Source organism: Lynx rufus, unplaced genomic scaffold (genome assembly GCF_022079265.1).
Source record: "Lynx rufus isolate CCGP_SWC_20201006 ecotype Redwood Valley unplaced genomic scaffold, mLynRuf1.p SCAF_6, whole genome shotgun sequence".
In the NCBI taxonomy this organism is placed as follows: Eukaryota; Metazoa; Chordata; class Mammalia; order Carnivora; family Felidae; genus Lynx; species Lynx rufus.
Window position 1 is genome coordinate 20,608,986 of NW_025814878.1, and position 288,358 is coordinate 20,897,343.

At 40.4% G+C, this 288,358-nt stretch overlaps 4 protein-coding genes across 9 annotated transcripts; 1 reads left to right on the top strand and 3 right to left on the bottom strand.

The window, feature by feature from the left end:
• Positions 1–12,704: 12,704 nt before the first annotated feature.
• ABRACL (ABRA C-terminal like) lies at positions 12,705–25,044 on the bottom strand. Its single transcript, XM_047102473.1, has 3 exons — positions 24,934–25,044; positions 21,650–21,716; positions 12,705–13,287 (listed from the first exon to the last, which is right to left on the bottom strand). Exons 2-3 carry the CDS (start codon positions 21,708–21,710, stop codon positions 13,103–13,105), a joined length of 246 nt encoding a protein of 81 aa, XP_046958429.1. The 5' UTR covers positions 21,711–21,716; positions 24,934–25,044; the 3' UTR covers positions 12,705–13,102.
• A 31,765-nt stretch (positions 25,045–56,809) lies between these two features.
• Positions 56,810–145,347, top strand: REPS1 (RALBP1 associated Eps domain containing 1). Of its 6 annotated transcripts, none has more exons than XM_047101492.1 (20): positions 56,810–57,066; positions 104,665–104,788; positions 106,313–106,509; positions 106,630–106,783; positions 107,570–107,694; positions 108,216–108,378; positions 108,660–108,723; positions 110,047–110,201; positions 121,384–121,505; positions 124,999–125,079; positions 130,564–130,651; positions 131,839–131,940; positions 133,673–133,745; positions 135,062–135,180; positions 135,991–136,055; positions 138,202–138,387; positions 139,360–139,455; positions 141,103–141,251; positions 141,950–142,055; positions 144,062–145,347. In XM_047101492.1, exons 1-20 carry the CDS (start codon positions 56,914–56,916, stop codon positions 144,128–144,130), a joined length of 2,391 nt encoding a protein of 796 aa, XP_046957448.1. In that variant the 5' UTR covers positions 56,810–56,913; the 3' UTR covers positions 144,131–145,347. The 6 variants fall into 6 exon arrangements, with proteins under 6 accessions (XP_046957448.1, XP_046957449.1, XP_046957450.1 ...); XM_047101493.1 differs by having other exon boundaries at positions 133,676–133,745; XM_047101494.1 differs by having other exon boundaries at positions 125,002–125,079.
• Positions 145,348–146,279: 932 nt separating this feature from the next.
• Positions 146,280–213,236, bottom strand: ECT2L (epithelial cell transforming 2 like). Its single transcript, XM_047103135.1, has 20 exons — positions 213,171–213,236; positions 211,915–212,027; positions 192,949–193,111; positions 189,882–190,134; positions 188,873–189,041; positions 187,985–188,123; positions 185,795–185,963; positions 181,706–181,834; positions 175,024–175,116; positions 172,783–172,965; positions 170,882–170,985; positions 165,652–165,738; positions 163,247–163,461; positions 161,817–161,964; positions 160,321–160,394; positions 160,065–160,221; positions 158,847–158,912; positions 156,802–156,890; positions 148,184–148,356; positions 146,280–146,407 (listed from the first exon to the last, which is right to left on the bottom strand). The coding sequence occupies exons 1-20, from the start codon at positions 213,234–213,236 to the stop codon at positions 146,280–146,282; spliced, it is 2,718 nt and encodes a 905-aa protein (XP_046959091.1).
• A 15,919-nt stretch (positions 213,237–229,155) lies between these two features.
• Positions 229,156–243,674, bottom strand: CCDC28A (coiled-coil domain containing 28A). Its single transcript, XM_047102322.1, has 6 exons — positions 243,535–243,674; positions 241,511–241,710; positions 240,404–240,567; positions 234,931–235,085; positions 233,021–233,043; positions 229,156–229,726 (listed from the first exon to the last, which is right to left on the bottom strand). Exons 2-6 carry the CDS (start codon positions 241,666–241,668, stop codon positions 229,672–229,674), a joined length of 555 nt encoding a protein of 184 aa, XP_046958278.1. The 5' UTR covers positions 241,669–241,710; positions 243,535–243,674; the 3' UTR covers positions 229,156–229,671.
• Between the last annotated feature and the right edge of the window lie 44,684 nt (positions 243,675–288,358).

Consider the following 288,358-nt stretch of genomic DNA (forward strand, 5'->3'; position numbering starts at 1 on the left):
TAATATTCCGTTGCCTATAATACACACACACACACACACACACACACACACACATATATATATACACCACATCTTCTTTATCCATTCATCCGTCGATCCATCGATGGACATTTGGGCTCTTTCCATACTTTCGCTATTGTGGATCATGCGGCTATAAACATTGGGGTGCATGTGGCCCTTCGAAACAGCGCACCTGTATCCCTTGGATAAATACCTAGTAGTGCAATTGCTGGGTCGTAGGGTAGTTCTATTCTTAATTTTTTGAGGAACCTTCATACTGTTTTCCAGAGTGGCTGCACCAGCTTGCATTCCCGCCAGCAGTGCAAACGAGATCCTCTTTCTCCGCATCCTTGCCAATATCTGTTGTTGCCTGAGTTGTTAATGTTAGCCAGTCTGGCAGGTGTGAGGTGGTATCTCACTGTGGTTTTGATTTTTATTTCCCTGAGGATGAGTAATGTTGAGCATTTTCATGTGTCGTTTGGCCATCTGGATGTCTTCTTTGGAGAAGTGTCTATTCATGTCTTTTGCCCATTTCTTCATTGGATTATTTGGTTTTGGGTGTTGAGTTTGATAAGTTCTTTATAGATTTTGCATACTAACCCTTTATCTGATATGCCGTTTGCAAATATCTTCTCCCATTCCATTGGTTGCCTTTTAGTTTTGTTGATTGTTTCCTTCGCTGTGCAGAAGCTTTTTATTTTGATGAGGTCCCAATAGTCCATTTTTGCTTTTGTTTCCCTTGCCTCCTGAGACGTGTTGAGTAAGAGGTTGCTGCGGCCAAAGTCAAAGAGGTTTTTGCCTGCTTTCTCCTCGAGGATTTTGATAGCTTCCTGTCTTACATTTAGGTCTTTCATCCATTTTGAGTTTATTTTTGTGTATGGTGTAAGAAAGTGGTCCAGGTTTATTCTTCTGCATGTCTCTGTCCAGTTTTCCCAACACCACTTGCTGAAGAGACTGTCTTTATTCCATTGGATGTTCTTTCCTGCTTTGTTAAAGATTAGTTGTCATATGTTTGTGGGTCCATTTCTGAGTTCTCTATTCTGTTCCACTGATCTGAGTGTCTGTTTTTGTGCCAGTACCATACTGTCTTGATGATGTCTTGTCAGCCTGAAGGCCAGGATTGTGATGCCTCTTGCTTTAGTTTTCTTTTTCAAGATTGCTTTTGCTATTCAGGGTCTTTTCTGGTTCCAGCAACTCTTAGCTTTCTTAGCAGGTTTCTAGGAAGCATCTCTTAGCTCTAGGTAAAATGAAAGTCACTCGCTCCTAATCATCAAAGAAATACCTGGCATATTTAGACCAGTTTGAGGCTCTTCAAGATGACCCTGAGATGGACCCCATTTTGAAAATTACGGTCCTAATCTAGAATATACAAACAACTGTTCCTTTAGGCCACATGCTGCCCTGTTCCTCCTCTATTGGTATCTCTGCCCCACATCCACTGCATAAGCCCCACTTTCTTATTCTACTGTCTGCTCTGACCCTCGTCATTCCTTCTCTCTCAATCCAGAAATTGAGTTCTCTCCAAACTTCCAAACTTATTGTTACTCCAAAAGAAATGTTCTCAAAAATTTATCCAAATCTACCATTCCTTACTCTTGCTCTTTAGTCACCTTGGGAATGTTTTACTCAACAACAGCCTCTTCAGCCAGGCGTGTCTATAGTGGAAACTTCTATAGGCCACAGCCCTCTGAGAAGATGGCTGCCATTCTGTCCCCACCCCCCCCACCCCACCCCCCAACATCACAAGCTCCTGTGTATATAAGGGCTCTACTTCCCAAATGACCACAAACCTAAGACTAGATTGTTCTGGATTTATCCCATAAATTTTCAATTTTGTATCAGCCTTGCAAAGTCTCATTTTTTGCCCTCTGATTATGAAACATATTCTAAAAATCCAGCAATGAAATGAAGGGTTTGTTATTTCATAAAATGCAAGAGCCATGTGTTACCTTTCTGGAAGAAAGTACTCGTTTATCATCCAAACACTGTATAATAAAAGCTGCCAAAATGCTGATTAAAAAAAAAAAAAAACTATAGCACACTGCCAAATCAAAGAATATAGCTGCCAACCCATATTCTTTCCTATTATTTTAAGCTGAAAGTGACCATGATACATGAGCATTCTCCTGATGCTCAGAACAACAACCAAATTCTGAATAATTTCTGAATTCTACTAAATTCACCATCCAGACTTTCATTCACCCATTTATTCAACAACTATGTATTAAGTACCTATTATGTGCCAGCACTGTTCCAGGTACTGGAGATTCATCAGTGAACAAAAAGACAAAGTCTCCATAGGATGGACAAAGGTGTGATACATCATGGGAGGTAGAGATTTGGCCTTTAAACAAGAACCTACCAAAAGAAAAACTACTGTTTGTAAATTACTCTCTGGATTTAATCCTGTGACTTTCAGTAAGCCTTGTTTCGTCCTCTTGAAGTCTGATGCAGTGAAACCTTGACCTTGACCACTTCCTCTACTTGCGCTCAGTCAACCTTGATGTTCAGGTTTCTTTCTTTCTTTCTTTCTTTTTTTCTTTCTTTCTTTCTTTTTTTCAATTTTTTAAAATGTCTATTTATTTTTGAGAGAGAGACAGACAGACAGAGTGCGAGCAGGGGAGGGACAGAGAGAGAGGGAAACACAGAATCTCTGAGCTCTTGGCACAGAGCCTGACACAGGGCTCGAATCATGAACCATGATATCATGACCGGAACCGAAGTCAGGTGCCACCCAGGCGCCCTCAGTTTACTTCAGTACAGCATGAGACAAATAATGATAACAATTACAACCCCAACAGCAACTAATAGCAACAACACTTATTGAGCAATTATTGTATTTTAAACATTGAATTCTCACAATAATCCTAAGAGTTAGGTATAGCATTATTATTGTTTCTCCAATTTTACAGATGAGAAGAGACAAAGTCTTAGACTTGCCCACCACTCCAAGCTAAGGATCTAGCTCTTTGATTGGCTGAATGCCTCCTGGCTGCAATGGTAGAGTCCTGAACTCTGTGGTTGAGTCCAGCTCCAAAATACCTCACCTTTATCAGGGTGTCTTGTTGCTAATACCCTTTGCCTCTCTGCAGCCAGCTGTCAGCAAGCTCTTTCTCTGCTGATTACAATATCAACAAACAATAAATATTGAATATCTGTGCAGACTGTTTATTATTCTAATCAAATAGTGCATTCCACAAAGTTAATTTGGCACCTATTTAATGAGACAGATAATTGTTATTGAATTGCTTGACAATTAGATAAAGAGATGCCCAATACATTCTGTAATCAGTCCTTAAATAATTATCTTATGTTTTCTATTCCCATTTTTTAATTTTGTAAGATCTACCATTTCTGGATATGATGTGCTATTTCTTCTCCTTTGCTTCTTACACTTCCTCGTCTGTTTCTTAGAATACACTCGCATGAAATAAAATGTGATAAGCCTCGATTGTATTCCCAGTCTCCTAAATCCCACATCTTCCAAGGACGAGTTCTTTCTGAGATTTCCCTGGTACCCCACACCTGCTTTCCTGATCATCCCTGCCTGAGTGTTCTGGAGGTTGAAGGATTCAGATGCAGCAATAATCAAGCAAAGCTTGCCTTAAGAGGGCTACAGATGTATTATAGGCTGGAAAATTGGCATGACAGTGACCTCCAACACAGCTGATGACAAAGTAGAGCTAAAAATGAACTCTGGGGTTCCTACACTTTAGATCTGGGAGTCTTAGAGCAAAACGATTAGAGACAACAGTTTAGGAATAAGAAAAAGGGGGAGATCTTCCAGCTAAATATGGTAAAACTCTTTCTCCTGAATCTGTTCTTTTTGTTGTTTTTTTTTTTAACACATCTGAGGGCCAAGTGGAATTTTTTTTTTTTTTTACACACTTGAGAAACCTGCTCTTAAACTGTAGCAAATAGGTGAAAAAAGTCACAAAGTCACAAAGACAAAGAGAATGTTAGGGGATACAATAGCTGATGAGTGACATTAATAATCTCTAGAGATTGGAAAGCAGATGGAAGAATGATAACAGACTTGAGAAAGATGCCACCTAAGCACCTATGGAGAGGGAGGGACACTAGCAGGAGTTGAGCCAAGCCAAGCTGAGCCAAGCCAACCCCCACAGAGCCCCAGAGAAGCCCTGAACATGGTTCTTCCAGGGAACCCTTAAAGCCGAAATGAAATGTGTGACTGAAATTAGGGAGAGTGATCAATCATCTACATACTGAGCTGGTAGACCTTCTCCATGAACCCAAAAATCTATCCCTCCTCCCCACTGTACAGGGTCCAAGGTCTCTGGAAAAATTGAGAGGAAGTATCTCTATAACAGAGAACCCCAGGTATGGCAGAGAGCAAAGCTGAAAACAGAGGAGTAAATAAAGTTTGCTGGTTGAAGAGTAGGACCCTCAGCCTGTGTCCTTACTCTGCTTCCAGAATGCTAGCACCTATGGGATCCATCCAGGCAGAAAATAGCCGAATCCTTCTCAGAAGAAACTAAATGGCTTCGGGTGGGGGGAACCCTACAATGTTGATGTTTGGGATTTTGACAATGAAAAGCTGATTGCCATATAGCAAAGCTCACTAGTACATGTTAGCAAAAACTGCTCACCATCCCAAAACCTCCTATAATTTTTTTAGTGATTGACTATTAAATATTAATAGAGAGCCAAAGATTTCTAGGTTGTCTGAAGGAATACTCCAGCAAAAGTACACAAAAAAACAGATACACACAAAGAGGAAAAAAACCCAAAACTTCCAGTTAAAAGACACAATACAGAAAGTAGAAGAAAACATTGATGAAACCATAATTAATATCGTCAGAGAGATGAGACATGAAACAGGAACAGAATGCTATCCTTTAATAAAAGAATTGTACATTAAAATATCAAAATATAATTATAACTAGTAATTTTAAACAATAAAGCAAAATAAATCTCCTAGAAAGGAGATTGGAAAGAGACAAAAAATTGGAGGAAATCGTTAGAAAATCAGAGTATCAATGCAGTAGTGCCCAGCATTCACCTAAAAACAGTTCCAGAAAGAAACAAAACAAAACAGAAGAAATGAAGGGAAAGAAATGATCAAAGAAATAACACAAGAAAACTTCCTCACACTAAAAAAACCTAAGTGTCCAGATGGAAAGTGTCAGTCCGATGCCCAAAATAAAAGCTAAAACGATTATCCATACCAGCAAAACTTTAGAACACTAGAAATAAAAAGATCATAAAAGTTTCCACTTTCCGCAATAAAGAAAGTCACGTAAAAGTGTTGAGGAATTGGCATGCCACCTGACTTCACAACATCACTGGAAGCTACAGTCTACTGATGCTACTTTTACAAATTTGGAGCCCCATTGTCACTCGCTCTCTCTCTTTCTCTCTCTCTCTCCCCAAAGGCCCATGTCACCCCAGGAATTGTTGGCACCTACTTTTTTTTTTTTTTAATTTTTTTAACGTTTATTTATTTTTGAGACAGAGAGAGACAGAGCATGAACGGGGGGAGGGGCAGAGAGAGAGGGAGACACAGAATCGGAAACAGGCTCCAGGCTCTGAGCCATCAGCCCAGAGCCCGACGCGGGGCTCGAACTCACGGACCGCGAGATCGTGACCTGGCTGAAGTCGGACGCTTAACCGACTGCGCCACCCAGGCGCCCCAGGCACCTACTTTTTGACCAGAAGGAAAGACTTAGAATGAAATCAATGAAACTGCTATCACAAAAGGCAGAACGGAGAAACAGAAACAAAACAGGATCTTAGGGGTATCACTGATTTGTTTCATCAAGCATCGCTAAAGCCCTGCTTTCCCTCTGAACATTGCGTTACAAGTGTCAGGTAGTTGCTCTTTGGCTATTTGGGATCTAGCATTACTTCCTCAAAAATCACTAGCATTACTTTCACCGCATTCTACTTGCTGAAGTCGTCACAAGCCTGCCCAGATTCAAGGAGAGGAAATGTAGAACCACCACTGATTCTGAGAAAGGAAGCTAGTGAGTAGTAAACCTCGGGGTTCAAACGCAGGCTTTCCTGCTACAGGATGTGAGCTTACTGTGCCACGAAGTCATTTCTAACCTGTGGGCTGAGCACTCCTAAGACGCCACAGAGTTAGTTCAAGGAGCCCAAGAAATTATACGGGCACCAGGCATTTTCTGTAGATAAATGATATGCCTTGTATACATAATAAATGTACTATTGTCTTTAAAGAGCAAGCATTACTCTCACGATTAATAATATACAAACTCTTGGGATCCCTGGGTGGCTCAGTCGGTTAGGCGACTGAACCTAGCTCAGACCATGATCTTGAGTTCATGAGCCCGATTCCCACATCGGGCTCCCTGCGGTCAACACAGAGCTCACTTCAAGGATCTTCTGTTTCCCTCTCTCTGTCCTCCCCCTCTTGTGCTCTCTTTCTCAAAAATAAACATATATTAAAAAACAAAAACAAAAACAAAACAGGGGCGCCTGGGTGGTTCAGTTGGTTAAGCGACTGATTTCGGCTTAGGCCATGATCTCGAAGTTCATGGGTTCAAGCCCTGCGGGGGGGGTCTGTGCTGACAGCTCAGAGCATGGAGCCTGCTTCGGATTCTGTATCTCCCTCTCTGCCCCTCCCCCACTCATGTTCTCTCTCTCTCTCTCTCTCTCTCTCTCTCTCTCAAAATTAAATAAACATTAAAAAAACATACAAACTCTTAAAACTTTTGTTGAAGTCATAGTAGCTTTCTGTATTTTGTATGTTTTGTGTTATATATTTCTTAATCATGGACTCTAAAAGTACATCTAATATGTCGAGGAAATTTTTTTTAAGTTTATTCATTTATTTTTGAGAGAGAGAGAGAGAGCAGGGGAGGGGCAGGGAGAGGTAGAGAGAGAACACGAAGCAGACTCTGCACTCTCAGCACAGAGCCCAATGCGGGGCTCAAACTCACAACCCTTGAGATCACAACCTGAGCAGAAGTCGGTTGCTTAACTGACTGAGCCACCCAGGAGCCCCAAGGAAATATTATTTATTTTTTATGCTTAAAGGGGGGGGTACATATCCTCCAAATTGAAAGTTAATGTGTTTATAGTCTATCATAAATCACAGAGAACCTGAGGAAATCCTTAGAATGCGATCACATTACCTGCCAGATCCGCAGGCAATTCAACTCACAGACCTTGTTAACAAATAGAGAGCGCTGAGTTCTATGCCCCGCCCACCTATCCTCCTAGTCAAACCTGATTGGCCCGGGGAAGTGAAGCTGACGAAGTACTTTTTTAAGCTTGCCATTGACCTAGTGGGTGGCCTGGCACAAGCAGTTCTGACATCTAAGGGCAAACCGAGCAAGTCAGCGTCGTCCTATTAAGCGTTTAATTTACACCTACAGACATACAGCGCATGGGACAGCTAGCAGCAAGAACTGACACTAATAAATCCAAGCCATGAGGGAGCAAAGGAAAACTTACGTAGAAGCTATGAATTACAGAAAAGACAGAGGATGAGGAAACTAATTGGAAGCGGGAAGAGAAGCAACTGGAAAGTGGCTCCACGAACACAGCTGAGCGGTATTAACAGCGATGCTGGAATGCACCGAGGAGGGGTTCTTCCCTAGAGCTGCCCATCCGAATCAGTCTGGGACATGCTAGGATATTTCCCTCCTGGAAACGCCGAGGCCCCTCCAGATCTACTGACTCACAATCTCTGGAGCACCAAGATGTTGAAAAACCACAGAAGCTCTTCTGACGCTGTCTGATTAGGAGTCCCTCGTCTCCAGAAGCCCCTGCCTGTGGGCACATTGCACTGTCTTCGGATTTCAGTGAGTAACTTTATCTTCCTAATTGCCTTGTATACATCCTGATAGTTAATCCCTGTTAACTAGCTAAGTTTGTCCCCATTCCTTCTAACCAAAAATGTCTCACTAAAACACTAAATTCTCACTAATTCTCACTGAAACGTAAAAGGAGAACTATAGAAACAAACAAAAAAAATTAAAGAAACCTTTCGCTGAGGGGTGCTTTGGTGGCTCAGTTACTCGTCTGACTTCAGCTCAGGTCATGATCTTACAGTTTGTGAGTTCGAGCCCCTCATCTGGCTCTCTGCTGTTAGCGTAGAGCCTGCTTCAGATCTTCTGTCTCCCCCTCTCTCTGCCCCTCCCCTGCTCGCCTGCTCTCTCTCGCAAAAAAAAAGAAAGAAAGAAAGAAAGAAACCTTTTGTTGAGTCTGTAGAAATAAACAAAAACCACAAGAAAGGGGTTGTCATATGGAATTGTCTTCTAGAAAAATATGGTCATTTTTGATTTCTCATCTTAAAAGGCTTTTGAGGAGTGAGTTTTCTTCGAAGAGTTGTTTACATCTTTTGTTAAGAAAGAGGAAACTCCAAGACTATTTGACGATAAATAAGTTAAAGGTGCATGCCTCTCTCATGACTTTTTCTACATGTATGAGGCTATAAATTAATAAGTCCAGTACCACATGCCACACAGAAAAGCGGGCTTATTCCCTTGACATCACATATGTTTGTATTTTGTCTATCAGTCCATAGCTCTTTCTCTTCTTGTCTGGAACCATAGGAAGTAGCCCAGACACCTGGGAAATCTGGGATGTTGTGTTCTATTACGACAAATTCCTCAAGTCAATAGTTCTGTAACTTATTTTTAAGCCATGTCTCCAAGACACAGGGGGTGCTTGGATTTCTTAAGGGAATTTGAGTGAGCAAAAGTGGTCAATGTAGTCAAATTTTCAATTAAAGGTCATTCTCTATAAAGATGATAAGCTATAATTATAGATTGCCTTATATAATCACAATATACAAAATAGCACTATTACGGAACTTACAACTTAAAGTCACTTCATAATCAGTAGCACTCGCCACATTATTTTATAGAAGTTTTCTTTAACAGTTCTTTATAATTCGCCATTATTAATACATACTCTTAGAACTGTTTCTTCTAAAGAGTTCAAAATCATGCCCCAACCTTTTTTCCAGCCTCAGCTCACAGTATTCCTTTCCTTCCTTACCTTAAGCCACTTGCCTTTCTCTTCATTTGAAACCATTGCACCAGAAAAGTGCTTCTCGATTGTTCTGCTGTTTAAGACAAATTTCACTTCATCCCAGTTTCCCTGGGAACAATTCATCATTTGTGTTATCTGTCTCCTAGATCACCTACCCAAAGCTTCCACTATATTTAATATACATTGTACAAATCGTTTGTTTCTCTTTGAAGACTGGAATCAAATTTTGTTTATTCTTATTTTGCCTTGCTTTAATATCCCCTAATGCCTAGCACAGTGACTTGGGAAAAGTAGACACTATACATTTTTTTTTTTTTTGGATGAGGAATTGTTTGTGTACAACCGTTCATAATTTCTAACTCCCACCCACCTATAGCCAATGGCACTCATTACTGAGATGATTACCTGGAATGTAATTTATGGTCGAGAAAGATGATTTTCACTGTAAATCTGGCTCAAAAGAACACAAATTTATGATTTTGAATGTTTAAGACCGTGATCCAAATAAGAACTATCCAAAAATGAAGTCATTACAAAGGAATTGACTCTCTCGAATCGGAAGGAAACTATGTAAAACTGTATCACAAATGTCAGTAGTAGATAAGAATGTTAATGCTGTCAGTTTTCTCAAAATAAACAATCATGTGGATATGTCTTTTCTGGGAACCTTACCAAATTCTAAATCATTAGGGCTTGAAATTTTAAAACGTCGCTTAATAGTGACCACGAAGACACTAAACAAAGTGACAGATTGAGTAATTATTTCAACTTACTTTTGCAGATTTTTTTAAGGAAGTCTGATTACATGAGGTCAACCTCCTCTCCAAAAAGCACTTCATATAGGAGTTTCCCAGACTGCTTTCCTCCAAGGGTTGCTTCAATTTCTTAGCCTATAGCTTATATGCTTTTGTGTGTTTTTTTAATGTTTATTTACTTACTTTGAGGGTGGGGAGGGGCAGAGAAAGAAGGAGAGGGAGAATCCTAGCAGACTCAGTGCTGTTACATGGGGCTCAAACTCATGAACCGTGAGTGAGATCATGACCTGAGCCGAAATCAAGAAGTCAGATGCTTAACAGACTGGGCCACCCAGGCACCGTGGGTCTTTTATGTTTTCTAAGTGCCCGATAATAAAAATGTCAACTTGATGATAATAATAAAGGCAGAATTATGGTTATCTGCCCACATCAAAATTGAGATGAAATCAGTCTTGAACCTTAATTCTCAAGCCTGTCTATATTCTTGAACGTTCACCTGGTTCCAGAACCAAATCCTCACCTGCTCTCTACACTTTTCCACTCTAAGCACCTCAAGTTCACCAGACCCAAATGAAACTCGAAAACCGCCCTCCTGCTCCATCTAATTCTATCTCCGTTAAATAAGTTATTCTCAGTCACTGACCCCGCATCTGGTGTGGCTTTCAACCATGTCCTCTCCTTTATCTTTTATTTTCTGCCACACTGTTCTAAGGATTCATCCTCCAAAAGGACTCTTACATAGGAAACTTATGCTGTTCCCATATACCGAGCATCCAATTTTTGGGGGGGAGGTGGGGAACTACCCCTCTGCTCTTTGAGGTGAGGCTGTAAAGCACAATACCTACCCTATCCTCCCTTGGAAACAAGCATGTGACCTAGGCCTGTCAATTCACCGTACCTGATTCCTCTGGCATTCCTTTGTTACCGGTCAAAGGGGTAGGCTCGTGCTGCAGGTGGGGCCAGGGTTCCTCTCCTAGAATTCATAATTAGGTAAAACAGATTCTCCTTCCACTAGGGTTGCTAATCTAGGAGTATGTGAATCGGCAACTACCAGCAGGCATCTTCCTGGCTACACGCAGGAAGGCTGTTTAAAGTAGAAAGAGAATGAGATTGAAGCAAAGAGGCATCAGTACCAATATGGAAAGCCAGAGACTTTTGACGCTGTCTGACCCCCTGCAGCCAGTCGCTCCTTAAGTCCATCCCATCCCCGGACTTGCGCCAGATGATTCTGACTTGCCCATTTCTGGCTCGGTGCACTTGGACAAGCTGTTTAACTTCTCTGTGCATCTCTTGCGTCATCTGTAAAAATGGGAGGTAACACATACCTACTCACAGAGTTGTATGAGGATCAGCATAGCAAATGCTCTGTAAATGTTAGCGAGGACTACGAAGTGCCAGTGAATACTGCTGTTGTTTAATCTAGTTTGAATTGGGGTCTTGTCGTAATTGAAAGGGTATTGATGAGTTTCAACTTTAAATTTTTTTTTTTTTTCTCAACGTTTTTATTTTATTTTTGGGACAGAGAGAGACAGAGCATGAACGGGGGAGGGGCAGAGAGAGAGGGAGACACAGAATCGGAAACAGGCTCCAGGCTCTGAGCCATCAGCCCAGAGCCCGACGCGGGGCTCGAACTCCCGGACCGCGAGATCGTGACCTGGCTGAAGTCGGACGCTTAACCGACTGCGCCACCCAGGCGCCCCGAGTTTCAACTTTAAAAATGTGCTTGGAGTCAGTCCATCCTCCCTCTGCTTTTCCATTATCACTGTCCCCATGGATTCCTGAGCAGTGTTTTAGCTGGCTTCTCTGGTTGCATCTTTGCTGTCTACAACCCTCCCTAGTTACCAGCGCCACGGCTACCTTCACAAAACATCACTTTCTTTCTTTCTTTTTTTTTTTAATTCGTTTTCAGTTTATTTATTTTTGAGAGAGAGGGACAGAGCGTGAGCAGGGGAGGGGCAGAGAAAGGAGACACAGAATCCAAAGCAGGCTCGGAGCTGTCAGCACAGAGCCCGACGCGGGGCTCAAACTCACGAACCGCAAGGTCATGACCTGAGCTAAAGTCAGATGCTTAACCGACTGAGCCACCCAGGTGCCCCAACATCGCTTTCATCATGCAATTTCTCTGCTCCAGTTTGTGTTCAGACTCCTCTCCCTGGCTTCCCAGATTCGACCTTGTGTATCCAGTCTGAATCACCTCTCTCCCTAGCATTCCAGTCGACCTGACATCTGACCTGTCACAAGAGCGAGCCTTGCTTATTCGTGTCCCTGTCTTACCTCACCTGAGACATCAGGGTCGCCCCTCCCAGCTTCTTCCCTGCTGCATAATCAGCTCCAATCATGTGAATTCTCTCACTCTTCTAGGATACCTTTCCCAACCATCATGGTTTTCATGGATTTGCCCTTCTTGAGATTCTGTATCGTTTTCGATTCTGTACCATAGGCTATAATACACAACTATAGACTTTTCTACATTGTGTCAGGTGAATCTAACTCATCCAATTAGGAAGTGAAGTTTTAGGTTACATTTCTTTTGGCACAGCCCCTCAGTGGTAAGCACATAATAGACATCAAAGTCAATATTTTTTATAGGGCCCAATCATAACACAACCCTACTTTTCTTTTTTAATGTTTATTTATTTATTTTTGAGAGAGAGAGAAAGAGAGAACATAAGCAGGGGAAGGACAGAGAGAGAGGGAGACACAGACTCTGAAGCAGGCTCCAGGCTCTGAGCTGTCAGCACAGAGCCCAATGAACTGTGAGATCATGACCTGAGCCGAAGTCGGACGCTTAAATGACTGAGCCACCCAGGCGCCCCACACACCCCTACCTTTAAAATTTTGTGGTTTCAAGAAACTTTTTCTTCCAATTATGATAACTTCTGTTGCAGTTACCTAATCTTGATGCAAAAACTTGATTTTGAGAGGCACATAAATCTTAAATGACAAAATAAGGCAATATGACAATTTTAACATCGTTATATGTTTTTATTACATAAACAGTACAATATTCCTTGTGGGAGCTGATCTTCAGTTCTGCCTCTTGCTTTTATGGAATGTCAAATATCTGTAGAAATTGTCTAAGAATGATTTATGAAACACCTTGCACCCCTACCAGAAAAGCCTCAGAGCCCCCATTTTCCAACCAGATTCCTGAGAAAAATGATAGGTTTTGTTTATTCTACAGTGTAATACATAAATTCTTCTCAAGGTATAAAAAAGGGCAGACTTTTAAAATAAGAGTCTCCTTTTGTTTTCAAAGTTCTATAAAAAATACATCAAGTATGCTCACGTGTGTCCTTTGACCTAATATTCCAGTTTACCAGAAACAAAACATAACAATAAACAAAGATATGCAAACCACATTAATCTTGCAGCAATACGATGTCTACATCATCATGAACACCTTGCAAGAGTAGCTCTCCTGGGTACGTAACAACCTTCCTTCGCTTGGCAGCCTTGAGAGTTCCAACCAATGCTTCAAAGAGATTGGCACATTTGTCGTCTTGGAAGAGGACCCCAAATTTCACGCTTAACTTCCCATCAGCATCTAATTTGAGAGAATACAGTGTTAGTCAATGCAAAGTCTATTTCTTGCCCCCATAAATGGCAGATTTACCTAATCTTAAAAAAAAACATCTGGGACGCCTTGGGTGGCTCAGTCGGTTGAGCGTCCGACTTCGGCTCAGGTCACGATGTCACACTCCGTGAGTTCGAGCCCCGCGTCGGGCTCTGTGCTGACAGCTCGGAGCCTGGAGCCTGCTTCAGATTCTGTGTCTCCCCATCTCTCTGCCCCTCCCCTGCTCATGCTCTGTCTCTGTCTCAAAAATAAATAAAAACATTAAAAAAAAAATCTAACTGTATTCGCCAAGATTACAATTTAACAGTTCACGCTCAAATCAGACGTAATCTCTTGCCAGATCCAAAAAGTGGCGGAATAAGTACACTGTGTTATACACCTCCTAGCCTTCGTGTCATCTGGCCATTTACAAAAAGTCAATGTGTCACAGTGTTACTACTGTGGACCCATTCCCTCTATATTTTGATTTTTTAATTGTGGCGTTGCTGAATCAATAAAAATAACAAATATTGGAGAACCTTTAGGTCAGGAGTGGTGTTTCTCTGAAGTGTGCTCTAAACACACTCAGTACTCCTAGGAAGGAACTGGTGACCTTAAAAATGAAGAAATCCCTTGGGAAGCCTGGTGGCTCAGTCGGTTGGGCATCCGACTTCGTCTCAGGTCATGATCCCACGGTTTGTGACTTAGAGCCCCACGTCGGGCTCTGTGCTGACAGCTCAGAGCCTGGAGCCTGCTTCGGATTCTGTGTCTCCCTTTCTCTCTGCCCCTCCCCTGCTCGTCTTCTGTCTCTCTCTCTGTGTCCGTCTGTCTGTCTCTCTCAAAAGTAAACATTAAAAAAAAAAAAAAAAATGAAGAAATCCCAGGCACCAGGGCACCTGGGTGGCTCAGTCGGTTAAGCATCTGACCCTTAATTTCAGCTCAGGTCATGAGGTCCCATGAGGACCCATGGGGTCCCAGCTGGGCATGGAGTTTGTTTAATATTCTCTCTCTCTGTCTCTCTCTCCCTCCCTCCCTCCCTCTCTCTCTCTCTCTCTCTCATCCACTGCCCCTCCCCAACCCATGCTTGCTCTGCTCTCTATCTCGAAATAAAATATAATATTACTAAGAGAAGGCAATCTGAAAAGGCTACATGCTGTATGATTCCAACTACAGGACATTCTGGAAAAGGCAAAACAAAGGAAAAAGATAAAATTAAATACAAAGATCAGTGGGCTTCAGGAGTTGGGCAGGGGAGACAAACAGGCAGAGCACAGAGGATTTCGAGAGCAGTGAATACATTCCGTAAAATACTATACTGATGGATACGTGTCATTATACATTTATCCAAACCCACAGAATGTACACCACCAAGAGTGAATCATAAATTACGGACTGTGGTTGATGATGTGTTAATGTGCTAATGTAGATGATCGACTGTAACAAATGCACAATTCTGGTGGCGGATGCTGATAATGGGGGAGCTATACATGTGTGGGGATAACAGGTATACAGGAAATCTCTGTACCTTCCTCTCAGTTTTATTGTAGTCTAAAACTGCTTTAAAAAGTTAAGTCTTTTTTAAGAAAATAAGGTAAACAAAAGGTGGATCTTTGGTTAAGAATCAGTCAGTGCTGGGCACTGGAGGCAAGTAGACGGAAGTGTGGAGCCACTTTCTAGCTTTCGAAGAAATGGCTTTAGTTCCCACAAGGAAATAAGAAATATACACATAGTAAGTAAAGCGACAGTGCAAAGCAGTATGTGATGGGATGTCCAGTAAGGAGCCAAGACTAACCCCCTGCAGTTTGGAGAAAGGCAACATGACTCTGGGCTAGAACGGGAGTGGAAGACTTTATGGAGGAGGCAGCACTGGCCCTGACCTTTAAAAGGAGTGCAAATGGGGTGCCTGGGTGGCTCAGTCGGTTGAGCGTCTGACTTCGGCTCAGGTCATGACCTCACTGCTTGTGGGTTCGAGCCCCGTATCGGGCTCTGTGCTGACAGCTCAGAGCATGGAGCCTGCTTCGGATTCCGTGTCCCGCTCTCTCTCTGCCCCTCCCTCACTCATCCCCTGTCTCTCTCTCCCTCTCTCTCTCAAGAATAAATAAAACATTAAAAAAAAAATTAAACTTTGACTTTTCAACTTCCAGCGGCAGGACCCTTTGTTCGCAATAAGAACCTTTTACTGGTCACAGAAATAACAGGAGCTGCTGGGTAACCTTGAATAGGGCCTCCAAGCTCTGAGCTGCACTTCCCTCATCTATACAGTGAAGGTCAAAGTACCCCTCACGGATTGTTGCAAAAGATAGATTAGGCATAAAGGCTTTGTTTCTTTTTCTTTTTTAAATGTTTAGTTATTTTTGAGAGAGAAAGTGTGAATGGGGGAAGGACAGAGAAAGAGGAAGACACGGAATCAGAAGAAGGCTCCAGGCTGTCAGCACAGAGCCCGACGCAGGGCTCGAACTCACGAACCGTGAGCTCGTGACCTGAGCTGAAGTCAGACGCTTAACTGACTGAGCCACCCAGGCACCCCTGGACATAAAGGCTTTTATGGAGAGCTCAACATAGGGTAAATTCTCAATTCAGGTTAAATTTTTGAAAGGCACCAAAGGCAGAAACCTGGGTGTAATCTTGGAGCTCTGCCCATTCACTCTTCAATCTCACAAGTGATTCCATTTCCTTCGTATCTTCTGTTGCTCTCGTCTCCTCTCCATTGACAATTAATTTCTTGGTTCAGCCTGGAGTTGTCTCCTGTGGATAACTAACTGCAAGACTCCTCACCAGCTTCCCTTTCTCCATGTCTGTCCCCAGTACGTCCTCCATATCGGTGCAGAATAAAAAATGTGAAAGAAACCTTTAAGATGCCAATCCGATTGATTTTTTTTTTTTAAGTAAACCCTACCCTCAATACGGGGCTCAAACTCATGACCCCAAGATCAAGAGTCATAGGCTCCACTGACTAAGCCAGCCGGGTACCCCTGGTTGATACTCTTCTACTTTAACCTCCCAATGGCTCCCTACCACCTTCAAATAGTGATGCCCATGGCATGGCAGGTAAGACCCTTCACTCTCTGGCCCTTGCACTCCCTCTCCCCTCGTCTTCTGCCATATCATTCTCTGCACCTTTTGATCCAGTCAAAATCAACGACTTGCTGTTACCCAGGGTGACATGAGAGATTGTGCCCTAGCAGTTGTGCCCATGTTGAGCCATCTGCCCAGCATCCCAGACCCCTTTCTCTAGCTAAATTCTTTTTCTTCCAGAATGGGCTCAAACGTCACCTTTTCTGAGAAGTCCTCTGTGATTCCCTCAGTTGAGTTAATAACTCTTCTTATAAAATTAAGTATGTATCAAAGCACTCACCATCAATTATAGTAACAGCTAATGTGTATTGAGTACTTGCTATGTTCCTAGAACTATTCAGTGCATTTTAACTCACTTAAATGTTCAGCGCATTTTAACTCAGCAATTAAAACTCACTTCATCCTCATTTTATGAAAGGTAAGGCACAATTGGTTGCAAGAAACGCCATTATTTTATGTTCTAATTAAACTGCCAAGGGCGCCTGGGTGGCTCAGTAGGTTGAGCGTCCATCCGACTTTGGCTCAGGTCATGATCTCACAGTTTTTGAGTTTGATCCCCACATCGGGCTCTGGGCTGACAGTGCGGAGCCTGGAGCCTGCTTCGGATTCTGTGTCTCCTTCTCTTTCTGCCCCTCTCTGGCTCGTGCTCTGTCTTTCTCTCTTAAAAATAAACTGCTTGGGGCGCCTGGGTGGCGCAGTCGGTTAAGCGTCCGACTTCAGCCAGGTCACGATCTCGCGGTCCACGAGTTCGAGCCCCGCATCGGGCTCTGGGCTGATGGCTCAGAGCCTGGAGCCTGTTTCTGATTCTGTGTCTCCCTCTCTCTCTGCCCCTCCCCCGTTCATGCTCTGTCTCTCTCTGTCCCAAAAATAAAATAAACGTTGAAAAAAAAAATTTAAAAAAAAAAAAAAAAAAAAACAAACACCAAACTGCCAATTTAACCATAGCACACCATGTATAATAAGATGCATCCTTATTTTTGGAGATTTTTAAGTGAGGGGAGGAGGGTGCACCTGGATGGCTCAGTCAGTTAAGTGTCCGACTCTTGACTTTGGCTCAGGTCATGATCTCACGGTTAGTGAGTTCGAGCCCCATGTCAGGCTCTGCACTGACCGTGTGGAGCCTGCTTGAGATTCTCTCCGTCTCCCTCTTTCTCTGTCCCTCCCCTGAGAGCATATGCGTGTGCTCTCTCTCTCTCTCTTTCTCAATAAATAAATAAATAAATAAATAAATAAATAAACTTAAAAAAAAAATAGTATGGGGGGAAAAGTGTCTTTGAATCATTGAAATAGAGTATTATTATCCAAATAAGGAAACCAAGGCACAAAAACGTTTAGCAATGTGCCCAAGGTCACACAGTAAGTGGTAAGGGAGCTGGGATTCATTCCTGAAGAGTCTGACTCCAGAGCTCACGCTCTTAACCACTTCGCAATACAAGCGTCCAGTGGATCTGCCTGTCTTCCCACTACTTACAGAGGCCCACAGGGGCTGAGATGGAATTTTATTTATTTCCACATGTCCCGTACTTGAGCACAAAAGGCAGCTCTCAAGAAATATTTGCTGAATGAAAGAATTTAAATCTCCAGATAATCTTTATCCACTTATTTTTTTCTACCGGATGAAAAATAAAAACACTTTATTTTATTCTATTTTTTTATTTTTCATTTTCTTTAACATTTATTTTCGAGAGACAGAGCCCAAGTGGGGGAGGGGCAGAGGGAGAGGGAGACACCGAATCTGAAGCGGGCTCCAGGCTGTGAGCTGTCAGCACAGAGCCTGGTCAGAGCGGGGCTCAAACTCATGAACCATGTATCATGACCTGAACCGAAGTCAGATGCTTAACCGACTGAGCCACCCAGGTGTCCTTCTCCTTTTTTTTAATTTTTTTTAATGTTTATTTATTTTTGAGAGACAGAGAGAGACAGAGTGTGAACAGGGGAGGGGCAGAGAGAGAGAGACAAAGACACAGAATCTGAAGATGCTCCAGACTCTGAGCTGTCAGCACAGAGCCCGACGCGGGGCTTGAACTCACAAGCCGTGAGATCATGACCTGAGCCGAATTTGGTTGCTTAACCAACTAACTGAGCCACCCAGGCACCCTCCAGGTGTCCTTTAAAGGACTTTATTTAAAAAAAAAAAAATAGATACAACTAAATCCATCAATTTCCAACTTCACCTAGTACATCACATTTAGATTAGTCTAAAAATAATTAATCTAAATCGTAATTTACATTAGTCAAAATTATCCCAGACGCAATTTATATAGTTAACCATAACATATCCCCACAGATGCCTTCCAACTCAATAAGTCATCCATTTCCAGGAACAAGTTAGTCAAGGAGGCCCGGGGAAGTGGCAAAGTTCGAAATGTTTCATCCTCACAGAAATTATGATAATTACACTTTGGTCTCCTAGTTTGGAAAGTTGCTAATTTTAAGTACAGGTTCAGTTTGCCCTAGTAGAATAATAACACTGTTCTAGGGTACAGGTTAGAACTTTAAATGCAATTCAATCTGACCAATAAACCCTAGGCTAACGTGGAGAAAGATCTATGAGAGAAGAAAATCCTACAAATCTTTGGAAACACATCTTTAATACTGTTAACAATCTAAACAATAGTACTACTCCCAAGAGCAACATGACCTCACAGAACTCTGGAGAAATTGGAAAGGTAGAAATGAGGAACACAGGTAGAGAAATCACTATGGAAAATAAGACTCGGGAAACTTCCATCAAGTGGATGTAGTGAACTGGGTGGGAGAAAAATGGGGTTAGGAAAGATGCTGCATTTGTTTGATCGGAGAACCAAGTAAGTTACGTTCTCCACACCTCCCTAGTGGTCTCCACAAACACCCCAAATTCAGCTCATGCGTTTCCTCCTTTACTGACCTGCCCTGTACTTCAAAGTCTTGCCTGATATTCAAGGCTTTATTAAGTGCCCCAATTACTATAGCTTCCAATAATCTACTTCTCTAGGACCACACTGAATCTGAATGTCAGCACTCCACACTGCTCCCCGAAGACTTCCATGTCCTAATCCCAAGAAACCGTATGTGTCCTTATATGGCAAATGGAAATTTGTAGATGTGATAAAATGAAGGGTCTTGAAATGGGGAGATTATCCTGGACTTATCTGGGGGAGCCCAATGTAATCACAAGTGTCCTTAAGAATGGAAGGGAGAAGCAGACAAGGGGCTCAGACTGATGTAATATGAGGGCACAACCAGCTGTTGCCGGCTTTGAAGATGGAGAAAGGAGGACACGAACCAAGGAATGCAGGTTGACCCTAGAAGCTAGAAAAAGACTAGGAAACAGATGCTCCAGAACTTCCAGAAAGGAATACACTCTTGCCAACACCTTGATTTTAGCCCAAGGAGACCCTTATCAGAATCTGCTATGGTCTGAATGTTGGTGTCCTCTCAAAATTCATATGCAAATCCTAACCCCCAAAGGTAATAATATTGGTAGGTGGGGCCTTTGGGAGGTGCTCAAGTCATGAGGGTCATGAGTCATAAGAATCACTTCCTTTATAAGAGAGGCTGCAAAGAGATCCCAGCCCCTTTCACCATGTGAGGATACAACAAATCTACAAGTGGAGGAGGGCTCTCACCTCACTGGTCTGGCACCCTGACGGTGGACTTCCAGCCTCTAGAATATGAGAGAATTACGCTTCTGCTGTTTATGAGCCACCCAGTCTGTGGTAATTTGTTACAACAGCCTAAACAGACTAAGACGGACACCCAACCTCCATTACAGTTAAGATATGGAACGTGTTGTTTTACGTCGCTAAGTTTGTGGTAGTGTTACCACAGCAGTAGAGAACTACTACTGGGGACATTTGATACTGATGGCTCAATGGGATTCCAAGGATGTCTTATTTCAGGTGATCTGTGATTCGAAAGCAGACAGAGCTATAAGAAGAGTCAAGCTATGATGACAAAACAACTCTTATGAGGTACTTTTCATTTATTTATTTATTTTATTTTTATTAAAAATATTTTAATGCATATTTATTTATTTCTGAGAGTGCCAGCAGGGAGGGGCAGAGAGAGAGTGAGAGAGAATACGGAACAGGCCTATGAGGTACTTTTAGAAGCTGTTGGTCACTTACGTGATGCCATTTTAAAACTTGAGAGTTCCGTTATCCTAGTTGTTGCTGAATATGTCTATGGCTCTTACAATTTTCAGAATGTTCCCCCAAACTCTCGTATCTCTTATCTGAGATGTGCAAATACCTAAAGCTACAAACGTAATAGTTACTTTCATCACAACTTGGAAAAGGACACTAAAACTACCAATTGTACACGGCACTGATTTCACGGTAGCTGTTTACATGCTGCTAAAGGAAAAGCTCACTTAAAAAAAATTACCTAGGGGTGCCTGGGTGGCTCAGTCAGTTGAGCATCCCACTTCAGCTCAGGTCATGATCTTGCCGTATGTGAGTTCAAGCCCCGCGTCAGGCTCTGTGCTGACAGCTCGGAGCCTGGAGCCTGTTTCAGACACTGTGTCTCCCTCTCTCTCTGCCCCTGCCCCATTCATGCTCTGTCTCTCTCTCTGTCAAAAATAAATAAACATTAAAAAAAATTTTTTTTAATTACCTAAAGTTTAGTTATATGTACATAAAAATACTTGACTGTACAAAACTCAAGAATTGGGAGAAAATAAAGACAATTTAATATAATTTCAATCTGAGTCCGTAGTCATTTGGAAGTTTATAAGATGGTGGCAAGATAAAGCAAAAACAGATGAACTTTAATAGTGTGGCACAAAAAAATTTGACCATGATTTAATTAGCAGATTTCAATGCAGCCAGATTAAAAAGCACAGCAATTTTCTTTGCATTCAAAGGATAATGAAATAACTCAACTATTCCTTACATCAAGAATCACAATATCCCCAAGGCTCTGTGTCTTCAGAAATCACTCCATGGCTGAGGGCGGAGCTTCCATAACTATGTCCTGACGTCCTGGGTGACATTTTCATTGGGTCCTTCTTGCTCTGAGTTGAACTCAGGATACTGTGTCTGTGTTATAATACTTACTTTTTAAAATTTTTTTAAAGTTTTATTTATTTTTACTTGGAGAGAGAGAGAGCGAGAGAGTGAGCACAAGCAGGGGAGAGGCAGAGAGAAGGAAAGACAAAATCCCAAGCAGGCTCTGCACCATCAGTGCAGAGCCCGACGCGGGGCTTGAACTCACAAACCGTGAGGTCATGATCTGAGCTGAGATCAAGAGTTGGACGCTTCACCAACTGAGCCACCCAGGCGCCCCTCATACTTACTTTTTGAACCCAGACGATGAATTTCCTCCACTAGGAGGTTGACTTCGTGATCCACATTCATTGTTGCCTGAGGAAGAAAGTAAGTCTATATTATTACCATTTCTATATCCCATTAACCACATCTTGCCAAATCCAAGGGCCATTTCTTTTTTTTTTTTCATATTGCATTTGTCATTGTTAATTTACCATGTCTCTCTTCCTAAAAATACTTGTGTGGTGTACACGACACCAGACTACCTCCATTTCCCCTCTTTATATCTTTCCCTTTGGGCTGACCCTCTTCCTATCCTACACAGGATAATGGGGACAGTGCAGCTATTTTCCTTGCACCCACTATTAACTCTAAGCCCATCCTCATGGTGCTCTGCCCTGCACCAAAATTACAAAGGCGAGTGACACAGGACCTGCCCTCAGGGAACTCACTGTTCGGAACAGAGAAAGACGTGGGTTGGAAAATAGCAATGTGATAGCATTCCTTGAGTGGTGAGTCCAACCATTAGGGGAGGACAAAGGAGGAAGCCACAGAGGACTTTGTAGAGGTCAGTGGAGAGAGATGAACTGGGAAGACCGTCGACAAAGGGTGCTCTATGAATGGGGAAGAGTGTGTGCAAAAACACAGAAGCAAAGGAGGAAAAGCACAGCGCGTTTGAGGCAGGTCCTCAGCCAGGAGCTGGAGTACCAAGATAAAGGAACACACTCCCCACCTTCCCCGAGCCTGAGGACTCGTGGGGAAAGCAGATCAATAACGGGGCAATTTTAATACTCTTAGATGCGCGCGGTGATGCTGCTGGGTCACGCGCAGGGCACCGCATCCTTCCCTGGGCAGTGCCCGCTACCGCCTGAGGGCAATGGAGACCTATGGTGAGGACCATTCATCTCAGAGAGGAGTCTGGGACCAATAGGAGTGGAGAGACCTACCTTGGTTCACTAGGCCTTCTTCAGGCTTGTACACTAAAGACCCTTGACCCATGAAGTCAGTCTAGAGGAGACCTGCCCCTGTTTTTTAAAATGAAAGCTCCCTTGATGCATGTGTGTGATAGTGTGGGCAGGATGGATAGATGTAAGAGCGGATTGGGGAGCCATATAAGAGAACATTTTCCTAACAAGCAACACCAACAATTAGTTTGCACTTGTTATTGGTAGCATTGAGGCAGCAGTATGGATCTGTGAGGGCTACTGAGGAAATTAGCCCTCACTGGACAGGAAAAGGAGTCAAATGCCGAAGGGAATCATGATCCTCTCCAGTTCTGACTCTCTGGCTTCCTCCCGATTGGAACATTTATCTCTTTAACACTACCCTCCCCGCCCTACTCGCCCCCATAATCAGCAGCACACTTCAGACCTAGCTCTCCTTTAATAATGAGACTCAACGAGGAAATCCCACTATTAATGTGAATACCTGCCTCAAATTAAGCAGATGTATGCAGGTTCCGTTTAAAGAAAGGAAAGCAACCAGCATTTTTTTGTATAGTTAATTACACACGAAACTCCTTATCTGTGTTAATTCATGTAATCCTAAGAAAACTTTGCAAAGTATTTATTATTTATCGCCATTTTACGGATGATGAAACTGTCTCACTTAAATGCTGTTGTCCCACAATCATATGCTGTTTCTACAACATCATTCTGGCTTTTTTTTTTCTTTTCTTCTTCTTCTTCCTCTTCTTCCTGGTTAGTATGCAAAGTGTGCTAAATATAATAGTGAGTCGTGTTTGAAATACTGCATGCTGAGCACTTACTAAGGCAGAACACTTACAAAGCAAGAAAGGCTCCCTGCCCAGACCCCTACCAGTAGGAAAATAACAGGATTAGGAACTATTGCTACATACATAATTTGGCATGATTTATTTATTTATTTATTTATTTATTTATTTATTTATTTATTTTCTTAGCAAGGACAAAGTGGGGGCGGGGGGCAGGATACTCATTGTTGTTACACATTGGAAAGCCCATGACATTTTGTAAGGACAGAAGCCTGGGACTGGGGGTAAGCCAAGAACAATGAGGAGGCCATCAGCAGAGCAAGTCTAAGGGGAAGAAAGAGATTTTCAGTGGGAGGCTCAAGCTCAAGGGAAGGCGGTGGCAGATGCTAGTCGGGCCCTCTAACTGTGTCAGAATCTAATTAGGCATTGTGCGTGGGCACCACAAAGAAAGCGGAACGTCGGAGGGTTGGCACACATGCTGAAATATACACTTAATATATTTAATGACCTTCTCACAGTTTTTGTCTTGTTTGTTTGTTAAGTTTAGAGGCAATACACGGAGATTTTCTCACGTTCGAGGAATAAAGCCTGCTGGGGTGGGGACGCCTGGGAATCAGCAGCCGGCGGTACAGCGGCACGCTGGGGGCTGGCCACTTCTTTCAGCGGTCCTTCGCTGTCCCAGACTAGCAGCTGGTGGGGGTCAAAGGAGGACTCGGGTTCCTTCCTGCCAGCCCGCTGGCGCGCACACGCTCCATATTTGGTCATCACTGCTCCAAGTTTGGGAGCTGGCCCGGAAGGGGTCCCCAGCCCCAGTCCCCTGCAGGCCATCACACGGTCACCACCCGCACCAGTGTAGGGCTGGGGAGCGGGGGAGTCGGGGCCCGGACCGCACCGCGGACTCCGGGGCAGCCCCCGCGGGAAGGGCCGAGTCCCGGAAGCCTTTGTCTCCGGGAGTCCGCGCCAGCGCCGCGCGCCCCGCGCTCCCCCGGTGGCCGGTGCGCCCCGGCGAGCCCAGAAAGCCAGCGCCCAAACCGGGTGACGGCAGTCGACCCCGCTCGGGGCTCCCCGCGCCCCCAGGGTCTCGCACCACCCCCACCCTCCACATCCACGATTTGGAGCCTACGGGACCGCACCCACCGCCGGCGCCGCAGAGTCCGCGGCCGCGGGGCCACCGCAGTCCTCGGGGGAGCCTGTCCCCTCACCCCCAGCCCTCCCCCGCCCCGCTCTGCAGATCGCGCTCCCGCGCCACCGGCAAGTGCAAAGCGGACACGCTGCACCGCGGAGCAAGCCTTCACCTGGCTACCGGTTTCTCTCCCCGCCCCACCCCCCCCATCCCGGGCCGGCACGATGTCACGTGAGCCGATGCGGAAGTCGGCAGAAGGGGGGGCGTAGGGGCGCGCCCACCCGATACCCCCTCTGCCGGGCCTCAGCCCAATTCCAGTTACAACCTCCACGCGTCTCGGTCCCTCCCGGTCCCGGCTCCCCACCCGCAGCCCCCGATCCCCCGTCTGCCTAGCCTTCACCGGACACCCCTGTCCATCCTTTATGACTGCCCATCACCTTCCCGGGAGACCCACTCACCTCTCCGCCTCTTTATCTTTTCTCGGAAAAAGCCGGTGCAGAGTCGGTCGGGACCTGGCTAATGTGTTCAACTCACCGAGGAGGAAGAGGCTGGGGAAGGAAGTGACTGAGGCGAGGAGAAAGGCTGGTGTGGAGGAGGGGGGGGGGGGGGAGGTGAGTTTAAGCGCTCGGGAAAGGGGCCGCCCACACTCCCTGGGACAAGCCTATGAGAAGGAAACTCGGGAGAGGAGAGCCGGAGAAAGGGCCGACTCCCGGCAGGTGGCGGGGCGCCCGAGGCTTCTAGGAATACGGACTCAGAACTTCCAAGAGCGCCACCGTTCCTCCGTGCCACTCGGTGCCAATGATTCCCAACCTCCACCTCAGATCCTGGGCATTGATTTCCTGCCAGGATCTCTCTCTTTTAACATAAGAAAGAACGCGCCCACAACGTGACGACTGCTGAGATCTCCTAGGAGGAACGTGACATTGGTTCTCTATGCCAGGAGCGGGGGTGTCCAGAAAACCAGGAACAGGGCAGCAGGATAGACTGATGGGGGGGGGGGGGCGGAGGGGGGAGTATTCTTGAAAACTAATTTGTTCTACTGCAAAGAAATTTTGTTTGGACAATGTTAGTTCTTGATCCTGAGTGAATATAACTTTCTTCTCTTCATTCAGTATCCTACATTTAACTGCACAATTCAATCTATTCATACTCCCTTTATTTTGGTCACTGTTGTTTTACTCAGTGTGTGTGTGTGTGTGTGTGTGTGTGTGTACGCGCGTGTGAGAGCATGCAAGACAGAAAGAAAGAGGAGAGAAAAGGAGAGAGAGACATACTTGCTATACCGAGAGTCCCTTCAAAAAGAAGGACACCTAGGTGGCCCAGTCCGATAAAGGCGGGACTCTTGATTTCTGCCCAGGTCATGATCTCACTTTGTTAGATGGAGCCCACGAAGTTCAGCTCTGAGCTCAGAGCCTGGAGCCTACTTGGGATTCTCTCTCTCGCTGGCTATCTCTCAAAATAAATAAAGTTTGAAAAGTAAACAAAAGGAAACTGAAGCCCTGCTCAGAGAAATGACCCAAACTTCCCTAAGGCAAAGGTTGCACTAATAACTACCAACCCCTCCCGAAGCTGATTGGATTAGTGGTGACCATGTGACCCAAGAGCACACAATCCATAAACTGGCCATCATCCAAGAAGGTGACCTGGAACAAACAAACAGCCCTCACCAAACAGGGACTCTGATAATTAACTAAGCAATCGGATTCTCCCTTGGAAATTGAAAGGGGAGAGCGGAGAATGAGCTATCCCATAGAAAGGCTGAAGCTGAGAGAGAACTTGAGGCTGGGGTAGAGAAAATGGGCCTCCAGAAAGCCAAGCACTTGAGTAAGCAGAAACTCCCTGGGGTGAAGCAGAAGGTGGGGGCAGAAATGGTAGAAGCAAAGTCTAAGAGAAGTGAGACCCAGTGATGGAATAAGAGCGACAAAAACACCTGCTCCCCAGGGGGGTGTGACTATCCAGGTCCCCAAGGCTGCGCTGGATCCCTCCACTTCCCAAACTGTATTCTAGTTACCCTTTCGTAGTGGATACCAAGCACTTGGGGCGTGACTTTGAATGCGTCTCTGTTCCCTACCACCAAAAGATTCTAATTCTGCCTGGGTTTCTCATGTCAGATGAAGTATAAGGTGACTCTCAGATCCTTTGAGGCCTATCTTTTTCTCACTAAAAGAAAGCTGAGAGGGTACACTTGGTATCTTTCAGAGTCTACGTAATGCAAAATCATAATTCAAGAAGATCTCATATCGAACACTTCTCCAAGCAGGACCTGGCTATTTGGCCTGGGGCAGTGATCACGGATCTTCATTCAGATAACAGCCGGTGAGATGAATAATCAATCTGTAGCCTGCTCCTTCTGTTATGACTAAGTAATTCGTGTTTCACAGTACTCTACCAATGGGCAAAAAAAAAAAAAAAAGAAAGACTATTGAAGCAAGTAGAGGTCCCTATTAATATAAAAATGGATTCAGTCTTTGAAAATACTTTGTTTCTACGTAGGCTGCACTAAGTATAACATATACTTCCTATTACTCTGTAATTCAAGACCATTATTTTTGATGAAAGAAATATTAAAGTGTTTGCCAATTAACATTTTTCCTACCCAATTCCTACTCTTCAGTTTCTATACAGAATTTTGCCATCTTTTCCTATTCTCTCAGGAATATCAACATGTAGCTAAACAATGTGGAGTTTTAGCTTAAAAAAGCAAAAACTAAGGTTTATCAAACAGTTAAGAAGTATTATTATTTTTTTTTAACGTTTATCTGTTTTTGAGACAGAGAGAGACAGAGCATGAACAGGGGAGGGGCAGAGAGAGAGGGAGACACAGAATCCGAAACAGGCTCCAGGCTCTGAGTTGTCAGCACAGAGCCCGACGCGGGGCTCGAACTCACGGACCGCGAGATCATGACCTGAGCCGAAGTCGGACGCTCAACCGACCGAGCCACCCAGGCGCCCCAAGAAGTATTTATTAAACATCAGGGATGTGCCAGCAACAGTTTGCCAATATGGGAGGGTACAAAGTAGCCCGCAGCACGATCTTTGTCGAAAAGAACTTTCGGTAATGTACATGTGAAATATTAAGACAATCTTTATCCATTTATTTAATTGCATAATATAGACCAGTACTGTCCAATAGAAATATAACTGTGAGCCACACATGTAATTTAAAATTTTCTATTAGCCACATTAAAAAATGTGAAATTAACTTTAATAATATGTTCTAACCGAGTATAGCCAAGATACTATCATTACCACCTGTAAAAATTATTAATGAGATTATACATTCCTTGTTTTGTACCGTCTTTGAAGTCTAAGGTGTATTTTATACCTACAGAACATTTCAGGTGCTTGATAGCCTTATACACCTAGTGGCTACTATATTAGTCAGTGTTGCTATGCACTATTCCAGAATTAAGGATGGCGTATGTGCTAGTAATTTTCTTAAGAAGTTACATGTTCCTGGGGCTCCTAGGTGGCTCAGTCGGTTAAGCATCCGACTTCGGCTCAGGTCACCATCTCATGGTTCGTGAGTTCAAGTCCCGCGTCTAGCTCTGTGCTGACAGTTCAGAGCCTGGAGCCTGCTTTGGGTTCTGTGTCTCCCTCTTTCTCTGCCCCTCCTCTGCTCATTCTCTCTCTCTCTCTCTCTCTCTCTCAAAAAAAAAAAATATATATATATTAAAAAAATTTTTAGATAAAAATTAAAAAATGACATGTTCCTGGAATGAGAAAAATAGTAACATTATATTTAAAGGTTCATGACAAATTGAATTAGTCATTTTAAAAACATAATTGCTGCATTGTAATGAATAGAAAGCAATATTTGTAAGAAATCTTGAGGGTAACAATTCTATCCTGAGTATATACCCAAGAGAAAAGGGACAGAGATTCATCAAAAAATATGACAGAACAGGCACCTGGGTGGCTCAGGTGGTAAGCGTTCAACTTCCACTCAGATCATGATCTCACGGTTCGTGGGTTTGAACCCCGTATCGGACTCTGAGCTAACAGCTCAGAGCCTGGAGCCTGCTTCGGATTCTGTCTCTCTCTCTCTCTGCCTCTCCCCTACTCACGCTTTGTCTCCTCTCTCAAAAATAAATAAAAATTTAAAAAATGTAAAAAAAAGAAAAAGATATGACAGAAATAGTCATGGTAGCACTATTCAGAATATTTCTAAACTCAAGTTATCTAATGTCCAATAACATTAGAAGGGTTAATAAATTGTGACCTATTCATAAACCGGAAAATGATCCGCCAAGGAAAAGCCACAACCAACAACGACACGCAACAATGCAGATGAACCTCACAAACACAGTGTTGAGTGAAATGATCTGACATAAAGTTTTAAAAGCAGGCAAAACTAATCAGAGGTGTTAAAAATTAGGATAGTGGTTATCTTTGTTGGGTGGTAGGATGACTAAAACAGGGCACGGCGGGGGCCTTGTGGGTGGTGATCATGTTCTGCTTCTTGATCTATTCACTGGTTAAACAGATGTTTTGAGAATTCATTAAGCTGGACACTTAATTATTTTTCTTGTGGCTGTGCTGTTTTTAAGTAAAACAGTAAAAAAAAAAAAAAAAAAAATAGAGGATCTTGACCAAGCAAGGCCTATTCCAGGAATGCAAGGATTATTCAACAGTAGAAAATTTAATCGGTGTAATATAATATATTAATAGAATAAAGGGGGAATCCATGTGTAATCATCTCAGTAGATGAAAAAAAGAAGCATTTGATAAAGTGCAGTACTCTTTTACAATAAAAACCTTCAACAAACTAGGAAAAGAAGGAAATTTTCTCAACCTAATAATAATAAGGGCAACAATAAAAACTCATAGCTAGCATTGTGCTTAATTGTGAAAAACTGAAAGCATTTCCCCTAAGATCAGGCACAAGACAAGAATGTCTGCTAAAGAATTCACAAAAAGGGGGCGCCTGGGTGGCGCAGTCGGTTAAGCGTCCGACTTCAGCCAGGTCACGATCTCGCGGTCCGTGAGTTCAAGCCCCGCGTCAGGCTCTGGGCTGACGGCTCAGAGCCTGGAGCCTGTTTCAGATTCTGTGTCTCCCTCTCTCTCTGCCCCTCCCCCGTTCATGCTCTGTCTCTCTCTGTCCCAAAAATAAATAAACGTTGAAAAAAAAAATTAAAAAAAAAAAAAAAAAAGAATTCACAAAAAGGAGATAATAAGCCAGTTTAGCAAGGTTGCAGGATATATCGATATATAAAAATCAGTTGTAGAGGCACCTGGCTGGATCAGTAGGTGGGACATACGACTCTTGATCTAAGCGTGGAGTTTGAGCCACACTCTGGGTGTAGAGATTACTTTAAAAAGATAAGATCTTGGGGCGCGTGGGTGGCTCAGCCGAATGAGCAACCAACTCCCTCTCTCTCTGCCCCTCCCCCACTCATGCTCTGTCTCTCTCTGTCTCAGATATACATAAACATTAAAAAAATTTTTTTAATAAAAAAAAGATAAAATCTTTTTTAAAGATCAATTGTATTTCTATATACTAGCAATGAAAAATCTGAAAATGAAACTAAGAAATAAATTGTGCTTATAACAACATGAAAAAAATAAAATACTTAGGAGTAAGTTTAAAGAAGTGCAAGGCTTGTACCCTTGTCAAAATACTGTTGACAGAAAAAAAAATTTTAAACCTAAGTAAATTGGAAAAATATACTGTATTCATAGATTGAAATATCTAATGTTGTGAGATGGCAATATTTCCCTAAATGATCTGCAGCTTGAAGGCAATCCCTATAAAAACTCTAACTTTTTTTTGACAAGCTACTCCTAAAATTCACATGGAAATTAAAGAGATCCAGAAGAGCCAAAAGAATTTTGAAAAAGAACAAAGTTGGAGGACTCACAGTCCCTGATTTCAAAGCTTACTACAAAGCTATAGTGAGTAATGTAAAACTTACTACATAGGTACAGTAAGTGTAATATAGACATGTAGAAAATGGAATGGAATTCACAGTGCAGTAATAAATATATTTATTTATGGTCAATTGATTTTTTATAAGGGTGCCAAGACCATTCAATGGAGAAAGAATGGAATTTTCAACAAATGGTGCTGAGACTCTGGATATCCATAAGGAAAATAATTAATGGGATCCCTATCTCATATAATATAAAAACTTAAAATGGATCAAAGGTATAAACATAGGAGTAGAAACGATAAATCTCTTAGGACACATAGGTGTAAATCTTCATGACCTTGGATTAGAGAACATTTTCTAAGCTATGACACCGAAAGCTCAAGCAACCAGAGGAAAAATAGCTAACCTGCATTTCATAAAAATTAAAAATGCCTATGCACCAAGGACAGCATCAAAAGTAAAAGCTGGGACAGGCCCAGTCAATTTAGGACAACTGGTCACCCTACCCATATATCACCCTTCTCTTTTGTAGACTGTTTCATTTGGTTTTCAGTTCTTCCACTTTCTTTTTCCTAAGTCTTTGTTGCTTCTCCAGTAAGGGAGAGGCTACATTATCCTTTATTGAGCCTGGTCCAAATGGTCTGTGTTGCCAGCTGAGAGTTAAAACTTCAAGGTCATTGAACTTAGTCACAAGAGGTTAAATGCTATGTGCAAAGAGCAGCCAGACAGGCAGCTGTAGTGATCACAGTGGAGTCAGGAGGCAAGGTGGGCACCGAGAAGTAGACTTTCTAGACCAAATGTCCGAGGTGTTGTCTGAGGGTCACAAAGGCCTGGAGTGGAAGAGGTTAATGCCACAAAGCATGACAGTGGTAGTTAATCTGGCTACACATTAGAATCATTTGCCAACCCTTAAGAAGCAGTGCCCCAGACCTATCTAAACCAGTTACATCATACTCCCTGAGACACATATACTTTAAGGTCCCGAAATAATTCTAATGTGCGGTCAACGTTGAGAACCAACTGGTCTAGTCAAGCCTATGAAGCCTGCAGAAATCTCGTGGCAGCAGTTTTGCTCCAAGGAATTCCAAGGGACTTCTGCTTTTTTTTTTTTTTGTTTATTAATGCTTTATATATTTTTGAGAGGAGGAGGAGAGAGGCAGAGGGCGAAGGGACAGAGGATTCAAAGAGCACTCCTCACTGACAGCAGTGAGCCTGATGAGGGGCTCAAACTCACAAACTGTGAGATCATGACCTGAGTTGAAGTCGGCCAGCCAATCAACTGAGCCACCCATAGTGCTTTTCAGCTGCTGCAGCTACTGTCTTTTTAGTTGATCCCACAGAAGGTAATGGGTCTGTTCTAGTCTCTGCCCAGGCTCCCTCATTCATGTTGTCTCTGGTAGTGGCACTTTCCTAGTTTGAGCAGATGTCCCTTGGCAAGGTAGGGACTCAACAATATTACAAGATTTGAGAGGTGCTCAGGAAGGTCTCTTTCCCCCAAAGTATCTTTTCTACCACCATAATTTGCGCCCGGAATTCCAATCAGTATAGGTTGCTTTAATATAGAAGATGCAAATTCAAGGCCAATAATGCAGTCTTTCAGGATCTCCATTCCGGACTCTTGAAAAAGTATCTGGGGTGCCTGGGTGGCTCAGTCGGTTGGGCGTCAGGTCATGATCTTGCCATTCCCAAGCCCCAACTCTGGGTCTGTGCTAACAGCTCAGAGCCTGGAGCCTGCTTCGGATTCTCTATCTCCCTCTGTCTCTGCCCCTCCCCACTCATGCTTTTTCTCTCTGTGTCTCTCAAAAATAAATAAACATCAAAAAAAATTTTTTAAGAAAAAAAGAAAAAGTATCTAATAGACCCAATTTAGATTGATTATTATTGATTATTACTCCCAATTAAATCTAATATATCAAATATATATGGCTGCATTCCAAAAGCTGTAAATGAGATAGCTTCTCTACCAAGGAGGTGTGGGAGAGGAATCATCCCAAAAGACAACAGCAGCTCTATAGATCTGTCCTGTACAGTAACTAGCCACTAGACCCATATGGATATTTTCATTTAAATAAATGTCATTTTCATTAAATGAATTGAAGGGAAATAACATTAACAATTCAGACCTTCAGTCACAGTAGCCTCATTTCAAGTATTCAATTGCTACAAGTGGTTAAAGGCTGCTGTCTTACAGCACAGAACATTTCTACTTTTCCGGAAAGTTCTGTTGGACAGAGCTGTTAGAGATGGCAAAAAATAATAATAATAAAAATAAAAAATAAATCAACAAAATCTGGAAAATTGCTAAGAATCTTAATAAGATAACCAATATTTAGCTCTTGCAATATTTCCCCCACTCCCGACCCACCAGCCAAAAAACTTTACAAATTAGTTCTGTTCTAGGCCTCCTACTTTTCTCACATGAAACCTAAATTCTTACCCCGAAGTGGTAAATCCTCTAGAAATTTAATCCACAATTCCTCCCCTCAATCCTCAACCCTGCTGCTTGCTTGAGTTTTTTTTCTCTTTTTCTCAAGAAATTTCTTTTTTTTTTTTTTATTTTTTTTAATCTTTATTTTTGAGAGAGACAGAGATACAGAGGGCAAGTGGGGGAGGAGCAGAGAGAGAGGGAGACACAGAATCCCAAGCAGGCTCCAGGCTCTGAGCTGTCAGCACAGAGCCCGATGCGGAACTCGAACTCACAAACCACAAAACCATGACCTGAGCTGAAGTCGGACGATTAACCAACTGAACCACCCAGGCGCCCCGTCAAGAAATTTCTTCAAGGAACACTTCAAACTTGCAGCTGCTAGTCCTCATCATCCACCATTTATTTATCTTACTACTTGTAATCCGGCTTCTGCCTTCACCTTTTTACCAAAGCTACTGTCTCTAGTCTTAAGGTCACTAATGACGCCCAACTGGCAAATGCAATGACCTGTTCCCAGTTCTCACTGTCAAGCAGCGCTCTGTAGCACTTGACATCGTCATCAGTCCCCATGGTCATGATCACTACCGGTTAAGGGAGAGTGAGTGGCTCAGGGCCACCACCTGCTTGAAGTCTAGGCTGCTGGAGCTCAGAAAGAAGTGGAGCCGTCAGAATGGATGCCGGGGAGCAAGCGGGAAGCAGGGGAACGCAGGAAGCAGGGTCCACCGAGGTCTCTTGGGAAGGAAGTGGTAGCCCAAGGCTGAGTCCAAAAGAAGCACAACTAAAGCGGTTTGGAGTTGGAGTTCTGATCCAGAGTTTTCAGCCAGGAGAGAAGATACATGGCGTGTGCCTAGCACAGAGAACACTAAATAAACATTTACAGAGCAGAATTATCTCCACCCCATCCCCTCACTATACTCTGGACCAGATGCAGGAACAGAAGCAGATGTTGCCACGGGGTCCAGGACTGGGGATGGAGGGGAGGAATCAGAGCAGGAAAGTCACAGCCCAGGGGAAGAAAATCGTGGGCCAGAACCCTAATCTGCACACCCTAAAGCTCCTAGAGGGACATCGGCAAATACTGCCAACCTGATGGGCACTCTGCCCTCTGGAGGGGACTCTGGGAGAGGCTGGAGTCCCCAGGCTCAAGTTCCTTTAATCAGCAGTGGGCACACTGGCAAACACTAGCACTCGTGTAGGCACAGAAAGGCTGGGGAAGGAAGGACAGCTCACCAGCTCAGACACTTGCCAGCATCAAGGGCCGTTTCTTCCTTCTCTGACTCCTTCACTGGCCCCTTTTTACTGCCTAAGCAAAGAAGTCCTCGCAGACAAGTCTACACTTGTCTTCTCATTCTGCCCAACCCCACCCTAGCCCACACCCCTCTGGTGTTTTCTCTGTATGGGGGTCTTCGATCCCCCAGCCCACACCAGCTTTTCTGTGTCAGAATCTCTAAGGGAGAGAGCCGGTCAGACACATGGAATCTCAGACTTACTGAAACAGCGTTGGCCTCACATTCGAGTCTGGAATGCCCCGGTGCGGTCCATCTTTCACCCGACTGCCAGGTTAACTTTCTGAAAGTGCAGCCTTAGTCAGTCACTCAAAACCTTCAGAATCTCCCGGTGGTCTGTTAAACCAAGTAGACACTTTTCACCATGCCTTTTAAATCCTCCCACAACCTTCCAGATTCCTGACTACCCAAAACCATCTGTGAAAACCATGAATCAGTCAAATTGCACTCCATGCTTTTCCTGCGTCTGGTGCAGAGTACTGTGTGGGGATGAGGTGTGGATTAGCTTTCTTCTGTAAACACCTAGTTAGTAGTTGCTGTGTGCTTGGCATACGACCTCAGACCCCCTTCTGTCCCTGTCCTGAAACCACCAAATCCCCACTTTCTTGCCTTTGCTCAGATTGTTCCCTTTGCCTGATGAGTCTCCCCTCCTCCTCCCCCACCATATCTTTGCCTACTGAACTTCAAGACCAAACTTGAATGCTCTCACTTGAACAAAATTCTCACTTGAACTGTTACATAAGGCGGAGGTGACCCAGTTACCTAGTCGGGCTCCTGTCCTGACTGCGTACATCCTCGGGAAAGGAACTAAGTTCTATGTGCCTCAGTTCTCTTTTTATTTACGTATTCATGTATTTATTCTTTATTTAGAGAAAGAGAAAGAGAACAAGTGGAGGAGGGGCAGAGATAGAAGGATAGAGAGAATCCCAAGCAGGCTCTTGAATCTACTCGGGGCTCAATCCCAGGACCTCAAGATTACAACCTGAGTCCGTATCAAGAATCGGGGACTTACCAGCTGAGCCACCCGGGCCCCGCTATGAGCCTCAGTGTTCTAATCTAAACATTAGTGATACTAAAACCTACTCACTGGATTGTTGTAATGATTAAATAAATTTGTGTCTCTTTTCGTCGTCCCTCTTCATTGCAGAAGGATTTGAAGGGAAATGAACTAATACAGGAAACGTGTCCAGCCCTGTTCTCTTCCTTCATTCCAGTCCCCTCTGCCGCTGATGTGTCATATCCCCCTTCGAGAGTCCTCCAGCACTTTGGACATCTTTTAGGACAATTATCTTGTGCCACCTTATGAAATGCAAATATCACCATCATTTTTGAAGTTTCATAAAGTCAGTTCAGGTTCACTATTCCAATCCTCTAGGAAGTCCAGTGCTCTGCCTTATATTTTTGCAAATTCTCGGGAAATACGTTCTCCTGCTTTCTGTTTGTTCTGAGTTCTCTAACCCTAATTACAACTCACATTTCATGCATGTTCAGAATAAACATGGAAAAGCTCTATTTCTTTAATTCACCACACACACACACACATACACACACCATTTCCTTCCCACCTTCCCCAAAAAACATTTGGCATTGGGTGAAGAATGGAAGAATGTCAAGGCAGCCATAATTTACAACATGATGTGAATTTTTAAAAAATACAAAGTTTATTAAAAATAAATTGCATATGAAATACAATAGGAATGGAACACCATGGTAGTTTTGATGGCTTTTCCATAGTAATACACAGCTGTGAAAAACACTCTTACCTGGTCGTCCTAAACAAAGTGTGGGGTGGGGAGCCAGGCTGGCTCAGTTGGTTGAGCATGTGACTCTTGATCTCGGCTTTGTGAGTTCAAGTCCCACATTGGGCAGGAAATCTACTTATTAAAAAAAAAAAAAAAAGTGGGTTTAGTCCCCATAAGGCCACCAGTATTCTCAAGATAAGATTTAAGGATAAAGGCAATTATATTAAAGCAAAGCAGGCAATTTATAATGGAATACAAGATACTGTGTTCAAAAGTCCTTTCACTGCCCTGTCTCTGGAATTGCTCACTGGCCCCTCTCTCTTCCTGCAGCTCCTACCTGCTGCCAGGCACTGTCCTCACATCTCCCTGTCTGTTTGCCAAGGTCTTGCTTCTCTGGCTCCAGAACCTTCAGTTCCTTTATTATGCAGAGAAGTTTCGCTTTCTAGTCCAAACTCCAAAGTCTCATTAATGTGCTCTGCTGAAAAGAAGCATCTTCTTTGACCCTTGAGCAACTTGGAAGACCTGGCAGAGGCTTTAGAATTTGCCTCTGTTTTTCTTTCTTTCTTTCTTCTTTTCTTTTTTTTCTCTTTATTTTCTTCTTTCTTTTTCTCTTTCTTTCTTTCTTTCTTTCTTTCTTCCTTTCTTCCTTTCTTTCTTTCCACCATTAATCTCTATCCATGAAACTAAGCCTATAGCAATTTCTTTTCTGTGATATGAATTACAACAAAATCCTTTTAGAAAAATCCTCTTAAGAAGACAAAAGATGCTGCAGTCTGTTGTTTTACAAAGCACACTTACTGAAATTTGTATTGGAACTTGTACCACGGTCACTCCCCTTTGGTAGACTACGAAGTTTTCTAGAGTGGACAGTGTCTTATTCATTTTGTATCCTTTGCAATGCTTAGCACCATGCCTACCTAGCATGGAGTGGGCACTCAACAATTGCTTAGCTGAATGGACTTGAGGGCTGACTGTCTAACCTTTTGACTCCTCTCAGGGCTATTTAAAATGAAAGATTAGGGGTGCCCGGGTGGCTTAGTCGGTTAAGCGTCCGACTTCAGCTCGGGCCATGATCTCACAGCTAGTGAGTTCCAGCCCCGCATCGGGCTCTGTGCTGACAGCTCAGAGCCTGGAGCCTGCTTCGGATTCTGTGTCTCCCTCTCTGTCTGTTCCTCCCCTACTCGCACACTCTATCTCTCTCTGTCTCAAAAATAATAAACATTAAGTGAAAAAAAAATTTAAATGAAAGATTAGATGTATAAACCAGTCAGCTTAGCCATTGTAGTCTAGATTTCTTTAAATTCATCAAAACTTAAACAAGCTTCTAGGAAAGAGGTAATATGAAAAAATGTAGTGTGTATTGAGTACATATAATTATCAGCATTTATATTCTTTTTTTTTTTTTTAAGTAAGTTCTATGCCCAACATGGGGCTTGAACTCACGACCCTGAGATCAAAAGTCACATGCTCTACAGACTGAGCCAGCCAGGTTGCCCCTCAGCACTTATATTCTATTTCCACTGTTCTTTTATTGTGAGATTCATGTTTAGTTTCTACCCTCAGTATCAATGCCTCTGGATCATGTTCAACAGAAATAAGCTACTAAAACATAAAAATTAGTTGAATCCATGTTTAATGGGATACAGGGAAAGTTTCATTGATATTATATTATAGTTTACAACATGATGTGAATTTTAAATGTTAGCAATTACATGTAAAATTCTCCATAATATCTGCCTTTTAGCTGTCATTTACTAGTATTTGTGATACACCATTTATTAAATCTTCCTGAGGAAAATTTCAGAGAAATATGATTTGATGGTTTTGTCTATTTAAATTTAAAAGATCTATCAATGAGTAAATTTCAAATGTCTTTTTGGCGGTTGTCACATGTATTTAATTAAGAGATGAAACAACAGAAATGTGTGGGGAAGGTACACACACCACATTTGCTCCTTGCTTGTCTTAGCAGTGTGGATGCAACTGTTTGTGATGTTTTAAGTAAGTTATAAGAAGTATTTGAGGGGCGCCTGGGTGGCTCAGTCGGTTGAGCGTCCAACTTTGGCTCAGGTCATGATCTCGCGGTCCGTGAGTTCGAGCCCCGCGTGGGGCTCTGGGCTGACAGCTCAGAGCCTGGAGCCTGCTTCGGGTTCTGTGTCTCCTTCTCTCTCTGCCCCTAACCCATTCGCATTCTGTCTCTGTCTCTCTCAAAAATAAATAAGCATTAAAAAAAGAAGAAGAAGCATTTGAGGGGCACCTGAATGGCTCAGTTGGTTGAGTGACAGACTTTGGCTCAGGTGATGATCTCATGGTTCATGGGTTGGAGCCCTGCATCAGACTCTGTGCTGACAGCTCAGAGCCTGGAGCCTGTGTCTCCCTCTTTCTCTGCCCCTCACCCGGTTGTGCTCTGTCTCTCTCTCTCTGTCTCTCTCTCTTTCTCAAAAATAAATAAATATTTTTAAAAAAGAATTATTTGATAAACAGAGACCTCTTTCTAGGACTAATTCCAATCTCTTCATTGATTTCTTAGGAACTCAGAACATGGCTTTCATTGCCACAGATATCCTTAAAATAGCTAATTACTTCCTTGGGCTTATAAAGTCTGATTGAGTTTGACACGTTATGTCACTCAAGCATTTAGATTTCAATTTAAAAATTCAGACATCCAGATGTTTCTAAATGGGTTTCTCCTCTGAGTAGTTAAGTGGCTTCAGGGGGTTCCTCCAGGTTTGACACATCTCAGGAAGACTGGCTAGTATTAACCAAGTACTGTATATAGATGACTGTCTTTGCAATATCAATATTATTATATAGGAGGAACTGTAACTATAAAAGAGATTAGTTATCCACCTAGAGACATCTACAATTTGCAAACAGATTACTGTACTTGAAAAATCAGATTGGTTTTTACAAAGTGGCTTTACGAGCACAGAAATAAGGACAAAGCAATTTGGATCATCCTAGAGGTTATTGAATTCCTGGAGCATTAATAGGAAGTCAAAGCTTATGGGAGAGAAGAAAGGTATGTCATAGTAATGAAAGACTTGCGTATTAAAATTTGTAAGTTACGTTATATTTGCCTTTGATAATTTTAACCATTAAACAAACATTTATTGGGTGTCTACTATGAACTTAATAGATCACTCTTATCTCTAACAGGGATTTTCCATGTGCTGTCTAGGACCATTTACTCTTTTGAAGAAATATCTACTTGCTAATGCTTGAGCTGAGATAATATAAGTCTCTTACCAAACCCTCCGTTTTTAGTATTCTGCAATGGTGTTCAGAAGCACCTGTTTGCAGTTAAACCATTGTCCCCATGAGTAGAGAACCCCCGACAGCTAGCTAAGCCAGGCTGATTTTCAAACCAATGAAGGGCAGAGAGATCTTAAGTACACACAGGGTAGAGCCCTCAGTGTGGCAAGATTTGAGATTAGAAACACCGATTGCTAAGAATACTGTTTGCCGACCTATGTCAAAGTACCTACTTACATTTCCACAGGCCAAAGGTTGGAATTTGGCCATATCCGGAAGGTCACTTTGTTATCAGTGAAACACTGGTCTTATTTTGTGATACTTCTTGCCTTCAGTTAATGTTATTCTTCTTTTCAATAATCATAAATGTTAAGTATGCTTATGATTAATTATAAAGGACTTTCAGTTAAGTATATCATTCTTAAGCTAGTGTGCATCGTTTAATTTCAGGCTCCATACTTTTCTAATAAGGCATTGCCAAATGACATGTACTTTTGAAAACACCTCAAATTTGCTGTATGGTAACATTTAATTATACGTTCCCAATGCATCTCTACTGTTTATGCTGAGCAGGGTGTGGACAGGGAGAGTTCTGGCTGGTTGGGTCCTTGAGCCTAGGCAAGGGACTTCTCCAGTGAAGTTGGAGGTTCTGAGACTTCAGACTATTTTGGCTTCAAACACTGCCCCTCTTGGCAGGCCTTTCTAAGGTTTACTCACCCTGCCTTTCTTGAGCCAGGGCCCCAAGCCTTCTAAGCTGCTCCTCCCTGATCAACTCCCAGGCTCCCAAGGAGCGCTCTGATAAGCCCCTCTCATTGGAAAATCCCTCCTCCACTATTTTCTGTTTCCCTCCAAAGCATTGTCTTCCGTCACGTCACCGTCTTCTCCTGTGGCAGTTTCACAATAGACTTGATAATTTTGAAATTAATATGTTAATTAAAAAATGGAAAATTTAGCTCTCCTCGAGAGCAGAGAAAGCTTAACTCCAAATCCTCTGTGGATGTAAGGTGAAATATTTGCATTTCGTCTTTCCAGTGCAGACAAGCAGGGCAAAACAAGGCTCTCAGCGTAAGCAGCCTAAAAGTTCACAAGCTACTGCAAAATGTTCATGTAAAAGGGGATCAAAGGCCATTAGAGGAGAACCAGACATCCTCAAACTGGGAACACAGCCAGTGTGAGACTCAGAGGTGGAGGGCGGGGGTGGGGAAGTGCACACATACAACATTCAGTGCAGGGGACAGGAAAACTGTTAAGTGACTGTCTCCTCCACTAGACCATAAATTTGTCAATGGCAATGATCATGTTATTCAACATTCTGTTCTCAGCATCTAGTACACTTAACACAGAGTAGGTGCTCAGTAAAGGTTGACTTGAAATGAACTGAACTTCCCAAACTGTTTTCATGACTGGAATTTATAGGTATATGCAAAGCCCCCAGGTTGTCTTAAAAGCCCTACACATCTCAGACAACTCTTGAACCTTTAGAGGGTTAGAGACACATTGAAGCCTTAAATAAATGCGTGTGAGAACAGAATGGCAAAGTATGGAAAGGCTGAGATAAAGGAGATGGGTGAGATACATAGGGAAGTCAGTGCATAACGACTATAATTTAAAGAGGAACTGCAAGAAGAAAACTCAGTGAACAGAGTCAGATTACAAATGTATGAGCGTGGGACAAAGAGATCTTTCACGGCTGCTGTTTCGTGAGTTAACATCATGCAGTTGTAATAGTGAAACCTGCACTCAGAATATAAGCAGCTTCAAAATGACTTTGCCAATCTTAAGATTTGACCACAAGTATCATATATATGCAGATCTGATATAAAACCAGAACTTGAACTGCATAGTTAAAATTATTTATGCATAACATTGAAGTGTGTGCATTACATATGCTTCCACAGTCGAGTCTGAGTGACAACTGTCTCAACGATTTGTCATTGAAAGCTGCCTTTGTATTCACTTTGAGTCTCGTACATATAAACTTTTTCTGAAAACTATGAAGTAAAACATTTTGCTTATTTATTTTTAAGTAATCTCTACACCCATGTGGGTTTCGAACTCACGATCCCAAGATCAAGAGTCACATTCCCTTCTGACTGAGCCAGCCAGGTTCTCCTCAAAATAAAACATTTTAAAACTGTGAAAAAAAAGAATACATGTCAGTGAAGATCGTAGAAGAACAGAAAGAAAGACAAACATAAATAGGCAGAAAAGTACCTGGGTGTAAAAAACTAAGTAGAAGGGGTGACTCTCTGTTCCAAAGCTGGTCCCATCAAACAATTCCTTTTATTTAACTCCAGTTGATCTAATGGAAACAGGCTTAGAAACATCGGGTACTAGTCTTATTTCCAAAAAACCCCAACTTTTTCTTAAAATGATGAAAGCAACGGGGCAGGAATTACAAAAAGGAAAATGTTCAAGTAGATTCTGAAGTCTGGCTGGTATGAAGAATCAGGCATCACTCTCAGTTACCTACAGCCTGGTCAACTCAAGGATTTGTGGCAACATTGTTGCTTTTGTTACTGTGGTAAGGACACTTACCATGAGTGCACAACATAGTATTGTCATGTGCACACCTATGAAGATCGCTAGAACTACTTCACCCTGTGTAACTTTTTTCCACCCTTCTCCCCCTTTTTCTTACTATCTTTCATTTACCTTGCCTGAACATCACCTCCAGTTTCGTCCTCCATTTTCCCATCTCCAATCACCGAATTTGAAATGGCATTACCTTTTTTGTTTTACAGTTTTATTTATTTATTTTGAGAGAGAAAGAGAGGGAGGGAGGGAAGAGAGAGAGGGAGAGAGAGAATCCCAAGCAGGCTCAGCACTGTCAGTGCACAGCCCAATGCGGGGCTCGAACTCACAAGTCATGAGATCATGACCTGAGCCAAAATCAAGAGCTTAACGGACTGAGCCACCCAGGCACCCCGAAATGCCGTCACTTTTGTCTTAACTCTCGTGTGTCCCGTTCTAATGTCAAAGAATTGCCAATCACCCCACTCTTCCTTCCTGAAGGAGAGGTCCACAGCATTTAAGACTAACTTGACTTCACTTTTCACCACTCCAGGTCTGTGTAGAGCAACTTTTCTGCATATTCTAGTATTCTGTTTCTCTCTCCCAGACCGTGCACTACATTGTGTTATTATTACTAGTTTACTCCTAGTTTACTCACTAGCTTCTTACCTCTTTAAAGGCAAGAAATGTTTCCTTCAAATCCTCAAACTTAGCATAGTGCCTGACATAAAGTAAATATTCAATAATTGATGAAAGAAATGGAGGGAGGAGGGAGAAAATGCAAAGGGAAAAAGGAAGGAAAGAGGAAGAAAGAAGTTAGTTGGGGAATTCTATTCATGAAAGAGGAGAATGTAATACTGAATTTGTGGAAACCAATTATTCACAGGCACTCTGACAGCAAAATCCTAACTTTGTCTCCGCCCCAGTCCCTTGAAATTCGATGGCTAATTAGGGAGCCTATCTGCAATGAGGTGGGAGGAGCCAGCTTTCACAGGAGCAAGATGTGTTCCAGCCCGCAGAGTAAGGTAGAAAATTCAATCAACTGTTTGTTTTTTGTAAGGGTCCCGAATGTTACAAATACAATCATCAACAATAAGCACTAAACCAAACTAAGCAAATAAACAACGAACTTCATTTTGGTTATCAATTTCAGGGAAACTTTTGGGTTTGACTCCTTAGCTGCATTTCTCTATTCTTCTTATTTCCCTTTGTACAGATAATGGTTATTTTAATGACTGGCTTCCTCATAAATAATCCTCTTAAAATTATTGTCATTGAGTGAATGAACTGGTTTATTGAGTTACTTTGGTGAAATAGCTTTCTGTCTTTAAATCAAAGTATTGTACTAGGAAGCGTGGATATTGTGAACCCTGGAACCCCTGAGACTGAATCTTAATGTGATTATCGACTTCTTGTTGAATTGACCTTTATGAGTTTCTTTTTTTTCATTAAAAATTTTTTTTTAGTGTTTATTTATTTTTGACAGAGAGAGAGAGAGAGAGAGAGAGAGACAGCATGAGTGGGGGAGGGGCAGAGAGAGAGAGGGAGACACAGAATCTGAAGCAGGTTCCAGGATCTGAGCTGTCAGCACAGAGGCCGAGGCGGGGCTTGAACTCCAGACTGCGAGATTATGACCTGAGCTGAAGTCAGACACTCAACCGACTGAGCCACCCAGGCACCCCAACCTTTATGAGTTTCTTTATCGTATGCCGCAAAAAAGTAGCATACAGTTAATTGTATAGTTCTTAGCTGAAATATACTTATCTTGGTAAAACCAGCTTTGCAACTGACCAAGTAATGCATTTTACAATGAGAATTTTTGAAAAGGTTTTTTAAAGACTCTGTAAATCTATTTTTAAGTAATCCAAGAAATGAGTAAAGCTTCTCTTTTATACTGAAACTTAATTATATTCTGCCTTTAAAAAATTAACCATTTGATTTATTTTTTATTTTTTTAAGTTTGTTTATTTTGAGGGGGGAGGGGTGGTGAGAGAGGGAGAGAGACAATCCCAAGCATGCTCTGCCCAGATAGCGCACAGCCTGACAGGGGGGTCAGTCTCACTAACTGTGAAATCACGACCTGAGCTGAAATCAAGAGTTAGATGCTTACCTGACTGAGCCACTGAGACGCCCCTTTAAAGTTTACTTATTTATTTTGAGAGGGGGAGAGAGAACAAGCAGGGGATGGGGAGAGAGAGAAGGAAGTGACAATATAGTACAGTGCCAACAACAGAAAGATGTGCCATTGGGTGAAAGATGTGCCATTGGGTGAAAGTAAATCCTCTGGTTAGTTGTGTTCATTTTTTGTCAGTTACAGTATATATGGTTTTCAAAGACAAATCATTTTACATAGCTTATTCATTATAATGAGAAGCAGTGGGCCCTTCCATCAAGAAGTGGGATATAATTCTCTCATTAAATCTGGGCTGGCTTTCATGACTCGCCTGTGATCAATAGAATGCATTGAAATGATACTGAGTAATTTCTGCCTCGATCTCTTGGGAAACTTGCTCTTCAGGTAGTCTCTTAAAACCCAGCCATCATTCTTCTGGAAGCCAAGCAAATGGAGAGGCCAGAAGATACTCCAGGAGGCAGCCCCCAGAGGAGTTTTCAGACAACAGGCAACATTAACCACTACCCATATGAATGAGTCATCTTGGACATTTAGCCTAACTTTCAGATGACTGCACATGTCAGATATCACAACAGCTAACTACCTGCCTAGTCAAGCCCTTCCCGGATCTCTGACCCACAAAGTCATGTTTTGGGTCACTCAGTTTGGGGGTAATACATTATGCAGCGATAGGTAATCAGGCCACCTGCCTAAGGCCAAAGTCCCAGTTCTAAGAAATAATCTACCCCCACCCCCACCCGCATGCCCCACCCGAGTTTCTATTTGGACAAGTGGAACTACCACTGGGAGGACTGGTGAATGACAGAGGCCTGCCGTATGGAGACTTGAGGATTAGGGTTAAAGGCTACGAGTGATTTTGTGATACCGGCCTGATGCCCTAAAAGGCCAGACTGAACCAGCTAACTCTGAGGATACCTCAATATAGACTTGGGGACCAGGACATCCCAGCCGCCTTGCAGTGGAACCAGAGGACAGCACAGGGACCCCAGATTGTAGATTTAAGTTTCCTTCTCGATCTCACAGTCAAGAAATCATGTGAGGTCTTTCCATCCCCCACCCCCATATACCGCCCTCCTGTGATATCTGGGAGAAGAACAAGGAAAAGAGGAAGAAATATGAATGGCTGAGCATTTAAGTGAAATACTGAATTACTTAAATGATTACACTTTAAGAGAAAGATCCTGAGATATAACTGACAAAATTAAGTTAAATTCCACGCTGCTACTGAGGAAGATTATGTTCATTAGAGGAAATTAAAAAGCCACTTACAGTATTTTAATGTTTGATCCCACTATACTTACGTACCTGTACAGAAATAGTTAATTTTTTTTTTTTTAAACGTTTATTTATTTTTGGGATAGAGAGAGACAGAGCATGAACGGGGGAGGGGCAGAGAGAGAGGGAGACACAGAATCCGAAGCAGGCTCCAGGCTCCAAGCTGTCAGCACAGAGCCCGACGCGGGGCCCGAACTCACGGACCACGAGATCGTGACCTGGCTGAAATCGGACGCTCAACCGACTGCGCCACCCAGGCGCCCCCAGAAATAGTTAATTTTTAAAACAAGATACTTATCCTGATACAAGATTTTAAACACTAAATGTTTACTGGTTATAACACTTGTTGAATGTATCCAAATCACTAGATACAGGTCAGGTTTTCTTTATCTAGAGGGTTTAGAGTGTACTAACAACTTAAAGTCTAGTAGAAAATGAATATGAGAGCTGATAATGACTTTTGAAATAGTTATGTCTTACTAAAGGATATGCCCCCTGGTTGCTTGAATTATTTAAACAAAGTGCAAGAGCAAAATTAAAAACAATCCAGAATCAGGGGCACCTGGGTAGCTCAGTCAGTGAAGGGTCCGACTCCAGATTTTGGCCCAGGTCATGATCTCACGGTTCATGAGTTCCAGCCCCACATCAGGCTCCATGCTGGCTGAGTGGAGGCTGCTTGGGATTCTCTCTCTCCCCCTCTCTCTGCCCCTCCCCAGCTTGCTCTCTCTCTCTCTTTCCAAGTAAATAAATAAATAAATAAATAAACAAACAAATAAACTTAAAAAAAAATCCAGATTTTAATTGATCATGCTTGTCACTGATAATAGCTGCCAGTTGTTCAACAGCAGTTAAATAACAACCTTTTATGTTCATTCTCTCTCTTTCTTATTTTGACCAAATAAAGCATTCCATTTTACAGACGAAGGTGCTGCGGCTGAGAGACATTAAACTTGCCCTAGGTGACAAGGCTAATAATTGTCAGAATCAAGTTTCAAACCCAAGTGTATTTGGTCTCAAACTAGGATTATTGTGTGTCTATTACAACTTGATATCTTCTCATTGTTATCGCCATTAAGATTTGTATTCATTCTGTACATTTTTAGTTTGTAAGGTTGCACAGACATAACCTCTAAGCATCCTCAGAAAATGAAATATTGGCAACAGCAAAGCACGATATAGGGTTAAAATGGAGAAAAAACTTTACAAAGCAGAAACACCGTAGCTCTTTTTTTTTTTTTTAATGTTTACTTATTTTTGAGAGACAGAGACAGAGACAGAGCATGAGTGGGGGAGGGGCAGAGAGAGAGAAAGAGAGAGAGGGAGACACAGAATCTGAAGCAGGCTCCAGGCTCTGAGATGTCAACACAGAGTCCAACCCAGGGCTCCAACCCACAAACCATGAGACCATGACCTGAACCGAAGTCTGACGCTTAACGGACTGAACCACCCAGGCGCCCCAGGAACACTGTAGCTCTTAAGCACCAAGAAAGGTTATGAAATCCATGGCACTGTAAAATATTTTCATGGTAGGGTAATGGGAGTTAGCAGAAATTAATAAAAGTTGTAGAAGTAAAACAAAGGACAGATAATTTTGTTGTTGTTGTTAAATGAATAGTTTAAAAAGTTGATGTGTTTGGAGGTGACCCAGCCCGAGTGCAGAGTTTTCACTTTAGAAAATGCTACTAATGGCAAGCAAACTGCGTTTAGTATTTTTTTACAACTACCTCTGCAGGCTTCAGTATTACACAGAATAAGAAAACCATTTTGCTTTTTTCCTTGTTAAAAATTCATAATATTGGAAAAACACTAAATTGAGAATGTTTACAAAAGAAACTAAGAGGGGAAAACGGCCCTCCATAGAGTCAGTAATAAATATTTGTTGGGTTGATTGTTATTTGGAGGAAAGTGCATTTTCATTTTTGGCTAATCTCTTCTGAGAATTCTATTTCTATAAAGAATTGATTTATTTTTGCTGCGCCAACAAATTTGTATAGATTTTTATGCCTTTGCTCCTGATGAACCTGATGCTAATATGAAATCTTAAATTTATTTGGCATTTTCTATGTCATTATCGAAACACTGATTTACAGCTGCACCATCCAAAAAAATAATCATGTTATGATTCCCTCCTAGTTAGGGAATGAAAATAGATCCCATTGGCAATATAGGATAAGATTGCCTTAAGTGGTTTCTGGAGAATTCACTTGTGTTTTTTTAATCTGTTAATCTGATTATATCATTTATATTGATGGCTCCAAAAGAGGAAAAGAAATAAGACTCAAATTAAAAGAAAAGGAAGGCTCCTGTTATAAATACAATATTGAGTAGAAAAGATTTGCTACAAAGGATTACAAAGAAATAGGCATCCGATGGCAAATAAAGGGGCAAATTATATATATAGTATGTAATAAAAACATGTAGTAATGTGTAATGCATCCATTCGGTTGACATATTTGTTTATATAATAAGTAGTAATATATATAAAATAAAATGTCTATCTGTCTATCTATCTAATCCATCCCTTTATTTGATATTGTACGTCTATCATTTTGGGTCAAGAGGTGCTTGACATGTAGTAATGTGTAATGCATCCATTCGGTTGACATATTTGTTTATATAATAAGTAGTAATATATATAAAATAAAATGTCTATCTGTCTATCTATCCAATCCATCCCTTTATTTGATATTGTACGTCTATCATTTTGGGTCAAGAGGTGCTTGGCTGGCTCAGTAGGAAGAACATGTGACTCTTTGTCTTGGGGTCATGAGTTCAAGCCCTTCGTTGGGAGTAGAGGTTAAATAAATGAATAGATAAAAACTTTTTAAAAATGAAAAATATATAAACAAATGATATCAAGAATATTCACCTAAACGTTAATAGAAGTTGCCTGCAGATGGCAGGATTCCAGGTGATTTTTATTTTTTTCTTCATCCTTTTCTGAGTTGTTATTTTCACAATGACTGTGTATATTTTTACAAAAACAGTAAGAGATTTTTCAGAAACAAAAAAACCAGAAATTTTGATTACAGATAGGAAACTACACTCCATTCTAAATTCCACATCAATCAACCAAACAAGAAGCACACACTGAATCTGCTGTGTGCCCAACACATAGATACAGTATCATGTTTTCTTCCAACTCCAGTTGTTTCTTCAATGAGCTCCATAGCCAATTCCACAGCAACATTTCTCAGCAACTTACTAACATCCTATCTTCCCAAAACATCAATTTTAGTTTTTATAAAATAGAAAACCGTCTTCCCGTTTTCATAATTAATTTGCTTATGTAATGCTTCACCCAATTATAACAATTACTATAATAAGTATAACAGGTTGGTAAGCACTAATGAACTCAACTTACTTAATAGGAGCAGAAGCGTGTGGGTGGTTCAAGTTGGTTTCCCCAGGAAACACACTGAAATGAAGATTTGAGTACAGGCAGTTCATTGATAATTGTTGTCAGGAACAGCACACACATGCGAGTGAAGTGGAAAAAGCTCATAATTGGGCAGAGGGAGATTGGCAGTGTGGTAACGTCAGAGGCACCCACCTATTCCTGGAAGAACTCTGGAGCTGAGATGGCTCTTCAAGTTGTCTCAAAACAGTGTGGAGACCTTTAGGCTCCTATATCCACTGGGTGGCCATTGGTTGTAATGCTGCCCCTAGAACGGGGGTATAAACTCAGGTGAGGAATCTTCCTTCTTCCAAGGGCACTTCCTGGACAGGGGTTCAGCTGTGAGCCCCTGACATTCCAACATTCCTAACAGTTGAAAGAATAGTGTCTCTGTCCTGAGGGGTGGTAATCGGGGTCGCATCCCAGAGCAACCACCGTGGTCCAACTGACACGACTCAGACCATTTGCTTCATGTGATGTATTTACCCATAGGGGAACAACTCCCCCAGGATTGTTCTGGATGTTGTTTTCTAGAAATGTTTACAAGAGGAAAGAGAAGGGAGCAAACTATATCTGCCACGATTGCAGCTCATTTCAAGGTCACATCTGATATCCACGATCTCTCTACTTCTCATTCTAAATTCCCCTTGACCTCAGCTAACTCCTCTGCAGCCCCAGGTGACTTATCTTGTAAGGTGACACAGACCTTCATCCCTGGGTGGTCTGCATCCCTTGTCACCATACGCTTCTCAGATTGTGACAGTTACACTTGTTCATTTATCATTAAAATTGAACAGGGGAGCACCAGAAGACACCCCAGTGGTCTTCCGAGTGTGAAACATCTTCTTTTCTACTTCAACTGCATAAAGTAAGCACAGTTTTCTCCTGATTAGTAGGTTCAATTAACCTCTAGTATGTTGATTCTTTTTTTCTCTACTAATCTATTGGCAGGAAGTGCCCTAAGTGACTAGACCGCATTTGCAGCTTAAAGGTTAGTGGGATTTATAATACGCCTCCTAGTGGCGGCACTCTCCTTTAAGAACCAGGACCTCCAGATGCTCAAAACCTAGAATTGAGGGGCTGGGAAGTGCAACCTCCCCTCTCCCAAGTAGGTTGCTGAGGGCAAAGGCAAATGGGGCCAGTTTGACTTCTATCCCTTGGTTTTGTGTCTCGTTTAGTCAGTCTGCCTTCTGGAGATGTGGTAGTATAGAGGGCCATTCATTTAGTGTCCTGGAATGTAGGGATCCATAGGTACAGAATATCATCTCCAGGCTGACACGTGAACTGCACCTTCAAAAGGCCATTCTATACTCTCTGAAGTCAGCAACTTCTGCATGATGTGGCATGTGAGAAGTCCAGTGAATCCTACAGTAATGCATTTGTATTGCTATAAAGTGAGTCTCTCAGTCTGAAGTGATGTTACACAGATTCTAGGTTTGTGATAAAAATGCTTAGACCCTCAGACTTCAGACTGTATTATAAAGCTGTAATCATCAAGACAGTATGGTACTGGCACAAAAACAGACACTCAACTCAGATCAATGGAACAGAATAGAGAACCCAGAAATGGACCTACAAACATATGGCCTGTTTCAAAGGGGCACATGCACCCCAATGTTTATAGCAGCACTATCGACAGTAGCCAAAGTATGGAAAGAGCCCAAATGTTCATCAACGAATGAATGGATAAAGAAGATGTGGTATATATATATACAATGGAGTATTACTCGGCAATCAAAAAGAATGAAATCCTGCCATTTGCACCCACGTGGATGGAACTAGAGGGTATTATGCTAAGTGAAATTTGTCAGTCAGTGAAAGACAAATATCATATGACTTCACTCATATGAGGACTTTAAGACACAGAACAAGAGAAGGGAAGCAAAAATAATATAAAAACAAAGAGGGGGACAAAACATAACAGATTCTTAAATATGGAGAACAAACAGAGCGTTACTGGGGGGGTTGTGGGAGAGGAGATGGGCTAAATGGGTAAGGGGCATTAAGGAATCTTCTCCTGAAATCATTGTTGCACTATATGCCAACTAACTTGGATGTAAATTAAAAAAAAAAAATAAATTAAATGGTAAAAAATAAAATAAAATAACAAAAAATAAGATAAAGATATAGTATACTCATTTGATCTAAATATATATTGTATACCAGTATATGGAGTGGAGAATAGACATGATCATTATAAAAACAAAATTAAAAGATTAACAAGGTACCCTTTGGATATACTTCATTAATAAACATAAATATGTAGCAGCAGCCTACTGAGAAGAATTAAAGAAGACCTAAATAAATGGAGAGTAATACAAAAAAAATTTCTCTGAACAATCATCAAAAATATATACCCAAGAGTAGATATTTGGAAAGGTGTCTTTAACATTTTAAGTGGGTGGGGAAAAAAAATGCTGAGGTATTCAACAGTGTACATAGAATAAGATCCTTTTTGATTACAAACTAAAAGATCAAATATGAAAATCATTTTTTTCTAGTGCAATATACAAAAAGCTATTAAATGTTTTGCTTTGGGAGGATGGAAAAAATGCTTAGGCTCTCTGATAGTATATTGCTGGCTAAGGCTTTGTGTACAGGAAAACGGGCTCCCCCCCCCCACCTCAAAAAGGAACATGTTTGATTCCAGGAAGAATAATCAACTTGTCACCAAGTGTCTGATTGATCTCCCGGAGGGATGATGGTGCATCAGAAACTCAATTTGGTGTTGAGCTGACACCGAGCTGAGCTGAGCTGAGCTCAACTCTTGCTGGCAGGTTGATATTTGGCCTTGGTAAGTGGAGACCCATAACGTGGGGCCCATGCGTGCCTTCCATTGCTGCCACAGTAGCTCTTCAGTTCCTGAGCCAGTGTGCCAAGACGGGGGTGGCACCTTGCACAGGCTAATTGGCATCCACTAACCAGGTTGTTTAGTCGACTTGGTTTCCTTTGCCTCCTCCATAGCGGATGATTTCCGGTGAGTGTCAGCACACAGTACAAAGATATTTACACTCCATGCCCCTTTCCATAGGTTTGACTGTATGCTTCTCCCTTAGACTTCCTCCTCCCTGATCTTCTATACTGCTTTCTTCCATGCCCCCGCCCTATAGGCCCAACCATTTGTCACTCTCCGTGGGCTTATGCATATTCTTATCTAGGGCAATCTCTCTTACACAAACTTAATGACCAGGTGCACTAAATGAAACTCTCTCCAATGGATTTCCCCTCACTAAATGGCCTTCAGGGTCACCCCTGAGTTAGCCTGAATCCAAATTTTAACAATTCCGTCCTGCAAAAAATAAAAAAGCAAGCCACAGACTGTAGAAAATAGGGACAAATCATGTCTTGGACAAAGGCTTGTATCAAAAATGTACAAAGAATTTTCAAAACTCAACAATAAGAAAACAAACAGCCCGGTAAAAAATAGGAAATGTTTTTGTAAATTATTTTTAAGTTTATTTATTTACTTTGGGGGGGGGCACGTGCGGGGGAGGGGCAGAGAGCGAGAGGGAGAGACAGAATCCCAAGCGGACTCCATACTGTCAGCACGGAGCCTGATGTGGGGCTCCAACTCATAAACCATGAGATCATGACCCGAGTCAGAAGCCTAACCAACTGAGCCACCCAGGCGCCCCCAGGCTGGGAAAAGTTTTGAACAGACACTTCACCAAAGAAGATATTCAGATGCCAAATATGTACTTGAAAAGCTGCTCAATATCATTTGTCATTGGGGAAAATGCAAATTAAACTCACAGCGAGATACCACTACATATCCCTTAGGATGATGTTACAAGGGTTTGTGAGGATAAAGAGAAACTGAAATTCTATATATGGCTGGTGGGAGTGCACCGTGGCAGAGGCATTTTGGAACAGAATCTGGCCATTTTTTTAGAGTTCAACACATACTTACCAGATGACCCAACAATCCCACTCCTCGATATTTACCCAAGAAGGAAATGAAGATTTAGATTCGCACACAAAACCGTACATACGTGTTTACAGTATCTTTAATAATAATCGCCTCAAACTGGCAACATCCCAAATGTCCTTCAATTAGTGAATCGAGCAACAAATTCTAATCATTCATGCAACAGAATACTATTTAGCAATTAAAAAAAAAAATGAACCACCATAGCAGCCAGAACGTGGGAGAATCTCAGATGCATTATGCTACGTGAAAAAAAAAAAATCCAGATTCAAAAGGCGACATACCCCAGAATTGCATGTATAGAACATTCTGGAAGAGGTAAGAGTGTAGAAGCAGAAAAGAAATCAGTAGTTGCCAGGGTCTGAGAGTGGAGGGCAGAGGTGAGTAAAAAGGGGCAACACAAAGGAACTTGGAGGGGGGAGTCACAGAATGGTTCTGCATCTTGATTTTGGCGGTAGATACGGGACTATATGCATTCGTCAAAACTCATAGAACTGTGTACCAGAGACAATGAATTTTATTGTATACAGTTTACCTTAAAAACCTAGAGATTTCCAGTTAAATAACAGTTGAGGCATTTGCTGGCAGTAACCAACTATTTGATCTTCCCCTGAAAACCCGCATCTTTAAATTTGTAGCTATATAATATAGACCATCTGTTTTAAAATAGCTTTCTCATGATGTCACTTTTAAAAATTGATGGGTCTAGAAATGTTTACTAGGGGGAAAAATTAAACTTGACCTCAAAGAGCATGTGTTAAATTGTATTTTTTTTTCCCCTTTCATACCTGGAAATACAAATTTAAGTGACGGATATAGAGAAAAATCTCTTTCATTTGTGGAATTGTCAAGCTCTCCAGCACCAAGCCCACCCAGAATACGGCAGGGGGCTGAGAAGGCAGGCCCCCTAGAGCAGGCTTCCCTGTCTTTCTGAGCGCCTGGCCTGTCGGTGTGGGGAGTGTGTGCTTGTTGGGAGGAGATCTCACACAGGCACAGTGCTCCGCACAAGCTGAGTGATGTTCAGGACTCCTTCGGGAACATGGGGAGTGGGCCTGGGGCTTAAGCGGTGGTTGCTGGCTGTAGGGTCCATTTAGTTGCTTCTTAGTAAGTCCTTAGGGGTGGGGGTTTGACGTTGCTCTTTTTCTTGGGGGGGGGGGATCATGAGGTCCTGGTGACTTTTCGTCCTCAGCTTGGTTTTGCTCCCACTGTGTATCCTATTAGGAAGGCCTCACAGAGCAGTGAGACCGCAGGAGTCCCCCCGCCTCAACATCCTGTAACTCACATGTTGTGGTCAATTCAGTTTTAGCATTTGGCAAGGGGGAGTGGGGAAGGGCAATGCACGAGGGAATCAGGGTGTTTTAGGGTGTCCCTGACATGACTGACAATGAGATCCCTAGATGGAGGATCCCCGAGGACAAGATCATGCAGTTTATTTTACATCGGTGCAAGATGCTCAAAGTACACTTTGAACACATGGAATACGTGTTAGGATTGGGAGAGAGGAACCCAAAGGTGATAAGGAGCAGGCTTATTCAAGGGATGGGAGGCAAGACGAAAGGGATAGCACGTTGTGGACTGAGAAGGAAATTTCAGAATTCCAGAACTTGGAAGGGAAGCAAGTATTTTAGGTTGCTAAGGAGGAGTGGGGCTGGAGGTTGCTGGAGTTAAGGGAGCCGAGTTAGGAGATTAGGGTACCGACTGGCTCATCACGTCATTAGTTTGTTTGTTCATTCATTCATTCAACAAATAGTTCCTGCTGAACATTATTGGCCTTGGATCCATGGCAATGAACAAGTATTTTCTGGTAAATACAGGGATGGTAGCTGGGAGACCTAACAAACAAGTAAGAAAGGCTCTAAGACAGTGATTTCAGAGTTGAGATTTCCTGGGTTTTGAATCCCAGGTCCAGACACTTAATAACAATGTGACTTAATAAATAAATTACTCAATCCATTTGTGCCTCGCTTTTCTCATCTGTCCAATAAAAATATTAAGTGCCTACTTCATAGGATTGTTGTGCTTAATGTGGTCATTAGCATAAAGTTTTAGAACAGTGCCTGAAACATAGTAAGCACTCGGTGACTATTAGCTATTAAAAATGTAAACAGATATATACTTTAATGTCGGGTAGTGACAAGTGCTAGAAAGAAAAATAATTCAGGGAGGGGGATAGAGAGTGGTGGTAGGGCTGTTTCAGATCAGATGTGGAGAGGAAGGTCTCTCTGGGGAGGTGACAGATGAAAAAGGACCTGAATGGTGTGGGAGAACAAGTCATGCAAAGGTCTGTGGGAAGAGTATTTCAGGCAGCAGAAACAAAGGCCCTGGGGCAGGAGAGATTCAAGGCCTAGGAAAGGTGGTGGACAGTAAGACGCTGAAGACCTTTGTGATCCAATCCCTACCCCACTATGCTCCTCCAATTTACACTTTTGGAAGACAAATCATCTGTGGGGGTCTGGTCGCCTCCGGAGGGGTATGTGAGATGTCTGTGTGACAAATTGAAAGTTTTAGAGATAGGACAACTTGAGCTTAATGGCAGGTTTTATATATATATATATATATATATATATATATACACACACCCACACACACATATGTATATGTATATATGTATATATACATATGTATATGTGTATATACATATGTATATGTATATATGTATATATATTACATACGTGTATATATAATATATATATATATATATTATATATGTATATCTACCTAAAATGCTTCTGGTCAAGGGGTCCAGTTAGAAAGTATTTACAGCTCCATAGGCCTGTGTGTGTGTACATAAAAAATATATATGTATATATATACATGTATCTAGATACATGTATATAAATGTATCTATATACATAAAATATAGTCATACACTAGGTTAAAACCCTATATATGTTTTAAAGACAAGTAATAAAATGCCTGTAACTATGCATATATTAACATCCCATAAAGGCCTGGAGTAAAATGAGTAAATATTGACACTAAGTGGCACAAATAAGATTATAAATAGCTTCATGTGCATTAAGATTTGGCCTCCAAATGAGGCAGAGAAGATTTTGCTGCCAAAGCGCTGCAAAAAACTTTTGGATTTTCAGCGCTTTTTGAATTTTGGATAAAGGATTGGGAACCTGTAATAATTTCCTCCTATGGGCCATCTATAGGATCAGAACTCTAGGGAGCAACATCTAAAAGACACAATAAAAGCCCAAATGGAAAAACCTGTATAACAAATAGCCTTAACCACTGTTTTTGAAATATTTCCTAAGTATAAACCCTTAAGATATTCTACTCCGGATATCTTACAACTCTCCTCTGATCGGGACCGATCAGAATAGGGCAGGATTTTCGTAAAGGAGAAAATTAGGAGTGGCAGGAGCCCCTGAGGTCAGCCCAGGGTCTACGCGACTTTACAGAGGTGTTGGTATACATTTATGGCACTAAGTTCCCGGGGACCAGAACTACCTTGCACATAGAAGAAAACTTTGCCAGTTTTTCCCTCTATTCATCAAATTTTGCTTCTCAGGTAAACATGCTTGTAGTAAGAGTGGGAGTTAAGCCTCAGTGTTACTGTCATTATGAAAGTTCCCAGATAGAATCTTCATAGTTCTTCAGAGCACATAGAAATCTGACATTTATCCTCAGAAACATCTGACATCTAGAAGGTAACAACAAAGGTATCAATAGATACAATCATAGTAACCTGAACAATGTCCTCCTTTCAGTCAACGTTTATGAATGAAACCTTTAGTGCCAGAAGCTTCGAAACAATCTAAACTGCAACCCGTACCTGAGTTCCCCAGGTCCTAGTGAGCAGCTTGCGGTGGACCCCTGGTCCGCGGCCCCGGGGTCCCAGCTCCTCCCTCCGGGGCTGGGGGCGGCTCTCCGCCGCGGGGCTCCGGCCACCAGGGGGCGCTGCGGCCCCCCTCTCCCGGGAGCGGCCGAGCCAGCCCGGTGGGTGTTTCTCTCCCTCTCGCGCTCTCTCCTCCCGGCCTCACATCCGGGTCTGGAGCGCGGCCGCCGCTGTCAGTGCTGGTGCGGGCGCGTCGGGGGCCGGGCCGGGGCGCAGTAAATGGCGGCGGAGGGAGGCGGAGCGGCGGCCACGCTCAGCTCAGAGCCCCCGAAACTTTAGACTCGAAGCCCCACAACTTTCCGGGAAGTGCCGCCGCTCCGGAGAGGGGGGGGGGGCGTGGACGGAAGGGGGAGCCGAGGCGGGAAGTCTGGGGGGAAGCGCCTGAGAGCCGGGGAGACTCGAACCCGCGGCGGGGGCGGTGGCGGAGTCCGCCTGTGCCTCGCGCCGCTGCGGCCCCCGCCTCCTTTCCCCGCGCCCTCCCCGCGGCCGCCGAGCCGGAGCCGGAGCCGCGCCGAGCCCGGGACTGCGCGGGGCCTCGCAGGCGGCGGCGCGCCGAGCCCAGCCGGGCCCCCTCCTCGCGACCTCCCGGCCCTGTTGCTCGGGCGCCCCCCGCGCGCGTGAGGCCGGGGCTGGGGCTCCCCGCGGCTTCGCGGGGCGAGGAGGAAGCCGGGCCGCGCACAGCCCCCGCCGTCCCGGGGTCGTGGGGCCGGGCTCCGGGTGTTGCATGCGGGGCGGGGCGGCCGTGAGCCGGAGGCGAAGATGGAAGGCTTGACGCTGAGCGATGCGGAGCAGAAATACTACTCGGATCTCTTCTCCTACTGCGACATCGAGAGCACCAAGAAGGTGGCGGCCAACGGGCGGGTGCTGGAGCTATTCCGGGCCGCGCAGCTGCCCAACGACGTGGTCCTCCAGGTAACGCCGCCGCCCTCGCCTCTGGTCGCGTCCGGGGCTCTGCCGGCCGCCGACCGGTCGCTTCCCGGCGGCTCCGGCCTCCAGCCGCCCGCCGCCAAGGGGGTGGGAGTGGGCGCCGTTTCCAGCAGCGCCGGCCGTGGGCTTGTGCCCCCGGACTCCCCAGCTGCAGGCTGGGGCCGCAGGTGCCCGGGTGGCCCGGACTCGCGGCGCGGTCGAGGGGGAGGGGTCGCTGTTAGAGGACAAAAGTCACGCAGAGATACGGTGGGGGGTGGGGGGCGGAGGTCTGTGTATTCTCGCTCAAGAACCTAAGTCCAGTATTTCTCGGCTGCCTCTCAAAATCTGTATTTTTCACAACTGGAAGAGCAACTTCAGATGAAGGATATCGGATTGTTACCATGCCTTTCTTTGAATCGTAGATCCTGATATATAACATAGCTCTCCGGATCCTGCAGAGTAGTAAAGTTATCAGTATAGGTAAAATGTTTTTTAAATTCTTGAATAAGCCAGCGGGCGAGACAAAGTGGGTTTTGTAGGAATCGAAGAAGCCTTTTTCTTAAGGAAGCTGAATTCTTGGGGAGATCAAAAATTTGAATTTATAGCTAGTAGTTTGCAAGTAGATATGGAAAGAACTTGTAATTATAGAACGTGTGGCTGATGTAAACTGGACAGTTTTTTGATGCACATTCGGTAACAGTTAGTGGAACTTAGGGATTGGGGTTGGGAGATAAGTAAGTATTGAGCAGCTGGAAGTCAGACGTGTCTGTTTGCCTCAATCAGATCCGCAGCTCTAGAGGAGCAAGCAGAGTACATTTTAAGCTTTCTCTATCACATCTGTTTTTAAAATGGAAGGTTTCCTAGAAGTTCTTATCTAATTTATGTGGTGAACATTATTGTTACTCTGTTTAATGATTCATCGCTGCTGGTAAGAGTCTGTCTAAACAGCATATCAGGAGCAGTTTTTAAGCTTTCATCTTTGTGATGATCCAAGCCAGGTTACCCACCTTTCCAAAACCTAAAGCCGTATGCACGGGTGTAATGTAGTATACCCCAGAGGGCACTGAACCAGGAGGTTTGAGGCCTGGGTCTTTGACCCCATTTTATTGTGAACTGGCAGTGTGACTTTGGGCCAGGCACTTCCACTCTTCAAGTGTAAGCGTTGCTCATCTGAAGAATGAGAGTCCGGTTTCTTCCAACAGTTCTGGAGGTATAAAAATGTCCGTAAAGGTCTCTGTTTTCGAAGTTAACCTGTGCATGAACTATGACCAAGTTGAAGGAGTTCTGCCCTTTTGCATAATTTTGTGTGTGTCATAATGCTTTTTAAAAAACCTTGGGAGGAAAAGTTGGGTGTCTTAGATAACGACAGCTGGGAGTCTCAAAGCCGTGCTGCCATAAAGGGACAAAACGTAAATAGTTTAGGCTTTGCTGGCTACTTATGGTCGAATGTTCTTCTTTGTTTTTGTTTTTGCTACTCTTTAAGAAGGTGAAAGCCATTCTTAGCTCAGGAGCATACCAAACAGGGCCTGTAGTTTGCCAACCCTTGCTAAAAAGAATGGTGGTGGCAGTGTGGGGTTCTCTACTTCCTCAGATGGCTTTGGGGTTAGACTTTTAGCCAGATACTCCTTTTTTTGTAGCAATAACAAAACATACTTTCAAGTCATTTAGGAACTAAAATTAAGGAGAAACTTCCCAAGTTCTGTTTTAGTTTATGTTTTTGGGGAGGGGGAGCCGAAATAAACGGACGTATATATATGTGTGTATGTATATATATTTAATTATATATATATATTTTAACTTTTTAAATGTTTTTATTTATTTTCGAGAGAGACAGAGTGTGAGCAGGGGAGGGACAGAAAGAGAGAGAGGCAGACACAGGATCTGAAGCAGGCTTGTGGGGTTCGAACCCAGAAACCGTGAGATCATGACCTGAGCTGAAGTCGGACGCTTAACCGACTGAGCCACCCAGGCGCCCCTAAACTGACTTATATTTTTAATAGTGCATGAAGACTTTAGGACTTTTAATGTATTATTTAGTAGTATTTAGGATAGACAAATCAGCATTACCCTTTGCTTGAAATATGTTGAATCCAAGTTATTTTTGTGTTTTTCTCAGGTTTATTAATATTCAAAAAGAAATTTCTATTGCCTTTTTGTATAAAGAGAGGGCGTAAATACCATAAATATTCAGGATTCAGTTACAAGTCGGAAGCTGCAGAAACTTGCTGAAGCAGAACTCTTACAGTAATACATACTCAGTAGTATTATGGATATCTTGAAGGCAGTTTACTTAAAAATCAGCCTAAAGTGTAAAATGTGAGCTAAAAGGGGAATTGGATTTAGTTCTTTTAAGAGAGTTTGGGATTGTCTGAAGACAGTCCTTTGTTGCTTTCTAAGTGGGATACATTTGGGTCAGCTCCTGTATATTGAGTGAGTTACTTAACTGGACTAGGTGTTGCAGGCCATCACAAGAGGAGTAAGAAGCTCTCAAGGACCTTGTAAATTACAGGGATACCCATGTGTAACATGAAGCACCCATGTGAATGCCATAGGAGAGGTGCAAAAGAGGTTATGGTCAGGAAAGCCTTCTTGACTTGAGATGGACATTAAATTAGTATGGAGGGAGAGCAGTGGGACGGATAAGACTTTCAGACAGAGAAAAAAACATGACCGAAGTTGGAAAGGGGAGGAGCCTTTTCAAGAACTAGCAGATTTAAGGTTTGCTGAAGCTGCAGTATATTTGGGGGATAATGGAACATAGAGTTAGAAAGAGACCATACTGAGAAAGACCCTAAAGAAGGCAGAAGATTTCATATTTCAGTAAGCAGTGGAGGCTCATTAATGGTTTTTGACCTTAGGTGGGGGGTGAGGAGGAGGCTTTGCAGTGGTCTGGAATGGATCCTGGGTGATGGGCATTCCAACCAGGGTAACAGCTGTGCAATAGGAAACAGATCTGGATGAACAGGTCTGTTACTGAAGGGCTGCTGGCTAGACACTATGTGAGGTGCTTTGTTGGATGATGTTTAATTGAGGCCAAATTATCAAGGCTGGGTGGAGAGCTTTGAACTAATTGTGAAGGTAACAGGGAGTTGTAGTGTAAGAGAAATGACTCATAAAAGCCATGCTTTACAAGGCCTTTAGATCAGTGCAGCAGGAGTTAGAGGGAAGAAGCTGGAGATGAATTTGGGAACACATTCTCTGTTGAGAATGGTGAGGAGCGAGGCCACGGTTCTCAAATGCAGGAGTGGGGGAGACACCGGGGAGGATGATTTTATCTCCCAGGGGCATTTGGCGCTGTTCCGAGACATTTTGGGTTGTCCTAACTTGTAAGGAAGGAGCAATTCTCCCAGCATCTAGCAGACAGAGGCCAGCGATGCCACTAAACATCCTACAGTGCATAGGCCAGCCCCCCAACAAAGATTTATCTAACCCCAAATGCCAGTCAGTGGTGCTGAGATGGAGACATCCTCACCTGGACTCTGGTGGTAACCGTGGAACAGCAAAGGAGGCTAGAACTTCATAGAAATTCTGAAGGTAGATTTGATGGGCCTGGGTTACCTAGTGATATTTAGATGAGGGAAGGGTAGAGCAAGGATTATTCTTTGTTGGATTCTACTCACCGCCTAAAACGGGGGCAGGAAGAGTCTGGTTTTAGGTAAAAGTTACTGGCAATTTGACTTCTGGCATTTTGAGAAGGCAGTGGAAATCTTCAGGAGATATTTGGAAACTTACGGATGTTTGTCCCCACTGAGTGCTTGTTCTTACGGTGAAATTCAGATATTTGGGGTGTCTTCTCTGCTTTTCTCACCTAAGTATTTTGGGGGTAGGGGGGCAGGCAGCTTCTTACACTGTGGGCATGCATGTACACATCAGGGCTTTGATTGATGTAGTAGTTTTCAGCATTTGTTAATAAAAGTCATGAGAAGGCTGAGTCATCTGGGAGAATGAGTGTAGAAAACAAAGAACAGAGGGCTGAGAACTGAAGGGGGAAGGAGCTGGCATTTATTGAGTGCCTATTATGTTTCTTTTACTGGGCAAATCATTTTCATGTAAGAACTCATTTGATGCTTACAACAACCCTGTAAAGTGTATTATTTTTTATTTATTAACTAGGCACCTGATAGGCAGAGAAGTTAAATCATCTGTTCGTGAATAAAGCATCTCTCCTTTACCGTTATTCCTTGTTACCTTTCAGCTCTTTCTTACTTTCACTGTTCATGTGATTGGTTTGCCCATAGTTCTCCTAAAGAGTGGAGATTTAAGATTGTTTGATTTTGAGTTATGTGTGGATTTCCTTCTCTGCATGGTCAATAATTTCATGTATGATGATGTCTTGAGACACAGCCACTTAAGAGAAATAGGAAGATTCTTGTAGTTGGTATCCTATGCACACAGAGACACAATTTTATATTACTACAGCTGGCAGACATCTTAAAGTATGTTCATTACCCTGGTTTTGGAATGGTAGAGTCAGTGCTGTTCTGAGTTGAAAGGTTGGTTTTGGGGGGTGCCTGGGTGACTCGGTAGGTCGAGCATCCCACCCTTGGTTTTGGCTCAGGTCATGATCTCATGGTTTGTGAGATTGAGCCCCTCGTTGGGCTCTGTGGCTGAAAACTCAGGGCCAGCTTTGGAGTCTCTCACCCTCTCTCTCTGCCCCTCCCCTGCTCACAGGAGCTCTCACTCTCTCAAAATAAGTAAATAAACTTTTTTTTTTTTTAAAGAAAGGTTCGTTTTTGTAGACTGTCAGTAGACAAAGCGAATGAGCTACAGCTTTATAGAATTATGCTCAACAACAGAGAGGAACAGGACTGGGTGGAGAAAAATTTGGTTCATAGGATATAATCATGAGGAGTTTTGCTCTTTGCTGAGCAAAAAAAATTCATTGACTTAAAGATCACCTTATCTAGAAATAATTTATTTTATTTTTTAAAGACGAGGGAAAGTATGCTACCACACTAATTGGTATGTTTTCTTAGCTTTTACTTGGAGCCCCTACTTTGGGAAATGTTTTAAAACTACATACAAATTTTCAGTGCGTAATAGTTTGAGAAAAGGTTCTAGTACTAATGGTTCTTTTATTGAAGGTTCTAACCAGTGTATCCCTATTAATGAAGCTGAAGAAATGTCTTAGATCGTTTGTGTTGAGCAACATCTTGGTAGAATATTTGAGTAACACATTAATTTAATGGGTGAAAATGACAACAGTGACACATAAACCATTTTGCTTTTCTCTTGAAATTTGTTCAATTATAAGATTTATTCATTAGTGATAGTATTAAAGTAAGGAAAGAGAGCCTCATTTGTTCACTGAAAGTTATAAACTTAATACAATAAATGTCAGGTTTGTTGTTCTGGAGCAGTGATTTCTTTTTTATTTGTAATTTCTGGATCATTGAAACAGTTACAACAAACTACAAAAACAATCTTGCCTTAATCAGACACTTTCCTATATACAGCTGAAAAGCATACTGTTTGTGACAGAAGTGACACTTAATGGTTTTCTGTAGTATCCTATTTGCTTTTTAAATTTGTTTTTCCTATATCATTGCTAGTTTTAGCCTTTTCTTTTTGCTTTTGAATGAATAGCTCAGAGTTAGTGTCTTAGTATTTTGGGAATTCATGCTAAGCATTTTGATGGAGCTGTAGAAGAGCATACAGGCCAGTATAAGGAGCTCTAAACATGGGAGGCAAGTTCCAGTCCTGTCTGTAGCCAGCCTTGTGACCTTGAACAGATCACTTAATGTCTGGATTTTCTTTCTCACAGCCTGAAGAGATTGGATTGGGTTTTTCTTTTCTTTTTTTTAAATGTTTATTTATTTTGAGAGAGCATGAGCTGGTGGCACTCGCGAGGCTGAAGAAGAGAGAATCTTAAGCAGTCTCCACCCTCAGCGTGGAGCCTGTCCCTGTCCCTGTCCCGGAGGCTCTGCCTCCCAACTGTGAGATCATGACCTGAGCCGGAAATCAAGAGTCCCAACGCTTAATTGACTCAGCACCCCTGGATTGGGTTTTTCAAAGAAACGTGTTAGAGTGTTGAAATGGCCACTGTGTCCAGCCACACCCTTAAGAACATAGTGCACAGTCCTGAAATTAGTTGTCCACTGTTTGAACAGTAGAATTGATTTCTTTTACAAGTTTTGGAGATTTGATGAGGAGAATCTCAGCCTGGAATGCTGAAGGGACTTTGTATACATGAGGGAACTGCTGAAAGGTTTGTAAGGTCCCTAGATATTTGGCCAGTGAGAATTTGAAATGGGTGATAAAACTTGGCATTTATCACCTTTTGCCTCATATAGGTTTCATTGTCTGTAGCCTTTCCTGTGATATAGATGCATCTTCATTCATCTTTTCCCTCCTTTACCTCTATAAAAGAATCTACGGGGGCACTTGGGTGACTCAGTCGGTTGGGCATCTGACTTCAGCTCAGGTCATGATCTCTCTCACAGCTCGGGAGTTTGAGCCCCCCGTCGGGCTCTGCTGACAGCTCAGAGTCTGGAGCCTGCTTGGGATTCTGTGTGTGTGTGTCTCTCTCTCTCTGCCCCTCCCCCACTGGCACTCTGTTTCTCTCTCTGTCAAAAATAAACATTAAAAAAAAATAATCTCGTCTGATCGGTTGCATATATAGGCGTGACATAAAAATCAGGATGTAATAAGTTCAGCTCAGAAATCTTTTTTTAAATTCATACCATACACTAAGTTTCATTGAAATTTGGTAAATAGGACTTCGGCCTTTAAAAAAAAATACTGTGTCTTTTCTTCGTTTTGTTTCAAGAATTGACTTTATGTTGAATTTGAATCTACCTTCTTAAATGATGAAACCAGAATTTATAAGATCATGTATCTCCTACCTCTTTTGGGTTGTGGATTCCTTTGAAATTCTGGTGCACCTACACGACACCTGTCTAAAAAATAAAATCACATAAAATTTTGCATATAATTTGAGGTTGCTAGCCTTCCTCCAATTTAGTCAGGCTCATCCCTTGGACATCTGTGTTAAGAAAGTTTTGAGGACGGGCAGACAGGCCTGTGAAATGCCAAACATAATGTTTGTCTTAAGTCAGTTTCGTATGTTTTCATGAATACTTCTTAATGGCTACTATTTATATTCAGGGTATATATATAATAACAGTGGTAAAAAATGAGGAATTTTTCTTGCCTTCATGGATTATGCTAATGTTAAAAAGGAAAAGAACCATGTATAGTTAATACAGAATCATTGCCGACTTGGGGACCTACTTAGTTGTAAGGGAAGGTTCCTCTGAGGAGAAATGGATGGAGATAAGGGAGCGAGGATGAGATGTTTCACGTGGAGGGAAAGCATGTGAAGGGCCTGAAGTTTGAAGAGCTTAATGTGTTTGAGGAAGTGAGAAGCTGGAGCCCTTGGGCAGGGGGAGAACATGGCGGGGACCACACACTGCAGGGCCTTGTACCCAGCGGTAAGGGGTTTGGATTTTAAATATGCAAAGTTTCTGTTAAGGGAGTAGCATCATCTATATTGTTGGGTTTGTTTTTTTTTTTAATTTTTTTTTTTTTGTTAACGTTTATTTATCTTTGAGAGAAGAGACAGAGTGGGAGTGGGAGAGGGGCCGAGAGAGAGGGAGACACAGAATCGGAAGCAGGCTCCAGGCTCCGAGCTGTCAGCACAGAGCCCGACGGGGGGCTCAAACTCACGAGTGGTGAGATCATGACCTGTGCTGAAGTTGGCCACCCAACTGACTGAGCCACCCAGGCGCCCCTAGCTGTATTGTTTTTTCAAGTTTCTCCCGCTGTGTAGAGCGAAGAGCAAACAGAAACAGATTGGCCAGTGGATATGCAGTAGCTCAAATGGGAGATGACCATGGCTTAACAGTAGTGCGGTGGCAGTGGATGGAGAGGAGTGGACATAGTGGAGATACTTTGAGGTGGTAAAAATAGGAGGACATGATAATGGATTGGATATGGAACATAAGGGAGAAGGCAGAACTCAGGGATGTTGCGGGAAGTCACTATTCTTACGGTTGGGGGAGGAATGGGTTTTGGGGGGCGGGTGGTTTGGTGTGTGGTGGAAAGGTAGTCGTGAATTCAGGAGGGTTTTTTTGGTTTTTTTTTTTTGTTGTTGTACTAGGCTCTTAGAATGCTGCAAGATTGTCAGGGGTGCCTCTACCAGAGGGGATTGAACATATTTGGCTTGCAGATGTCCATTTGAAGATTATCAGTGACACTTAAAAGCCAAGAACGTAGATGAAATCAGGGAGGAAGAGAAGGAAGAGATGACAGGGAGGAAAGAAAAAAGACTGACTAGAAATGCAAAGAACCCTGAGGAATGCAGTACATTTCTAAGTTGGGTAAACTGGAAGGCCGCTAAGGAAGCTAAGAAGGACAGTCAGAGAGAGGTTGTAGGGAAATTGGGAATGTATATTGGACCGTGCCATGGATGCCAAGCAATGCAAGTATTTGAGGAAAAGAATAGTTAACTGTGTTGAGTTTGGTTGGCTGAGAAGCTGGGAAGATGTGGGCAGAAATATGGCCATTGGATTTGGCAGTCTAGAGGTCATCGGTAACTTTGATGAGCCAGTTTCATGGACTGGTAGAGATGGAAACCAGATTTGAGTGACTTGAGGGATATCCGATGGCCCAGGAATTAGAGACAGAGTGTATAGATAGTGTTTGAAAGCTGTTTGCAGATGAAAGGAAACAGACGTGGGGTAGAAGCTAGAGGTGTATGAGGATATACAGGAAGCCTTCCTTCCTTCCTTCCTTCCTTAGTATAAAACATACTATAGCATGATTTTAGTTGTTAGGATAAAAAGGGAAGAAAGGAAGATGAAGGAAGCATTGAAAAAGCAAGATTGTTCAGGAGCCCAACTGCACAGAGAATGGACTTAAAAGAAAAGGGATCCCTTCCTCAATTTTGAAAGGGGGGAAGAAGGAAGAACATGGATATAGAGACAAGTAGGTACATAGATTCAGTGCAGGAGAATTCTGATGTTCCAGCCTAATAGTTTCTACGTGTTTTACCTACTGAGGCAAAAATAACAGTTTAATAGTGGGAACAATCTGAATATGAAAGAAACAAAAAATCTACTTACAGTAGCATCAGAAAGAATACATACTTAGGAATAAATTTAACAAAAGATGAGGTGCCTGGCTAGTTCAGTTGGTAAAGCATGCAACTCTTGATCTTGGGGTTGTATGCTCGAGCCCCACATTGGATGTAGAGATTACTTAAAAATAAAATCTTGGGGCATCTGGGTGGCTTAGTGAGTTAAGCATCTAACTTGATTTTGGCTCAGGTCATGATCCCAGGATTGTAGGATTGAGCCCCATGTTGGGCTCTGTGCCGAGTTGAGCATGGAGCCTGCTTGGGATTCTCTCTCTCCCTCTGCCCCTCTCCCTTGTTTGCACGTGTTCTCTCTCAAAATAAATAAATAAACAAATAAATAATAAAAATAAGTAAAAGTAAAATCTCAATCTCTCTCTCTCTTTCTCTCTCTTTTTTGTTAAAGAATCACTGGGCGCCTGGTTGGTTCATTCAGTTAACCAGCTGACTCTTGGTTTCAGCTCAGGTCATGATCTCACAGTCTGTGAGTTGTAGCCCTGCCTCGAGCTCTGTGCTAACAGTGTGGAGCCTGCTTGGGATTCTCTCCCTCTCACTATCCCTCCCTACTGTGCTCGTGCATGTTCTCTCTCTGTCTCTCAAAATAAGTAAATGATATTAAGAAAAAAAAACACCCAAGATTTTTATACTACAAAATATTACTAAGAGTTATTAAAGATTTAGGGGCACCTGGGTGGCTCAGCCAGTTGAGCATCCAACTCTTTGCCCCAGGTCATGATCCCTGGATCTGCTTAAGATTCTTTCTTTCCCTCTGCCCCTCTCCCCGACTCATGCACTCTTCCCCCCCCCAAAAAAAGATTAAAGATTTAAATAAATGTTTTAAAGTTGTATTTATTTTGAGAGAGAGCACACACACATGCACGAACAGGATAGGGGTAGAGAGAGAGAATCCTAAGCAGGCTCCATGTTCAGCATGGAGCCAATCACAGGGCTCGATCTCACAACTGTGAGATCATGACCTGAGTCAAAATCAAGAGTTAGAGAGGCTTACCTTGACTGAACCACCCAGGTGGCTGAAGATTTAAATAAATGGAGAGACAGTCTGTTCATAGATTGGAAGATTGGATGTTAAGAGGACAGTGGTTCCCAAACTGACCTGTAGATTCAACCAGATCTCTATCAGAATCCTAGTAGGCATTTTTATAGAAATTGTCAAGCAGATCCTAAAATTTATAGGGAAATGTAAAGGACCTAGAATAGCCAAAACAAAGGAAATAGAAGATTTGCCCTACCTAATTTTAAAACTTACTTTAATCTACATTAGTCAAGACAGTGATTGGCATAAGACTAAGCATGATAATTAATTGAACAGAAATGAGAGTCCGGAAATGAACACTTAGCATTTATGATCACCTGATTATTAAAAAAGTATCAGGACAGTTTGATGAGGGAAGGATAGTCTTTTCAACCAATGGTGCTTCGATACCCATATGTTTACAAAATGGACTTGGATGTATGGTTGTGTATACTTCACACCATACACAGAAATTATCTCAAAATAATCATAGACTTAATTGTAAAATCTCCAAACTATAAAAATTCTAGGAGACACTGGAGAAAATCTTTTTGATCTTGTGTCAGGAATAGTTCTTAGATGACACCAAAAGCATGAATTGTGAAAGAAAATACAAATTGGACTTCATTAAAATGTTTAAAAACTTCATCACTCCAGAGGATATTTAAGAAAGTAAAAAGACAAGATGCAGACTGGCAGAAAATAGTTACGTATTACAAACATAGTATAGGTCTTTAATCTAGAACATATAAAGAAATTTTACAAGTCAGTTATAAAGAAAAAAACCCAATTAAAAATGAGCAAAAGATTTTAATAGATATTTCACCAAAGGAGAAAATATAAATGGCCAAGAAGCATATGAAAGGATGTTCAGTGTTGTTAGTCATTAAGGAAATGCTGATTAAACCACAATGATATGTTGTCACACACCCACTCGAAGGGCTGTAATTAAAAAGACTGACATTACATGGTATTGTGGAGAAACTGGAACCCTTCTACACTGTTCTTCGAAATGTAAGTGGTACAGCCATTTTGGAAAACAGTTTGGCTCTTCCTTAAAAAGTTAAACAAGCTTATCAAATGACTCAGTAATTCCACTAACAAGACCTACCCCAAAGAAATGAAAATGTGTGCACATAAAGAATTGCAAATGTCTCTTAAGAGCATTATTCACAACAGTCAGAAATTGGAAAACAATCCAGCTGTCCATCAGATGATGAATGGATAAACAAAATATGGTGTATTCATATGATGGAGTACGATTCTGATAGGAAAAAATTGCTGGTAAATACTACAACAAAGGTGAATGTCAAAAACATTGTAAGTGATAGAAGCCAGATACAAAAGAGTACATATTATGTGTTTGCATTTATATGAAATGTCTAGAAAAGACATATCTATACAGAAGGAACAGTGGTTACCTGAGGCCAGGGTAGGAGTGGAGACACTAGAGGAAAACATTTGGGGCGATAGTGAAGTTCTAACTTCGGATTGTGGTGACGATGTACAACTCTGTACATTTTCTTAAAATTCAATGAATCGTATGCTCACCATGGTCTAACTTTATGGTATATAAATTATACCTCAAACTGTAAATTTTTTTGAAGATGGTTTTGCAGGGTAGGGTAATATGTATGAAATAGTCATCTTGGAGAATGTGAAAGGTGAGTGCTGTAGAGAATAAAAGACCCTCTACTGTGTGTATAATACAGTTCTAATTACAAAACCTCAATATCGCTTATATAATGTGGCGTTTGTTAAGGACCTTCTGTTTTGGACGTGATATGAAAAGTGACACATTGATAATTTTTATGTGTAGAAGAGATTGCCATATGAAGATTCATTACAGCCAGGTATATTTACATGAAGCACCAGGATGATAATTCGGGCTTACATTTACTCACTGCTTCTGCGTGCTGGCTCTGCACGCTTTATCTGGTATTCGATTTTTTATATGTACTTTATTTAATAGATTTAGCAGTGGCTGAAAAGTTGTGATTTAGAGCGAATTGAGACCAGTTTCTATCTGTTGACTTTAGGTTGTATGCTGAATTTATACACACTTAACTAAGATATCTTAGTTTTTTGGAAAATTGCAGAAACATAATGCCTCAAAGATAGCGTGAGTTTGAAATAATCATGCCTGGTAAGTAGTGATTTGATGGAATAGTAGTTTTATTTTTTTTTAATTTTATTTATTTATTTACTTATTCATTTATTTATGTATTTGGAATAGCAGTTTTAATCTGTAGGAAGGACTGCTTCCAGTTGTCTTCTATTGGAATAATCACTGTCACGATCATTAATCTTTTTGTAGCTAAAAGCGTCTACTGTTACTCCGAAGCACTGATTTGGCATCTTTGTGTTTCTAAATTATTGTATCCAGTGTGAGTTTGCATAAGTACATAGATCTGGAACCAAATCCTCACAGTTATACAGTATTAATATGCTCCTTTGTATAAAAAATAGCTGCTAATGGTACTGATCTAAGAGAGATCTTTGCTTCCTGTCCATGGATTATGTCAAATGTTGTATGTGGAAATAGAAATATCTATATCCTTGACAAATCATTGTCTGTAAACTAAGGATTATTGATTTCTATCTCATTTATGACTAGAAGGATCAGAGGTATGTTTAAACTAGAGTGTTTATTTATATTATATTTTTTAATAGTTAACTTAGAAGAGTTCATATTTTTTCTAGAGCACTTAATTATATTCCATAGGAAAGTTTTTCATTATAACACCCTTGTAATATTGTGTCAACAAGTATTGAGTCCTGTATAGTCAGAATAGCCTAGACTTTGGAATGTGACAGTTCTACATTTGAATATTCACTTGATGCTTATTAGCTCTCTTGCCCTGAGCAAGTAACTGAACTTCTCTTAAAGACTCCCATTTCCTCGTTTGTAGACTGGGGATAATACCAGATAATGCCAGAAGTTTTCATAATACCAAACTGAAATGAAGCGTAAACATCTAGCAGAGTGCCTGGTTCTAAGAGGGTGATCACATAAGTTTCATTCAGTCAAACTCTGCTTATATGAGAAAACTCCCAAGTTACAGGATCTTGTCTTTAATAGTAAAAATCTCTCCGTATTTCTTCCAACCTAGATTTATACCTTTTGTTATTTTTGTTGCACGAAATTAATAATACTGCCCCCAATCCTTTGATCCTATCAGTAATGCCACTCGTTTCACCATTTTACTGTGTAATTAGAGGATTTGTTCTTCTGAAGTGAAGTATACCACCAAAAGACTATAATAAAGGATGATTTTAAGGTTTTGATCTTATGTAGCTTGCAGAATGATTATAACCATTAACAGAAATAAAGAAGTGAGGAGGATTGCGTAGTTTTGTGGGGAGACATTGTGCTGAAGTTTGAATGTGCTGGGTGAGATGCCATGTTAGTCCGTGTTAGCGAGATTCGTGGGCATTTCAAAGCTGGAGAGTCGCAGCTTGGTGGCTTTAAAGCTTGTGCGGACCTGATGGTGATTTCTGACTGAGGCCGTTCACTAAACATGAGGATTGCAAACTTCATTATATCTGAAACGTTCTTTTGCAATAAATGGTAAATTGCACTTTTGTCATAGCGATTTTGTCACAGATTTTGTCATAGGTGTTCTCGCTTAAGTTCTCAGAGTTTTTGTGACATTTTTTTTGAGACTGTTAGGAAAGCAAGGTGGATGTGGAAGTATTATATTTGCCTGAAATTAGTCTAGCCTCCGTAAAGTCGAACCTTGGATGTTAAACCCAGAAGCATTTGCATATTTAATGTAAGAGATTTTTAGTTCGTAAGCGCTCCCCAAAGACATCCACATGTAGTGTGATTGCATTTTGGCTGAGGAATGCTATCAGTATCTCACTGCAGCTTCCTGATTCTTACTTAACACAAGATCTCATTTAATCCTTATAGTAAGCTTGCCAGGTATTGGTATTCAAATGTATGCTTTTAGGATACTCTAGAATTAGTGAGTTCTTGAAGATTTGTGGACAAATTCCTTGAAAGTCAGTTACCCTGTAGCATTGCTATACCATTTTGCGGCGGCGGGGGGGGGGGGGGGATAGATCTGTTGAATTCTGTCCATATATTCAAAATACTTATTTCCTATTTAATACCCTATAATTACATTATCATTAACTCAACAATCACTATATAACACCTATCATCACCAACATATGCACCCAGAGCACGGAGTATGTAGAGATGAGGGAAAGATAGTTGGTTCCTGCCCTTTCTGTTAAACTCCAATGGTCTAGCACAGTAACTGTGCCTATCAGGTTCATGACCATATCCCAGACACATTTTTGGTAGTTACATGTTTGCTGAATGTTGAATGAGTGAGCATGAATTTATCTTTTTTTTCCCCAAAAGTATGTATGCTCATCACTAACTTTAATAGATACTATAATAATAATAATAATAACAATAATAACAGTAATAACAAATGTTGTTGTGTAGTACCTAATGTGTGCCAGCTACTGTTATCTTTATTTATTTATTTAAACATTTTGTTTTTTGTTTGTTCAAGAGAGAGCGCACACGGGCACGCATGCACGTGTACCGGGGGGGAGGGGCAGAGAGAAGGAGAGACAGAATCCCAAGCAGGTGGGGCCCAAACTCACAAGCTACGAAATGATGATCTGAATTGAGATCAGGAGTCGGATGTTTAACTGACTGTACCACTCAGGTGCCCCTACTGTCCCTCTTTTTAAAATGAAGACTCAGAGGGGATAAGTAACTTCTCCAAGATCACACAGCTAGTAAATGGTAGAGTTGGGATTTAAGTCGTCCCTTTTTTAACCACTACATTCTACTTCCTAAGTATTATATGAGTAATACTTATTATCCTACTTCTATGCTTCTGTCTTTGCCCTCTAGCATATCTAAAATACTCTAAATTCCCAAAGAAGAACTCTAAAATTACTTGACATTTCCAGACCTTGTTGAGATGCCCATACCTGCGTGCAGATTGCCCGTAGTGCTGGGAGTCCTGTTAGAATCTAACAGCTAGAAGACCTCTTTACCTGTATCATTCAGGCACATGGCTTCCAACATTGTGTAAATGAAACTTAAAAATACTTTCTTGGGGCGCCTGGGTGGCGCAGTCGGTTAAGCATCCGACTTCAGCCAGGTCACGATCTCGCGGTCCGGGAGTTCGAGCCCCGCGTCAGGCTCTGGGCTGATGGCTCAGAGCCTGGAGCCTGTTTCCGATTCTGTGTCTCCCTCTCTCTCTGCCCCTCCCCCGTTCATGCTCTGTCTCTCTCTGTCTTAAAAATAAATAAATGTTGGAAAAAAAAATTAAAAAAAAAATACTTTCTTCTGCTACGTTTATTTAGATGACACTGATTATTTTCAGCTAAGTGTATTAATTTTATTAAAGGGATAAAGTTAAAAACTATTTTTATGTAAAACTTTTATTTAAAGACTAAGAACATTCTAATAGATTGTTAAGCTGAGCACTTCTGTTTGCTAAAGCAAAGTTAGTCAAGATCTCCTCTAGGAAATCTGGGTAACATTCATTCATACGGCTTTTTTGAGGGCCTGCTTAGCTCCAGAGGATTGAAACTTGGAAGAAAGTTCATGGAAACATGGTTTGGATCTGCTTAGCATAGAGGTGGCAGCTTATGCCATAGATATGAAGAAGATCAGACAGGATGACTTGGTTGAGTGAAAGAAAGAGGAAGCCTGAGGTAGCTGCTTGGGACGTTGGAGGAAAATGAACAGAGAGGCAAGGAAAGAAAGCGTGTCCTGGAAAGAGTAGTCTGTCACATGCTACAAAACTCAATATTGGGTTTCAGGGAGGTGTTAAGAGTGGAAGTCAGATTTCTTGCTGACAAGTTAGTATATTGCTTTCAAAAAACATTTTTTTAAATTTGTTTTAAAGTTTGTTTTTTTTTTTTTTTTTTTGAGAGAGGGAGAGAGAGGGAGAGAGAGCACTTGAGTGTGAGTTGGGGAGGGGCAGAGAGAGAATCCCAAGCTCTGTACTGTCAGTGTGGAGCCCGATGCGGGCTTGAATCAACAAACTTGAGATCATGACCTGAATTTGAAACTAAGAGTGGGATGCTTAATCAAGACTGAGCCACACAGGCGCCCCTCAAAAATATTTTTTAATTTAGACTTTTGGTTAACTCCTACTAGATTTTTTTTTTTTAACATTCTCCCCATTGTTATTGAGGTTTTACTTTCTCTTCCGTGGTATTCAAAACAAATCCTTCTCATGATGAGTTCATTTCTGTATTGAGATATTTCCCAACTACGTTTTTAAAGTCCTTTGGTTTCCTTTATAATTTTTGTCGCAGACATAATATTTATTTAAATAATCTCTGAATCATCAAGAACATCTCTGTAATGTTGTATTGTTTTCCATGGAATTAGAAATGTATTTGAAATAATAATTTAAAAACTTTATAATATACCACTTGTGTTTTGTTTTGCTTGAATTTGACATCCTGCTTCTTACTTTTTCCTGATGGTCGCGACAAGATGACCCCCGTCTGTAATTTTCCTACACTGTTCTGTATGTTTGCACTTCTGTAACACTTGTGCTTTTAGTCTCCTGTTCTTATGTAGATCTTTTCCTTGATAGGTAGACACCCAAAACCTACTGGACTGGTTAATTGGCACTTCCCCGTCTTCATCCCTCCTCAGGTTGATGGGTCCTAGTGTAACCTGTTCATTTTATCATGCTCCTTTAAAAATTCCAAAAGACAATGTATGAGCCCCTTTGAACAATATGAAACCTCTAAGACAAGATTGTATAGATCTTTCAGTTGGACTGTGAGTACACTAGTTAATATTTTTGAAGTTGTTAAGTGACTCGTCAGATACAGTGATCATGCATACTAGTAACTTTTCTTTAAGGTGCTGTCTCTCAAGGCTGTTCTGTTAATTTTTTAAAAAGGTAATTAGAGTTCACTTTAGTAGTGAACTCACGAGTTTCTCTGCCCTTCAGAGGTACAATTTCTAATTCTTGAACTTGACAGTAAGCAGGAAGTGGTAGGCAATCTAAATAAGGAAACAGGTCAGTAGTTACTAATTTAATTTAGTTGACACTTAGGGAGGGAAAGCGTAGCACTCTCATAAAATGCCCAGCAACGACAGAGAGAGCTATCAAATCTGAGGAGTCCTGTCTACCAGTCTTAAAAATACCTACCAGCTCACCCCTGCGTCTTGCAGTCTTGTTTCTGCTTATTCTCCTACCGTGGACTTTGTGTTCCCACCCAGCAAATCTGTTTTCTGTTTCTCACAGTTACTTGTTCTTTATCGGTTTCTTTTCATCATGCTCCTTTCTTCATCTGCAGCACCTCCCCCAGCTTGCATCCTCCCCCTTTTTCAGAACACGACAGCTTTTGTAGGCTTTGGAAATCTAATTTGAACAACCTCACCCTCATTCTGAGACTTTTCATTTGTCTCCCCCCTCCATACTTGTGTGTGTGTCTTGCACTAGATTGCTTTTTGTAAGCAAACTGAATGAAATTCAGGTTTCTTTCTCTTCATGACCTCATGATGTCTAGAGCAGCAAAAGCACGTAGTAGATGTTTAGAAAACATAGCCAGCTATTAGGGCAAGTCAGTTGCTTAGCCCTGCCTCTTGCTGTGCATTCATAGATGTGATTGGGATGATGAATTAAGGCGATTCTGGATCGCTCACTCAGCGAAGTAACAAGTGGGGGTGGTGAAGCTTGTAGCCTTGGATGTTCCTCTGCCAGCGCTATGGATACTCTCTCTCCCACCGCAGCCAACATTCTGGGCATGAGAAGAGAAGAGGAGGCAGCAAGAACAGGAACAAATAGCACAGAATTCTTGGAGCTCTGACTTCGGTGGTTTGCTGACTGACATTGCCAGTTCCCCCTTCTTCCCTTTCAGAACCCTTGCCCCCCTCCCCCATTTCTTTTTTTATAGCAGAGTGACTGTAAGTTTACAGACGGACATAACTAAGAGTTTGTTGGCAACTAAAATAAATTATGGTAGAATCTGGGTATCTTGGCATCACAGCATATATTGTCTTTCATAAAATGTAATAAAGCACCACTTCTGTCGAGTTCCAGCGTACCTGGCTGAAAGGAGAAGACCACAGACCCGTTAAAGATGAGGGTGTGAGGCACCCCATGTGATGTCACACAAGGATAGCATATTCCCAAGCAGAGGCCATTGAGACTTGTGCCATGTCAGAATGACAGGTTATACCATTTGTCATGGCCTGTATAAATCTCACAGGAATAATAGAAATTGCTGACGTGAAACCTTGGAAATATAAGAGCCTACTGTTTTCTGTGCCTTCCTGCAAAGGCTAAGGATTTTAATAGCCAGAGGAACGAGTTTATGGTTGACTTTTCTGTTAGTACCCACAGTTTTGAACCCCTAGGGTTAGCAGTCTTCTTCCCTCATCACATTTCTGCAGATTCTCTGCTAGGACTTGATTCTGGAGTGAATCCAAGCTTAGTGTTTCTCATTTGCATGTAAGAAATGACCAAAGGGGCATTGTCGTAGTTACTACTTGGGTTGTATCGTGGCTGTTTTCTGCATAGTGCTCTTTTTTGCTTCCTGTATTATTCATTTGACCCTGCACACCCATCTAGCTGCCTTCCCTATTTTTCTTCTTCCTTTTGCTGCCAAATAACAAATGACCCAGATTTCCTCTCTGCTGCATATACTCTCCTTACCGACTAGTAATCTAACTTTTGTACTACCCCCTCTCCCGCATCCTTTTGAAAAAGGATATTCTTAAAGTTCACTTTTATCCTAGTCACCAAATTCTTAGGACCTTACCTTGTTTTACCATTTCCCTTACAATTGACACTGAATGACTTCTTGGTGGATATTGTTGTTTGGGTTTTTTTGCTCGTGTGATCCTAAATTCTGTTATTATATGTCTTTAGCATCCTTTCTTCCTAGTGTCTCTTTCTCTTGTTCAGAATTAGCTTTGACTCCTCCTTTCCTTATGTCCAACCTGTGAGATCCTTCAGATTTTCTTTCTTTGAAAGGTTCTGGCTAATCATTCTTGCCTGTCTTTTGCGTTACCCACCTGAGCTCTTACCACCTTGTTGCTGAACTACTGCAGTAGCCTCAATTTAAACTAGCGTTTGTGTAGTTGTTAAAGAACAGATAAATGAATTTCTAAAAAATTTCATGATACTCTACAAAAACGTTCAGTAAAAATTAGTCGTATTCAGAGCTCTCACCGTTGAGCTCTGTCCAGTTTGCTACCTAGTCACCACTACAATCTTTGCTTTGACCTGTGGCCCCCCCCCCCCCATTAGGATGCCCATCTTGTGTAGACTTTCCAAAAACTTGTCCGTGCTTTAAGGTCCAGTTCAGGCTTGCTTTCCCCGCCCCCTCCCCCCCCAGTAAATATTTTCAACCCATAGTAGTCCCTGTAATTCTTACAGTATCAAGTCCTAAGTATGTAGCATCTGTCACGGGCCAGGCATTGAGCTGTTTGACGTATGATCACTTATAAACAGGCATTGTTTCTGTTTTACAGCCGAGAAACCTGGGGCTCCAGAGGTTACATGCTCAGCATGAGCCAGGATTTGAATCTAGCTCCATGTGATGACAAAACTTTGTGTTCAAGACACCCAACCATTTTGATGTGTAAAATGACAGCCTTCTATAGTGGCTTATCTTTATCAGTTCTGTGTTATGCTCACAACTAGGCTAGAAGTTCCTTGAGAACAGGGGATGTGTGTTAGAACTTTGTGTGCTTCCCGCGGCCCACTATGTACTGTGAACGCTGTATGGAGTACCTTAGAGGAGAACATTTTGATGAGGTGTTCCTGTCGTGCTGCTAATTACAATAACCAGTCTGCCTCCTTTTTGGTGTGAGCATTCTCCAAACCACGAGTAGGGGAAAGACTGCAGGCATGGCTGCATACTTGAATTAAGGGAGGCAGTAGAACAGCCTTAGGATTTGTTTCCTGAAGTGTGGGATATGTACCCAGCAGGGTGTGAAAGCACACAGTAAGAAAGCTGTAACCTGTTCAGTTGTTTTACAAAATGGATAAAGGAGAAATTGTAGTTTGATACTAGTAAGTTTTTAACACCTTCCTAACACGTTACTCTCTTCGTAAAGACCAGGTAGGCCTTGATGTGGCAGCCACGAGCATATTTTGCAGATAATGGTATTTAGCTGAAATTAAATAGCAGTTTTGTTTTCCTTGAACTTATTATAGTTTTTATCTTCTATTTCATGCTATACTTATTTTTTATTTATATTCTGATACAAGTTCCTTTAAAAATATATCTATTAGCTTAAGTGTCGTGATGTAAAGAAGACATGTTAGGAACATAACAGCACAAGTGGCCTGTGGACATGGCAGAATTTGTGAAGGAGGTGTGCAGATGTCTCAAGTTTAAGAGACGGTGGCATAATGGAAAAAGCCAGACTTTAGAGTTTCACAAAGCTAGGTTCATATTTTGGCCCTGCTGATTTTTAGTCTGTAACCTTGGGCAAAAACTTTCTCTTTGCCTATTTTGATTTGTAAAATGAAGATAACAATACTCCCTTTTTTATGTTTATTTTTGAGAGTAGTAGAGAGTGCAGGAGGGAGGGGCAGAGAGGGGGGGGACAGGGGATCTGAAGCAGGCTCCATTCCAGCAGCAGAGAGCCGAAAGCAACGCGGGGCTGGAACACACGAATCTAATCAGGAGGTCATGACCTGAGCCAAAGTCAGATGCTTAACTGACTGAGCCGCCCAGGCGCCCCACCAGTGCCTTCTTTTTAGGGTTATTTGAGGTTGTTTGATAAACCTCAAACAACCCAGATAAATAGTAGTTTTTTATCATTATCAGTTTTGTTTATAATTTATTTCCTCATTTAGTCAACTAAAAATCTTTGATAGAATTTTAAAGGCACTGTTTAATTCTTAGGATATCTTACTCTCAAGCAAGTACTTGACTACTGTGGGCCTTCGTTTCTCTGGACATTAGTTTTTTCATCTGCATATTGGAAATAATATAGCACTTGCCTTATAGGATTGTTTTGAGGACTAAATTAATTGCTAAAATGCCTAGAATAGTGCCTGGTACTTGGAGCAGTGCTGTATAGCCGTTAGCTACTACTGTTAATACTTCCTTAGAAAGGATGTAGCTTTTTGGGAACTCCTAAGAATTTTTTGTCTTTGTTCTTATCATTCTGATGTGGGGATGGAAGGTGTTTTTTGAACTTGTATATGTTTATTAAACATCTGCTGAGTGTAAAGCATTGTTGCACTGAGATCATGGTAAACTGGCAAGGGAGAATAAGGAGGCCTTCTGCAAAACTAGTCTGAGCTACCTGTACCCTAAAGTTACTATAGCATGCAGTTAAACTCAACAGAAGATTTAATGAACTCCAGAGAATTGAGGGGACTGACGTTGAATCATTATGAATTTCTGGTATGTTACAGCATTTTCTAATTAAGTAAAATGCCACAGGACATTTGGTATTGATATATATAATTTACTAGCATTTCTTTACAGTAGTGCCATGGATTCATATTAGTTCCATGGTTACATTTGCTACTATTCTTGTTCTTCAGTTTTTATCTATTTTGTAAAATATACCTGGTTTTACGACAAGTAGCAGTTTTTATTCTGTGGATTAGTTAGGTACCTAAGATGTTGGTTGTAAAACAAATATGGAAAGCCAAATCATTTCCCTATTTTTCTTGAGTAATTTAATTGGTACTCCTCTGATACAGGGGGAAATTGACCCTAAGGCAATATAAAATTAGAGTGCAGAAAGTTTTCATTATCAAATATTTAATACAAAAATATGATAAAACACTCATTCACAGAAATACTGATGATTGAATTTCACACCAGATATTGTTCGTTTAGAGCTAGATTTACAGGACAGGGTTTTAGCAAGTCACGTAATTATTTCCACTTAAATCCCCAATTCAAACAGTGAATTTATTAACTCCTTATATTTTTGCTTTTCTTTTTTTTTTTTTTTCAACGTTTATTTATTTTTGGGACAGAGAGAGACAGAGCATGAACGGGGGAGGGGCAGAGAGAGAGGGAGACACAGAATCGGAAACAGGCTCCAGGCTCTGAGCCATCAGCCCAGAGCCCGACGCGGGGCTTGAACTCACGGACCGCGAGATCGTGACCTGGCTGAAGTCGGACACTTAACCGACTGCGCCACCCAGGCGCCCCTATATTTTTGCTTTTCATAACAATTCATATTTAAATACATATCTGTGTCATTTAAAAAAATTTTTTTTTCAACATTTATTTATTTTTGGGACAGAGAAAGAGCATGAACAGGGGAGGGGCAGAGAGAGAGGGAGACACAGAATCAGAAACAGGCTCCAGGCTCTGAGCCATCAGCCCAGAACCTGACGCGGGGCTCGAACTCCCGGACCGCGAGATCGTGACCTGGCTGAAGTCAGGCGCTTAACCGACTACGCCACCCAGGCGCCCCTGTGTCATTTTTTAAAGGTGGCACATAGCTAGTAATCTATTTGATATTTTGGCAGAAACAGATTTTTAAAAATTAGATGTTTTCAGAGGGTACTTTGTGTTGTAATTATAGATTTGATAGGAAATTTGCATTCAGAGAAATAATATTTCCACTAAGAAGGGATTTTAGAGGTAGAATCCAAACCTTTCTTTTGTTTTGGAGGAAAGTTGAGATATCTTGTGTAACTTACCTGTTGTCACATAACAAACACTTATCAAAACTTGATTCTTTGGCCTACCCACCAAAACCCAAAAACTCTTGTTTTTATGATATAACATAACATAGTAAAGCTCTGGTATAATTCACCTTATTATGTGAATTTACCACTGGGCAGACGTGATCGCTTAAAAAATACTGTAGTGGTTAAGAGCATTGGTTTCCATCCAAGTTCTGTTAATTTGCTGTGTGTCAGTTTCCTCATCTGTAAAACTGTACCTGCCTCATAAGTTGTTAGGATGATTATATGAGTTAATGTGTTACTGAGCTTGGATTGGTACCTGACATACTGTGTGTACACTATTAATGTTAGCTTATCATAATCCTCATCATTATTGTTATCATCCTTACCCTATAATAACCTGCAGTAGCGCATAGCACAGGTTAGACCACTATCCTGAGTGAATGAACTGTTTCTCTTTATCACAAGTAACAGTAAGTTCCCAGGCCCGTGTTTGCTGATGCCTGACCGACCACTGGTAAAGAAGAATATGTACTGGTGCTTAGCCCTGTTCACTTGGACTCTGCTCACGGACTGCAGACACTTTAGATCGCGGCTGTATTCTGTGGGTTTAGGAAGAATCACGCCCCCAGGAAAGGAGCAATAGTAGTAACAGAGTGCGTAGATAAGGGCATTCTGTGCCCCCCCCCCCCCCCTGCTTCCCCACTTAATTTAACCTCTCTGTGCTTTAGTTTTCGCATATGTAAAATAGGGGTGAAAGGCCCTGTCCTTCAGGAATAAAAGTTCCCTCTGCGGAGACTGAATGAGCTAATTTGTAAAGTGCTTAGACTGACATCTGGTCTACAGTGTTCAAATGTTTTGACTTTTATTATATTTTTAAAATTTGACAAATTAGGAGTTACTGTGGCTCCAGAATAGTCCACTAGGCCTCCATGTAATAAAACAGGGGTTTGATTACTATTAACAATTCCTAAAAAATATTATTCCTCAACCAGAAATAAATATTGGGGCACCTGGGCGGCTCAGTTGATTGAGCGTCCGACTTAGGCTTGGGTCATAATCTCACAGTCCATGAGTTCAAGCCCCACGTCAGGCCCTGTGCTGACAGCTCAGAGCCTGGAGCCTGCTTCGGATTCTGTGTCTCCCTCTCTCACACTCTCTGCCCTCCTCCTGCTTGCACTCTGTCTCTCTCTCAAAAATAAATAAGCATTAAAAAAATTTTTTTAAAGAAATATTTAATATGGCATATTTAAGGAAACAGGGTATAAGTGTTGGCCTTTTTTGTTGCCTTATGTATCTTACTCGTTAAATAGGATCATTTGTCTTTAAAAGTGTTTTAGAAGGGCAGTTATAAGCCTGGGCTTGCTTGTGACAATCTGGCTTATACCTCTTGTCCAGGTATAATTATAAATAGTATCCCCTTTCACTCTGGCAAATGTCCCAGGTTGGATGTACATTTTATGGTCACTCTAAGTATATTTGCTGTCCGGATTTATTTTACCAGACTATCCTCATGCCCCAATAATATTTTCTAAAGGCACAAACTACTGTTTAAAGCTTAAGTTTGAGATGGTTTGTGGGATTTTTCAAACCACATTTGCATTTTTTGTTGTTTTTCTTCTTATTTTTACTCTGTATTTTTTTTATTTTTTAAAGTTTATTTATTTTTTGGTTAATGTAGAAGATACAAAAAAATCATTATTTTAATTGGGAATTTGGGACTTGAACTACCAACCAACTTTGTAGGCAGTCATACTATTTTTCATATCAGGGTCTTTGTGTTTAAGGCTGTCAGAAGTGTTTTATTTGTTTAGATAACTAATGACTGTGATACTGATTATAAGCTGTAAAATATTTATTGGTCTATATGTACTACTCTAATCATAGTAGATTGCTAACGGGAGTTTATATGGCCCAAAGCAAGTAAGATTTGTAGTTAAAGAGTTAGGAGTCAGATATTGCTAAAAAGGATGAATTTCTTTAATTACCTACACTATCCAGAAGTTCAAGTTAAGAAATTCCATGCAATTTAAAAATCTACCTCAGTCCTCTTTTGTGTTGACCGTTTATTTAAGTCAACACATTCTTTATGGTTCCTTTCTTTAGCAAGCAGAATAAAATCTGCTTTCCGAATACTAATAAGCTTTGAGGTCCTATAGCAATAATCTGTATTGTTACAGTGTGTTCTTTTGATAAATTTCTATGGTAATATTAGTAGATGAAAAAGTATATAATATATTTAAACTTTTTCTATTGAACAGTTATAGGAGACATTTGTAGTTTTTCTTTGTATTGAAAAATAGACCTTTTGTAAATGTAGAAAGGGGAGTGATACTTATCCATTACTTAACCTGATACTTCAGTGCCTGATACATAAAAAGGGCTTGAAGAAAGACTGATGTTGCTATGTAACTATAGTAGTTATGACAAATTTTATACATTTCTTATTTTTGAGGTAGTCTATAAAATAGTGTGTGCCATTGTCAACACAACAATGTATAACAGTTTGTTTTGTATTTTACCTAAGGACATACTGTTGAGCAAAGACTTGGAGAACTCCTCCTTAAGAGGATAGAAAAGTGGCTGAAATATGAAATAGGAGTTAATGCATGAAGGTACAAGTGAAAGAAAAGAATCAAGAGAATGCCTACTTATTTACAGAAGTGTTAAGATAAACTCATAGCAGGAGAAAGCAAAGGAGTGTGGTCTTGAACCGCAGTTTGAAATCAAAGATCCTTGGAATTGCATAAGGAGAGCAATGAGCGCTAATGGTTTTGGATATGGAAGTGATGTAGCAAAAGTGTATTTGCTCAAGTACAACCGCGGAATATCTTGAGAAGGTTGGTAAGGCTGCATTTCACTTTAGATCTGTGTTTACTAGGGCATTGGCAGTGGAGTTGGCTAAAGTTATTTGGGAATGCAAACATGCTTCTTGAGTGTAGTGATACCCACTTGTTAGTTGGACAGGTTGTGTATTTAAATTGCTTTTATAGCAAAGGAAGATGCTAGAGATTAGTGTGTCTGCATAGTTTGTAAACAAACTAAACATCCTCTGTGTGGACAGCAGTGTTTGAAAGGAAGTTAAGTCTTAATGGAACAACTGGGCTTTAATGTATGCCCCTGTCTTCTTTGCCATTGACTTTTTTTTTTTTTTTTTAACCTTTTCTGTTTGCCCCTGTGTACTGCAGTGGTGAAGGTGATGTGCAGTGTGCGTGGATCATGTGTAATCTAAATTTCCTTGGACAAATCAAACAATGTTTACTGTTAGAAAATTTTCAACTTTTAAGGAAATGATAAAAATGATCTTTCCAAGTGAGAAAGATTTTTTTTTTTATGTTTATTTATTTTTGGGAGAGAGAGAGCAAGCGTGTCGGGGAGAGGGAAGGGCAGACAGAGGGAGACAGAGGATCCAAAGCGGGTTGTGCACTGACAGCAGAGAGCCCAGTGTGGGGCATGAGCTCTCAAACTGTGAGATCATGACCTGAGCCACCCAGGAGCCCCCAAGTAAGAAAGATTTAATTCTTATGCAAAAAAAAAGAAGAAAGATTTACTTCCAGTGAAGATTAACAGAGTGAATTTGGTAAATCAGGAGTGTTTGGGCACCATGAGGGAGCAGTTCCCTTCAGCACTATGTGCCTCCCATGTGCACGGTACAATGCCAGATCTTGCATTGGTTCTGGTATGACTAAGTCGTCGTCTCTGCCCCCAAGGAGCTTAGTGGAAGGAGGGGGGATCAGAAGTGTGTGGTTGGTTAACATAATTACACAGATAATTCAAGTCAAATGGTAGAAGCTGGAGTACGAGTACAAAGAAAAAGTCATTTGCTTATGGAGGAAGAAGGATAAAAAATGTCACAGGAAGAAGGAGGCTTTTAAGGTGTTCGTGAAGGAAGGGGTGTAATTTTAATAGGCAGACATAGGTGATCTGCTGAGACACAAGCACAAGTATGAAGACAGGATAGCCCAGTCTAGATTGGCTGAAGTAAGACTTGGGAAAGAATTTTGGGACTGTATTATGGAGAATCTTGAAAAATGGACTTAGAAGTTTGTTCTTTTAAATATAAATATTATTTAGAGCTATATATTAGGATTGTTAATCTGGTAGCATATGTATGGGAGTGGATAGAGACTGTAGCAAAGTTGATTAAAAATATTTCTTTTAGGGTGCTTGGGTGGCTCAGTCGGTTGAGCGTCCAGCTTCGACTCAGGCCATGATCTCAACAGTCTGTGGGTTCGAGCTCCTCGTCGGGCTCTGTGCTGACAGCTCAGAGCCTGGAGCCTGCTTTGGATTCTGTGTCTCCTTTTCTCTCTGCCCCTCCCCCACTCATGCTCTGTCTTTCTCTGTCTCAAAAAATAAACAGACATTAAAAAAATACTTCTTTCATTTATTCTCTCAACCAACAAACATTGATACTTGTGCAGTAGGAGTTCTAGGTGCTAGGAATGTAAGAGGCATTCCTTGTTCTCTGGAGTCTCATTCTTGTGGGAGATGTTGACAATAAATAAGTAAACAGTAGGGTGCTCTAGAAAGGTCTCTGAGATTATGACGCTTGAGCTGAGACCTGACTGGCAGAGGAAGCCAGCGAAGGAAAGATCTGAGGGGAAAGCATACAGTGCAGGAGCAGAGTAAATGTGCAAGGACCCTGAAGCAGGAGCAGTCTTGATGTGCTGAAAAGAGGAAGAGGTGTTCCAGAATTCTTGTATTATTTATACTGTGGAAATCAGCGTGTAAGGACTGTACCTTCACTGGACAGACCAGTGAAGGATGAGGTAACACATTTTCTTACAGTTAATTTCCCTTGGTTACTCTTCAGTTGTCTCAGTACCTTGAGTCACTTTGCCAGGTAACAAGATCTTATATAAAACCATTATATAATGATTCATTAATGGCCTGAGAATTTTTGTTTTTTCTGTGCGTCCAGAATCTTAGCTTGAACACTCTAGGACCATTACCTAAGCAGGACAGGTTAATATGTAATAATGTGTGTGTAAATGATTATCTTTCATGAAATTTGGTCTCACTTTTTTCCTACCCTGCTTGCTAGGGGACCTGAAGGGACATTATTGCAGGTTTGCCATTGATTTTATGCTGTTTTTCTTTTTTTCTTTTCTTTTCTTTTCTTTTCTTTTCTTTTCTTTTCTTTTCTTTTCTTTTCTTTTCTTTTCTTTTTTCTTCTCTTCTCTTCTCTTCTCTTCTCTTCTCTTCTCTTCTCAATGCTGATTTATTTATTTTTTGAGAGAGAGCATGCGTGCAGGGAAGGGGCAGAGGGAGAGGGAGAGGGAATCCCAAGCAGTCTCTGCACAAGCCCGATGACCTGAGGCGAAATCAAGAGTCGGATGCTTAACCAACTGAGTCACCCAGGCGCCCCTAGGCTATTTTTCTACTATTAACCGTAGAACACCCTTTGTACAGAACATGTAGATGGGTGGCTCATTAGCATATGTTTTAAAAATTATTTTGAGTCCACATTAGCATTTAAAAATGAAAACATGTCATAGAAAATTCCAGATTTCCAGCCTCAGAAAAACCTGAAGATGGCATCATTTGGTAGATACTCTTGTCTAACAGCAGTTAGCTAGGGCTCGGTAGCATTTGTTTCCTTCATATCTGCTCTCCTTCGCACACTGCATCCACCACCTGGCCAGTTTCACTAATGTATGCTACTTGTTTGCACCCGTAGACGTTGTGTTTCCGGTGTCTTTTCTAGGGCAGGGAGTAGAGAGCATTGGCATCAAAGCAAGAGGTCCTCCTGTCACCGTTCTCTGGTTTTACTCTGTGGAAGAACAGGGTGTGTTCTTTAAAAGCATTCCTCAGAGTTTGGTCTGCAGGCCCCTGGTGCGTGAGGGCAAAATTATTTTTATAGTGGGGCACCTGGGTGGCTCAGTCGGTTAAACGTCCAGCTTTATCTCAGCTCAGGTCTGGATCTTGGAGTGGTGAGTTCAAGCCTTGCGTGGGGATCTGCACTATGCATGAAGCCAATTAAAAAAAAATGTATATATATAGGTGTGTGTGTATACACACACACACACACACACACACACACACACACACACACACACAGTAAGATGTTGTTTGCTTTTTTTCCCCACCATGTTATTTGTGTCGATAGGACAAAAGTAGTGGTAGATGTAACTGCTGGTTCCTTAGCCCAAATCAGTGTAATTACCAAACTTTACTACTATTGTGTTCTTTCCTGCTGTGCAGTAAAGAAGCCAGTTTCACTTAAGAATGTTCTGTGTATAGAAAAACATTAATTTTATTAAATCTTAATGCTTAAGTATATGTCTGTTTAGTATGTCATGTAATGAAATGGTAAGCATAAAGCACTTCTGCTGTATACTAAAGTATGGTGATTGTCTTGAGGAAAAGTACTTTGAGTTGTGAGCTGTACTAGTTTTTCATGCAATACCATTTTTCTTTTTTTTTTTTTATGAAAGGTCATTTATTCAACTTCTCAAACTATGCATTTTTTTCAGTCATCTATTCAGTTTTACTCATTAACTCACCAAACGCATCAAGCTCTCACTACGTCCGTGTAACAGATCTCTTGACTGCTTCAAATGGCTTAATCCTACACGAAGCACCAGTTGATTCAATATTTAGCATCACAGATCAATTCTTTCCTCCAGGTTTTCCCAAAAGTTTTACAATTCCTATAGTGCCAGCAAGGGAATTATATTTGCTCTAGACTCCCAGCATTTTCCTAAGGGATTTTGACTTCTTAGTATTACTTAAGAGGGTATTATTGTAGATCTCTGATTTCCAGAATTCATATGAAAGAGTTCAGGAGTACCTTTAGTGAACAGATAAGATTCTTCACAAATCTAGATGATTTCCCAGGGGCGTTAAATCGGAATTCTCATTAGAAGGAAAGTTAGGTTAGGGCATAATGTAGGACCAATAGAGGACCAGAAAGAGTGGGATTAACATCAAGGCTAGCCTGTGACTTTCCTACCATGAAATATATGAATGAATAATAGTAGGGAAGTATTATTATGTGTTCTAGGGACTGTTTGGTTATAAGACCTCTAGAAAATAACTAGCTGCAAATTCTCCTGAACAGCTAGCTTGGATATTGGGCAGATATTTTCTTGAAAATGAAGAAAGTGTACCTGATAACTTAAAACAACTGGTGCTTTTTATTACTAATGATAAAATTCAAGCTTTCTGGCAAAAAATTAGGATTTTGAAAAACTTATGTCTGCAACCATGTGCTTGACTGCTTCTCAATATTTCATGACTTTTCTGATGAAATTGGTAGTGATATTAACAAATGTGATTTTTAAATGAAATTTATAAATGAAATGTGTCAGTATTTGGTTAACATACATACATAGTTAACCATATTTGGTCAACATACATAGTTAACATACAGCGTTAATATTGGTTTCAGGAATAGAATTTAGTGATTCATCACTTACGTATAATACCCAGTGCTGATCATAGCAATTGCCCTCCTTAGTGCCTATCACCCATTTAGCCCATCCCCCACCCACCTCCCTCCATCAGCTCTGTTTGTTCTCTGTAGTTAAGAATCCCTTATGGTGGCTTCCCTGCCTCGATTTTTCCTCCCTTCCCATATGTTCCTCTGTTTTGTTTCCTGTATTCTCCATATGAGTAAAATCATACGATATTTGTCTTTCTCAGGGTGACTTATTTTGCTTAGCATAATACATTTTAGCTCTATCCATGTCGTTGGAAATGGCAAGATTTCATCTTTTTGATGGCTGAGTAATAGTCCATTGTATGTATATACCACGTCTTCTTTATCCATTCATCAGTTGATGGACACTTGGGCTCTTTTCATAGTTTGGCCATTGTTGATAATGCTGCTATAAACATAGGGGTGCATGTACCCCTTTGAATCTGTATTTTTGTAACATTTGCATAAATACCTAGTAGTGCAATTGCTGGATCATAAGGTAGTTCTATTTTTTGCTTTTTAGGAACCTCCATACTGTTTTCCAAAGTGGCTAGCTTTTCCAAAGTGGCAGTTTGCATTCGTACCAACAGAGCAAAAGTGTTCCCGTTTTTCCACATCCTCACCAACGTCTGTTGTTTTTTGTGTTAAGTGTAGCCATTCTGACAGGTGTGAGGTGGTATTTCATCATGGTGGTTTTGATTTGTATTTCTCTGATGATGTGATGTTGAGCACCTTTTCATGTGTCTGTTAGCCATCTGGATGTCTTCTTTGGAAGAATGTCTATTCCTGTCTTCTGCCCATTTCTTAACTGGGTTATTTCTGTTTTTTTGGGTGTTGAGTTTGATAAGTTCATTACAGATTTTGGATACTAACACTTTACCCAGTATGTCATTTGCACACATCCTCTCCCATTCCATAGGCTGTCTTTAGTTTTCTTGTTTCCTTCACTGTGCAGAAGCTTTTTATCTTGATGAAGTCCCCATAGATCCTTTTTGTTTTTGTTTCCCTTGCCTCCAGCAATGTGTCTAGTAAGTCTAGTAAGTTGCTACAGCCAAGGCCAAAGAGGTTGCTGTCTGTGTTCTCCCATAGGATTTTGATGGTTTCCTGTCTCATGTTTAGGTCTTTCAGCCATTTTGAATATATTTTTGTGTATGGTGTAAGAAAATGGTCCAGTTTCATTCTTCTGCATTTTGCTGTCCAGTTTTCCCAACACCATTTGCTGAAGAGACTTTTTTCCACTGGATATTCTTTCCTGCTTTGTTGAAGATTAGTTGACCGTATAGTTGTAGGTCCACTTCTGGGTTTTCTATTCTGTTCCATTAATCTATGTGTCTGTTTTTATGCCGGTACCATACTGTCTTGATGATTACAGTTTTACAGCTTTGTAATACAGCTTAAAGTCTGGGATCTTGATGCTTCCAGGTTTGCGCTTCTTTTTCAGGGTTGCTTTGGCTATTCAGAGTTTTTTGTGGTTCCATACACATTTTAGGATTGATTGTTCTAGCTCTGTGAAAAAGGCTGGTGGTATTTTGATAGGGACTCCAATGCATTTTAATGTAAGATATGCAAAAAGGTTTATTGATAAGGCTTTGGATTCCATATAGCAGTTACCATTTGTTGAGTTTTGGTGTCGTATCAAAACATCAAGTCAGAATTATCTGAAAAGGCTATATAAATCGTCCTCTGTTTTCCAATACAAATCCTCGTGAAGTGACTGTGCTCTTATGCTTGAAATAAAGCATCATATTTCAATGAATCAAATATGAAGCCGATATGAGAGTCTTCTCTGAAGCTGGACATTAAGGAAAATTTGCTTATATAAAAAACAATGTACTCTTTTCACTCAGGTTTTTTGTTTGTTTGTTTGTTTGTTTTTTAATGTAAACTCCGTGCCCACCATGGGGCTTGAACTTGTGACCCCAGGATCATGAGTCACATGGTCTTATTGACTGAGCCAGCCAGGTGCCCCCACACTCAGTTTTTGTTTTTGTTTTAATTTTGGGAAGTAGTTATTTTCATAAAATTTTATGTTACATGTAATGGGATTATTCTTATTCTACATGAATTTATAGATACATAGTGTTAAATTTCACAGTTTAAATTCTAATATGGTAAATATCAATAATATAATCCACAAAAGCTTTGGGAGAGTTCTCGATAACTTTTTATTAAAACATTTTTGTTTCTCAGTAATTTTTTAAAGCATGTATAAGGGATTTCAAGACCAAAAAATGTGAACATAAATGCTCTAGGATCTACAACATTAGTTCTCAAAGTGTTTTATACCAAGCATCTGATTGATGGACCACTAGCTCTGAAGCATTTTAATTGAATCTAAACCAAAAGGGGGTTTATTTCTAGACTATAAGATTTTTTTTAGTGTCTCTTATGGCTTAAAAATGCTTTGTGCAGTTTCCAAGGGGGCTGTAATATACCTCAACTTCTTCAACTACAGAGTCTTTAGCTTAACTGATGTTCTTTAGAATACATTTTGGAACTACTGTACTGTTCCATAAGCATGCCAATATTAAGAGTTCTGCTTAGCTATGCTTTCGAGACAGCTGGGAATGGAGAGCTTTGGACTTAAGACTAATAAGTCTTTGAATCCTGGGGTGCCTGGGTGGCTCAGTCGGTTAAGTGTCCAACTCTTGATTTCAGCTCAGGTCACGATCTTACGGTTCTTGAGATTGAGCCCTATGTCTGGCTCTGTGGGCAGTGCAGAGCCTGCTTGGGATTCTCTCTCTCCCTCTCTCTCTGCCCCTTCCTTCTCCTGCTTGCTTTTGTACGTGCTATCTCTCTCTCTTTCTTTCTCTCTCTCTCTCTCTCTCTCTCTCTCTCTCAAAATAAATAAACTTTTAAAAAAATTATTAAAAAAGGGGGCCCCTGGGTGACTCAGTCAGCTAAGCATCCAGCTTCAGCTCAGGTCATGATCTTGCAGTTGGTGAGTTCGAGCCCCCCACATTAGGCTCTGTAATGACAGCTCAGAGCCTGGAGCCTGCTTCAGATTCAGTGCCTCTCTCTCTCTCTCTCTCTCTCTCTCTCTCTCTCTCCCCCCCCCCCCTTCTCCTGCTCATGCTCTGTCTCTCACAAATAAAATTAACATTAAAAAATTTTTTAATAAAAAATTAAAAAGTTCTAAAAAATAAGGCTTTGAATCCTGGCCTTGCCCCTTATTAGCCTCATCTTCCTTTCCTATTAACTGGAGATAATGGTAGCCAACATTAGAGGATTCTTCTGATCATTAAGTATGATAACAAGTAAATAGCCTTCCTATTCCATGATCTTCCTGTTCCCTACCTTCTTCTAATTTTCTAGTAAATGTGAATCTTCATTACAGATATTCCCATGTTAGTAAGGCTAATGAGTCAGAATGGTGTAGAAACTAGTCTAACAAGTGAATAGAACAGTAAAAGTTACCCTGATTTGGGCAGCCAGATATAAGTGGTACACATATGCAGCCTAAGCTGCCTGAGCTTTTAAGCCAGCAAACATATAGTCTGCTTTGCCACTGATTCAGTCCCACTTAAACTTTTATTTTAAAAATGAGAACAATGAGGTCACCTTATTTTTAACCTGATAATAACTAGAAAGGGAGGATTTTAGTTTTTATTATACAGTTGACCCTTGAACAATATGGGTTTGAATAGGGTGGGTTCACTTACAGATTTTTGGTTTTTTTATAAAGACGGGTACAGTACCGTCAATGTATTCTAATTTTCCTTATGATTTTCTTAATAACATTTTCCTTTCTCTAGCTTATTTATTGTAAAAATGCAGAGTATAATACATACAACATACAAAATATGTGTTAATTGATTTTGTTTTTGGTAAGGCTTCCGGTCAATAGTAGATTTTTAGTTAAGTTTTTAGGAAGTCAAAAGTTAGAAGTGTATTTTTGATTGCATGGGGGTTTGGCTCCCCTAATTCCTGTGTTGTTCAAGAGTCAACTGTATTAAACACTCATAAAATTTCATCTTGGAGAGAATATAGGCCGATGCTTCTCCATATTTTGTGTAGTTTCAATATATTCCTCATTTTCTGTATTCTTATATTTTGAAATTCCTCTCATGGATTCAGGTTTATCTATGTAATTTGGCATCTACTTTGATCTTTCATATTTCAAATAAGAAATAACTTCTCGGGTGCCTGGGTGGCTCATGACCTCAGTCCGATGGCTCAGGTCATGATCTCGCGTTTCATGAGTTCCAGCCCCACGTCGAGCTCTTTGCTGACAGCTCGGAGCCTGGAGCCTGCTTCGGATTCTGTGTCTCCCTCTCTCTGCCTCTTCCCCGCTCATGCTCTGTCTCTCTCTGTCTCTCAAAGATGAATAAACGTTAAAAAAAAAAAAAAAGAACTTCTCTACACCTTTATTATTGTTAGCATTCCTGTACCTCATGTTCTGAGCCCAGAATTAAAGAGCCCTTCTTACACATGTAAAGTACTCTTTCATTGTCACTGTGTACTAGGCAGTCTGGACTATAAGACATGCTTTAGGAGTTAGTGAGGGTACTTGCCCTGAGGAAGCCGACATATCTTGGGAAAAAGACAACGTACAGCATGTCTTGGTAGAAGATTATTATAGGCATAACTTTGAATTATAGCTCTGCCCTTCGGGTCCTCTGGCCTTAGTTACTTGGCCAGTCTGATTCTCTTTCTTCCTCTGTAAATTGATAATGATACCAATTCTGCCCCATTATTTTTAGGATTAAATGGGAATACTTTGAGTAATTGGGTTTGTGCTTAGCATTATGTGTGCTCAATAAACGTTAGCCTCCCTCCCCAACCAACACACCTGGTTACCACCACCACTATATTTGTATATCCAGAAGTAAAATATAATACTTGGGTACTTTGCTCTTTGGTGAGCTCTTCTAGTTATCACTATTAAAGAACTATTTATTCTTGTTTTATACGGTTTTAAAAACTTGGTTCTATTTCTAAGCCATGGCATGCAAGGCAGAAGTCCAACAACTGGAAAGACCGCTGACAGAGCCAAAGTAAGAGCTTGGCAACAAGGAGAAAGTCACAAATCACTACCAAGAACAGAATAAAACAAAAACTCTGTGATAGTGTTAGTCCATTAGGTGAAGAAAACATTCCACTTTTTCTTAGCTTTAAATATATAACTGCAGTACAGTATAGTATACTAATCTGTTTATAAAATCTATACTGTCAAAAATATGAGTCTGTTTACTAGATCTTTACAGACTATATCCTTTCGGTTTTCATCAAAATAATAATCTGCATGTGATTAAAAAATCAAGGATTGTAAGGGCTTTATAAGAGCAACAATTTCTTCTCCTTCCCTATACTTCATATTGTTTCCTATAAAAACCACTTTGAACTTATTAAACTATTTGATGGTTACTTCCATACTCTTTTTACAAATTCCCACTTTACTTTGGTTTATCAATTTTAGACATTATCTTGCTATATAGTAAGGGTTTCATTTATTTCTGTTCTTTGCCAAAATTTTGTTATATTTAGCTTCAAACTTTGCTTATTTCTTGTCCTATTAATTCTTGTTTCAGTTGAGAGTGAGTCCATGCCTTTTTTAAAAAACAAAAACAGACTTTATTTTATAGAGCAATTTAACATTCATAGCAAAATTGAGCTGAAGGTATATTTTCCATATACCCTCTGTTCCCAAACACACATGGCCTCCACCATTATCACTATCCCCCATCAGAGGTAAAGTTGTGACAACTAATGATCCTTCATTGACATATATTGTAATCAACCGAAGGTCATAGTTTACATTAGAATTCACTCTTGGTGTTGTACGTTCTGTGGTCTTGGACAGATGTATAATGAATGACATGTATCTCTCATTATGGTAGCATACAGACTATTTTCATTGCTATAAGAATCCTAAATGTTTCAGTTTTTAACCCCACACCCCAACCCCTGCAACTACTGATCTTTTTATTGTCTCCATAGTTTTGCCTTTTCTAGAATGCCATTTAGCTGAATCATACAGTGTGTAGTCTTTTCATATTCTTTCACTTAATGTTATGTGTTTAAGATTCCTCCATATCTTTTCACGGCTTCATAGTTCATTTCATAACATTCCATTATGTGGATGTGCCACAGTTTGTTTATCCATTCAATCACTTCAGGATATTTTGGTTACTTCCAAGTTTGGGTAATTATGAATAAAGCTGATATAAATATCTGTGTGCAGGTTTTTGTGTGCATGTAAGTTTTCAACTCCTTTAGGAGACTGATTGCTGTATGGTATGGGTACATTTAGTTTTATAAGAAATTGCCAAACTGTCACATTCCCACCAGAATGACACTTCCTGTTCCTCCCTAGACTCACCAGCATTTGGTATTGTCAGTGTTCCAGATTTGGGCCAGTTTAATAGATTTGTAGTGGTATCTCATTGTTTTAATTTGTATTTCTTTGATGACGTATGATGTGGAGCATCTTTCCGTATGCTTATTTTCCATCTGTGTATCTTCTTTGGTGAGGTGTCTCTTAAGGTCTTTGGTCCCATTTTTTAATCAGGTTTTTAGTTTTCTAATTGTTGAGTTTTAAGGGTTCTTTGTATATTTTGGATAACTGTCCTTTATTAGATAAGTCTTTTGCAAATATTTTTTCCTGGTCTGTGGCTTATCTTACTCTCTTGACCTTATCTTTTGAAGACCAGATGTCCAGCTTATCAATTATTTCTTTCATGGATCATGACTTTGGTGTTGTATATAAAAAGTCATCACCATACCAGGCCATCAGGTTTTCCTCTTGTGTTATCTTCTAGAAGTTTCATAGTTTCATGTTTTACATTTAGGTCTGTAATCCGTTTAGAGTTAATTAATTAATTTATTTATTTTAAGTTTATTTTTACTAGAGAGAGAGAGAGAAAGAGAGAGAGAGTAGGGGAGGGGCAGAGAGAAAGAATCCCAAGTAGGCCCCGCTGTGCAGAGCCCAACGCAGGGCTCGAACTCTCTGTGAGATCATGACCTGAGCCCAAATCAAGAGTCGGACACTTAACTGACTGAGCCACCCAGGTGCCTCTGGAGTTAATTTTTTTTAAAGGTGTTAGGTCTACTTTTTTTTGGCACTTAACCCTGCTTGGTATTCTCTTAGCTTCCCGAATCTGTTGTTTAGTGTCTAGCATTAATTTGGGGAAATTCTCACTCATTATTTTTCAGATATTACTTCTGTTCATTCTTTCTTGTCTTTTCATTACACATTTGTTTGACCTTTTTTTAGTTGTGCCACAGTTCTTGAAGATTTCGTTTGTTTCAGTTTTCTTTTCCTGGTTGCATTTCAGTTTTGGAAGTTTCTATTGAAATACCCTCAAGCTTTGAGGTTTCTTTACTCAGCCATGTCCAGTCTAGTAATAAAGCCCATCAAAGACTCATTCTTCATTTCTTTACATATACCCATTTTTTTGTTTTTTGTTCTTCATAGAATTTCGGTCTCTTGCGTTGCCTATCTGTTCTTGCATGCTGTCTTCTTTATCCATTAGAGTCCTTCACATATTAATCATAGTTGCTTTAAATTCCTGGTCTGATAGTTCCAGCATGTCTACCATATCTGAGACTGGTTCTGACGCTTGCTCTGTGTCTTCAGATTGTGGTTTTTGAGGGTTTTCTTTGTTTATTTATTTGTTTTGCCTTTCAGTATGTCTTGTGATTTTTTTTTTTTTCTTGACAGCCAAGACATGATATACTGGGTTAGTGAACTACTATAAATACATCTTTGGTAATGTTGTGGTAAGGTGTTTGGGGGGCTAGCATTCTATAGTCTTAAGATTATGCCTCAGGTCTTTTAGTATACCTGTGAATTTTGCAATTGCTTCTCAGTCCTACCTGCCTCTACTCTCCCCCATTTAGGTGGGAGAGGATGGATAGATAGGCTAGAGCTGGTGGGTATTTCCCTTCGTCCAGGTCAGTTAGGCTCCAATAAACCTGGGCAGGTTAGGCTCTGGTTAAGTAGGTTCTCTTGAGGATAAGCCTTGTTGAGAAGAACAAGTGGATTTCTGGTGGACTTCAGAATGGTTCCTTTTTCCTTTCCTCTGCCAGAAGCACACAGGCAGGGACTTTTCTCTCCTATGCACTGTGAGAGCTTGGTAGAGCTCCGAGAGGTAAAACTCACAGTATGACGAAGGTCTCCCTATAACTAGGTCCCCCTGAAGTTTTTATCTCAGATTTGTATTCACTGAGCCTACAGCAATTCATCAGTTACAGTTCAGTCTTTCCTTCCCTGATGCTAGTTTCAAGGAGCTTAATGCTGATGGGTTTTACCTCTAATAAGTTATGATTCTTTGTATTTACCTTCTGTTAACCTTCAGTTAGGGGGACAGCAGTTTGCTCTGTGACCTGACTTTTACAGATCTAAGGAGAGTTCTTGGTTTTTCAGTTTGTTCAACATTTTGCTTGTTACAATGGAGTTTTTTGACTTCTAAGCTTCTTACATACTAAACCAAAAGCCAGAAGCCCATGCATTTTTCCTTATCCTTCACCTTCCTTATCCTTCTCTCTTTAAATTTGTTAGCTATACTTTTACATATTTAATATTGAGAACATTTGCACATTGTTCTAAAACCATAATTCTTTTTTTTTTTTTTTGAGAGAGAGAGAAGGCACGCATACACACGTGTGGGGGGGGAGGGGCAAAGGGAGAGGGAGAGAGAATCTTTTTTTTTTTTTTTTTTCAACGTTTATTTATTTTTGGGACAGAGAGAGACAGAGCATGAACGGGGAAGGGGCAGAGAGAGAGGGAGACACAGAATCAGAAACAGGCTCCAGGCTCTGAGCCATCAGCCCAGAGCCTGACACGGGGCTCGAACTCACGGACCGCGAGATGGTGACCTGGCTGAAGTCGGACGCTTAACCGACTGCGCCACCCAGGCACCCCAGAGGGAGAGAGAATCTTAAGCAGGCTCTGAGCTTACCAGGGAGAGACCTCTCTCCAACTGAGAGATCAAGACTGAGCCCAAATCAATAGACCCTAAAGCTACTGAGTCACCTAGGTGCGCCTAAAATCATAATTCTTAATTGTTCAATATATTCTGATATATTTTAAAAAATAAAAATATATTTACATTATGAAGATAAAAATATTTTTACTGCAGATCCATTAGTATAATATAGTACTATGATTACATTCTTCTTTTTGTTGTTGTTATTATTTTTTTAATGTTTTTATTTTTGAGAGAGGGAGAGAAAGAGCACAAGCAGGAGAGGGGCAGAGAGAGGGAGACACAGAATCAGAAGCAGGCTTCAGGTTCTGAGCTGTCAGCACAGAGCCTGAGGCGTGCCTCGAGCTGATGAACTACAAGATCATGACCTGAGCTGAAGTCAGACCTTTAATCTACTGAGCCACCCAGGCGCCCCGTGATTACATTCTTCTACAGCTTTCCCCCTCTAAACTTTCTCGATTGCCCTTTTTTTTTTTTTTAAACTGTTTGCCTTCATCTCCATTTCTTCCCCTTTATTTTTTCTGAAATCTTTCTGGAGCTTTCTGTCATTTTAATCTGGACTGGTTGCTTTCCAGGTCAATTGCGTAGCTGTCATCCTGCAGCTTTATTTCCCTGCTTTCTTGCCGTGTATCTGTTTTTTTCCTGGATGCTCTGCCTCTAAGTTTTGCTGAATAACATCCTCAGATATTTTCTCAAAGAGTTCATAGGAGATAAACTTTGTTTATTTCTGCATTTACAAAAGTGTCTGTTCTTTCCATCATCTTGATGCTAGTTTGGATACAGAATTCTAGATTGAAAATAATTTTTTCTTAGAACCTTGAGGGTGTTGCTTTATTATTTTCTAATATTCAGTGTTACTGATGAGAAGTCTGATTCCAGTGCAGTTAATATATCTTCTTAGTGATCAGCACCTCTCCCCCTTACTCGCTTCCCTTATGCAGATTCTGGATGCTCTTAGGATCTTTGTTTTATCCTTGCAGTTATGAAGCTCCACAGTAATGTGTTCAGGAATTCTTTCACCTGTTGTGTGGAGCACTCACTAGACTCTGTCTGAAAGCTTGTTGTCCTTAGATTTGGGGAAAATCTCTTGTTCTTTATTACTCTTCTGTTTTCTCTACATTTTTTGTAGACCTCATTTAAGTAAATTTTGTCCTTTCAAATTAATTCTCTTTTTTTCTCCCATATTTTCTAATTCACCTTTCCCCTTCCTACTTCTGGAGAAATTTTCTTTATCTTCTAGTATTTCTGCTGAACTTTGTATATTTCCTGACATCTTGTTCTTTGTTCCTTTTTCATAGTATCCTGTTCCTGTTTTATGGAAGCATTAATTGTCTGAAATCTGGCAGAGGATACTGAATAGAGTATCTTTAAGTGTTCGTTCTTTCTTGAATTATATCTTTCTCTCAGAGTTTTTTTTCCCCGTTTTTAAATTTGACAGTTTTCTTCCATTATGTAGGTTTTCCATAGTTGCCTGTTGATCTTTGGTAACCTGTTTACATTTAATGCAGCAATAGAATAACTGAGCTCTGTGTACTTGGGTTTAGCTCCTTAAAAGGCTGCCTTACTTTGGGAGGAGTGGGTCAGATGCTGACTCTTACTGGATTGCTAAATGCTAGAAACAGAAGCCTTTCTCTGGGGCAACAACCCCTATCCTTATCAGCTGACCTAGTACTTCCCTACATTTCATTCTTTAAAGAGAAAACTTTCAGTTTTTTGTTTGTTTATATTTGGATGGTAAAGTCTGGTTGCTAATATTCTGTGAGCAGCTGTAGAGATAGGGATCTTAGTCTCTGTCCCAATCTCCCCCTTAGTCATACCTGGCATTTCTGGGTGAGTCCCTGGATTTTGCAGGACAAATTGTCTCCATAGGTACTCCTGGCACTAATTTCTTCCACCTACTGTTTTAGGCATGACTCCCATCTCCTTTCTGATTGCTAAAATTTGTTGAGATTTCCTGTCTGCTCATTGTTGCCCCTTCTCTTTTATTTATTTTTGTGGATTTATTCCCTTAGTATCATTTTAAGAAGATTCTTGAAGGGAGAAGCGGTAATTTCCTGTGCTCAGTATATTGTCTTAAACCAGAACTTCAAAATACTTATGAAGGCTTGAAAGCATCTTATATTTTAGAAGAATTTTCATGAAAAACTATAATAAAACCCACTTTGGTGCTTAAAGGCGTTAGTTCTTGGCTCTCAAGAGAATGTGGTTTTCAAGAATGACTTAGTCTCTGAAGTCCTTGACTGAATAAAGTACATTATGATCAGGGTAGTGAATAAAAAATAATTATTATTTGTGGACCAGACACTTTTGTGTTTTATTAAATATGGTTTCATTGAATCCTCACAGCAATCCTAAGAGGTAGTATATTATTTTCCCCAGTTTACATAAAAGGAAACAGACACAGTAAAGTAATATAACTTGCTCAAATACTGTATAAATGATACAGAATGATTCCCTAACCACATTGATCTCTGTAAGTATTAAAATGAACTACAGTCTAGTTTATCTTTTCTTCCTGGAAGTTGGTGGCTTTTTGATAATATTATGGAACAGAGTGTTCAGACAAGAAGTCAATACTGCCTATTTAGGATTGATATTCTTGTGAAGCCAATACAATTAATGAAAACTTTAGCCTCTCTCCTGTCTCATACTAGCAGCCAGGATTCCGTGCTGGTTAGTAAGATGCTACAGTCACTCAGAGTTCGTAGTGCTTGGCTATGCTACATTTTATTTTATTTTATTTTTTTTATTTTTTTAATTATATGAAATTTATTGTCAAATTAGTTTCCATACAACACCTAGTGCTCATCCCAAAAGATTTTTTTTTAATTATATGAAATTTATTGTCAAATTAGTTTCCATTATGCTACATTTTAAAGTGTATTCCATTTCTGTGGGGCGCCTGGGTGGCTCAGTCAGATGAATGTCCGACTTCGGCTCAGGTCATGGTCTCACAGTTTGTGGGTTCGAGCCCCGCATCCGACTCTGCTGACCGCTTGCTTAGAGCCTGGAGCCTGCTTCAGATTCTGTGTCTCCTTCTCTCTCTGCCTCTCCCCCGCTCATGCTTTGTCTCACTCTGTTTCTCAAAAATAAATAAATGTTAAAAAAAAAAAAAGATTTTTTTTAAGTGTATTCCATTTCTAGAAATTTGTCCTACAGTTCTACAAGTGCACAAAGTTTCATGCACAGGAATGTTTACAGCATTATTTATAATAGAAAGCTAAAAGAACCTAAGTGTCTGTCAGCAGGGGATTGGTTAATTTGTAATAGGTATATTCATGCACATGATACTATGTAAAAAAAAAAAAAAATGAAAGAGATCTATGTATGCTGATATAAAAAGATCTTCAGGTAATACTGTGTGAAAAGTCATATATATAGTATGACTATATGTGTAAAAAGTGTTCGTTAAGTATGCGTGCTCATGTGTTTGTATACATGTGGGGAAAATGGGAAGAACATATGAAAAGAATTGTTACTTCTGATGGGGATTGTAGGGACTTCAATTCCATATCTTTAAGTACCATTTTATTTATTTTACTATGAGCACGTAAATTTTACAGTGTTATGAAAATAAAGCTTAATGGTTTTCAGTAGCTATCAGTAGTATACCAGCAACTCCTAACTGGCCCTGGGTTTCTTAGGTGAGTTAGGATCTAATGGAAGAGATCTGGGTATCTGTACCCTATGAAGGACTTTAAGTGGTTCTCAATATTAGGCAGCTGTGCAGTCATGCTCACAAATATGCATAATTTAGACTAAGGCGAAATTACCGTGGAGAGGCAGTTAAAAGAATGAGACTACTTTGAATAATGCCAGACTAATAAATTTCAAAACTTGGAGGCGATAAATGATGTTCCCAGAAATTATCAAATGTTTTACCTTTTAAAAATGTTTGTTTGTTTATTTAGAAAGAGAGAGCGAGTGAGAGCCAGCCAGGGAGGGGCAGAAAGAGAGAAAGGGAGAGAGAATCCCAAGCTGGCTTTGCACTATCAGCATGGGGCCCGATTTAGGGCTCGATCTCACAACCCTGTGAGATCATGACCTGAGCCAAAATCAAGAGTCAGACATTCAACCGACTGAGCCACCCAGATGCCCCAATTACCAAATATTTTAGAGGTAGACAACCTAATTTATACCACCTGACATGGAAGAAATAGACACACATCAGGGATCCTGCTCAGGTGTGTCACAGGTGAATTCTTCCAAATCTTTACAGAACATGTCATTCCAAATCTATTTACAGTATTTCAGAGCAGAGAGAAAAAAAAGTAAAGCTTGTTAGTCGTGTTTACAAAGCCAACATAGCACCACTTCCAAACCTTTCAGATACAGGAGTGTTATTTTTTGGCCAAATCATTTTAAGATTGTGGTTAACATTTTATAAATATAATTTGAAAAAATAATATATACCATGACTAAATGGAATTCATTTTAGGGATCAGAGGATGGTTTGATGTTAGGAACTCTATTAATTATTAGCATTAATGGACCAAAGAGAAAAATTATGATATTTTACTTTTCTGCCCCAAAATGCACACAATAATATTAACTTCTGTTTGTGGATTTTGAAAACCCAAAACCCGAAACAAAACTCTTAGATGAGTGGAACTAGCTGAATAGTTTCACATAACAAAGGTGTTGCAGAATGTTAGCTAGTACCATGCTTAATGACAAAATACTAGAAGTGGTCTCGTTGAAGTTAGGAAAAAGATGATGAATAAAATACCATTCCAATTAAAGTCACAATTTATTTTGATAAATGATTCTAGAGATTACCTGGGGGAATAAATAATATGAGAATAGTCCAGGAAATTCTAAACGAGAAAAAAAATTGAGGACTGGGCTAATAACTCTATCAGGTATTTAAATATTATAAATCTAAAGCAAGGAAAGCAGTCAGAAAAAAATTCATGTAAGTGTGAGTGGCCTTTTCAGGTTACTGGAGAAAAGGAGATAAGGAAACACTCTCATATTGATAGTGGGAGAATCAATTTGAGTAACCTTTTTGGAAGGCACTTGGTGATAGCAAATGCATTTTTTTATCTTTTTAAGAGAGAGAGGGAAAGAGCACAGCTGGGGAGAGGGGCACAGAGAGAGACAGAGACAGAGAATCTTAAGCAGGCTCCACACTCAGCGCAGAGCCAGACATGGGGCTCAATCCCACGACCCTGGGAAAACCAACCGACTGAGCCACCCATGCACCCCACAAATGCATTTTTAAGTGTACTTATATTTTGGTCCAGCATTCTGCTTCTAGGAATTATTCCAAAAATTTCTTTAGAGACAAATTTTGTTGCATTCACAAGATTGTGATGGGAAACCAGACCTGATACTGTTTCATCAGAGATTGTTAACAAATTTGTATTCACAGCTTCTTTCCTCCTCTGCTGCTTTCAAGGATTTGTGGTCTCTCCGGTTGGGGTAGCTTGGAAACATAGTCCTCAGTGACACATATGCCTGACTTGGGCTACAAAGTGAGTTTGTTTTAGGTGTCGTGGCCAGGATCAATCATAGGGAAGTGACTGCAAATATTTTGCCTTTGAGCTCTTTTATCTCCCCTTTTAAAACCTCCTTCCTGCAACCTGATGGGACAGTTTGATATATATCAACTCTTAAAATTTTGTTATGCCTGATATAGTAGAAAGGTAGAATCCTTCCTTGCTCTCCTACCCTCCAGCCCCTCCCGCCCCTCCCCCCTCCCCCCACTACCCTCTAGTCCCTTGGAAAGAGCTTTGGGTTTGGAATCCAAGGACCTGGCTTCTAGAGCCAGTTCTTCCACTGACTAGCCCCGAGACTTAGGAGAAACAAGATTACCCTTCTAAACACTTTGAGAGTCAAGCATCCTAACCTGTTTTTGTACTTGTCTTTCCTCCTTGTACTCACCTTCCTCCTGTTAATTCCTTAATCCATTACAAACGAAATTTTACCCTACTGCATCTCTACTAGTGCTCCAGCAGCAAAAAACCTCCTAATTGCAAAATATCGAATGCGTTTTCTTTCCTTTTTTATTTGTTCCCATTAGTTTTCTTTTTTGAAAAGTGTCTATCACTCTTCTGATTTGAAGAAATTAAATATTTTTAGTAGTAAATACAGACTCATGTGAAGAAAACATAGAAATATCCCTTACTCTCAGCACCCAGAAATAATCACTGGCGTGTTCACTACCATTTATATGTACGTATCTTAATATATTTGGGATTATACTTCTATATACACTGCTTTGTATCTTCCTTTTTGTTTTCAAAACAATACTGTAAGCAATGGGTTTTAAATGTTGTACGGTTTTCTCATTATATAGTTACTTCATAATCAGTTCTTGTGGTGAGTTTAGGTTGCTTCTCATTGTGAACCCCTTTGTACATGAATCTGTATGTGCAGTAATGATTTTCTTTCAGGCTTGCTTCCACCTTCCAAAACCTCTTTACACCCTTGATTTCCTCCTTCTGCTGGTCCTTTTTGCTACTGCTTCTTTCGTAGGCTCTTTTTTACGCCTACACTTAGGTTATGGTGTTCTCCAGAGTTCCCTTTCGCGGCTCTGGGCTTGCAGGCAGTCTCATTCATTTACTCCCTCAGCTTCAGTCATCACCTGTTGTCTGGTTCCCAGGTGTGGAGCACATCTCGGCAGAGTGCTCTCTTCTGAACACCCTCTCTGCATTTCTTACTGTTCCCTGGGCATCTCCTCCTGACTGTCCCATGGGCACCTGAAACGCACATAACAGGGATAAACAAACCAACTACATGCAGTTTCCCTTTAGGTCGTCCCTTTACCTAGCATACGTACAAGGACGTATTTTAGATGTTTTACGTTTGTTTTATAAGCAAAAGTAGCCAAGATATGTAATGATCCCTTACAGGATGGCACGTGGGCAGAAAAGGATAGTGGATAGGGGTAGTGATCCTAACAAAATGCCTGCGTATCTTTCAAGGCTTGTGTGGCCTTCTCAACTCTTTCTTTTCCTCATAGTCCGCTGATATGAATCTGCCTCCTTATCCTCCTTGCCCTTTTAAATTTATACAGAAGTGATGCCCCTTAGTGGCAGAATCAGGAACTTCCTCCATTGCTGATCAATCACACGAAAAATGTCTTCTTGTGTGCTTAAACAAATTGTTATTGTGATTTGACACATTGCTGAACTGTTGTAGGTGCTTGTTTTGCAATTCTAATAAATACTTCCGACTTCACCCGTAACGACTAGGTACCTTCGTCTTTGAGTGTTTCAGGAAAAAAGAAAATAGACCAAATACGCTCCACAGGAGTGTGGAATGTGTATCTTTTGAGAAGGTGAGACAAGGATACTTAATGCTTATTTTATTTTAAGAGTATAATGTCTGTACAGTAGACATTACTCCAGCTTTTGGAGTTGTAATTAAATCTCATAACCTAAAATTCTCTTTCTAGTCGGATACTTAACTTGCAGCTAGTCTAGAAATACTTGTTGAATGACCTAATGGTCAGTGGCGATCCTTGAAGACCTTCATGCTTTAAAAAAAAACAAAGCAAACAAAATTTTTTTAAAGAAAAGTAATATAACCACAATTAAATACAATCTGGGAAATTAGAGAAAAAAACCCTACTCTTGATCTCCCCTGACAAAACTGCCGATAGAGTTTTTTTTTTTTTTTTCAACGTTTATTTATTTTTGGGACAGAGAGAGACAGAGCATGAACGGGGGAGGGGCAGAGAGACAGGGAGACACAGAATCGGAAACAGGCTCCAGGCTCTGGGCCATCAGCCCAGAGCCCGACGCGGGGCTCGAACTCACGGACCGCGAGATCGTGACCTGGCTGAAGTCGGACGCTTAACCGACTGCGCCACCCAGGCGCCCCCGATAGAGTTTTTATATATCTGGTTCTTTTCAGATTTGTGTTTATGTGGTTAAAATTACATATCCTGCTTTTTTTTCCACTTTGTCATTTTATGACTGTTACTTTAACTGGCTGCATAGTAATCTTTTAGTTGCAGGGACTTTTGGCCTGTTGCATGTACAGTGTGTATGAAGAGTGGATGGTGCCTGGTTTCTGAAAAGTATGACTCTTGAGCAAACACAGTAATTCTCATAAAATAAAATTGTGTATCACATAGATTTTTCTAAATAGGAGAACTATAGGGGCACCTGGGTGGCTCAGTCAGTTAAGCTACCAACTTCGGCTCAGGTCATGATCTCGCAGTTTGTGAGTTTGAGCCCCGTGTCGGGCTCTGTGCTGACAGCTCGAAGCCTGGAGCCTGCTTCAGATTCTGTCTCCTTCTGTCTCTGCCCCCCCCCCCCAAATAAACATTCAAAAAAATTAAAAATAAATACATAAATAGGGGAACTATATAACCCTCATAATCGTAAGGTCAGTGCTTTATTTTCAGACTTCTAAGCCTGAAACCCGAGGAAGTTGGTTGTCAGTAAGTGTAATATGCTATGTGTCAGCTATGTATTTTGGAGAAGTTACAAACAGATGTTAGATACCTGTTTATTTGGAGGATTATTGTCATTAGTATTTAACATTGTGTTCTCTTACAGATTATGGAGCTTTGTGGTGCAACGAGGCTTGGTTATTTTGGAAGAAGTCAGTTCTACATTGCTTTGAAACTTGTAGCTGTTGCCCAATCTGGTTTCCCTTTAAGAGTGGAAAGTATAAATACAGGTAAATATGGAGTACATTAGTAGCTGAAATGAAATAAAGTCCATAGAATTGCTGAGTCTTCTTGATATTTTATTGGCATTTGTGACCCTAAGTGTCATGGCTTTAATCTCACTACCATGCTTTTTTTTTTCATTTGCGAATATTAGAAAAATATCTCTTTCCTAAATCTGTTATGGCGTGTATGTACTTAATACATATTTGATGATAATATAAAAATTGTTAAAAGTGATGATTTTTCAGAACTAATTCACTAAAAATTGCTTAGAAAGAGGTTAGGTGAATATTATCAAAGTAAATGATGAATTGTAGTGAGCATTTTCTTATATGCCTTCCTTATATTCTTCTTTTCTGCTGAGTATAAAATAGCATTATACTTGTGGGTTTTTGTGTGGGAAAGCTATACACTTGAAATTAGAAACTATTAACCAAAACTTTCTGATAGAGACAATATTAAAATATCGGCAGACTAAAACCTGGTTACAGACATCTGGCTGCCTTATAAGTATCACCTAGGATAATTTGTTTTTTTATGCTTTGGAGGCTTATTGATGCCCAAGTCAGTGGAAATTCTGTAAAGGTAGGCACTTAAATGCAGACAGTTCTTTGGTTGTCATAGCAAAAAGAGGAAAGAGAACACTTGAGGTTTTCTGTAATGTTAGAATTTTTATAAATAGTTTTAAGCACCAGCTCAGTTTATTAGTCAGTGTGAGGTTTTCATTGTGGACTTCTGGTTTGCCACACATCATTCTTCTAGAATTGAGAGTGTATATTCTTTTCAGGTAATTTTGAATTCTTTTACTTACATCCTGAATAAGCTTGGTTTAAGTGTGGGGTTTCAAGGCAAATGCAGATAATCATAGTGGAGGGAAGTGTACTTTCTGTTAAAAATTCTGCTACTGTTTTGTTCTAGTCTAAAAGTATGAGCTATGATTGACCTGCAAAGAAGTTCTGTCTTCTTTCTTCTCTGTTTAAAATTGAATGTAGGATATTTGCTGTAGAAGTGTCATAAGCCAGACTAAAATGGATAGATATGATGCCTTGTGCTGTGTCGTTGGCAGGTGAACAGTAAAATATTTTCAGGAACTTGTGCCATGAAAATGTCTAGATTAATCTAGTCTCAATCTAGTGACATTTTCTATGTTTTACTTACAGCTCTAGCATCTTACTTAAGAGAATCAGTATGAGTAGAAACAGCCTAGCCTTCCCGGTCAGACTGACCTAGGTTCAGATCCTAACTGTCAGTTACTATCAGTGACCTTGGCATCTGGTAGCCTCAGTTGCAAGCATAGAGCCAGACAGGACAGTTATTACAGTTTTAGAAGGTCAGTTTAGTGTTGCTACTACTTTCTAGGTTAGAGTCTCCCTAAACAGTGTAAGGGAGGTGGTCTAAATGTAGTGATAAACATGTGTCTGTGGTTTCTGTATCAGTTTTTACAAAGATTCTTTTTAATATCTAATTCATATTTCAGTTTTAATGTGTGCCCCTTTTTCTTTTAAAGTAATAATTATTTTTGTGGTTAACAGTGAAGGACCTTCCTCTGCCGAGATTTGTTGCTTCAAAGAATGAACAGGAATCTCGCCATGCAGCCTCATATTCTTCAGATTCTGAAAATCAAGGGTCTTATTCTGGTGTAATTCCCCCACCACCTGGCAGGGGGCAAGTGAAAAAGGGATCTGTAAGCCATGACCCTGTCCAGCCTCGTACGTCTGCAGATCAGCAGGTAATCGTGTGCACGTAAACGTTATCGGTTGATGTGCTGTATAGATGTTCACATTAAAACTTATTGAGTGCCTTGTTGATAAAAATTTAAGTCTTAGAATAATAATAATATTCTTTCTAGGAACCTGCATCCCCAGTCGTTTCACCACAGCAGTCCCCACCAACTTCTCCACACACATGGAGGAAGCACAACCGTCACCCCAGTGGGGGAAATAGCGAGAGGCCACTTACAGGACCTGGGCCATTTTGGTCTCCCTTTGGTGAAGCTCAATCAGGTATTTTAAAATTCTTTAGAAGACAGTTATTTATTAAGGGTTGTAAATTAAAGGAAGCTTGATGATGTTCCTTCCAGAGTTTCCTCCAAGATAATTTTAATTATAAATTAAGTGCCTTAATTAGAAGCAAAAGCCAACCGTGAAAATTTGTAGGCAGATACATCAGTTTAAACAATGGTAATTGCGTTTACATAATACATATAATTCTTAGACAAAGTTGATAAATATCAGATGCTCTGAGGGTGAAATGGGTAAATAATAACTTCCCAGAATATTACGTATATATTACATTAGCTCCAGTATTGACAAGGAAAGCACACAGTAACAATTTAAAAAATTTCAATGAGGTATAATTTTATTCATTTTCAATTTTTTTATTAAAGCTCTTTTTTTGTTTTATTTTATTTGAGAGAGAGAGAGCGCATGTGTGTGCATGGAGGGGGGGGTGGGGGAATAGGGACAAAGAGTGAGAGAGAATCCCAAGCAGGCTCTGTGCTATCAGCACGGAGCCCCACTGGCCTCGATCTCGCAAACCGTGAGATCATGACCTGAGCTGAAATCAAGAGTCGGGACACTTAATTGACTGAGCCACCTAGGTATCCTGAGATATAATTTTAAACTGACAGAAGAGATTCAGTTTGGAAATTGTTAACATTTCTTCAGAGTTAGAGTTGGAAAGAAAACTTGTATAATATGTATGTGGTGAGTTACAGCTAAAAACCTATGGTTAAAAACAGTTGGCTTTTCTTCAAAAGTGAGTCGGCATGTGTACCATTCTCCCCCTAGGTTCTTCTGCGGGTGACGCAGTGTGGTCAGGGCACTCTCCACCTCCACCACAAGAAAACTGGGTCAGTTTTGCAGATACTCCACCAACCAGTACTCTTTTAACCATGCATCCTGCTTCTGTCCAGGTGTGACATTTTATTGGTATTGCATTTTTATTTGCTTCATTCAGAGTATTGCTGCGGTCATTGTTTTCATATTTTGCTGTGGCACACTTGATAAATGCAAGTTCACTCCTTTTACAGAACACAGAACTCTGCTCTGTGCCTTTTCTTAAAGTCTCTTCTCATTGGAATGTTTCACTAAAAGTTTTGGCTGATTTTCTTTCTAATTATTCAGTGAAATTTTGAAAGTTGTCTGCCCCTAAGAATATCTCCTATTTGCTTGGCTTTCTTAGCACGTTTTTCATAACTTTCTGTTGCTTACATATTGCTATCATTCTATGCACTTATATAATCATCGTGCAGAAACATTCAGTAACTTGATTATAACAAATATGTGGTTTGCTGATGAGTTTGTGAAGACTTCTTGTATTTTAAACATTCACAGAAAGTAAGTTTTATTTTCAAAGATGAGTAACCTAGCAATCTTGGCCCATATAATCATTACAGATAGAAAATGTACTGAGGAAAAAAATGTTTCATTACAGGACCAGACAACAGTACGAACTGTAGCATCAGCTACAACTGCCAATGAAATTCGTAGGCAATCCAGTAGTTATGATGATCCTTGGAAAATAACAGATGAACAAAGACAGTATTATGTAAATCAATTTAAAACCATTCAGCCTGATCTAAACGGATTTATTCCAGGTGAGTTGTTAAAAACAGAAATTCTTGTAGATGGGACAGGACAAAGTCTCAGTTTCATAATCTCAAAGGCATGGTTTTTATTGGCCAGAGATTATAAAGAAAATCAGTTCTCAAGTTGTGTGTCTAAAAAGCTGATAATCACTGGAGACAAAAACATGACGTGCACACGTGTTAAGGGTACCTTTTTCCCAATGAAAAAAGTCTTAAGACTCTTACCCTCATTTTATTCTTGGATCTCTACGTTCAGAATAACATTAAACAACACTGTTTTAACATTTCAGGATCTGCAGCTAAAGAGTTTTTTACAAAATCAAAACTTCCTATTCTTGAACTTTCTCACATTTGGTAAGTGTGGTACTTCACATCAATCAGGTAATGTGGGTTGTTTCAAAGGAGTTTCCAGCAGGTCGATTTTTGAACCTTAAAAAATAAACTATTAGAGTAATCTTTTCAAGAATGTTCCCAAATAACTCAGTATTGCCTTCCAATAGTAGTCAGTTTCTATCTCACTCTCTGGAAAAGAAATAAATGATGCCAATACAGTAGTTCTTTTTAAAGTGCTAAAATTTGTTAAGCCATATTAGCTGTTTAAACCATATTAGCTGTTTCTTCTTGCTTAGCATAATGCATGGAAGAAAAGCTAGTTGCTTCATCCATGGTTATCTTTATCCCATTTGGTTTTTAATAAGCCTATACCTGTTATGTATTACCTATACCTATACTAAGCCATGTGCTTAAGAACATTGCTTAGCTCCCATTTAAGTCCATACTAAGACTCACGAGAGCTGTGATGTAGTTGGAATTAGTTATTTAAAGCAAATTATAACCACAAGTTACTTTCTAAAAACAATTATCATATAAGCATAAATGGTATTTCTACTCGATATCAATCTATTTCTTTATATTTTAAATTATTTTGTTAGTAGGGTTTTTAGTAGCTTTGAGTGCTGTAGCAGAAGAAAGATAATGCCTAAAACTGAAAAATCAAGAACTGGCAATATACACTTGCTGTTTATGGTATCAGGCATTAACTACAAAATGGTTGCCTCTGCATCCAGAAAGTGGGACAATAGTTGAGGGGAAGGGGGGGTTCTGCTGCTTCTTAATATCAAGCCTTGTAGTCTGTTGAATGCTATTTTTTTTTTTTCATTTTCTACACTTTTATTTTGTGGTGATTGTGAGACAAACACAATCCCAACATTTAGACTTCTCATCCTCCTTCCTGAGGACTATCTGACTCCATGGCTCATGCACCCCAAGTACAGTAGGACTTTGTAGAACTTTGATAACAATAAAAACAAAGTTTTTAAAAATTTCAGTGACGTATTAAATGGGCCTGACTTTATCCTGTTACTAGAAATGCATATGCATTAAAGGTCCTTTTTTTTGGTGACCTTATGTATTGAGGGTGCTTTTCAGCATTTTATTATAAGAATTTCAAGTATTCAGAAAAGGTTAAAGAACTGTGCCTTGAACACTCATATGCCCACTGCCTGGGTTCCACAGTTAAACAGTTTGCTATATTTGCTCTATTATACTTTTTCCATCTGTGGGATTTTTTTAGGTTATGGATTGTACTTTTTCTGGAAAAAGATTTCTTTTTCTTCTTTTTGAGACATAAAGGGATCCAGAGCAAATGATTATATTTATGGCAAGTTTGTGTTCCAGGGAACTTTCAGACTTTGATAAAGATGGAGCATTGACACTGGATGAGTTTTGTGCTGCTTTTCATCTGGTAGTTGCTCGGAAGAATGGCTATGACTTACCAGAAAAACTCCCTGAAAGCTTAATGCCCAAACTGATTGATTTGGAAGACTCAGCAGGTAAGTTCGGGAGCCTAAGGGACCTGGTTACAGGCCTTGATAAACATCCTACTTGATTTGTAAGGCAAAATTAAGATAGATGTTAAAACTTAGCTTAACAACCTCAAGAGCATGTAGATTTAACATCAGAATGTAATATACAGGCTGAACTTGGATTAATGGTTTGTCTTAGTCAGCTTTAAAAAGGTAAATAATTATATGCGCTACTATTTTACTTTACACTTTTGACTTCCTGAGATTTTAAGAATATTTCACAGAATCTTGTTATTTTGCCACAAGGCAAACGCTTTAGTTGCATTATATACTGTCTGAGGTGGGAAAGGTAGCCTGTGTTATCAATATTTTTCCATTTAATGCATCTTAATTTGTTGAAGGACGGTGCCTGGTTTATCATTAGACCAGCTCAGTCTGCAAGCATTTTCCTTTCAAAAGCCCAACTCTTTTCTTCAGACTCTAAAGAAATCTGGAAATTTTGTGTTTCATTGTAAATACCGCACTTTTGTTACCGTGTTTACAAGAATACTTTTGTAAATGCCCATATTTATTAGGCATTTCTTTAAAAGGAAACAAGAATATAAGGGGTAAAAAGTGAGCATGTTGTTTTAAAATTCAGAATGAATAAAAGGAAATCTAATGTTAAATTTTTAATGAGACTAATTAAATTACTGTTTTCGGTTTTCCTATCTAAATTATCTTTTCGATATTGTGATGGAAAGAATTTTATACTTTTAAAAGAAAAGCTGAAGCATAATTTGGCTCTGCAAAGGGCATTTATCTATTAGGCAGTGTCTGTTTAATTCAGAAATGCACATGATCTGACCTTATTGTCTAAATTATACAGAAGGAATCATATGCATGTTATTAATGTCACGAAGAGAACATTCTCCTTGATGTTAAGAATCTGAGTCTGCTTCTGGTTTTGCTAATTATTCCTGTGACCTCGGGCAAGTTCTGACCATTTATTTTTTGCCTTCTGTTTCTCCACCTGAAATGTGGATTTGATGCCATTCATGTTTCTGAATTGTACACTGACCTTTTGGCAACGAGAAAGTTGATTTAAAAATTGAGCATTGATTTTTATGTTTTTTAGAAACACTGTCCTATGAGAATCCTAGGATTTTTCTGATCATTTCAGGTAGCTATTAGGCAACCTCAACTTGAGCAGAAAGCTAAGTATTTTTGTTGACAATTTTGCTTCAAAGTACTTTGATTTCTCTAATTAAGAAATAAATGAAAACTCTATTTAGCTTATTTGATAGTAGCCAGAAGGGGAAGAAATTTTGGTAGCTACAAACATAGTGTATCATTTTAAAACTTGGGCCTTGTATCTAGAATTTTTCTGTGACTTTCTTTGAAAACTGGTAGGATACTAATACAAGGAAGTAAGTCAAGTTTATTCTGTTATGTTATTTTCTAGAGACTTGTCTGAACCTGTTATCTGTTGCATTCAGATTGGTGAATTTGGCTATAGCATGTAGTCAGTGGAGGCTTTTGTTTTTTATTTTTAATTTAAATAAATTCTGGTTCTTTATAAACTCGACTTACTGCCAGAATTTTAAGGTTGATGAGTCAAGAACTTCTTTTTTTGGGCATTTGTCTTTTTATCCCTGTTAAATCTGTTTAGCTAAGAGACACTCTGGTTTGGTTTTAATTTTTTTTTTTAATGTTTATTTACTTTTGAGAGATAGAGAGAGTGTGAGCCACCCAGGCTCCTGTAGACACTCTGCTTTTTGCCTACATATATCTGTTTACTATTGCTTTAACTATAATTTTAAAGATGTCAAAGAAACAGATAATTTTGTCCCATTCCAACATAATATTATATGGTTTTCTGATCACCTTTATTCTAAACATTTGGCTACACAGTATTAAACTCAAATCTGCTTTGCCTACATATAAATGATAAATTTGGAATTCTGTTAATTTGGGGGTTGGAGAAACTGTTTAATATTTTTCCACCTACCTATCCTAAGCCTGAGATTCATATTTAAAAAAATATGAGCCTGGAAGAGCCTGGAGCCTGCTTCAGATTCTGTGTCTCCCTCTCTCTCTGCCCCTCCTCCACTCACACTCTGTCTCTCAAAAATGAATAAAAATGTTAAATAAATAAAATAAAATAAAATAAAATAAAATAAAATAAAAAGCCTGAGATTCATAGTACACAAAGTCCTTTGTATATAGAAATTGTGTGACACTGTAGATCACTCAATATCCACAAAAATAATTTAAAATAGCTGTGTTTTTAGAAGTTCGCCTTAGAAGTTTTAAAAGTTAAAAGGCAGATACCCAAAGAGTTTCCTTTGGCGGAGCTTGCTTTGGGATTCTCTTTGGAGCCTTTCTGACTCACAGGCAAAAGTAGTTCCTGTTCCTCTGATCTCTCATAATATTGCCTACATCTGCTTCTTATAGCACACACATCACACTGAATCCTGTTTTGTTTTGTTTTCCTCTTTTACTACCTCTCTGAGCTCTTTAAAAACAAACAAACAAACAAAAAACAAGAAATGTATCGTGTTCATTATAGTATCCTAAGGACCTAGCACTTGGCCAGGCAGGTACTAATAAGTTGTTCAGCAAATAATTATTGAGTGAACTAATGGTAAATGTGTGCCACTTTTAAAGTAGGATATTTTTCTTAACACATTTCTTTGAAATATGGCTGTTTGTTACCATAAATTTGTGATGCTGGGGCATACTAAATTATTAGTTCTGCAGGTATTCTGTGTTGGCAATTTAAGTAACTTAAAAAATAAACGATGAATACTGGTGACTTAAGTTACAGCCACTTGGGGTAACAAGTTAGGCTTTCTATATGCATGCAAACATGGGTTGGGTTGGGGACATATGTAATTTTTCCAAAATTATTTGATGAGGTTTTTAGGATTAAATGTCAGGTAAAACAGAATAACTAATGATCTGTAGGTGGAGTGCTTATGTGGGCCTGAATTAAAATACTTAATATTTAACATCAGCACTGAATCGGGCAGCTAGGGTAAATAAACAAGGAAACTTGGTTTTTATTGTCTTACCAAAAGAAAAAAGAAGCCTACAAAAATCCATGTATGGAAACACCTTTGTGAAGTCTTCAAGGACAAAACCAAACATGTTGGGATACTGCACACCTTCAGCTCAATCCACAGAGAATCTTCTTTAGAGCACAGTTTCATTTTGACATAGATTTTTTGTGATTATTTGGTAATATCTCCCTCTTAAACTAGCCTGGAGGATCCTAGGCGGGTAGTAACTGGATCATTCTTGTTCATTGTGTCTCAGCACCTGGCAGGGTGCAAACTGAGTATGTAAGTAGGCGTTCACGTTTTTTGAAATGACTAAGTGGCTGAACCACTTGTTTTTAAAACTGTTCTCTGTCTTCGTACCACCCTGCTCACATGAGTAGTAATACCTGGTTGGGACGCTCAGAGAATGGGTGAAGTTATTCCCTATTCTGTCTCCTCCTCCATCATCACTGCTTCATAGTAAATTGAGCGTATTTCATTGTTGCTGAGATGATATGTAGTAGCACAGATCCCCAATCTCCTTGCAGTACTTCTAATATGAATAGACATTTTTTAATGTTTACTTATTTTTGAGAGAGAGCATGAGGGAGCACAAGCTGGGGAGGGACAGGGAGGGGGAACAGAGGATCCAAAGCAGGCCCTATGCTGATTGCAGAGAGCCCCATGTAGGGTTCGAACTCACAAACCGTGAGATCGTGATCTGAGCCCAAGTCAGACACTTAACTGACTGAGCCACCCAGGCATCCCTAAACATGAATATTTTTTAAAGCCACAAACTTTCTATGGATAGTTTACCAAAAATCCATACTTGAGACTAGCTTTATGCCAATCATTGTTGACTTTTCTGTTTATCCAGAAACTTTTAACATAGAAAAGGCCAACACAGTAACACATGCAGATACCTGTTTTCACACAAGTACACGCTATATATCCTTGATTTTTTTTATAGTGTTGAACATCTTCGCACTTTGTCGCATATGCAGCTGTCATATTCTTTATCATACAGTGTATTCCATAATATAGATGTGGCTTAATTTAACCAATGTCTTATTAACGGATTTTTGGATAGTTTCTTGACTTTACCTTTAAAACAGTGCTGCAAAAAAGATACATATATCTTTATTTTCTACAAAGAATCCTAAATCTTTATTTATTAAAAAAAACCTTTTTTTATTTTTACTTATTTTGAGAGAGAGGGAGAGAGAATCCCAAGCAGGCTCCACACTGTCAGGGGCTTAGACTCATGAACTGTGAGATCATGACCTGAACCAAAACTAAGAGTCAGTGGTTCAACCAACTGAGCCACCCAGGTTTCCCTCAATCTTTATTTTTGAAAATTCACTCTCCCAAATGACTTTAGTTGCAGAGGAAAAAATAAAGTAAACACTAATATTCATCGTTACCTTTACACCTAAGGAATTACTTCTCAAGCCTTCCCCTCCCCCCCATACACACATATGTACAATCTTAACATTAGTGTCCTTTTTTTCCAGATAGTTGGTTGTTGTATGTGACAAATCAGTACAATTCCAAATATTGGCAAAAATGCACCATTTAATGAAATTGGTCAAAATGATTAGAACTCCATAAATTCCTGGCAAAGACACTGGCAACAAGATTAGATCATACTTGAAGGAGAAAATCTCTACAAGGATGACATGGTAGGAGCTTTAAAAGATGACGGTTTAGGAGCGCCTGGATGGCTGGATGGTTAAACATTCAACTCCTGATTTCGGCTCAGTTCGTGATCTCGTGGTTCGTGAGTTTGAGCCCCGTGTCAGGCTCTGTGCTGACAGTGTGGATCCCGCGTGGGATTCTCTCTTCCTCTCTCTCTGCCCCTTCCCTGCTCATGCTCTCTCTCAAACTAAATAAGATTAAAAAAAAAGAATAAGTAAAGGATTATGGTTTAAATATCAGAGCTTTAGTAATAGTCCTTGTGAATAATTATGATACTTTAAATTATTTTTTGTATAAAGGACAAATTTTGTATTTTTCTTTACAATTGTGATATGAAACTCAAAAGTGAAACAAAAGACCTCTATCTTCCTCTGTAGGAAAGAGAACTCCATGGAGGGGCCCCTTTGGTGGCTCAGTCGGTTAAGTGTCTGACTTCAGCTCAGGTCATGATCTCACGGTTCATGAGTTCAAGCCCTGCGTCAGGCTCTGTGCTGACAGCTCAGAGCCTGGAGTCCGCTTCCGTTTCTGTGTCTCCCTCTCTCTCTGCCCCAACCCTGCTCATGCTCATGCTGTCTGTCTCTTAGAAATAAATAAATGTTAAAAAAATTTTTTTTGTACATTAAAAAAAAAAAAAAAAGGAAAGAGAAGTCCCTGGAAATAAATGAAAGCATTGTCATCTTGCTCAATATTTTGTCTTTATTTACTGTGTTTAAGTATAGGCCCTCAGTAAATGTTCACTGATTGAATTCTTTTATTAATTTTGCCACCAAATTGCACCCCAGAATTATAGCATCTTTTATTCTTTGGTCTTGATACTCATTTTCACAATTTTCTGTGTTAAGTTTTGAAAACAAAGCCCTACATAAATTATTTTTTCTTCATGAAATTTTAGTTATTTTAACTGGATTCACATAGATGCACTTCTTCCATTTTTAGCTGTTCTTGGATAATGGGAACCTTCTATGTATCTGTAGATTATATTCTTTGAAGTATAGTAGCTGAGTCAAATAATAGTTCCTATAAAAGATCAGTACTGCAAAAAAAAAAAAGTCAACAGTTTACAATTTAATTAGGATTTGGAGTGAATGTTTCTTTTCAAACATTGTACACATTTTTGTACTTAAAAAATCCTTGGTTTTAATTTAAAACTGGTAAACTATGTAGGCTGTATAAAGGTCTGCTTACTGAAGAAGTTTCCATTTTGTGGAGTGTTGAAGAAGAGTAAAATTATTTTTTCAAATAGAATGTAGTTTTTTAATGGGTATAATATCAAAACAAAGCATAGTATACCTTAAATTCTTTAATTTCTTTTTGCATATCCATTGTTTGTCCCCGTCTTTTAAGTCTGCATGAAAAATGTACCATTAGTAGTTTTACTTGAAGACTTAACATTTATCCAAACCAGTTTATTTTTTGTTTTAAATACTTTTTTTATAAGAATAATATTCACATTTCAAATAAGACATGTAGCTGCTTATGCTTTAACAAAGCTATTAAATGAGATTGCAGCTTTGACTGAGGTTTCATGATTGAAGGATTCTTCCTACCTTTATTTTGCTACTTGAAAGCAAAATAAGTTTTAAACCCTAAGACTCTAGGGAGCATATATATTTCTATCAGATTAATAACAACCGGCAGTCATTTTTGAAGCAGTGTTAGCATGTTAGTGTAACAATGGAAAGATAAACCTAGAATAAAACCAAAGGTCTTTGAGAAAGACCAGTGTTCAGCAGGCCCACTGTACTGACCCGAATCTGGGAACTTTTCAGAATCTTTGGAGGCTAGAAGGATGGAAACTACTGACAGGGTTTTTATTTTCTGGTGTGATCCTAAAAATACAGTTTGCACTCATCTAATATAATCATTTCTAACTTTAAATGTAGATTGACAGTATGTCAGTGTGATCACACTGGGTTGTGTCTTCCAGACCCACTTTTATACATGGAAATACTTTTTGCATAACAGCCCTTTTGGGGTTTACTTTAACAAATAATTTAGGCTCATGCTCTTCTTTTTCAGCCCTGATGCTCTGATGATGTCAGGGGCAGAGCAGAACCCTCAGGAGGGAGGCAGGGTTGACACAGTGTTCCAGCGGGAGGCTAGGTTGGAACACTGCATCAGGTAAGCGTAAAACTACGCCCCTGCCTCCGCAAGATACAGTCTTAAAGACTAACTTCTGTGGGTGGGCGTGAAGCTCTTGGTTGGCATTTATAGGGAGCCAGGTTGAAGGAGGTGCGGTTTACTTACAGACCTAGTGCTTCTCAGTCTCATGACTGTTAGTTTCTAGAACATAGGTAATTTGTTCTTTTTCTACTACCATTTGTTGTTCTATATAAGAGGCGATGTGTGATTTTGCTAATTTATTCTAGAAATAAATTTTGGATTTTCTAGGACAGTGAGTTTTCACACTTTTTAGTCTTAGGACCCCTTTACATTCTTAAAAATTATTGTGGACCACAAAAGAGTTTATGCGGACGAGATCTATCGGTAATTACCTACTCAACAAAATAGTTATCCTTTTAGAAATTAAAACTGATAGATTTTATGCTTTGTTTTAAAATAACAATAGAACACCTTTTATATATTAACAGATATTTTTAGGAAAACAACCGTATTCTCCAAAATAAAAAAAAATTATAAAAAGGATGGCATTGTTTTACATCTTTGCAAACCTCTTTAATATCTGGTTTAATAGAAGACAGCTAGATTCTCATATTTGCTTTTGCGTTCAGTCTGTTGGATATGTTACGTTGTTTGAAATGTGTCAGGAATTGGCAAACTAAAGGCTGAGGACCAAACAGTCTGCTGTCTCTGTGTAGTCCACAAGCACAATGGGGTGGTGGTGGTTTTTTTAATCGAGGTGGGGGGGGGCAGTATTTCATGATACGTGAAATTTATATGAAATTAAAATTTTACTTCCCGCAAATAAAATTTTATTGGACTACAAACCAACCTCATTCCTTCACAAGTGATTTCTGGCTGCTTTTGCACTGCAATAGTTGCATGTTTGCAGCAGAGACCATATAGGCCGTCTGCAAAGCCTAAAATATATACTGTCTGGCCTTTGTAGAAAAAGGTTGCCAGTCTCTAATACATGAAGAAAACGTGGCCTCAGTAGTAAAAGGGAGGACTATTTTCAGATAATTACAGATGTTCTTTGGTACTACTCCAAAACTCAACAGACGGTAATTTCTTAAAGGTTAATTGAGAGCCGAAACCATATAGATGAATTGTTTGTACTGTTACATCAAAATCCATAGGTTTGCCTTGCACTTTGAATACACTTTGAGTGACTCTTTTACCCCATGCATGATTTTGTAACTTAGCGCATTGATTACTTGTAAAACATCAGTTTATTGAGTTATACAGACCTTTCTTTCAAACATTGGGACATTTTATTATAAAATGTCAAAAAAGCGTATATGTTAACATAACCTATCTTATCAAAGAAGCATTGTGAAGTTCTTGAGAGCATGGGCATGGATACACATTTTCCAAAATTCTTATTTTTTGCTTGAAAGCTCAAACTTTGTCATTTGTAACAAATACTGAAGACAGTTGGTTTTCCTGGAAGTGACAGGCTCACTTAATTCATTTTTGAGAAAATGCCTGCATCATATCCAAGTCTGAATAATTATAGTTTATCAGCTATTCTTTCAAGGAAAATGGTGTTCCATGACAAAAGTGGCCTGTTCAGCTGACAACTGAGTCATACAAGTACTTTTCCTTGAGACCACTGTAATCCTGGATATGAAGTAGAGTGCTTTATATACGTTTCCCTTTTTTTTTTTTTTTTTGCCATGCAGAGTATTGAGACGTGTTTTCAGGCTTGAGGTTTCATAAAAATAATTTTTAGTGTGATAATTATGAGCGTTCTTCAGTGAAGTTGTCATGCTTGTTTATTTTAACTGGAATGCGTGGGGTGAAGGATATAATGACTAATATATTTTGGTGCCACTGCCTTGATTTTTGCTTATTGATAAGCCAGCAGTTTTACCCACCATTGCTTTTGCTTCATTGTCGTAAGTGCCATCACAGGAAAAAGCATTATTATCATTACAAAAACCATTTTGACTTTTCAGAGCCCGTAAAAAGTCCTGGGGATCCCCAGGAGTCCATGGACCACAGTTTGAGAATTGGTACTCGAGGAAAATAACTATTAGAATAATTATGAAGTACAATTATTTGGGTGGCTAACATTTCACTTCTCGGCCTCAAGAGGCTGGACCCAAGGCAGTTTTGTACCAGTGAACCAAAGAGGTTCCCAGAATCTACCCTAAATTGTAACTGCCCTGAAGTGGGGGCAGGGTGCAGTCTGATCCTAAACTTATAAGTAGAAGACTGAGACAGGAGAGCAGAAGTCTGGAAAGCTAAACCAGGGCCCCAGTTTGCCCTGAGATGACATTTCAAACTTCACTGATACAGTCTGACTTTAGATAGATAGGTTCTTTTGAAAATTAATCATTCTGTAGTTAAGACTATTCTAATTCTGCTTTTCTCCATATGAATACCTGCTTTGGGGTATCTCTGACGTTGCTTCATTCACCATCCTCATTTCACTTAGAGCGAACTGTCAAATTTATAGCCATTATCTTCCTTTCCTTAACTTCCTTTCCCTTGGTAATCATAGGGGGAAAAGTCCGTAATTTTTGTTCACACTGAGAACTACAATGGATTTATCATAAATAATGTTTTCATTAGTCCTTCTCTGAGAGTTTTGAGCCTTCATAGAATATTATAGGAGGCATTGGTTCTACGCCACTCGGACACGTTTATTGACAAAGGGACAAGATTAAGAAAAAAGTAGCAACTATTCTTGATCTTAGAAAACAAAAGTTTATCAAAATATCATGCTGGACTGCAAATTAGGACTTAAAGAAGTTATGTCAGGGTAAGCAAATGGCAAATTTGAGATAGCCATGGAACAGAAATGGGGCAAAGAGAAATTTTGAGAACTTTTTCAAAATGTCAACAGGTAATTTTTGTTTTAGGAAAGTAACAGTAAAGAAGAATGAATTTAAATGGAGAACCTGAAAGTAACTCAAAAAATATTTGAGTGCCTGCTATGTATTAGGTCCTCTGTTAGGCCCTAAAATATAAAGGATTTGCTTATGGATAGGTTGAAAGGTAAAAACCTTTATATTGCTAAGTTATATGGCCATCTATTAGGAATTTGAAGTACAGTGCTAAGTTAATGGCAAATGTCTTTCTGATGGAGAAACTCAGGTGCTGTTTTATTCAACTTGCCCATGGTCAAACAGTGAGATGGTGACAGATTTTAGAATCATATTTTTGTTATAGATTCTCAATAGATTAAGTAGTCCCATTAATTTGGCAATTAATCTGATTTTCAGGCTGGGGTTATATTCAAAACCATGTAAAATTTGGGAAAATTGGATTCAGAGTTTAGTTGCCGTTGAAATTCCTTCTGTTTTTACATTGGAATGTAATTACATTGTAATGTAATTATACATTGTAATGATAAAAGTTGGCTTATTGACTTTGCTTTTTGCCCAAGCCTGGGACCTTTCCTTTCCTTTTGCTGTCTGCCTTGCCAATATATGCTGCTTTTTGGTATCGGGGAGGTTTGTAGAGAAAATGTGAGTGAATGAGTTCTAAATCAGCAGTTTCCAAATTATATTCCAAGGGAATGTGGAAGGATTTTGTTTGATAAAAATGGTTTGTGTTTGGGAAAAACTGGTTAAATAAAGTTTATTTGTTCAAGGACATTACAAGTCTTTGATACACAGGTGTGCATGGGGATGTTCAACAGGGAGTTATAGTATCACCACATTTATTTGAACAGGAAGCCTAATTTTTTAAAGCACCTTAATGATTAATCTTCCATGAAATACACTCTGGGAACTGGTGTGAGATTATTAGAAAATGATTCAAAATAAACCATAAGAGACTCTGAAATAGAGAACAAACTGAGAGTTGCTCAAGGGGTATTGGGGGGGTGGGCTAAATGGGTGATAGACATTAAGGGGGGCGCTGGTTGAGATGAGCACTGGGTGTCATAAGTAAGTGATGAATCACTAAATTCTATTCCTGAAATCATTATTACACCATATGTTAACTAACTTGGATTTAAATAAAAAAAGACATCTAGTCAAGTAAGATAAAATTAAAATAAAATAAAATGAAATAAAATAAAATGAAATAAAATAAAATAAAATAAAATAAAATAAATTATTCAGAGCACGTGCCTATTGCATTTGTTGTTATGTGTAACATTCTTTTTCTCTATGCCTGACTAGATTTTATTTTCATGGAAAGCTATGGTTCCAAGTAGACAATACATAGCATTAATAAGTATTGCCTGATTACTTGATTTTTAAAGTGTTTATTTGGGGAGCATAAGGAAAGGAAATGCAGTTTATAAATTACTGCTTTTGAAAATCTTCTGTTCGGTTTTCTATTATAAGTAAATATTCCTAAACTAAAATGTATTGTTTATAGAGAATTTCTCTGTTTTTCAATTGCAGACGTTGGGGATCAGCCAGGTGAGGTAGGTTATTCAGGCTCTCCTGCAGAAGCACCTCCAAGCAAGTCGCCGTCAATGCCGTCACTAAACCAGACTTGGCCTGAGTTGAATCAGAGCAGTGAGGTTAGCAGATCTTCCCTTTTCTTTTACTAACATTAACTATTTTAAGGTAAGAAGTTCCAGACAGAGTAATTTCAGCAGATAGCTCTGTCAGTATGCATGCATGAGAGAACATACCCCATATGACTGTGATAAAGGTTTATAATGACGTGACTGAGCTTTTCCAGGTATTTTTCATAATAAATACTATCGTTTGGTTTCCAGCACTTATTCCTGCTAAAGCCTTGTGAGTTAGATGGGCCAAACACATGAAGTTAACAAAGGGGTGGATATCTTGGCCCACATATCTCATAGCCAGAGAGGGTCTGGAGCTAAGATTTAAACACAGATCTTTTGACATTCAGTCAGCTGTGCCCACCGTATCACACGGTCTTCTCATTTCCTGTAAGCAAGGTATGTGATAATATATTCCGTATCTCAGCATTGGAAGTGAGTGTGAGAAGTCACTCTCCAGCTTTCCACATGAAAAAAGCATTTTCTACAACCCAAGCTATTTATAATAATTTACTTCTATGCTATACAAAATGGAACGATTTAACTACCAAATACAGTGGCTAAAAGATAAATCATGTCAGACCAAGCACAGCATGCAAAACAGAATTTGAGACCAAATACACTGCCTCGCCCCATTACTTGAGCTCCTCTATAGAAAACAATAGAAATAGGGCCACTCTGATTAGAAAAAAAAAAGCCCAGAGGCCCTCCCATAGGGCCACTCCGATTAGAAAAAGAGAAGGCCCGAGGTCCCCCGACTCTGCTAAACCTTAATGCTGTGTAAAACTCCTAGGAAACCACTGGCCCGGTCTGTGAGAGCAGTTTTCTTTGTGAACAAGTACTTTTTTTCTTCTGGTTTTTAATATCACTTTTATAGTGCTACAAACCTAGAAGTTTGTTGTTGCAGGAAAAATTCTAAGCTTTCTCTGTTTTCCATGTATTTTGAAGGCTGAAAAACACTAGATGGAAGGGACACTAGTTAATTTTACATAGTTGGAAAGCAGAGAAGGAACTGGCAAGTTTTAAGTACTTGCAGCTGCTTTATGACATAATCACAGATACGTGTCTGAGACCTTATAACATACATTTATCATAAAATAACCATCTAAGTCCTTGTTAGAGGGAGGAATTAAGGCTTAAAAGAATTTACTAGTAGGAACAAAAATTTACTAGTAGGCTTTATAGAAAGTACGGTCAGTTTTCTTGAAATCACTAATTTTTGCTACATTTATTCATTTGTCATTTTTAAAAGCACTATCAGATTAAAGGAATATATATATTCCATTGATATCAGTTCATAAATAAAAGCAACTCGTTCTAAATCAACTCAGTTCTAAAGCCCATCTTCGTTCTCAGTAAAATTGCATGTGATCATTAAAGACGAGGAATGGAGTCCCTTCCAAATTCTGATTTCAGTAGTTGCATTTTCCCTTAAATATTCCTAGCAAGTTTCATTTTGTAGTATTTGCTACAATGTTCATGAGTGTCACAGTTTTTTTAACTACATGTGAAAAATCAGAATGTTACTAAAACTAACATTAATTTTGAGACAATTTAATAGTATTTATAAAAAGTATATATACTTAGGGTATGGAATTTAAATTACATTTTAATTTTCTACCACAAAGCACTAATACTCTTTCAGCAAATACTCAGCACCTGCAAACACGGACAGGGCACCAGTTAACACTAATAATGGCACCTCACATTTGTCACGCATAAATTTTGCTGTGCCAGCTCTGTCCAAAAAGTTCTCACACGTGTTAATTCCTGACAGCTTCGTCACAACCTTGTGATACAGGTATTATTAGCCTCATGTTACAGATGGTGAAACTGAAGCACAGAGAGGTTAAATAACTCGCCTAAGGTCATACAGCATAACTAGGATTCCAGCAGTCTGGTTCCAGAGCATGCTTTTAGCCATTATACTAAAGTAAAGATCTGGGTGTTTCTCTGCTCTCCAGGTAGCTTATATATAACCTTAAAAAACCCAAGTAAAACTTCACGCCACCAGATAAGATAGGTGATGCCTTTTTTTTTTTTTTTTTTTTTTTTTGGCAAAAATCTTCTGCATCTAAACTTTTCTCCATAATTAGATAATTAGGATTTTAAAAATTTCTTCTCTACCCCTGCAACAATAATTATTGAAGAAACTGATTATATTAACATCACTGAAGTGATGTCCGTGACAAAAGTGAATTGTCGTGGGTTTTCTTTATTCAAGAATCATTTTGAATGCATTAGTATTTCTATCTTAATTTTTATGAAAAAACTTATCTAGAGGGAGAGTTGTTGAATGATTTATATTATCTATTTTTGTAGATAATTTTCATCAGCGTATTTGCTAATCTTTAATTTCTACATGTCTTCTCAAATTGAATACCACTATTTTAAATAGTAAGTCGAACTTTGAAGCATAAAAATGTATACTTTTCCACACTGAATTATAGAAAGGATTTTGGCTAATAGAGTAGGGTGTGTCTGTGTGTAAACATTTGTGTGTATATATTGTACATGTGTAGATGTTTTTCCTTCTTCAGAGAATAACTGATAATTCTTAATCAAATTTTAATGCAATTTTGATACAAAATTCTTAGCTATTTTATTACTAAGATCTCCCAAACAAATGGAATTTACTAAAATTAACATATGATCACTCCACCTGTTTTAAGAGGTATGATATTTGTGTACCTCTTTTAGAGGAGTAGTATTTCATATCAAAATATATCTTCTGTATATAACACAAACTCAGATGCTTGATTTGCTCTCATTGTGGCCGCATTCTGATTTTTCTAGCATGGGGTGGGGGGCGGTGCCTGATGGGCAGTTCTGTCTTGTGGTCTGGCATGGCCCTGTTCGTAGTGCTGATGGCAGGGGTTGACTTGCTACAGATTGACATAAGCTCAAACATATATTAATTCCGGAAATCTTTTCATTTTACCTCAATTATATTTTATTAAATATCTCTCCATACGGATAAAATATGTGCACGTACATAATAGAATCATCTTTCAGGGGTCGCACTGGCAAGTCACAGTGACTTGCTTTGTTTTGACCAAAACTTTGGTACACAGGATTCATTTAGCATCACCAAATCAATACATTAACATTAGAATTTTGAAAGAAGGATTTGAAGTAATACTTTCTCTAATCAAGACCAACCCCTTCACATTTTTACTTTGTTGCCATTTATATCACTTAGATTCTCTTCCTACAGGGTGTTTTGAGTTTTAATTCTGTGACCCTTTGAATCTCTCCCGTTGAGATTGCAATAAATTGTTATTCTACGTTGGAATGTGAAGCTGCCCGCCTTAACATTTTAAGATGACCCAGCATAGAGAAGTATAAAATGTTTATGGAAAAACAGCAATTACGGAATTTTGTCAGGCCTTTGAAACACAACTTGCAGTGCAACCTCTGAATTACTTTGCTAAATCTTCTCCAATGATCTTTGACTCCATCTTTCTCATCATGCTGACTTGTCTCTCCTCTGTCTGTTCAGCAGTGGGAGACATTTAGTGAACGCTCTTCAAGCTCACAAACTCTGACCCAATTTGATTCTAACATTGCACCAGCTGATCCTGTAAGTCAATCACTTAGCTTGCTTGTTTGAAATTAATTTTATTAACCCAAATTTCCATTCATTATGGTTTTTAGCTGATATGCATGATTGAGTGGAGTGCTTAGAGGGAAATGGTGGCAGGCTTTTCAATTTTTGTGTGCTTAATGGTGGAAAGAACATTTTTTTTTTATCATTCTCTGTATTTTCTAGTTATTTTGATGACAGAAAACTGTATGTTTTTACAATCTGGTATATGTGTCTAAGGAAGTATTTTGTGAAAATTGGTTTAGCTGACCTTGTTTTCATTTGCTAATTAAGTGTATGTTCTAGTAAACATATACTGTGTATCTCAGTGAGTGACACTTAGTAATACTGTTTTATTTGTATGCTTACACATCATGTAATATGTACTATGTATGTAAATATGCAGTGTCCTCTTTTATTTTAACAGTCCAGATGATATGGCTTTGACTTAATTAGTATGTTGAGTTCTGTTATACAGAATCAAGCTCAGCAAAAGAATACAGAGTTGTTGGTCACAGATTCCCATTGTGCAAGAGAGCCTCCGTCTTGTCTTCCTGTGGCTCACTGTGTTGCTTTGAAAATGCTACAAAGTTCACATCTCAGATTTAAAAAATAAATTCTATCCCCATAGAATTGATTTCATATATGCCCAACTTGCCCCTCAAATTATTTGAAAACTTCAAAACCGTAGCTATTAACCATTCTTCTCACTGTTCACTCCTCCTTTTCCTTTTATTTTTTCTCTTAAAGAGAAGGACATGCTAATAAGCACCTTTCAAAAAGAAAAGAGGAAGTAAGTAGGAAGGAAGGGAAGAAGAGAGTAAAGGTAGGATTTTTTTTTTTTTTAAATGAGTTGAGTGGAAAGATACGGAAAAAAGTGACAAGGCATTCTTTTTAGATGTTTCTGATCAAAGACAGCCATTAGTTTTTAATTAAATATAGAAATAGCCTTATTTAATGTGGATTTAGAAGAAATGGCATTTAAAGATAGGAGTACATCTTAGTAGCTTAAATGAATGGATCTTTCGTGTGCTTCATAATTTTAAAAAATTTGTATCTGTGAAATAGTGAGGATGCTGTTATATTGAAAACAGATAACTTATGGAAGTGTTTTAAGTGTCTGTTTCATAGTTCATTAACTATGTAGATCATCTGCCTTTTGCTTCTCTTACTGCTGTTTTGAGGGCATTAATCTTCAGTTTTGATCTGAAAATTAAGGAGGAATAAAAAAACAAAATATAATTTCTGCTGCTTATTAGGGCTGTAATTAAGGTCTTTTGGGAAGTGACAGGTGCTATGAGCTGAAAGACAGTTTACCTTTGCTCTAAGTTTTATTTCTCCATATTATTCTTGTCTCCTACTTAGTCAAGTTATTTTTATTTAAAATACTTAATGGAAGTCCCTTTTTGAGAAGGCAAGTTTGATGTAGCAATAAAGAAATGCTCTGTTTTATTCTCTATCCCTTAAGAGAGGTGAAAATAATCATGGTATGACGATTTTTTTGTCAGGCCAGGAAAGAACATTATGTATAAAAATATAAAACTCAGAGGCAAAATAAATTGAGTCATGACTGGCAGGAAATGCCAGGAAATATTTGACTTCATAATATTGATGTTCTTGTAACCTTTTGGAAAAAAATACCCAAATTTATGAATTCTGGCTCTAGTGTTGAAAATGATATGGCTCCACACTTTATGTTTTTATCTTCAGTGTGGCAGGAGGTTCTAGGAAATTGTTAATTGCTATTTTTAACTTGAATTTAGATCTCTAAACTTGATGAAGTTGGCAGTCTTAACTATTTATAATCTGGTACCTAGAAATATCTTTTTTCTGTTACGGTGCTAAACTTAAATCTAAACTTTGTTCCCCAACTAGTAATCTCACTTTAAACCTGGCATTAGGAAAATGCCCTGCTCCCATCGAGGATCTAATAAGTTCTTACCCTTCGCTCAATGCTTATCTGGCGTACTGTCTTCTACAGAACACAGCCTATACCCACAATCCCAAATGATCCTTTGCAAGGCTTCAATAAATAATTACAAGTGAGTAAGTAAGGTCCACACAGATTAGAAGAGAGTCGCCTAAGAGAAAAATACCACTGCAGTTCTAATATGCATTTACATACCTTACAGTGTTGGAAACATTTAATGGAATGGTTTTTAAAAGCTAAAAATTATAATTAGCCATTCACTCAACAAGGTGAAAGTCTGTGAAAAGCCCCACACTTCTCTGTAGCACGTAGAGACATCTATATCACACAGTACAGTGACCCCACATGCACACCGAGATGGGTAATTTTTAGGCTCCCAGAATTGTGATGGAATTGAGTTTCTGATAGCTCATTTCCAGAAACTTGATTGCTTTTGTTGAACTACTTTATCATTAATAGCCTCTGGTAGAATCTGCTTCTGCTACTAAATTCTAGACTGATGAGAAGTGTAACGCTCTAGTCTGTGCCATGATGTATGCCTGATCTTGAGTGCCGCCGAACTTCTGAGTAATTCAGGTATAAAAAGGAAGTGTAGTTTGCTTACAGATTATGCCCAGCCAACTCACCTGGTTTGGTGGGGCCCCCTTCTAAGTGCCTCTGATACTCCCTAGGGGTGTAAAATGTCACACACGCGCACACACACACACACACACACACACACACAAATTCCAGTCTTAAGTAGACCACAGCTTAATCATTATAAGTTGATGGTTATAATACAGCTGATTGTGATAATTATCATATATAGTCATGAGCAGGATTGTGGGCAGAATACTGTGAGCTCACTCAACCCAGTGTATTTGGGCAAGTTTTCACAAAAGAGGTTATGTTTGTATGCTGAGGTTTGAGTGAAACTCTGAATTGGCAGGAGTGGACAAGGGCATCCCAAGCAGAGAGAATATCACAAGCAGATCTGGTAAGTGGCAAGAGTATAGGGTAGACATGTGGCTGGCGATTCGAATGATGGGGCTAAGGGTTGAAACCAGACTGGGAAGAACTTTGTGTGCTAGACCAGGGATCTGAACTTAATCTCCTAGACACGAGGAGCCAGCCGGGAGTGCCGTGACAAGATGAGGTGAGAAAGGCAGTTAGGGAAGATCACTCAGGCAGGAAACAATGTGAAGGATCAATGGGAACAAGAGAGAGCAAGCTGGTAAGTGACACAGAAGTGGAAAGTAGGCAGACTGGGTTCAGACAGGATAATGGGATTTAAGGCAAGTGGAAACTACAGATAAATGAGCATAATATATTTAAAATGTGTACATGAAATCAGATGTCCAAATATATGACACAAATGTGCCATAAGTGATTAGGAATGAGTTTCCTAGAGGTGATGAGGTGATTTTAGTAGGTGGAAGAAACTGGGCAGAGCCTGCTAGTCAGTCTTCCTACTTTTTTCTCTGTAAATTTGGGGATGCTAATTTGGAGCAGAGAAGGTGTTACTTTGGCATCTTATGGCTCAGGATTCAGAAGCCTGTAGGCGTTCACGGTTCTTGATTTGGATGTGGAAATACTCAGAGGCAAAGCTCTCTGTCCTGCTGCAAGTCTCAATCACAAGCGAAGCTTCTGACACATACGGCAGTTGTAGGTTAGGCCTGTCATCTGTGTGAAGCCCTGCGAGGGGCCGCCTTGTCCTGCAGTGGGTACAGCCGTTGCGGGCTCCCGGCAACCAGTGGTTGCATGACTGAAGTATGTGACCCAGAATTGATTTGCTGGCACAGAAACTTAACAGAAATTATTTGGAGGATGAATAGAACATTCATGATTTTCTTTTCTTGGGATCATTATCGTGACTTCCATGGAGTGTACTGGAAATATATGAAAAGGCTACTTAATCGTTCCAACTGTTACAAGTTCTATGTATCTGATTTTATACACACGCAAAATATATATTAGATGAATATTAAAACATCTAAGAAGGTTTTTTTGCTTGTTTTTTCCTAGTTTGGGGTTTGGAGTTAAGAACTTATCTCAGGAACTATCATTTTTTTCTCCTTTGACCTTGCCTTACGAGGTTAAATTCTGATTCTCATGGCATTTGTTTCTGCCACTAACATTGCGAGTTAAGAAAGTAGTATTTATCCCCTAAAGCCATGTTTTTTATAACTGTAAATACAACAAAGACCATCTTACGTGTATTGTTAAAATATTTCCCTGAGAATGACTCTTTATTATATGAGAAATCTAAATTTGTATCCACATATGTATTCATATTTATAACTGTGATTTTAGAGTTGTAGAGGAAATGTTCGAACTTTGTCCAGAGCCTTGCTGGTATGGGGGCAGAAAATTGCTACGAATGGGTGTATCAGTACAATTGCAACAAAAAATTCATTTGTCATAAATTGGTTGGATGTAGAGATTACGAGAGTAAGCCAGGGAGACCTGTCAAACAAGAGACAGTGTCATGGAACTGAACTTTGTCTAGCAGAGGCTTCGTGTCGCCTGCTACTCTCAACCAAAAATGGTGTCTGACTTAAACTGAAAAGTCCTGATCCTTCACACTAAATCATAAACATAACTCATAACTAGATATCTGAAATTTCAGGATCTCAAGTTTAGTCTTTAGTAGGAGCACACACAAAATAGGAACTGAGTCTTCATAGAAGGAGCTGAGCCCCCTAGCAGTACTGGTCAGTTGCTATTCAGCCAAATGCTTGATCCCATTCTGGTCCCTCCCCTGTGGGTCTCAGCTGTCAGGGCCAGGTCTGCCTCGTACCCAGGTGCACCTTTCTCCTTCTCTTCTCTTTCCGAGAGGCTTGTCTCCATCCTCTCTTCTTACTTTGCTCTTTTCGTTCTTTTCGGAGGTCTGTTTGGCCAGTTTCCTTACTCCTTTAACTACACTTGCCACTCACGAAGGGATTTCAGATGTATTACAGTCATGAAAAGGTTTAAGAAAAATGTGAAAATGTTGAGAGTAGGAGTCTTATTCCTCTTAAAAAACGCATGCCTTTGTGGAAGTTTTTTAAACAGTTCTGTAGAACTAATCTGTAGAAAGTACGTGTCGTGCCTACTGTTAAAATATAGCAAGGATTATTACCTTTGTTTTGTATAGGAAGAAGTAAATGTCCATTTTTTTTCAGCAGTTTAGTGAAAGAGTTCAATCTGTTAAGTGTTTGGGTTCTCACAAAATAGTTATTCACTTTAACCTCAAAGGTTCAAATTCGTATAATTTCATGAGATCGTCTCACACTCTGCCTTCGATTATTGTCTTCAGTGGTAGTTTCATGGATCTTCTTTTCACTCAAACCTTAACCACTCAAGTTAAAGTGTATTTTTTGTCAAAGAAACCAGAATGTTAGGCACGCAGAGTGAACTGGACTTTTCGCTATAATTCTGAAACGTTCCATTAAGAAATTAATTTTCGCGCTTGCCTTCGCATGAATGAGAAAGTCTGTCCACCAGTTTTTAAAGTGTCGTCAATTTTTACCGTTTCGTGGTGTCGGCGTGGCACTTGTGATGTAAAGTCTGTGTTTCCCGTGTGCCTGCAGGACACCGCTATCGTGCATCCGGTTCCCATCCGCATGACTCCGAGCAAGATCCACATGCAGGAGATGGAGCTGAAAAGAACCGGCAGCGGTGAGAGGGCTGCTGCCTGCTGCCGGGCCGGGCTCCGGTTGGCGGTTAGCGGCAACTAAACGCACAGTTCCTTTTCGGGGGTTCACGTCTAGTTCATCATTGTCTGTTTTTTAACATAGTCCTTTCTGCAAGCATGCATATACATGCGGGCGTGTATGTGCTTTTCATCTTGTATCAGTTGAGTTTATATTACAAAGTCTTAAAGGAAAGACTCTTGGCATATGTGGCGTTCCAACACCCCGTGGGTTTTTATGATAACTGGTGTGAATTCACATTTTAAGCGTGTTGGGATTTTAACCAAAGAGGTTTACGGTTAAAATAAATTTTAGCTTTAAAATTGTATGTTTTGCTTGAACTCTTGAAGTTTCTCCCTACTTTAAATTTTTTGTTTTTAACGTTTATTCATTTTTGAGAGACAGAGACAGAGCATGAGCAGGGGAGGGGCAGGGAGACAGGGAGACACAGAATCCCGAAGCAGGCTCCAGGCTCCAAGCTGTCAGCACAGAGCCCGATGTGGGGCTCAAACTCACGAACTGCGAGATCATGACTGAGCCGAAGTCGGACGCTCGACCGACTGAGCCACCCAGGCGCCCCTCTCCTTACTTTAGATTAAATGTTTTAGTTAGGGCTTCTCAGAGGTATATTTATTTTGTATATAAATCAGCATTATAAATTACCTTTTTTTTTTTTTTAGAGAGAAAGATTGTGTACATGGAAGGGGCAGGGGGGGAGAGAGAGATTGAGAGAGAGAGAGATAGAGAATATCGTAAGCAAGTTCCATGCTTGGCAGGGAGGATGACACGGGGCTCGATCCCACCACCCTGGGATCGTGACCTGAGCTAAAATCAAGAATCGGATGCTTAAATGACTGAACCACCACCCAGTCACCCCATAAACTACTTACTTTACAACCATATGTGGGGTGCTTTGTTTAATTACCCTGAAGGGGATAAAATTAATGAAGTATGCACATACAACTTGACTCTTCTGTTATAAAGTATCTTCTGTTACGGCAGGAAACTAAATTCTATATAAATAAGCTTATATTTTATTAAAAATACTATTTTGTCTTATATCTCATGGCATACCTGCTACTTCTGTGAAATACCTAAATGAAGTCTTGAACTCTGAGGTTTATAAATGTATTAATTCAGGTCTTGTACTTTCACCTATTAATTCTCTACTAGATCATACTAATCCCACTAGCCCATTACTTGTGAAAACGTCTGACCTGTCAGAGGAAAGTAAGATAAATTCATCGGTGAAATTTGCTTCTGGAAATACTGTAGGTAAGTGAAAAATAGCATTACAGCTTCCATTTGAAGTTGATTGGGTCTCAATTTAGAGTCTGAATAATTCAAATGTGTAGCTATTTCATATTACCTTTACTGAATAAAGTAGAGATTAGTCAACCCTTTGACACCTCCTACCCTCTAGATGGGTAAATGGTTGCTCATTGCCTCCTGGACCTGCTTCCAGGCAGGCTTTCTGTTTGCCATCCCTCTCGGTTAGCCACGTTTAGTCCATGACTCCTCCCACCAGCTCCTTTCTCTCTCTCTCTCAGTAAATTGTGTATACATTCATTTATGCAGCCTGTGTTAATGGAATACTGTGTGCCAGGCTCTGTTCTAGACACTGGGGATTCAGCAGTTAAAACAGAAAAAAAAAAAATCTTTGCCCTAGTGGAGCTTACATTCGGTAGGGGGTGTAAAAGAAAAACTTAGTTTGAAAAAAAAAAGGAGCTCATATCTTAGGAGATAATTAACACAGTGGATAAGGATAAAGCTGGGAAAGGGAAGAGGAAGTGACATTTTAAATAAGGTAGTCAAAGAAGACCTTACCAGAAGATGACACTTGGGTTAAAATTTGAAGGAGATGAGGGATTCAGCTTTGAATATCTGAAGGAAGGACGTTTAAGGCACAGGAAAGGGCACATGTGAAGCCCTGGTTTAGAGTAGTCATCAGGGAACAGTGTAAGAATGGCTCTTACTGAATGAGATGAAAAGCCATTAGAAGGTTTTGAACGAAGAAGTATGTGGTTGGCCTTTATTTTTTAACAGGATCACTCTGGCTGCTGTATTGGTAACAGGCGTGAAGAAAGCAAGAGTCAAAACAGGGAAATAATAGAATAATATTTAGACTATATTAGAATAATACAGGTGAGAGAAGATGACAGCCTGGCCTGGAGTGGTAGCAGTGGGAGTGCTGAGAAACGGTCAGCTTCTGACTCTGTTTGGTGGGGAAAGTACGTGGGACTTGCTTACCTGTGTGATCGAGGATGGGGGTGAGAGGTCAAGGGCGATTCAGGGAATTTTGGCCTGATAGACTAGGAACTGAGGAAGGCTGTGATAAGAGTAGGTTTGTTGGGGAAGATTGGAAGTTGACTTTTGGACATCTCCAGTTTGAGGTGCCTGTTAGAACATCCAAGTGGAAATCGGGTAGTTTTAGTATCATTCCTGTAGAATTAAACAATTCAGTTATTTGATGAGAAAAAGGAACGGGGTACATTTTGAAATGAAACTAAACCAAATAACCAGTCCCTTTAATATATAATCCTTGAAAGTGAGGAGTAGTATTAGTGTTCCTTCAGATCGACCCTGGAGTTTCTGTTTTAAAATCTGTTACTGTATCACGACCATTAGGCTGCCTCTGGAGTTCTCTGCTCCTCATGAGAGTTTGAGGAATTGGCAGTGATACTTTCTCAGGCGAAAAATGGTGAACCTCTGGCTAATTTCATAAGTTTTATTGTGGTCTATGCATATTTTTTATTCCTATTTACATTAACTTCTCTAGATTATAACTTGTTCCGTGTGCATAGTATTTTGTTGTGTAAATATGCCATGATTTATTTGATTTATATTTAATTGTTACCATTTAACGACACTAGGATGAACTCTTAAGCTATTAGCCAGTCTTTAAATGTCTCTGATTTGAAGTAATAATTATCATACTTGTTTAGAGTATCTAGAGTAAAAAGTGAATAAAAAATTATTATTAAATAGGGTATATTCCATTTATCAGCAGATGGGTACAGTAGTTCAGACTCTTTTACTTCGGACCCAGAACAGCTTGGAAACAATGTAACTCATCAAAGGTCAGTATTTCTGTCAATAAAAAAACACATGAAATATGTTGTCACATTGTAATATTGAGAATTATTTTAGAACCAAGTATACATTATTTTCCTCTATTCTTCAGTTCTCTGAACGCTGTTAGGTTGCCTCCTGGTTTATGTAGAAGGGAAATGATTTCGATTCTTTCCAACTCTAGTAGGAAAACAAAAGGAACCCTTATCTTACCCCGCGGTAGTCTCTGGAAGGTTTAGGAAGTGCTGTAGTAGCATTAGCAATTTAAGGTAGTCCTTTGTGAAGGTAAACAGCTGAGAGTCTAAATAAGTACTAGAGGTACAGATTTTCTTTTAAAGCCTTGGTGGCAAGTGTCAGCAATTCTGTTTTGAGATGCCATCTTTCTAGATGGCACACCCTCATGTTGGGCTACCTACCCTCCCTGAAGATTTGCGTGACATAGAACTTTTCAGACACAAATAGAAAAGGTGTGGGATAGGGTGAAGGTGGCTAGGGATTTGTCTGCAAGGGCTTAACTTAACCATCCACTAAAATCTGTGGACAGGACAGGAGCATCTTTTTCCCCTCTCCTGTTATACATGCTCAGTATCCTTTGGCCACGTGCCTGGAGGATGTATACAGAGACAAGTAACACAGAATCTCAGAAGAGCTTCTTGAGTCAAAGCCTACTTCTTCATATAATTCTTTCTGTATATCTTAGAGTTCTCAGTCATCTTGAGTTTTATTCTCCTTTTTATCCCTATAAGTGAGGAGCAGATTGTCAGAGTCCGTGAGACTCTTTTTCAGAATACAAAAGACTTCGGTGGCAAAAAAGTGAATCTCTGGGGGGGGTCGAAAATGAGGACAGTCCCCTATACGATGAGATGGCCTGTGGAGACACAGGAATGGTCACCTCAGATAGTTGAGCAAGATTCTGCTTCACTTTCCCAAACTTCAAACTTTAAATAAGTTGAAAGCTAACCATATCTGAAAGTGAAGTCTCTCTTTCTTGAAAATGATTTTTCAAACTAATATTACCTTTAATGGAATGGGAAAACCATTACTAGGTTTTCAGTCTACCTTGAATTCATGTTAATAACTTTCTTTTCAGATTTTTTAAATGTATAATTATCCTTTATAATAAAAGGGTATTTGCCCCATTAAATAATTTTTTGTTTAACGTATATCAGAAAGTCTTCTCTTTATTCATTGGTATACTTGTCATACCTACTTGAGAAAATGTCACACCAGTGAGATCCTTTGCTGCTTAGCCAAGTTGAATGCTTAAAAAGAAGAAAGCTCCAATACCAGTAGCATCACGAAGTGTAATGGGTGGATTTTGTAGGTCTCATTCTGGAACGTCGCCTGATAACACTGCACCACCACCTCCCCCTCCAAGGCCTCAGCCTTCTCATTCTAGATCATCATCTTTAGATATGAATCGGACCTTTGCAGTCACCACAGGTGGGTCAGAAGACCATAAAATCATTTGATTCTAAAGTTCATTAAAGAGCACAACATTTTATTTTCTTTTCTCTTAATATGTCTCATTTTTTTATCTGAAGAAGAATTTTGAATTTAAAAGGTGTCAAGTGAGAGGAATTTTTTTTCTTAATGTGATTGAGTTAAAATGATAAAAGATGGGAACCTGAGAGATGCCACCAGAGAGTTTAAAACAATCATGTGGAGAGAGATTAAGGAGGGAAAGCTGACAGAGGAGAGAGAAGACATACAACTTACTCCAAGGTTTTAATTTCTATATAACTGGTTGTATTGTTATTATGTTGATCAAAATAGAAAAGTTAGGACCAGGCGATGAAGATGTTCTGTTTTGGACATTATGAGTTTGGAGTGATGAGGAAAAGGGGACATAATAACAGGCTATTGGACTTGTGGGTTAAGAAAGATTGTATTATTTGGGAATCATTTACATAGAAACGATAGAATGAATGAAAAAAGAAAATTTGGACGTCTGCGTATTTTATAGCTGAAGAGCATTCAGAAATAGGAGAAGAAAGCCAAGATGGTATAGTATTACGGAAACAAGCATGTCACGACTGTCTCGTGCAGAGAACAAGAGAAACGAGGTCTGAGAAAGGGCCATGAGGCTTGGTTATTAAGTCCTATGTAGATAGTTTTACAGGATAGTAAATGCCTTCTAGTACTTACCAAACATTCTTACAAATCTTCATCATTTGATCACATTCACTCCACCTGTTGGTTGTACTAGCAAAGTGTGTATTTACTAAAAAGACAACTTGTGTGTTTACTCAGGACAACAACAGGCTGGGGTTGTTGCCCACCCTCCTGCAGTGCCTCCAAGGCCACAGCCCTCACAGGTAATCCTTCGGTGCTTCCATTACTGGGTGGTCTTATCTGTTAGGCGTTCACTGCTACTCTAGAATTACTTTGAACATCAGGAATTACCTAATTGTCATTCTTTTTTTTTTTTTTTTTAAATGTTTATTTTTGAGAGAGAGAGAGACACACACAGAGTGTGAGCAAGGGAGGGGCAGAGAGAGAGAGGGAGACACCGAATCCGAAGCAGGCTCCAGGCTCTGAGCTGTCAGCACAGAGCCCCATGCGGGGCTCGAACCCACGAACCACAAGATCATGACCTGAGCCAGAGTCAGACACTCAACCGACTGAGCTACCCAGGCGCTCCTCTAATTGTCATTCTTAATGAACATTTCATTCAGAGAAGCTAAGTCTTGTTTGGAAGTCAAGAATAATGATTGGAGTTATCTTTTGAAAGAAGCTTAAAAGTGGACCAAATGATAATGTCTTGATAAAGGAAGGTTTAGTGGAAAGAACAACAGGTTGGGCGACAGGAGATGTCCGTTTATGTCCTGGATCTAGCAGCACCTCAGTGCCCTCACTGCATCTCTCTGGCGATGTTATTCCAGCAGTAGAGGAAGTGTTAGATGACCTCTGTATCCCTGCCAGGTAGAAATTGTTTCCGTCTAATCTGTTCTAAGATTCTCGATTATAGCTGTTAGTTGTATGAGACTGGCTAGCTGACTACCTTTTACATGAATGAATTCGGTTGATTTTTCTGGGTTAGATCCTTATAATGAAGTTGGTTATTTGAAGTTAAAAAGATGGTTTCTTAGTCTTTACGAGTAAGATACTGAAATTTGAAGATTTTAGTATGTATTTTACCTCAAGTACTAGCGAAAATATATATTGGGTTAAACTGGAAACCCAGGGAGTTGGTCACTTGATTCAAGAACCAGTCCAGAGGGGAAGACAGACCTATAAACAACAATTACAGGACAAGTGCTGCTCCAGGCGTATTTGTAAAATGCTTCGCCACAGCTTTACTAGCTAGTGAAGTCAAGGGTCACGTTGAAAAGGTGTAAGTAAAACGAAGGAAGTAAGGCTTTAAGCAAAGACTTGAGAGATGAAGTAGTGTTTCTTGGGGAGAGGGCCCTCCAATCAGAAGGAATGACATTGCCTGGCATAATCAAGGGAAGATGAGTTAGTTCTGTGCAACCGGAGTGATGGGGAATGAAACTGTGGACACGGGGAAGGGGCAGAGCATCTCCAGATCAAGAGTTTTTCTTACAGGAGATGGAGAATTTTTAACGGATAAGCAGGGAAGAGACTGCAGATTTATTCCTGTGTTGTCCTGTACTTCCATCACAATAAAACTGCTCACAGTGTATTTTAATTCCTTGTTTTCTTGCTCTTATCCTGCACTAGACTATCTGCTTCATTAGGTCATGGGCCTTATTTTTTTGTTTGCTGTTATTTCCATAGTGCTTGGCCAAAAGTTAGATCCTCAATAAATGTATTTTTGGGTTGAAGATTTTAGAGGATTGCTCTGGCAGAGGAGTGGAAGAAAATTGAAGGGAAGTAATGCCAAAGTATTGGGAGAATAGTTAGAGTGGTGGTTTTCACACTTTAATGTAACCTTTTTAGAAATATGATGGAACATTGTTTTAATAAAAGTAACTTTTTTAAAGCACAAACTGTTGTGCAGTGTCCCGATTAAAAAAAAAAAAAGACACAAGTGGAGAATCTGGGAGTAGGGCCAGACCCTCCCTGTCCTCGGATGTACTTTCTTTGTAATAAGAATTTTGTAAAAGTATCTTTTTTTTAAATCTCCTTTAAAAACTTATTTATTTTGAGAGCGAGCGCAAGCAGGGGCCGGGGGGCATGGAGGGGGGCGCGGGGAGAGAATCCCAAGCAGGCTCCGTGCTGTCAACGCAGAGCCCAGCCGGGTTTGATCTCATGAGTCGGACGCTTAACCACCTGAGCCACCCAGCTGCCCCTAAAAGTATCTTTTTTTATTGAAAGTTTGTCATCTTAACCTTTTGAGTGTCTCAGCATGCCACTTACAGTTTTTTAGAGGCTAGATGCTACTGTAGCTCACCTCCCTGAATTTACAGGTAACAAGGTTATTTGTACAATGTATTTTCAAAGAAGGTTTCTGCCAGTGATACACTAATGTGTGTTCCTCCCTCCTAAACCATCGTGCAGGCTCCTGGTCCCGTTGTGCATCGCCCAGTGGATGCCGATGGCCTAATAACTCATACTAGTACCTCACCTCAGCAGATACCAGAACAACCAAATTTTGCAGATTTCAGCCAGTTTGAAGTATTTGCTGCATCAAACGTAAATGAAGAACAAGAAGATGAAGCCGAGAAACATGCAGAGGTCCTACCGGTGAGTTTTCAAGGGCTTAGCTGATTTTCTGCTGGGAAACGCTTCCCACATTATATTCATAAGTAGGTCTGTAAACAGAGGAACCTCTAAAAAGTAGATACTAGAATGGACATGAGTGAATAAAATATCTTCTGCTGCTGCTCTAGAGGATTTCTGTTGCCTAGGTCTGTGCTTCTTAATTTTTTTAATTGGTCTTCGACACCTGCTGGTTGCAATAATAAGAATGAGAATCTGCGTGGAAGTTAGTTGTCGTGTGAAAAGATACAAACACAACCATCTGGTCATGGCTGAAACACTGCTCAGGGGCTTGCTTCTTAATGCTGAGCGTCTGATGTGTGATTTGGTGAAGATTTCCGTGTAATAAGTGGCTGTGGTTACCATAGCTACACTCCATTTGTGTGACAGTAAGTCACTTCAGTTAGACAGCAGCGTTCCAGGAGATTCTGTTTAGTTCTAGTGGCAAGAACTTCTCTAGGGATTCCCGACTTCACTAAACATAAATGTGAAGTTGGAGAGACTTATTAAAGCTTCTTACAGATCCGATCCATGGGAAATTTTCTACTAGCCGCTTCTTCAAGCCTGTAACTTTCTGCCTAGCCTTGGGGCCTCTAGGTGTGTGGGCTGTGCCTCCAGGAAGGCAGGGCGAGCCTGAGGGGAAGTCCAGGTGTGCCCAGGGCATTGGGTACTCGGCTCTCTGGGGTGGAGGCATCCGCTCCCCCAACCGCAAGAATTTTCCAGACTGTGCCGGGCTGCATTGTCAGCCCTCCGCTTCTCCCTCAGAGACCTGTCACCTTCCCTGCTCCCTGCCTTTCTGTAGGACAGAATAGTCATTGTACGGGGTTTTCTCAAATTCCTTATTATCAGACTGAACATTTTCTTAATATTTTACTCTCTGATTTGTTAACATATGTATTTATGCATAATTTTATACTGATTACATATAGTTAGGAATGATAATATATTCATCTCTAGGTTGAAAAAGCTTCTGATCCTGCAAGTTCTCTTCGAGTTGCCAAAACAGATAGTAAAATTGAAGAGAAGACAGCTGCTAGTGCTCCTGCCAATGTGGTAGGCGACAAGTCTTGTGTAATATTGGTTATTTTGTACATGTAAAATGTTACATGACGTCATTTTTACTTTGTAAGATTTTAAAACTGACAGAAATCTTAGAAATAAAGTTAACCGTAGAGCAGCCTAACCCACCCACTGCCAGAACTGTAATATACTGAGTCGGTCTCAGAACAAGGTCTGCCCGTTTAAAAATTCTAGGAGATAATAGTCTGTCATCCAGTATAGACCATAGGTTCTCAGAACTCATGTTACTACATTGTTCACATGCATAAAATAGAGCTTCCTTATTGGTCACATTCAGTTTGCTTTATTGCAGTCTTAAGTGTCATAGGGAAAAATGGTCAACCCTTGAAGAATGTTATGCTCTGGGCTCTTCTTCTTGACTGTTTTGGGGATTATTTTTTCCCCAGCACATTTCATGAAAATTTCTACACACACGGTAAAGTTGAGAGAATTTTACGTTATATACATCAAAAAACCCACACTTGACCGTACCATTACCAGTTTCCTGTACTTGCATTGTCATGTATCTCTCCGTCCTTTATCTACATCAGTTTTTCGTATCTGTTTTTTGCATTTCAAAGTAAATTACAGATACTGGCATATTTTTCGGTTCAGAGAAAAGTCTTGGTAATTTTTTTTTTCTGTTCTCATCCAGATATTCCCAGTAGTTATTACAGCACGTGCCTCTGAAAGTGCTTAAATTGTGCTTTCTGGACACCTTAGTTTGTACCGTATTTCTGTGATGTTTTTTAATAGTGTGTTTTTGTCAGCTCACAGCAACACATAGCACTTAACCAAAGATATGGCAGTTGATTCTCATTTTTATCTATGAACAGATCAAATCAGGTTATGGTAAATGCCAAAATACCATATTTGAATCTCAGTTTCCAACAAAATGTCCACTTGTATTCAAGAGTTACAAATTACTGGGGCTCCTGGGGGGCTCAGTCGGTTAAGCGTCCGACTTCAGGGCAGGTCATGATCTCACGGTTTGTGGGTTCGAGCCCCACAGCGGGCTCTGTGCTGACAGCTTGGAGCCTGGATCCTGCCTCAGATTCTGTGTCTCCCTCTCTCTCTGCCCTCCCCGCTCATGCTGTCACACGCATGTGCGCATTCTCTCTCTCCCCCCCCCAAAATAAACATTTAAAAAGTTACAGTTATTGTGCATTTTAGTTATGAGTTTTAAAGTATTGCCTAGCTTTCTACTTCTTTATAAATTGCTTTATTATTGGTATATTTTAGTATTTTTGAGTAGGAAATCCTAGGATAATGGATACATATTTCTGGAGACTCCCTTTTATACTTATTAAACAGGTATATATATTGAGCATGTTTCTTGTTAACATTTAAACTGTGAATATTATAGTTTTGAGTCAGATTTGGGACTCAAGGAACTCCTGTTGCCCTTTTTAAAAGAGTATCTTGTTAGGTACATTCACAATTATGATGTCAGCAGCCTCTCCTATTGAAATGTAACTTAGCTGTGGTTACATCTGTATAAATTGTTTTAAAGTGGGACAGATGACTTTTAATTTTTGGAAAATAAGCAGTTTAAAGAAAGCAAATGATGTTGGTGAAGTGCTAATTAACCGTGAATGTCTTCAGGACATGCTCCTTGTTGACGGAATTCTTCTCTTCCAGAGCAAAGGCACAACACCCCTTGCACCACCACCTAAACCTGTTCGCAGAAGATTAAAATCAGAAGATGAATTAAGGCCAGAAGTTGATGAACATACACAAAAGACCGGTGTCTTAGCTGCTGTTCTTGCATCACAGCCTTCTATTCCTAGGTAATCAGAGTAGTTCTGAAACAAATGTAATTACTAGTAACAAAAAGCACAGCAATTAAATTATCAGACTAGCTCTTTAGTTGAGCAGAGGTTCTCAGCTTCTCCTCTTTAAGCATTTTCTCTTTTATGAGCAGGTGTAATATGCTTTCCACTTTTCCTCTTTCTATTATTAAGTTCAATTCCATTTTAAAACCCAAACGCAAACCCTTGAGCAGATTTTTAAAAAATTGATAGTGTAGAACAACACTAATATTTTAACTACGGTTGTCTTAGATCCAGCTGACTCAGGGGCTTGTGCGCCAAATTCATCCCATGGCCTGTTTTTGTAAGTCCCAGAACTAAGGCTTTCACATTTGTGTAAAGAAGAGAAGAGCCAAGAGAAAGGAAAAAAAAAACAAAACAAAACAAGAATATGCTGCAGAAACCATATGACCCACAAATTTAAAATATTTACTGTGTGGTTGTATACAGAAGAGGGTTGCTGATGAGTTCTACAGAAGAAGAACAATTAAAACAATAATAATTAAGCTTTGATACTTCTGGCTGACCACTGAAACCAAGCAAGTGAGGTTGAACTATGCCATTAAGGCAAAAGATGCTCTTCTACTTTCTGGATTTAGTGATAGGTCAGGGAAGAATGAGAGAATTTAAAGATAAGAAATGAAAGTCATGTTTTCTTACCCTCTTTATCTTTTCAGGTCTGTTGGGAAAGATAAGAAAGCAATTCAGGCATCAATTAGACGCAATAAGGAAACCAATACAGTTTTGGCCAGATTGAACAGTGAATTGCAGCAACAATTAAAGGTATTCTGAATCTCTACTGGGGAACTTCCATGGACTCAAAACATCTTAGAGTTAATAGGAACTTAGAAGTGATCCAGCAATTCATAGGCTATATGGAACTTCCCAGGTAGCAAGAGAAACAAACGAGTTATCGAAAATGTTCTTTATGCCTTTGAACCTTTTCATAGTAGAAGGAATTTTGCATATTCAATTCTGGTCTGATTGCCATACCCTACATATATATGGCATCACTATTTCTGTAATATTCCTGAACTTTCATAATGAAACCCTAGAGAGGAAATGTCGTGACCTCAGGTACCTCCAAGATCATAGACATGGTTCTCTATGCTCTTACTGAATTCTAAGATGATTTGAGTATTGTTAGTTTATCCTTTTATCAAAGACAACTCAGAATCTATTAAAGGGACTCAAACAGGTCTAAAGAAGAAGGAGGATGCGGACAATTTAGATCATGTCACATGTGGAAGAGAAAAGACTAGCCTTCAGTAGAAATGCTGCTTATGGCCAGCGTGTACTCCTGTCAACTGTACTTGAGAGGAATGGGTTTGTTTTTCTTACTACTGTGATTTCTTTGAATCCCTCCAAATAAAAATTAGCCAGAATCATTTATGGTTTACCAACATTATTAAATATTCATGTCTTGTAAACCAGTGGCTCTCAAATCTTAACATGTGCACAGTTAATCAGGGGTCATGTTAAAATGCAAGTTCTGGTTCATATTAGGTATGGCATGGGCCTTGAGAATTCTGCATTTCTCATAAGCTTCCAGATGATGACTGTTGCTCTCAGTTCGCGTAGCAAGGTTGTAAACCACAAAGATGAGAAAAGAGTCTGTGGAAGTATAAATTGAATTATGAAATTTGTAAAATAAATGCAGAGTTAGTTCGTTCCCAAAACATTCTGTTTATATCCCTCATCTAGCATTTATCACACTATCTGGAATTACTGTCTATGGCACATTTGTCTCTCTGGCCTACTAAAATGAACTCACTGAGAGTAAAGCATATTTTCTGCTCAGGGCGACCGTAATACATTGTCCAAATCAAAATACTTTTCAGAGAAAAGAGAGAGGGATGTGTTAATGTGTAGGCCAGGACATCAGAAATAAACTGGGGCTCCCCTAGATAAACTCACAACCGTATTGTCTCCATCCCCAAAACCTAGCGCATGTTAGGCATTTGATAAATACCTGTGAATGAATGGTATTTTTGTACAACTCTTTGATCAAAGAAGAGATTTGTAGTCTATGGTTATGAATTTGGTCTGTTGTAAAGGAAGAATGTAAAACTGAGAACAAGCTTGCTTACCATATCTTGACGATGGAAATCTTATCAGCACATGTTTTTCTGAAGAACTAAGGAAGCCTATAGAAACATCTATATAGAAGCTATGTTAAAAATCACTTTTCTCACTATATCTGAGAACAGAAAAAAGAAGTATGATATGAAATAGGAAGAGGTAGCTCTGGTTAAAACACGATACTATCAGGGTGATCGAGAAAAAGAAAAAACAAAGCAGGTGAGTTAGAATTTCCTGGCTGTCTGAAAAGACGGCTCAGAATCAACAGTGATTAGAAATTCTGATTGCAAAATAGATTTATTCTTTGTGAAACTGAAACTCAGATGAGGTTCAGGAGTTTTTATGACCAGATATCACCAGGAGAAAGAATCTGTTTAATTGATTCATCAGCTGTTACTGCAGGGGGTAGGTTTTATGCAAAATGCATGCATGAATAGCCATCATTTGCAAATTTTGGCTTTTCTAATAATTAAAAAACATTTTATTACCCTGATTTATTTTGTAAGAAAAAGATTTCAGTTAAGATCGTACCTTAATTTTGTGTACATTTAAAGAAACTACTTTTCTCAAGTGAGGTATCCTTTTAAAATATGAATGACTATCCCTTCATCACAAGTTTAAATTGTTTTCTTGATGCTTAGTTGTTGTATATGTGCCTTCATTTTTGTGTACTTTGAAATATAACTTAGCTTTGCATCTTTTCTCAGGATGTTCTTGAGGAGAGAATTTCTCTGGAAGTTCAACTGGAACAACTTCGACCGTTCTCTCACCTATAAGCCAATTGCCGTTAACTGTGAACATACCCATTTTTAAGCAGTTCTGGGTCCAAGCCAATTTGGAGACCCAGACAGTCAGCTCACTGCTTAATTCAACATTGAATTTTATGATTCTGTTTTGCCCTATATGTTCACCTGTATTTAAGTATCTTTTATTTTTTAATTTCAACAATAAAAGGGTCAGGATGACTTTTTCTGGAGGTTATATTGTTTTTGTTGGCACAGCCCACTCTTCTTTACTCCGTAGCATCAGGAACTCGGAACATGGGTCCAGTGCACTTACGTGGCCAGAACCTCACACTGATTTGATTTACAGAACGGCCTTCCCGTTTATATCTTAAGCACAGACTGAAATATTTGCAAAAGGGGAGACAAAATTAAATGAATTGTCAAGTTGTCTTTTAGGTTTACATAAAGCACCTATGGGTTTTTTTGTAAAAATCTTTAAAATGAGTTTCCTACTGAATTTTTTTATTCGAAAGAACTATATTGCATGAGGCACTCTTTAACCCTAATCAGCAGTCTTCAGGAGTCATGTGGCACTTTCAGGTTCTTCCATGTCCACTTGGGGGTCAGAATTTATCATTTCTCTTGTGAAAATTTGAGCCATTTTACCAGTAACTTAAAATTTTCGTGTGTGAGGTTTTGACTCCGCAGTCATGTAAACTTACAAGATAGCTACGAAGCCAGGCCTTTCTTATTCGTCTCCTAGAAGGGAAGGGAAAGCGTTGAAACCACCAACAACATAAGTACCGTCCACTTGCAAACATCACCATTTTTTGCATGATTTATGCACTTGACTCTCAGTTAGAAGCTTATGCTTATCAGTCACTACAGGGATTATTTTCAGGTAATAATGTTTTAAAACTTCTGAGGGCATTAATTATCACAGAATAAATGGAAATTTCTTGAGATTTCCAGTTTTACCTTCAGCTATCCTGTCCTTCATTCTTTCACCATAGAGACAGGTTTTTTCCTATTAACGGAGCTTCTGAGGTGTGTCCTATTAAGAATGATATACTGTCTTAGAATTTGTTTTACATTATATGATAAATACATTTTGATCACATTTGTAAATTTGCATTCACTGCTGACCAACAACAGATGTTCTCTTTAATGGTTTATTCTGTCTGTCGGATCAAGATGTTAAGCTGCATGGATATATCATGACAGAATCAAAGTGTGATTTTACACTAATAAAACACCACAATATTTAACTTCTGTATATTTTTTAACAAGAATTTAAGTTTTCAAGAATTAGAAGGAATCTATGTGTTTATTAAAGATGTTTAATATAGCCCAGTTCACAATCCTAGACTGTACTAGTAGATTTTATTATTATCTTAAAGGAGAATATGAAACAGGAAAGTGACAACTGAAAGCTTCCAATATTAATATCTACTTTAAGTGAAAAATATTATTACTGCATACATCAGCAAAAGTTTCCAGGTAGCTAACAGGTTATGGCTTCAGTTTGTTAAATAATTGAATGAAGGCCTTTTAAAGACACGGAAAACTACTCAACACCTATTTTGCTGTTTCTCTTAAAACAGAATTGTCTTACTTCCTTTATTTTTGTTTCTTAAATGTTTTTTTTTTTCCCACCAGCCTTCTAATTTAACAATGTCTAATTTAACTTTTTAAAACTTACTTGGTAGGTCTAAAATTTTAATTTTGAAGCGAAAGAAAGAAAGAAAGAAAGAAAGAAAGAAAGAAAGAAAGAAAGAAAAAGAAAATTTTGATATACACATTTCTAAATCAATTATATCATGAAAATTTATAAAGATATGATAAGTCACCAACAAAATATTTCTCTAAACTGATCATTTAAAAAACGCTTTTTATTCCAATTTTGTTTTTCATTAGATCACAAAATAAAACTTTCAAATTAATCAAAATAATATTGTCTATGAAAATAACTACCAAAAGAAGTGCTTCAAAATTTTGGACTCAAATTGTTACTGTACATTTCACATAGTTGAACATGGATGATAAAGCTTAAAAGTTAGGAGGGACTGAAGTCCCTAGGGATCATCCTAGTTTGTTCTCCTATCATCCGTGACAAATCGTCATTCTGCTTCCTGCTGGATCTTCTGGAATAGAAAATACATTGTGTTTGCCAGGGAGAATTAGCACCCAGAATGTTTTCTCACTTGTCCAAACTGCTTTTGATGGCATGTTGGAGTGCTGACAACCATAGGAATTTGTCGTCCCCAGCCTCTGTAGCACAAACCCATTCACGTTTTGGACCTTGAACAATAAATGCATTCCTGATATCTGTAAAAATATTTGAGGTATACTAATTAATGTTGGCAGGTCACAATCAAAATGTTTTAAAATTCAAGAATTGACCAAGTCACTTTGAGAATTTTTTGAAAACTAAAAAGGGATTCCAACAAATACAAATCCAGTTTAGAATATAAGTTCCTAAAAATACTGAATAATTTAGATATCTAAAATAACTTTTGTCTTTGTAATTGTTCAACTGTAATTAGCAGTTACTTTTAAAGACTAAATGGTAGATGATGTAATGTTCCTTAATTTTTTGTCTCGGCCACTCCAGAAGAACTGGAATCAGTAAGGTCTGCACTAAGAGCTGGTGCAGGCAGAGATGTGAGACCTAGGCCTGCACCACGCCGGTATGAAGGCCGGTGTCAGAATTAAGCCAGTTACGTACTTGAGTGCCAACCGCCTAGCAGGTTATAGAATGATGTTTTGACACAGGGAAGAGCTTACTAAGGGGAGGTGAAAGCAGACATCCCACCCTCCTTAACCATTCCCGGTGATTATAGACAGCTTAACTCAGGTTATCTGAGTTTGTCTTCTAGGTGGAAATATTTATTTTCACCTTTGGTGTTCATCTTTTTTCAGGCTCAGATTTAAAATGGGGCTAATTGTTTCCGATTCTGTGTCTCCCTCTCTCTCTGCCCCTCCCCCGTTCATGCTCTGTCTCTCTCTGTCCCAAAAATAAATAAACGTTGAAAAAAAAATTAAAAAAAAAAATGGGGCGCCTGGGTGGCGCAGTCGGTTAAGCGTCCGACTTCAGCCAGGTCACGATCTCGCGGTCCGGGAGTTCGAGCCCCGCGTCGGGCTCTGGGCTGATGGCTCAGAGCCTGGAGCCTGTTTCCGATTCTGTGTCTCCCTCTCTCTCTGCCCCTCCCCTGTTCATGCTCTGTCTCTCTCTGTCCCAAAAATAAATAAACGTTGAAAAAAAAAATTTTTTAAATGGGGCTAACACTAATGGGAAGCATCCCTTTTAATTGAGTTCCTTCTCTTAAGATCTTCGTTCCAGCTTTATCCTTACGTCCTGCCTTGACATGCAGTGAAAAATATTGGCCAGATTGTCTGGCCTAATAGAAATTGAGGAAAGAGAAAGATCCTTTTAAGCTTGGGAAGTAGAGTGCAGGATAATAACTAAAACTAGGCACAGTAGTGTTTTTAAGTAGGATTTCTTTTTGTAACAGACGATAGTTCTATTGAGGTTATTAATGAATGAAATGTTTGTTACTAAACATCCTTGGCAAATCTGTTAATTACAGAAGAACTTTCAACTTGAATATGAATTTAAGGAATAAAAGGTGCACAGATCTGTAATCACTTAGTCCTAGTGGAATGGGAATGTAGATAGAAATCTAAAATAGTAGCAAGTATAGGCAGTGTAGAGTCCCAGTAAAATGGAAAAGTGATGGATAATAATCTAAAATTGTAGCATTTACAAGAAGTAGCCAGTAGTGGTTATGAGGGCTCCAGCTCTCCTGTCAATTGCTTCAAAGAACTCAAGATGATGTTCGTTCATGCCTCCCTTTGTGATTTTTGAAATTGTTTTCCTAATATGTAGGGTTCACATCTGAAAATGCAAGCATTCCTTTCTTTTGCTATTTCTAATAGATGAAAGTTTACATTAATGAAACCTAAAAAACATTTGGATAATTATCAGCAAACTTGCAAATTAAAATCCCAGTCCTTTTCCCACTTTTATATTTTCATATAATGAGCATTATATAATACAGTTTTCTGAAGGTATTTAACTCTTGGAAGAAAAAGAATACATACATTTGGAATCTGGAATATCCTCTACAAGTAACCTATGAAGAGCCACCGACGCAATGAACTGGTAGGTTGATTTTGAAGTCCTTTCAAACGGAGTATGAGATGTGCCCCGACTCGAAACGAGTAGTGCATCATTGAAGAGAAAAAGACTGAGATCACGGGTGTGTTCGTAGGTCCTGTGTTAAAAGTGAAGGAGGATTACGTATACATACATACATGCTTTGTTACACAATTCCTCATCTTTGCATTGATAAGCCAGTTGTCAAGGCTTTTGCCCACTGCAGACCTTTGGAATGGCTGGTTGAAGTTCTGTGTAGTCCCTTCTGTCTCTCAGATGTGAATAGTCCCTCCTGTCTCTCAGACCAGGGCTGTGGGTGGGCCTCAAGGTGCCTTGATGGAATGGTCTGAACTTACTCATTGGCCAAGTGGTCAATCAGTGTGGGGAAATGGACGTTGAACTCTTCCTCCTTTATGACATGAATTGTGCGAAAGCTGTGTTTTCAAACTTCGGTCAAGTTTGGTATTTTAATGTTTGAAGTATTTGGGTAATGGGGAAAGTAAGTTTTTGTTTGGTTTCATCTTTAAGGGTAACAACAGTTTGGGGTAGAGAAAAACACAAGAACCAGTGTGGCACAAGGTGTCTTAAGCACAAAGCAGGGACAAATGCATTGAACTCCTAGGTAGGAAATTCGAATTTCTCTAATTTTGATTGGAGGGAAATCAATAGATGCTACACTTCATCGGTATGAAAGGTTAAGCGGCTCTTCATTTTCACTGAGATTGCTGCGATGGTTTATCAACAGGCAATACGTGACGTCCACCCCCGTCTCTGACCCTCTTTGCTGTTGTGTTGCTGGAGCCGGGTCTCTGTGTCTGGTAGGTGCCAGTGTGCTCTAGTAGGACTTCTCAGCAGAGAATCAAGCAACGGGTTGGGGAAGAGCCAGGGGAGCCGCGCCTCCCCCCAAACACAGTGTCCCCGGCGTCCCCCTCCCCACACACCAGGAGTGGCTAAGTGAAGCCGGCTCAGGGTTTTACGGAAGGATAACCAAAAACCAGCAATCCTCAGTTACTCCAAGAAAGGGAGTCACTTTACAGGCTTGATGTTCACAGGAAGTCTCTTCATTTTTTATCTCAATCATCTTTGTTTAATTTTTAAATTGTCTATGAACATCCACATCAAGTTTTACATAAATGCTAAGGTGACATCAGTCCATACCCTTGGTTTTTTTAAGTGTACTTTTTGGTCACTTTTTCTTTTTGCTTGGCTCCCTCCTCCCTACATTCAATTTATCCAAGTCACCAAGCTAGTACCTGGCTTTCTTCATTTTCTTCCCCGCTCAGGTAATCACACGCATATGCACGAATATACACATCTATTTATAGATACGTTGCCACTGTTTTACAAAAATGGAAATATTAGTCACACTTTTTTCCTGCTTTTGTCCACAATGGAAATCACTTCAAGTTAACTGGAATGGCTTTAATTTATCCTTTTTAATGGCCAACTAATACTTTATGGTGTGGGTAGCCCTTTTGATGCACATTGGTTTTGTTTACAGGCCTGGGTCTTTTTCCTCCCTTCCCTTTCTCTCTCCTTCCTTTCACTAGTTCTTTGTTGTCACTATGAGCGGTGTTCCAATAAACCGATCTTTACATGTAAACAAATCCCTTACATGCTGTTATTTCTATGAGATACGTTTTAGGGGGTTGGAGTGATTGGTCACAGGGTTTATGTATTTTTATCGAAAACTTCCAGATTGCTGTCCCTAAAAGCTGCTATAATTACCATTTAGAATCCATTTTATACAATGGTTCTGGCTTGTACATAGCACAAATGTTTTTTTTTAACATTTTTATTTATTTTTGAGAGAGGGTGGGGGAGGGGCAGATGGGGGGGGTGGGGACAGAGGATCCAAAGCAGGCTCTGCGCTGACAGCAGCAAGCTCCATACGGAGCTCAAACCCGTGAACCGTGAGATACGACCTAAGCCGAAGTTGGACGTTCAACTAACTGAGCCAACCGGGCACACCTCGTGGTACAAACTTTAATGTCCATCGAAATTACCTGGAGAATTTTGTTAAAATGCTAATTTTAGTGTAGAGCTACAGTAGCTCTGCGAATTTCTACATTTCTAAAATCTAATCGGTTTTCAGCTCATCTAATAGATGATGCTGATGTGCAGACCACATTTTGAACAGTGAAGCATTTAAATGATTTATTGGTTACAACCACGTCAAGCTAGGCAAAGGACTGGTTCCGGGAGTTAGACATTTTTTAAGGAGTACGATGCTTCCGATTCAGCTTTTTGGAGAGTATTAGGAAATACAGGTTGTGTTAGATGTGTGGGTAAATAGAAGAGCTGTGGTCACCCAACCATAAGCCAGCTTTTTCTTTTTCACACATTCCCTTCCCATTTCTATGTGATTATGATTTAGGCTGGAAAGAGTTGGGGTGCTTGCAAGAAACAATATTCTAGGTCAAGTTGATAGGGTATTCTGACAATAGGGGTGAGGGAGAGAGGAAGCAGGAAAGGCAGGAGATAACATTTATACAGATAAAGTCTGTATCTAATGGTCTACATGTGGTGAATGACCACTTTAAATAGGTAAAGAACACCCATATTCTTGCCCTTTTTTGGCATTCATTTTACCATATTACTGATAACAATTATTTTTCCTATCGTAACCAGTTTAGAAAAATGTTCAAAGCTATAATAAGATTTTTCTGTTTTATCTCAATTATCAGAGAACATGCATACAAGTTTGATTTAAAGAAGTGGCTTTGAAAGGAGTGTCTGCTTTGGTAAATGATCACTTTTTACCTTTGGAAGGGGTAATATTGAAAGTGGAGGTAAATGAAAGAATTCCAGTTTTGTGACCCACTTGGAGCAGGTGAGTGGTTAGGTGGCCCAGGGAAGGGAAGGAGCGGGCACATTAACTCGTAGTTGAGGCCACTTGCAATCAGAGGACATGGACAGGGAAACAGGCTTGAAAACGCACAAAGAGGCTTCTGTTATTTCAATCTGATTTGTAAGAATTTTGTTTAAAATACAGTAAAACCTTGGATTGTGAGTGACGTTCTGCGAATGTTCCGCAAGACGAGCAAACATTTCTAATAAGTTTTAACTTGGTAAATAATGTCTACGTGACGCCGAACGTCACACAATCACAACTGAGCCCAGGGTTCTTGAAATTTGCTTTGATATAAGTGCTTTGGATTACAAGCATGTTTCTGGAATGAATTATACTCGCAAACCAAACTTTTACTCTTTCTATATACCTGCGTTCTATCTAGAAGGTTTTCAAAGCCATTTACTAAATTAAGCCCCTCAAGATCAACAGTTTTCATCCACAGACAAGAAACACCAGAACTTTTTTTTTTAAACGTAACAATTCCTCTACATATATAAAAGTAAATAATTTCATCTTTCATATTGACATAATAGCGGCTAAAGTGGAAACTATGGTTTCAGAAAGCCACTTCTGCTCATACTGAAAAGAACCAACCCTAAGGGGTAGGGTTTTTCCTTTAAACTTGGATAGAATTTCTTTTCTTACTCAGAAGTAGGTCAAATGACTCAGCAAAAATGTAACAGCTCTGTTCTAGTTTAAATTCCTAACATCATCCTAGAAGTGTTTTGTTGTTGTTTATTGTATTAGACGGCCAAAACTACCAACTACCCAACTACTATAAATACATAAAACCTTCAAAGGAATTTTCAGAATACAACCTCCGGCACGAACAGACAACTGAGCCATCGGTTCTGTGAGCTGACCTGAGCCAAAACTGTCGCTCCCATACATCCACACTCTGACTTGAGGGTTGTGTGGCTTTTTGAGTTTCCAGAATAAGAATCAGTTCAGAGTCCCGTATCCCTGGGAAGTCCCCAAAACACAGTGGCCCTGGTAAATGACTGTAGGTCTTTTGGGGTAAGGCTAAAAGGAAAGTTTACAATCTATATTGGCAGTGTAATAGGGTTTTTCCAAGTCCCAAGAGGACTTGGTCTGAGATGTGGATGGCTCCGTTTAGTGATTCAAAGCCATGCCACTATTCACCAGTCCTAGAAGGCTCCACCTTTGGGCACCTTTGCATCAAGGTAGGAAAGAGGGAAGGAAAGAAAAAAAAAAAAAAAAAGTCTATTTAAAAACCAGCAGGCTTAAAGTCACATAAATGAAAATTGGCATTTCTGGAAAAAACTATATTATAAAAGTTCCAAATTCCATAATGTATTATAAAAGCTTAACATATCCCAAAACTCTGTGGGCGATATCCACAGAGGTACAAATAATAACCCCAAATTTCCTAACTCGAAAATGACTTTATGATTTCATCTCTACCCCCTGAGGAAATTTTTTCACTTACGGTGCAAATATTTACTTATTTTTTCTGTGTCACAGCTCTTGTTTATTCGTTGTTTCATACCTGCTGCTCAGGTGGTGAGTTTATTATGAGGAAGGTTAATTCATCTTTCCACCTGCTGGTCTAATCAGTAGGAGCACTGAGACCTGGTTTTGAGTTTCAGATCAGCACTTATTCTGCAGCCTCAAACAAGTTAAATCCAGATTCCCACCCATAACATGGTTCCAGTCCTACTTGCTTCACCAAGTGATTGTAATGAGTATATCGAATGAGAAAATTTAAAGTATATGATAAATTGTAGGGGTGCCTGCCTGGCTCAGTCAGAGGAGTGTGCGACTCTTGATCTTGGGGCCATTAGTTCAAGCCCTGTGTTGAGTGTAGAGATAGACTGATGGTGGATAGATGATAGATAGATAGATAGATAGCATTAATAAAATATAGTAAATTATAAAAGCTTATACTCATGTGAGTCAGTATAAATATTAGCAGTTTCCTCTGATTAGAAATCCCTGATGGAAGTCATAGGAATGGGATTTCTTGGGTTTTATGTGACTTTCCAAAATGATAGTAAAGTTTCAGGCTAAATATTCTGTAATATCTTCTGGAATATGAAACTATCTTGTATTTAATTTCAGCTGTTGATGTAAAATTATATGTACATTTGTTGCTTGGCAAATCACCGAGATAGTGCCTATTTAAATATACATGTACCTCATAATTAGAGTATAAAATAATTTGGTATCCTCTCATTATCCTCAAAATGTACTCTCTGTTGTCCAAATACTGAAGACAAGCCTAAATTCTAAACATTGAGACATCTGGTTTCTGGTTGGACATGTCAAAAAGCTTGGAAGTCCTAACTTCACCCTCACAACAAAAAAGAAGCTAAAAACCTCAGAATCAGTCACTCTTCTTAGATCCATCAAAGAATTGAGGTCATAAGGTAAACCAGCCACCCAAAAGCTGGGGAGACACACTGATAAGGGAATCACCGCTTACTAGAAGCAGAAACTCCCTGAGGGAGCAGCATCAGGAAAGAATATTTAAAAGATAATTGACTAACTGCTAGAGACAGTGTGAACTAGTTTAAGAGATTAGGAACTCCTGGAAGCCTAGCCTTAGGGGAACATTCTGTCCCCACTTGCATGAATTTGAAAGTTGCAGGAATTGTACTTCCAGGAGTCCCACCAGGTTCTCACTGTAAAATTGAGAGAAAAATATTTTCATTCTTCCAGATGGGGAAGGGAAAAGTAACTTTTTTGAAACATGCCCAAAGAGTTCTCTTCTTAACAAAGGACTGCCTTCAAAGGAAACTATTTTTATCAGAATTGAACCAACATGGGGGAGGGAAACTTGTACCTCCAGCTCCTTCTCAGTTTCCTGTGTCAGTAGAGGGGCACCAAAACAAAACAAAACAAAACAGAAAACAAGACTGAGAAGCACTTCTGAAGGTCCTAGCCTAGGGGCACAGCTCACTAAAAAAAAAACGAAGACCTCATCAGACTATAGAACTCTTCCCCTCTCCTCCTCTCCCCTCCCCTCCCCTCTCCTCCCCTTCCTTCCATTTGACTACCACATCCATAGGACTCTTTATAACGACAGGGATTATAGCTAAAAAGAACTAGAAGGTTCAGACCTTATTTAAGAGATCTCTAGGGAAACTCAGTGACAAAAGGGGAGACAAAAACAAGAACACCAGAATTAACTGTAGCTTCTGACACCACAGCTACAACAAACAGTAAGCACAGGCTAACCTCTAGCCAGATAAACATAACACCTCACACCAAAGACCTATTTACCTCATTTCCTTTCACCCAATATATCTAGCTTTCAACAAAAAATTACAAATCTTGCTAAGAGGAGAGAAAACAGTTTGATAAAGCAAGTTTTAGAACCAGACTCACATGGCAGGGATGATGTTGGACTTATTAGACAGAAATTTTAAATGTTTATGATAAAGTAAGGACTCTAATGAAAAAAAAGTGGACAACATGCAACAAAAGAACAGATGGGTAATATGAACAAAAAAAAATGGAAACCCCCCAAAATAAAATTGCAGAAATTGAAAACACTGAAATGGAAATGAATAATGCCTTTGGTGGGCTCATTAGCAGATGGGACATAGCTGAGGAAAGAATCAATGAGCCTGAAGGTACATCAATAGAAACTTACCAACCTTAGAAGCAAAGAGAAAAAAGACTGAAAAAGGAACAGACTCTCCAAGAAATGTGGGACAATTACAAAAGATGTACATATATCTAATGGGAAAAGACGATGGAGAATAAAGAGAAAGGAACAGAAGAAGTATGTGAAGTGATGATGGCTGTGAATTTTACAAAATTATTGACAGACACCAAGCCACAGATCCAGGAAGCTTATAGAATACCACACAGGGTAAATACCAAAAAAATCTACACAGGCACATTACATTCAAACTCCAGAAAATCAAAGACAAAGAAAAAATCTTGAAAGAACCCAGAGAACAAAAACAAAACAAAAAAACCACCTTACCAAAGAGGAACAACGATGACATTGGATGTCTCTTCAGAAACCATGCAAGCAAGAAAAGAGTATAGTGGAATAAGCATTTAAAGAAAAACAAAAACAAAAACAAAAACCCAGCAACCCAGAATTCTGTAGCCAGCAAAATTATCCTTCAAAAGTGAAAGTTTATCAAACAAAAATTGAGGAAATTTATTGCCAGTAGACCTTCCTAGCAAGAACCGTTGAAAGAAGGTCTTTAGAGAAAAGGTAAATTATGTAGGTCAGAAACTCAGACTTACATAAAGAGAGAGTGTTACCTTCATGAGTACATGAAGGTAAAATAAATTCTAATAAAAAACTGGAATAATCCCTAGCATGTCTCCCACTACACCAATATGTTCAAAATTGCTGGTTTGCTATCTAGTTTCCTTCCATCACTGCAGCTCACTTCTAACGTTACCAAACAAAATCAACAAAACGAAACAAAAACACTGTGACCATGACAAAAGTGACGCAATTGTGTAATTTGATTTTCATTTAGAGTCATTCCCGGTAGGAATAGAGGTGAGAGGATTGGGTTTCTTCCAACCATCACCTCCCCCCCTCCCACCCCCCCACCTCCCCCACACACACTGACCTATGCCTCTGGGAAACATTCACCGAAATATTCATTGAAATGACAGGCAAATCCATTTTTACTTCTTTTGTTGAAATCGGACAAATTAAGGGAGTTGATGTCTCTCCAGTTTGGTTGCTGTTTGTTGATTTCTCCTCTTTGTCATTAATACTAAGAACATAGTTGTGCAAATAATTTTCCAAAGCAGGGATCAGTAAATTATAACCCCACTTGTTTTATAAATACAGTTTTATTGTCACACAGCCACACTGGTTCATTTATGTGCTGTATTGTCTATGAAGACTGTACGATTTATGTATTGTGTCATTATGTTGCTGCTTCTGTGCTGCAACGCTGAAGTTAGTAGTTGCCACGGGATATTTACTATCTGACCCTTTACTGAAAAAGTTTGCCCATCCTTGTTCTTTTTTTTCCTCAAGTCTTTATTTATTTATTTTGAGAGAAAGAGGGAGAGTGGGGGGGAGGGAGGGAGGGGCAGAGAGAGAGGAAGAGAAGGAGAAGCCCAAGCAGGCTCTGCATGCTAGCCTGGAACCCAGTGCAGGACTCAAACCCATGAACCGCGAGATCGTGACCTGAGCCGAAATCAAGAGTCGGGAGGGAGCTTAACGGACTGAGCCACCCAGAGGCCCCCCATCCTTGTTCTAAAGGAGGAAAGGGGGTGCTAGCTTATGGAAATTAGCACCCTCCCATCTTCTGTTCTTACACTACTGTGAGGTGCAGAACAGATACAGTGGGCCCTCAATACAATGGTGGTTCCTTGGTGAGACCTTTTTAATACTAACCTCAATAACTATCTGAGGATAATTAACTGGCCTTCTCTTTCTTATAGTTGAGCAAATCACTGGTGTGATACCCACCACTTGGATCTCCTTTCAGCAGGGAAGTGACCAACCTTCAGAATTCCTGCTTCTATGCAGTTTGTGGTTCTGGCAGAGACCATGTATTTTCTCCCATTCTATCCAGTAGCTGCCTGGAATGTGAGTAAGTGAGTAAATCACCTTACATCATCTCGGAGGAATGTGTGTGTAAGTTTTCAGTACAGCACAAAGATTTGTTTTTAACTTATGTCAGACATTGTACTCAATCCCAGATACAAGATGAGCAAGTCACAATCACAGCCTTAGGATAGTTCAATGCTTACCTTAAAGAGAAACTTACTGCCTCATCACAGCAGTGAAGCTGGGCTACATCTTGGACCCTAATCAGATATCTGTTTTCCTCTGATAGAGTCTGTGAAATAAAAAACAAAATTAGACACATTCATAAATTTGTAGAAAATAGAAGTCCCACTACTGCAGAACCATTTGATATCCTGCACACTGTTGAGTAGAACTCAGTTTAATTATGAAAAAGTGAGTGTTTTTACTATTAACAAAACAGGCTTTCATTAGAAAGACCACAGAATTGACCATGAAAACTATATTTTGAGGGTGTTATCTAATTTTCAATTTTTAATTTTTTTAATTAATTTATTTTTTCAAGTTTTAAGTAATCTCTGCACCCAACATGGGGCTTGAACTCACGACCCCAAGATCAAGAGTCATATGTTCTTCGGACTGAGGCACCCAGGTGCCCCTGTTGTCTAATTTTTAAAGCTACTGAAATTACTATTTTATTTATAAATTCTTTAAGTGCTTTCCTAGTATTAAAAGAAGAAGGAGGAGGAAGAGGAGGGTTGGAAGCAGGAAAGAAGGGATCTAACAAGAAAGGGTAATGAATGGATTGTTACAAATTAAGAAATTACGCCCTTGTATTGATCTAGCTATGGAGATGATCACTTGTTGTGAACAGCAATCCAGAGATAAAGTTCAGACTCTGTGAGTGCCAAGATTTGGGACTTTTTGTAATCCAGTCAACTTCACTCTCCCTACCAAAATGTCCAGATCTAAATTCTAACAAAACAGCTCCATCTTGTTTCCCTACTTTGGCCTAAATAAGTAAATAAATAAATAAATAAATAACATTTCCAATCAATTGATACTTTAACTCAACATAATTCATATGGTGAACTCCTACTAGAAGACAAGTAAATCATAGCTCATACCTGATGGAGCTCCCAGTCTTACGAATTAAGGGTTACAAAAAAGCGTGGGAGAGATGTTCAAGGTGCTGCGGAAAACCCAGGAAGGGGGAACTCACAGCTGGAGATGTTGGGGAAACTTCACAAGGAAGATGATGATTGAACTTGATTTTTTTTTTAAGTTTATTTTTGAGAGACAGAGTGAGCGGGGGAGGAGCAAAGAGAGGAGAGAGAGAATCCCAAGCAGGCTCTGCACTGTCAGCACGGAGCCTGATGAGGGGCTTGAACTCACAAACCACAAGATCATGACCTGAGCCAAAACCAAGAGTCTGATGCTTAACTGACTGAGCCACCCAGGTGCCCCTGAACCGGATTTTTTTTTTTTAATGTTTATTTATTTTTGAGAGAGAGACAGAGTGTGAGTGGGGGAAGAGCAGAGAGACAGGGAGACACAGAATCCGAAGCAGGCTTCAGGCTCTGAGCTGTTAGCATAGCCCGACGCAGGGCTTGAACTCACAAACCGCGAGATCACGACCTGAGTGGAAGTCGGACACTTACCGACTGAGTCACCCAGGCGCCCCTGAACTGGACTTTTAAAGGATAAAGAGTTTATCCAGTGGAGTGGGAAAGGAAGGCAATTTCAGAGAAGGCAAAGCATGAGCAAAGCGCAAATGTGTGAGGAAAGATTAACATTATTGAAGAACTATGAGTAGATTTCTTTGATCATAAAGTGGTAGGCAAGGCAGTAAGAGAGAAGGTAGCGTGGGACCAGATGATATTCTATATAGGCAGCAGCTAACAGATGACTCCTGAGATTTTTTAGATATCCTCAGTGCGCAGAATCCTGCACCAGGCTCTATGTGCAGGGAGATATGACATCAGAAAAGACATGGCCCCTTTCGCCAAAGGAGGTCATGTTACAGAAGTACCAATCAGAGAGCTAAGACTGAAGACAAACTGTGGGATGGGGTCAAGTTCACTCGTGCCTCTTCTCATATGCACCCTTACAGCTAGCAAGGAAGTGAAATGTGAGAGCTCGCCAGCACATCGCACACAGCAGGCCCTCAACAGACGTTAGCTGAATGGAAAAATGCATGTCTCCTTTGCCGATGACCGGAGGTTACATTCCTGAGCATGAGATGTAGTGAGCACATCCGAATACGTACCGGGCATCCCCTGACGATTCTCTGTATGTCTGACAGCTGATCTCTCATACCGATGTTTTGTTTCATCTAGTAAACAAAGTGATTTTAGGCCAACTAAAATTATGAAAGTTTTATACAGAAAAACTAGATTTAAAATATTTTATGTCACTTGATAGAGGGCTCAGTATGTTCATAACTCTTAATAAGAATCTCAGTTTCGTGTCCCCAATTATTTATTTATTTTTATTTTTATTTGAGAGAGAGAGAGAGAGAGAGAGGGAGAGAATGCAAGCAGGGTAGAGGGGCAAAGGGAGACAGAAAGAGGACCTTAAGCAGGCTCCACGCTCGGCGCGGCGCCTGACATGGGGCTCAATCCCGTGACCCTGGGATCGTGACCTGAGCTGAAATCAACAGTGGGCCACTCAACTGACTGAGTCAGCCAGGCGCCCCATCGTATCCCCAGTGTTTTAAAACAAAGACACAAGTGACAGCACTGTATTCAGAAAGTATCTTCAGGGCATAATATGTTATCAGGTTACATTCAGCCTGGCTGCCCATGCAGTACGCCCATCACAACAGTATTTTCAGAACGATAGAACTGTCTTCCACGATGCCAAATTCTTTCAGAGAATGATTATGATTTAAAATTTTTTTTAACATTTATTTATTTTTGAGAGACAGAGCACAAGTGGGGGAGGGGCAGAGAGAGAAGGAGACACAGAATCCGAAGCAGGCTCCAGGCTCCCAGCTGTCCGCCCAGAGCCCGAAGTGGGACTTGAACTCATGAACTGTGAGATCACGACCTGAGCCGAAGTCAGACGCTTAACCAACAGAGCCACCGAGGCACCCCCGAGAATGATTATGATTGCGATACTTACTGAGTCAGAAAATTTAATTAACACGGTAAGAAGTACCTTCAGAAACAAAGAATTTTGCTTTTTTTTCCTCTTGGTTATCTAGAAAAATCAATCTAAATATCCGAGTCTTCAAACTTTCATATTAATAAAAGTTCTATTGCGCTTACGCAGATGTCTGAAAACATTGTGTCTCATGTTGCTTGGCTTAGAATAGATGCCCTTAGTGCTCCAAATCCCTGAACCCGATGATTTCACATGAAAGGGATAAAAGACTTTGAAGTAAAGAACACCACGACAGGATAAGCTATTTCAGGATCTTTGAGTCAGTACCGCAAAGCATTGTAACATTTTTCAAGGACACCAACTCTTACCAGCAACCAACCTGATCTATATAACGTTTATAGTTTTTGACTTGGTCAATCGCAGCGGTCAAGTGCCCACGGTCAACATGTTCTGCAGGAGTATGAAGCCTCAGAGCGTACAGAAGATTAATATATTCTTCAAATCTTCTGGATGGGTATAAGAGCAGCTCCGGGAGGCTGTAGGAGGCATAGAAAATGGAACGCTGGTCACTTTTGGAAGGTCAAAGTGTGCCCTGTGCTTAGGGCACCCCCACCGTGCTTTCCCTCAGAACTCACCTCAGCATTTTGGTAGCAATGGTCTTATCATGCCTCTTCAGGAAAGCTCGGAATGCTGGTATCGTTTCTCTGCACTAAAGGTATTCAGTGAACTGAGTCAGTATAGACAAAATGGCTTTGCAGCCAGGTAGACCTGGATTAGAATTAAAGATTTAATTTAATTCTACCTAATTCTATGTGACCCTGTCAAGTTATTTCACTTCTCTGAGCCTCCGTTTTCCCGTGAATACTGTACCTAACTCTCGTGGTGAGGAGAGGAAGAATCCTCTCCATAAAGTGCTTGTCAGGCAGTAAGTGTTATCCCCACAGTAAGAAACTATTCACCTATAATACTGCTGTTGACTGTGTTTTCCACAGGAGCATTAGAAAGAGGCTCCACTGTGCCAAATATGTTTTAAAATGCATTCGTTCATCTTAGTAGAGCCCTCCGGAAGTTACCTCATTTTTCTCAGCACACACGTGCCTAAAAGACACCAGTAATGCTAATTTCCAGAAGGCAAATATTCACTGTTGTAATGTTAACAGCTAACGTTCACTGAGTACTTGCTTATATGCACACCCCGTGCTAGTGACAATATGTGAGACTCTGCTCCCATTTCCGTCCTATGGTTGGTCCTATGAAATCGCCTTATTCACGCAACTTTCCCATCATTCACTTGTCTAGCAGTGTTTGAACTCCCTAAGTGGGGCGAGAAGAATGCTACAAAGGGAGACGTCTGAGGTCAGGGATCGTCCAGAGGCCTCCCAGCTCCCAAGCCTTCCCCTCGGCCTCAGTGCAGATGGGCGGACACAGCCGGAGTGGACGCAGCCGACACTGGCAGAAGTCAAGGTGCCGTCTTCTGCTGCGCTTTTCACACAAATTGAAGAGGGTGGAAAGAAAGATCTCACGGCCGTCAGAAGAGACCCCAACAAGAGCAGTGAGTGACGCAGAAGGAGCTGAATGTTCCTGCCCAGACTACATATGGCGTCGGTCGCAGTGGGAAGAATTGTGTATAATGAACTCTCCAAGGGATGGAAGGCAAAGAAATTCCTTATTTCACAATGAGATTTTTCAAATTGAGTGTCCCTATTCCAAGCAACATGGGTTATCGATTCCTTTTCTCCATAAGAGAGTTGAGCTTGTCAAGGCCACGCAGGACCACACGTGTTGGCAGAGTAGAATCAGGGCTCTCAGTTTTGTTTCTACCTAATTGTTCGACAGTTTTCTGTAAGCGAACCACAGGGTATCTGGGACAGATGAAAGCTTGGAAACGTGTATGATTAATTCAGCCCAACAATCAGTTCCTGGGGCCTTATGTATCAAGCACTATGCTAGTCCCTAGTGATACGAAATTAAATAAGTCAGAGTCGCCATCCCCAAAGAGTTCACAGCAAACTGGAAGCTAAGAGTAGGGAGGAAGTCTTCCCTATTAATCCTAGTCCTTTGGATCGCACACAAAACTTCCTCTCGAGCTCAGAAGGTCTCATACGTGCCTGGGTGGTAACTCAATCATTACCTTCTCCATAGTTTTCAGAACAACCGGGTAATTGTTGAAGAAATTGGTATATATGTTCAACTGGCTTCCAAACTTTAGGAATATTTCCCCCACGCCGTGGGCCGGGCCCCATTCCTGCAGTCTGTCTCTCAGGTGGTCTAGAAACTGCCTGCCATAGGAGAGAAGCATGCCCGTGAAAGAGTGGCCAGGGATAACCTGGAAACTTAAAAACCAGGTTAGTTGTCATCAGCGCAGGCTGGCAGGGCTTTGGTCCAGTCGTTTTGCCTTGACACAGAGCAGGGCAGGTCTGCCAGGAAAGGGGGAGGAACTGGGGTGTGAGGACGTAGGTTGCCTCTGGAGAAGCCTCATCTCTCCTTCTCACTTCCTTGAGCCAGAAGCCCCGGCCGGCCTCCGGAGGCCTGCCCCGGACAGCACCCCTCCCACATGGCCAGCCAGGAGGGCGGCAAAGGTTTCTTAAAGTCCTCCGAGGAGAGTGACTGACTCGCTTCAAGTGCCACCCCCCCCCCCCCACCGGGCCCGTTTCCCTGAGAACGTAAGGTTGTCCTTCCTTCCACCCTTGACGGGACTTGAAACCAGGGAGAGGCTTGTTCAACCTGTTCCTTTTGCAGGAGCTGGCGGGGGGGGGGGGGGGGGGGGGCACGGAGTGTGAGGCACTTCTGAGTCACCCGGAGAGGTGACTCTGCCTCTGGCAGAGAGGCACCAGCTCACTCTGTCTTTACCGCTGGTGCACGTGGTCACGTTTCTTTGTCAACTGGGGCGTACGTGAAACCACCTGCTGTCATTGAGCCGACCCTCCAGCCTTGGGTTCTCGAAGTACAGTATCCTAGTGACCTGACTCCATGAAATCCTTTGTTTTCGTTCCCTTTGCTCACCTGGGCACTGCTGATTAAGAACAGTGACAGGCACTCTCTCTCAAAAAATCAAAATAAAATCAATAAAAGGGGCACCTGGGTGGCTTAGCTGCTTAAGCGTGCAACTCTGGATTTTGGCTTCAAGTCATGATCCCATAGTCATGAGATCAAGCCCCACAACTGGCTCTGCCCTGAGTGTGGAGCCTGCTTGGGATTCCCTCTCTCTCTCCCTCTCTCTCTCTCTCCCTCTCTCTCTCTCTGCCCCTACCCGCACCCCCCCGCCCAATCTCAAAAACAAAACAAAACAGACAGTTCTTCCCGTCACCTTCTGCGTGAACAATATAGTGAATACAAAATCCCCAGGCACTCAGCTCCACTCCTTGAACCACAGCATCGAACTGAGGCAGGAGTTCTCACTCTTGGTCGCAGCCCAGCAGCAAGAGTCCTCTCTCGTGAGATGATCAGGGGCTCTGAGCAGGGCGGAGAAGAGCCTCTGTACAGCTTTTGAAATAATTAAGGGTGGGCTCCTCCCAAGGCATGATGAGTGAATATTTGAAGAAATGCCTACACGGAGTTTACCTGTTGAGACTTAGAATCCGCAAAACGTCGGAGAAAATGATCCGGATATTTGCAGCACTCAGAATCGCTCTATTTGATGACAGGGCTGCTTGCAGTGGTGCTGCGTAGACCTCTCTCACCGTTTCCAGCATCTGTACATATTTTCTCTCACTCCGTAAGAGTTCCCTGACAACCCCCGTTCGCTTTCCAGCCGAGTCCATCTGGAGCTTTCTCTCCTGTAGAAAGGCATTAAGGACTCACAGGGAAAGCAGAATGACTCTTTCCGTGTTTACAGCCTCCAAGAGCCTGAAAGCTGAAGGAGGCAGAGAAATGACCGACGGAACAGTCGGGCGGTCATTCTGAGATTCCCCCTTTGGGGTTTACAGCATACAAGGTTGAAGGGGACCTTGATAGGGGACTGTGGTGGACCCTGCTGACCACGGCTTGATCCGGTATCACCAACTAGCCCCTCCCATTGGGCCAGTCTTGGATCCCGAGGGGGCCAGACTGAGGCTCGATGTCTATCCATCTGGTCTACTTGAATACGTATTCGGTGACACGTGCTAGGTGGTCACTACACAACGATGGGAGGGCACAGAGCCTCGCCTCCATGATGGTGATAGTCCGGTGAGGAAGCCTTTGGGTTGCCCACTCTTGATTGCTCCCCTGTGCCTTTTCCCCAGTGTTTACTGATTGATTTATAGTGTTTTATTGACAACACTGCAGACAGAAGAACTGAAATGAGCTGACCCTCCTGTCAACTAATCTGCTTCGAAATTAATTTTCAGTGCTGGGACTAAGTAATTCTTTCTCTTCTATCTGTACTTTTCAAAAGTTGGAAAATGAGTATCCTTGCAATAGAAAACAATGAAAATATTTAATTTTTAAAAATGCAATGGCCTTGTGTTTGAGCCTAGAACTATTAATACTCTTAGAACACAATTTCTCCTTCTTCCTTAAGCCCTCGGATCCCCCCCACACCGCCCCAAATGAAATATAACAATACGAAGTGTAATGCCATGTGATCTTTGCCCAAAACAAATCAACCATAACTTCATGAACCAGAATTCAAATATAAAGTAAATGTAAGAGAAAAACGAGAAAACTCACTCTATGAAATACTATAAACATGCTGTTTTGGTAAAGTTTTATCTTTCAAACACAGGATCTATCTATCTATCTATCTATATCATACCCATTTAGACATTCCTAATGAGTTAAAAAAAAAATACATTTATAGTCCCACCTGGCAGCTGGCTCAGAGCCCGTATTATACTTTTATGTGTACAAATGTTTTTAAAATATTGGAGTTCTCCAATATTTTTAATCATTTTAAATTAAGGTTTCAGTTGTCAAACCTATTGTCTTAAAACCATTGTCAGGTGTTGTGACCAACAGTGAGATGAGATACTCTCATATTCATGGCGCTATGTGAACCCCCTTCTCTCTGGTGATTCCGGGGGGTGTACCCGAGGGTGAGCGAGCACCCACGCCATGAGGTCCACACGGGCAACACTGTGGCAGGTGGATTCCCCACAGCATGGCCAGGCTTGGGAAGGAACTCCACGGTTGAGCTCAGGGCTGTGGGATTCAAGTTTCTTTCTCAGCAGGCCATGTGACTTTAGGGAAGTCATTTAAGTGTTCTAACCGTAGTTCCTCATCTACAAAATGTGGTCGCTAACATCTACCTTAAGGGATTGTGAAAAGGAAAACAGGATGAATTTGCGAACGTGGGATGAAGAAAGGCAAAGCAGCTTGTGTGTGCTGTGTGTTAGGGCACGATGGGACCAAGCCTCGACCTCCTCCACGCCCTCCCCTTTGGAAACAGAAAGACAGGGCCCTGAATGTTATAGTCAGCCTTCGAAGTCAGACTACGAGTTGGTGGGTCATTTAGAAACTGTGAAGTTTTATGTCCGTGTGCCATTTGTCTAAATGCTGTCCTCCTGTCATATTAGAAAATCAGAGTAGGGTGTCTGGGTGGCTCAGTCATTAAATGTTGGACTTGGGCTCAGGTCATGATCTCATTGTTCATGGGCTCTAGCCCAGAGCCCTGGGTTGGGCTCTATGCTGACAGCTCAGAGCCTGGAGCCTGCTTCAGATTCTGTGTCTCCCTCTCTCTCTCTAATTTTTTTTTTAAGTTTTTTTTAAAGGAAAAGGAAAGAAAAAAAAAAATCAGAGTAGCACAGAGATGGCTCTTGCTCCCAAGATGTTAACTGGTTAATTTCTTGGTTAATTTCTTTTCAGACCAGGACATATTCAAAAGAAAAATCTACCTGTTGGATTCCCTCACTTATATTTAAGGTTTTCCCCCCCTAAGGTAAACTGTCAAGAAAAAAGAACCAGAATAAAGGCTGATGCCTTTTTGGGGGGGGGGGGGGTCAGGAGCAAAACAATGGAGAATTCTTACTATATAATCATTGACTTACCAGCTTTACCAGCGTCTCAAAATTTAGATCGTTTTTGCTGAGACTTGATTTTGCATCCTGAGGGTTGTCTTCTCTAACATTTCTTTCCTGAGGATTAAATGCAGACTTGATTATTTGGAGGCAGGCCTTGGGATGTCTGAATGCCCAGTGGGTGCTGTGCCTACGGGAGGCTTTCAGTAGCTGTCTGCCTTCAGCCCCAACTACGGTGCTCCCCAGACACAATGAACTAAGCACTTGACACAGTTGATGACTCTCTTAAATTAAATCTTATGTTAAAAAAAGTAAACTTTAGCTTCCTAGGAACTACATTATACTTGAGAAACTGAATTCAGTGCAGCCACCCTTCTCCCTGGGAGGCAGGAGAGAGACCCTGCTCCTTGAGGCCGGGAGGGGTGGGGGGGGCGAGGTGGGGGGTTGGGGGGGGCTTATCTGCTCACTGAGGCACGAGGAATCCCACACATTCCAGGCCTCTGCCTCAATTCTGCTGTCATTTGTCAGTTGACAACAAATGGCTTATCTTTTAAAGTTACCAGAAGGGACATCTGGGTGGCTCAGTTGGTCAAGTGTCTGACTCTTGATTTTGGCTCAGGCCCTGATCCCGGGGTCATGGGATCCAGCCTGCGATGGGCCCTGCACTGACAGCGGGGACCCTGCTTGAGATTCTCTCTCTGCCCCTCCCCTGCTCTCACTCTCTCCCTTCTCCCTCAAAAATAAATCAGTAAACATTAGAAAAAATAATAAAATGGCCAGAAGAAAAAGGGCACAGCACGTTGTAAAATCCACCCTTTTTTTACTCTAATGAAAATGTGTCAGAAACAATCCACATGCGCTCTCTAGAACCTGTTTCCACATTTAAATATAGCTTATTCTTTCTTCATGTTCCCTTGTGGCTTTCATATACAGTAGCACATCAAAAAACAAAAAAAAAGTCCCACCTGCTGCCTGCAGGGTCCTCCCTAGCAAGGGAACAATGGTCCCGGGTTTGTGGTGAGAGGTAAGGGTGATTCCTGCTCATCACTGCTGCCTTTCCTAGTCAAAGATAAAACTACTCATGGTAACCCCTTGAGTTCTATGGCGAGAGTGGGGAAAAAAAAAATCAATGTATAACCAAGACTTTGTTTTTGGGTGTTTTGTTTTGTTTTTTGGTTTTTGCCTTATTCTACTCAGGCAAAAGGAATTTTTGTTTTGTAACTGCAGCCGTTCTTTATGGCTACCCGAAGTAAGAGCCCTGGTCCCCCAGCTGCAGTCAGCTGACTTCTCCCCGGTTTACAGAGGTCCCACCTGAGCCTGCGCACCTCGCAGCTGCCCCAGAGTCTTTCCACCATTTCTTTTGCTTCCCCCATTTGTGGATGTCCCCTGTTAGCCTGCCATGTGTTTATACTTCTGCTGGGGGTGGGGAGGGGGGGCAGGAATCTACTTTGAATCTTGGCAAAATCAAAGTTTCTATGAATGGAACACACTCTCTTCTTTCAGCATAAACAGCAGTGCTGGTGATTTAATAGAGACATGATGACTTCAAGCCGTCAGTGGTGACAATGACACCGATAGTTGTAAAGATAGACGTGGCTGCAGACATGCAATGAGAACGACACTCAAACTGGCCCAAGGTTAAGAGAATCGAAACGGGACGGAATCGTCTGTGGATCTCACGTATAAGGGAGACCGCCTCACCCGGGACATCATCCTGTTGCGCAGGCTCGCACGAGTGCTTCTGCACGGCCCCCCGGACCACCCTGGTTATAGAGCACCTGTTCACTCACACTGGGGCTTAGCTTCACCTCTGACTCAGCAGCAGCCACTTTTATGAAGCATCAATTTTTCTTTGTGGATAGCAAGTTGATTTGGCGTGTGAATTTTGTTTGAATCTAAAAATAACAAGTTTTCTCACTGTATACGATACGTATAATTTCGTTACATTTTAGAGACGATTTTTTAAATTTAAGACATCATCCCTTATTTTCTTTTTAGGGATGAACTCAGAGGAAGTGACGGGGCAACAAACTTGGCACATTTATAAGGAAACTACTGTTTGGGGCTGGTGGGCCTGTGCCTTCGCTCCCTCCATGACATATAAGGGAGGCCACTGATGACATGGTAGGAACTTTCCTGCCTTGTTTGCCTTTTCCAGATTATTGCCGATGCTTCTCCCACAAGACACTCAGTGCCTGAATTAGGGGCAGAAATAGCTGTGAAAATGACAGGTAGAACTCAGGAACAACCATGGGTCTGCTTGTAACCTGTTGCCATGGTTGTACAGTATCAGTGTAAACACTAGAGTGAGTCACTACTGCCCAGTGAGACAGACAGGATCTGATTGGACAGATGGTAGGTAGACAGATAGACAGACAGACATGTGCATATACCTCTATCTGTATATACATATATGGGCAGAGTCTGGGCCATCTGGATGGAGGGTAGGCCCTGCCCGGTCATACCTTCAGACACAGCTCTGTGTGTGTGTGTGTGTGTGTGTGTGTGTGTGTGTCTGGTCCTGGATTTGGCAGGCAAGTCCTCTTACAGAATCCCCTATGGAATGGTCTAAACCAATTATCTCAGCAGAAACCGTTATTTTCCATTCCTATGGCTGTTAAGTTTGTGTGTTCTTCAGGACAAATATCTACAGTTTATTTATTATTTATGTATTTGCCAATTTTTAAGTAGTCTCCATGCCCAGCGCGGAGTCCAATGCAAGGCTTGAACTCAGGAGCCCGAGCTCAGGACCTGAACGGAGAGAAAAAATCAGACGCTGAGCTACCCAGACACCCCAGTATCTACAGTTTAAAAAATAAACTCCGATGTGTGGAGAAACTCGATTTCTCTATTGTATCCTAATTCCACACCTATGTTTAAGCTGTGGTTTTTCTTCCTGGAAGTCCCTGACTTTGTTTCAGGGGGTTTGTGCACAAACTCTTAAGTAGTAAACAACAGAAAACCAAATAAGAATGTAACACATATTTTTCCTAATTTGATTTTTGTTTTAAATCAAGGACATTTCTAGGCATTGAGTCTTCCGATTCTGTGCTTCTATTACTGGCAGGTGATGTGACATTAGCAGGCCTGCTTCCCAGCAATGAGGCAACTTGAAGTCCAAACATTCTGTGTTATTTTATTAAAATGATTAGATGTTTAGGGGCGCCTGGGCGGCTCACTCAGTGAAGCGTCCAACTATTGGTTTCCGCTCAGGTCACAATCTCATGATTTGTGGGTTCAAGCCCCACACCGGGCTCTGTGCTGACAGTGCAGATAAATATACATATTAGATATATTAGACATAATATATATTAAAATTAAATTAAATATTATATATGTATATACATATATACACATATATACACATATATCTACATATATACACAATACACACATATATACGTATATATATCTCCTATTACTTCTGGTTCTCTGGAGAACCTGACTAATGCGTGGTCTGCAAGAGTCTTTTGAAAAGACAGATTCAGAGATGGGGCATGAGGGAAGCAGGGCTCTGACCTATAAAAGGCTTAGATGTCCCTGAAAATGTGTTAAGACTCTTCTTCGAAAGGAAGCTTGTGCTTGAGAAAAATAAGTCACTTCGTGGGGGTGGGGGGCAGGTTAAACCAAGGGTCCTGCTCTGGTAACAACTAAGGGGCGGGTGTGCATAACTGCATGGCTTTCATTTTGCTGAGCAATCTGGGGACTTGGCAGAGGGGACGCTGCTGCCAGAAGGTCCTCCGTGGTTGCCTCTCCTCCACTGTGCTGTCCACTAAAGAAGTGTGAAGAGAGGCTTCCAGAATAGCAGGTTAATAGCCTGGTATTTGCCTGCTTGATAGAACTCACAGGTCTATTCCCACTAACAGTCTCCATGGTGAGTTTGTGTTTGGGGTGGTGTCCCCAGCCTTGAAGCAAGAGGTGATTTTTCTATGGGCATCACGTGACATTCTATGGACATCATCTGAAGTGATATTTTCTTAGAAACCAGCTCTCTGAATGACAATGCGGTTTTCCGTATTTCCTGAATCCGTATTATTTCACTGAACCAAGAATGGGTGGATTCTGAACATAGTACTGGCAAAATTATTCTTGTTTGCTTGAAGAACCGGCTTCAAACCCACCTTTTTTTCCTTTTATGAATCTGAATTTCAGGTAAGAAAAGAACACATCCTACTTTTATTTAAAAAAAAAAATGTCCTGGATTGCAAATGAAACCATTTTCTTGGGGCTTCTGGGTGGCTCACCCAGCGAGTGGTTAAGCGTCCAACTTCAGCTCAGGTCATGATCTCGCAGTCTGTGGGTTCGAGCCCCGTGTCGGGCTCTGTGCGGACAGCTCAGAGCCTGGAGCCTGCTTCAGATTCTGTGTCTCCCTCTCTCTCTGCCCAGTCCTGCTCTTGCTCTGTCTCTCAAAAATGAATAAATGTTGAAAAAATTTTTTTCTTAAGTTTTCTCTCGAATCAATCTCAGGACTCCACTGAGCGAGCTGCTTAATGCAAATGATGGACTCTGTTCCCGGGGCCCAGACCGTGTCTCTCTAGTCAAGGAGCGCAGCTTCCGGCATTAAGTGGCTTCACTCTTATTAGGAAACTACAAAACACCCTTTTTTTTATAATAATCCATGAAAAGGAAATTTGTAGGAAAAATGACAAGTTGAAAGCTTTCCAAGTAGAATTATCATTACTGTGTATGAATTTCTTAACCACGTGTGTCTAACAGCACAGCAATAACCTTACCTTCATGAATAAATCGAATGTTGCTTTTGGGTCACATTTTGTCGGAATAACATCTTCTCCAAAATCCTTGCTTTCTTTACTACTTCTCTTCAGCAGAAAATTTGACAAAAATTCCAGAGGTTTGTCCTAAAAAAATCAACCCCCCACCAGAAGAAAAAAAGAAAGAAATTCCAATTAAAACATTCATCTGAAATACACATCGATCAAAGTGCAGCAGAAAAGAGCAGCGTTTTCTTCTTTCTACCCAATTAATTTAAGTCTAGGAAACAAAGTAAGTATTATTCAACTAAAATCTGTAAATGGTACTTTGTAGTTAATTTTGGTTCTCTTATTGTCCAGGATCTCTCAGTGGCTGTGTTTTACAACCCAATATAATCTCTCAGAGGAATTGTTCATACAAAGGGATAATATGGTTAAAAAAAAAATCAATGCAAACTAAAAATGTATTTAAGTATTGGGTTTTTAAAGTTGGCTTTCTTCGAAAAAAAAAAAAGAAAAAGGTTGGCTTTCTTTGAAGAAACACTTACAGAATTATCTTTTGAAAGTTCCATCAATCCATCTGCCAGAGCTTGTGCAATTTCTTGGTTATTCAGAATGTTAGCCACACTCATGTGGTCAAACATAAATTGCCCTGCGAATATATAAGGCCATCTGCCTTGTAATTGATTTACGTAAGAGATGTGATCAAGCAGAAAACAATTCAATCCTCACCATTGCTTTTTAGTGGATAACAATGTGAAGAATAAAAAGTAAAATTCCACTATGCCATGGGGGCTATCTACCATGATAAAACATAAATTGACCAAGAGTAACCAAATGTGCAGCATATGAAAAAGTACCCATCCTGGTAAGGCTGATATTAAATAGAATATATAAATTGGGCAATAAGGAGGGAACGTGTGAAAATAAATCTTGTAAGTTTAAATTTTAGATTCTCAATCCCACCCAAGATGTCTCCTCACTCCCCTTTATCTATGGGCTCAAGTACATAAATACTTTAAGTCTACAGGAAATAACATACAAACATAGTTACACAGACATCTTTTATGTTTTTTAGTGTTTTAAACAACATACATTTATGTGAAAATGATTTTATTCCATTTAACTTCTTCTTGCTTACAAATATTATTTAAAAATTCTTCTCTCTTGGTACACCTGGGTGGCGCAGTTGATTAAGTGTCCAACTCTTGATCTTGGCTCAGGTCATGATCTCACAGTTCGTGGGATCAAGCCCCACATCAAGTTCTGTGCTGACAGCATGGAGCCTGCTTGGGATCCTCCCTCCCTCTTTTTCTGCCTCTCTGCTGCGTGTGCTTGCTCTCTCTCTCTCTCTCAAAATAAATAAATAAATAAATAAATAAATAAATAAACATTAAAAAAATTCTTCTATCTTGAAAAAGCTAACTTTCTCGCTTTTCTTTTTGGTCCTTAATAACTATGAAAAAAACAGGAGAAATAATTTCTCCCTATTTATAGCCTCATAACCATTTTTCAGTATTGGCTGAACATCCACTAAATGTGGTCAAGTGGATAGTACATGAAACCAAGAATAGCACTCCCAGTTTTGCCCTGTTTTGGAGGCATTGATGTAAAGAGATGCAGAACATATATTGACGTAAAATATCTACATGTATAGCTGTGTTTTATGGCTCTTGTACAGACAGTTATTGTGGCAAAAGACATCAATAAGAAACAGGGCAGGGAAGGGAAGGAAGAAGTAAGACACAAGTAACTACTGGCTTGATTTCAGGGGTGTTTAAGGTAGATGGGAACAGTTAGGGATAAATTCAATAGGTAAAGATGGGAGGGTGGTCATTTACCCAGATGATAAACCAACAAAACAAACCCAAAAAAAACCCCTCATTTTAAAGGAGGGACTGACTTAGGGGAAGGTCCAATACAGAAAACTGTTTCCAAGACTCTATTGTGATAAAGCAGTCATGAGTAAGGAGTGTGAATGGGAAAATAAATTCAGTGATGCCAGTAGGCTCAGCGGAGGACCATGGAGCCCATCACCAAATTGAGTATTTTATATAGAAAATAAATAGAACACCACCCCAGAACAATTTAAGTAATGGGTGCTGTGTCTAAGAGGAGCTTACCTTTTAGAGCAGATTGTGGTGGGAAAAAGGGCAGAGCCCTCTGGCCTACCAAACACTTAGTTTTGTCTAGGTCAACTGCCTGGCACAGGATTAGTAAGACGGTATCATTTAAAATGAACTAGCTTCAGCATTTTGAAGATGAGCATATTTGTTCTCATCGGCTATTCCTTACATTCGAAAGGAGATATGAAGGACAAAGGGAATCAAGTTTTACTGAACAGGTGCAAAGGTCAACGTTCGCTTGAGCCATTCCTAAACTTGCATTTGCTCCCGAAGCAGAACAAGCCTCATAACTCACCTGCAACAAAAGTAGCAAGAGTTCTTACCTATCATCTTGGCACTGATGTTCTTTTGCAACTCCTTGAAGAGAGGACTTAACTGTTTCCTTACTGATTTCAAGGTGTCTTCCAGAAAGTCCGTGAGGCTGGACCACATCTGCAGCTTTGACTCACTGAAGTAGATGCCAAAGGGATCCCTTTCCCACGGTCGTCCCAGCCAATCACTGAGAACTGACAGTATTTTCTCCTTTTATTATTGCAGGCTTAATATCTTTCTCCTTAGAAGACTAAGATAAATACCCATGGTCTCCTTTCAAAGGTAAAATTACAAACTCAAGAAGCACACAATGAATAATTTCAAATACCTATCTATTCTTTGATAGGTAAGGCTGACATGTTATATTTGAAAACAAAATTAAGTAGCCGCTGGCTTTGTAGATCAGGAAGCAGAGTGGCCATCTGGGTAAGAATATACTGACTTTGCTTTACATCCTAAAAATCCTTTACATCCTAAAAATGAACATACAAGAAAATCCCACTCGGCCTGGCTTCCCCATCATGCCATCCAGAGTCATCTTGGGCTCGCCAACCCTCTAGCTTCCTTACATCATGTCAAGTTGCTCTCTCTCTATAAATCTCTCTCTAAAACTGTAATGGGTGCTTGAGAGAGTTCTCTCCTCGAAAATCAATTACTGAATGATACTGTGGCATGTCAAATCTGATTTTCTGTCCCGGATGGATAGGTAGCCTTATTTGATTCCTGTCCCTCATTTTTATTGATAGACATGCACAACTCTTTATAAGATGTTTTCCTAGAAGATAACTAAGAAGAAGAGAGGGAAAAGGAGGACGAATAGAAGGCAGAGGAGACAGAGGAGGAGAAAAAGAAGAAAAGCTTCCCCAGAAAGAACAGTGTGTGCAGGCCGATGTCCCACCCTGCCAGGCTGATGTCCCCTCTCCATAAGGCCCCATATGCTATCACATGGCAATGCAGTGATATAAACTAAAGTGAACGAGTGACTTCTGCTACAAAAATCTATCAGGCCAATGTGCTTTCTGTAGATATGTGGAAACTTGTCCCTTACAAGTTCCAATCATGCCAGTTTTTCCCAGGCTCCAAAGCCTTTTGGCATCTGGCATTAGAGAAGTCATGCTTTACATGGTTTCTACGTGGCCCCAAACCCCAGGTAATAGGAGGCCAGGGAGTTTTAAAGGGGGAAATGATTATATTACCATTACTGTAGCAGAGCAATGTGGTCCTCTTGCTGGTCAGCCAATGTCACATTTAGATTCAATATTTGCAACTTTTAGTATCTAAATCAAGTTTTGCTCGCAGATGTATTTTATCTTTGTTTTTCCTCTCAGATAATGCAGTTGAGTTGGAACCTGAGCAAGCCCCTTCACCATCACTCTATAGCTGCAATTCTTATTTCCAAATGACACTGTATTGATTATATCTCACTAAGAAGAATTATTCTTTATTATTTCTCTAGATCAGCAACTGTACACGTTTAACTGTTAAAAATGACATTTTCCCAAATGTGCATCAACCGATGAATAGATCAAGAAGATGTGGTTTATATATACAATGGAATACTCACTCAGCAATGAAAAAGAATGAAATCCTGCCATTTGCAACAGCGTGGATGGAACTGGAGGGTATTATGCTGAGTGAAATAAGTCAGCCAGAGAAAGACAGACAATCATGTTTTCACTCACATGTGGAAGTTGAAAAACTTAACAGAAGGCCATGGGGGAAAGGAATGAAAAAATATATATACAGTCACAAACAGAGAGGGAGACAAACCGTAAGAGACATTTAAATGCAGAGAACAAACTGAGAGTGGAAGGGAGTGGGAGAGCAGGGGGGGGGGGGGCGGGAAAATCGGTGATGGGCATTGAGGAGGGCGCTTGTTGGGATGAGCACTGGGTGTTGTATGTAAGTGATGAATCACGGGAATCTACTCCCGAAGCCAAGAGCACACCGTATACACTGTATGTTAGCTAACTTGACAATAAATTATATATTTAAAAACATGATGTTTTCAATAGAGTTTGTCCACATGATGGTTTGAAGCGAATATCTGCAATAAATAACCCCTTTCTAAGCAAATGACTGAGCGGCAGGCAATGACATAGTTTGAATAGCGACAGCATTCCTTCAGAGAAGGAATGGAAGACAGTAATTGACATGAGTCAGAACCGGCATTATTAGCTGTGCTGTGTCTTTTGGTGACCCTGGAGTTGGTAGATGTTACCGGGCACTGTGGTCAGCCCCCGTGTACTTACTGTGTTGGTAAGAGCCAGTTGCAATCCCAGTGGGGGCAGTAAAGAACGTGCCAGTTAGCTGAGACAGCTGAGAAAGAACTTCTATTCCTGCCTCTGCGCAGTCAAAAATACTGTCATTAGTTTACTCACAGGTTTTGCCTTGGAACAGTTAAGTATTACTTAGGAGCACTAAGCTGGCCAAGAAAGGCCGCGAGGACTTCTCATCTTTGATCCAAATCCCTCATGGAACAGTCCACAAACACTTCACAGCTCACCCCTAAGTGCCGAGGTCCAAACACTTAATCTATGGGGACTACACAACAGGGTGGAGAGAGATGGCATGAGGTTTGACCTGGTGCTTATTTTCAAATTCAGAATACTCAGGCCAAAGGCAGAGAAAAGTCTACATACATTTTCGAAAATAGTTTGGCTCAAAGGAGAAGTCTCATTGTAAGAATACAGACTTAAAACTGTTGAAACTGAAAAACAGCGGTCAAAATTAAGTATGGCATTAATTTCACCCCTTCTTCAGTGACACAGCATAAAGATGGAATTATTAAATTCAGCACATAGAGTGAGTTACTTTGAATGAAACTAATATATTGGGCTATATATTTTAACTCTTTGTGGTCTAAGAATAAACAAATTACTCCAAACTGTTTCAATTGTTTGGAAAAAGATGGCAGTGGCTGAAAGGTTGGGATGTGTTTCGTTTACTGGGGTCTAGTCTTTGTTTTTTAAGTTTATATATTCACTTTTTTTTTTCAACGTTTATTTATTTTTGGGACAGAGAGAGACAGAGCATGAGCGGGCGAGGGGCAGAGAGAGAGGGAGACACAGAATCGGAAACAGGCTCCAGGCTCTGAGCCGTCAGCCCAGAGCCTGACGCGGGGCTCGAACTCACGGACCGTGAGATCGTGACCTGGCTGAAGTCGGACGCTTAACCGACTGCGCCACCCAGGCGCCCCTATATATTCACTTTTGAGAGAGAGAGAGGGAGAGGGTGAGGGGCAGAGAGAGAGAGGAAAAGAGAGAATCCCAAGCAGGCTTCGTGCTGATAGTGCAGAGCCTGATGTGGGGCTCAGTCTCACAAACCGCGAGATCATGACCTGAGCCAAAATCTAGAGTTGGGTGCTTAGCTAACTGAGCCACCCAGGAAGCCCTACTGGGGTCTAATCTTTTAACTGACAAATGGTCCAGTGAAATCAATGGAGTCCATAGGTATACCTACATATATGTGCTCAACTGATTTCAACAAAGATGCAAAAGGAAGGCACGGAGAAAAGGACGGTCTTTACAAGAAATGGCGGTGGAAAAATGAGATATCCATATGTTAAGGAAAAGAACCCACAAAACTTCAACCTGTACCTTTAACACTATGTAAAACAAACAAATCAATGGATCAGAAACCTAAAAGTCAAAACAATAAATAATTTAGAAGAAAGCATAGGAGAAAGTCTTGTGAACTTGAGTCGGGTAAAGAGTTTTCAGATATGACACTGAAAGCATACTCTATAAAAGAAAAAAAAAAACAAATTTGACTTCACAAAAATTAAGAACTTCATCTCTTCAAAAGGGATTGTTCAGAGAAGGAAAAGATAAGTCCCAGGGTGGGGAGGAAATATTTGCAAATCAGTTTTCTAGACTACATACAGAGTTCTCAGTAAGACAACAAACAACCTAATTTGAAAAGTGAGCAAATGATTTGAACAGATACTGCAGCAAGGAAGACAAATGAATGGCAAATAAGCACATGAAAATATGTTCAGTATTATCGGTCATTAGGAAACTACAAACTAAAACCACAATGAAATACTACTGCACACCCACACAAATGGGTAAATTTAAGGAGACTAGTACCCAGTGTGGGGGTGCTACACAACTCAAGTTCTCATACACTGCCAGTGGAAATGAAAAATTCTACAACCACTTTGGAAAACAGCTTAGCCGCTGTTTAAAAAGTTAACACCAGGGGCGCCTGGGTGGCTCAGTCGGTTGAGCGACCGACTTCGGCTCAGGTCATGATCTCACAGCTTGTGGGTTCGAGCCCCGCGTCGGGCTCTGTGCTGACAGCCCAGAGCCTGGAGCCTGCTTCGGATTCTGTCTCCCTCTTTCTCTGCCCCTCCCCCACTCCGTGTGTGTGTGTGTGTGTGTGTGTGTGTGTGTGTGTGTGAAAAATAAATAAATATTAACAAAATAATATAAAAAGTTAACACTGATCATATGACCCAGCTATTCTACTCCTAGGTATTTATCCAGAGAATTAAAAGCATATGTTCACACATAGGCTCATACCAGCTTTATATGTAAGACCCAGGAACTGGAAAGAACTCAAATATCTATCAACAAGTGATTGAACAGACAAACTGTGGTATATGTGTACGATGCAATAATTCCCAGCAATAAAAAAACAGTGGGCCATTGATACAAGCATCAAATGGATGGATCTACAATAATTCTTCTGAGTGAAAGAAGCCTGACAAAAAAGAGTGCACGATGTATGTATGGTTCCATTTATAGAAAATTCTATAAAATACAAACGAATATATTGTGAAAGAAAGTAGGACAGTTGATTCATGGCTGGGGGTGGGGAGAAGTAGGAGAGAAAAATTACAGAGTGGCATGAAGAAAATTTTTTGGGGGGTGGTGACTAGGTTCGTTACCTTGATGTTTTATGGTTTCACAGGGCACGTATCCATATGTCAAAATTAGGCCAATGGCACCCTTTAAATAGTACGGTTTATTAGGTGTCACTTACACCTTCGTAAAGTTGCTTGAAAATGTTTAAATAATGTCCAAAACGGATAAATTTTAGGTTTTGGGCTTATGAAGCAACTGAGCGAATGACGATACCCTAACCGAGGAATCCCGGGCCAGGTGGGGGGGTTTGGTGCTGAGGGGGCAACCCGGCCTTTTAGGTATGTTAACTCTGAGATGCCTCCTAGATGCCCAAACTAAACATTCGTATGAGGACGTCAAGCTAGCTATGAGTGTGCAGCTGGGAGATCGCAGAGCCGGAAGCACAAATTTGGGAGTCCCGGGCACATGGATCGGATTTAGAGTCGGGAGCGGATGAGGTTGTCCAGGGAGAGAGTGCGGTGGTGGGAAAGGCCGGGCAGCTCGCAGAGGGCGGGGAGCCGGCAAAGGACCCCGGGAAAGGCCCGCTGACGGAAGAGGCAGCGCAGGGAGAGGGTGGTGTTCCGGGAACGGAGAGAAGGAGGAGAGTTTCCAGGAAGAGTGTCCGTGTGCGTGAAATGAGGAGCGAAGGAAGGGTGAGGAAAGTAGTCGGCATAGACCAGTGCTTCTCCCAGCGTGCCCCGGGAGCGGCAGCACCTGGGAACTTGTTAGAAATGAAAATTCCCAGCACCCCCCACCCCCGGCCCCACCAGACCTACTGAGTAAGAAATGCTAGGACAAGGTCTAGCAATGCGTACTTAAAAAAAAAAAAAAAAAAGTCTTATGTATTTATTTTGAGAGTGAGAGCGGGGAAGGGATAGAGAGAGGTGGGGGAGAGAGAATCCCAAGCAGGCCCTGCGGGGGCAGCGCCGAGCCCCACACGGGACTCGACCCCATGAACTGTAAGATTATGACCTGAGCCGAAATCAAGAGTCCCATGCTTAAACCACAAGACCTCTAGGTGACTCAAATACACATGAACATTTGAGAACCACGGAGAAATCCGTATATAGGTGAGGGTACATAGGCGAGGGAAAGTTTATGGTCTCCCCCTCTCTCTCTTTTTTTAGGACAGGAGCTGCTGCTACAGGTGATCCTGATTTGATAGGAATGACCCAATAAAAGAGGGTAGAGGCTGTCGGAGAGAACTGAGTGTAGGAATGCGGCCGTGAGGAGGTGAAAGGTGGTGAGATACAGAGTCCTAGCGGATGCCGGATCTCTGATTCGGGCAGAGCTGTTGCTTCCATCGTAACAGAAGGGAAGACAGAGAGCGAAGGTAAGAAGCGGGGGGAGGCGGTGGATTTGGTGGTGGGAGGGGAATTCGGGAGTTTTCTCAGGGAAGAAAAAGGCAAGGTCAACAGCTGAAAGAGGTTATTGAAGTATTGACAGAGGAGGAGCAGGGACGGTATAGTCCTCTCCAAGAGTGGGAAAGGAATTTACCAAAGGAATTTACCAGGTGCTCATCAGTGTTGCAATCTTATTCGACATTTATGCCGTCAAAGTCAAGTCAGATTAAAAGTCATATTACTTTTTTCAGCAGGCTTCAGCTGCTTTAGTGCAGGCAGGCGGAGGTTAGGTAGATGATGGTGTTTAAGGAACATTGGAATTTAGCCTGAGAAAGAGAACCAAAGAAGTTCGGATTCTTTGCAAGAAACTAATGATTAATGATGAACCATTAAACGCAGGTTTAACAAAGAAGGAACCAAGGATGAAGGCAAGGTTGATAGTGTAAAAGTGAGAGTGCGTGCATTGGAGATCTTCAGGCAAAGAACTATTAGAGTAGGAATATTTCGAACATGGTTGTTGGAATATTTGGCACATGATTTGGAAGTGGTACTCAGGGAGAAAAATGCTGGAGATCAAGCTTTCAGAGGTAATACAGCTTCCGGGGATGACAAGCTCAAGAGTGATGACTGAGGTGGCAGAAAAGAGATTTTTGGACTGAGAACCTGGGATCTTTTGACTGAATCAGGGTCTTGATGGCTCATCCAGGTGGAAGTGACCTTTGACAAGAACTTTAGAGATGGTTTGGGGGCCAAAATGGTGGTGAGAAATCTGAGCGCCATTACGTTTCACTGGAGACAATTCTTTAAATTTTTTTTAATGTTTATTTATTTTTGAGAGAGAGAGAGATTGAGATCAAGTAGGGGAGGGGCAGAGAGAGAGGGAGACACAGAATCCGAAGCAGGCTCCGGGCCGTGAGCTGTCAGCACAGAGCACAACATGGGGCTTGAACTCACAGACCAGGAAATCATGACCAGAGCCGATGTTGGACACTCAACCACCTGAGCCACCCAGGCGCCCTGAGACGATTCTTATATCACCAAATCTATTGTTCTTTTCCCCTTTTGCCCTTATTTTCAAGCCGTTCAAAGCTTTACTTTCCCAAATCCTTTCTTTTTGTTCTACTTCAGTTAAAATTTTTGCTTTGCTCTCATTATAAAAGTAATACTAGTTCATTATAGAAAATCGGGACAGGGGCGCCTGGGTGGCTCAGTCGGTTGAGCGTCCGACTTCGGCTCAGGTCACGATCTCGCAGTCTGTGAGTTCGAGCCCCGCGTCGGGCTCTGGGCTGATGGCTCAGAGCCTGGAGCCTGCTTCCGATTCTGTGTCTCCCTCTCTCTCTGCCCCTCCCCCGTTCATGCTCTGTCTCTGTCTCAAAAATAAAAACGTTAAAAAAAAAAAAAGAAAATCGGGACAAATAAGAGATCAAAGAAAAAGAAAAAAAGAAAAATCACTTATCTATTATTAACACCTTGACATACATCCTTCCAAACCCTTTTCTATACACACCCCACTGCCACTCCCACCTGCCCCACACAGATTTTAAACCGAGGAATCCCACACCACCCATATTTGATTTCAAATGTAGAAAATCTGAAAAACTCATCTAGAGATAGATGTTGTTAATATTTTGTTGCATTTCCTCCTAGATTTTTCTATACCTATTTTCTATAGTTAAGATTACATAATTATAATAACTGTATAAGAAAAAAATTTATAATATTTTGTAATTCATTTTCCTCTAACCCTCTTCCTATTCTTTTCTTTTTCCCTTTTCCCTGGTTGAACTGTGGCAGGGGCATGCTTTGCATGTATGAATAGTTCAGTGAAATCTGAGGATTAGACAGAGCTTTAAGACTCACAGTTCCCTAAGGAATGGGTAATAAGAAACTGTTCGAGAAAATTTAATCTTATACTCCCTCTGCTTTGCTCTGCTTGGCATTAAAAAATATATAAAATTAAAAAACAAAACAAAACAAGCCCATGATGGCAGAGCTTTTATTTAATAGATGTCTAGAAAGTGGATTTGTCTTATTGTTTCTAAAGTTTCTCTTCAAGTATGAAATCAACTTTGAATTATAGTGACTGATACTGGACCGAGGGGCGCTGAACATTATCAGCAACCTCGGTGATCAGCAACCAGTCTCATCTTTACCAAGCACTTCACCTGTTTCTAATTTTCCAATATTATTTAAGTATTTATATTATTTATTTTTAAGTATTTACATTATTTTGATATTCACAAGTCCTGTAAGGTCAGATACTATTCTCCTAACTTTCGTATGAGGAAACAGAGGTCCACAAACTTGCCTAAGGCCATACAGCTAAAGTGGTATGCCTAGGATTCAAGTTCAAGGTCTTTGGTCACCAAGTTCATGCTCATTCCTTCCAGGTTCAGAACAACGCGGGGAGGCTTTTCTCAGGTTGATAGATTATGGTTTCTGTGCTGGTCAGGCACTTTCTCCTGTATAGTGGAGGCTGATTTTACCATGTTTTCCAGAAGAAATACAAATAATGTTCTTGGCTGGCTCTTGCCACTAGTGACTTTATTTCTGTTCTTGCCCCTCGTTACTTTGACAACTAACCGCAACTCTTTGCCCCCTAAATACCTGAGTATGTGAGGTATAAGAGAAAAAAAGAAATAAAGAAGAACATGGGACTGACTCATACGAACTGAAGGCATTTCAAAAATCCGCAAAATATCACTATAAAGTAGGCACGACCACCGCCTTTCAAAACTGACCGGATGCTCCGAGTGGTACAAAGAGGTCCACATGACCCCCTTCTTGTTCAGGAGCCACGTAGCTTCCTAATTTCTCCCAGAAGTCTCTCACTTCAGGCCTCAATAAATTTTTAATACCAATTTTATAACCTGAGGAAAAGAAATCAAAATGTCCTCTTAGTCTGTAACATTATCAGGAACAGAAACCCTTAGCAGTTTGTGAAAAAGCAACCACAACTCAAAAAGCCAGTATCTGCTCCTAAGACTCCAGTCTGGAGGGTGCCTCTCCTTTAGCACTGCACCACACTGGGGCCACAAAAGGACCCCAACATGGCCACAATCTCCTTCACATTCTGAATTTATTGGACGCTGTGCACTCTGATTTAGGACATCGTCTCTCTGCCTCCAATGTATATATACCCCAAAAGTAAAGTATATATACCCCCAAGTTAAAGTATATACACCCCAAAAGCAGCAGTGTGTTACCAGGCTCACAGCAGGGTTCAAGGTAGACGGTCAGTCAAGCCCTGAGATTTTTGCAACCAAGTTCCGAAATTAAAATGTTTCTCACAGTTGTCAATCAAAAAAGAAGTCAGAACAGAAGGCTCCCAGAGATGGTAACCATCCTGGAAACGCTCACTTCCTGGGAATTCTATATGATGATTCAACTAATGAGAATGTGTTTGGACCCATTTCTAAGGGACTCCTGGAGACTCTGAATTCTTAAGTCCCAGGAAGGCAGTTGAAAACAAAGTCAGGCAAGAATCCCAACATTTCACTTCCTTCCACCGAGAAGTCTAGATACAGAACGGAAGGACCTGTTGAGATCACTGGAGTAAGAGATTTCATTTTGTTGTTGGTTTCAAGGCAAAAGCTCTTGCAGAAACACCACAATTATACAGAGGGAAAAACTTCCGTTTTCAGGTATTTTGTTATGTTACTATTGACATTTAAAAAAGAAAACAAAGGGAGCACCTTGGTGGCTCAGTCGGTTAAGTATCTGATTCTTGATTTTGGCTCTGGTCATCAACTCACGGTTTGTGGAATCGAACCCCAAGTGGGGCTCTGCTCTGACAGGGTGGCTCTTTCTTCCCTGTCTCTGCCCCTCCGCCCCAATGTGTTTTCTCTCCCTCTCACACTCTCTCTCTCTCAAAGTAAATAAATAAACATTAAATATATATGTACATATATATATATTTTATTTTTTTATTTTTAAAGAAAGAAAACAAGAAAAAGGCAGAGTTTAGAAACCTGTCTCATCTGGAGAACAAAAAGTCTGAGATGTTAGAAAACCCTAACAGGCTCTTCTACTCTGTAAGAGGTGAACCTACTAGGCCATGGCATAAATTTGCAATTGATACCTCTCCATCGTTTAGAGGAGAGCTGCCATGTAATTAATCATAAATTTAAACCCCGAATAGTAGCCATGCTTTATTTTGGGGGGCGGGGGGGGCGGCATATAAAATCAGGTGTGGAACGTAACTTGCCCCAGGCACAGTTAACCTGAACAAAAAAAGACAAAAATAAGGTAAAGATAAACCAAAAGCAGCTTATTTTTGTTTACAATAAAATTCACTAAACCTATCCCAAGCATGCTGAGTTCTAGCTGTCAGCAAGCTCTCTTGCTCAACCAAAGACCCCAACAGTTAAACCCAGAAATAGACAAGACTGCTTAACTCATGCTCCAAAGAAAACCCATTATGCCTATTTCTTACTGCGCTTTCTGGAGACATTGACAAGACGTTATGCAATGACTGGACTCTTCCAATTGGACCAGAAAAGCCCTGATAGCAATGGAATGCCTCAAAGACCACACCTAACGTGTCCCCTTCTCTGCCTGTGATTGTGAGCTGATCACATACCAACCCCCAGCTCATGATCACGTGCCCCCTGCCTGCTCTCGTGCATGTACCCCACAGAGCTCATCTCTGTAAAACTCTAGTGTCCATCTTGCAGGTGGAGAGGTCGGTTGTTTAGCTCAAGCCTGCAACTCTCCTTGGCTACTGGCACTCAAAATAAATGTCTCCCTTTCTTTCTTCCAAACCCTTGTCTCTTGAGTGATTGGCTTCTCTTGCCATGAGTTTATCTGCATTTGTTCAGCAACAGTGTTGGCAAACCCAGCCAGGAGCTATGCTTTCGGTTTGTGCAGCCCTCCTGGGATTCCCCCAGATGGATCAGTGGGCCCCGGCAGCCCGCCAGAGCTCTCCTGCTCCGTTCCTGAGTTAGCAGCTGGAATAGATCATTGGGCGACATAGCCACAGAGATGGCAGTTTTATGGGTGATTCAGGTATTCGCTTGGCCACGTTGTGAGTTCCCTGCCAGCCAGATCCTTGACCATCTTATTCCCTTTCTTCCCTCATCTCCCAAAGGTGGAAGATTTCATGCTAAAACAGTTCTATCTTAGGTATAACAAGGAAAGAATGTAAGTTATAGTAGAAGGAGGGCTAGAAACTGAAACTTTAGTTCTAAAACACTCGTCATCTTCTTCCCCCCAGAAAGGATAACGATCATCATTTTAAAAAAATGTGTATGTATGTATGTATGTATGTATGTATGTATTTAGTTTGAGAGAGAAAGAGAAAGAGCATGAGCAGGGAAGAGAGAGAGAGAGAACCCCAAGGGCTCCACATGGTCAGTGCAGAGCCTGACTTGGGGCTTGAACTCACAAACCAGGAAATCATGATGTGAGTTGAAATTAAGAGTCCGAGGCTTAACCAGTTGAGCCATGCAGGTGTCCCACCATTAACATTTTTAAAAGATGACCCATAACAAATTAATGATACCAGCCAATCCTTTCCTTTGTGGTATAAACCATTTGGAAGTACAATGCATTCTATTAGTGATATTTGCTGCTATTATAATTACTATACTTTCATCAAACTTAAAAACTTTTGTGCATGAAAGAACATAATAAACAGAGTGCGAGGCAGCATACAGGATGGGAGAAAATATTTGCAAATCATATATCTGACAAGAGATCAATATCTAGACTAATAAAGAGTATCTACACCTCCATAAAAAATATCAAATAAACCCATTAGAAAATGGGCAAAGGACTTCAATAGATACTTCCCTAAAGAAGATATACAAATAGCCAATAAGCATATGAAAAAATGTTCAACATCACGATTCATTAGACAAATGCAAATCAAAGCCATAATGAATATCACCTTAAACCCATTAAGATAGTTCACTATCAACTAAAAACAAACAAAAACACAGAAAACAACGAGTGTTGGCGAGGATGTGAAGAAAATGGAACACTTTCTGTCTGCAACAGTGCACAAGGGAGCATAAAATGGCGGGAAATAGTATGGAGGTTCCTCAAAAGATTAAAAATAAAGCTATCATATGGTTCTGCATTCCCATATGTGGCTAAATATCCAAAGGAATTTAAAGTAGAATCTCAAAGAGATATCTGCATACTCATGTTCACTACAGGACTATTCACAAAAACAAAGAAGTGGAAACAAACTAAATGTCCATCAACAAATGAAAGGATAAACCAAATGTGATCCACATATACAATGGAATATTATTCAGCCTTAAAAAGTGGAGGAAATCCTTTCATAAGCTACAACATGAATGAAACTTGATGACATTGTTAAGTGAAATAAGCCAGTCACAAAGTTAAATACTGTATGATTTCACTTAAGATGAGCTACATAAAGTAGTCAAATTCATAGGAACAGAAAGTATAATGGTAGTTCCTAGAGGCTGGAATAAGGGGGACAAGGGAAGTTTTTGTTTAATGGTGTGATGATGAATTTTACGTATCAACTTGACTGGGCCACCGGTGCCCAGATATTTAGTCAAATATAATTTTGGGTATGTCTGTGAGAGTGTTTGGGAATAAGATTAACATTTGAATAAGCTGACTGAGTAAAGCAGATAGCTCTCCCCAGTGTGGGTGGGCCTCATCCAATCAGTTGAAGGCCTGAATAGAACAAAAAGGCTGACCCTTCCTTGAATAAGAGGGACTCCTCCTCTATGACTCCTTTGAGCTAGGATATCAATTCTGTTAGCAAATTGAAAAATAGTATTCTGGAGGTCATACATGTGGTAGGCATTGCTGCAAAGTTGGTTGTTGTCTCGAATCTCCCAGCTTACCTTGGAGTAAATTGATTTCTCTGCTGTCTCCTTCACTAAATATCCCCATACTCTGTGCCTTCCGTCCATCCAGAGCTTTTTCTATGAGATAAAGCAGGCTCTCCAAGGTTAAGCCACAGTGTTCATACACCAGAGAAATGATACCTGCCTTAATGCTGTCCACTACTATCTAGAAAATGAAAACAGAGCCCATTATTTTAGCATATTTATTAATAAAGACAATGGGTATGTAATACGCTCTGATTTTTAAAGACTTTTTGTCAGAAACTGTGGAAGGAGGAAGATAAGCTTTCTCCTTTGTTGGTTTCTTTTTAAATAATTTCATTTCTTTTCTAATTATAAGAGGAGAAAATTAAGTATACCTACAATTCCATCCCTCAGGGGTAAATACTATTAACAAGTTAGATTACTTTCTTCCAGTCTTTTTATTTTTGTACATACCCATGCAAAGACATGTGCAACTTTTAAACATAATAAAATTCAGATCATATGATTTCGCAATGGACTTTTAAAATAGATTTAAAGTTTTCCTCTTAATTACAAAGTTTTGAATTATCGATAGTGATTGATTGAATATATCCCATTTAAATAAATATTAAAACCACGGTGCTTTGAATTCAACAACCAAATAAAGTTTTCATTGTGATAAAGTTAATTCATTAGCAGCAGACATGTTGGAAAGTCATTAAAGTCCACGATTTTTTTTTTTTTGCCCGCAAACCTCATGCCACTTTGAAGGTCACACAGTTCCACCCAACAAAGAACCACCACATGGTTACGACCTACTTTTTGCTTAAACACCCATCACATGTATAATAAAATAAGTAATTATGGCGTAGATTTATGTAAAGAAGACAAATAGGAGGATAGACCTACTTTATTTTTTACATTTTAGTCACCATGCAGTACAATATTGGTTTCAGGAGTAGATTTCCGGGATTCATCACTTACACATGACACACTGTGCTCCTCACAGGTGCTCTGCTTAATACCCATCACCCATCTAGCCCACCCACCACCCACTTTTAACCGGTTTTTGGTGTTCGTTTGTTTGTTTTACCCAGATTCTATCACCAGTTATCCTTTGTGCCCAGCTTGATGCCCCTTATTAAACATCAGGGAAACTGTCTGGGGCCCACCTGGAGATCAAAGCTCTGATCTTGCTTTCATGTGTATCCACTAAGTCGGCCGGTTGTGAATGATCAGAGTCAATTTCTTTCAGTGCCCAGAAAGAATACTGACTTCATATCTTGAAAGCAACCATTTTGTTACAAATACAATTTTTTGAAAACACTTTCTAAATAGGCCAATGAATATAACCTGCCCCGTGTCATCCCTTCAATATGTCCCTGTGTATCAATGCATACATATGTACACGTATATACAAATACACACACTCACATATCTCTAAAAATACGTGCTTCCTATGTCTTCTTTGTGCTTCCTTTATTGTTCTTATTACTCATATTAAAATTAAAATATATAACTTCATTATAGAAAGGACATTTTTTTATGTCTATTTTTGAGACAGAGAGAGAGAGAGACCGAGACCGAGAGAGAAGGTGGGGGAAGGGCGGAGGGGGGAACAGAGGATTCGAAGCAGGCGCTGCGCTGACAGCAGCGAGGCTGATTTTGGGCTCGAACTCACGAACCGTGAGATCATGACCTGAGTTGAAGTAGGACGCTCAACCGGCTGAGCCCCCCACGTGTCCCAGAGAAAGAACATATTTTAATTTAATGGCACCTCATTAAATAGGTCACAAACTAGGATTCCTGACATTCTTCTTTTGAGAAATGGTGGTGACATGATAGTATTTAATTCCTTGGGCATTCCAAAGAGGTTTTAAAATAATCCTTAATCACCTTGCTCTTTTTTGGGCTGAGTGCAACAAATTCAATTCAGTAAGAATTCACCGGACACTTAACTACTTGCAAGGTGGTTTGGCCTTTCATGCTTTCTTAAAAGTAATTTTGATTTATGGGTATCTTTATCGCTTCTGATTTTTAAAAGTGTTTTGGGTCTGTAAATTTCCACTTACACCGTTTTGCTTTCAGAAGATGAATCCTTTTCATACACATGGGGGCCAAAAGATTGCCATACGTCCTCTAGTGGGGATGAAAAAGGAAAAAAAAAAACAAAAACAAACAACCCAATTCAAAAAAGGGCAGGCCTCCTAACACACTCTGTACCTCATATGCAGGAATCCGAGATGATATTAATATGATGTGGAGCTGGGAAGCATATGAACCGCTGTCATCATTTTTATGAACACCATGCCAAGTTTTCTTTGATAACAAAGGATAGGAATGGCTTCCAGAAACATTGCTTCTACAGGGAAAAGAGGGGAAGAAGTGAAATTTTAATTTTCTATTCATTTGATTTTGATGCTGGAGCACCTACATGTTGTCTGGGCATTACTCATACTGAACAAGGCATGTGGCCGTAGGACCTCAGTCTCTCCCTGCGGTTTTTGGGGACAGCAGCAAATGGGGTTCTTGAGTGGAGAGGGGCTGGAGCTGGCCTTTGGGCCTCTCCTCCTGCATTTGAAGGACACTGGAAAGGTCTTCTGGAACTTATTTAGCGTTTATCGGGCACTCAGAATGAATATAGTGACATACTTAGGGGTTCAAAATGACGTTTTAAAGAGGAACAGCTGAGAAATTTAAAATTTCCTAAATCATCTGGTCCCCACAGCTTTCTGAGTAATGACTCTATTCTCTTACCCTTAGCCCCACAGTCCCATTTGGATATGCTTATTCCATAAAAAAACATTTCTGAAAAAAAATGTTACTTTTGCTCAATAGCTTTGCACAGAACATGTCCTACAGTCCAGCCTCTTTGTAGGGTCAAGAATATTTGAAATATAAAATTTATTTTGAAAGTGACAGATTTCCCTCTTCAGAGAACATGTTAAAGACCACTGGTCTTGAGGACTAAAGAGTTATTTCTGTTGCTGTTTCATAGGATAGGAGCCAGATAATTATACAAGCTCCCTGCGTGTTAGCTAAATCATTCTAGAATGAATTCTTGGTATCATGGGATGGTCTTGAGCTTTCAGGAGATGGAGGTTTGCTTACCGCTTGGGCAAAGCTTCTAAGGATGCCAAAACCAGCTGTTTCTCCAAAGCTTCATGTAATCCCACTCGATCCCTCACAGTCTGGGACAGACGTGGCTGGCATTTGGATTTTAACAATCTAGAGCAGCACGTTCCGCTCGCCCAAGGGGGTCGAACTTTAAATAACTCCTCTGAAAAACAAATAGCACCGGCTCAGTTGTTTATTCAGTTCTTACTTGCTTCTCTCAGCCGAGTCTACCTAGATAAAGGCATCAAAAATCAAGCCGTACCAGGGCACTGCTCCAAATGGCAATAACTGTAGCCCTTTCTACAGACTCTGTTTGGATTTATCGTCTCAGCACTGTGGCTGTGAGTTACCAGTCATGTCAGGTCAAGAGACAAAGCTCAGAGAACCAGCACCCCTTTTCTTGTGAAAACCAGTTAATCAATGTATAGGCATCACGTCCATTTCTGCACTTCTTCTTGGCTTCAAGTAACTTCCCATTTGTTAGGATCTCACCGGGTGTGAGTCAGTGAAAAAAAAAAAAAAAAGATGGCAGAACTCAAATCACTTTTGTCGATGACTGTTGTGCACTGTGCAAATCAGAGGGCTTAGCTGAGAGTGGGTCTTATCCCTCCTCCCTTTCCACTTTGCTTTTTTTAATGCCATTCTTCCTGCTTCTGCCTATTTTCATTCCTCCCTCTCTGTCACCAGTCCCAATTCTGCCTGCGTTATTCTTCTCTCTCCCTGTTTTTGGTCTCCTAAACTCCTAAACCCAAGAGTAACCAGAATAATAATGGAGGCACTGATATTTGACTTTCTGTATTTCATCTGAAATCTTTTTTTTTCTCATTCATGAACTTGAAATATACGGGGGGGGGGGGGAGAACTTTTCCTGAACATACTTTAGAGAATGCCGCCCACATGCTATTCCAGAAAGAGCTAACTATCCTCCTCTGTGGGATTTTGTGTGTAAATCCATTCGTTTCTACAATAGTTGGATAAGATAGAGTTTTCAAATGCTGCTCACTTTTACGTAGCGCAATTTTCTCCCAAATTATTTTTCGTAGGCGCTTTTCTCTTTGTCTCTCCTGTAGCTCCTCATCTTCTCTTTTGGGTTCATTCAAGGTCCCATACATAGCAGTAGCTTCCCTAGGGATTGGCCAATCTAAGTTGGACACACAAGCAATGTAATGATGCTTCCAAGCACCATACTCATTATCTGTTGGAGTATAGGGCAGAAACCACCCAAACCTAATGCATTTGGGCATCCATAAGCAGTCCTACAGAAAAAGAAATGAGAACGAGAGTTTGCTAGAAATTTTTAAGGACAGTTTCCTAGTAATAATGTTTCAGGTACACAGATAACTTCTTTACATTGAGATTTCTGGTGCCGCTGACTTGTCATCTGAATTTGACTCTAACAAACAAGAACCATCCCTGACTCCGTAGAAAAGTAGTCTTTGATGACAATATACGTTACATATGAATATATGTATTAGTCATCTTTGTACACTTGCTCCCATAGCATTTGATTTACCCTAGATTCTGAGGATTTTGAGCAATAGTGTATTAGTTTGTTTCAGACCAAACCTTCCACTGGGAACACCTTTGGTTGAACCACATGATCTTGCCAGTATGCAACCAGCTTTGATATATGGGAACAGCAAATTTCACGTGATCTAATTGAGTCAAGTATCTAGACAGAATATTATAAAACAATTCTTTGAAGGCGTATAGAGCTACGAATGCAACGTCTCATGTAACCACGACCCCAGAGAGAAGGGAAACCCAGAGAGGTGACCCCAACATTTGGCATTACTTTTCATTTCAAGGCATCTGGCAGTTCCAAAGGAAAGCTCAGGCTGAGAAGCAAAGCAGAAAGTTATGGCTGAACGACAGGGAAGCTGAAAAGAATTTTAGGTATTCTCACGAGGAGGAGAGGAAACAAAATTAAATTCAGGGCTCACTAAGGGCAAGAGCCTTGGTGATCACGCCAGGCTTTCAGCTGAGATCCTTATCAGCAAGGATGAGGAATTAGACAACTATACTGAAGCCAGCTTTGAAAAATCTCTTTCTCTGACTGGATTTAAGTCATCTATTCCTAGCCTAACCAAATGCCAGAAACAAAAGCAAATTCTCTCTGGAAGAAGATAACCTCATCCAGAGACTCAAATTATTGACTTATAACCAATATCTGATACTCCATCAAAAATACCAAGCACACCAAAGGACAAGAATTGTTTGTTTCTCCTTTTGTCTTTCATGATCTGTTATTAAGTAGAGTAAGACCCTCAGGAGAGCCATGCGTTGTAATTGTTAGGCACGAACTTAAAAAATAAATAACCCTATAATTAATATGTCTGGGAGATTAAATAGCTAGGTGAGAAATTTTGGTAAAATAATCAAATCATTCTAGAACTGAAAAACATTAATAGCAGAAATTTAAAACTCAATGGACCAGTTTAAAAGCAAATTAGAATCCAGCAAAAGAGAGAATTAGTAAACTAAAAAGCCAGAAGAAAGATGCAGGCTGAAACACTGAAAGCCAAGAAAGGTGGAAAAGACACATAGAGAACATGAAGCTTGCAGGGCGGGTGAGTCAGTCTAACACATAAGTACTTGAACTGCAGAGGAAAAGGAGAGAAAATGGGGCAGAATATGAAGGGATCGTCTCCGACAGCTTTTCGAAACTGAGAAAAGACACTAAATCTCAGATGCAAAAAAAAAAAAATCACTGTAAATCACAAAATAGGAGAAACACACATACACACGCACATTTCTGGGTACATCCTAAAAAAATTGCATAAGACAGAAGACAAGATGGAGGAAAAAATCCTAAAAGCAGCTAAGGAAATAAGGAGCAACAATAAGGGAGCAACAATAAAACTTCCTGCTTCTTCCAAAAAAAATGTGTGTGTGTGTGTGTGCGTATGTGTGTAGAAAATTAAAATATTTGACAGTAACATAGAAACTGGGAGGAGGGGAGCAGATGCAGGGTCTGAAGCTTCTGGCTTTATCTCAGAAGTGGTAAAAAATAAAATAAAATAAAAACAAAAAAACCCACCCTAGAACGAGTGCTATAATCTCTAGTATAGCCAGGAGAAAACAGCTAAAGAATTTAAAATTAACAATCTAAAAAATATGGAAGTACTCCAAAAGAAAAAAGAGAAACAAGATATAAAACACAAGGAACAAACAAAAAGTAAATAGTGAAACGGTGGACTTAAGCTTACATTGGACTTAAGCTTACATATATCAGTATGTACACAAATGTAAACAGAAGAATGACCCCAGCTAAAAGCCAGGGACTGTCAAATGTTAAAAAAACAACTCCCCACAACCACATTCTGTTTCCGAGACATATTCCTTAAATACAAGGACATAGAAAAGTAAAAAGTCAGAAAACAATACATATGCCAACACCTCGCCTGGGTTCTTAAATGCTGTAAACCCAGGACTCACAGTTGGTTTTGCATGTGGCCTCTCCATGGAAAGCTAGGTATTTTCTGAGATCAGAAGCTCAACACTAGCCCACCCTGGGAAGTTTGTACACGTTAAAGAAGTAAGTTATTGACTTGTATTCAAGTATGTCTGCCATTACATTTCATTAAATCTTTAAGAAGAAAATGAGACAAGCCAGAGGCAGAGTTAATGGCAGAGGATGTTGGAAATCCAGATTTACATTCTTTAACAGATGTGAGCCAAAGAGGGATCAGATGAGGTTGTGGTTGTACAGCAATTTTCGAGGTGAATGATCATGGATAAAATCATACCATATAATAACCAAAGCTTAACTACAATTTCTCAGGAAAGAAGTGGACTTCTTTAGCCACGATAAAATGTTTTCTAAATAATTAAATTGAGCATTTGAAGATTCTTAAAATTACACGAATTATTAGAATAGTGTATATCCGCTCACTTCCAAAATAAATTATCATATTTAACTTCTCCCCATGTTTGCTCTGAAGGGTAAGTTAATTATGGTTCAAATACTCTCCATTACTGTCTTCAGGGAAGGAAGCTACCCCAGTTGTCTCCTTACAGAACACAGCTGTTATTTGTGCCCTATCTGTAGGAAGTGACAAGTAGTCAACCTGTTCAGTTAAAAACTTCCAGGCCCAGCTGACTTGTGCAGCCGCACACAAATCTTTTGGATTCAGAAAGGAAAAGATATATAGAGAAATGAAGCGCGGTAACACCGTAGAGAAATCCACTTTGGCCATTTGCATCCTTTCTGAAAACCACTCTTGGACAATCCTACAAAGAAAGACACAGAAATTTAGTTCAGAACGCTAGTATCTAAAACCGACCAAAAATCTAGGATATATATTGGTCATTGTTCTTTCTATAATGTTCTAACTATAAAAAAAACAAAACAAAACTTAAATCCTAGGTAACACACAGCTAGATTTTTAAAAATACTGTATCTACTTTCACTGATCCATTCTAAAGGTGAGTAATAAAAATATCTAAAATCTACAGGAAAGAGGTCTGAAATAAACATAGTTATTTAAGTTATAAATCTGGATTTACTGCCTTTTCCTTTACTCCAAATTCAATAAATCAGCAAGTCCTGTCAGCCCTACAAATATGTACCCTCATATCCAACCACTTTCTTTCCACCTCCACTGCTATCACCACTGCAAAGCTCCTCCTTCTCCCTCCTGCACAACTGCAATAACCCCTTCTGATAGGCTCCCCCATTCCACTCCTCTTCCGAGAGCCCATTCTCTACATGGCAATGGAGGGTTTTTTTTTTTTTTTTTCTAATTTTTTTTTTCATTAAGTAACCTCTATGCCCAACGTGGGGCTCAAACTCACAAACCTAAGATCAAGAGTCATATGTTCCAGAGACTGAGCCAGCCAGGCGCCCCCTCAAGTGTTTTTGTTTTTTTTAATGTAAATTAGATAATGTCACTCATGCAAGTAAAACCCTACAATGACTTCCCGGTGTTATTAGAATAAAACCCTGTAGCTACATCACACTTAGTGGTGAAATATTAATGCCTTCCCCCTAACATAAGAACAAACCAAGAATGTTCACTCTCATTCCTTCAATTTAACAGGCTCCGGAGATCCTAGCCATTTCAGCAAGGCAGGAAAAAAAGTAACTAGTATACAATATTGGAAAGGAAGCAGTAAAACTGTCTCAATTCGTGTATGCGGAATCTACAAAACCACTTTTAAAAACAAGGAATCTGCAAAACAACCATTTAAATTGTTGAACTAATTAGTATAAAATAGTTGATGATTTTCTTTTATCTTTTTTTTAAGTTAATTTCATTGTTTTGAGAGGGACAGAGACACCACAAGTGGGGGAGGGGCAGAGAGAGGGAGACAGAGAATCCCAAGCAGGCTCTGAGCAGTCAGCGAAGGAAATTGTGAGATCGTGACCCGAGCCAAAACCAAGAGTCAGATGCTTAACTGAGCCACCCGGGAGCCTCTGATTCTCTTTTATCTTTTTAATGTTTATAGGATCTATAGCAACATTCCCTTTTTCATTCCTGATATTGGCAATTTTCTCTTCTTTTTTCTTGGTTATTCTTGCCAGGAGTTTATCAATTCAATTACTTTTTTTTTTTTTTTAACAGCTTTTGTTTTCATAAATTTTCTCTCTTCATTTTTTATTTTATTGATGTCAGCTCTTCATCATTTCTTTACTTCTACTTACTTTGGGTGTAATTTGAGTTTGTTTCTAGTTTCTTAAGGTGGAAATTTAGATAGTTAATTTGAATCCTTTTTTTTCTTTTCTGAGGTAAGAATTTAAAGGATATATTTTGCTCTAAGCTGTACTTCAGCTGCATCTCAGCCATTTAGATGTGTTGTATTTTCATTGTCACTCAATTTGAAATATTCTAATTTCCCTTGTGTTTTCTTTTTTGACCACATGTTTTTTATAAGTGAGTTAACTTCCAAATATTTTTGGATTTTCTAGATAAATATTTTTGGGTTTTCTAGATATTTTATATTTTTTAATCTCAAATTTTATTGCATTGTTGTTAAAACTTATACTTAATTAGATTTTAACAATTCTGAAATGTATTGAGTCTTATTTTTTGGACCAGGAAATTATGTATCTTGGTGAAAGTTATTTTGCTCATAAAAAAACTCATCTATTGGGAAATTGTTGGCTTTAATTTCCTATAAATATTGGGTCAAGGTGGTTTAGAAGATTGCTCAGTTCTATATTCTCACTGATTTTTTTTGTTTAGTTGTTCTATTATAATTTACTCAGTTTTGTTTTATGTAATTTGCAACTCTATTATTTGGTACATACATATTTATTATTTTATGACTTCATGATGAAGGGATCCTTTTCTCCTTATATAATGTCCCTCTCTGTCTTTCTAGTAACATTCCTCATCTTGAAGTCCATTTTGTCTGATATTAATATTGCCATCCTACTTTTATATACTTAGTATTTATATCCTATCCTTTTACTTTTAACCAATCAGAATCTTTATATTTACAGTGTATCCTTTGTGGTCAGTATACAGTTAGATCTTGTTTTGTTTTTTTCTTTTTAAAGCTCATTTAACAACCACTGCCTTTTATTTGAAGGTTTAGTCCACTTATATTTAATATAATTATTGATATGGTTGAATCCAGGTCTTAATTTTATTTGTTTTTTGCTTTTCCCATTTGTTTTATGAAAATTTATTCCTCCTCTCCTGTCATAGTTTGAGATAGTAAATTTTTTTTGTATTCCATTTCAATTCCTTTATTGGCTTTTTAGGATATCTCTTGCATTACGCAATTGAGTTGTTGTTAGCAAGTACAATACGCATCATTGACATTTCATAGTCTATTTAGAATGAATATTCATATAAAATTAAAGAACAGTGCAATGGTATAGTTCTTGACATCCTTAAGCTTTGGTCACGATACCACATCTACTTATGTTATAAGCCCCATAATACATTGGTTTTGCTTTAAACAGTCATATGTCTGTAAAATAACTTTAAAATTTTACATTTTCCCACACATTACCATTTCCTGCTTGTAATTCCAAGTTTCCATGTGTTATCAATTTCCTTAGCCTGAAGAATTTGTTTCAGCCTTTCTTCACTGGAGGACTTCTGACAACAAATTTTATCACTCTCTTTTTATATGAAAATGTCTTATTTCACCCTAATGTTTGTAGTACTATTATGACCTGCATTAATCAATTTTAATAATTATCATCTTGTAGCCAGTCTGGTTTCTGCTATATCATCATCTTTCCTTCCTCCTTCCTCCTCCTCTGCCTCCTCCTCTGCCTCCTCCTCTTCTTTCTTTTCCTCCTCTCTCCCTCCTCCTCCTGTTTCTTCCTCCCTCACTCCCATTTTATTTTAAAGCCAGCCTAAAACATCGAGTCACTGCACTCATCTCACCCACATAGATATGTTATATTGTCATCATCATTCCATTTGAAATATTCTCACTTCTCTTGCGATTTCTTCTTTGATATTTCTGTGTGCCTTACTAAACAATAGGAGCATTTTTAAAAAACATATACTATAATACCATCATCATGCCTAAACAAATTCAATAAGAATTTTTTTTTTTAACATTTATTTTTGAGAGAGAGAGATGGACCACAAGCAGGAGAGGAGGCAGAGAAGGAACGAGACATAGAATCCAAAGCAGGCTCCAGGCTCTGAGCTGTCAGCACAGAACCCAATGTGGGGCTCGAACCCATGAAACGCGAGATCATGACCTGAGCCGAGGTTGGATGCTTAACTGACTGAGTCACCTAGGTGCCCCTCAACAATAATTTCTGAATGTGATATCTATTTTTAAAAAGTTTATAAAAATATAGCATACATCAAGAACACTTCTTACATTACTCTGTGTGCCACCTAAGCACAAATGGATCTTGAATGAATAAAAAATCTGGGGGCTATGTAGGCCTGAGACCAAAGAGATGTTTTATGGTTCATGAAAGATGCATTGCTGGCCCTGTAGCCACCAATTATAAAAAAAAAGAGGTACTTAATTCCTAATTGCCCTCTCTGGATATTGGCCATAAACATCTGTTATAATCCCAAGCCACCAAATAGGTCATCATATGTGAATAAGAATCACTAGAACAAGAAAGTTTGGAAGCAATCCAAGGATTAGCAAATGGAAGTCTTCCCTGGAACCCCTAATCTCCTCCAATCTCAGTGAAATTACAGATGTTTGTGACCAATCTCATAGCTGATTGGAAAATTTGGCAATAGAACTCACCAGAACTCTTTTATCTCAAGCCATGGGGACCATGGAACTATTTTTCACTGCTAAGTGGCTACTGCTACCCTGTTACCAGGTCCTATTGGACACAGATTAACTCACTGGAAGACAAATCCTGTCTCTGAACGGATCTCATTCTGCAATGTGTCTTCTCTGACTTTCTATGACCTTCTCTGAATGCATAGGCTAAATTCCCACAGGGTGGGTCAAGCCCCAGAAAGTTCCAATGTGAAATGAAAACACTATCTCCAATTAGGGACGAAAAAAGAACTTAGTTATCTTCATAAACAAGTTGCTGAAGACCCATGAGACCCAGAGACTGTCTTTATCATTAATTTACCCAAACTGCTTGCCTAACTGGAGCCTCATCTATAATCTTGGGAGAAGGGAAACTTGTATCTTGCAACTGAACACCAATAAATAATACATGTAGAAGGAATTAAGAAGTTAGAAAATGAGCACTTGGCAGCTATCACAGTAATAATTACATCAGGTAAGAATCATCAATGGATTCTAAAACCAGTGGGTGAAAGTATGGTGAGGAACAGGGTACTTGCGTAGATTCAAATACTTTTAAGTTAATTTAAAATTAATCACTCAAAGTGTTTTTAGTTACTTATTAATTAATAAGTACCAAAGACCTAATAATTAATCATCTTAACCAAGTGATGATAAGTCAACAGAATGAGCAATGGGGCAAATCGACATAGTATGCCCCATGTGATCCGCTGAGAACACAGCATCACTTCTGTGTTATTCCTGCCAAGAACACATAACCTGAATGTGATCTTAAAGAAGTATCAGCCAATCACAGATTGAAGGTCATTCAACAAAGTAGGTCTGTACTTTTTTTTTTATGTTTTATTTTATTTTTGAAGGAGAGAGAGACAGAGTGCGAGCAGGGAAGGGGCAGAGAGAGAGGGAGACACAGAATCTGAAGCAGGCTCCAGGCTCTGAGCTGTCAGCACAGAGCCCCACGTGGGGCTCAAACCAATGAACCGTGAGATCACAACCTGAGCCGAAGTTGGATGCTTAACCAACTGAGCCACCCAGGTGCCCAAATAGGTCTGTACTCTTGAAAGTGTTAAGTAATAAAAGACAAGAAAGAACTGAGGAACTGCTCCCCATCAAAGGTGGATATAGAGACGTGAAAACCGAATACAACAGGACCCTGGATTGGATTCTGGACTGAGAAGGAAAGGACATTGTTGGAACAATCAGGAGTATTCAAATGGAATCTGTGGATTAGACCATAGTACTGTATCAGTGCTGATTTCTTGATATTGGAGGATGTACTTTGATTTTTCAGCAGAATGTCCTGTTTGTTTGTTTGTTTGTTTGTTTTGAAAACACATACTGAGATGCTTAGCTTTAGTGGGGCATCATGTTTGCAACATATTCTCAAATGATTCAGCATAATAAGGTGAAATGGTAAAATGTTAACCATTAAGGAATCCAGGTGAAAAGTATAAAGGAATTATTTGCACAAGTTTTTGGAATTTTTCTATAAGTTAAAAATTATTGCAAAATAAAAAGGTTTTTTGATTTCTGTTTTAAAAATTTTTTTTCAACGTTTTTTATTTATTTTTGGGACAGAGAGAGACAGAGCATGAACGAGGGAGGGGCAGAGAGAGAGGGAGACACAGAATCGGAAACAGGCTCCAGGCTCTGAGCCATCAGCCCAGAGCTCGACGCGGGGCTTGAACTCACGGACCGCGAGATCGTGACCTGGCTGAAGTCGGACGCTTAACCGACTGCGCCACCCAGGCGCCCCTGATTTCTGTTTTTAAAGAAGAGGCTGACTACATCATTTGCAAGGTTTAATGATTGCCTATTATGTTGTGTGTTTCTACTCCTCTGGCTTCATCTGAGGCCACTGCTCATTCTTGATCCCTGTCCATGCAGCTTTGTCACAACCTAAGACAAAACAGTGGTTCAAAATGAACCTAATGGTGGGGCGCCTGGATGGGTCAGTCGGTTAAGTGTCCGACTCTTGGTTTCGGCTCAGGTCATGATCTTACGGCTCATGAGTTCAAGCCCCACATCAGCTCCACGCTAATAGTGTGGAGACTGCTTGGGATTTTCTCTCCCTTCCTTTCTGTCTGCCTTTCACCTGCTTGTGCTCTTTCTCTCTGTAAATGGATAAATAAACTTTAAAATAATAATTAAAAATAAAGAAGTAAATAGATAGAGGGATAGAGAGATGGATAAAATGAACATAATTGGCATGCCAGTCTGGGGAGTGCGTGCGTGCGTGCACGTGTGTGTGTGTGTGTGTGTGTGTGTGTGTGTGTGTGTGTAAGCAGGAGAGCAAAGGATGGAATTGTGCATGTACTGGCAGCATATCGTATCCACAGACAAAAGTGTCATGAAGGCTCCTCTCATTGTTGAGAGATTAACATTCAAGCCCAATGAGGCAGTGAGGACACCAGGAACAGCTAATCCCCGGGGATCGCTGATCTGAGTCCTCACTGTCCCAGACAGGCTTCACAATCCTTTCACTGGTTCTTGGAGGACGGTATGCTCTCACTTAAAATTATAAAGCAGATCAATAAAATAAGGTGCAAAACAGAAATGTTTTCAGCCTCCTTTTCAAAGACGGGCCTCAGTATCTTGAGTTTTTGTTCCCACCCCCTTCCCACCGCACACCGTCTACTGTTCCATCCCAGCCAAGCAAAGGAGAAGAACTGAATCCGAGTTACTGTTTATTTATTTATCCTTTTATTTTTTTAAGTTTATTTATTTTGAGAGAGCAAGTGGGAGGGGCAGAGAGAGAGGAGGCGTGAGAGAGAATCTCAAGCTGATCATGCAGAGCCTGACATGAGGCTTGATCTCATGAACCATGAGATCATGACCTGGGCCAAAATCAAGAGTCAGATGCTTAACCAACTGAGCCATCCAGGTATCGCAAAATATTTTCTTTCTTTTTTCTTCTTTTTTTTTTAATGTTTTATTTTATTTTTGAGTGAGAGAGAGCAGGGGGGGGTGGGGGTGGGCAGGGGAATGGGAACAGAGGATCTGAAGCAGGCTTCATGCTAACAGCAGAGAGCCTGATGCGTTGGTCACATCAAACTCACGAAACTTGAGGTCATAACCTGAGCCACCCAGGTGCCCCCAAAAGATTTTATTTTTAAGCAATCTCTATAACCAGCACGGGGCCCGAACTCACAACCCCGACATCAAGAGTCATACACTTCACTGACTGAGCCAGCAAGGCACCCCAAGGATCTGAGTTACTTTTTAAAGTGGACCTCACTTATACATGTTTTACATTTGTTCCTAGCAAGCACTGCTACAAGGACACATTCAAGTATAATGAATCTTAAGCAAGAAAAAAGGAAAATGCTTCAGCCACATAAAAAGAAGAAAAAAAAAAAAAATCAGTACCCAAGCAGCAGAACTAGGGTAGTTTGTGGTAATGACATCGTGGCTCATTGCATTTTAGTTAATGTTGCAAAGTAAGAAATCCGTGAAGAGAAATAACAACATGTAAAGAGACAATGAACAAAATGTGCTTTGCTCCTTTATTGTGACAAGGATATCTTCATTTAAATAATTCATGACACTACTTTGCCGTGTGCTACTGAATGTACAATGTGTACTTTGCAAAAATAACAAGGCTTAGTAATACGGAACTTGAATCTAATTCTCAGCTCTTAAATTTCTGATAAGAAGGAGAAAGAAGCGGCCCAAACTGCGATGAAAACCACTGAGAGGACAGCTTGCAGCGGTGGCCTGGAGAGGGGAAGTCACGTTGGCAGAGGTCCCTGCTTTCTTGCTCCCCGGGCAGTACCCTGGAGTCTCGACTGGTGGCTTTACCACCACTTTATGGCACGGCCAGGGTCTGGGTTAGGTGGGCTTCCACAACGGATGCCAGGGTCACACAGAATAATGATTAGGTTTGGGGAATAAAGGGAGGGGAGAACGTATGCCGAAGTCTTCGGTGAATGAGAGAACAAAGCTGGGTGTGGGGAAAGCGATAACTGAAGAGTTTAAAATCTTTTTAGATTTTAAAATTGGGGCGCCTGGGTGGCTCAGTCGGTTAAGTGTCTGACTCTTGATTTTGGCTCAGGTCCTGTCTCGCAGTTTGTGAGTTCGAGCCCCACATTGGGCTCTGTGCTGTCGGTACGGATTGGGATTCTCTCTTTCTCCCTGTGGCTCTGCCCCTCCCCCGCTCGCTCTCTCTGTCTCTCAGAAATAAATAAACTTAAAAAAATTTTTTTTAAAGATTTTAAAATAGTTTGTCTATGCTGATTCATAGCTACATGGAGGCACATAAGCATAAAAAATTAGGTTATCTCTGGGTGGGGCGATTCTGGGTGATTTTCCTCTTTTTGCCTACTCACATGTTCCAGTGCTTCTGCAAAAGCCTGGAATTACTACTGAAGAGATAAAGAAGGCCCCAGGCTTCCACACAGGTGGTCCCTACCAAGTGGAACACTCATTCTCCTAGTCTTTGCTTGTCTAGCCTCCTACGTATCCTTCAGACTCCAGCCTAAATGTCAGATCCTCAGGGGAAGGCTGTCCTGATCCCCTGGACCCGCTGAGGTCTCCTTACTTTTCCTTTGCTTCTGAGCACGGTCGGAGCTATTTATCTGATATCCGGGGGGGCTGGTCAAGCCTGCTTGGGAAATAAAGGAGAATGCGTGTACACAGACTTCTCATTGTTATCAAAGTGCAGTACGACCTTCCATGTATGATACATACGGTATAACTTGTGGCCAGTGAAGCAATATGGTGCTGGGGAAGGAGCAAGAAAGTGTACCCGGAACCAGCATGGCGGGTCTAAGTTATGTGGCTGGTGGGAAGCCATTTTTCGCAACAATATTGGTGACCATGTAAGGTAATGGCAGTGAAATTTTAGGGTGATATTTCTGGGGTGCTGACAGAATCCCCCCACCTCCCCAACAGGCTGACCATTCCTGCTGCCCACATCCTTGCCTGTCGGAGGAGGCTCCTGCCGCTCACAGAGCACTCCCCCCTCAATGTCATCTCCTGTCCTCTGCTGAAACCTGTATCCTTTACACTTGATGTGCACTGTAATGTAATCTAAGCATGTTTTTTGTGTTTCCGTTCCTGCTGACCCTCAAACTCCATCCATTTTGGGGCTCATTCACTATTTAAAGTCTTTCTCTTCCACTGCACCTCAAGCCGCAAGGAAGAAGGCATGGTGTTTGTGTTGTTTGCTGCTATGCCCCCAGCACTTGGTACGGTGCTTCTGACTTGGCAGGGGCTGAGAAAACATGTGTAAGTTAGAATAAGGAATGAAAAAAATAATGAAAATAGAAAAGCACTACTTGTATTAACTTCCTGTTCATTGTTTAACAATTACTGCTGACTTAACTGGCCTAGAGCGGTGCAAATGTATGTTCTCAGAGTTCCGGAGGTCAGAAGTCTGAAATCAGTTTCACTGGGCTCCAGTCAAGGTGCTGCCAGGGCTGACCCCCTCTGGAGGCTCGGAGGGGAGAATCTGTCCCCTTGTCCCTTTCGTGTTCTAGAAGCGGCCGCCCTTCCTTGGCTCGTGGCCGCTTCTCGAAGCACAGCATTGTCACACGTCTCCATCTCTCCAGCTGCTTCTGGCATGACATTGTCTGTCGGGCCTCTTGCCTCCCTTTTTTTTTTTTAATTTTTTTTCAACGTTTATTTATTTTTGGGACAGAGAGAGACAGAGCATGAACGGGGGAGGGGCAGAGAGAGAGGGAGACACAGAATCGGAAACAGGCTCCAGGCTCTGAGCCATCAGCCCAGAGCCCGACGCAGGGCTCGAATTCACGGACCGCGAGATCGTGACCTGGCTGAAGTCGGACGCTTAACGACTGCGCCACCCAGGCGCCCCTTGCCTCCCTTTTAAGGACGATTGTGATTACGCTGAGCCCCGATCACGCAGGATAACCTCCCCACCTCAACACCCTTCATCACATCTGCGAACTGCCTTCGTCCCATCACGTAACATCCACGAGTTCCAGGGTGAGGGTGTGGACATACTTGGAGGCCACTATTCAGTCTGCCACATTGCTCTAACTTCTGAAACACGGAAAACACTCCAAAATATTTGTGCTGGTGCTACATTGCGCTCTCGGATATCCGGTGAGAGGCAGGGACATCCCCTTGTCTTGAAATAGGACATATTTTATTCTACTAAAATACGAACTTCAGAGGGCAGGAATGTTTTACACTCTGTTTAGTGTTGAATCCCGGGCACTCAGAGTTGTGTTTGGCACATGGTAGGCATTCAGTAAATAATTGTTGAATGCTGGATGAAGAGACAGCATTCTTCCGACACCCATCATTTACTTCCCCTTCTTCCGGTAAAATAACTTCAGTTTCTATAGGGTGATCCATGTGGTTCTGTAGAAGCCGATTCCATCCCTGGCTCCAAAATGCATATGAATGAAGGCTGATTCCATTTATTTGGGTCAATCTCCTGGCCACAGCAACTGGCAAAAGTAGGCATGGACCTATGCTAGTCCAAGCAGAGTGAAGCTCAAACAAAGAAATTATTTGTATGTCCATTCACAACGGAGGAAACCTCATAATGAAGCCAGGACTGCCGAAGGCAGAGCTGAAGAGCAGAAAGAATCAAGTCACTGGTTTTATTACTGAACCTCTGAATTGAGCTTCAACTGCAGCCAAACCTACTCCGATTTTTTCAATTATAGGAGAGGGAGATATTTCCTTTATTACTCGTGTCAAGTTTGGGGGTTACTCACAACGAAACATTTGAAACCCACGCAGCGGCAGTGCCAGGGAAAGATGAAAAAGGCATCTAGAGAACCCGAACAGATCATTCTGTTTCGTTGGGAATAGAAGGAACGGGGTACTCGTGCATCCTGCGTTCCTGCCTCTGTGGAAGAGTGGACTCTTGGGGCCATCAGGTCACCCTTGGCTGTGCGCCACAGCACTCTGGGAATGGAGTCAATACTGCTTCCTCGGCCCCATCCCCGCGTGTTGAGCCAAACTCCACGGATGGGGTTCAGAGTCTGTTTTTACAAACTCCAAGTGATCCTATGGGCCCAGCCCTTCTCAGCATCCGGGAATTTGACTTCCCAGTAGCAGCAGATCCCGGGGCTCATGTCAAGCCGAGTACAAAGCACTGGGTGTGTGTAGGGTGGTCTTAGGAGGAGGTGGAACTCCTTTTGGAGGCCCTGAGCTCATGAAGTTCTGAGACCTGCATGGGAATCTAATTGGCTCTCTCCCATGTGTAAAGAGCGTCAGTTGAGCTTTCGATGCATTTTATTTTTCTAAAGGTAGCTGGTTCACAGCTAAATTCCGGAGGGTTGATATGACCAGAGAAGGGCCCATAAATGGATCATTATGGGCCATATTAAACCTATTTATCTTCCTTTCACTTAAGCAATAGGGAAAATCAGGGCAGCTCCAGGGTTAGTGAATTCAAGGACTCAATGAGGTCATCAAAGGCCAGAATCTTCCATATTTTCACTTTGCCTCCTCAGTAGTTTGCTTTGGTCCTTAGGCTCATTCCCTGAGGTGATTTCCGAATGACTAACAAAGTGAGCGATTATCCTCACACAACAGGAACCACAGATGGAAAGGGCGTGTCCCTTCCTCAAGCCCCTATTTAAGTCCCTTTGATAGCTAAGAAAACTCTTCCAGAAGCTCTCTAGCAGCCACTCGCCATGTGACCTTAGGCAGAATTAGTGTCTACATGCCCTTTCGTAATCCAGACGCCACCAAGGGGGTGGAATCATCGTGAACCTGTCCAAGCCTGACTCACCCTTGGTGGGGCAGGGTGACAAGCCACCTCTGAAACACAATGCCTGGGGAGAAGGGCCTCTGTCAGGAATATGGAGAAGAAACAGGCAATGGTGATGGCACGCGGGTAACCAACAGTGTCTGGCCCACTGAACAGGCACCAAAGAAAGAAAACATCTATGTAGCTGCCCAGGCGGCTGATCTACCCAACCTTTACGGGTTGCCCCTTTAGTTCAGAGTTCTTACTTTTCTCTGTCCTTGCTCCCCTCTATACTTGAGATCTGACTACAGGTATTTCTTAAAGGGGTAAATGTGGTTTTAATATCTGGTAATATAACTCTTACTCTTTTTTTTTCCTTTATATTTATACTTTTCTTAACTGTTGGTATCCATTTTCTTTTTTTAAGTTTTATTTCTTTATTTTGAGAGAGAGCATGTGCATGTGAGCTGGGGAGGAGTAGAGAGAGAGAGAGAGAGAGAGAGAGGAAATCTCAAGCACGTTCCCCACTGTCTCTGCAGAGCCTGACACGGGGCTCAGTCCCATGAACCCTGACATCGTGACCTGAGCTGAAATCAACAGTCAGACACTTAACTGACTGAGCCACCCAGGCGCCCCTGTCACTCTCCGTTTTATTTTCTGGATTCGCTTTAGAATCAGTTTCTAGAGGTCCATAAGAATATCCTATTTGGGAATTTGCACTAGGACTGACCTGAACTTTAAGACTAATTTCAAGACAATGGGCATCTTTAAACATGGCACATCTTCTTTTCAGTTTTTGTTTTTAACTGTCCTTTAACACAAGTTTATAATTTCCTGCACAAGGGTCTTGCACTTACTGTTTTAGTTTTATGCAACAGAGGAAGGGAAGCTGAGCTAAGAGAAGGCAGTGGGGGTGGGGGGAGTAGGGGGGCAGGCAGGCAGGCCCCACAGCCTGGGTGACATTGTTTGAATCCAAGGATCTCTCCCAGCCTGAAGCTAGACCAATCTTATCAAGGCATTCCCGTTTCTTCTGAAGCTGGTTTGAATTCCATTTCTGTTATTTGCACCTGAAAGCATTCTAACCATGACATCAAAAGAATACACCGGGAGAACAGGAGGAAAGATGACACACATCCACTGAATGCTTACTGTGCACTTGGGGTTTTCTTCTTCTGTTCCTAAGACCTGCTAGCCTACTTAGGGCTCGTGTGCAGCCACCTCTATGCTTACTCTGCCGTAACCCTCCTGGACATTTCCTAAACAGATTCTTCAATACAGAACAGAGACAAATGTTCTCTTAAAACCTTTCTCCATTTTCCTATGATTTATCTGGGAATTTCACTCCCCCTACACAGAAGTAATAGGATTCTTGGTAGCTGTGGAAGCTAATATCATGTGCCTTATAAACGGCCGGTAGCGTTAATTATCAGGGCTGCGGCATTTGGGAAATTGTGCAATGAACGACTTCAGGAGGTGCCATTAACACAGATGACAGTGTGAAACAGCACCCCCGGAGTTGTGTGACATGCCACCCTTGGGGATTATTACTGTGCAAAATTCCTTCTGGAATTGTTTTATAGGAGTCTTGAGTTAATTCAATAGTGAAAAGTCTTGAGCGAAGCAAGGTATTAGTAATCGCCCATACTTGAGAACTTGGAATATCTTGAAAAGTTCCTTCCTCTCAGGGAGCTAGCAAATGAAAAAGTTGTTCTGATCATTTTTTTTGCTATTCTTGTAATTAGGAGTGTTTAGGATCTCTTCATTCAGCAAGCATTTACCCAGTGGCTGCTGTGTACCTAGTATTGTTCTAAATGTTAGGGACACAGTCACCAGAAAAAGTTCTTGCCCTCACAGAGCTACAGTCTAGTGGAGGGGACACACAGTAAGTAAGCAAGTACTGTATATAACATAATGTCAGGTGGTGCTAAGTGCTGTAAAGACAAGTTAAACCTTTTAAAGTGTGGCACCACCATAGAAGAGTGGTACCACTTACAAAATGGGAAGTGAGAATTTCAAGCGCACAGGCTTTGCCTAGCATAAGCCAACGACCTTCCCACCATCCACTCTCCCTCTGTCCCCATCCCCACCCAATAAAACTCAAGGGTTTTCCTTCTTAGCTTCATCCACTTCTAAAAACTGCCCCAGTGACAAATGATGGTTATCCATGACCATGGGATCTATGTGAAAGGACGGGAGCATGTCCAAAACCAGGGGCTGAGGAGAGAGAAGACTCAGGAGGAACCAGATTTCCAGACTCGTCTTGGATATTTAGAAACCCAGTGGGCCTTTGAATATGCTCTCTGCTACCTCCACACAGAAACAGTCTCCTTTCAAATGGGTGCTCAGGAACTCAGAGTGATGGGGCTGTTCTGAATTCAAATTTAACCTAGATGCATCGTCTCTGGGAAATGCATACACCAGATTTCCTCACAGTTCACAGATGGGATAGACATCCTGGCCTGAGCTCTCCCACGGGCCGCTTGGAAAGAGGGGGTGGGTGCAGGGAGGTGAGTGTGGGGGGTATTCTCTCTTCACTGTACATTTTTCTGGACCACCCCATTTCTGGTCGGCTGTGATGGACACACATGATGAGAGTGAATCCTTCGCTGTTCATGTCCTCCCTCTCCACCGACACACACATGCACACACACACAAGAAGACAGTCCATCTGTGTCTTGGGATTGCACTTGCATGAATGTCGCCCCAAGGACCCACCGGGGAAAGCTACAGGTTTGAACAGCTCCAGCCCTGGAATGAAAGGCCTTTGTGTGGGGCGTTGCCTGCTGCTGAGTCGGGGCAATTAGAAACCGGTCCCACCAGTGTGGCTAGGAGACCAGAGGCAAACTTCTCATGGGATTCTTTGAGGGACAGACGCAGACAGCCCAGTGTCCTTTTGGGAGTCATAGGAAAAGTCAGCCTAATTGAGCGGCAGGGGGATGACATTAACGGAAGCTTTTAGACACGTGGTCATATAAGCATAATATACTGGGGGAAATGCCATGATAGAGGTTTGTAAACATTGCTGGGGGTGGAAGGTGTGCAGGAAAGGTCCCAGGAGAGGGGCCACTAGAGTTGAGGTGAGGAAGAACTTGCCAGAGTGATGGTTTAAGAAGCTGAACCTTTGAAAAATGTCTTAAATATCATGAAACTCCATTTAAGAAATCTTCTTAAGGGGCGCCTGGGTGGGTCAGTCAGTTAAGCTTCATCTGGCTTCGGCTCAGGTCATGATCTCATGGTTTGTGGGTTCAAGCCCCGCGTCAGGCTTTGTGCTGACAGCCCAGAGCCTGGATCCTGCTTCGGATTCTGTGTTCTCCTCTCTCTCTGTCCCTCCCCTGCTCGCACTCTGTCTTGCTCTCTCTCAAATATAAATACAAACATTAAAAGAAATCTTCTTAAATCTGAACAATGTGGAATATAGTTTAGCACAGAAAAGAAAAATCTTACCTCACTGAGATTAAGAAAAAACTTTCAAAGAAAATTGTGACAACCCAGTTCCACCCTATACCACAATATCCTATTTAATACCTTTATAACTGTGACTGCTTCCATTAAGACAAAATTATTCAGAAATTATAAAACAAAACATCTAAACAATGGCTCCTCTGCCTTGAAAACAGGGTTTGTACCAATACAGCCCGGTTTACATATAAATACTTCAGACATTCAAGCAATGCTAAATTCTCTCATGCATCCATAAGCTGATTCAGTGGTGGGGGAACAGGGACTATAAGAATAAATAGGGTTCAAAAGAAATGTTTAACAACCAAAAGTTGATTGCACTGTCACTATTTGACCCAGCAGTTCCATTTCTAGGTAGAGACCTAAAAGAAATAAAGACATCCATCTAGAAAAGCCTGCACACAGATGTTCTTAGCATTATTCACAATCGCCAAAACGTGGAAACAACACAAATGTCCGTCAACTTAGGAATGGGTAAATAAAATATGGACTATCCATCCATGGAATATTATTTAACGACAAAAAGGAAAGAAGTACGGATATTTGCTAAAAAATGGATGACCCTTGGGAACATTGGCTGAACAAAGAAAATCACGGGCCCCAAATGGTGTCACTTAGACCGAGTTGCCAAACCTCGGCTTAATACCCAATAATTGCAGTTTCAGCCTCCCCCAGAAATGGGGCTTTAACCGGTCAGTCAGGAAAATTTTTCTTCCCATCTGCACCAACAAGTCTGGTACACAGTCTCTATCCCCCGGAGAAAGATGAGGCAATCTACGTGATAAGACCTGTTGCTTTTTCTTTCCCCTAGCAAACAGCCTTGTTTGGAACAATCCTTTTCTTTTGCTAATAGCTTTCTTACCCCCACCCTCCAACCATAAAAGCTTTCCTTCCATTTTATTTTGTACAACTCCTCTTAGAGTCCAGCTCCACTTGCTGAATGGGTGCCGCCCATTTACTTGGTTGCATTTTGTTATTTAACAACAATACAAGAACAGAGCCAGTCACAGAAGACCACGTGTTGTAAGACTGTATTTATATGAAAAGTACAGAAAAGGCAATTTATAGAAACAGAAAGTAGATTTCACGGTTGCCCAGTGCTGGGGGTGGAGATGGAAAGTTACTGCTAATGGGTAGGAAGTTTCTTTCGGGGGTGTTGAAAATGCCCTAAACTTAGATTGTGGTAGTGTTTACACAACTCTGTGAATATACTAAAACCAGTGACTTGTACCTTTTGAATGATGACTTTTATTGCATGTGAATTCTATATCAATAAAGATGTCTAAAAGAAAGTTGATTGCGCTGACTTGAAAAACTAAAATGAATTGGGCTTTTACATTTAATTAAAATCAAGCATAACTCGAATTGGATTAGACTATGAGCAAATAGTTTCTGTAGATGTTAGTTAGCAGGAGAGGAGACATGGCTGACCCAAAGAGAGAGGAAGAAAGACTTAATCCAGGGGCACCTGGGTGGCTCATTTGGTTGAGCATCTGACTCTTGATTTCACCTCAGATCGTGATCACAGGGTCACGTGGGTTTGAGTTTTGCATTGATTCTCTCTCTCTCTCTCTCTCTCTCTCTCTCCTTCCTTCTGCCCCTCTCCCCTGCTTGCTCACACTCTCTCACTGAAATAAATTAAAAAAAAATAATCTAAATTTTGGGGAATAAACTAATTGATGTTCAGCAACAAAACCACCACTACAAATTAAAGATGGGTTCAGGATGCCAAATCTAGAGACCAGAAGTTGACATACAACTTCCCCTTAAAAGCAGCAGCCCAGAATATGTAATAATAGCTTCATATGAAACTATGAAACCTACACAGCTCTCTGCAGAAATGCAGCTACTATGAAACAAGGCAAAGTAATTCCACTGAGCAGATTAGTCCCATATCCTTATGCCATAGTAAAAACTCAGGTACCAGACAAAGGCTACGACTTCCAGTGACAAAATGTCAGGCCTAATGTTAATGAGCCTCAAAATATACCACAAGATCTCTATTGACCTCCAGTGGTTACAGCTAAAATTGCGTGGTTTATGATACATGAGAAGAGAACATGATGTACCACAAGCAATTTTGGATTTGGGGTTTGGTCTATTATTTTATCTTGAAAGCTGTAAAGTTGGACTAAAAGGAAACCCAGCCAATGACTCCCATAAAAAGTTCCCTTCCCTGATTTTTAAGCATTGACTAAAGAGCTTATTTTTCTGTGGCCTGTTTTTGCAGCCTTTTTCAACACAGCCAGGAAGGTGCTTGCCTCCCTCCGGTGACTTGGTGACTCCATCGGGGACCGTCTGTGGACAAACCATTGTGCACCCACGGATGCAGGCGAGGGTACGCAGGAGAGCAGGTGAGCAAGCAGGTAGGAGAGAAGAAATGGCTGACTGAAAAGAGACAGGCAGGAGGAAGTGTGAGAAAGGGTGGAAGGCAGGTATTACAAATTAAAATAGGCCAATCCGGTTTTGCACAACTCTGGCGCTTTTTGGTAGCTACCTCAGCAGTTCAGAGATTCGCCTCTCCCAACAACCTCACCACCAGGCTGTAGTGAAAACAACTAACACCAAACGTTGCTATACCTACAGTTTCCCTAAACAAACCTAGTAAACAACCCCAAGCACTTCATACAGTCTCCTCTATGGGCTTGAAGGAGTCCCAGCTCTCTGTCCTTTGGGTGAAAGGTTTGCTCAGTTGAGAAAGTGCAATGTTCCGGAAGTGAGATTCTACTATTACCCTCATTGCTAGCCTCAGGCTACCAGAAACCCCCAGACTGGCAAGGCCATTGATCTGGGGATAAAGTCTTACAAGCACCTGCTACTGGGCTGGCTGGATTCTTCAGTCAGGAACAGGCGTGTCGGAGGGCTCTCTAGAATATTTTCAGTCCCACATCTAAATACCTTTAATTTCTCCAAAGAATCCATTTCTACCGTTCATCTGACAAATGAACAAGCCACTGGTTGCTCTGATAATAACTCATGTCTGATATTTGCTATGCTAACTAGCAAAGTATCTTGTAATAACTGAGACATTGTGACCTTTCCAGTAACAGTGCTAGCTAATCACGCTTAGAGCATTAAATCCTGATCAAAACACTAACTGTTCCTGTATGTAATTTCAACCAGTGCATTCAAATATCACACCACCTCTGCTGGAGTATTTCAAAGCAAATAACAGACATAGGAGGCAAGGGCAAGAAAAGAACAAGAAGCCATTGGCAATCGGTGGCGACTATCGTTAACCATTCTTGCCCGTATTCCTAAATGTTACTTCCCTGGTCACTCCTCGGATATTTTTCAGATCCGTTCATTTCAGATCCGTTGTTCAGGTAACAATTATTTATGGACCGCCTGTGTACCAGATATCTACTTGACATATATTATCCTTCCATTCTAAGGAGAATTTAATATACTAAGAGAATGTTAAAAATTCACTGGCTGAAGTCTCTGATGTTTGCAAAAACTAAACATCTCACTGTGGTGTGGAGGTGTTATAGCCCTCCAAGGCTCCATTTTATCCTCAAGGAGAAAGCAGCACTAGAAGATTCTGTTTATAAACCTTAAAATACCAGTCGCTTTATTTGTTCTTTCTAAGGGAAAGAAAAAAAAAGAAACCCTTAAAGGTTATATAAACATTTTACTATATTTCATCTTCCTTTAAGAACCAATGATGATTACATCCTTGGGCTACATTTACCTTAACTGTGATTTAGTGCATCGTAAAAAAATCGTGAATAAGAATTCTTGACGTTGCTTGTTAGTCCAGAGGTCAAACCAATGACTTATAAGAGCAACTCTTTCCTGAAAGAGCTATAAGGGAGAGAAAATGTCATTTTCCTGTACAGTTCAATCTAAGTTGCTAAGCAATCCTTAGACAGTCTACCAACCTCATGGCTAATATTTGCATAGCACATTACAGTTCGAGAAGCACTTTCACTGTATAGCAGAGGTCTATCCCTTCCGCTTCAACTGCTTTTATCTGGGGATAGAGAGACAAGCCCAGGCTTGTTGGGTGGGCTGGTGGGAAAGGCTGGCCAGGAGATATAATTACAGTGGGGCCCGAGGAGGGCTTCTCGGGAGAACAAAGAGGTAATGAATCCTGGCTCTTGTTTCTACGTAAACGAATGTGGCCTAGGGAAACAGATGCCAAACATTTCATCTTGAAAACACCTACAGGCTACACTTGAATAGTGAAAACAACAGGGCCATTTTAAGTAGGTATGATTTTACTAACCCACAGTCCTACATCTTTATAACCCTCACCAAAACAAGAGTTAATAAATATTGCTAAGTAGCCATTGTTAGACGTGTCTCCAAGGAAGACATACGCCAAGGACCCCCCAAACCTGGGTGTCGGTCCAGCTTTGCTCAGATGATATATACAAACTCACTGGCTTTATTACTGGGTCAGGCTTTGGCCTTAGCCCGGCTAGTCTCCTTCCCTTGGAACAGGCCTGAACCACGCATGAGCTATCAGCCGTTAATGATTGACAGAGCTGCCTAAGCCAGTCAGTAACTACTTCCTGCACCACCTTTCAAAGGAGGGGCATCCCCCGGGCCATTGAACTGAACTGAGAAGAGAGGATTAAAGAAATACACAGAGAATTAACTATACATGAATACTCTCCATATCGAACACCACCAAAGCACCTCCTCTTTTCTTCTCCCCAGCACACAGTGTTTTATGGAGGCATCTTTTGTCCCTGGAGGTACAGGGGAAAGGGGAGGCAGGCCTTGGGGTTCCTCATAAAGTAGGAGTTGGAGACTGGAGTGAGAAGAGACTGTCTTGGGGCCGACAAATAGAAGTTTGTTTTTGTTTGAAGTGACTCCAAGACTAAATTCTTCAGAGTTTTGTTTGTTTTTTTTTTAAATATGGTGACATGAGACTCCGAATGTCACAGTAAAATCAGCCCTACAAATTAAACTTCTTTTATTCCAGAGTATCTAACTTACCTCTCTATTTAATGACTTGTTGCTGAAAGGTGTCCAGGCACTGAATCTTGTGTGAAAGCACTCCATTTCCAGAGTTTTTCTAGAAGAAGCCTGAGCTGACATCTCAGCAAATTATTTTCTTCCAGCCCTAAGATATATACATTCATTTCAATAGAGGCTTAATTAAGATCACCTGGAAACATCCAATATATTAATGTTGTCATCATGGGAATTATAATAATTTCTGCCATTCATTGACATCTATATATTTATTTAAATTTTTTAAACATTTATTCATTTTTGAGAGAGATAGAGAAATAGCACAACTGGGGGAGGGGCAGAAAGAGAGGGAGACACAGAATCTGAAGCAGGCTCCAGGCTCTGAGCTGTCAGCACAGAGCCCGACGCGGGGCTCAACTCACAGACCGTGAGATCTTGACCTGAGCTGAAGTCGGACGCTTAACTGACTGAGCCACCCAGCTGCCCCATACATCTATATATTTATTTAGATAAAATTACAGCAAATTATGTGTGTATATATACATATATATACACGTGTATATATACATTCCTGTGGAAGATAATCCACACAAATATGCACAGGGAGTTCATGAACTCCAAGGCATTGCAGTTTATTCTGTCCTCATCTGTTTGTACCCAAATGTGAATCTAAATCAGAGTTGTTTTTCACTTTTCTGGGAAAATGACTCAGAAATTGGGATGATGCTCTACCAACCAGGAATACTGCTTTTTCTTTCCCTGGAAAGCAGTAATCTGAAGGGCTTAAAGAGGGCATTCTACCTGCCTATCTTTTGAGGACACAATGCGGACATAGAGAATAAACCTAGCGTAACGTATTAGTCATCCATCGCAATGGATTCATTGCATCCCAAAATTTAACAGCTCAAAACAACTGTGGGTCAGGAATCGAGGCACAGCATAGTGGAGTACCTAATCAGTCTGCTGGGGCAAAATATCACAAAGTGAGTGTCTTGAAGAACAACAAAAATTTATTTTCTCACAATTCTGGAAGCTAGAAGTCCACGATCCAGGTGCTGTCAGAGCTGGTTTCTAGTGACACCTGCGTGCTTGGCTTGGACACAGCTACCTCCTCTCTGTGTTCGTACCGGGACTTTCTTCTGCGTACGTAATGAGTACGATGGGTAGGCAGCAGAGAGAGAGAGGGAGAGAGAGAGAGAGAGGGGGAGAGAGAGAGGGAGAGAGAGAGAGAGAGGGGGAGAGAGAGAGGGAGAGAGAGAGAGAGAGAGAGAGAGAGATCGATCTTTGGTGTCTCTTCTTGTCCTCCTAAAAATATCAGTCCTGCTGGATTAAGGTCCCACCTTATAACCTCATTTAATTTTCATTACCTCTTTATAGGCTCTGTTTCCAAATATAGTTACATTGGAGGTTAGGGCTCCCACCTGAAATTGGGGGGGGACACAGTCAAGGCCATAAAAGGTATTTCTGCTTTAGGGTGTCTCATAAAGCTTCAGTCAAGGGATTGGCTAGGACTCCAGGCTCATTTGAAGGATGTGAAGCTCTTTCATGTGGTTGTTCGCAGGATTCAGTTGCTCACGGACTGTTGGACTGAAGGCCTCTCTTGTCTTAGTTGCCACATGGGCGTCTCCACAGGGAAGTTCATATGGTAGCTGGCTTCCATCAGAGCAAATAAGAAAGCAAGAGAGGGCACGCAAGAGAGAAGCCAGTTTCTTGGTAACCCAATCTCAGAAGTGATATACCATCACTTTTGCTGTTAGTCAGGACAGGTCACTCGGTCCAGCCTACTCACCAGCAGGGGGGATCATACAACAGCATGAGCCATCATACAATCTATCTCAGTTCACCCTTTGGGTCAGTTCTCTTCTTTTTCCACATGTAGAACATGGTCGCCCACTTCTTAACGGACACAACCCAGAAGTGCCACCTCATCAGTATTTTTAGTTCAGATCCCAGAAGATGTGGATGATTCACAACAGTCTCTACAGATCCAGATATAGCTCCTCATGCTCTAGCAATCTCTAAAGATAGGTTGGCCCTAGCTCCTATACATACAATGGTAGAGCAGGGAAAGGATAACCACAATAAACATTCCCATTTGGAAAGGAGAAGAATGACATATAAAATAGTTGATCCACAGCAAGTCCGAAATCCTGCTGTGCGAGGCTGGGGCCCAGTTATCATTTTTAGTCTCAATCGCATTCTCTTTCAGGCCATGTCAGTGATTTCTTTGACGGTACTACTTTCTCAAAATCTACTCTAAGTTATGCTTTGATTCCAGGCAGTGTTCTATTCTTATATTCTACCATTGTTTAGAGGCATTTCCCTTTCTCCCCCTCTCTCTCTGAATTTAATTGCAAGGATTTTGAGCCTATCAGGCTTCTTTGGGAAGAGCCCAACCCTAAGTCTTTCTTCCTTGAGATCTTTTTCCAGCTGAAAGTACTTGCGGGTTATCACCTTGTTCCATTCAGAGATCCTAACCCCATCCTCTTGCTTGGTCCTTCCACTAAGCAGGGTCTAAGCAGCATCTGTTGCTGACAGGCCTTCTCAATGGTTTCTTTACTAGTTGAAGATGTGAATCGGTTCCATCTTCTAACCTAGCAAGTACCTGAGTTTTTGGCCGTCTCTGAATTCCTTTACATTCCTGCTTGCAAACTAGCCAACTATTCTCTGAGCTGCCTCTATTTCTGGTAGGTACCTCAGCAAATGCTGCCAGGAGTAACAAATTCATTCTAAGAACATTCATTTTCTACCTCTCTGCATAAAGTACAAGCCATTTCCTCTATTCAAAACTATAGTTTTGCAAGTGTTTTTTCCGCTGTATAACATGGATTGACATCGTTCCAAGTGTCCAATAACAGTTTCATGCTGCCAGACTGGATGTTAACACCACGTAATTTGGAATGTGTTGCTGTTGCTATGGGAGCATCTTGCTCCTGGAACCAATATTTGTATCTACCAAAGATTTAAGAAAGAAATAACAGTAAACTTACACAAAATCTTCCAGAGAACGAAAAAAGTGGGAATTATTTCCAAGTCCTTTTACGACACCAGCATAACCTTCATAACAAAACCCAATAAGGACCTTGAAAGAGAAATATTATAAGTTTATTATCATAAACATAGATGCAAAAATCCTAACCAAAATCTTAGAAAACCAAACCCAGCAATATATAAAAAGATAGCATATCACCACCAAGTTGGATTTATCCTTGGAATGTAAATTTGGTTTGGTATCACAAAATCAATGTACTTCTTATCATTCATAAAACAAAGGAGAAAAATTATATAATGATCTCAGTAGGTATGCAAAGTGCATTTACTAAGCTTCAGCATCCGTTCCTAACAATAACAACAAAATGTTAGCAAACTAGAACTTGAAGGTAATTTAGTAATCCAAATAAGGATGTATTATAAGAAACACAGCAAACTTAAGAGTAAAATGTTGAAACTTTCCTTCTGATTGCTACTACTACCTTTATTCAGCATTATCCTGGAGGTTCTCTCCAATATAATAAAACAAGAAAATAAAATGTATACTAATTTAAAAAGAGAAGTAAAAGTTGTCATTACTTATTAATGGCATAACTGTATGTAAAAAAATATCAAAGAATCTACAGATAAATTAATCAGATTTAATGCATAAGCTTAGCAAATTTGCTGTGCATAAGAGCAACATTTAAAAATCTGCATTTCTGGGGGCACCTGGGTGGCTCAGTCGGTTAAGCGTCCGACTTCAGCTCAGGTCATGATCTCAAGGTCTGTGAGTTCGAGCCCCACATCAGGGTCTGTACTGACAGTTCAGAGCCTGGAGCTTGCTTCGGATTCTGTGTACCCCTCTCTCTCTGCCCCTCCCCCACTCACGCTCTGTCTCTCTCTATCAAAAAATGAATAAATGTTAAAAATTTTTTTAAAATCTGTATTTCTGTATACTAACAACAGACCCTTATAAATAACAATATATCATTTGTAATAATTTTTAAAAATCCAATTTAAGTTCAGTGAGGGACAAATATTCCACATAGAATACTAAACATCCTATCAAGAGAAAACTCTCAAGATCTAAATAAGAGCATACATATGTACAGGTGTTGGTTCTACAAAATTAACCTATTAATTTATATGATCTCAGTCAAAACCAGAAGCTAGTGTGTGTGTGTGTGTGTGTGTGTGTGTGTGTGTTCGACGAACTCATTATGAAATGTGTATGGAAATGCAATGTATCAAGAATAGCAAAGACAACTTCAAAAAGAACAAAGAAGGGGTGACTGGGTGGCTCAGTCAGTTGAGCGTTTGACTCTTGATTTCAGCCCAGGTCATGATCCCAGGGTCAGGGGATCAAGCCCCACTTTGAGCTCTGTACTGAGCATGGACTCTGCTTAAGATTCTCCTCTCTCTCTCTCTCTCTCTCCCCCCATCCCCTTCCCTGCTCACATGCCCTCTCTCTCTAAAAAAAAAAAAAAAAAAGAGAGAGAGAGAGAGAAATTGAAAAAAAAAAAAAGAGCAAAGTGGTAAGACTTACTCTATGATGTTAGGACTTACTCGTGATAAAGCTACCCTAAAGAACAGCATGAGATATTGGCAGAAGAATAGACAAACCAATAGAAACAGACTCACATATATATGGTCACTTGATATGTGAGAGAGGTGGCATGCAGAGCGGTGGAGAAAGGAACATTCTAGTGAGCAACACGTGGAGCAAAACAGCTATCCAGTTGGGCCCCACTGACCCCAGACTCATGAGAAATAATCAATGGTCATTGGGCTAAGGCCCTACGTTTGAAGTTGGTTTGTTATTCAGCATTAACAACTGATACAAAAATTGGTACCCGGATGTACAGTGTGGCCATAACATAACTGAGGGCATAGGGCATTGACTTTAGGAACAGGCAGAGTGTGGAAAGTGGACGGGTGGTCAGCAGACCGTTAGTAGAGGCAGAAGAGCAGTGGAGCTGCTACGAAAGGCCAGGCAAATGGTGACTGTGTTATGTGGCAGTGAAACGTTTAGTGACGCTGGTGTCTGCGTTAGTACGGACAATAGAAAACGTACCAAGGAATACGTAGACCTGACTAAAGAGATTCTAAGCAGGATGTAGAAAAGGCTAATCGATTTTTTTAGCTGCAGATCATGCAGTCAGGGAGACACAAAATGATCTGAAAGATCGGTTTTGTTTTGGGGTAGAATTTAGTGGAAATAAAGAACATCTAATACAGTATCTTCGGCTAGAAAAAAGTCTCAAAATAATAAAGGTCTCATTTCAAAGACTTCCTTTATAAGGTCTTTAAAAGGTCTGCAATGGTACTGCCCCTCTCATTCAGAAAATAAAAGAGTTTTGGGGCCCCCAGGTGGTTCAGTTGGTTAAGTGTCCGACTCTTGATTTCAGGTCAGGTCATGATTTTGTGGTTCATGAGTTTGAACCCTGCTGTCAGCACAGAGCCTGCTTGGGATTCTCTCTCTCCCTCTTCCCCTTTCTCTCTCTCTCTCTCAAAATAAATAAATAAAATTTTTAAAAGTTATACAAAGAAAACAAATGAGTTTCTAAGAATCTTAAAGACTGCCCCACAGCACCTTGAATCACAGCACAAGGCAGAGAGGAGTCTATCTTAAAGAGGTTTGTGGAAGGAGGTCTTATATTAAATAGATTATAATTAGGTGCATAGAAAGAAGACTGTTCTGGTGAAAGCATGACCAGCTAGAAAGAAAAGGGACCAAGAAACTTTGCAATGGTCTCTGACACACCAACTTTCTATAGGCAGAAAGCAGGCTGAGAAAGCTAGGCAATTAAAACCACAAATCATTTCTTTCTTTCTTTCTTTCTTTCTTTCTTTCTTTCTTTCTTTCTTTCCTTCTTTCTTTACATTTATTTATTTTTGAGAGACAGAAAGAGACAGAACATGAGCACGGGAGGGGCAGAGAGAGAGGGAGACACAGAATCTGAAGCAGGCTCCAGGCTCTGAGCTGTCAGCACAGAGCCCGACGCGGGGCTCAGACCCACGAACCGTGAGATCATGACCTGAGCTGAAGTTGGACGCTTAACCGACTGAGCCACCTGGGCACCCCAACCACAAATCATTTCTTATTGGAAAGGATGGATGATTCAGAAGGTGAAGCCAAGAGTCAGTAGTGCAGAACTAAGAGGAGCTGAGGACAATGGGATAGGAGGCCACACCCAAGGAGGAGACCTGGACTGTATGTAGTGGAGGAATAATCAGGGCAACTGGCCTGGCTAAATTTCAGAGTTGCTATGTCAGCAACTGCCATGTGCCTTGTGTTTCCTGTCTTTATGAACAGGAAATACTATCCTTCTTGTGTGTCACCAGCATAAGGCGGGTGTCTGGGAGACAGCCAGGTTCACAGGTCTCCAGATCAAGAAAAGCCACAGACGAGGAGCCTCATTTGCAATTGGCCCTAATGCAGATCACAAGAGATTAGACTTCAAGCCTCGTACCATAATTGGATGAGACTTTAGGTGTCTTGGGATGGAGTAAACGTATTCTGCATGCAAAAGGCACGTGAATTGTTGTGGCCAGAGAGCACAACGGGGTATATTGTCTGCACATATGGCCAGGAAAAATTGCTCCCATCCTTGCGTATGCGTATCAGTTTTTCCATCAAGAGGCAGAGGATGTTGATGGAGGTTGATAAAGTGAAGATGTGTGGCTTCTGGGCCTAGGCCTTAAGAAGATTCGCAGTTTCTCGTTTGGTACGCTTTGGATCTAGCTGCGATGTAAATAAGCTCGAGCTACATTACAGAATGATGAGAGACCATCTGGAGAGACAGAGGTTGAACCAGCGCAAAGCTGTTTCAGCCACCCTCGTCAAAGCGCCAGATGTGTGAATGAAGCCATCTCGGGTATTCTGCTCCAACTGAGCTCCCAAGTGAATGCAACCACATGAAGGACCCCCGAACTATAACAGGCAGAAGAACTGGCCAGGCGAGCCAGCAAACCCAGAGAATCGTGAAAAGTAATGATTTCTGTTTCAAGCTACCTCGGTCTGAGACTGTTTGTTATCTAGCACAGACTGACAGAGCCATATGCTGGTGAGCATTCCAGAACAGTCACATACAGCTGGTGAACGTGCAAACTGGTGTAAGTGCTTTGCAAAAACAGTTCGGCATTATTTCCTAAAGTTGAACGTGTGCCTCCAATGGACTCAACAGAAAAACACGAACATGTGGACCCAACATATCCACGAGCACATTCACAGCTACATCAGATAGCTCCAAACTGGAAAGGGTACAATCATTCCCCAGCAGTCAAGTGGATAAATATATTGTCATGTATCCCTGTGCGAGAATGCTATATATCAATGAACAATCTGCTGCTACACACAATATGTGTGAATCATACACATAAGACATTAAACAAAAGAAGCTGGAAACAGCATGCCACATTTTATGTGGTTTAATTTATACATGGTTCTACGCCACAGTGTTAGAAGTTAAGATGGCAGTTACCTTTGGGTAGGACAGAGAGGGTATGACTGGGAGGAACATAAGAGGTGACTCTGGGGTGCTGCTCCCTGATCTATGGGGACCCAGTGGGGTTCACTTTACAATTCACTGAGTTCCATACATACGATTCGCATATTTTTCTACATCTTCTATTTCTTTTTTTTTTTAAGTTTATTTATTTATTTTGAGAGAAATAGAGTGCATGAGAGAGCGGAGGAGGGGCAGAGAAAGAGAGCGACAGAGAGAGAATCCCAAGTAGACTCTGTGCTGTCAGCACAGAGCCCCATGTGGGGCTTGAACTCACGGACTGTGAGATCATGACCTGAGCCAAAATCAAGAGTCAGATGCTTAACGAACTGGACCACCCAGATGCCCCTACATCTTCTATTTTGATCAAGAAGTTTAAAAAAGATATCACTTATAAAAGACCAAACAGTCTTAAGTATCGAGAAAAAAAATAAAAGTACAAACTTTATGAAGAAAATGATAAAATTTTATTGAAGAACACTTTTAAAGAACCGAGATAAATGGAGTGATATGTTTTATTCATGAATTAGAGAATTCAGAAGAATGAAGACATTAGTTTTCTCAAATGGATCCACCAATTCAATGCAATCTCAATTTAAAAAATCCTAAGAGATATCGTGGTATGTGTGTGGAACTTGGAAAGCTGATTTTAAGATATTTATGGAGGTTTAAAGGGCCCCAAATAGTCAAGTCAGTCTGGAAGAACAAGGGAGAGAGACATGTTTCTAGAAAGACTCACTGTAAAGCTGTAGTAATAATGTCACATGGCATTAGTATGGAGACAAATATCGAAGCCAGGGGAACAGGAGACAAAGTCCAAAATAGACTCCAGTATACATGGGTACTTGTTAGATGATAAATCAAAGAAGAGATGGATTTTTCCATTTATAGAAACCAGAGTATCTGTTTTAAAAAAAGAGAGAAGAAATTGGACCCCTTTCCCACACTATACACATACACACACGCACATCAACTATCTGAAGGCTTTTTATATGTAAAATCAATTACACATGGTTTGTGATCCCCCAGAAGACAAAATTAAGAACAATGTGTGATGTCAGAGAGACAGATTTTGGATCAATCTAAGTGGGAAAACAACCGCTTCAGCGGCTTTAGCTGTCTCAGGAGGTTAAGTCCATTACTGGAGATATTAAAAAAAAAAAAAAAATTGGATGACCACTTGGCAGTGAAATTCTAGCTGGGATTCCAGCATCAGAAAATGTCTCAGTTTCTAAGCAACCCTCTGTTGCTATAAATCCCAAGAAGAGAGAGAACAATGGGTCCTGGCGTAGCCGAAGAAACTTTATGGGAGAACCAGGAGATTTTGAGAATAAGACAAACATTTGCAGGCTCTTCTTACCACATGTGAGAAATGGAAGCATGTTTTAAAAATGAATATATTGGAAAGGCATGTACCAGATTAGGAACAATTTTAGAAATATTACAGAGGGTAGCATGACAACACTGAATTTGGATCCCTGCTCTGACCTCCTTTCCCCCAAGTAAAGCTTTACAAGTAATTTAGTCTCTGAGCCTCAGTTTCCTCATGTGTAAAGCAAAGCAATGCTGTGCTTGGCAAACTACAGTATAATAATGTGTTGTTCAGATAAAAACCTCATGGCAATGTGGGAAATTAAATACCTCCTTCTGAATCAACATTAAATCAAAACAAATCCTTAGTTTCCTAAGACGCCCAGCTGTTGTTATGTGAAATCCCTCCAAGAGCCAACATAAGGAGTTTTTATTTAGCAAGTTCTTAAAATCGTTGTTATCCTCTGTGTTAAGGGATTACTGAGTTATATAATAAGCAGAACATTGCAGAAAGAACAGTCACTATCTCTGCTGGTGGACTTAAATATATGAGTACAGTATATCATATATAGAGATATAAATATAGAGATAAAAATGCCAATAGAGAGTTAGAGATAGAGATAGAAATTTCCACGGGATTATTTACATTCTTTTAAGATGTCATTTTTGCTGATTATTCAACCCAAGGACAAATGGCATGCTGGCAATCACTGCTTCTTTAAATTGAATGATTTCTTTTCATATTCCAGCATTTTATACTTTTCCAAATAGTAGCTCCATATGATATTAATAATCATTTCCCAGAAAAGTAGGATCCATGGTTAAATATGCTTAGGAAATGATTAAGCACAATGAAACAAGTTTCTTTTTTGTAAGATGTTATAGAAACTTTACTATGATGATGCTCACTGTGAATCTCCAAGAGGGGGAAATAACATGCAGCATTTCCCTTGTTCATTGTTATAGGAACCTGTCATAGTGCGTATTGGTTATGTGATGTGGTTATCGTGGTGGTTATCTAATGCTGCGTAACAAAGAGTCCCAAAACCTAGTGGCTTAAGACAACAAATATTTATTATCTCGCAGTTTCTGTGTCAGGAGTCAAGGCATGGTTTAACTGGGTCCTTTGACTCAGGGTCTCTCACAACCATGTTTCAGTTGGGGTTGTGGTCATCCAAAAGCTCAACTGGGGAAGGATCCACTTCTAGGCTCGTGTAAGTGGTTTGTTGGCAAGATTCAGTTCCCACAGACCACAGGAACAGGGACTCAGTTCCTTGCAGGCTCTTGGCTGGAGGCTTCCCTCCCATGTGAGCTTCCTAACTTGTTAGCTTACAAAATGACAGCTGGTTTCCACCCACTGAACAAGCTAAAGGGCAAGACGGCAGGCAAGATGGAAATTGGCGTCTTTTTGTAACAGAATCCCAGAAGCAACACAGCATCACTTTTTGATTAGTCAGAACAGAGGTCAGCAAATGTGGTCGGCAGCCCATATTCAGCCTGCCAACCACTTTTGCAAATAGTTTTATTGGAATACAGCTAATCACATTTATTTACATATTGTCCATGGTTGCTTTTATACTGTAACAGGAAGAATTGAGTAATTGAGAAAGAGAAAGAGAGTGAGAGACCATACAGCCCACAAGGCCAAAAACATTTACTACCTGGCCCTTCACATAAAACATTTGGCAACCCCTGCATTGGAAACAAATGGGATTCACAAGGGCATCGCTATCAGGAAGCTGGGGTCGTTGGGAGCCAATTTAGAAGCTGCCCACCACTTAGCACTTGCACCAAATAGGCACTTGGCAAGTACTTGCTGAATGAGTAAAGGAATAATTGTTCGCATCTGCTAATTTTCCAAATTCAAGGGCTGAAAAGCAAGTCACTAGCTAAGAAAAAGCCAAATTCCTTCACTGATTATTAGGATTTGACACCTATGTCACAGCTGTGACAATCTATCAACTTATGTGGATATTATTAGTAATTCCCATCATTATATTAAGTGAGTTAGATGGTAAAGTAGGCTTAGAATCGAATTAATATGTACATCTGACAGATCATTCTTTCACAACATCAGCAAATTGGAAGGAAGGGAAGTATTTTAGGGTAGTCGTTTGGAATGAGAATTCTGGGGCAAGAATACTCCTTGTGAATTATGTTTACAATATGGCAGTCACCACTATTTCTAACACCATGAGAGACTCAAAACCTAGGTATACAAAACCAAATTCTCATCCATTTTTCATCTTTGCTCTGTGTCCTTTCTCCAAGAGCCACAGTACTGTCCCATGCAGTTTTTCATTGATCATTTAGGATTTCTCTTATTTGCACACAAAGTAGCGTGTCACTCCTGGGAAAGTAAAGGTCCAGCCACTCACTGCCTTGCTCATATCCCAGTTTTCCACGGAATTGAGGCCCCAGTGTGGATGACACCAACTGGGTATCTCTGTCTTACATTATCTTGCGAAACAAGGGCTCTAAATGTTTCTGAAGTGTGTTCTCAGAAGGTAATGAAATAGGAGACCCCAATCTGTGGCTCTTCTCATTTATAACTAGATCCAACATACAGATTGTTACAAAATCAAAGTGGGGAGGGAGCCATGTAACAAATGGTAAACTTATCTTAATTTTTGTTTGAGTGGCTCTTCTAACCGGCACTGTGCTAGTAAATCTTTTTCCCACACACTAGCTCCTTCTCACATTCACCCTGGGAGTTAGATTACAGAGGAGAAAAACAGGGTAAAGAAAACTATCCAAGGTCATACAGGGAATAGTTGGTTATTGAATTTAAAAATTATACTGGATTTTTCCTAAAGAGTGAGTGTAATAAATTGGATCTATGGCTGCTATGGGTTAATCTGGAAATACGATTTCTCTTTCATGGCCGACTATCCTTTACAACTGGCATATTGATGAGGAACTCAGCAACTGACCTACTACTACCTCTATGCCTAGCAAAAAAAAAAAAAAAAAAAAAAAAAGGTGGGGTGATGGGTGAGGTGGGGAGGAGCCTGTTATGCGACAACCAAAGCCAGATTAAGGGTTAAAATGGCTGGCCAATTGCCGGTCTGTACAGCGTTAAATTATCACCAGGATAGCACAGGACCATGTTGTCATTAACGATGTTTCCACAGCCTTACCCGGTTGGAGAAATGTACATTCGCCTGGTCCTGCCCCACTGTAGTAGACAAAATGACTTGAAGTGCAAGTTAGAAACAAACATTGTTCTCTGCCACAGAGGTACCTACATTTGAGTCCTTTTATGATTCACACCTGCAAGTTGCACAACGCCTCATTTATTATCTGAAATTTAATCCCTTAAGCATGATCTATATTTTCAACATTTCAGAGGCTATTGCAAAGTCACCTAAACTTTTAACATAAGTACCTGGCATTACTTCCTCAAGAAACTTTTAGATTCTATGCATGGAAAACAAAAATCTATAGAAAGTCTTCTTGCAACATGAAAAAAGAATCAAGTACTAGGCGTAGGGAAGAAATCCCAATTTAATCCCTTAAATATGCCTCTGAAGAGTTATCTGGTTTTAAAGACTGTGAAAAAGCCAGATTACAAGGACAATGTGTGTGATTATGAAAACAGAAATGAAAGATTATTCCAGTTAAGTGCCTGTTTTTCAGGGCATATAAAAACATGACTTATTTTGAACATAAACTGGTATATTATTTTTATTAAATGCACAAAAAAGTAATGGATGATGAAGGTAACAGCATGTTTTGAGGAAATCTGCACTACTGATGGCACAGGAGGTGATAAGAAATGCCGTACTTGTGAGCCCAAATGCACATAAATGTTGGATTGGCTCCCCGATAAGTAAGTTTAAAACTACAAGATTAAAGTTGCAACAAGAAGCAATTGCACTATTTAAACTCATTCGGGAGAAATAACCAGCCATGGCTGTTGTAAACTTTCAAGTTCCTAATCCCTACTTTCTCCTACTGAAATAAGTTTTAGAGCATGAGTTTTGAGGACTCCCAAGGTGCACAAATGTCAAGAAGGGCCCGAAAACAAATTGCCTGGGTTTTGCTGAACTTCCATACAGATGATGTCGGGATATTCTGTTCTGATACTATGGAGAAAGTTATTAAAAAGCGCAGCACTTTGTACTTCTAAAAAGAAGAAAAAAAATGGAAGTATCATGTCTTTAGTTGTTTGTCCTGTTCATCAAATCTTAGCATATTAACTCCTAGAGCGACACAATTCGAACCAGGAACTGTATTCTCAACAGGGTGTATTTCCCCGTCACTGCCCCCAGCTCCACTCCCCACGCTCCCGTGACTCTACCGTAGGCAGGAGCTGAAAACTGGAAGAAGGAGGAGAGGCGTTGGTGTGAACCAGTCTGGGGTCGGATGAAAATCAGTTTTCCAAAGTGCTCAATAACTTGACTTCATTTCTACCCCAGATGAAAGCTCTGGAAGAGGTTAAGAGTTTCCTTGGCACCGCCCAAGTCAAACCCACGGAAAGATTGCTTTTGTTTCTCCCCGGAGCCACTGCAGCTTTTTGGATAATCTTGGGGCTGCTGCGGCTCTCAAGGTCACGGGTGGGGGAGGGGCGGTGCCCGCCTCAGCGCCGCTTCGGGTCTTCCGGAGGTCGCGCAGGGAAGCTAAACCGCCCCGGTGCTGTGCCCGAGGGGTCTCAAGCAAAAGTTGCGCGGCCCGGAGGCCAAAGGCTTTACCTCCCGGAGGTGGCCGAGGGACCCGGGCCGGAGCGCCTCCTCTTTGGACCGCCGAGTGACAAGTGGGGGCTGCAGCCAGCGGCCGCCCCGGAGCGCGGCGAGGACGGGTGGCGCGCGGTCTCCATGGGGACGGGCAGCCACCCCCCCCCCAACCCCGCTCCTCGGAGTCCCCGCCCCGCGCGCCTGGCCGCAGCCCGCAGGTGTCCGCGGGGCGGGGGTGCTGGCCCCGCGTGGGCCACCGAGGCCTGTCCACGGCCGCTGCGGGATTCCGGCCAGTCTGGGGCCCCGGCTCCTCCGCCGTCCCCCCGGGGGGGGGGGGCCTGAGGTGGGACCCCCGAAGGCTTAGAGCGGAGGGGCAGACGCCAGGCTGCGGGACCCCAACCGGGAGGAGATGGGACACTGACGCCAGCGTTAGCTTGGTCGCAAAGAAAGCCAGCAATTTTAAGGCCGTGTGATGGGAAAGGTGGGGTTTATCTTCAGCAAATCCTCGGAATATTTTAATACTTCTTGTCAAGTTTAGCGTTATGCAGGAGGTACCAAAACCAAAGCAAACACGTTTAAGGGATCTGGAAGTAACACTAAATATAAATGGGTTGCTCTGGTGTTTTGTTTTGTTTTTTTACCATCGGTAATTAAAATTTGCCTACAAGGAATATACAACATATAGTAAATTTGATTCTCATACAGTTTTATTCTAATCCAGGCATCTCAGCTTTTTCCTGTTGCCTTTAACATATGTTTACATTGTGTGTACCAATTAGAGAAGCTAAAATTTTATTACCTGAGACCTACATGGGGTCCCTTGACACAAAGGACAAATGAACCAAATGAATAAACAAGGTCAATCTGATGCTCTGTCAGTGAACCCACAGGAAACAGCTTGTGCTTCACTCTATCTCAGGACCCATCCAAGAAAAACATGTCACGCGGCAACATTTCCTTTTTGCTTTGTCAGACCCTAAAACGCCATTTCCCCACCCTGGGATCCCTAGTCTCTCAACCCAACTGGAAAGTTTGGGAGACTGTATTTAATATTCTGCTCATTTCCTCATTTTTAAAACGAGTACCAAAAAAGAGCAATCAGGTAAGTTGATCAAAAATCTTTGAGCTCAGAATGGCAAAAATTACTAAGATTGAGATTTGTTTGTGTCATTCAGTGGGTTTCACTCACCCATCCCCAATTAGGTGCTTGTTTCCCTGTCCTGGAAACGAGGAAGAAGCAGGGGCGTCTTTTAAAATGTGAAGGTGACTGAGCTACGATTGAATAAACAAAATGTGGCTATCCGCACAACGGAATGTGATCTGGTCATGAAAATGAACGCACTAGTGGTCCATGCCACAACATGGATGAACCCTAAAACCTAGAAAATATTATGCTAAGAGAAGCCAGTCATGAAAGACCATGTAGGATTCCATTTATACAAGATGTTCAGAGTAGGCAAGTTCGTAGGAAGTAGATTAGTGGTTGCCAATGGCAGGGGGGTTGGGAAATGGGAAGTGAGCTGCCAAGGGGTCTCTCTGGAAATGAAAATGCTCTACAATTAGAGTGTGCTGACAGGGGCACAACCGTGACCCCCGCTAAAAACCACTGAGTTGTACACTTGACAAGGGTCAGTTTTATGTAGGAGTTATATCAATAAAGCTGTGTAAAATGAGCAGTAAACTGAATGTTTGCTCTACATTATTGGGTGTCAGCAGCTGTGATAAGCATCCTACACACACTTTTTCACTTTCTCCTCATGACCCCTATGAGTTGGTTAGTAATCTCATTTTCCAGGTTAAAAACAAAAGTTAAACCCAAAGAAACTAAGTAAATGTGCGTGAATACAAAGCTAAGGGGAAGAATGGGTATTCAGCCCAAGGTCTAACTTTATTTATTTATTTTTAAAATTTTTTTTCAACGTTTTTTATTTATTTTTGGGACAGAGAGAGACAGAGCATGAACGGGGGAGGGGCAGAGAGAGAGGGAGACACAGAATCGGAAACAGGCTCCAGGCTCCGAGCCATCAGCCCAGAGCCCGACGCGGGGCTCGAACTCACGGACCGCGAGATCGTGAGCTGGCTGAAGTCGGACGCTTAATCGACTGCACCACCCAGGCGCCCCCCAAGGTCTAACTTTAAAGCCTGTGCTCTTTTCACGACTGACACCAATACTGAAATGTGCACAAGGTGCAAAATCTGGAAGAGAATTACATAACCTTGAAGTTATTTATTATTTTAAAAAAAATTTTAATGTTTATTTCTAAGAGACAGAATCAGAGCACGAGCAGGGGAGGGGCAGAGAGAGAGGGAGACACAGAATCCGAAGCAGGCTCCAGGCTCTGAGCTGTCGGCACTGAGCCCGACACAGGGCTCGAACACACGAACTGTGAGATGGTGACCTGAGCCGAAGTCGGATGCTTAACCGACTGAGCCACCCAGGCGCCTCGAATTTTATAAACGCAGTGTACTTTTGAGGATTGAACTCTTGTATTCCCAGCCTGGAGACTACAGGTTCCTTCAAAATAAGGCAATAATGACTAATTTAAGCAATCACTTTATTAAAAATAGCAAATTTCACAAGTACTCATTTAACATTTTGTTGGCACTGGCCCCTGGAAAACAAACCCGTGTGTGTACTGATTGTCTAACGTAAACTGAAGCGGGGCTGCCCCCAAAAGCCTGTGCATTATCAACTTCGAATCAACACGGGAATGAGTAAGTCTGGTGAGCTCAGAAAGGATGAACCTTCAGCCCTATTAATAACATTTTGCACAAAGCGTTTCAAGTATAACCCCCATAAGGCAACAACAGAAAGCGTAGCAGCACAGCCTCGGCATCACAGTTCCTGATGAAGCCTTCAACCAGGCCTAGGCTCCAGTTATGGCGAACGACAGCAAGGCAACTTTACTAAAAGCAGCAGTGAGAACAATCATTGCACTGGTACTTTGATTACTTTATTCCTTGTTGTGGAAGATGATTCTGCTACTGGGTTCAGCTGCAAAATTAAAGAATGCTGTTTTTCTTCAAACCGCAAGAAAGCAACTGCATGTCCTTTTAGCTGGTGGACGTATTCGGGACGTCTTGTGCGTCCGCCAGATGTAGTTTTTGTCTGAATTCATCAGTTAAGATTTTCATTTTATAATCAGTACTTCTTTTAAACTTCGGGGAGTTAAAAAAAAATAAATTTCGGGGAATTACACTCAGGAGCTAAGGGAGAGAGGTACTGAAATAAAGGAAATATGTTTAAAGGGAAGTGTCTATGTCACTGTGAGAAACCTGGATGTGGTAAGACAATTTTTAAATGTAGTGAAGTAATTATACTATATCCAGAATTTGAAGACTTAAAAAAAGGCACTAAATCAAGACTATGCTTCAGATTCTAATACAGCACAGGATTATTTCCACACGGCAAGAATTACTTTCATGGTAAGGAACCGATGAGAGGCAAATATGAAAACTTACTGGATTAAACAAAAATCATTGGAGAGAACAACACCACTTTATCATCCTTGGGAAAACAATTTCTTTGTAAAAGTCAAAAATCAAATCATCATAGCTCTAAAACTTTCCCTCTAATCCTGAATTATTCTTCAAGATTAGAATTAGTATGGAATTCTTGCAGAGGTTACCCCCCTCCCTTCTTATCATCATTGGCTTTCATCTTGTTCTTTCATCCATCCATATGATCCACCTGCTACCTATCTCTTCAAGACCCAATTCCAACAATGCTGTGAATACGCTGAGAACAACTAAATGCTAGCAATACGCGTATGGCAGAGGTTGCAAAAATATACAGACGTGAGTGCTGTCATCAAAGCCATTGCCATCCAGTTGGAGGGCTGAAATTTAACACATATAAAAATCAAAAGATAGTGAAATAAGGCAGAATGCTAGTTGGAGGTATAGATAAAATGCTTTATGAGAGTGGTCAGCTTCGGTGTTACTTGATGGGGGAAAAGGGGGAGGCCAGAGCAGCGGTAGGTAGAAAGCACAACCTGAACAGAGGCATTACGGTGAGCATGAACATGATGTGTTCTTAGACACCCAGAGAACCAGCTTAGTGGGAATGAAAAATATAACAGGATGCATAGGCTGTGATTATATTATTGAGAGCTGTTAAAAAGTCTAACATGGTAAAAAACTTGGTCTGAAATAGGAATGGCAAGAGGAGAGTGATGTTTTTAAGAAGACTAATTTATTTAGTGTCATTGTCTAAAGCTTACAGCAGCACTGTCCAAAAGAAATATAATGCAAGCCACAGGTATAATTTTTAAAATATATTTTATTCACACTAATATATAAAAAAGCTATCATTTCAGCATGCAATCATAAAAAATCTTGAGACATTTTACATTATTTTTTATACTAAATCTTTGAAATCAGGTGTACAAATTATACTTTTAGCACATTTCAATTCATATTAGCCACGTTTTGTGTGCTCAGTAGCTTCGTGGCTAGTGGCTGCCATATTGGACAGTGCGTCTCCAGAGCTGGAAGAGAAATTTGAAAGGTTATGGAATAAAGGGATGAGGGTAGGGGATGAAGGAGGAATAAAAGGCAGAACCGATGATGCCTGACAACTAAATGTAATCAAGAAGTGGCAAATCGTTCCATGTCCATGTCCCGGCTCAATGGCAGATAGTTCCACGACCGAGTAGCAATGTCTGGTCTAATCATAGAAGGGATTTAAATAACCTTTGGAGACTGAAAATAACAGAGGCTACCGATGACAGAGAAGGAAATTAGGAGGAAAGTATGAATATAGAGAGAACATTTATTGCAAATGAGGAAACTACATTTGCCTCAAAGCTACACACTTGCTTCCCAAGATCTGAAACCAAACAACCTAGAGCCCATGCTCTTGTGTTCCGTCATGTTGCCTTGTTTAACTGTGGTGGTTGAATCAGGCAAAGTGGTGAGATAAATGAGTCTAAATGTCTAACAAAAACTCAGATAAGAGGATAGGAGATACTGACATGTCACAAGCATAGAAAGAGTACAAAGCATAGAATATGAAGCTCAAAATGAGTATAAAGAAAAGAAAAAAGCACCAGGCATTACTACTAAGAGAAGCCCCCTAATTAACTCATATCTTATCCCCATATTCAAGTCTTTCTTGGCAAGGATATGTTACATTAATGTTTCCCCAGTTTATGTGGCTTCTCACAAACCTTATTTTCTTCATCTGTAAAATGGGAAGTATAACACCACCTACTTACAAGGGTAGGACCAAATGAGAAAATGCAGGTAAAGCCCTTCATAAAATACTTGGCAATTAGTAAGTACTCAATTAAGATTAACTATTAATCGTTATCACTGGATTTGCATATACTTATTTCTTCATTGTTACTGTATAGTTTAGCAAGTAGTAACAGTATCTGTTACAACAATAATAGTAATTTATATATATATATATATTAGTTTAGAAAAACTAGATAATTACTCCATCATTATATGCAGCAATTATCCCATATTACAGAGGACACTCTGAGATGTTAAGCAATTTACCCAAGGTTAATTAGCAAAATTATCAAAACCAAATTTCAAAAATCAAATGTCTTGACCCTACAACCAGTATCCTTTTTGGTATCTCATTATTTAGTTCAGAAGGATGTCATACCTCTCAAATTATTTTATAGGCAGGATCATTTCTCATTGTTCTTTATCTCACGTTGTGCCTAGGACTATGTCCAAAAACACGTTTTGAAAAGTTCCTGAAATAATTGCTCCAAATTGTAATGTCAAAACCTGAATATTTTACACACACCTTGGTGATTTCTTTTAAGCTCCTCCTATAATACACCTTGTATATGCATCTAAAGTATTCTATGTAATGACAGGAAACTAAGCATGGCATATTATGTCTGCATATCCAACTGCTATTTAACTTAAGAATCTAAGATTCAAGATAACTTCTACGGCAACTAACCCAATCCTCAATTCTCTTGGTTGATTTTTAAAAATTTGTTTTAGGGGCGCCTGGTTGGCGCAGTCGGTTAAGCGTCCGACTTCAGCCAGGTCACGATCTCGCGGTCCGTGAGTTCGAGCCCCGCGTCAGGCTCTGGGCTGATGGCTCGGAGCCTGGAGCCTGTTTCCGATTCTGTGTCTCCCTCTCTCTCTGCCCCTCCCCCGTTCATGCTCTGTCTCTCTCTGTCCCAAAAATAAATAAACGTTGAAAAAAAAAAATTTGTTTTAAAAATCCAAAAACAGTACAAAGCAAAGCAGAACAAATGAGAAACAAACAAAATTGTAGCATACAAAACAACTAAAAATTCCATTTGGAAACCAAAGAAGAGAAATGGCCCCAGTAAATCATCATGGGTGTCTTTGTTCATTGATTGAGGTATTCACCAGAAGTTATAATTTGTAAACTTTTCACTGTTGATATTAGGCAAAAGGATACATGGAAGAATTCAATTCTTCTAACTGTAACACAAAGAAACAAATTTAATTTCAGTTTTTATGGGAAAAATATCTTAAGTAGATAATTGTTTACACATTTTAAAGTAACCTGGTTTTCATTTAAGCTTTCTCTAAACGAAAAAATAAAATATTGAAAAAAAATTCCCAAAAATTTCCAGCTTGGGAAATTCACTTATGCAAAATAATTATAAAGTAGCTTTAGCATTTATTAAACACAAATATGAGAAGAGAATTAAACCAGATAAGCAAAACTAGAGTTCTATAAGGATTCTTAAAACCATGAACAATTATAATCATCTCTAATAGTTTTTTTAAAAAGTTGCCATTTTCATGATCGAAATCTTAAAAACCTTTGTGGATTACGAAAAGACTTCACATATCATTCAGTTTTCAGTATGTGGTAGAATTAATCACACCTGTTTTACAGAGGGAAAAATCAAAGTTACAGAAATGTTAACTACATTGACAAAGTTACACAGATATAACTGAAGTGCAAACCCCAGACTAAACAAAGGCTTTCTGGTTTCAAATTTGGTCTTCTCACTACTCCACAGTCACTTTCCTAAATGTAATGCAAATTAAGCTTCTATTTCTTAAGAGGACGCGATAAAAGGAAATACTTGCGAGGCTAAACATAGTTGATGTGAAATAAAACACACAGGCTTGAAACTTTAAAAGTATAGGCATACAATTTCTCTCACATTTACTTACTCAAAGGATAAAGAAAAGCAACAGAATTAATCCTTTTTTGTCATTAGTAAATATGTAAACTATTCCAAAACTGAAGAACACTGAACTCAATTTTTCTTTATGTTTACTCCAAAAAAGGTTTAAAGAAGCCAATTTAATTAATACCTCTCAGTGTAAGAATCATAATAGTTACAGACAGAATTACGTCCTCCCAAAAGACGTACATTTTAGTTCTAACCCCCAATACCTCAGAATGTGAGTGTATTTGGAGACAGGGTCTCACAAAGAGGTAGGAAGTTAAGATGAGGTCAATAAGGACTAGTGTCTTTAAAAGAAGGGGAAATTTGGACATAGGCACCCACTCATAAAAGGAAAATGCCATGGAAGGATGAAGGCAGTCATCTACAAGCCAAGGAGAGGGGCCTCAGAAGAAACCGACCCTGCCAACACCTTGCTCACTAACTCTGGGCCTCCAGAGCTGTGAGAAATAAATTCCAGGTGTACCCAGTCTAAGGCACTCTGTTATGGCAGCTTTAGCAAGCTAATACACAGAGCAATGCACTAAAGGATCTGAAACATACACATAGTTCTGTATATAACATAAGTAACCACCACCTACCTGAGTAAATAACACAAAACGTATTTAATCATGTCAGGACCGCCTTATACATTAAGATCGTATCATATATATACAGAAGTGAATCTTTCACTTCTAGATTTCCCAGCATTCTCAAAATATATGCTTAGATATAAATGTGACAATTTCTTTGAAATATGTTTCCCTAAAAAAGAGTAGGACACGACATGTATGAAACTTGAAAATACTACACTAAGGGAAAGAACCCAGACATAAAAAGCCACATATTGTGTGATTCTCTTTATATGAAATGTCCAGAATAGGCAAATCTGTACAGACCAAGAGGAGATTAGAGGCCACTAAGGGATGAAGAGGAGGGAGAATTGAGAGGTACAGGGTTTCTTTTTTGGGGTGATAAAAATGTTCTGGAATTAAACAGTGGGGATGTCTGCAAAACACTGTGAACACACTGAAAACCACTAAACGGTATACTTCAACATGACTAAAACGATGAACTTTCTTTCAATAAAAATTTTTGATTAAAGAAAGAATGAAGAAATATATACAAATCCTTTTATAAGTTTATATAAAAGAATTATAGTATATAAAAGAATTATACTCACATCAGACAGAAGCCTGTCCAGATTGGAGTCACTGGCTGTTTTTCTCTTATCCTCAGGAAGTTCCTCTAACTCCCCATAGAGCTCCAAATTCAAACGAGCTAATTTCTCCTGCATTCCCCGAACATGTTCCATCTGTTCAATGGAACATTCATTTCCTGGGGGAACATCCCAGAACATTAATAAAGATTAGGACAGTTCAAACTAACTGCCTTGAGGAAAAACTTGTAAATTCAAGGTACTCACAAGAACTTAGTTTTCGTTCTGTTGTAAATTACAGTGTTAATGACTGCCTATTTTCTGTGTATAATACACAAATCGAATTTCTGACCAGGAAAGCAATAATCTAAGAAATGGCTGTGGGTACTAAGAAAATCGGATTGGAAAGATTTTCTTTAAAAAAACAAAATCATCAGGGCGTCTGGTCTGTGGAGCCTGCGACTCTTGGTCTTGAGGTTGTGAGTAGGAGCCCCACAGTGGTTGTGGAGATTGCTTGAAAATAAAATCTTTTAAAAATTTAAAACAACAAAGCAAAACAAAAACCCCAAAACCCAAATCATCCCTTAGGTAAAGAAAATTCTTTTTTCAATAGTAACATCATTTCTAGAAGCAATAGCATCATCTAATCATGTTCAATCTGACAACTGCCATTTGAACTGAGCGACCCAACGTTTTATAATAATGAGTGAACTTGAACGTCCTGTAAGAACTTCAACCATGAATCATTTTGCCACCAATTATTCCTTTAATAAATATAAATGAGGAACACCTGGGTGGCTCAGTCGGTTAAGCATCTGACTCTTGATTTTGGCTCAGGTCATGATCTCACAGTTGGTGAGTTCAAGCTGTGCGTCGGGTTCCACTCTGACAGTGCAGAGCCTGCTTGGGATTCTCTCTCTCCCCTTCTCTCTGTGTCCCTCCCTCCCCCCATCAAAAATAAATAAACTTTGAAAAAAGAAATATAGATGAAAATATTTATGAAACATGAAGAATGTTATGAAGCATGAGAAACATAATGTAGTATCTTCAGTTGTATGCTCTAATGTAAGTGCAAGACAACTTAATTGCTAAAGGACAGGTCTTACGTTACTGAGTAGAGTTCTCTGAGGTGGCATTACCTGCTCAGGGCAACTAAAATATATACAGTACATATTACATATTTTCATATACTTTAAGTATAGCCTCTATAACCTCTTGATACTAAAAATTTTTTTCTGAAAAACCTTGGTTTTCTCAAAAGTATACTGTAGCTCAGCTAAAGCTGAAGTATATATCTTGAATCAGTATGAATTTATGTAAATTATAATTTCCCCAGGCTAGATTTGTATCATCTTCATAGATTGACAACATTAAACTATGCTGACTAATAATTTTGAAGCTAGTTACAGCTCTTTAAAAGTCATCCTTTCTTTATAGAAAATATCTCATATTTCCTCTATTTTAATGATGTTTTCTAACAATTAGTAACCTGGAAGATCGAGTGGGAGAAATACCTCAAGAGAGAAAGGCGCGCGCGCGCGTGTGTGTGTGTGTGTGTGTGTATACTGGCATACATATAAATGTATCAATATGTAACATATATATAGAAAAAGAGAGTGAGAAAAGTGGGGAGGGGGACAATATAAATCTATAAAGTAGAAATCACAAGGAATCCAGGTGATCTAACATGAGAACAATAGAAGCTCCAAAAGGATAAAAAGAAACAGATGGAGAAATAAATTAACAACAGAAATAATGTTCATTCAGATGAAAATGAGTTGGTAGATAGGAAGGGTGCACTGATTCCCAGGCAAAATTGATGAAAAAACATAAGGAAAAAAACTTTCAAACATCGAGACAGAAAAAAATTACCTATTAAGAAAGAATTCAACAGGCAATCCACCTTGTATCTACAATACTTCTAGATAGCAAACTGACAAATAACAGAGAATGACTTCAAGCCAAGAAAACAAGCTACATAAGAGTAGGGGCAGAGGGTCGCCTGGGTGGCTCAGTTGGTTAAGCAGCAACTTTGGCTCAGGTCATGATCTCACGGTTCATGAGTTTGAGCCCCATGTCAGACTCTGTGCTGACAGCTCGAAGCCTGGAGCCTGCTTCAGATTCTGTGTCTCCCTCGCTCTCTGCCCCTCCCCCACTCATGCTCTGTTTCTGTCTTTCAAAAATAAATAAACATTAAAAAAATTTTTTAAAAAGGGGGGGCCGAAAGGGTGTTGGCAAGAAAGCAAAGAAGTGATTCAAAGATTAAATCTCAGGTATGGGAGAGAAGAGAGAAGGGAAAGTGAAAGTGTTCTAAAGATACCATCTAAACTGGGTCAAGGTAAAGCAAGGAGGTAGAGATATAATAAAATATCTCTGTGAAATAAATAATATGTTTTTCATGTCTTCTTTTCAAATTAATAGTCTAACCAAGACTGGAAACCCAGAAACTATAAGAAAAGATAAAACATATTTCAGTATTCAAAACTTTTACAAGGTTAAATATACCATAAAGTCCACAAACATACTCAATTTGGTTAAAAAAAAAACAAAAACAAAAAACCCAAAATACAGCAGTTGGAGTGGTTAGTATCCAAAATATACAAAGGGCTCTTAGCAATTGGCAACACCACCATCAACAAAAGGATAAATAACCAAACAAAACTGGGTAAAGGTCCTGAAAAGAGCAATTCAACTTCTTAACATATACAAACTCAACAGTAATAAAAGAAATATCACCTCATACCAACAGTCTGGCAAAATTAAAAGGCTAGTAATACCTATTTCTGGTTGAATTCGGAGAAAAGAGTTCTTTCATAAACTGTGGATGAAAACTAGAAGGACAATAGCTTTTTTGGAAGGCAATCTGAATACCTGTACTAAAATCAGAATTACTGCTTTGACCCACTAATCCCACTCATGGTAATCCATCCCAAAGAAATAAAAGCACTGACATACATATGTATGTAAAGAGATGTTCACTACACCGTTATGTTTAGGGGCTCAAAAATGGAAACAAAGTAAATGCCCTTCAACAGAGAAACGGTTGAATAAACTGCGGTATATTCACAACTTGGAATATTATGTAGCCGTTGGAAAAAAAAGAATGAATTAGGGGTGCCTGGGTGATTTAGTTGGTTAGGCATCCAACTCTTAATCTCAGCTCAGGTCTTGATTAATCTCAGCTCAGGATGTGAGTTCAGGCCCTACGCTGGACTCCACACTGGGCATGGAGCCTACTTAATTAAAAAAAAAAAAAAAAGAAAAGGTTAAAAAAAGAATAAATTAGAGCTATACCAGGTGTCCAGGAGAGATTTTCATTAGATATTCTTTAGTGAGGAAAGCAAGATGGGGACAAGTACATATAAGATACAATTTGTATAAAACAATGAAAACTAAAATCTTAATGTTTATATATATATTAGTGCCACAACCTAGAGAAAAATATGAAAAGATATACACCTGGTTCTTAACGTGGTTATCTAGTTGGGGTGGGGGGAGGTGGAGCCAAGAGAGGGTGTGGTCAGGGAGGGGATAGGAAGCCAAGGAACTCCACAATGAGATACCACATCACACCTGTCAGAACAGCTAAACTTGACAACTCAGGAAGCAACAGATGTTGCCAAGGATGCAGAGAAAGGGACACTTTTGCACCGCTGGTGGGAATGCAAACTGGTGCAGACACTCTGGAAAACAGTATGAAGGTTCCTCAAAAAATTAAAAATAGAACTACCCTACATCCCAGCAATTACACTACTAGCTATTTATCCAAAGGACAAAAATGCTGATTCGAAGGGGTACATGCACCCAGATGTTTGTAGCGGCACTATCAACAACAGCCAAATTATGGAAAGAGCCCAAATGTCCATTGACTGATGAATGGATAAAAAAGATGTGGTATATATACACAATGGAATATTACTCTGTGCTCAAAAAGAATGAAATCTTGCCATCTGCAACAATGTGCATGGAACTAGAGTGTATTATGCTAAGTGAAATAAGTCAGTCAGAGAAAGACAAATATATGATTGCACTCATATGTGGAATTTAAGAAACAAAGCAGATGAACATAGGGGAAAAATAAAAACAGAGGGGGAGGCAAACCATAAGAGACTCTTAAATTCAGAGAATAAACTGAAGGTTGCTGGAGGGGTGTTGGGGGTGGTGGGCTAAATGAGTGACGGGCATTAAAGAGGGCACTTATTGGGATGAGCACTGGGCATTATATGTAGGGGATGAATCACTAAATTCTATTCCTGAAACCAATACTACACTATATGTTAACTAGAATTTAAATTAATTAATTAAAAAAGAAAGAAAAAAACCAAGGAATAAAGAGGTATGGGAGGAAAGGATAGCACTTCAAAAAACCAGTATGTATGTTGATGACATTTATGCATTCATGTGAAATTCTGTATGTGTGCATTCAATAATTTTCAAATTGCTTTAAAAAATACAGGGATATAATTTTATCAGAGAAGGGTTATAAGGTAAGTTGCAAGCTGAACATAAAAACTCTTGACCATATACTTTGTGAACTCATATACAAAAATACCTACTCAGAGGTTTTTTGTTTTGTTTTTTTAATGTTTGTTTTTGAGAGAGACAGAGAGAGCATGAGAAAGGGCAGAGAGAGAGGGGGACAGAGAATCTGAAGCAGGCTCCAGGCCCTGAGCTGTCAGCACAGAGCCCGACACAGGGCTTGAATCCATGAAATCGCAAGATCATGACCTAAGCCAAAGTCGGATGCTCAACTGACTGAGCCACCCAGGCACCCCACCTACCTGGAGTTTCTAATGGAACAATCAGTTAACTGTTCTTATAGCTTCATGATTGAACAAAAACACCAGATTCTTTTAAATTTAAAATCAGGGATGGTAGGCAAGAAATAAGTTTAGGCTTAAAAGGGTAAAGAAAAATGACCTTGAGGCTTTCCCAAACTAAAATACTAAGTCTAAAATATTTAACTGATGAAGAATGTTCCTTTTATTTGTTACTTTCAGGATAGTTATTACATAACAGCAATCCTACTTCAACATTTTTACTAACCCTCCTTTCTTACAAAAACTTTTTCATGAAATTTTAGATGACAAATTATAGTTCATGACAAACGAAATCTAGATGATTGCATTTTATGCCAATAGATTCTTTTTTTTTTTAAATGAAAGAAAATGATATTTTTGAAATAAATGGCAAAATAGGAGCACCTGGGTGGCTCACTCAATTGAACATCTGACTCTTGATTTCAACTCAGGTCATGATCTCACGGTTTATGGGATCAAGCCCTGCATTGAGCTCTGCACCATCAGTAGCCTGCTTAGGATTCTTTCTCTCTCTCTCTCTCTTTCTCTCTTCCCCTCCCCTGCACGTGTGCTCTCTCTCTCTCAAATTAAATAAATATGAAAAAATAAAAAAAAAATATAAAGGAATGGCAAAATAAATGCAGAAAATAGGACGCGAGCATCTGGAAAAGAAAAACAGAGAAATATCTATGGCTTGCCGAACGCTTGAAGTTTTCCGGAGTGGAAATCATTCAAAAGGCTGAGAAGCCCCCTCTCCATCTCCTGAACGTCTGAGACATCGGTGAGGAAGGAGTGCTGAATGGGAGCCGGCTGTGTGCCTTTTCCTTCTCCTCCCTGAGGTCTGGTCTTTTCTTTCATCACTCTGCGCAGATAGCACAATGAAAACATTAATTGCATACAGTTACCTTTATTATTTTTTTATAATTTTTTTGTAAATGTTTATTTTTGAGAGAGAGAAAGAGAGCACAAGCAGGAGAGGGGCAGAGAGAGGGGGACAGAGGATCCGAAGCTGGCTCTGCAGAGAGCCCGATGTGGGGTTCAAACTTGCAAACCACAAGATCATGACCTGAGCCGAAGTCGGATGCTTAACTGACTGAGCCACCCAGGCGCCCCAGGATTTTAGTGTTTTAAATTTCTTCTTTGAACTTTTCCTGTGTTTGAATTTTTACAGTAAATACAAATCATTTCTATGACAATAATAAAACCACCCTTTTAAAAAAGATAAAACCTACCATGGGGCACCTGGGTGGCTCAGCTCGTTAAGTGTCCGTCTCTTGGTTTTGGCTCAAGTCATGATCTCACAGTTCATAGGTTCAAGCCCCACATCGGGCTCTGCACTGATGGTGTGGAGCCTGCTTGGGATACTCTTTCCCTCCCTCTCTCTCTGCCCCTCCCCTGCTTGCCATCTCTCTCTCTCTCTCTCTCAAATAAACTTAAAAAAAATTATACATATATATATATATATATATATATATATATATATATGAAAACACACTCAGCTTAATTTAAAAAAAAACATATTTTTTTCCCTCTTCTGGCTAGTGCATCAACTTTGTCTGTGACTTTTCTCACTCTGTCCTGTTTAATATGAGACAAAGTAAGGGTCTTCAAACCAGTCATTCATTTTGCATGTGCTAATCCCTACACACTATACCCTTCACAAACTTTTTCTAAATCACATATAATAGATCCTGCCACTGTTTTAAAAGTTAAGCCAAGAGAAAAACAAGTATTATAAGAATTACTAGATTTAGTATTTACGTTGGCAGCGTTTTGCTGTGATAATCTGAAAGAAATGAATTCACCTTTTTAACTTTGGTCGCTGGGAAGTTGACTGTGATGCAGGATTTGAAAACCCTGTGCTTTTACTAACTGGAATGGCATTTTTTTTGGCATTAACAGCCTGAGTAGAGTGGGCACTAAAAGACTTAGGACTCCGCCTCTTCAGTTTCCGCTCCTCCATTGTTTTAAGTTCCTTATTGCACCACGGCCAGCTTCTTATGACCTAAGGAAATATAGCAAAATTATACACATATGCTAGAATATGTGAAAGTGAAAGGGTTTTAAAGACCCACTTCATAGGCTTAAAGAGGATTGAGAATTTCAGAGCTCATTAGATAAAGTTAAAACAAGGATCCCTTAAGTTTAACCTACGGTGCTATGTACACAGAAGCTCTAAGCAAAATGGACTGGTAGACAAAAATGTTTTCCATCATTTTCTGTATTCACGCATCCACAAATATTTACTCTTTTCCACTTGCCAGGCACTATTCTGGATATTGGGAAGATGGTAGTGAACAAGACAAAGTCCCTGTTCTCAAAGAGCCTACATGATAGAAGGGAAAGAATGCATCAAAAAAGAAACAAAATAGCCATGTGATAGATATTCCCAGCCTGACTCAAGCTCTAGGTGGTCTTTAGATCTCCCTGCTAAAATTTATTCTTCTAAGAATAACAGACGTATAATTGACAGGGGGTATTTGCATTTTAACTAATGACTAGAAACCTTATGGCAACTACCAAGCACAAACTCAGTGTCTGCCTAGGGATAATACTGATTCTGGTTCTTCGATCGAGTGAAGTTCTATAAAATTAAACTCGTTCCATGACTATTCTGAATATACTTTCTTTACCTATTTCCAATGATACATGAAACTGTATATGTTTGTTTAGTTTTGCTAGTATCAGAAAAGTTACACTATGAAGTTCTAGCTGGCTCTTCCATACAGAATATGTGTAAGGTCTTCTGTTTATCCAATAATTTCCCCTTATTTCATGTATTAACTACCTTTATCTTCCTTACAGCCATCCATCGAAAAATATCCTTCTACATTTTTACTTATGCATACTATTAAATTGTTCTTAATTATATTGCTTCCTGTATCATGAGATGAGAAATTTACATGGCTATTTACCTCATCAGATTGCAAAGTGCTTTAGCACTATTAAGCTTTTTGTCGTACATGGTGTTGAATGTAATCATGCTACGGCCACTCAAAAAGATTCAAATCCACTGATGTCACTATTAAAATAATTACTTAAAAATTTTAACTAAAACAGATTTTTTTTTGCCATTGTCTAAACTCAGTATCACCAGCACTGGAATTTAAACCATTTCAGCTCAGTTGGCTCAGGCTGACCCTAGACAATCACAACTGGATTTATATATAATACCCCCAAAGAAGCAAAAGTTTTAAAGGAAAGGTTCTAATGATTAGTGTCTAATCCCAGATACCAAGTGTAAATCCATTCAAATCTTGGCTAACAATTTTTCCTTTAAGAAGAATTTTCAGTAACACAACAGACACTTTGGGGTTGTTTCGACATGAACACAAATTAAATGGAATTTTAATAAACAGCTGAAGAGAGACAATGGGGCATCAGTTCTCCAAAGAGACAAGCATCTGTTTAAACATGTGATACACATAAACACATGGACCTTCGAATTTAATGATGCTAATAGACCATTTGGTGATACAGGAAAAAGAAAAGGTAGTAAAGCAATTCAAATAAACCAACAGTGGTCTAAACTATGATATTCTGAGGGGCCAGGACTGGAAATGTATCCGCTTTTGGAAGGCAAGCCGCCGGTACATCAAGCAGCAAGGAACCATTTAGAGAAGGCCTTCGCAGTTACTCACTCACTGAGTGCCAGGAACCCACAGCCTTCAAGAAGGACTAGGAGTCCCTCTTGACTTCACCTTATTCTCCTTCCCCAATCAGCCAATGCGGTGACCCTTCACCTCCCAGAATTGAGCGGTGGATAGAGTGGGTGGTGGAAGAGGCCTAAAGGGGACAATGCGGAAGCGCCTTTGCTTCCACTTCATACCTGAGGAAGGAGAGGATCGGAATCCTCTTCCTCAACCTGCAAAGACTCCGGAGTCTCCGAAGCCACCGCCGCAGCTGCAGCCTCCGACGCTACTGCTGCAGCTAGAGCCGGGGTCACATCCCGGACCCAGCGCCACCACAGTTCCCTTTGTTTACGGAAGTGACGCAAGGAGGCGGAGCCTCCGTGCCCGCCCTTTCCCGCCCCCCTCCCCATCCCGGCGGGAGCCTCGCCTCTTCCTGCCACTCCAGTACGGCTCCCGTCTCCGCCCTTGGCACCGCATTGCTTCTACTGTCCTGCTCTCAGCTGTATTTTAGGCGGACGTGGAAACAAAGACCCATAGTTGGACTTTTATTTTGGGTTCTGTGGCCCACAAGCACTGAGGAATAGGCGTGGCAGTGGAAGCAGGCACGGGAGACGCAGAGCGCTTCGCGGAAGCTGTCCCGCCCCCTGGCTGAACGTCGGCTCCCACGCACTACAATTCCCAGCATGCCATTCCAGCAAGAGCGGAGGCGGAACCGGAGTGTCGTCATAGCAACTGAATCAACTACCTCGCGGAGACTTCTCAAGGTAAAGTTTGGAAGGCGGCATGAAAAACCGTGATTCTGTTTAGTGACACCATGCCAAGCCCCTAAATGACATTCTATTTCTGTTAATAACTACTCTGTTAAGACCCTATACAGGCTTTATGTCCCATCCTCACTACAATTCCATGAGGTAGGTGTTACCCTCTTTTTAGATGTGAGGACTCTGACACTCAAAAAAGCTAATTAAATGCGCGTTTCTCGTCGCCAAAACAGTTCTTTCACTATATATATTTCTTCTGGAGAAGGAATTGTGTATTGTGATAGAACTATCCTAAATGAGGGGCGAGATCCAGGTTTCATTCCCTCGTCTGGATGTCCTTTCCCGTGTGGGGAGGTTTTAGGTTTGTAGATCTTTAGATTGAAGAGGCAAGGGATAGTACCACATATTTCTCCTGAATTTGTTAATGAGGAAGCCGTATCTAGAGATTGATATAAATACATCAATGCTAGAGAGGCAGAACAAAGTAGAACCCACGTATTCTAATTTGGGATGCCCTTCCACCATCACGCCCTCCGTTTTTAAAAAATCGGAAAACTTTTTTAAACGTTTATTCATTTCTGAGAGACAGAGAGAGGCAGAGTGTGAGCAGGGGAAGGGCAGAGAGACAGGGAGGCACAGAATCCAAAGCAGGCTCCAGGTTCTGAGCTGTCAACACAGAGCCCTATACGGGGCTCAAACTCACAAACCGTGAGATCATGACCTGAGCCGAAGTCGGACGCTTAACCAACTGAGCCACTCAGTCGGTTGTCAGCCAGATATCAGCAAGAGGACAATTCATCTTTCCAATATCTTTTCTCCAAGTTCTTGTTGTAGGAACACTCCAGCTTTAGAAGAAGGCTTGTGTTATAGGCTTAACCAGAAAGCAAAGTATACCATTGATCAGAAAATTAGCTATACTGCGTAACAACCCTTCCCTCAGTTTTCTCTCCTTTGTCGAATTTTAATTTAATTTGACCAGTATCACCAAAGAGTACCACAAGACTAGTAAATACTTGTAGGGATAGCTTACAGTATAGCAGAGAGAGTAGAAGGGAGGGAGGGGGGCAGCAAGGCAGGGAGGAAGGGAAGAGTAGAAGAGGCCCTCATAACACATAATAACCAACAAAGAAATTTTAAGATGTTATTTAAAACCTAAACTGCTACCACTCTGCTTTTTAAGAGCTGTCAAGGGGAAATAAGTCTTGTATAGGGAGAAAAGGGGAGATGATACTCTAAGCAGATGGCCCATTGTGTGTCATAATGGAGCAAGGAGTGTTGGATATGCACGGGTGGGCAGGAGGCTGAGTTTGGGGATATGAAATTGAGAAAGTTGAATTGTTCTATACAATAAGCTGGGAAGAATTGCTCACTGTAGTAGAAGGTAGGGGTTGGGAAATGTTGAAGAAAAGGACAGCAAAGAAGGGAGCAGAGTGAGAAAGGAGAGTCAAAGTGGTGGGAGGGAGAAGACTTTAAAAAGATCAATGAGGTCTGTTGTTCAATTTGTAATTGGTAGTGTTCTAATTACACACACACACACACACACACACACACACACACACGTCTTCCATGCTTCCAAACTTCAAGATAAATTCTCTACAGGATCAAAGCTTTGTATGAACATTATGAAAATCAAGGAAAAGCATTGTGTTCTGCATCTTTGGGAGATTTACGGAGAATAAGAGCAACGTGTGTGTAACAGTAACGTGATGTATAAACAGCACTATGTCAGGTGAAGGAGGAGCTTAGAGTCCAAGGTGAATGGAAAATTATAAACCACAGTCTATGCTGTAATCTTGGAAAGAGAGGAGTTTCCCACTACATTAATACAAGTATTATATTTCATTTTGCGTCACTCTTAAAGGGTAGGGGTACATGGGATGACAGCTGGTAACATGCTGGTGTCTCCTACCAGTCTGTTAGCTACTCATGAAAGGATCTAGGTTTTATACATCTTTATATCCCCAAAGTTTAGCGTAGTGTCTGGCATACAATAGAAAATTAGAAAATTTACATTCAATTAATGAATAAATGAGGAAAAAATTAGACCCATATGATGGCAAGTGGCAGATGGCATTATTAAATCAAGTGTCACCATAACTCAGATTACTTATTCAAGAATTAGAGTTTAGATTGATTCTTAGTCATACCTGCCTCTGGTCTCCAGGTGGCAGTATTATCTCATATTAAATTGTTCTGAGACCAGATTCCATTTAACTTTGAGAACATAAATGAGTTAGAATAAAAACTGAATTCTTAGTTTATTTCTGTAATTGTACAGATCCAAAGAAGTAATAAAATGTAATTACATGAGATTATGGATTTTTCCTCTAATTTTGACACAAACGAAAGCAGTTTCCAAAACCTTGATAATAAATACAAATTAGGGTAGTTGTTTACAAAACACATGCATTCCTTCAAATTATGAAGTTGCATGCGTGCATGGTGCATATGTGGGGGGGAGGGAGAGGGAGAGAGAAAGTGAGTGAGCAGTAATATGTCTAGAAATAAATAATCTCCCAACGAACAGCATGACCAGATTAAATGCAGGATGGTGGGATGAATGTGAATTTCAGAAACACAAAGAATGCTTTATTTGTATAAGTCCCATGCAATATTTGGGACACATTTATACTAAAAAAATACTCCTCATGTATCTGAAAATCACCTTCAGCTGGTCATCGAGTTTTCCTTTGCTAAATCTGGCGGTTTTACCAACACGTATTCTGTTGCTGTTAATTCCAAAAGAAGCAGAACTTCACCAGGTCTGCAGACGCGGTGGTGTTGCCTTATTTGGAGAGATGGAAGGAAAGGAAGTAGCTCGTAGGATCAGCTTCCTCACTGCAAGTGCAACCTTCTGCTCATTGTAGTTACCGGTACAGATCAGAGTTCTATAGCTGAGTAAATTATTTTCAGGAAACGGACCCCTCAGGCAAGTGCAGATGGTATAGTCTAAAGAGGTTATTTTATACAAACGCAGTGTTTTCTAGCATTCACGAGCCTGGTTGTAAAAGTCAAGCACTGTGAATAAGCAAGGAGATCCTGGATCCCTTCACCTCTGACTTACACTTTTCACAGGTGCCTGAGGTATACCAGCTATGGCAATAGAAATAGAAGGATTGTTTATGAAATAAATCCTATTTCAAAAAAGTAAAGAATTTTCTGATAAATTAAATCATATGTCATAGTTTCGTGTACATTTGCATGTTTAACGTAAGCATTCCCTATCTTCTAGATAAAATGCACTTCAAAATTTCATTTGCCAATATTTCTGAATTCAAAATAAGCTTTCCACAGGAACATTATTGTGAATATAAGATCTTCAGATTACCTAATAAGAGTATATTTAGTTGATTATATGACTGAAACACCATTTGTAGTTAAATTTTCTTTCACGTTTAAAGTAATAAAAGTGTTTTTTTTTAATTTTTATTTTAGAGACAGAGAGTACACATGTGCACGTGAAAGTGGGGGAAAGGCAGGGGGAGAGAGAGAGAATGTTAAGAAGGCTGCCTGCTCATCGTGGAGCCCAACTTGGGCTTGATCCCACAACCCCAGAGTCATGACCTGAGCTGAAATCAGGAGTCAGACGCTCAATTGACTGAGCCACCTAGGTGCTCCTGTAATAAAAGTATTTTAAAGATCAAGAAATATGGGGCACCTGGGTGGCTCAGTGGGTTAAGCGTCTGACTTCGGCTCAGGTCATGATTTCACGGTTTGTGGGTTTGAGTCCCGTGTCGGGCTCTGTGCTGACAGCTCGGAGCCTGGAGCCTGCTTCAGATTCTGTGTCTCCCTCTCTCTCTGCCCCTCCCCTGCTCATGCTCTGTCTCTCTCTGTCTCAAAAATAAATAAAACATTAAAAAAATTTAAAGATCAAGAAATAGAGGGGCACCTGGATGACTCTCAGTCAGTTAGGCAACTGACTTCGTTTCAGGTCATGGTCTCACGCTCTGTGAGTTCTAGCCCTGCATCAGGCTCTTGCTGACGGCTTGTAGCCTGGAGCCTGCTGCGGATTCTGTGTCTCCCTCTCTCTCTGCCCCTCCCCAGCTCACACCCTGTCTGTCTCTCAAAAGTAAAATAAAAACATAGAAAAAAGATCAAGAAATAGAAATGTTTTTAAAATATTAAATATTCATATTTGATGAAATTCAATGACCTATGTTTATTTTTCTCTGACTCTGGGCCAGAAGCCATTCTAAGGGCTTTAGATGAATTAACTCATTTAATCCTGCTAATAACTCTAGGACACAGATTCCATTATGATCCCACTTCACAGATGAGGAAACTGGGGCAAAGGATAAATAGCTGCTCAAAGCCACACAGCTACTAAATAGTAGAACTGGGATCTGAGCTGGCCTATGGCTTCCTTAGGCACTGTTCACCATAGTTACATTAATTTAAAATAAAGAGGCAAGGGGGGCACCTGGATGGCTTAGTTGGTTAAGCACCTGACTCTTGATTTTGGCTCAGGTCACGTTCTCACGGTGGGATCGAGCCCTGCGTTGGGCTCCACGTATAGCGTGGAGCCTGCTTAGGGTTCCCTCCCTCCCTCTCCCTCTGTCCCTCCCTGGTGCGCTTGCTCTCTCTGTCTCTCTGTCTCTCTCTCTTTCAGAAAAAAAAAAAAGAAAAAAGAAACGGGTAAGGGACTTGTCTGAGAAGATTTTGAAGGTGACCTCTATCTGATCACTGTCTGGGATAGTGCACCGTATTATTCACTGAGCCTAGAACAGTTCAAAGTGAATGACTGGTTTTTTTGCTCAATTCGGTATAGCATGAATGCCATTTTGGTGCCTACCAACCACAATGGTGTTATTTTGGAGTTTGCAGATGGACCAAAGGATGTCAGAAAGGGAGAAGGATTTACCTGAGGTACCTGGCTAAGAGTTCACGAGAGGTAGAAGTGGATGAAAGAAGACAGTGTGCCCTGTTTGTACAGCGTGAGAAAGAGGTTTCTGGGGTGGACATCAGTTATTGAGCCGAGACCCAGAAAGAAGAATAAAAAGGCGGGGGATTTAACTTTGCGTGATCATTTCCATGAATGGGAAAGGAGAGGTAGGAGGGATACTGCCCTGTGTCCCTGTTAATTCTCTCTCACTCGCTTAGAGCTATGATTGCCCGAGGGGGGTCTTGTGCCCCGGTTGTGGCAGTGGTGGACTCATCGGAGGCCCCTGCTCGGGGCTGTGACCTCTCACGGGCTGAAGGCACAGACTTCAGTTCCCAACTGGCCGCCGTTAGATGCTTGGCCTGCCCTTTACCCTCCCTCAAAGAGAGTAGAGGCGGTGAGGGTAGAGGGGAAGAGCCCTGAATGTCCTGTGTAGGGAACAAGCTTCTGACCCTCCTACTAACTAGTTCCCCAACCTTGGGCGCCTGTTGCCTAAGCTGTGAAAACGGAGATGATACCACCCGTTTGGCGATGGAGGCACCTGGCAAATACTTGTTCTGGTCCCGCTTAATCTTCACGACGGTATGAGGGATCGTTCCCATTTTCCAGGTGTGGAGAAGGAGGCTCGGAGAGGCTAACACGGTGGTGGAGATGGGCACCCCTGTCGTGTAGCCCAGCCTCTGCTGTGCTGCCTGCGGTAGAAAAGGAGATCACTGAAATAAAATGGTTTACTGTGTTCTTCCAGAGTGAAAACTTTAAAAGCATTTTGCTACTTCAGTCTTCATAAATAGGAAAAAAAATAAGTAAAACCTAGAAATGTATTTTCCTAAGGTAACAAAAATGGAAAGGTTTCTGAAAGGAAAATATATTTATATACATTCAAAAAAGCTTTGAAATGATTAAGCATACACTCGTAGCAATTCGTTCATTATAGTGACTTTTATTTTAAAATTATTATGGGGGGGTGCCTGGGTGGCTCAGTCAGTTAAGCATCATGATGTCATGGTTTGTGAGTTGGAGTCCTGCATTGGGCTTTCTGCTGTGAGCACAGAGCCCGCTTCAAATGCTTCATCTCCCTCTCTCTCTGCTCCTCTCCTGCTCTCTCTCTCCTAAAAATAAACAATAAATTTTCCTAATAAAATAAAAATTTTTAAACATTTTTTAAAAATAATTTTTTTTTTTTTTTTGAGAGAGAGAGAGAGCGTGCACAGTCAGGGGAGGGACAGAGGGAGAGAGAGAATCTCAGGCAGGCTCCTGGCCCAGCACAGAGCCAGTGCAGGGCTCAGCCTCACAACTATGAGATCGTGAGATCATGACCTAAGCCAAATTAAGAGTCAGACGCTTAACTGACGCAGCCACCCAGAAGCCCCTAAAAATTGTTCTTCACATTGCAGGTAATGCGAGCTTGTTCATTCACTATGTATTTACTGAGTATCTACTCTATGCCACATATTTCCTAGATTAAGTGAACAATACAGACAAAAATCCCTGTTCTCCTGGAGCTTGTATTCTGAGCATGGCCAATTATGCCTGAATTAACCAAATCATTGTTATAGAATAGAAAGGGATGACTCTTAGGGGAAAAGATTGAGCTGGGAAAGGGCTGTGGGTGGGTTATAGACACGGCATTCTAGGAAGGCAGGTGAGGTTTGAGCAGAGACTTGAAAGAAGGGAGGAACTGAATCTTCAGACTATCTGGGGTCAGAGCAGAGGAAGGACCAGCACCACTGTGTGAGATGGGAGCATGCCTGGTATGTGAAGCAGAGAGAGAGGGAGATACAGAATCCGAAGCAGGCTCCAGGCTCTGAGCTGTCAGCACAGAGCCTGACACAGGGCCCAAACTCACGAACTGGGAGATCGTGACCTGAGCCGAGGTCGGATGCTTAACTGAGCCACCCAGGCACCCCTCAAGTTTTTGGCCAGAGCAACTGCAAGAAAGATTTTCCATAGACTAAGATGGGAGGACTTATGTGTTGAAGTGTGTGGGAGGGGGCAGGAAGTTCGCTTTTGGTTGTGTCATATTTGACTTGCTGATATTTAGACGTCCAACTGAAGACATTGAATAAACAGTCGTATATTTAAGCCTGGAGCCCAGATCTTGCCTGCAAATATAAATTTGTCCAGCATATTATTGGTATTTAAAACCATGAGATTCCATGAGATCACCAAAATAACACAGACAGAGAAAACTACCAAGGACTGAACCCTGGGAAAAAGGAGGAACCAGCAAAATTAGAAAACGGAAACAGGAAAGACTACAAAGGAGAAAAGAAAAAATATCCACAGAATGTGTAGCATTCACATTTTGGTATATATCATTCCAGACCTTTCTTCTTTGTATGTAAATGGCTTCCTTTTTTAATAGTTAATTTTAGAAATGTATTCTAAAATACCACTTTATGGATCTCTTTAAAAACAAATTTTGAGTAGATTAACGTACGTAAGTGGTCTTAAAGTAAAAGGTAGTAAAAGTTTTATAATGAAGAGAATTCTCCTCTTCAGAGACAACCCGTGTTATTGGTTTCATCTCATGCATGTATAAGTGTATGGATATATGTGTACATGTGTGTATACAGACATGTTTCCCCTACACCCTTAGCATAGGCACATTGTTCACTTAACAATGTATCTTACATTTTGTTTCATATTGACATATACAGAACTACCACTTTCTGAATGTAGTAGGATATCAAGAGTTAATTGATGATAGCTGCCCAATTTTCTAGTCAAAACTGTTAAGTAACATGCCTTGAGCCCCCTCCTCCCCGGCCTTCCAGCCTCCTGTAGAGCTTCTGGTCTGTCTCCCCTTTGATCCTGTTTATTCCTTCTGATCATTCAGTTCTTAGAATTTCTTCTTTTTCTCCTTGTGGAAACATATCTACCAGGAATTGTAACCTCTCATGGTTTTTGTTTTCTTTTTGTCCTGAGAAAATGTAACTGTTCATTAGCTAAATATTTGGTAGGGATTTTCTACCTCTTTGGAATATAATGTGGGGTAGGGGACAGAGTCTACAGGGCTCATCCTACCTGGAGATGCGGGCTTGTAAACAGGTGATTACAGTGCCCCATTTTACATGTGGTGACAGAGAAATGAACAGAATGCTTTGGCAGCCTGGGGAGTAGAAGGGGGAAAGGGGAGACTGACCTGGCATAAAAAATGAAGCTATTGTGAGACAGACAGCCAGAGGTACAACTTACATGACCAAACAAAATGGTTTCTGTCCTCGGGCCTAAGGGTAAGGAACAAATTCCTTGGCCTGGGTGAGCATGCCCTTCACAACCTGGCTCTGGGCATCTGCCTCCTCTCCCTCAGCCCCTTACTTGCCACTGTGTCCTTGGAGGCACTTCCATAGCTCTGCTCTCGTGAGTTCTGCTTCCTTGGCCGAGAACGACCCTGTATCCTCCACCTCTCAACAGCTCAGTAATCATAGTGATAGCATCATCACGAGAATGAGAATAAACGATATAAATGATTTTAGTAGCTAATATCTATGATGCACAAATTTGCATGCAGTCTCATTTAATTCTTTTAACAACTGTATGAGACAGGTACTGTGTTGACCCTATTTTTAAAATGGGGATACTAAGGGTAAAAAATACCAAATAGATTACCAAGGTCACACAACTAGTCAGTAGTGGAGCTGGGATTTTTACCTAGCTCTAGCTGATCCTAGAACCCACCTCGTAACTGCTGTTGCCACTTAGAATTTAACTCTTTAGTAAAATAATCCTGCAGCTTGAATATCTTCAACAAAAATGTCCTCATAAGTACTCCAGTAGCATTATCTCTTCACTTATAATAAAATGCCCATTGTGATTACTTTTTACTTTTATTATTCTAAATAGCAAAAGTTATGTCTATTATAGAAAAGCTAAAAATGCAAATAAGCAAGGTAAGAAGAATAAGGAAATTACTACCCACAGTCTCACATTCTGAGGAAAAAAACAATTTTAATCAACAGAGTACATCCTGTGTGATTCTGTGTACATGGATTCTGGAAAAGGCAAAGGAAAAGAAAACAGTGGTTGCCAGAGAGTGGGCTGGGCCTTAGGGCTGATGGAAGTGTCCTGTATCTTGATTAGGGCGGTAGTTACGTGACTATGTATATTAAAATTAACAGAACTGCACAATAAAAAAAAGTACATTTTACTGTATATAAATTATACCTCAATAAATCTAACTGAAAAAATTAACCCCTTGAAGTATATCCTTCCCCACTTTTTCTTATATATAGTAAATATATATCTTTAAAACTGATTGTTATTGATTAAAATAAAATCTATCAGAACATTTTAGATTTACAAAAAAATTGCAAAGCTAGTACAGAGTTCTCAAATCACTGCTCATTATTCACATGTTACATTAATGATACATTTGTTGTAATTGTTGAGCCAATATTGATACATTTATTTTAACTAAAGTTCACAGATTTAAGATAGCCTTAGTTTTTACCTAGTGTCCTTTTTTGTTGCAGGATCCCATCCAGGATATCATACTACATTTTTCTTTTGTGTCACCTTAGACTCCTCTTGGTTCTGACAGTTTCTCAGACTTTTTTGCTCTGATGACCTTGACAGTTCTGAAGCACTAGTCAGAGATACTATAAGATGACTCACTATTCGACGTTGTATGATTTTTTTTCTCATGATTAGACTGGCGTGACAGATTTTGCAGAGGAAGACCACAGGGGTTAAGTGTCATTTTCATCACATCTGTATTATGCTTTGTAATCTACCCTTCACTCAAACATATATCAAAAGCATATCTCTTACTCACTGCATAAATCTGTAGCTGTCTTAATGGTGATAATACGCTGTTGTATGGATGTAGCAAAATTCATTTAACCAATCACCTGTTATTGGACACTATAGTATATTCACTATTCATAAATGCTTCAATATATATATTTGTGCAAACATCTTTGCAAACTTGTCTGATGACTTCCTTAGGCTAAATCCTGAGCTCGGAGGATCTGTTGAGGTGAACTCTATTTACTTGTTGCTGTTTAAGGTTTTTCGTACATAGTGCCACAGTGTTCTCCAGAAAACCTGTTACCAAGTTGAGCTTCTAGAAATGGTGTTTCTGTGCTGTTTTCTTATGTTCTAGCTAATGCTGGATATTACTCTTTTCAACCTTTGTCAATTGTAGTCGAAAATATATCATGTTGCATTGTATTTGTCTTCCTATTAGTGTCTTCTGTCAAACAAGGAGGTCCTAAAGGAAAAAGACCATATCCCATTCATTTTTCCAATACCCAGAATCTAAGTTACTGCCTGAAAGAAACAGGCATTCAGCAGAAGGGAGGGTAAGACAGGAATCCATCCATCCATGACCGCGTGATCTGACAAGAGAATCCATGCTAAGGAGAGCCTTTCACCATCACTGGGTGCAATCGTATCCTCTGGGCCAGTGCCCTATATGCATTATGTAACCTAAAGGCGTGGTTCTAATCGAGTGAGCTTCAGACCAGGTAGGAGAGAAATCTACACTAGACCGAAAGAAGGTAAACAGGATCTTGTTGTTTTCCTCAAATAACAAGCATGATGGCTCGGGATTTATTTTACCTACTCTGAGAAAGAGGATCATCTGGTAGGTCTTTTACACTGTAATGCCATTAATATAGCACAGCTTTTTGAGACAGTGAAATATATTTGTGAGTCCCAGATCTTTCTCTTTTAGTCATTACCATCTTTATATCTGTCACCTTATGTGTCAGTCGTAACTGCCCAAAATTGTATTATTCTTTTTTTTCTGTACACTTCTCTAATATTTTAGTCACACCTTTTCTTGTAAAACCTTGAATTTCTCCCCTTTACCATACTTCGCTCTTCCCAAATCTTGGTGTCACTTATAAATGTGTTCTGTAACCAGACTGATAAATGTTACTGTTTCAGTTTGTCACTGGAAGAGGACACTACGGAAAAAGAAAAAAACGTAGCTTTTTCATATTAAATATTTTTAGCTTTTCCCCCCTACTTTTGTAACATTGACTCACTACTTAGTATGGTCTGAAGAAAGAGAAATGATTTTGAGCCCTGTCTGTAACTCAGCAGACTTTTAAGGTTATTAAATTTTTCAATTTTCAGTGGGAGATTTTTTTCAAGGCGATGCTATTTGGACTATACCCCACATCTAAGAACTTCCATATGTTGTTCACAAAGACTTCCCCATCCCTTCCAGTGATCACTTAAACTCTCCGGGGTGTAGGAGCGCCCTTACTATTCTTCCAATCTATGCTCACAAAGAGTGAGGCGAAATTGTTAGATGGGGTGAGAGAGGGAGAGAGAGAGAGAGAGAGAGATCATATATTAGGACATGATGAAGAGAAATTCAAAGATCCAGACAAGTGTCTGGAATAGGACGTGCTGTAGTATTAAAATTAGCTTTACACTTTGGATCTTTTTATGATATATAAAGAATCTCTTGGGGAGCCTGGGTGGCTCAGTTGGTTAAGCGTCAGACTTCGACTCAGGTCATGATCTCACGGCTCACGAGTTCGAGCCCTGTGTTGGGCTCTGTGCTGACAGCTCAGAGCCTGGAACCTGCTTCAGGTTCTGTGTCTCCCTTTCTCTCTGCCCCGCCCCTTCCCCCTCCCCAACCGCTTGCACTCTTTCTCTTTCTCTATCTCAAAAATAAACATTAAAAAATTTTTTTAGAAGAATCTCTTAGTAGTTAAATCTATCAGCAGAGAAAAATGATTGATGCTGGTTTTTAAAAGTAATCTCTATGTCCAATGTGGGGCTCAGACCCATGACCCTGAGATCAGGAGTCGAATGCTCTACCAACGGAGTCAGCCAGGTGCCCCTGATTGATGCTATTTTGTTACATAAAAGAGAGAGGTTTACAAGATGGTGACAAAATATTTAAAACAAGTACTTTATAGTGAAACAAACCTAACCATTGCTCCTGTCTGTTCATTACTTTATCATTAAATTCGTTTTCTTTTTTTAAATTTTTCTTTTAACTTTTTTTTATTATTTATTTTTGAGAGACAGAGACAGAGCATGAGCAGGGGAGGCACAGAGAGAGAAGGAAACACAGAATCTGAAGCAGGCTCCAGGCTTGGAGCTGTCAGCACAGAGCCCGATGCAGGGCTTGAACCCACAAAACCGTGAGATCATGACCTGAGCCAAAGTCGGATGCTTAACCAACTGAGCCACCCAGGTGCCCCAAATTATTTTTCTTTTATATACACATGGGACTATAAACATTTAAGTTGGTTGCTTTAAAAATATGCCTTTAGTTTTATCTCTTATCCTTAGTGATTGTCATACTATTGTCTTGTTTGGCTGACTTAGAAATTATTTCATAATTCTTCTCATTAAAACATCAATAATTATGATATTTGAAAAGGTAATAGTCTCTAAGTTAAATTGGTTGATATTTAATAGTATATTTTTTGTTGCTTTGAATGAATTATATTTATCATTCAACTAACAATGCCTAAACAACTTTACTCTTAACTCCTTTAATCTAGAATTTAGAATTGAATGAAGATGAATAGAAGTCGAAAGAATAGAAGGTGGGACACAATGAGGAAATTAAACATCATTTAAATTATCAATGTTGTTTACCTGAGACTGTAACTGAGTGAGAAGGAAGGGGATGAGAATTGAGTTACAAGAAGTAGCTTCATACCATTTCTATCTTTAAAGGATAGAAGTTGATAAGGACTCTAGAACGTTTCCTTGACAATCTGAGGAAAGAAGATTTGGGCTCAAAGTCTCCTCTGTCACACTGGACTTCAGGCATTTAATGATCAGTTGATAATCATCAGGCATTTAGGTTAACTAAAATGACCCCAATTCCAGAATGTTAAAAATTTTAGTTGGGGTGCCTGGGTGGCTCAGTCGGTTAAGCGTCCGACTTCAGGTCAGGTCACGATCTCACAGTCTGTGAGTTCGAGCCCCGTGTCAGGTTCTGTGCTGACAGCTCCGAGCCTGGAGCCTGCTTCAGATTCTGTGTCTCCCTCTCTCTCTGCCCCTCCCCTGCTCATGCTCAGCCTCTCTCTGTATCTCAATAATAAATAAATATTTAAAGCTAATTAAAATTTTAGCATAGCCAGAATATTAACAGCTACATTACACCTTTCATATACAAAGTTAGGCATATAGATTTCCCATTAAGTATTTTAGAAAAGAAGTTACCCAGACCCTGTTAAGCTCCTTGGCATGCAGGGTGATGTCAGCCTGGCCAAATGTTTTGATAAAACAAGAACTTCAGATGGAATGATAAATTTAGCCATTGTGTAAATCAGTTGAGATTTTTTGAACAACTCTGTAAAGTCAAGATGGCAGAGGCAAACTTGCCCACATAGAACAAAAAGAAAATAGTAAGTAGTGTTCTCTGTTCCTGTACTCTGTTCCCATCACATCGCTACCTTGCTCGAAAGCCTCCTGGCTGTCCCTATTTCTTAGAGAAGCATTCCCCAAATCTGTCCATGGAACACTGGTATTCTATAAGATGGTAATAGATCTTACCAAAAAAATGGATGCCTATGGAAATTTTTTTTCTAAAATGTATTTTTAAATCTATATATATGTAAGAAAAATTCTAAACACCTTTAAGAAATTATTAATATGGGACAGTCTTTGTTTAGCAATGGAGTTCCAACTTCTGTGCATCAAAAATCACTTTTAAAAAGCTAAAAAAACGAGAGACTGAAGAAGTTACATGCTACACATATAATTAACAAAATATTGGTGTATTATGTATATATATATATATAGAGAGAGAGAGAGAGAGAGAAGATATAAAAAGAATATATATATAGAATATATAAAAAATGTGGACAAAAGACATGAACAGGTAATTCACAAAGGAGAAGATCAAAATGATCAACAAATACATGATGTTCAAATTGGCCAGTAATCTGGGGCGCCTGGGTGGCGTAGTCGGTTAAGCGTCCGACTTCAGCCAGGTCACGATCTCGCGGTCCGGGAGTTCGAGCCCCGCGTCGGGCTCTGTGCTGACAGCTCAGAGCCTGGAGCCTGTTTCCGATTCTGTGTCTCCCTCTCTCTCTGCCCCTCCCCCGTTCATGCTCTCTCTCTGTCCCAAAAATAAAATAAACGTTGAAAAAAAAAAATTCAAATTGGCCAGTAATCAGGTAAATGAAAATGAAAATTAAAATAAGATACCATTGAATACTCAGACTTGCAAAAACTAAAAAGTCTGACAATATCAAGTGCCATCAAAAATGTGAAAAAGGATTGGGGCATCTGGGTGGCTCAGTCGGTTGAGCTTTTGACTCTTGATTTTGGCTCAGGTCACGATCCCAGGGTCATAGGATCAAGCCTCGCTTTGGGCTCTGCACTAAGTGTGGAGCCTGCTTAAGATTCTCTCTCTGTCTGTCTGTCTGTCTGTCTCTCTCTCTCTCTCTCCCTCCATCCCCACCCCCGGGCCTCTCCCCTGTTCATGCCCTCTCACTCTCTCTCTCTCAAATTAAAGAAAAATATATGAAGCAGGAGTCTCACACTGCATATGGGAATATGATAAGTACCACTTTGGAGAGTTGATTGAAAATATATCTAGAAAATTAACGTTGTGCTTAACTCATGATCCAGTAGTTCTGCTTCTAGATACACTCACATACAATATTCACTGCAATATTGTAATAGCAAGAATTGGAAGTAATATACATGTATAAATGTGCCTAAATTGGAGAATGGATATACTAGGAAATATTCACTCACTGATTCAAGGAGAATTTATTGAGCACCTACGGTATGCCAGTACTGCTCTGGGATACATCAGTAGACAAAACAAAAACATCTGCCCTCACAGAGCTTACAATCTAGTGAGTGGGAGGACGTAGGGTGGGGAGGAGATACAGGAAAAATATGATGGGTAAGATATGGTGAGATGTGTCATGGAGAAGAATAGAGCAGAGAAGGGAGAGCGGGGGGAGTTGCTGGTAGTCAGGAAGATCCCCCAGTGCAGGTGCCACATGAGAAGGCCCTGGAGAGGTGAGGGCGTGAGCCATGCAGGCCTCTGGGAAGGGGCGTTGGAGGCACAAGAGGCTACTAATGTGAACACCTCGATGCCGGAAGAACCCTGGTGAGTTTGAGAAACAGCATCGGTGGGGATGGGAGTGGGCGAGGAGGTGGCCAGCGTCGGGAGCCACGCAGGCCTGAAGTCACTTTGAAACCCACTGCTGTCATCATCGGGGCACACATTTATTGAGCACTCACAATATGCCTGGCACCATTCTAAGCTTTTTACACATATTTTGTTACTTAACACTCACACTTGCCTTAAGTCTTCAGGTATCTAGCCCCATTTCATAGAGGAGGAAGCTGAGTCATAAAGAGGATAAGTCATTTTGGATCAGTAAATTATGGTGTGCTTACTCAAACCCAAACCAACTAGCAGACTCTCTCAGCCGCTGGGTGGGCTGCCTCTTGCCTTTATTCTGTCTAGTGCCGTGTGTCTTTCCCACCATCTTTGGCTATGCCTCAGGTCACCTGCTGGCCTTGTTCACTGCCATCACCTAGAGTTTTTGTACCCTCTCCTCCAGAATCTGGGAAGAGATGGGATAGGACATCTCCTCTATTCCCTGGTCTCCTAATCCTTTCCATCTCCCCCAAGACTACCATAGCAGGCAGTATAGGTCTACGAAACTTCCTAAGGAAGGGCTGGGGCAATTTCACAGAAGAGTTTCACAGGTTGGACTTTCTCTTGATTCTGAAAAGGAAGGCAAAGTAAGTCTTAGGCCCTTACGAGAAGGTCTTCCCTTCTCACTTATCCCCATTCTAACCTGGTTCCTCGACTCCTTTCAGGCACCTCCTTCGATGTGGAATCTTCGCTATTCTCTTTATTATCTGGGCAAGAGCTTCAGATGTCATTACCTCCTGATCACTAGTTTCTTTCTGATTTGTTAGTGGTAGTAGGGTGGTTTCCTCTTTCATCTGCCACATGGATTTATGACGTTATTCCATTTCCATTATAAATTAAACTTTTCTAACTACACATATTCCCCATGAATCTGAGGCTGAAAGAGGCCAATTAGGAAAGAAAAAAAAAGCCGTCTTGGGTTTTTCACACTTTCTTTTTTTTAACGTTTATTTATTTTTGAGACAGAGAGAGACAGAGCATGAATGGGGGAGGGTCAGAGAGAGAGAGGGAGACACAGAATCTGAAACAGGCACCGGGCTCTGAGCCGTCAGCACAGAGCCCGACGCGGGGCTTGAACTCACGGACCACGAGATCATGACCTGAGCCAAAGTCAGACGCTTAACCCACTGAGCCACCCAGGCGCCCCTCACACTTTCTGAATCCAAAAGCAAATCTCTGACTACTTCAAGGTGAAGCTGAACAGTGGCACCAGCAGTTTTTAAAAAGCTGGGAAGTGAATGACAAAAACCAGGTCCAGAGCAGTGTTTCTGGAATATGCTGCCATTTGGGTGTAAAGGTACTGTCTACAAGGACACGAGATAACGACAGGTGGTTGTCTCTGGGGAAATGAACTGGGTTTTATGGCTCAAGGGTGGGGGAACTGGCTTTTCACTCTCCACCCTTTGTACAGTTAGAGACTTGGGTTTTTACCAGTGTATACAATACATTATTAAAATCTTTAAAAAAATTTTAATGTTTATTTTTTTGAGACAGAGAGAGATAGAACGGGAGACGGTCAGAGAGAGAGGGAGACACAGAATCCGAAGCAGGCTCCAGGCTCTGAGCTGTCGGCACACACCCCGATGCGGGGCTCGAACTCACGAACCGCGAGATCACGACCTGAGCCGGAGTCGGACGCTCAACCGACTGAGCCACCCAGGCACCCCTACATTTTTAAGAAATAAAAAACACTAAAATTAACAGTGTAGAAGTGAACTTTTGAGAACATACAGTTATAGGGGCACCTGGGTGGCTCAGTCAGTTAAGCGTCCGGCTTCAGCTCGGGTCATGATCTCACAGCTCAGGTCATGATCTCAGGTCATGATGACACAGAGCTGTCAGCTCTGAGCTGTTAGCACAGAGCCTGAAGCCTGCTTCAGGTTCTGTGTCTCCCTCTCTCTGCCCCTTGCTCGCTCACACTCTGTCTCTCTCTCGCTCTCAAAAATAAACATTAAAAAAATTAAAAAAAAAAAAAGAAAACATACAGTTATTTTTGTAACAGCCTGTTTTAAAAAGTGCTTGGTTATCACAATATGTGCAATATTCCCTTTGCTCTGATGCACCTCATGAAATGCAGCTTTGTTTTGTGAGGACAACCTGAAGGAGTAGACTTAACGCAACTGATACGAGGACCTGACCTTCAGCGTGACCCTCAACATCGAGTGGCCACATTACGGGGAAAAAAACCCTTTCCCATTTAATATTTGTGCGTGTTATTTTGTATAATAAAAATATGAGAGATATTTAATAGTAGATATCATTTGTTCTTCATAAAAGGTTTTGATCTTTTTTATGGATGAGTCTTAAAAATGGAGGAATGTCCACATTTGATCATTTCTTGCAGTTCATCTGAGGGGACAGTTTGGGCTGCCTACTTTAGTTCAGGCAGGCACTGTATCTACTGTTTTCTAACGGTGTTTAATCAAGGTGTTGTTACATTAAAAAGCTTTTAACTTTTGATGGTCATCTATGAATACATTATAATTATAAAAAGCACTGTGGGGTCAGTTATTTTTGGGAAAGGATGACTCTGAAACTCCTCAGCCTTTCTCCTTCTGGTTCCCATTCATTTTCCCCTTCTGTGAACCTTTGCTTTAGCCTAGCAACCCTGTCCCCTGGTTCCACTTCACTTCTTACATCTTCCAGACCTTGTTCTTCTTCCTTCTCTGACCCGGAACCCCACCCCTCCACTTTTAAAACTATGCATTTAGGACCAGAAGAAATCTACCTTTTCCTTTAAGCTTTCCGTGACCATCCCCAGCTGCAGTGACATTAAACTCCACCAAACTCCTGTTAAGCACCATTTCTTTACCTCATTAGGTCATTATCATTTACTAGGAGCCGTATACAGAGTAATCTTCCCGCCAATCCCCAAAGATGTCCATGTCCTAATCCTTGGAACCTATGAATATGTTAGGTTGCATGGTAAAGAGGAGTTAAGATTGCAGGTAGAATTAAATCTGCTAATCAGTTGATGTTAAGGTAGGGAGATTATCCTAGATTGTCCAGGTGTGCCCACTGTGATTTTAAGAGTCCTTAAACCTGGAAGAGGGAGGCAGAGAAGAGAACCAACAAGATGCAGCGTGGAAAGGACTCAGCCTGACATTGATGGCTTTGAAGGGCGTCATGAGCTGAGGCATGTGGGTGGCATTAGAAGCTGGAAGGAAGAATACAAATACTCCCATGAGAGCCTTCAGGATGAACGCAGAACTGCTGACAGCTTGATTTTAGCCCTGTGGGATTCATTTCAGATTTCTGACCTCCCAAACTGTGAGATAATACATTTGTGGAAGCCACTAAATTTGTGGTAATTTGTTACAGCAATAATAGAAAATTAAGATACTAAGACTGCTTAGTTATTTTTTTTAAAGTCTTTTGACATCATCCTCTTAAGTGATTTAAGTTCTGAGAAGATGAGTATCGAGCCTTAAATATCTTTGTAGGCCAACATCAAAATGTATATTGGGCATAGAAAGTGTCATAATCCCAATTCTAAGAATCCAGAAAGGACCGGGAGTTAATCCACCTAGAGACTGTATACTGACTTTGAGATGTCATATACACACACAGCCTCTATCCAGCAGGGCGGTCATTCTCCACTTTAACAGTTCTGATGGTGGCCATGAGTATTTATACTGGTATTAAAAAGCTCTCCTGGGGGGCGTGGGTGGCTCAGTCAGTTGAGTGTTGACTCTTGATGTCGGCTTAAGTCACGATCCCAGGGTTGTGGAATTGAGCCCCATGTCAGGCTCCAGGCTCTGCATTGAGATTGGAGCCTGCTTACGCTGCTTAAGATTCTCTCTCTCTCTCTCTCTCTCTCTCTCTCTTTCTTTTTCTCTCTCTCAACCCCCCACTTAAAAAAAAAAAAGTTCTCCTGAGCTGACTTGAAGGAAAGGAATGTAATGTGCGTGCAGCTTCATACTGAATTACATTTTCAATACACACGATGGAGAGGGTTTCAGATAGCTATTTTAAACCGTGGTTCCATTGCTTAACTGGTGTTTGCAAAGCCAGTAGTTAACATTTACAGTGTGCTCCTTAAGAACCAGGAACAGTTCTCAATGCTTTACATATATTATCTCGTTTCACCCTACAACCCCCAAAGTAGGGCCTATTATCATCCCCATTCTGAGGAAACCGAGGGTCAGAGCCATTAGGTTGCCCAATGACCTAGAGCTTGTAAGTGCTGGAACAGTGATTCAAGCCTACGCATCCAGTCTCCAGAACCCAAGCTTTGAATGTTAACTTGTGTCCTCTTAGTGGTTTATCATGAATTTCTTCATACTCGACGGTCTGAGATGGTTAGATAAAAAGAAATGTTGGGGCACCTGGGGGGCTCAGTTGGTGGCTCAGGTCATGATGTCATGGTTCATGGGTTCGAGCCCTGCCTTGGGCTCTCTGCTGGCAGCGTGGGGCTTGCTTTGGATCCTCTGTCTGTACCCCCTCTCTCACTGCCCCTCCCTTTCCCTCGCTCTCAAAAATAAACATTTAAAAATATAAGCAAACACATAAATAAATGTTAACTATACATGGGTCTTACTCCATTCAATTTTCCTACTCTTTCCAATTATTTATTTTGTAATCAGTATTTGGAAATTTTTACCTAATTTGCATCTCAGCTTTTCTGTGTTACTAGTTTTGTCAAAGTTCTGGTGGATGTAGCAGTAATCCATCATAAAGGTAAATAGTACATACTGGATTTACTCATTTGTGAACATTTGGATGAGAAATTAAATTTGACATTGGGTTCCCAAAGAACATATTTTTATTCCATTTGTTTACATTAGATTATCATCCATATAACGTACATTAAAGTATAAACAGTGAATATATCTGTTTGGTGAAACTTTGGGTGATTTCTATCTTCTTGACTTTTCTTTTCCAAATCCTTTTAATGAATGTGAATCTTTTATGATTCAAAATACTATATAAATGTTAAATCACAAATTTATTCATATTACACAAAGTGTATGTCTTTCCACTTCGCTGTATTTTAAACACATTCCCATCTTTTAAAAAAATTTTTTTTTCTAATGTTTATTTATTTTTGAGACAGAGACAGAGCGTGAGCAGGGGAGGGGCAGAGAGAGAGGGAGACACAGAATCCGAAGCAGGCTCCAGGCTCTGAGCTGTCAGCACAGAGCCTGACTAGGGGCTCGAACACACAAACTGTGAGATCATGACCTGAGCCGAGGTTGGACGCTTAACCGACTGAGCCACCCAGGTGTCCCTAAACACATTCCCATCTTATTGATACTATTTCAGTGACATAATCTTATTCTATAATATGAATATATTACAGTTCACTTTGCCAAGATCGAATCACCTTATTCTCATTTCAGTTGTGAGAAACAATGCTACAGTAAATACTTTGTAGCTAAGTTTCTGTAACTAAGTTTCGTGGGCTTTGGTTATTTCCTTAAGATACATTTCTGCATGTGAAAATGTTGTGCCAAGGATTTACAGGTTTTTAGAGCAGATTTTCATGGCATTTTAATAGAGGCCAGATTTCCTTCCAGAACATCTGTACCACTTTTCCCTTCCTCTCTAGCAGTGCTTGAGAGGGTTAGATTTTCCCCTCCCTTGACAACACTGGGTATTTTACCTTGTATTATTTGTGACTTTAAACATTTCCTTGTTGTATATGTGTGTCCTCTTTTGTGAATTGCCTGCTTTAATTTTTTTGTCCATATTTAAAAAATCTGTTTATTTTCCTTATTGATTGATAACAGCATCTGCATTAAAGAAATTAACTCTTTGCCTTATTTTTTATGTGATTACTTTCCCTAGCCTTTCATTTGCCTTTACGTATTGTTCATGGTGGGTCTTTTTTTTTTTTTTAATATAATTTATTGTCAAGGTAGCTAACATACAGAGTATATAGTGTGCTCTTGGCTTTGGGAGTAGATTCTCTTGATTCATCACTTACAACACCCAGTGCTCATCCCAACAAGTGCCCTCCTCTATGACTGTCACCCATTTTCTTCTCCCCTTTCATCCTCACTCCAATCCTACCCCATGGTGGGTCTTTTGGCTTATTTGTTTGAACTTGAATCAGCAGGATGAACTATGCATACTTCTCGGTTCATGACTCGCCTTTCTTACTGCTTCACATAAGGCTCCTCTCATGCGGTAGCTAATTTTTTCCATTTTCCACCCTCCTTCTGCAGCCTATACCTACCCTTGCCTTCTCTTGCCTATACCTACCCTTGGCCCTAGGCTCCTACTCTACACTGTGACGTCTGTAATACAGGTTCTTGAGTACGTATATGTTCTTCAAATACATAGAAATGGAAGTATATGTAGTATCGTTTCATGTGTGCCACTGTTTTAAATTAGACCACATAGATTTTGCTGTGTGTCTTTACTTCTTCACTCAATGCTATGATTTTAAGATGAATTCATGTTTTAGTATATGCATCTATAGTATAAAGCTACAGCATTTAACTTATCCATTCTAACCACGGACATACAGCTCCCCTGTGTGATGGACAATGTTGGCATGATTATCCCTACATACGCCCATAGTCACTGCTAAATGAGTTTCTTCTGGACCTGATTCTTGGTTATTTCTGTGCTATAACCTCTGTAGCATGTGGTGAAGCCAGTGGACTCCTCAAAATAGTGTTTTTAAATGCGTAAGATAAAATACAAGGGGTTATGAAAGAAATTATGTAGAGTAACATATAGTAATTGTGTTTCTTTGTTGATTAAATATGTAATAACTAATAACTGCCAATTTCAACGTAGTAATAGCCATAAATAATAATGTAACATGAAAATATTTATGAGTTGTATTTATCCCCGTGTCACAGATATTGTCCGTCAGTGGTTTGCTGTCCACATCCATGATCAAAGAAAATGCTAGACTTTATTGGCACATCTAAGTCTGTCTCTGTATGTCTTTGTATGGAGTTGTGTGTATCAAGCAGTGCGTTCTTGGCTCTCCCTCAACATACTGAGTGAACCTGTCTGACAACCAAGCCTGAGTTTTATCTTTCCCCATCAGTTGGTCAGAGGTACGAAACGAGGCACCAGTGCAATAGAAGTAGGAGATAGGGGAGCTTGGGCCACCTGTTTATGTAACTTACACAAACCCTGGGGACATGCTGAACCTCCACCCTGTGTGTACCATTTACCTTTTATGACAGGCTACTGCTACACCAGTCTGAACTTAACTGTCTGATGGATCTTATCATCACGAATTCATGATGGCTTGCGCTGGTTACATAGTCACTTGACGTCCCATGTCGGGAGCTCAGTCTGTACTGAGGCCTACTGGCACACCAGGAGCCACTTTTCCAACGGCAACTAGTTCTCTGCCACCAAAGCATCACTCTCCACCATAAACCTAGGGTCTGGGTTGCAACTCTTCTATTAAGGTTTACCAGTGATTCTTAGTATCTTTAAATCCTTGCACATCAAGGATACTTCTAATACAATTGATTCTCCGTTAGCCTAGTGACCTAAAACGGCTAAAACATTTTCTCTTCCCTCGAGGCCCTACTTGAAGCCGGCAGCCCTCTGAACTGCTCAATAATAGGTTGGTGCGATAGCCCCAAATTCAGTAAACGCTGCCTTTAAAATCTGAAGGCCCCACCAAGCCCTGTCTGTGCCTCCTAGTGCTCGTGGTGCAAGGTACAAGTTTGTCCTATTCCTTAGGTGGCCTGTGACATCCCACACTGCTGGATCTCTAAAAGTTTCACTGAAGTAGCAGGCCTGTGAGTCGTGTGTAGTGTTTATCCCCCTCCCTCTGGCATGCAGAGGTCATACTAGGCCACCCAGAGTACTTGCCACTTCCTGTTCACCAACCCTACTTACGATGCCATCGTGGACCAGCTTGCTTTTCTGGAGAATGTCAAGATGATCAGGAATTTTGCAGACAATATTGTAAAGAAGCCAGAAGAGTTTAGATAGACCTGAGTCAACACAATAAAATGTACTTCTGTCCTTCTCGTGTAAGGGTAAAACTATTTTTCATCTTCTTTACCCTTGGGTATTGAAAAGAACGTGTTTTTAAGATCAAGAGCTGTTTGCATACCACATACCAGAGCTTGTACTGGTCTTTTGTGTTAAAGATGTTATATCCAGCCCATCAGCTGCAGTTGGAGCTACCGAGCGGTTAAGGTTAATACACCACCGTTAAGCCACATCATCCATCTGGTTTTTGCAGAGGTCATACAAGTAAAACAGGAATATGATGGAAACCAACACCTCAGCCTCCTTTAAATATTTGCAAGTTGTGCAAATTCCTGAAGTTTCTCTTGGGATATGTTCGATTTACTGTCTTGGCATTTTGATTAGGGATGGAGGGGGTCATTTTCAAGGATTTCCTCATACCCCCCCCCTTTTTTTTTTAAGTAGGCTTCATGCCTAGTGTGGGGCCCAATGCCAGGCTTGAACTCATGACCCTGAGATCAAGACCTGAGCTAAAATCAAGAGTTGGACATTTAACCAACTGAGCCACCCAGGTGCCCCTCCTGCCCTGCACCGACCCTGCAATAACTTTTACATGGTCGGTCAGGGAGTGTGAAAATTCTACCAAATGGTAAGTATGTTCATTCAAATTTCACATTAGGAAAGTTATTTTATATCTTCAAGATATTTTTATTTTTTTATTTTTTTATTTATTTTTATTATTTTTTTAATTTTTTAACATTTATTTATGTTTGAGACAGAGAGAGACAGCATGAACGAGGGAGGGTCAGAAAGAGGGAGACACAGAATCTGAAACAGGCTCCAGGCTCTGAGCTGTCAGCACAGAGCCCGACGCGGGGCTCGAACTCACAGTCTGTAAGATAGTGACCTGAGCCGAAGTCGGCCACTTAACCGACTGAGCCACCCAGGCGCCCCATGATATTTTTAGCCTCGTAGTAACATGGACTTCTGCCTTCATCACTTGACATCCATAAGTCCTTACTCTACCCACTGGTCCATGATGGCATTTTGGCTTTGATTGTTCCAGTGACAGTTCAGAGCCTATTATGTAACAGTTTTCAAAAAGTCTGGGAAGATTCCTTTCTCTAGCGTTCATTTTCTATAGTAAATGGCTACACGATTGGGGGGATGTTTATTATGCATACTTGAGGAGGTATTATAAAGTCCTTCCTCAAAGAGACCCATACTCCCCTTTAATCATAGGCTCTGGTCTATGAGCTGGTTTAAAACTGAATGAGAGACCACAATATTTTTCCATTTTGTAGCTGACATCAATCTTAGCAGCTGTTTGTTATTGTTGTTGTTGTTGTTGTTGTTGTTATATTTGTTGTTGCTGTTTTATAAGGCAAATAAGTAATACCTTGACTGGATATCTGCCTTGCTTCTAGGAACATCGTAATCTATTAACCATTTGCATGGATTTCTGTGGGTAGAGGTACTCTGATTGTCACTCCAGCCTACTATTATGGTAGTTCTGTCCATACTGACTCTATTGGTAGGTGCCACTCCCTGGCCTCTGTCATTCTAGAATTCTATCACCTCTTTTGAAGGCTGGTTTCAAGGCAGACTTCTCTTCAACATATAGAGGAGATGTGTCATTGAGTTTCTCAAATAACCCAATGCAAACTTCTTGGTGCATTTCTTATTCCCTTATTGAAGTCCGTGTTCTCGAGGGCTTTCTGGGGAATATAGTCAGATAGAGCGTTCTCTGATCAAATGTAGTAAGTGTAATTAATCTCTTTTAACATTTTTACCTCTCCGAGCCTTGAGACCCCTTCCTTACCATTCTGCCATCTCAACCTCATATACAGTAAGAAATCTGCATGGCCAACCTTCAGGAGCCCATCTAAGCAGCATTTCAAGATGACTTAAGACTTCCTTTCCAGGAGGCATAACCCCACGTCACAGGAGAGTGCTTTAATGTCAACAAGTTCCCCACTATGCAGATTTATTTTCTTTCCCCTTACCACCACCCCGATTGAACATTCTCAAAATACACTCCCACACATGTTCTTCCAGTTCTTGCCAGTACTTATTATTCTGGTCCTGTAATTGTTTTGATTGTATAAGCTATTTCCTCCTAGAGTAGGAAATGTATTTTCCCAGTAGACACTTGTTATTCCTGAGGCAATGAAGGATGTGGTGGCAGATCTTACACAGAAAAAAAAAAAAGCAAAAAAAAAAAAAGCATTGTCTTGCAAGACGCCTGACTCAGGTAAGGTTTTTGCAAAGCTTCCAGCCATTGTGAAATTTTTCTCTATAGCAAGGGGGAGGGGGTTGCTTCTCCTGGCAAAAGATTGATGGGAATCTGGGGATTTAAGATATTTCAGCTTATCCACCCAAATGTCACCGTCTCAGATGTCAGGATACAACTTTTCCTACCACAGCCTTGACTTTGGCATACAGGACTTTTTGAGACCATGCATTCACTCTCCTTTGTGGTTTTGTCACCATTACAATTAAATCTTGAGTCTGATATATTTATTTTTTTTTTGGCATATGTTGCCCTACAGACACGGGAAATGAGGGATATTTTACTTTTCATTTTCATTTTTACCCTTTTTTCTTTTTATTTACTTTTTATCAAGCTATAATTTACATACAGCAAACTGTACTCATATTAAGCATAGTGCTTGATGTATGTTTACATTTATGTACACCCTTGTGAGTATTACCCAGTCAAGATACTCTAGGTTTCCAGCACTCCAGAAGGCTCCTCCATGACCCTCTCCCAATCAACGATTTCCCCTCAAAGATATCAATGTTTGACCTCATTTATCATAAATGCATTTTTCCTATACTTTAACTTCACATGAAAGAATCTGTGGTTTGTACTTTTGCTCATCGTTGCATCTGTGAGATGCACTCATGTGTTGTATGAAGCATTAGTTCATGTTCATTGCTGTTGAGCATTCCACAGTGTACCACAATTCGTTTATCCACTCTCCTGCTGATGGACATTTGGGTGACTTCCAGTTTGTGCTATCACGATAAAACTGCTGTGCACATTCTTACATATGACTTTTGGTGCATGTAGACCCTCGTTTCTTTTGTGAGTAGAATTTTTCCAGTTCCAGTTCTACTGGAGTAGAATTCTCCAGTTATTGGCCGTACGTACATAAAACTCTAATGCTGTCAATCAGTTTTCCAAAGTGGTTGTACTGATTTAAATGCCCCTACCAGCAACGTATAAGATTCTAGGTGCTCCATATCCTCACCGCTTACTCACTTCTCATTAACAGTCCTTTTCATTTAAGTCATTCTTGTGGGAGTGTGGTACTATCAAATTGAAGTTATAATGTGTGTTTCCTTGATGAGCAATGACATTAATCATCTTGTCATATGCATTTTGCCATTTGTTTATCCTCTTTGTGAGAGTTTTGGGGGCAGTTTTTAAATATCTGACCATATGGGGCACCTGGGTGGCTCAGTTGGTTAAGTGTCCGACTTTGTCTCAGGTCATAATCTCGTGGTCTGTGAATTTGAGCCCCGTGTCGGGCTCTGTGCTGACAGCTCAGAGCCTGGAGCCTGTTTCAGATTCTGTGTCTCCCTCTCTCTGACCCTCCCCCGTTCATGCTCTGTCTTTCTCTGTCTCAAAAATAAATAAATGTTGGGGCGCCTGGGTGGCGCAGTCGGTTAAGCGTCCGACTTCAGCCAGGTCACGATCTCGCGGTCTGTGGGTTCGAGCCCCGTGTCGGGCTCTGGGCTGATGGCTCAGAGCCTGGAGCCTGTTTCTGATGCTGTGTCTCCCTCTCTCTCTGCCCCTCCCCTGTTCATGCTCTGTCTCTCTCTGTCCCAAAAATAAATACACGTTGAAAAATAAATAAATAAATAAATAAATAAATAAATAAATATTTAAAAAAATAATAAATAAATAAATAAATAAATATCTGGCCGTATAGGCTACTTTTCTTCTTATTGATTTGTAAGAATTCTTTATATATTCTGGATCTAAGTACTTTGTTGAATACATGCTCCAAGTCCTTGGTTTGTCTTTTAACCCTCTTTAAAAAAAAAAAAAAAAATCTCTACACCCAATATGGGGCCTGAACTCATGATCCTGAGATCAAAAGTTGCATGTTTCTTCTGACTGAGCCAGCCAGACACCTTGCCTTCTAACTCTCTTAATGGTGCCTTTCAGCGAACAGAATTTCTTAACTTTAATGCAGTCCATTTATCAATCTTTTCCTATAGTTAGTGCTCTTTATGTTCTGTTTAACCCTAAGGTCATGAATATGCTCTCCTGTGTTGTCTTCCTAGAAGCTTTATCGTTTTACTATTTACATTTAAGTCCATGATACCTGTCTAGAATTAATTTTAGGGTATAGTATGAAATAGAGCTCAACGTTCGCTTTTTCCATATAGAGATCCAGGAGATCCAGTTCCAGTTGTCAAAAGGACACTGCCATGGAGGACTTTGTATTTTTATGGTAGGCTTCGGGTTGGTAGTTGGATGACATGAGTATGTTTTCTTTTATCAAGACTTGAAAAACAGCGAACAAATGCCAAACCATTCTATAATTCTTATAATCACCATTGCCGTCTACACGACTGCCAAATTACCGCATAACCCATGCTTTGCCTTCCACTTTCATCATAGTCCAATCCAACATAGATGATTGCAATTCGTGAAACCATTGTCATCAGAGATTATAGGCATCTTACACACTACCAACAATGGGTTTCTTTTTGCTGCATGACCAGTGGGTGATCCAGGTTTAGAATCCTGTCCTCAGGGTTTTCTTTCTGTGGCCACTTCTGATATCAACTTGCTTATTCTGGGTTTCCCCAAAAGCAGAACCTGGTCTCGGGTGACATGGTGGTAGTGTCTTTGGGATGTGATTCCAGGAAGTAGAAATGAGAAACCAAGGAAAGTGAGCTAGGGAAGGAGGGAAATGTAACACTAGACTGCATCATTAAGAGATTAGTGCTGGGGCACCTGGGTGGCTCCATCAGTTAAGCATCCGACGTCAGCTCAGGTCATGATCCCATGGTTTGTGAGTTCGAGCCCCGCGTCGGGCTCCGTGCTGACAGCTTGGAGGCCGGAGCCTGCTTCGGATTCTGTCTCCCTCTCTCTCTGCCCCTCCTTCACTCATGTTCTGTCTCTCAAAAATAAGTAAAAGTTAAAAAAAGTTTTTTTAATAATAATAAAAAAAGATTAGTGCTCATTCCTACTGAGACCTGCGGCAGACCTGTGTGGAAGGAACAGATGAGAAGCACTTTCCCCCACTGCTGCGTGTGCACCTCTGCGTGCAGTGTGTCGGTGCCGTGGGCTCCCACGGTCCCACGCCACCGTGCCAGAGACGCCGCGGGCGGGAAACAAGACTGCGAGGCCTGCTCTTCAGGCGAGGTGCCGAGAGAGAAAAAGAGCCAAGGCTCGTGTGGAATCATTTGCATCCCACTCAGATGTAAGAAAGGTAGAGGTACACAAAAGGTTCCTGCTAGGGTTTTTTTTTTTTTCTTTTCCAACTGGAGTATAGTTGACACGCACTCTTATCAATTTCAGGTGCACAACGGTGATTCAACAAGTCTGTATGTTGTGTGGTGCCCACCACAAGTGCAGCTACCTTCTGTCACCATACAGCACAATGGCTGTACCTTACTTTTAAAAGCCTTTAATTTTTTTAGATTTTTTATTAAAAAATATTTTTAATGTTGATTTAACTTTGAGAGAGAGACAGAGACAGAGACAGAGCGCAAATGGGGGAGGGGTGGAGAGAGAGGGAGACACAGAATCCAAAGCAGGCTCGGGGCTCCGAGCTGTCAGCACGGAGCCCGAGGCGGGGCTCGAACCCACGAACCTCAAGATCATGACGTGAGCCAAAATCAAGAGCCAGATGCTTAACCGACTGAGCCACCCAGGCACCCCAGGTTTTTTTGTTTGTTTGTTTTTAAGTAATCTCTACACCCAGCAGGGGTCTTGAACTCACAACCCCGAGATCATAAGTCACATGCTCCACCAACTGAGTCAGCCAGGTGCCCCCCCCCCCCCACCTTTCATCCTTGTGACTGATTCATTCGTCAGCTGGAAGCCTGTACCTCCCACCCAATGCATATGTTGATATAGCTCAGCGGACCCAAAGGTAACAATGTAGCCAGGTATCAGAAAGTGTCTGAAGCTCACTGTTTGAAATCCTCTCTCCATATCTGCTTTTCTCTGTATTCTGATTCATTTCCAGGTCCTGGCAGTGTAGCTTTTTTTTTTTTTTACTTCAGGGTGGGTAGAGAATGACCATCCATGTCTTTTATGTTTGCATGTTCACTATTCAATATAGCAATCAGACTGAACCAGAAGCTCTTTGTCCCAAGTCCAAATTCCTTGAAAGTACATTTTATTGGTTCAGCTTGGGCCAGGTATCTGCTGCTGCTGTGATACATTTGAGCCAGTGGAGCCGGGTCATGTGGTTCTGATGTAGATGCAACGAGAATGCAGCTCTGTGGATTTGGCATAGGGCAGGGTTGTTGTCTTATGGACAACACTTGGAGTCTGTTCTGGAGGGACCACCTTCTGCGGGGTTCACTATAGCAGTCAAATCTCTCAAAATCTTGTGGTTGCTGTCTTCGGTGTAATGCTGAGAAAGTCTTTCTCCACCTCATGATTATATAAATATATCATTTTATATTTTCTTCCCCTATATTTATATGATTTCTTTTTTTAGTCAAATATTTCATCTACCCGGAACCTATTTAGGTACAAGTTATGAGACAAGAACCTAACTTTAAAAAAATGCTTAGTTATTTAGGGGGGCCTGGGTGGCTCAGTCAGTTAAGCACCTGACTCTTGATTTCAGCTCAGGTCAGATCTCATGAGTCGTGAGTTCAATCCCCACGTTGGGCTCTGCACTGACAGCCTACTTGGGATCCTCTCTCTCCCTCTCTCTCTGCCCCTACCCCCCTCCATCTCTCTCTCCCTCTCTCTCTCTCAAAATAAATTAAATTTTAAAAAATGCTTAGTTATTTCATCACCAATTATTCAATAATCTATCCTCTTCTCACTGATTTAAAATACCATTTTTTTCATATACCAAATTCTGTACACAACATGTGTGCATGTGTCTATAGGTGTAGTACTGTTTTTGGAGTTTTCCATTGGTTAGCTTATTGCTATTTCATATATATATATATATATATATATATATATTTATAATATAACATAGAATGCTTCAAAACTAATACGTATGCTATGAAACACGTACTCTCATTTGTCTTAAGTTCCTTTAGAAAAGCAACTGAATCTATATATTTTTTAAGTTTATTTATTTATTTTGAAAGAGAGAGAGAGTGAGCATGAGCAGGGGAGGAGCAGAGAGAGAGAGAGAGAGAGAGAGAGAGAGTCTCAAGCAGTCTCTGAGCTAACAGTGCAGAGCCTGCCATGAGGCTTAAACCCACAAACCATGAGATTATGATGTGAGTGGGAATCCAATGTTGGATGCTTAACCAACTGAGCCACCCAGCTGTCCCTCTATTAATATCTTTACAATGCCTAGCACAGCTTCCTTGTATGCTAGATAATGATGATAATTGCAGTTTATATGTAAACATATGTATGCATGATTAAAAATACATATTAATTTATAGTTTTCTTTTTTTTAATTTAAAAAAAAATTGTCCTCCAGTTGGTAGCAATTTGTTGTGGAAACTATTGGAAGCTAATACTCCTGTTCATTTCTGAGAGCTTTTATTTTTTTAAGATTTTTTTGAAGTTGATTTATATATATTGAGAGAGAAAGAGAGAGAGAGAGCCCAGGGAGGGGCAAAGAGAGGGAAAGAGAGAGAATCCCAAGCAGGCTCCTTGCTGACAGTGTGGGGTTCGATCTCGAGAGCCGTGAGCTCGTGACCTGAACTGGAATCAAGAGTGGGACGCTTAACTGACTGAGCCACCCAGGTGTCCCCTTCCAAGGGCTTTTACTATTGATGAGCCATTGATTGAGCTGTGGATTGGGGGCACCCCACGGTGATGTGCTTGGAGCCAGATCATGGGCAGGGCTGTGGACAGGGTGGTTTGCTTTGAAGAGACTGGACTTGGGAGACATGTAACTGATGTGTCCTAAACAGTTGAATGCTTGGCTGTCAAGCATCCGTTCTCTCCTCCCTTATGGACAGAAGCGTCTCACCTCATGTCCTCCAACTCTCCCACATAGCACTGCCTGTGTCCAATGGGATGAACATCTGGAGGTGATGTCACAGGAGCATTTCAAAATTTCCTTGTCATTATTAGAATCCTCATTTTCTGGGCAATGTCCATTTCTCTTTTATTTAACTGAAATCCTGCTTAGTGTTACATCTTTGATATTTAGTATCCTATAGCTGAAACTGAAGTTCTCGAATGTGAATGTGTGATCTACATTCAAAGTACATACGCTGCTGAAGACCATGATTCTTGAGCTAAATAATTTTAACAATAATGCTACCTTCTAATGTGTTAAAACAATAGGTATAAGCCTATAGAGCAGGGGTTGGCAAAGTTTTTCCTGAAGGATCAAACAGTACATTTTTTAGACTTTGTGGGCTGTATCATCTCTGTTGTGACTATTACGGCACGGGAGCAGTCAGAGACACTATATAACTTAATGAGTGTGGCTGAGTTCCAATAAAATTTTATTTGGGAAACACTGAAATTTGAATTTCCTATAATTTTCACGTGTCATGAACTATTATTTTTTTTAACCCTCCACCCCCCCCCCCCACACACACTCAGGGTGCCTGTGTGGCTCGGTTGGTTGAGCGTCTGACTCTTGATTTCAGCTCAGGTCATGATCTCACACTTCATGAGATCCAGCCCCGCATTAGGCTCTGGACTGGCAGCACAGAGCCTGCTTGGGATTCTCTCTCTCTCTCTGCCTCTCCCCAACTTGCTCTCTCTCATACACACTCTCTCTCTCAAACTAAACACTAAAAAAATAATAATAAAATAAAATTCCTCCCCAAACTATTTAAAAATGGGAAAACCATTCTTTGCTAGTGGCTGTATAAACAGAAGAAGTAGGACGTATGCTGACTTCTGTTATAGAAGATGCTCGATTGGGGCGCCTGGGTGGCGCAGTCGGTTAAGCGTCCGACTTCAGCCAGGTCACGATCTCGCGGTCCGGGAGTTCGAGCCCCGCGTCGGGCTCTGGGCTGATGGCTCAGAGCCTGGAGCCTGTTTCCGATTCTGTGTCTCCCTCTCTCTCTGCCCCTCCCCCGTTCATGCTCTGTCTCTCTCTGTCCCAAAAATAAATAAACGTTAAAAAAAAAAAAAAAGAAGATGCTCGATCTTCCTTAGCCACCCAAAGTCACTGCTTATTGTCTTTTTTCCCTTTTTTTAATTAAAAAATTTTGTTTATTGATATTTATTTTTGAGAGACAGAGCCTAAGCAGGGGAGGGGCAGAGAGAGAGGGAGACACAGAATCCGAAGCAGGTCCCAGACTCTGAGCTGTCGGCACAGAGCCCGACACGGGGCTTGAACCCATGAACCGTGAGGTCGTGACCTGAGCTGAAGTCGGACACTTAACCGACTGAGCCACCCAGGCGCCCCGACCACTTCTTTTCTTTTTTTTTTTATTTTTTTTTTTTAACGTTGATTTATTTTTGAGACAGAGAGAGACAGAGCATGAACGGGGGAGGGTCAGAGAGAGGGAGACACAGAATCTGAAACAGGCTCCAGGCTCTGAGCCATCAGCTCTGAGCCCGACGCGGGGCTCAAACTCACGGACCGCGAGATCGTGACCTGAGCCGAAGTCGGCCGCTCAACCGACTGAGCCACCCAGGCGCCCCACCACTTATTTTCTTAATAGGACTCATTTTGGGAAAACTTTCTGCACCTTCTCCTCTCACTGAAAACTGTCTGTGTGCTTTAGGTTGTGCCGTAGGAGCCTGTGGCCTTGAATCTAGTGATTGCTTCCATCGAGGTGAATACTGCAGTCGTATGGGGCCTACTTTCTCTCTTCCCACAGGACCTCGTAGCAAGAAGGAAGACACGAGCCTGGAGATGCCAGAGGCTGCCGCATGAATCTTAAGAATGAAGCTGACACAGCAGAAGGCTGAGCCAAGAAACTAAGAGAAATTGAATTTTTATTACATTTTTGGAGCTCCTGGATGAAGCCACTCATGACACAAACAGCCCCAAGCTTTTCCACTACGTGAATAAATAAATCTTCTTTCCTATTTAAGCGAGTTTGAGTTTAGGTTCTCTGTCACAACAACATACAAACTGAAGCAAACCTCTTGCCTCTAACGTTTATTGTAACTGTAAAACACAAACAAAAACGAGGCACCAATATAACCACCAAACCAGAAAAGTTTAAATCAACAATGTTACTTTTTTGTTTTCTGAAACTAAATTTCTTCTCCCCAAATGCCAAAGAATGTGGCGTTGATGAATACCTTGTGGGTTGTTTTGAGTTCTGCACAACTTTGTGTCCTACGCGTGAGGCGTGTGCTATGTAGTGAATCATTTCTTCATTGCTTTTCTTTTTTTGAACTATTGTGAAACCTTCATTCACAGAGTTTGCTGTGACGGCGTTCAGCCTTCTCTTGGTACAAATGTAGAATTTATATAGCAAGTCCGTTTCTGTACTTTTCCTTCATTGCTAAAATGAAGAACGTTATTGTGCTTGCCTTTCAAATATATTGATATCAAAGTCTCATTCTATGAAATTACTCTATGAAATGTGTTTGATCTATGAAAATACGTTTCAACTATGGATTGAAAAGAGAGGCTTTGTGTTTCAACAGGAGACCAATTCAACTGTGGTGACTGTGTCATTTTGTCACTGGGACATGCCAACTCTCAGCAGCTAGGCAAGCCTACCATGTCTAGACTTGCTTCATTCATTTTTGGGCCAGTTTCTGCACCTTCCACTGACTCCCACCTATGTCCCATAATTCACTAGTGTTGTCTATTACTTCTGTTAGGGCTTTTAAACTAATGGCACAGTTTGACAGAGTCTCTCTGCCTCCAATTGCATATAAAGTCCGCATACTAGTTTTCAGTTGGATTACTAGAATCTGTCCATGCTCTGCCTATTTTAACTAGCATTGGTGAGTGAGTCACCTGTTGCTCCAAAACTCTAGCAAAGATCTCAAGACCACTCTGGCTCGTACCAGGAAGCAGTTCTGGTCTTGCCTGTAAGTCTGCAGGGTTGCACCGCATTAGGCTGCTGCAGGACAGCTTGGCTCTTGGCTTTGGGTCAAGGGTAGCACACTGCCTGTCTGTCTCACTTTGGGGCCCAGACTGAAGAGACAACAGTTAACTGGCATCGGCTGTCTTCATGGCAGTCACGGGAGTGCGAGACACTGAGCCAAAGGACGCGAGGACATTTAAGTTTTTCTTCATGTCATGTTGCCTGACATTCCATGGACCAGAGCAAGTTACATAACACAATATCAATAAAGTGGGGGAAACACCCATCCACTCTGGTGTGCTGTAGGTTTCCGTGGCCGAGGGACCGAGGGAAGAATTGTGAGCAATAATCCAATCTGGTACCTATGGCTTTACTTTGTATGAACTTTGTCTCTGTTCCTGCAAACCTCTGATCTCAATTTCTGTTGCTCATATGCCCTATGGGAGTGGAAGGGCTTTCTGTATCTAATTCGAATTGTAAAGGAAGAGAATATTTTCCAATTAGCTTAGTGGCCATAAAACCGGTAGCTGTTACAGCTAAGTTTCCATTTTGGCTCTACCTTCTGGCTTTGTTGATTTATTTAATGATAAAATTAATATTTTTAAATTTGTTAAGCTTTAATTCGTGTTTTTGTGCAGTAAAAAATAAAAACATACGTGATTCTATCATTTTGATGTATCCTTGAAAGTACCACGTAACTAGTAAGAGATAAGGGGTCTCATTCACAGCCAGATTTGTAGAACCTGGCATAATTCTGGGCATATAATATATGCTCAATAAATATTAGCTGATTGAAGTGCATTGTTTTCTTATTTATTAATGATTGCTCTTGATCAACAGATAGTAACTTGTATCTGAATAGACATTTTCTTTTCTAATACAATGATGTATATATAATCAATATCCTCCAACCTCATCAGTGCCTGTTAACCACAACAAAAAGATATTTGTAACATGATGCATTGAAAAGTGTTAAGTTTGTGTTTGCTCTTTTCCGGACCAATACAGATTATTGGTTCCTGTTTTTTCTCAGGTTTATTTAAAAAAGTATCTATTTACATAACCTTTTGATGTGCAAAGAGCCCTTAGAAGAATATCTACATGGATAGTTAGAAATATAGGCCGGGGCGCCTGGGTGGCTCAGTCGGTTAAGCATCCAACTTCGGCTCAGCTCATGATCTCACTGTCAGTGAGTTTGAGCCCTGCTTTGGGCTCTGTGCTGACAGCTTAGAGCCTGGAGCCTGTTAAGGATTCTGTGTCTCCCTCTTTCTCTCTGTCCCTCCCCACTCATGCTCTGTCTCTCAAAAATGAATAAACATTAAAAAAATTTTTTTTAAAGATTCTTAAGAAATATAGGCAAAATCTACTAATTTTCAAGTTTATAAATCAAACAGTGAAAATGCCATTTAAAATTACTTTTCAAAAGCATTTACAATTAAAATTATATGTAATGCAGGTATAAAAGGATCATCATGCATGAGAAAGGTTGTAAAAAGAATCCATGCTCCTTGAAAGAGTATTTCCTTCTTTGAAGGAAGTAAATTAATTCCTATAGTTGATTTTAGGAAAAATACTTCCTAAAACAAAAAGAACCTAATTGAAAGACAGATTTGCTTTTCATAATAGGTCATTTACTTTGGGGAAGAGCAAGACCAAAGTAACAAAATACTTTCTTGGGCTTTCCTCAGTGATTCTGAAAGTTCAAGGTATTTCCTTTACTTTCTTACAGGAAACATTTATTATAGCTTAAACATGCATTAATGTCTCAAGTTATAATCATCTTGCCAGATATACTTATGGCATAAAGAAAGGAAGGAAACTAATATTCACGAAGTGTCTACTCTACGCTTGATAAGGTACTAGAAGCAAAGGTTTGTTAAGATGCGGAATTTTGTCATCTCAGAAAAGAGGAAACTGGGCTCTGAAAGTTTAAGTGACACAGTATTTTGACTCCAAAATCACGTTCTTTGGCATGAGCCAAAACCCAAGAAAATGGTCTATTTGATAGTGTAGTAAACTGGCATGAACTCCACTTGCAAGTTCAATAATTATAGTGTAGTAAAACCAAGTTTTATTTAAAGATAAACAAATGACAACTATGTATATATGTTTTGCAATAGACAAATCACAGTGGTCCAAAGTCCCACAGTGGGTATTCCCCCAATGCCACATAAGAGGCCCCGAGGAATGGTTCAAATGCGGATCTACCCATAGATGCTACCCGGTGTTGGGCTTGAGTTGACACGTTGACTTCTCCTGGCTAGAATTTCTCCTTGTGGTTGTCCCTGCAGTGCCTGAAGCACTGACCTTACCCCTAGCCTCGAAATCCACTTCCTCTTCTTGTGGTGTCTTGTTTTTCTCATGCTTGGAGACCCATTTTCTAGTCTGGTGGATCCTCTAGATATCATTCTTTGACACTTCTTGACTTACAAGATGTCTTCCAAATCCCTTCTAATCCAAGCAGTTCTCTTTCATCAAAAGGGGGTCCTCCTCTTGATTATCCGTTATAAACATTTAGCAAGTGCTTATTGTGTTTTAAATGTTTCTAATGTGTTCATCCTGTTTTCAAAGAATTTATCATCTACCTAAAAGCTATCCAAAAAAGTAAAAGCTTCTGAGTGAGAGCTACAGATAAGAGTAGTAAGGGCTACGTGGCTTTATACGAGGAAAGGGCGAACATGGACTTCTGTGGTTCTGAGGGAGTGGAGACTAGAGCAAGCCTTGAAAGCATGAGGTGACCACAGGTCCACCACCCCCCAGTCTGACATCATGCGCTGGCTAGCATTAAAGGACACATCAAAGACATGAGCAGCACAATGGGGCTGCCATTCTGGAGGAACAAAGGCATCAACTTACTCTTTCTCTTATGCTTCGTCGCTTTCCCTCTCCCCCTGCAGAACTTGGAGAGTTTGTTTTCTTCTTCATCCATGGTCTCACTCTCAGAGCCTGCACTTGTGAGAAAACCCAGGCTGGCTCTGCCCTGGGCCCAAGGGGGAGACATACTTGTGGCTTCTATGTTGTCTGGCTCCACTCACCGACTAAGAGATAAATGTCAGGCAGACCCTCTGGTCATAGGAATCACGAAGGCGCATTTCCCTTGAAAGAGCTCACGTCGTATCTCTCTAGAGACCCTTATGGTAGGATGAGGCACTATAGCAATAAAAAATGGCTGGTGGCTCAGATTTGGAAATAAGAAACATTGTCGCTAAAATAATTTTTCTAAGTGCAACAGTAAGAATTGAGGTGAGTCCAGAAGGCTTCAACTGAGCTGAAGGCAGAATTTGGAAAAATATCAGACTGTTGTTCCTCTGCTCCAGGGTAAGCTGATAGTACTCAGTGCCGAGGACAGTTAATCAGAGGTCTTCTGTGCTTCTAGGTGCTTCATACACATTCTTGGGAACACATATCTGGTGAGGTGGTGGCTCTGTTACAACAGCCTAGAGAAGTTAACTTGCCCACGTTTATGAAACTATTAAGTGACTTATTCAACATTTGTTTGGATGTGAATGTAAGGTCATGGATTACACCAATTTTTATTTAATACAAGTGAAGAATTAACCATCTGAGAGTCAAATGAATAGTCCCAGACTGTTCCAATGCTCTAATTTACTAATTTGCTAACTTAGCTAGTTTTTAAGGTGTGTAGAAATGGTGATGAATTAATGTTACCTCTCCCAAGTAATGTATTTGCATTTAAAACTAGCACTGGGATGGGGGCACCTGGCTGGCTCAGTAGGTGAAGCATATGACTCTTTTTGTTTGTTTGTTTTAATTTTTTTAATGTTTATTTATTTTTGAGAGAGAGAGAGAAAGAGACAGGGCAGAGAAAGAGGGAGACACAGAATCTGAAGCAGGCTTCAGGCTCTGAGCTGTCTGTCAGCACAGAGCCCAACGCGGGGCTGGAACTTACGAACCGTGAGATCATGACCCGAGGTGAAGTCGGACGCTTAACCCACTGAGCCACCAACGCGCCCCTGGAGCATACGACTCTTGATCTTGGGGTTTTAAGTTTGAGCCCCACGTTGGGTGTAGAGATTACTTAAGAATAAACTCTTTTTTCAAAAAATAAAAAATAAATAAAATTGGCACTAGGATGTACCTTAATGCAGTTATAGTTTCTTTCTTTCTTTTCTTTTTCTTTCTTCCTTTCTTCTTTCTTTCTTTCTTTCTTTCTTTCTTTCTTTCTTCTTTCTTTCCTTTCTTTCTTTCTTCTTTCTTTCTTTTTCTTTCTTCTTTTTCTTTCTTTCTTTCTTTCTTTCTTTCTTTCTTTCTTTCTTTCTTTCTTTCTTTTAAAGCAATATAAACTCCCCACAAATGAAAACTTACGTCAAAACCCCTTAAGTAGATGTGCCTGCAGCACAGCAGCTCAGGCTCAGATGCGGGGGTGTGGAGGCAGGGGTAGACTTATAGAGCCTTTTCTTCCTCCATTTCTTTTTTTCCCAAGGGTGTCCCTGAGTGAACCCAGGAGAACTCCATGCCTCAAATTATACATGTGATGACCATCTCCTAACTTAATCCCTGGGGACTGAGAACTCTGATCTGGAAGATCTACAGAGCTCTTCAAGTGTACATCTCACAGGTGGACATAGAACGTTCATGGCAGCCAGACCTTGTCTATAGTTCAGAAGTCTCTTTCCTTGAGAGGAGATTGGCCTAATCTAGATCAGCTTAAGGTTCAATTATGTCATTCTGATTATAAAAAATAGAAACAGGCTAGAGCTGTCTCCAAAGTTCACATCATGTCATGGGTAGGGGGTTAGGGAAGGGAGCGGTTGAGAGCTCGGTTATCTCAGTTTGGTTCTGAGAGTTGCCACATTTATTTACTTCACAGACCCCACCCTAGCCCCAGAATGAAAAACATTATGTAATTGTTATGTCATGATATTTCATATTAGTAGTGAAGAATGTTTTTAACTTGTTTGGGGGAAAGAACTGAAAAGACTGACTCTATTATATATCTACATGTCAGAATTTCATTGATACTATCTTTATATATTCGTTCTCCACAAAAGTGAAAGTTTTTTAAAAGTTAATTTTGCTTAAATGTTTCTATCCTTACATTGATTCAGGAATCAATCTATGCTTAGGGAAGCAAAATTCATATTGCCCATCACATTAAAGCAAGTTTCTCAAGCCTTCCTAGTGCAGTTTGATAAAACATTTTTTTAGGTCTTTCATAATCTCTGGAAAAATAAACTACTAATGTCAGAGAGCAATCTGTTTTCCCTGATATGTTACTTTTATCAGTTATAAATGTGTTGGCCAGCAAGCAACTGAAAACCCAAGAAAGAGAGGCTTAAACAAGTGAAGGATATATTTACTTCAACCAACAAGGTATCTGGGAGTAAGCTTCCACAGCTGTAATGGTGGCTTAGCAAGGCCTTCATGTGGCTCTCATTTTGAACATTGAAAGATACCTTCATTTCAGGCAACATGTTAGTTACAAGTGGGAGAAGGAGGAAGAAGGAAGGGCAAAGTGCAAAGGAAACTGCCAGCCCAGTCTTTAAAACAGCTTTTCTAGAAGCTGTAAGCAGAGACTTCTGTTTATACTATATTGGCTGGAACTGAATCACATGGCCACCCAATTTCTATTCAGCCAGTCTAGGAAAGCAAGTATCTCTGTTTCCAACCAGCACACTAGAAAAAGAGGCTGGTTGGACAGGTGGCCAGCTTACGATATCTGCCGCCACTGACTGGGGCTTTTTGTCTCACTGATACCTTGTCATGTGGAATTCTTTCAAACAAAAACTTTTCAGTTCAGAAGTTCCAGTTGAAGAATGCAGTGTCCTCACCACTTATTTCCTCTTTTAAATGATAGATTTGGGCTGTCTTGTCTCTAAATAGCTACTTACTGTAGCTTGTGTTTTGAAAGCAGCATATCTAAGATCAAATGACAAAATGAAGGGAAACATCTTGTGACCTTTTTGGTTTTAGTCATTTGGGATGTAGTTCTTCCCAGGACAGACAGCTCAGTATTTTTAAATATTCTGATGTTTATTTGTTCAAGACCAAAACAAGACTATCATGAATAGTGAATATAGGAAAAAAGAGGCAAACAATGAGATACATACTTTTGAAAATCACTTGAGTCTATTGAGCTAAAAGAGTTCCAATTGAAGAACTTTATTATGTTTGTCTAGGAGGCAAAAAGTTTGCTAATTTTCATGGGTAGAATTTCACACTGTAGTTCTTAAACTCTGTTAAAGACATCTAAACATTATTCCTTGATCAAAAAATATCTAATTTTGAGTAGCAAATCCTATATGATTCTAGTCATCAGATTATTGCAATTCAGAGCTTAAAAAATATTTGTTTTTACAATTAAAAAAAGACACTCTTGTTACAGTAAATTTGTAAAAGGAGAGAAGATTCTTTCATACATCTGCTATTATGAATACTTAACATTTTGGAATATTTCTGTTCATGAATAGGAAATAATAATAGCCAGTGTCAGTTGAATACAAACTCTATGCTAATAATTTTGTATGTATTCTACAACCTAATCCTCTCAAAAACTCTAGGAGCTAGGTATAATTTTATCCCGTGTTTATAGATGAAAGTAGTTATGGTCACATAACTTGCTCAAAGTCACATGGTTCGTAAGTAACATAGCTGGGATGTGAGCTCAGAAAGTCTTCAGAAACCTCAAAATTCTCAGGATCTGAACTGGCAGTGTTAGGTGTAGAGGAAGCTGAAACAGACTTGAGGGCTTCCCGGTACTTTGCTTGTATCATGAGATTCGAGAGTCCAGTTGCCAAGAAGGACTGATGTTTCCAGCTGTCCACCAGGAGCCTAGATCCAAGGGCCACTTGGTTCTTGTTTTTCCTGAGGGCTGAAACTGCATGTCTCCTAGATTCTGTGAGCTCCTCCGTAGTGTTCAGTAAGTTTTTTGCCTTACTTTCCAGAGTATTTCTGATGCTTCCTACCAAAGAACAGTGATATAACAGATTTCGTGAAAACCTAAACATTTTTTCCACGGGAAAATGCACGGTTTCTGACAAGAAACCTGTAGATGAACTTAAGAACAGTTCCTTAGAAGATCTAATGTTCTATTCATAAACATAACGCATGGTGTGTTCCTTATATCCTATCCTAATTAATCTTTAAAAAAAGTTCTCTTTCTTATTACTGATTTGGTTATTTTATTACTGGAAGTTATGTGCATAGGCCCCTAACATACTGACCCTAAGACTGTGTACATTTAGCCATTTCCATTTGGCAGGGACCTTACCTATTTCACATACTAGCTAGCATACTGCTTATGCTGAGTACAAATTATTCCTGCTCTTTCATTTGTTTGAGTTAAACAAATTCTGTTGTGTTGATTCCTGTGTAAAAACTTCAAACAAAACAGGCAAACTGAAAATATCCTTGTAACTCCTCTCAATCCTCACCCTCTTCCTGGAGGTGAACTCAGTTATCAGCTGGAGGTGGAATGTTCTTGCTGTCTTCTCTACCTTTACCTATATGCATGTCCACATACGGAAATCTAGAGGTTTGTTTTGTAGGTTTTATTCTTTAAAAGACTTACATATGCTCGTGGATGCAATTTGCTCCTTTCATGACCACATGTCAGAGAGAGAGGGAGAGAATCCCAAGCAGCCTCCACACTGTTAGCACAGAGCTCGAGGCAGGGCTAGAACTCACAGACTGCGAGATCATGACCTGAGCTGAAAATAAGAGTGGGATGCTTAACCGACTGAGCCACCCAGGCACCACCATCACCTCACATTTTTAAAGTAACTTATAACAGTGTACTTCCATTTCTCTCCTCCCAGCCTTTATGCTATTGGTATAATAATTTAATTATACATGTTGTTAACTCTATAATACATTGTCATTATATTCGTTTACACATTCAAATATCACTTAAAGAGATTTAAATAACGAGAGAAAAAAATCATATAATTTACCCATATAATTACAATTTCCAGTGTTCTTTATTCCTTTGTTTAGATCTGCATTTCCATCTGGTATCATTTTTCTTCTGCCTGAAGGACTTTAATATTTCTTAAAAGTGTAGGTCTTCTGGTAATGAATTCTTTCAGCATTTGTATGTCTCAATAAAATATAAAGTTTGTGGTTAAGATGATTTAGTCTTCGTTCTTAAGATTAGTTAACAATTCATTGTAAGTTTGAATGTGGAGTGTTTATCCATGTTTATATTTGTATTTTCCAGCATAATAATGGAATTTTGTTAGTTTTAGTGCCTACAATGGGCCAGACTTTTTCTGGGTGAAAACGCTGTCCCAGAGCCCTCATGGAACCTAAACTTCAGCCATGGGATCTCACAATCAATGTGTCTAGTCCCCATTCACCATTATAATTGTGCCTAGATTGCCCCACAACATTTTCCTTTTAAATCCTGGGATCCCTTTATGACATTATTTTCAACTTCTTCCATTCCCTTCTTAAAATTTGAAATTATTCAATTGCTATTTTAGTATTCATTTAAACTTCTTTGGAATTCCTAAGCTTAGAAGTTCTTGTACAAAGAATACCAGAAAACCGGAGAAATGTATAGTTTTTGCAACTTTGTAGTATGTTGTGGTGACTGTATAATACAGTTTGTTCTCATCTGAGCCATAAGCTGACAGCTTCTAATTCTCCAGGGAACTTTGTTTAGCAGAGCAGCTGTTAGTTTGTTAATCCTATTTTGTGTCAGAAATTCCGTGTGAAGAGTTGATATAGCTCACTTAGTGGCAATGATTATTTTGTCAATGCCAATTAGCACTACTAATTTAAGAAGTGAAAGTAACTTGAAAATATATACTGAGGAACATTTTTATCTGGTTTGCCTATGGTATCTATCAGAAGTAAATATATAGCTTTGTTTTACATTTGCTCAACTAACAAATATAATTGTGAAACATTCTGTGGAAATATAAAAGCATCAAGACTAAACATATGATAAACCTCCTTAAAAAAATGTTCCGTTGAAAACGAATATTTTTTTTTTTAAAGTTCGTGTTGTTGATGGATAATGGGTGCCTGTGGGTTAGGGCACAGGGTGAGAGTCTTGACCTCAGGTCTGGAGTCCAGACTGCAAATACAGGATGGGCTCGAATGAGGCCTGGACAAGGACAAATGGAGTTAAAGATACAGAACTTTGTATTGGAATGGTTCAAAATGGAAAAAATGGAATGGGCTTTTCCATGAAACAGTCAGTTTCGCTAGATGTATTAAGCAGAACCCAGGTAATATGGAATGTCATAGGATATACCTGTATTAAGGAACTATTTCTAAAATCTCTCTCCATTTTAAGATTTTTTAATTTCACTAGTGCTATATATCATAACAAAAGGCTAGAAATAACGCAAATGTTCAACATCAAGGAAAAGGTTACACAAACTGTGACTTACATGCCTGTTAGAATATATATAAAGTTACAAGTTTACAGGCTGAGTCATTAATGAAAAGCTCTACGTAAGTATTTTTTTGAAAAACAAACAAAATTACAAGTTCATATCGATTAAAGGAGTATAAAATATGCTTATTAAGTATTATTTACAGAGATAAATGATACTTAAAAATAATAAAAATACTTGAAATAATAAAAATTACTGACTGAGTAGATTCTTTTTTTTTTTTTTTTAATTTTTTTTTTTTCAACGTTTATTTATTTTTGGGACAGAGAGAGACAGAGCATGAACGGGGGAGGGGCAGAGCGAGAGGGAGACACAGAATCGGAAACAGGCTCCAGGCTCTGAGCCATCAGCCCAGAGCCCGACGCGGGGCTCGAACTCCCGGACCGCGAGATCGTGACCTGGCTGAAGTCGGACGCTTAACCGACTGCGCCACCCAGGCGCCCCCTGAGTAGATTCTTTAATTTTAAGTAACATCCTTTAGAACCTTAGACATTTTGTTTTTAAAGAGAATCTATGTATTTTATTGAACAAAATTAGTGCTCAAGGATGAACTAAGGATTAATTGATTAATCCTCACAACAACCCTAAGAAATATTATTATTATATGTTTGTAAAAAAAAAAAAAGTCAATGTGGAAAACAGTGTATAGAATACTACTGCTATTCAAGTCTACACAGACCTAACCTTGCATGCATATGCATCTGGAAGAATAACTTTCCCTCTCTCTCTCTCTCTCTATCTGTCTTATACACACACACACACATGCACACACATACACACACACACCTGCGTCTGGAGAATGGAATTGGGGTTCAAAATAAGTTCAATACCTTTTTGTACTATGCAATTAAATTTTTT

Bases quoted from the DNA above. Each gene is read 5' to 3' on its own strand.
- ABRACL (XM_047102473.1), bottom strand. From the start codon at position 21,710: ATGAATGTGGATCACGAAGTCAACCTCCTAGTGGAGGAAATTCATCGT. The intron at 13,288-21,649 runs GTAAGTATGAGG...CTCTCAAATTAG, and splicing joins TCATCGTCTGGGTTCAAAAA to ATGCTGATGGGAAGTTAAGC.
- REPS1 (XM_047101492.1), top strand. From the start codon at position 56,914: ATGGAAGGCTTGACGCTGAGCGATGCGGAGCAGAAATACTACTCGGAT. The intron at 110,202-121,383 runs GTAAGTTCGGGA...TTTCAATTGCAG, and splicing joins TGATTTGGAAGACTCAGCAG to ACGTTGGGGATCAGCCAGGT. The intron at 141,252-141,949 runs GTAATCAGAGTA...TTATCTTTTCAG, and splicing joins TCACAGCCTTCTATTCCTAG to GTCTGTTGGGAAAGATAAGA.
- ECT2L (XM_047103135.1), bottom strand. From the start codon at position 213,236: ATGGAGTGCTTTCACACAAGATTCAGTGCCTGGACACCTTTCAGCAAC. The intron at 163,462-165,651 runs GTAAGTCAATGA...GCCTTTCTACAG, and splicing joins TTGAGACGCTGGTAAAGCTG to GAGAGAAAGCTCCAGATGGA. The intron at 160,222-160,320 runs GTGAGTTCTGAG...TGCCTCCTACAG, and splicing joins ATTGCTACCAAAATGCTGAG to CCTCCCGGAGCTGCTCTTAT.
- CCDC28A (XM_047102322.1), bottom strand. From the start codon at position 241,668: ATGGAGGAGCGGAAACTGAAGAGGCGGAGTCCTAAGTCTTTTAGTGCC. The intron at 235,086-240,403 runs GCAAGCCATAGA...ATGTTCCCCCAG, and splicing joins CGGAAAACTTCAAGCGTTCG to GAAATGAATGTTCCATTGAA. The intron at 229,727-233,020 runs GTATCCTTTTGC...TGATGAATTCAG, and splicing joins GAAGAATTGAATTCTTCCAT to ACAAAAACTACATCTGGCGG.